This window comes from Chenopodium album, chromosome 23, assembly GCF_948465745.1.
Source record: "Chenopodium album chromosome 23, dcCheAlbu1.1, whole genome shotgun sequence".
NCBI classification, from domain to species: Eukaryota; Viridiplantae; Streptophyta; class Magnoliopsida; order Caryophyllales; family Amaranthaceae; genus Chenopodium; species Chenopodium album.
In genome coordinates, this window is record NC_137856.1 from 1629096 (window position 1) to 1875335 (window position 246240).

At 34.2% G+C, this 246240-nt stretch overlaps 25 protein-coding genes and 2 pseudogenes across 34 annotated transcripts; 12 read left to right on the top strand and 15 right to left on the bottom strand.

Moving 5' to 3' along the window:
* Positions 1-5231: 5231 nt before the first annotated feature.
* LOC145609529 (uncharacterized) lies at positions 5232-8745 on the bottom strand. The gene is made up of 2 exons (XM_081664989.1): positions 8528-8745; positions 5232-6456 (listed from the first exon to the last, which is right to left on the bottom strand). Exons 1-2 carry the CDS (start codon positions 8743-8745, stop codon positions 5232-5234), a joined length of 1443 nt encoding a protein of 480 aa, XP_081521115.1.
* A 3824-nt stretch (positions 8746-12569) lies between these two features.
* On the bottom strand, positions 12570-17736 carry LOC145609530 (uncharacterized). The gene is made up of 2 exons (XM_081664990.1): positions 17510-17736; positions 12570-13836 (listed from the first exon to the last, which is right to left on the bottom strand). The coding sequence occupies exons 1-2, from the start codon at positions 17734-17736 to the stop codon at positions 12570-12572; spliced, it is 1494 nt and encodes a 497-aa protein (XP_081521116.1).
* A 10054-nt stretch (positions 17737-27790) lies between these two features.
* Positions 27791-30471, bottom strand: LOC145609531 (uncharacterized). Its single transcript, XM_081664991.1, has 2 exons — positions 30272-30471; positions 27791-29006 (listed from the first exon to the last, which is right to left on the bottom strand). Exons 1-2 carry the CDS (start codon positions 30469-30471, stop codon positions 27791-27793), a joined length of 1416 nt encoding a protein of 471 aa, XP_081521117.1.
* A 5787-nt stretch (positions 30472-36258) lies between these two features.
* On the bottom strand, positions 36259-38932 carry LOC145609532 (uncharacterized). Its single transcript, XM_081664992.1, has 2 exons — positions 38733-38932; positions 36259-37501 (listed from the first exon to the last, which is right to left on the bottom strand). Exons 1-2 carry the CDS (start codon positions 38930-38932, stop codon positions 36259-36261), a joined length of 1443 nt encoding a protein of 480 aa, XP_081521118.1.
* Positions 38933-48087: 9155 nt separating this feature from the next.
* On the top strand, positions 48088-56230 carry LOC145609361 (15-cis-zeta-carotene isomerase, chloroplastic-like). Of its 4 annotated transcripts, none has more exons than XR_014106014.1 (6): positions 48088-48566; positions 49522-49668; positions 49832-50041; positions 50631-51216; positions 52087-52170; positions 55782-56230. XR_014106014.1 is itself a non-coding variant. In XM_081664863.1 (4 exons), the coding sequence occupies exons 1-4, from the start codon at positions 48156-48158 to the stop codon at positions 50964-50966; spliced, it is 1104 nt and encodes a 367-aa protein (XP_081520989.1). In that variant the 5' UTR covers positions 48088-48155; the 3' UTR covers positions 50967-51437. The 4 variants fall into 4 exon arrangements, 1 of the variants encoding a protein (XP_081520989.1); XR_014106013.1 differs by lacking the exon at positions 55782-56230 and adding an exon at positions 55134-55499; XR_014106015.1 differs by lacking the exon at positions 52087-52170 and having other exon boundaries at positions 55782-56227.
* On the bottom strand, positions 52182-55236 carry LOC145609364 (amino acid transporter AVT1H-like). Its single transcript, XM_081664865.1, has 3 exons — positions 54791-55236; positions 53468-54069; positions 52182-52883 (listed from the first exon to the last, which is right to left on the bottom strand). The coding sequence occupies exons 1-3, from the start codon at positions 55068-55070 to the stop codon at positions 52341-52343; spliced, it is 1425 nt and encodes a 474-aa protein (XP_081520991.1). The 5' UTR covers positions 55071-55236; the 3' UTR covers positions 52182-52340.
* Positions 56231-56886: 656 nt separating the features above from the next.
* LOC145609360 (disease resistance protein At4g27190-like) lies at positions 56887-65111 on the bottom strand. Of its 3 annotated transcripts, none has more exons than XM_081664862.1 (5): positions 64863-65111; positions 64621-64698; positions 63376-63459; positions 61949-62082; positions 56887-60393 (listed from the first exon to the last, which is right to left on the bottom strand). In XM_081664862.1, the coding sequence occupies exons 1-5, from the start codon at positions 64901-64903 to the stop codon at positions 57263-57265; spliced, it is 3468 nt and encodes a 1155-aa protein (XP_081520988.1). In that variant the 5' UTR covers positions 64904-65111; the 3' UTR covers positions 56887-57262. The 3 variants fall into 3 exon arrangements, with proteins under 3 accessions (XP_081520988.1, XP_081520987.1, XP_081520986.1); XM_081664861.1 differs by having other exon boundaries at positions 56887-60396; XM_081664860.1 differs by having other exon boundaries at positions 56887-60405.
* Positions 65112-67735: 2624 nt separating this feature from the next.
* Positions 67736-72786, top strand: LOC145608555 (disease resistance protein At4g27190-like). Its single transcript, XM_081664168.1, has 3 exons — positions 67736-67812; positions 68882-72377; positions 72451-72786. The coding sequence occupies exon 2, from the start codon at positions 68897-68899 to the stop codon at positions 71822-71824; it is 2928 nt and encodes a 975-aa protein (XP_081520294.1). The 5' UTR covers positions 67736-67812; positions 68882-68896; the 3' UTR covers positions 71825-72377; positions 72451-72786.
* Positions 72787-85986: 13200 nt separating this feature from the next.
* LOC145609533 (uncharacterized) lies at positions 85987-90048 on the top strand. Its single transcript, XM_081664993.1, has one exon. It carries the CDS (start codon positions 85987-85989, stop codon positions 90046-90048), a length of 4062 nt encoding a protein of 1353 aa, XP_081521119.1.
* Positions 90049-107947: 17899 nt separating this feature from the next.
* Positions 107948-116983, top strand: LOC145608315 (putative U3 small nucleolar RNA-associated protein 7). Its single transcript, XM_081663930.1, has 9 exons — positions 107948-108198; positions 108296-108379; positions 109226-109288; positions 109459-109548; positions 111084-111216; positions 111721-111839; positions 111961-112028; positions 113403-113451; positions 115667-116983. Exons 2-9 carry the CDS (start codon positions 108338-108340, stop codon positions 116699-116701), a joined length of 1599 nt encoding a protein of 532 aa, XP_081520056.1. The 5' UTR covers positions 107948-108198; positions 108296-108337; the 3' UTR covers positions 116702-116983.
* A 3295-nt stretch (positions 116984-120278) lies between these two features.
* On the top strand, positions 120279-127401 carry LOC145609534 (uncharacterized). The gene is made up of 2 exons (XM_081664994.1): positions 120279-121860; positions 127175-127401. Exons 1-2 carry the CDS (start codon positions 120279-120281, stop codon positions 127399-127401), a joined length of 1809 nt encoding a protein of 602 aa, XP_081521120.1.
* A 9933-nt stretch (positions 127402-137334) lies between these two features.
* Positions 137335-138351, top strand: LOC145609537 (F-box/LRR-repeat protein At4g14103-like). The gene has a single exon (XM_081664996.1). It carries the CDS (start codon positions 137335-137337, stop codon positions 138349-138351), a length of 1017 nt encoding a protein of 338 aa, XP_081521122.1.
* A 37-nt stretch (positions 138352-138388) lies between these two features.
* On the top strand, positions 138389-139273 carry LOC145609538 (uncharacterized). Its single transcript, XM_081664997.1, has 2 exons — positions 138389-138732; positions 138833-139273. The coding sequence occupies exons 1-2, from the start codon at positions 138616-138618 to the stop codon at positions 139271-139273; spliced, it is 558 nt and encodes a 185-aa protein (XP_081521123.1). The 5' UTR covers positions 138389-138615.
* Positions 139274-139766: 493 nt separating this feature from the next.
* On the bottom strand, positions 139767-145502 carry LOC145608177 (uncharacterized). Its single transcript, XM_081663786.1, has 5 exons — positions 145203-145502; positions 143343-143799; positions 141235-142855; positions 140866-141072; positions 139767-140442 (listed from the first exon to the last, which is right to left on the bottom strand). The coding sequence occupies exons 2-5, from the start codon at positions 143696-143698 to the stop codon at positions 140131-140133; spliced, it is 2496 nt and encodes an 831-aa protein (XP_081519912.1). The 5' UTR covers positions 143699-143799; positions 145203-145502; the 3' UTR covers positions 139767-140130.
* A 2806-nt stretch (positions 145503-148308) lies between these two features.
* On the bottom strand, positions 148309-154423 carry LOC145607949 (14 kDa zinc-binding protein-like). The gene is made up of 6 exons (XM_081663544.1): positions 154281-154423; positions 153754-154013; positions 152881-152938; positions 151993-152082; positions 148668-148785; positions 148309-148582 (listed from the first exon to the last, which is right to left on the bottom strand). The coding sequence occupies exons 2-6, from the start codon at positions 154005-154007 to the stop codon at positions 148515-148517; spliced, it is 588 nt and encodes a 195-aa protein (XP_081519670.1). The 5' UTR covers positions 154008-154013; positions 154281-154423; the 3' UTR covers positions 148309-148514.
* A 773-nt stretch (positions 154424-155196) lies between these two features.
* On the bottom strand, positions 155197-158604 carry LOC145607835 (14 kDa zinc-binding protein-like). Its single transcript, XM_081663430.1, has 5 exons — positions 158393-158604; positions 157830-157887; positions 157155-157244; positions 155690-155807; positions 155197-155609 (listed from the first exon to the last, which is right to left on the bottom strand). The coding sequence occupies exons 1-5, from the start codon at positions 158587-158589 to the stop codon at positions 155542-155544; spliced, it is 531 nt and encodes a 176-aa protein (XP_081519556.1). The 5' UTR covers positions 158590-158604; the 3' UTR covers positions 155197-155541.
* Positions 158605-160438: 1834 nt separating this feature from the next.
* On the top strand, positions 160439-163487 carry LOC145609280 (UBP1-associated protein 2B pseudogene; annotated as a pseudogene). Its single transcript, XR_014105996.1, has 2 exons — positions 160439-162081; positions 163141-163487. The product of XR_014105996.1 is annotated as a UBP1-associated protein 2B pseudogene (transcript).
* Positions 163488-172242: 8755 nt separating this feature from the next.
* Positions 172243-176722, top strand: LOC145607673 (ABSCISIC ACID-INSENSITIVE 5-like protein 2). 2 transcript variants are annotated; one of them, XM_081663266.1, is made up of 4 exons: positions 172243-172786; positions 173100-174227; positions 174379-174450; positions 176272-176722. In XM_081663266.1, the coding sequence occupies exons 2-4, from the start codon at positions 173358-173360 to the stop codon at positions 176350-176352; spliced, it is 1023 nt and encodes a 340-aa protein (XP_081519392.1). In that variant the 5' UTR covers positions 172243-172786; positions 173100-173357; the 3' UTR covers positions 176353-176722. The 2 variants fall into 2 exon arrangements, with proteins under 2 accessions (XP_081519392.1, XP_081519393.1); XM_081663267.1 differs by having other exon boundaries at positions 172243-174227.
* A 1054-nt stretch (positions 176723-177776) lies between these two features.
* LOC145609539 (protein argonaute 4-like) lies at positions 177777-182856 on the bottom strand. Its single transcript, XM_081664998.1, has 23 exons — positions 182836-182856; positions 182593-182736; positions 182267-182472; positions 181943-182167; positions 181715-181848; positions 181522-181619; positions 181309-181406; positions 181052-181223; positions 180840-180956; positions 180635-180742; positions 180458-180517; positions 180271-180384; positions 179968-180136; positions 179758-179870; positions 179546-179677; positions 179327-179454; positions 179167-179235; positions 179009-179072; positions 178790-178901; positions 178616-178689; positions 178201-178295; positions 178054-178085; positions 177777-177952 (listed from the first exon to the last, which is right to left on the bottom strand). Exons 1-23 carry the CDS (start codon positions 182854-182856, stop codon positions 177777-177779), a joined length of 2661 nt encoding a protein of 886 aa, XP_081521124.1.
* Positions 182857-186781: 3925 nt separating this feature from the next.
* On the bottom strand, positions 186782-192224 carry LOC145609479 (protein argonaute 4-like; annotated as a pseudogene).
* A 1736-nt stretch (positions 192225-193960) lies between these two features.
* LOC145607967 (vacuolar protein sorting-associated protein 45 homolog) lies at positions 193961-203503 on the bottom strand. Its single transcript, XM_081663566.1, has 13 exons — positions 203347-203503; positions 200803-201004; positions 200568-200647; positions 199720-199947; positions 199348-199467; positions 199167-199247; positions 198945-199086; positions 198628-198806; positions 197338-197493; positions 196866-196973; positions 196672-196793; positions 196041-196172; positions 193961-194748 (listed from the first exon to the last, which is right to left on the bottom strand). The coding sequence occupies exons 1-13, from the start codon at positions 203434-203436 to the stop codon at positions 194688-194690; spliced, it is 1701 nt and encodes a 566-aa protein (XP_081519692.1). The 5' UTR covers positions 203437-203503; the 3' UTR covers positions 193961-194687.
* A 2253-nt stretch (positions 203504-205756) lies between these two features.
* On the top strand, positions 205757-209810 carry LOC145608608 (uncharacterized). Its single transcript, XM_081664223.1, has 5 exons — positions 205757-205983; positions 206073-206475; positions 208228-208435; positions 208659-209171; positions 209273-209810. The coding sequence occupies exons 1-5, from the start codon at positions 205819-205821 to the stop codon at positions 209355-209357; spliced, it is 1374 nt and encodes a 457-aa protein (XP_081520349.1). The 5' UTR covers positions 205757-205818; the 3' UTR covers positions 209358-209810.
* A 544-nt stretch (positions 209811-210354) lies between these two features.
* On the top strand, positions 210355-213248 carry LOC145609145 (endo-1,4-beta-xylanase 5-like). Its single transcript, XM_081664698.1, has 7 exons — positions 210355-210465; positions 210697-210743; positions 210895-211117; positions 211256-211422; positions 211553-211651; positions 211739-212548; positions 212832-213248. Exons 1-7 carry the CDS (start codon positions 210417-210419, stop codon positions 213198-213200), a joined length of 1764 nt encoding a protein of 587 aa, XP_081520824.1. The 5' UTR covers positions 210355-210416; the 3' UTR covers positions 213201-213248.
* Positions 213249-215403: 2155 nt separating this feature from the next.
* On the top strand, positions 215404-220910 carry LOC145609541 (protein argonaute 4-like). The gene is made up of 22 exons (XM_081665000.1): positions 215404-215556; positions 215681-215889; positions 215985-216209; positions 216304-216440; positions 216552-216649; positions 216740-216837; positions 216919-217078; positions 217165-217281; positions 217362-217469; positions 217557-217619; positions 217706-217819; positions 217908-218100; positions 218208-218320; positions 218408-218539; positions 218623-218759; positions 218953-219018; positions 219206-219269; positions 219368-219482; positions 219570-219643; positions 220045-220139; positions 220244-220275; positions 220382-220910. Exons 1-22 carry the CDS (start codon positions 215404-215406, stop codon positions 220525-220527), a joined length of 2649 nt encoding a protein of 882 aa, XP_081521126.1. The 3' UTR covers positions 220528-220910.
* Positions 220911-222046: 1136 nt separating this feature from the next.
* LOC145609090 (uncharacterized) lies at positions 222047-227042 on the bottom strand. 3 transcript variants are annotated; one of them, XM_081664655.1, is made up of 7 exons: positions 226483-227042; positions 225448-225668; positions 223743-223819; positions 223562-223604; positions 223415-223472; positions 223216-223285; positions 222047-222651 (listed from the first exon to the last, which is right to left on the bottom strand). In XM_081664655.1, the coding sequence occupies exons 2-7, from the start codon at positions 225656-225658 to the stop codon at positions 222229-222231; spliced, it is 882 nt and encodes a 293-aa protein (XP_081520781.1). In that variant the 5' UTR covers positions 225659-225668; positions 226483-227042; the 3' UTR covers positions 222047-222228. The 3 variants fall into 3 exon arrangements, with proteins under 3 accessions (XP_081520781.1, XP_081520780.1, XP_081520782.1); XM_081664654.1 differs by having other exon boundaries at positions 223556-223604; positions 226483-227041; XM_081664656.1 differs by lacking the exon at positions 226483-227042 and having other exon boundaries at positions 223556-223604; positions 225444-225627.
* A 3118-nt stretch (positions 227043-230160) lies between these two features.
* LOC145608901 (L-2-hydroxyglutarate dehydrogenase, mitochondrial-like) lies at positions 230161-233952 on the bottom strand. The gene is made up of 5 exons (XM_081664488.1): positions 233557-233952; positions 232119-232400; positions 231562-231998; positions 230746-230905; positions 230161-230659 (listed from the first exon to the last, which is right to left on the bottom strand). The coding sequence occupies exons 1-5, from the start codon at positions 233875-233877 to the stop codon at positions 230540-230542; spliced, it is 1320 nt and encodes a 439-aa protein (XP_081520614.1). The 5' UTR covers positions 233878-233952; the 3' UTR covers positions 230161-230539.
* Positions 233953-234864: 912 nt separating this feature from the next.
* On the bottom strand, positions 234865-238746 carry LOC145609393 (fatty acyl-CoA reductase 2, chloroplastic-like). The gene is made up of 9 exons (XM_081664887.1): positions 238026-238746; positions 237784-237887; positions 237498-237697; positions 237279-237379; positions 236964-237174; positions 236687-236848; positions 236500-236581; positions 235337-235734; positions 234865-235030 (listed from the first exon to the last, which is right to left on the bottom strand). Exons 1-9 carry the CDS (start codon positions 238420-238422, stop codon positions 234865-234867), a joined length of 1821 nt encoding a protein of 606 aa, XP_081521013.1. The 5' UTR covers positions 238423-238746.
* Between the last annotated feature and the right edge of the window lie 7494 nt (positions 238747-246240).

Below are 246240 nucleotides of genomic sequence, written 5' to 3' on the forward strand. Positions count from 1 at the left end.
CCCCTCCCTTCCCCTTCCCTTCCCTTCCCTTCCCTTTTTTTTCCTTCCTCTCCCTTTCAACGTACAATTGAATTAATTATCCAAACATAGTGAAAAGGAATGACAAAAAAAAAAAGATACCTGACCCAATATTTGTTGTTATAGCAAGATCTGATATGGACTATACCATCTCCGGCAGACTCGACGGCAAACTTGGCTCGATCACTCACAACTTTATCAGTGGTATACGCAAGTTTGCCATCATCTTCCACGCCCAAATACTTGAATGGTGCACCACCGTATGTTGCTTTCAGTGCTACATATGTTGGTAAATGAACAATCGCTTCCAAGTTTGCCATCACTCACATAATTTGCTTTTTCTTTTTTTTGTTTTTGTAGCTTCATAAAAGATACTATGCTATTTATAAGCAAATTTCCTTACTAATTCTAATACGAAGTACTTTACTTATTTATTTGTGTATTCGCGGAATAATATTACAGTCTGCCTCACGACTACTAGAAATCTTCTTCGTTGATTAGTGATTAAAGTCTTTACTTATTTAATTTTGTCAGCGACGCAAACTCAGTAAGCCAACATTAACACGTTACATTGTATTATCATAACTCCCGTGATTGAGGCCAGTAGGCCACGACCCTTTATTTTATAATTATCCTATTGTACATTTCACAGCATTTTTAGTGGGATTTACTACGACGTGTTACCGCTTTCTAAGAAGATAGAGTAACTTATACTTCCTCCGTTTCTATTTAGTTGACGTGTTTGATTTAGGCACATATATTAAGGAGAGGAGAGAGAGTGATAGAGAATGAAAAAGCAAGTGGGGTAGCTTGTAAATGCAAGGTAAAAAATTTATCCAAAAAGGAAACGTGTCAACTAAAAAGAAACTTCCTAAAAAGGAATACGTGTCAACTAAAAAGAAACGGATGTAGTATAACTCTAACTTATTAAAAAAAATAGAGGAAGTATATTTTAATAATTAATAATTTAAAAAACTGAGCATTGCTCGAGAATTATCTAATGCCTTTTCTAATTTACTTTTTTTTTTTTTTAACCCGCAAGTCTGCAACATTTGCATAATGTTTTAGTCAATGTACATCGAGACAAATGTAACATGATGTTTTAGTAGGTGGATTATATGAATAATGTCCAATGTAGAGCTAGGTGTTAGAAGTGGGAAAAAAAAAGGAGGATTTAATAAGCAAAAGGTGGCACAATGCATCACTTTTTTCCTTACTCTCTGGCAACCCATTGTTATAAAAACGTTGACATGATCTTTGGCAACACATTAGGCCAATTTTCCTTACTACTCTGTCATCGCTCACCACCATTGCACCGGCTTCTTCAAGTTGCGATTTCAAAATAAATTCAAAAGTCAAAACAGCCTAAATTCACGCAGGTCAACGAATTTAAAGTACATAATGATTTAATTATGTCATTACAAGCCCATTCTTACAATTCCAGCTGTAACAACAATTTCGTAGCTATTCTCATAATTAGCTAGTTTGTTATTTTTCCTTAAAAAAAAAAAAAAAAAACAAAAAGCTAGTTTGTTATTTTTATCATGTAAATCATTTTATGAACTTACTTACACTCCATTAGTTTAAAGTAAATATATGGACAATTACAATGAAATGGAAAGATTGCATAAAAAAAAATTAAAAAAAAAACTGAAATGGAATGATAAATCAATGACAATTAGCAAACTAAAATTTGTGAAAATTTTATAGTATTCATTTAAAATATTACTACCATAATGTTTTCATAATTACATAGTTTACAATTATATTGATACATTTTTTTTCTTCAAATAATTAATTATATTACTTTACCTTAGGCATAAAATAGTATTATCAACTTTTTTTTGATTTATCAATTTTTTAATTTCATTTATGTTATTTTTATTCTTATTTTATAGTTTCTCAAAAAAAATTATTTTATGGTGTATTGAAAATTTCAAAAAAAAAAAATATATATGCATTGTAGATATAATAAGAGTTATTATGACCATTTTATAAGTTGAAAAAAATCAACCAATCATATTGTATATCACTAAAATAATATGGTAGTCATTTTTCAAACGACTACAGTAAAATCTTCAAATAATTGCCATAGATTAAGGAACTTCTATAACATACTTCAAATAATCCCAACACGTACAAATATATAGCGTATATCTCGTATTATGATGATGGCACCTTCATCAACTCATTCTTCAAGTCTTCAACCCTTCATTCTAAGCATCAAGAGGCCTAATCTTTCAATAATCTTGTACAGGTATGTAGTTGTGCTGGTGACCAGCCTTTTGTTGGGTTTGAGAACTATGGAGAACGGTTCAAGAAGGCTAATGGGGTGCATAGCTTAGGATCAGTCTAAGCTATGGGCTATTGCTTGGTGTTAAGCAATGGTGCAGTGGATGACAAAGGGCTGACTTCAAATGGGCATATCTCAAGATCTAGAAGTGATATTGAGATGATTCAAGTTGGAGGTGATAGCTCGTCTCAAGATCTTTCCAACGATTGGTCATAAGCTATATTTGATCGAGAATCGAGGGAGTTATGGCTATTTTAAGAAGAGGTGTCCGCGTAGTACGGGAGTTCGACCGAACTTTTGAAAGGTTCGGTCGAACCTAGCTTCTGAGGCAGACCCTGCAGCCTTTTGATTTTTAGATTAGAGAAGTTTCGGTCGAACCAAGGAAGAAGTTTGACCGAACCACCTCATGTTTGACCGAACTATAGGTAGGTTCGGTCGAACCATCGAGCCCCTATTCGAGCGTGCATGCGATTTCTTTTATTTCGCTCGGGATGTAATCTTAGTTGTTGATCTTCTTGCACTATATATACCCTTGTATTGTTATTGTAGAGAGAGTAATAAGAGAAGGGAAAGATGTAGAAAGAGAGAGAGCCTCATGTAAACCCAAACACTTAGGGTTTGGATGTTTGAGAGGGTGAGTTTGGGGTGGGAGCTTTCATGGTGATTGAAAGCTTGTAATCTACATTAATTTTCATCAAATTGTTACTCCATAGTGGATTGGTAGGTTTTCCTCCCGCGGTAAATTCTCCTTGTCTCGTTTATTACTTGTCTTTCCGTCTTCGTTGTTGTTAATTGTCGTTAATTGCAAACTTAGCTAGCACATTTGTAATCCCTTTCACCTTTCATGTCTCATTAGTTGTTAGCTAGCACCATTTTTTTTCCTGTATCGATGACTCATATGCGGCGGAAAATAATGTTATAGCAATTTTCTCCACCTCATCCCCCTCAAGTCCAAAAAAATAGTTTATAATCTGGACCTTTTACTAAAACGGCTAATTTGAGAAATGTATTTACTAAAACGGCTAATTATAAAATTTAATTCCCAAACTAGCTATTTTATTAACTTGGAAGGAATTTTTATATTTCTTATTTTTCTTTGAATCGGTTTGGTTCACTTTATTGATTTTTTTAAATTTTTTTTTCTTTTTTTGGTTTTACATTAAGTTTCTTAAAGATTTTATTTAAATAAAACCAAAAAATAAATAAAAAAGTTTATTAGCTATATATTTAGCTTATTATTACGTATTTTAGAGGTATATGTATAATTATTAATACACTATTAGCTTGTATTTGCAGCTCGATTGGATGTCTTATCCTTGATCTCTTATAAGAAGTTTTGATGTTCGTTGTTTCCGGAGCAAATAAAATGATTCTATGTTCAATAGTTGTATAACATTACTTTTTTTATAATCAAGATTTGATTGTTCCTACTTGCTTTCTAACTTTTAGGCTTATACTACCTCCGTTACATATTATTTGCAACAATTGGACATTTTCCCTCTCTACTTTATGTCAAATCGTTGCAAATAATATGTAACGAATGTAGTATATCTTACTCTAAAACACCTCCTCTTCTTTTTTTTTTTTTTTTTTTTTTTTTTTTTTTTTTTTTTTGTTGTTGTTGTTGTTGTTGTTGATTGGAAGTTTGGATCAATTTTTTGAGTGATTGTTTATTTTGTTTAACTTTTTTAAAATTGAGAATTGTTGCAAATACTACCTCCGGTCCAAGTTAGTTGCAACTTTGGAATATTTTATATCTCACAAATAATACCCTAAAGTTGCAACTAACTTGGACCGGAGGTAGTATATTATGTTGAATGTTATTGTTCAAATTAATGGAATATTGTAAAATATGGCATTGGAATTTTCCAAAGAAAACAAAAAAATCAAAATTAAAAAAAAATAACCATTTGATAAAAAAAAAAAAAAAACAAAAAAAAACCCATAAAGTGAACCAAAGTGGTCTAAAGGAATATAAGAAATAGATAAAATTCCTTCCAAGTTACTCCCACTGTCCCTTTTTGATAGTTTCTTGTGGACAAATTTTAGTCCCAAAATGTTCACCCCATTTGCTTTTTCCAACAACCATTAATATTAAATTTTTACCGAAATTCTCTCCAATTTACAACAATACTTTTGCAAATTTAGATTTTCCATGTAAATTTTGTTTTCCCATGCACTTTTATTACTTTCTCTCTCTACTTTTTTTGCATACCCAATGTCAATTACTTTTTCAATGTCATTTTACTATTCTTATTCATGTTTATTAATTCCCGTGAAAAATGCCCATAAGGGACTATCAAAAGGGGACGAAGGGAGTAATAAATTAGCTAGTTTGAGAATTAAAATTTATAATTATACTTTTATAAAATTAGCCATTTTGATAAAAGATCCTTATAATCTACAATGACATTCTTATATATTTACTCTCTTTATAAGGTTTATTTCATTTCATAAACCACATACTTGTATATGATGGGATACAGTTGTGGTGACAACCCTTGGTTTAACCATATGCATCACTACTTGACCAAGCTAGAGTTGGAAGTTGGAACACAGGAGTACGTATAAATAAAATGCGATAGTAGAGCATTATTGCATAAAGAAGAAGTATAATTGGATCCAAAAAAAAAAAAAAAAAAAAAAAACAAACAAGAAGTATAATAACATTACATATGTAACACTGAGCTAGCACACCTCTAAAATTGAAGTGTACAATTATTACACATCTTACCCGGAAGAAGTTGGGACAGATGGAAAACACAGCCAAGCAAATGAAGAGTACAAGCTAGCATGAAATAAACAACTCAAAACAGCCAAGCAAATTAAATGAAGAGTGCAAGCTAGCATGAAAGAAAAAACACAACAAAGTTCAATTCCGATGATCGATTTTAGGGTCGATCTGATGAAGTGGCATGGATTAGAGTGGTTCATATTTGACATGGTAATCAAAATGATAGGAATTGATGCCGGTGTAAACACCATCTGACAAAGTAGTTGTTTTTATTTTTCCATTAGGCATATGATCAACCTGATCATAGGAAAAGGGAACATCACAAGTTGCTTGTGTTGAAACAGCAGTTATGGTAACCTTTGTGTGGTGAGGCACTTTGACAGTATAAGAGCTTTGCACTTCCTCAGATTCCGACACAGATCCTCCCAAATCGCACTGTATCTTAAGCTCTAAACCGATCTCTAAGGTCCCATTTGCAATGAAAGGGACTCCACCTTTAACGATAGCTTTGGTAGTCACAGCCCCAGATTTGCTAGTGTTCCAAGTCTTAGTAGTAGTTTTTGCGATCCTAAATTGAAGCGTGGTCACATTCTCATCGTCACTTGGGTTCTCTGTTACTTGTTCAGCTAGTGTGAGGGGCTTGCGACCGTAGATCCTAGCTCTATCAAGATGAAATTGGAACACATTTACTTCGCGTGAAAGTACAGGCTCTACTAATTGCAATCTGCACTCGCTTGTTATAGTATTTGAAGTGGCCCTTATTGAATAACCATCGTGTCCGGGACGAGGAAACCTCTCCACGAATCTATTAGTTTCCAGGTTACGAAGAGCAACAATATTCTTATCGACACTATATACTGAAAACAGTAAGAAAGAGTAATATGGATTATCCCCTTGTTCCCTAGTAAAATCAATAATTGTTTCAATATTATATACTTCAAATCCCTCAATAATACGGAAAACTGTGGATTGCCACCAATTCCCATCAACACCTTTCACATAGATGAAGCCGTCATTATTGGTATTAATCTCGAACGAATTCCCTATCTGTCCAATATCGTTACTCGCGAACATGACATAAGGATAATCCTTATTATTTTCTCTACTACTATTTAAGTATAAACCATTTGGGTCCTTAAATGCAACATATTGGGGCAGTATAACAATTGTTCCGTAATCCACTACGGAGGATACATCTTCAATGGTGGCAACAGGTTCCAAACATAAGTACATCTCACGATCCAGAGCAACATCACGTCTCCCTACAGTTTTCCCAAGTTGAACATGAACAAACTTCACTGTCTTCCCATCATCACTAACATTGGCCCTAAACAATGTACAATTCCATGCCGTTTTGTCCTCCACTGGATCTTTTCCTGCTGCTACTATCCAATTTTCACTTTCCGATGACCTATAATTAAGTCAAACATACTCAGCTAGTCAGCTAGTATCATATGATTCCACTTTTCTCAAATATATATTGCCTAGTGTTAAAATAAGGAAATTTGTGTTTTACCACTCTTAATATATATATAACTTTGCTCAAATGACTAAAAGGATCCTCTTAAGAAGAAAAAATGGTAAATTCCTCTTCCTGAAGAGGAAACTAATTTTAAGCCTCTGTGCCAAAATTTTGATTATTTTGTATTTTTTAAATTAAATTTTTTGTATGAATAATATTAGTGGAGCTTTAAGAGGAATATATATAGTAGAAATTATATTTCAAGATGGAAGTGAGGTTGGTTGAACAATTAAAAAATTCTTAAAAAGCAAAAATTAGTATAACTAAGGAGCAGAGAGAATATGATAAATACTTCCTTTGTTTTTTTAAGTTAACACCTTTCTATTATTACGCTTGCAAACTCATGGCGTGTGTCCCGGGCGATACCCCGGGTTTGCAAGTTTGTACTTGTTGGTTTCGAGTTTAAGTCTTGCAATAAATATTTTTTAGTTGTCAAACTCAATTATTACAAACGGAAACAAATAGATAGTATAATAAAACGCCAAATAACATTTCTAAGTTAACTATAATTTTATTGGATTAAAAAACACAATTAATAATTGGCTAAGATGGTAAGACTTGTAACTTAAGACTTGTTGGTATTGAGTTCAAGTCTTGTTATAAAAATACAATATTAGAAATTTCATAGAAAGAAAAATAATAAATTAGGAAAATTTGACAATTATCACCTTCTATTATGTCCATTTTAGCAATTACCACCTCTTATTTATTTTTTGAAAATTACCAACTTCTATTTTCAAAAATATCGAAAGTTACCACCTTCTTGCCTCCCAACTACCATATGACGTTATTTTGGGTCCATTCTTTCCCTTCCCTCTCTATTTCCCTCACATTTCTCATTCCTAACTCGATTTTCATCCCCCCTTTCACTTTTTTCCCCCAAAAAATCAAAAACACTTCAATTTACTCTTCCAAATCAAAATTGACGAACAATTATTGATGGTTTGGGGGAAAAAAGTGAAAGAGGAGATGAGAATCCAAACAGGAATGATAAATAATGGGAGGGAAAAGGGAGGAAAGGTAAAGAATGAGCCCAAAATAACGTCATGTGGTAGTTGAGAGGCAAGAAGGTGGTAACTTTTGATGTTTTTGAAAATAGAAGGTGGTAATTTTCAAAAAAAAAAAAAAAAAAAAAAAAGATGGTGGTAATTGCTAAAATGGACATAATAGAATGTGGTAATTGTCAAAATTTCCAATAAAATATTGTTAAAAGTTTTTAAAAAAGAAAATAAAACAATTAATAAAATACAACCGTAAAAGAATAGTGAAGTAAATAATAAAATATGGAGGGCCTAAAAAAGTTAGGCATAAAATATTATTGTATCAAGTAAGTAGGACATATGGAGATGGATCCAAGTATCATACATTGTATCAACATATTGATATATAAATTCTACAACATGCATATTTTAGCATTAGATAATGATATCAAGGGTGGATCTTTTGTTGAGGCAAATGCAAAAAGGCTCCTCCCAATCTGATTTTTCCAAACATATAATTGAAACAGCTAAATACTCCATCTGCTTTCTCTCTCTCTCTCTCTGTTTTTTTTTTTGGGTTGCCCTTTGATCAGTATATTTTTTAAGGTAAATTAAAAGTTTTTTTTTTCAATGTGTTTTGCATGCGGTTTCGAAAAGAGCAAAATAACCCCTACTCCGTATATACTGATCGAGAAATCCCTGTAATATTTAATGACTAGCTCCTATAATATTTACCTAACCCCTATAGCACTGATGAAGTTACCTAATAACACTCATCAAGTAACTCCTATATGTTGGCCACACGATGTGACCAGCCACATATCAAAATTTACTTCGTATAATAAAAAATAGTGATCATTTACATTTACCTGAAATTTTTACTAAGAGATTTTATTTTACTATTAATTATATAGTGCAAGCTAATAAGTATGGTAAAAGTGGATAATCAATTTATAAAAGTACAAATGTACAATAGATACCTGACCCAATATTTGTTGTTATAGCAAGATCTAATATGGGCAATACCATCTCCAGCAGGCTCTATAGCAAACTTGGCTCGATCGCTAACCACTTTATCAGTGGTATACGCAAGTTTGCCATCATCTTCTACGCCCAAATACTTGAATGGTGCGCCACCATACGTTGCTTTCAGTGCAACGTATGTTGGCAAATGAACCATTGCTTCCAAGTTTGCCATCACTTAGACTTTTAGGAAGAAAAATAATTGCCCTATATATGTGTTTATTTCTTTCCTTGGCTTTTAAAGTTGCTTGCTTGCTTCATTATATGTCCGAAATGCTATGCTATTTATAGTCCATATTGCTTACTAATTCTATAATAAAGTATTGAGTACTTGCAAATATCTTAATCTAGTAATCACGACTACCAAAAATCTTCTTTGTCAATGGATCTAAGTCTTTATTTACGTATTGTTTAAAATTTTGTGGTTGATGCTTTTTTTTTTGTAATTATTATTATTATTATTATTATTATTATTATTTGTTCAAAGCCGCCATTGTTATAACGTTTAATATGAAGAAATTTATAATCACCTCTACGCAACATCAGATATCTAGAGATTCTTTATAGATTCCGCTCTAGATCAAACTGAACTGATTGGAATTCAACTTAACTTAATTAAACTAAGGTGAAATTAAGTTGAACTGAATAGGCCCCAAGTCGAAAGTAAATCAATCATGTTATTATAGTACTTACACAAATTGATTATTTTATTTATTTATTTATTTATTTATTTTTTTGAAAGGATACAAGTCAAATTTTAGATAAGGTTACTTTTGAATAAGGTTAAGTCAGCTTAATTTTCATACATACTTTTAATTTATAGCATCTACAATAGTTGTGCATAAGGACCTGTTAGCAATTTCTAAATAATTGCTAGCTATATGCTAGCCATTGTGGAGCTACAACTTATTGTAGCTAAGCTAAACTATAACTTTCGGTCCACCCAATTCTATTATATTTATTTATTTAATATATTTTATGTATTTGTTTGTTTGTTTATTTATTTATTTATTACAAAAGAATGTAGCTTATCATTGTAAAAGTTGTAGCATAAAACATGTAGTTTGGAGATTTATGATGTAACAACCCAAAACTACATGTAGCTAGTCATGGTAGATGGTCTAAGGCACATGTTTTTATTTAGCAATTCAATAGGCCAAATTGATTATCCAATTGATCTGTCATCACTCATCACCATTGCACCGGCCTCAAGTTGTGATTACCAAAAAGATTGCCGAAAGTCAACAGTTCAACACAGCTCATCAAATTTCTGTCGGCAAACCAATTGATTATGCTATTAATGGTAGTGATAATTGATAAACCCATACTAACGATCCTAGCTGTAACAACTTCTTAGCTTATCCCTTAGCTAGCCGAGTATAATTGTAGAGTATCTATACTATATATTAAAAGGCATTACTAAAACAGTCTATGTGTCACGAGGATACCTTTATTGCGCCACATCATCCAATCAACGTCTTATTACGCCATATCATCACCCACTCAACGCCACGTAGATCTCCTTTCTATATGTTTTTCATTGAATGTCATGCACTTATAACTAATAATAAAAAAATATCAAGTCTCCACAAGATTTGAACTTGCATGCAACTTCTTTTTCTAAAACAAAGCATCTTACCACCAAGATATGTATGTGATATTTTTGTTATTTTTTGATACAAAATATTTAATATGCATAACAAAGTTAATTACAAGAAAATAAGGTAATGATCTGGGGCATCACCCGGGCCCAAATACTAGTTATTATTGGAAAAAAAAATGTCAAAAATGTACGGGTACAACCATTTGGTCTTAATTTTATTATTTTTGGACTAGAAAAATTAAAAGATTAATATTATTAGTGAATAGTCATATAAAATCTATGCAGTTATATGTGTGTTGATCTGACTAAGTCATCACCTTTGTCACAATCGGCGATGTATGATTTCGTACCTAGTCGTGTGGTCATAGATGGCTAGATGCAACTCGTCGGAAACGTGCAAAGTATCAGGCTAAATGTGAGACGATTGGTTACATGGTTTTCTTCCTTTTAATTTCTTGTTTTCTTCATAGGGAGAATTAGAGACAGTTGTTGTTGCTTTGCTTAATTGGGTACAAAAGTTCTTTCAGGCTTAGAATATCAGGGGTAGAGCAGCAGCCTACATCTTTATTAAGATTGGTTTTGCTATAACTAAAAGAGTGGGAACCCAGATTGTTTCATGGCTACCCAAAAAATAAAAAAAGGAAAACCCCTCCCCCCTTGCCGGTAGCAACCCCACCACCGCCTGCTACCCCCGTCGGCGGCCAGAGGACCTATCTGGTGCTGGTTAGAGGTCAATGAATATAAAGTACTACCTCTGTTTCATATTATTTGCAACAATTAGACATTTTTCCTCTCAATTTTATATCAAATCGTTGCAAATAATATGAAACGGAGTTAGTACAAAATGATTTGATTATGTCATTACAACTTTACAAGCCCATTCTATCAATTCTGGCTGTAACAAGTCTAACAACATTTTTGTAGCTATTATCATAAGTAGCTAGTTTGTATATTTAGGGTTTTTCTACATTATAACCCTCTAACTTTTCGTTTTCTACGATGTGCCCCACTTTTTGAGAAATCTACACTGTAATCTCAAAAAACATTTAGCTTCTATACGGTAACCTTGCCGTTAACAAATTCCGTCAGTAGAGCACACTCACCACTTAATAATAATTTTTTATCGATTTCCGTGTTGGAAATAGTTCTGTGAAAAGTTTTGGGGGCTATTTTGGCCCTAAAGGGTCCAAATTGAGCTCAGATTTGACAAAAAAAATGACACAAATATCTTGTTTTGAGTATTAAATACGTAAACACGCAAATCGAGACATTTCTTAATATGCAAAACGAGCCATTTGTGTTATTTTTTTTGTTAAATCTAAGCTCAATTTGGCGCTTTTAGGAACAAAATAGCCCCCAAAACCATTAACGAAATCATTTCCAACACGCAAATCGATTAAAAAATATTATTAAGTGGTCAGTGGGCCCCAGTAACGGAATTAGTTAACGGCAAGATAACGGCAAGGTTACCATATAGAAGCTAAATGTTTTTTGAGGTTACAGTGTAAATTTCTCAAAAAAGGGGGCACATCGTAGAAAACGGAAACTTAGAGGGTTATAATGTAGAAAAACCCTTATATTTATCATGTAAATCATTTTATGAACTTAACCTAGGCCTCCATTAGTTTAAAGTAAATATATGGACAATAAAAATGAATTGGAGTCACAAATCAATCACAGTTGCAAACTGAAATTTGGCATTGATTCTTGAAATAATTGCCATCGATTAAGGAACTTCAATAGTGTACTTCAAATAATCCCAACACGTACAATACATAGCATGCTTTTTTCTTTTTTAATTTCTTCAAACAGTTGTGCTGATGATCAACGTTTCGTATCTCATTACTCCGTAGTTGTTAGCAGCCATGGTGAGGTGAGACTTGTCTTTTTATCATTCAGAAATCAGAAGTGATTTTTTTTCCTGTATCGATGACTCATATGCGGTTGAAAATGCTATAACAATTCTCACCACCCCCCTCCCCTTTTAGAGAGATTGTTATATATACCTAGGTGTATGGTACACCCATGAGGATTTTGTCCTCATTTTGATGATTGTTTTTCATTTAATCATTAAATGAAAAGTAAAAACTAACTTTAGGTTAGTTGGGTACACGATATACCAGGTATATATAAAATATTTCACCAAGTTAGAGTTGGAAGTTGGAACACAAGTCCATATATAATAAATAAAATGCGATAGTAGAGCAATATAGCACAAAGAAGAGAAGTATAACAACATTACAAACGTAAAACTGAGCAAGCACACCTCTACAATTGAAGTGCACATTGATTATTACACGAAACAAGTTCGGACATATTGAAAAAACAACCAAGCAAATGAAGAGTACAAGATAGAATGAAAGGAAAAAACACAACAATGTTTAGTTCCGATGATTTTAGGGTCGATCTGATGCACCGGCCGGTAAGAGTGATTCATATTTGATATGGTAATCAAAATGATAGGCATTAACGCCGGTGTAAACACCATCTGACAAAGTAGTCGTTTTGATGTCTCCATTAGGCATATGATCAACCTGATCATAGGAATAGGGAACATCACATGTTCCTTGGGTTGCAAATGCAGTTACGGTAACCTTTTTGTTGGGTGGCACTTTGACAGTATATGAGCTTTGCACTTCCACAGTTTCCGACACAGATTTTCCCGTATCGCACTGTATGCTAACCTCTGCACCGATCTCTAAGGACCCATTTGCAATGAAAGGGACTCCACCATTAACGGTAGCTTTGGTAGTCACAGACCCGGATTTGCTAGTGTTCCAAGTTGAAGTCGTAGTTGTTGAAATCATAAATTGAAGCGTGGCCTCATTGTCATAGCCGGATGAGTTCTCTGTTACTTGTTCAGCAAGTACGAGATGCTTGCGACCGTAGATCCTAGCTCTTTCAACATGAAAATGGAACACATTGAGTTCGCGTGCAAGTATAGGCTCTACCACCTGCAATCTACACTCACTTGTTATAGTATTTGATGTAGTACGTAATCCAATATATTCGACCATGGTGAAATGTGTTTTTGCAACTTTCCTCTCCAAGAATTTCTGAGAGTGCATGTGTCGAAGAGCAACAATACCCTTGTCAACTCTATACACTGAAAACAGTATGTCAGGGTCAGTAGGATTATCACCTTGGTCCTTATAATCAAGATTGCAAATAATCTCATTGCTCATATTTGGTATATAAGAAGATATTGTTTCATAAATTGAGCTTTCCCAACAATTTCCGGCATCACTTTTCAGATAAATGAGGCCGTCATGAGTGTTAAAGATCTCGAACGAATTTCCTTCCTGCCCAATATCATCACTCGAAAACGTGACGCAAGGAAACACCTCATTTTTTTTATTAATATTTAAGTATAGGCCATCCTGGTCCTTAAATGCAACATATTGGGGCAGTATAACAATTGTTCCGTAATCCACCACTGAGGATACGTCTTCAGTGGTGGCAACAGGTTCCAAACACAAGTACATTTCACGATCCGGAGCAACATCACGTCTCCCTACGGTTTTTCCAAGTTGAACATGAACAAATTTCACTGTCTTTCCATCATTGCTAACATTGGCACGAAACAAAGTACAATTCCATACTGTTTTATCATCCTCCGTTTCTTTTGCTGCTGCTACTAACCAATTTTCGTTTTCAGATGACCTGTGAAATTAAATAAAGCATCTTCGATCATTTACTTTTCTTTTTCTCAAGGAAAATTTGACAATTACCACCTTCTGTTATGTCCATTTTAGCAATTATCACCTTCTATTTTTTTTTTTTTTGAAAATTACCACCTTCTATTTTCAAAAACATCAAAACTTACCACCTTCTTGCCCCTCTATTACCACGTGACGTCATTTTGGGCTCATTCTTTCCCTTTCCTCCCTATTTTCCTCACATTTCTCATTCCTAACTCGATTTTCATCCACCCTTTCACTTCTTTTCCCCCAAACAATCAAAAACACTTCAATTCACTCCTCCAAATCAAAATTGACGAACAATTATTGGTGGTTTGGGGGGAAAAAAGTGAAAGGGGAGATGAGAATCCAAATAGGAATGCGAAATGTGAGGAAAATAGGGAGGAAAGAGAAAGAATGTGCCCCAAATGACGTCACGTGGTAGTTGGGGGGCAAGAAGGTGGTAACTTTTGATGTTTTTGAAAATAGAAGGTGGTAATTTTCAAAAAAAAAATAGAAGGTGGTAATTGCTAAAATGGACATAACAGAAGGTGGTAATTGTCAAATTTTCCTTTTCTCAAATAAGTTGCCTTTTGTTAAGATAAGTTAATAAGATCAAATGTACGACTTGAAAACATATACTCGTACTAGCTGAAACTCATATAATTGTAATAGAACTCGCGGATTGGCAGTTGGCCATATATGATAATGATTGAATGTAAATTTACAAGGAACATTAATTAAGATTCGTTCTCATATTAATGCTAGTTCACTCTTTTTTTTTTTCTACATAAATTTTCATTCTCACCTATTGCTTCTCCCTAAATGGTAATGGATGATAAAGAATAAAGATTAAAAAAAATTGCTTGAAATGAAACAGCGTTACCATGGGAATGTTAATTTCGTGTCTAACTTTTTAAAAAAATCTTCTTAATTTGCACTTATAATTCATTCATATTAGACCTTGTTCACTTCATCTTATAAAAATAATATTATGGACCTATTCTCTTCAGTTTAGTTTCAATTCAGTTCAATTCTTAATTTCCTTCTCTCATAAACAATTTAATTTAGCTCAGTTCAGTACAGTAAATCGGAACAGGATCTAAATAAAAATAAATTTAGTTCAGTTATATAATTTTAGTTTAGTAAAAATAAGTTTAGTTTAGTAAAAAAATCAGTATTTTTAAAGAGAAAATATGATAGAAAATCAGTGCAAATAATTTCAGTTCAGTAAATAATCTAAGTTCAACAAAAATAATTTTAATTTAGTAAAAATATAATTTCAGTTCAGTAAAAATAATTCTAGTTAAGCAAAAATAATTTCAATTCAGTAAAAATAAGGTTAAGTGAATAGGGTCTTACTATAATTTTTAGTCGTTTATTTATTACTTGGCTCCCAAACATGGTGTAGAAATTACATTATTTACTTTGTATTTTTTTTTTTTTGACAGGTATTTACTTTGTATCTTAATTGATTAAAGCCTTATAGATGATTAGTCCACCACAAAGCCTTATATGTGGTTGGCCACATGATGTGGCCATCTAATATATGGGTTACTTCATTCGTTAAAGTAATAGGGGCTACTTGGTCAATGTTAAAGGGGTTACTTTGTCGGTGTTATAAAAGTTACTCGGTTAGTGTTACAGGGGTTACTTAATCCGTGTTATAAAAGTTACTTTATTATTTCATAAGTGGTTACACGGTGTGATCAGCCACACACAAGAAGGACTGTAAATCCATAACATTTAACAAACCCTTATGTGATAGTATCTGAAATCGCAAAGTAGTGTTAAAATAACACTCAATAAATTACACGTTCTACCTAAAAATGAGGGTTGATTTGGTGTTTATCTCGTGATTTATACTAGTAAGTACATGTGTACTTCGCGAAAGCACATAACATGAGGCTATGTTTTAATCATACTACTTACTGTATTTTAAAACAAATCAGAAATTAATACAAAAAATAACTTTGTGGAACAAAAAATAACTTTATTGTACGTTTTTATATGTAAAAAAATATCGTAATTATATTTCTTCTATCTTGAATTTTTCATTTAAAAACTAGGCTTATATGCACAAAATGTTTGCTTTAGATTTTTAAATCTATATACAGCAACCATTTTAAAAGAGTAAGAAATTGTTAAGGAAAATTTAAACAAACTTCAAGAATTTAAAGTAAATGGTGGATTTTTTTGTCGAAACTATTTGTTGTTAAATATACACTTTATAAACAATTACCTATTAAAACATATATTAAAAAAAATTAAAAAAATAAAAAAAATCCTGAAAGAAAAAAAACAAAAAGAAAAAATTGAGTACCACTCCTTAAAAATGGATTTCGTTTATAAATTGATCACTCTTTGTTGCTATTATAAAAAAAAAAAGAAGATTAATTATACTCTTAATAGCCTAATTTGCATGGTTAAACACCCTAAAGACCTGTTCACTTCAGCTTAAAAATTTCAATTTAGTTCAGTTCAACTCTAATCAATTCAGTTCAACTCCTAATTTCCTTCTTTCATAAAATATTCATTTCAGCTCTATTCAATTCAGTTCAGCTCCAATCAATTCAGTTCAGCTCCACTCAGTTCAATTTAGTTCAGCTTAGTTCAATAAATGTGAACAAACCCTAAATCTCAAAATTAAATGACGTTTACACTGTAATTCTTAAATTTTTAAACTATAATTTGTACGAGGATGAAGTATTAGATCGTAAGGGATGGAGGAGGAAGACTTTTGTGGATGATCACACGGAATAATCAAATTTAGTTCATGTAGCCAACTCCACTTATGAGATTAAGGCTTTGATTGATGAATTATTACTCAAATTTATATTATTGTGTTTGGAGCACCTCAAATAAACTTTAGGGGGATGGTACTACTGCTATGAGGTGCTCCAAACAGAGGGTGATGATTGATTAATTATCACTCAATTTTATATTATTATGTTTGGAGCACCTCAAATAAACTTTAGGGGGATGCTGCTACTGCCATGAGGTGCTCCAAACAGAGGGTGGTTGAGAGGTACTTAGAAGTGTCTTGTAAGGGCAGGTTGGTCATTTATTTTATGCGGGATATAAATTTTGCTATTGTAGATTCAACCGACTTAATACACTCTCAATAGTACATAGTATAATTTCACTGGTATTTCAAAAAAGGTTCTAAAGTCTCGTATGGCTGTTAATACCATTAAATAAAGCTTCATGGGTACACAATACGCCATACGGTTTAAGTGATATTTACAAAAATCTTCGGTGGTACAAAAAATACTCTCAATAGTTGTGGTTCCAATTCTTTTTTTTTTTTTTGTCTTTTTCCTCACGTGATACCATTTTTGACGAAAAGATGGGCCCCACCCCACCCTTTTTTCACTATTTCTATCTCTCTCTTCCTTGTACATTTTGTAAATTATTTTATGTTGTGAGACATCTTATTTTGTCTCACAACCCTACATTTATATTTCCTTCTACTGAAATACTACATTACACATTTACACGTATGTAGTAGACTTTTAACAGTTTGACTCTAGTAGTCAAACTTTAATAACATTATATTCTTCATACATAGTACTCCATATATGACTCATAATAATTGCATTAAATAATAAAAAAATAATAACTCCGAAATAACACGTTAAGAATAGTAATGATACCTGACCCAGTATCTGTTGTTATAGCAAGATCTAATATGGACTATACCATCTCCGGCAGATTCGATAGCAAACTTGGCTCGATCACTCACCACTTTATCAGTGGTATACGCAAGTTTGCCATCATCTTCTACGCCCAAATACTTGAATGGTGCGCCACCATATGTTGCTTTTAGTGCAACGTATGTTGGCAAATGAACCATTGCTTCCACGCTTGCCATAATGCCCATCACTCACACTTCACACACACTTACACACACGTTTGTTTTATGAAGAAAATTACACTTTACTTTTACTTCTAAAAGCTTGATTGTATTTAATTTGTTCATAATCCTATGATATTTATAGCCTAAGATACTTGCTACCTTACAATATTTTATTGTTTGTGTACTTGTAAATTTCATAATCCACCCGACACTGCTATTAAAACTCATGTTCGTTAATAAGTCTAAGTCATTGAATATCTATATTTTTGAGATGGCACATTCTTCATTTAATTTGGTTAAGAGATTCACGTTAGTAAAGTACAGAGTATTATTTATTAAAGTAAAAGTATTAAGGTTCTATTCACATTTATTGAATTGAACTGAACTGAACTGAACAGAATATTTTATGAGAAAAGGAAATTAAGAGCTGAATTGAACTGAACTGAAATTAAATAAGCTGAAGTGAACAAGCCCTAAGTTTAGTATTTAACAAGCATTTTATTAAATTTATTGGTTAGTAAATAAGATCAGCGCCCAACAGCACAAGACATCACATTATTTGGGGCAATCTTAAATTTTAGATAAAATATACTTCGTACATTTTACTAAGAAATAAGTGCCCATTTCTTTTAAAGCATACGCGTTGCACCTACCATAATAGTTGATGTTGTTTTGGCTACTACACAAAGTTTAGGGTGATCAATGCACCTAAGCCATATTTCAAGGTGTTGCGCCCAATCTTACCAAAATTATACACCGTACTATTTATGGTCACCACCAAACCAACTACTTATTATTCTTTTCTCTTAGCTCATTTTCTTTTAAACTTCTAGATTTTTGGGCCTGATCCACGAAGTAATACACCGTGGATCCGCCGCTACCGCCGCCTTGTTCTTTTGAGCTTTTGGGCAGAGTAGAGCAGATTGAAGCAGAGCAGAGCAGATTCTATTATTATTATCATTAGTATTATTTTTAATCAGAGCAGGGCAGAGCAGATTGAAGCAGAGCAGCTCTGAAGAACGGGGCCTAAGTTTATGTGTATATAATGTAATTGGATTTTTATTTTATATTTGCAAAATAACACCACAAAAAAAATCACAAAATGAATTAGGGTGGTTTTCGAGGAGGGGGAAGGGAGGGTTTTGGTGGGGCAGGGGTGCCGGCATCTTAGTTTATGATATCGATGGAGGGGGACGGGTGGTGCCAGTGGTGGAATTGGGGTTTGGGGTTGGGTTAGGTTGTTTAGGATTTATTTTATTTTATTTTTCTTTTTTTAACTAATAAGACACGTGTATGTACATGGCGGACCCCAATAACGGATTCCATCCAAGAATTCTTTGAGAGGTGGTGAAATCCAATTTTTGGGTTTTTTGTGGTGTTATAAATTTTTTTTTTTGTGTGTTATTATCCCTTTTGTGACTTTTTTGTAGTGTTATTATATATGCTAAATATCCTTATATTTCTCTCCTTTCCTCCTCTCTTTTAGGGTTTCTTCAAAACCTTGGCCGTCTAGGCCGGGAATAGTCTAATTTCTACGGAAATTAGACTATTTCCGAACCTTTTCCCTTAATTTTATTTAGTTTTGCTATTTAGTTTTCAATAAATCTACATAAGTAGTGTAGATATTCATCTGTCTCCCTATGGTGGAGTGTCTCCCTCTGGCGGGGTCGTTAGTTTTTGTTAGTTTAGTTGTTTGTTTAAGTTCGTTTAGGGTTTGTTTGTGTGTTAGGGTTTATCAAAAAGGTATTATCTTTTGCCATATTGTCAGTTCTTTGGTAAAGATTTATTCGGGATCGCAACGATTGTCAAGTTTTCAAATGCGTTCAGGCGAATCAGATGAGAATCATCCTTACGGCTACAACAAATCGTCAGACTGTCTCTCCGAAAAGGATGTATATTCCAGCGATGTGTGCGAGAGATGTACCACAGTGCAAGATCTTTTCAACGATCGTAGCTTTGATGAAGGAAACCCTAATTTGATTCAATTTTATGTTTGAGCCTTTAATTTGAGTCTTTATACTTTGAGCCTTTGAGGCCTTGTTGGGTTGGCTAAATATTTTGTGGGATAAAAATTCTAGCGTAGTCGTCAACTACGCACGATTACGGACGACTATGGTCGACTACACTAATATTTTTAATCTAGACCATTGATATCACATTTGTCTAATCCTAGCCGTTCAATCCAACACCTAAGCTACACAGTCATTAAAGGATTGTTTGGTTGGAATTTTATTGTTTTTTTTTTCTTTTATTTTTTTTAACAAGCATGATTTATTTTTTTTTAATTAAAATCAAACTAAATTTATATAATTTTAAATACTTCATCTTCAACCAATCTATACCATTGGTAACTTTATTAACCTTTTAATGAGTTGAATTTGACCTCCATCTTCAACCTATGTCATCTTCATCCTAAAACCTTCATCTTCAATAAAAAAAATAGTCATCGTTCATCGATTTCAAAATTATATAAATTTGCTACGTTAATGTTTAACCATTGTAATTCTTCAATTTTAAGTCAAAAAAGTCGAATAGTTATAAAAATTAATTCTAGATCGACATTGTAGTCACCTTAATTATTTGTAAAAAAATATTTTCGTTAAAAAGAACAATAATATTATATATTATTATTTTGTGATTAAATTTGATATGATTTTACGATTAATTCGACATTGTTGAAGGTTACGCATTTCTTGTTGAAACTTGAAGATAGGCAAGATTTGAGGTTGAAGATGAATGAGCTTTTTTTTAAAATTTATTTAATTAAATTTATTTTTAGAATAAAAAAATAGTAATAAATTAATAAGTGGATTGGTGGGTGTTTTTTTTTTGTGGAAGGAAATATATGATAAGATATTTTTTCCGTGATTAGTGTGTTTTTGGGGGGATAGAGATATCTGATATGTAGCATAATTTTCCTTTCGTCCAAAAAAAAAGATACAGTAACATAATTTTTCTAAATTCAACTCTTATTTCCTATACCAACATGGAATTTTCTAGCATTAATAATAAGTTGCTTATATGCTTAAATTAACCACTAAAAGAACGTACCTAATTTTGTAGTCAACACTAAGAAGACATAAAGTTAAATTGCCAAAATGATAATTTTAAGAAGTTATTTATCATAAATTCGATCATATACATGTATGATTAGATTGATTACAAAGTTACAATTATTAATAATTTATTTTAGTAAAGCATGTGAAATATTTTATTAAATCAATATATTAAACAAAATTAGTGATAATTTTGTTTTATTAAAGATCAAATCAAATATATATTTTTTTTTTTGTTAAATATGTCATTATAACTAGCATAGCCGTCGTTCATTAAAAGTGAAAATTGTTATATACAGCCGTGTCACCCGTGTGTAAGGTGCACTCAAGTGTATACTCCTCATTGAAAATATTTTTTGCTCATTACAAAATCTAAAATGAGCAAAATTATATCAAATGAGCAACAAAAAAAAAAAAAAAAAAAAAAAAAGGGAAAAAAAAGGTGCACTTACCTCTATGTGCACCCTGGTGTATCTGTGTATATAAAAGGTTTAAACACTTGTTTTGTTTCTTAGAGGATAAAAATCAGATATAATAATTATTTTTTTGATCTAGAGAATAACTCTTACATTAGTAGCACTTTGGTTAAATCCCTACAAATTACAGTTTGTATGCAATTCACCAATATAAAAATAAAAACGATTAGTTACCCATTGGTTAAAAAAATAAATAAAAAAAATGCATACATCATATTAGGCGTGAATCAGGGATACTAATAATATTTAACTTTATTTTTGCCAAAATTAAATTCACAATCTTTTTTTTTTTTTTTTTTTTTCTTCCTAAAATCTTTTAAGGCCTATTATGTTCACCTTATTTTCACTTATTTCATGTGTAATAAATTCTGATAAGTTCAAATCGAATTTAATAAGTTCTAATAAGGGTTACAAAAGTACAAATTACAATAAAATAAGCTATAATAAGGTCTAATAAGTTCAGATAAGTTTAAGTAAGTTAAGCTAAGTTCAGATAAGTGAAAATTAGGTGAATAGAACACACCCTAACATTCAACAATTTAAAATCAGTGTTTCCATTTTAATAAGGGCTTGTTCACATTTGCTGAACTAAGCTGAACTGAACAGAACTGAAATGATTGGAGCTGAATTGAACTGAACTGAACTGATTGGAGCTGAACTGAACTGAACTAAACAGAAATGAATATTTTATGAGAGAGGGAAATAAGGAGCTGAACTGAACTGAACTGATTGGAGCTGAACTGAACTAAACTGAAATGAACTGAACTGAACTGATTAGAGCTGAACTGAACTGAACTGATTGGAGCTGAACTGAACTAAACTGAAATGAACTGAACTGAACTGATTAGAGCTGAACTGAACTGAAATTAAGTAAATATGAACAGGCCCTAAGAATCATGCTTCGGTTAATGAGACCTTGGTTACATAGAGTGGAAATAAATATAGTTAAGAGTACTAAAATAAAACGGATGTGATTATCCGAAATAACTTTAACTTTTGTATTTTGTAAGAAAAATAAATATTGAACCACTTCATTTTAGGTACGCCCATATATAACTTAGGCATACCCAATACATGAAACATTTTATACACCATTATCTATGTTTTAATTAATTGCACCAAAAAAATCTATATTTTAATTAAATCATATCTTTGTAAATCATTTGGTTAACTAATAACATTTGAACCCAAAATTAAATTGGAGATACCTATAAGTGAAATTTATTAATAGGCGAAGTCCATTACAAATTAAACAACAGAACAAATAAACAAAGTACATGAGAAGCTTAATCGACATTTATTTGTAAAAATGTAATTACAAAATTAATCTTTATCTTTTCAGATAATTCTTCAATAAAGTATTTGATGGTTACTACAATAAAGTTAGGTAGTCCTACTTATCCAAAAAATTGTTTGGATATCCAAATAATATACTACTATATCTTATTATACATATCCAAGTAATATTTGAAGAAGTATCTACTACTTTTTATTGCATAGAACTTATGTAATAAAAATACGTATAAGAAAATAAAATTGTAAAATTATACAATTATTATTTGATAAAATAAGTTTAAAACAAATTTAATGTACTAATATGTCCACCTCTATAATACAAATATTCTTCTCTATATTAAGTGCACCATTTCTCATGGGCATGTATGTGAGTATGTCAATGCAAAATTTTGTTTATTGGGAATGTTTAGCCATTGTTATTATGAGGAGAATTAAAATTAGGCATCCCCAATTAAGTATTACAAAGTCCCAATAAAGAAGATTTGAAGATTATTATAAATAATTTAGGCAGTAATTAAGTATTATAATTTATAAAGTCTCAATAAAGATATTTAGGGGTTATTATAATCAAATTAGACAGTCCCAATTAATTATTATAGAGTCCCAATTAAGATAGGAGGTTGTTATAATGAAATTTAGGCAATCCCAATTAAGTGTTATAGAGTCCCAATAAATGTATGTGCGTAAAGGTTATATTATAATCAAGATTATGTGCGTGTGTGCGACTCATAATCTAATGGAATAATCCAAAAACTCAAAAGAACGATAAAAAAATATCAATCAATCACACGTACTGATGTACTCTCATTGTTTGTTAGATCATCATTATTCAATATCTTTGGAAAATTTAAGAAATGGAATATTAACACCAAAAACACAATCTTTTATTTCATTTTTTTAAAAAGTTATACAACTATTTGTAAAATTAAAATAAACAATATAATTTATAGTTTTGTGTGTTGTATATCCAATTTAATTAAACCCTATTCATTTGAGGTTACCTATTTATTAATTGGGAGGTCCCATTTAAATATTACAAAATACATATTCAACATGAAAATATTTAGTACTTTATTTGGTTCAACATTAGTAAAGAATAGAGAATGAAATGAATAGAAGGGAAAGGGGAAAAAAAAAATAACTGAACCCATCCAATGTTTGGGTTGATTTTTTTTTTTTTTTTTTTTTTTTTGACACATATGTTTAGGTTGATAATAGTAAAGGAATTAAGAAAAATGAGAGTAATTTATTGTTTGATATGATATTAGTAAAGGAAGAAAAGAGAAGAGAAAACCAATTATAAGCTTGGTATATTTAATTTCTTTCTTTTCTCTCAATTTCTCCAATTTTGAGAGGAAAGGATGGGAAGGATTTTGTGAAGGGAGCTTTCCTTCCATTTTCGTTCATTTTTTTTTATCAAATCTCATTTAATATTTAGAAGGAATCCATATTTGGAATTACCCTTATTCACAAAAAAAAAAAAAAAAAAAAAAAAAAAAAAAAATAAAAATATGGAATTGCCCAATATTCATTTGGGACTACCTAATAAGTTATATATTTTGATTTTGATTGTAAAAGTTATTATTATTTTAGATGTCGTATGACTATTTATTACGAAGTATAAATAATATTCTTCTTTCAAAAAAAGAAAAACAAAACAAAACAAAAAATTAAGAACACGCCAGAAAATGACATGTATTATTGCTAATATACCTAAGTTATTGCTAATATGCCTTTTAGTATATAGTTATTGATTGATTATTGATTTATTTGGAATTAACTAATATTTATTTAGGACGGCCTAAGCCATTTTACATATAAAATTTCGTTTTTTAATTACTTGGTGGACATATCATTTTTTCAATTAACTTACACATTGTAGTATAATATTTTTTTTTTTTTGAAAAGCAGTATAATTATTTAAATACTTATGATTGTCTAAAATGAACCTTAAATTGATAGCATTTTGGTAGACCTAATTTTTATTTGGGCACTCTTAAATATTAATATCATGTAATTTACATTTTAGTAATGCCTAACAATTATTTAGCATTTGGGAACGGTCATTCTATTTATTCAGCAATAAAAATTAGGCAGACCTAACTTTTATTTGGGCACTCTTAAATATTAATATCATAATTAAAATGTAATGTCAAGTGATTTATATATTTGTTGTCAATTTTGTAATGCCATTAATTAGTAGAAATGCTTAATCCATCCAATAATTTCTTAAAAACTAAATCGATGAACCTAAATATAAGGGTTTGTTTGGCATCACTGTGATTTTCTGTTTTTTGGTTTTTTGTTTTTTAAAATCATATAATATATGTCATATAATGAATCAAAAATTAGTCAAACTTATTAAGATTATGATAATTTTGAAAACTAGCAACAGAAAAGTGGAAACACCTTTTTCTTGTTTTCTGTTTTTGGTTTTTTGTTTTAAAAAAAAAACTGAAAACAAAAAAACGATGCCAAACAAGTCCTTCAAAAGTATTGAAACATGAACTTATACAAATTAAATTCTTGTTGGGTGATCCCAAATCATGTGTGGATATTCCCACCTTGTTAGGGTATGATGAAGAGGGGTTAATATTAAATTGCAATTTTAACAACTTACTAACAATGACACCTTTATGATGAACTTCATATGTGGCAAGCCACATTCTGTAGTCGGAGTTATTCGATGCTCAGGGTTACTCAAGGGGTTACACAGTCAGTTAAGGATTATTTTTTATTTATTTTTGACAAGAGTCAGGGATTTCTTGATTGGTCTCTGGTTACACGGTTAGGGGTTACTCAAAGGCGAGGAGTTACTCGGTCAGCCAGGGGTTACTTGAGAATTTAGTCGGTCGGTCAGGGGTAACATGTGTGTCAATTGGCCACATGGCCTAGTGTGGCCAGCCACATAGAAAACATGTGTTTTTATTTATTTATTTATTTTTTTTATATATATATAACCTTATTAAATATCTATACTTTAGGTAAATCCTATACAAATTTTTTTGTTGGTGTGTCCTTTATCGTACTCTATATGTTACTTTTGGGACAACCTATATTACAGTTTAGAGTAACGAAATAATGCTTTGATTTGCACATTATATTGAGTATTTTATGTAAGGAAACTTTTTTGCCAAAGGGTAGAACTATTATAAAAATAACTAAAAACAAAGTATAATTAGGCTAAGGCCCTCAAAAAAAAAAAAAAAAAAAAAAACCTATAATTAGGCTAAGTGAAATAAGATCAATTTTTATCTTTTAATTTGTTTTAATCATAGGCAATTCTATTATACCTCTCTTTTAATTTGTTTTAATCATAAGCAATTCTATCATTCACAGTATATAGCGGTATTTGTCATGTATTGTAGAATCTCCCATTAATTATGCTAATTGGTCAAAACCTTAAATTGAATATTTACATTATGTTAAATCTTTTAATTTATTAGCTTGGTTAAAAAAAAATCTAAATATGAATATAAACATAAATTTGTAATTATATAAAAACAAAATTTAAAAAAATTAACGGTTAACACACAAATTTGGTATAAAAATCAATTTTTAAATATATTGTAATTAATATTGTAACAAATCATTTGTTGGTAAAGAATATTAGGATCCCTCAAATAAGGTAAAGTATGTTTAGGATAAATTTAGTGAAAGCTATCCCCCCCTTCCACCCCCAAAATCCCCAATTCACGGAATCAGTGGTGTAAATTTTTTATTTTTTATTCTTTTTTTTAAAAAAAAAATCTATTTCATTATTTCTAAAACCAATGTTATTTATTTATTATTATTTTTTTTATTCTAAAATCATATGACCACCTTCCTATTTTACAGTTATTATCTTTGAGATCTTCAACCTTCAACAATGACCTGTTGTTTATATTGAGTGCTTCAATATTCAACAATGGTGGATAAATAAAAAAAGTGTAATAAAATTAAATAAACAAGAAATCATAAGATATAATATAATACAAGATTCCTTAATTAAATGAAAATATTAACGAAGATAATCATATTGATTATAATCTACTATAAGCTAGTTTGACGTGAAATTGAAGAATAATCATGATAGTTATACATTAAATCTATTAATTTGATATAATTTGGTAATTTTGGATGAATAATGAAGATTAGAGGTTGAATATGAAATGTCCCATTAATATGTATGTTAAAAATGAATTGCGCCATTGAAGAAAGATCAATTTTATAATTTATTTAGATAGTACTTTATAATATTATAATTTGGGGAAAAAAAATTACCCTCTAAGAAAACAAACAACACTTTGTTGACTGGTCGCTGACTGGTCATTATTTAAATGATGTGTAAATTGGACTTTTTAATTTATAAAAAAATGTAATATTCAACGGCTAAGATTAAGCAGCAAACATAATAAACGGTTTAGATCTAATCTCTTAGTGTAGTCGACCATAGTCGTCCGTAGTTGTCCGTAGTTGACGACTACGCTAGAACCATCGTTTGTGGGAAGTCAAAATTCCCATGAATTTCATTTTCGCCCTTTTGTTTGGTTGACACAAAAAATAAAAAATGGGGGCAATAAAAATTTATGGGAGTTTTGACTTCTCATTAAACATGGGAACTCACTTACCTTACCCCCCCTGGTAAGTAGAAATATTGAATTCTCATGAATTTGATGATGGAATTTATTTCCTACAAATTGAAATTTCATGGGAATTTACACTTTCTTAATGAACCAAACGACCCCTGAAAATAAAATATTCTGTAGCATGCAATATGATATTTTTTGTAAGTGATTGAAAGAGTTGGCAATGCGCTTAAATGTTTAAAACTTTAAACATGGTTTTAGGAAGAGTAATTTAGTAAGGGATTATGGGTTAGACCAAGGGAGATTGAAAGAGCTGACAAACAAGTTTACACAGGAACATAAAATGCATTTAGTAGAGCAATATTGATCAAAGGAGTTGTAAGTACAATAATAGCATGCATAATACTCTTATAAGGATAAGAAAAATCATTAGAAATAAAGCTCTCTTTATTAGGGGAAAACCTAATACATGCATATATAAAAACGTTACTAACGTATTTCTTGGGGCAGTTGTGCAAAGAAAGTGCACAATTATTACATTGCAATAAGAAATAAATTCGGAAAATTTGAAAAAAAAAAAAAGAAACAATGAGCAAATGCATGTAAAACACAGTACACATACAGCTAGCAAGAAAGAAACAACTAACATGGCAAACATAGTTGTTTGATGGATAAGAAAGAATCAGATAGGTTCGTAGCGGACAACGGAATCGAAGTGGTAGGCATTAACACCGGTGTAAACACCATCGGACATAGTGGTCCTTTTGATATCTCCGTTAGACATATGATCAACCTGATCATACGAATATGGAACATCACACTTTCCTCTTGTTGCTATAGCACTTACTATTGCCTTCTTCTTGGGTGGCACTTTGACTGTGAAAGTGCTTTGCACTTGCTCAGATTCCTCAATCGATCCTCCCATATCGTACTGCTCCGAGTATTCAGCTCCAATTTCTATGGATACGTCTCCAATGAATGGGATGCCGCTAGAAATTGAAACATTGGTACTCACAGCCCATGATTTGCTAGTATTCCAAGTTGAAGTCGTAGTTTTAGTATAGGTAAGTTGAAGTGTGTAGTCTTGCACTTGGTCAGTTGGGTTATTGACTACTCCTTCAGCCAACGTGAGAGGCTTGCGACCGTAGATCCTAGCTCTATCAAGATGGAATTCGAAAACATTCACTTCTCGCTTCATTATGGGTTCCACCACTTGTAACCGAGCATCTTTTGTTGTAGTATCTGACACGGGAAGTAAACCATATGCTGTAGGCTCAGTTGTTTTAATTATACGTCTTTCCAAGAATTTATTAGTGTTTAGATGACGTAGAGCAACAACACCCTTGTCAAGTCTAACCACCGAAAATAACATATCCGTATCTGTGGGATCATTTTCGTCATTGTAATCTTTAGAGCAGGAAATTAAACCTTCAACTTTTGCGGTTTTGTTTCTCCAAAACAAACCTAAAGTAACACTCTTCAGATAAATGTGGCCATCCCGAGTAGTAAAGATCTCAAACACATTTCCTTTCTGTCCAATGTCGTCATTATGTAAGAATGCGACCAATTGAATTACAGAAGCAACATCATATGTATTGAGAAAGAAACCATTTTGGTCCTTAAATGCAATATATTGGGGCAGCACAACAATTGATGATCCGTAATCCACCACTGCAGATACATCTTCAGCTGTGGCAAGAGGTTCCAAGCACAAGTACATCTCACGATCCGAAACAACGTCACGTCTCCCTACGGTTTTTCCAAGTTGAACATGAACAAACTTCACTGTCTTGCCATCATCACTAACGTTGGCCCTAAACAAAGTACAATTCCATGCCGTTTTGTCTTCCACCGGATCTTTTGCTGCTGCAACTATCCAGTTTTCGCTTTCAGATGATCTGTAAAAATAATTTCAGCATTTCATTTACTTTTCTTTTTAATTTGCATCATGTCGAGAAAAGTCAATCAGATTAAATGCATCATGAAAAAACGCCATAATGTCTGTAAATGCCTACAAATCTAAATTAGTTTGCTAAAATCTTAAATAGGCATTCATCCCTATTTAGTTGACACGAATTTATCGGCCCAAATTTTTAATAGTTCTCATTTGGACTATGCACGTTTGAAAATGCAACACTTTGACCATAAATATCGTTAGTTGCTTATTTGTAAAAAAATATAACAATTGAATATTAATAATTTAATCACCGAGATGAATCAAATGAGACCCAACATGACTATGCTATGTCCTATACATTAAGAGTAATTTAGAAGATTCTTCATAATGTCAAAGTTATAAATGGGAACTATAAAAAGGGACACATTAAGTAAAAACTAAAAAGTTTGATAGAGCTCTTGCGAATATTAAAAAAAAATAATAAAAATTTAAAAAAAAATAACATAAGCGGATTTTTTTTTTCTTTGTACCTACTGCATTTAAAAAAAAAAAGAAAAAAAAATTGTAACCTCAATTAAAGCTAATTTGATAATTGTGCTCATTTCAATTATATTCAAAACTACTCCGTATATCTTTTACTCACTCTCATTCTTGTGTGACACATGGTGTGTAGTTGATTCATTTTCACTTTATTTTTGCTTATCTAACCTAAACTTATTTTCCCCTAATCTGAACTTATTTTTTCTGATATATATATATATATATACATATATATATATATATATATATATATATATATATATATATATATATATATATATAATGTAAATCACAAATTAACATTAGGCAAAGTATGTCCAATAAATAGAGCAAAATTAAAAGTGCAAATGGAGCAAGTAATAAATTATGAAATTAAAGCAATTAAATATCTTACATGAAACAACAAAGTACTCCGTATGTTTTGACTTATTTTTTCAGATATGATCTGATCTGAACTTTTTTTTTTTTTATATGACCTAAATTGAACTTTTTTTTCCTTTTTTTTTTTTCTTTTTCTGATATGATCTAAATTGAACTTATGTTTTCTTATTTGATCTACAATAAGTAATAAGGTATGAAATAAGGTAAATTAAACAAGATCTTACACTTTAAGCTTTTTTTAGTTGTCTAACATACAAAGTACTACGTATATATGCCCAAACTTTTAAAAAAAGAAGTGCATTATATAATCGTCCCAAAAAAAGAGGTTAAGAATAGCATTGATACCTGACCCAATATTTGTTGTTATAGCAGGATCTAATATGGGCTATACCATTACCAGCAGACTCTACAGCAAACTTGGCTCGCTCGCTCACCACTTTATCAGTGGAATAAGCAAGTTTGCCATCATCTTCTACGCCCAAATACTTAAATGGTGCGATCCCATATGTTGCTTTCAGTGCAACATATTTTGGCAAATGAACCATTGCCTTTAAGTTTTCCGTCACTACTTATTAACACAAACACGTTTTACGTTTGTTATTTTTATGATGAAATAAAGCAAATTACTTTTTTAGTAGCTTGATTATATTTTGCTCATAATTTTCATGCATATTTATAGGCCAAACTACTTGCCACTTAGACAATTTATTATTGTACTACTTGCCACTTCAATTCTACATTTTATTAATGTACTACTTGCTATTTCTACAATTTATTATTGTTTCATTGTTTGTGTAATTGTGAATTTCATGATCCACCCGACACGACTCCCAAATACTCCGTATCATGTTCCTTTTATAAGTCAAAAGTCTTTATTTATGTTGGATGTCAAATAATTAAAAGTTTTTTTTTTTTTACTTTGACCCCCTTTGACTTTTACAATATTCACCACCCCTCCTTTGACCGTGTTTTGTAAATAATATGTAAGGAAAAACATATTCATCATGTGAGATCTTTTTAATAAATTTATCTCAATAAATACTATCATAATATAAAACTTTTATATTTTTTACTCATGGAAAATTAAAATCGTTAAAATTTTAAATTGATAAATGTGATAAAAAAAAAAAAAGGGTTAAGTAAAGAAGAACGAAGGAAGTATTATAGTATGGATAGTAGCACTTTGAATCATTTTTTATACTGTTGCATGAATAGCTGTACTTTGAATCATTCTTAATAGTATGAATACCTCATTTTTTTATAGAATGAATAGCTGTACTTTGATTCTTAATAGTATGAAACTATGGATAGCTGTGATTAATTTGAATAATTGTGAAATAAAAAATAGTGTAGGAACTAGGAATTAGGATGTTATTATATACCAATAAGGTGTATAGTACTTTTTAAGGAATCTCATATACATCGTACTAACATGCACCACATTTAAGCATGATAGTTGACTCCACCTCAATCAGGGGTTGGGGGTGTTAAACTGTCTTAATAGTTCCCTCTAGAGTCTAGGTTTCTTCTTGAGAAGGTGTTTTCCTAGTTTTTGTAGGGTTTATTCGGTCATTTAGGTTTTCTTTCAATTTTCTCCCTTCTCCTGGTCTCCCTCGTCGTGATCGAATATTGGTAGGGCTACCGTACCACTGGTTCCTTATTGATCCGTGATAAGCCTCAAATTCCCTTTTTAATCGCTTATAATAATGCATTCCATCCTTACGATGGTCTTGATCGGTGTAGATGATTTCTCTTTTGTCATTGGAAGTTCTAATTTGTTGGTGGTGGTTTGTGCGGCGTTGAATTGGTTGTCAGATCAACGACTACAATTATTAATTGAATCAGTCTTAATCCAAAAACTACTAAAGATCGCAAGGCCCCTTGTAGAAGAAGGCTGCAGAGGACAGCGATGCAAGAGATGAAGGTATTTATCAATGTCAATTCTCACTCGCACTCGCGATCGTAGTTTTACAGATTTACAATTGTTATTTGATTCAATTTTCATTGTATTAATTGTTTATGATCTTTTATTCTCTTTTATAGATGTCGTATGTATGACTTCTTAATAATGAATTGATATTCCCTTCAAAAAAAATTGTCTTCTCACAAGCCCTTATTTGAGCCCCCATTAATGCTCAGATCAATGCAACCAATAATTCATAAATCATGTGGTTCACTTAATTACATAATTAATTAAAATAGGAGTATGTGATTAAAATAAAAGTGAAATTCTCATCCATAGCCCCTTTTTATATGGATTATCTTTGGTAGCTTTCTATGGAGTATTATTTAAAATTTACTTTTGTTACCTAGTAAACTTTAAAACATTAAAAAGGTTGTTAAGTTTAATGACATATAATTTATAAACTAACTGGGGTTAGGTTTACTTACTTTTGGCTTCAAAGTTTCCCTCCAAAACAAATCCAACCCTCCCTCCATATATAAACCCCAACCCTTCCTTCATGCCTCCCTCTTCATTTCTTCTCTTTTCTGGGAATCGATTCTACCCCGCCCTTATGGCTCTCTTAAAATAAAGTAAAAACCGGTACATCACGTGTAACACCCCAATAATTCTCTCTTAAAAACCTGTGAGAAACCTGTAAATAACCTGAACAAATCCAAGAGAATTACTGGTGTGCTACCGCCACGTGTTCAAACGTTAAGGCTATCTCAGAAGTTAGCAGCGGAAAACCAAAACAGTTTTAAATAAACCTCAAAGCAAAGTATTTAAATCAAAATAAGTATTACAAGTTGGAACCTTTAAGGCCCTTATTCAAAACCCAAAAGTAATAGTAAGTAAATAAAATTCAGTGTTAAAACAAACTTAAACCAAGAGGAAAAGTGTCAATTAAAATCGAGTTAAATAAAATCAAACTTGCAAGGAACGCGAAAATAAGCAACCAACTCTCTACTCAAGATCCCACAACCCTGATGAATGCTGCATGTGAGAGAACCTGTGGTTATTCTGCTCCCCAATATTACAAGTGTAAAAATTGGATCGTCACAGGGTCATTGGAAGGCGAAGGCCATGACCAAAGAAGGACACACACACAAAAGCACGCAATCAGCAAAACTGAGTACATACAAGCTGCAAAGTAAAATAAGGAAGTACTTAACATGCTACTAATAATCAATCATATGCATCATTAAATCACAAACTCAACACACGACTCGATTATTTAATTTATTAAGACTCCACTAGCTAATAGTAGCTAACTCATTTCAATTTATTCATTGGATTTAGCAATAGACAAGGTTGTCCAACCCATGTCCCATTTGGAACATCAATAAAGAAAAACCCCATGCCTCCTTTCGGAAACATCAATAAACATCCAACGACCACGGGCGCGACTCCGTGACCGTAGTTAGTATGAGATCTCACCTAACTCCTAGTTTTAAAAAAAAAGTATTTGAAATAAGAGACTCGTAGATCAGACGGCCTCGAGAAAAGTACACGGCTAATACCCCATGTACCCCAACCCCTGATTGTCATTACTCCAGAAGTGCACCAATCCAGAGTTTTATTGCTCATCCATCTTGCACTTTACGTGATTTACATGTTTAGACTTGGTGATGACTCACATGCATAACAATTCAATCAATCCAATATCAATTAAATCAAGTAAAACGACTTTTCACTTTCAATTCTTGATTTATTAGTGGCAAGAAACATTTATTATTTATTCCTTTACTACCTCGGTGTATAAACACCTTGAGTGCATAAGGCACCCCAAACTCTTAACCTTGTCTTATAAGACATGAACCATTCCTTTACTCATTCTATTTCATTAAATCATGAATGAGTAATAATTAGATCATTTCACCAATCACATACCTTTGCCTCTAAGCACACCTTGCATAATTAGTACATAACCAATAATTGCAATAAGAAATAGTGCACATCAAATGAAATTCACAATGTATAACCAAACAATTTCACCCAGTCATCCCTAGACATGATACTAAGTTCTCGATCCATCCTTAAACATGCACCTAAAAGCAAGGTTTTGTAACTTGTACGTACCTTGAGTAAACAATTCGATTGGCCACTTTAAAGACTAGAAATCACCTTCTACAAAGTCCTCTCCTAAACCAAATAATAAAGAATAAATCAATACCAAAGCAATTAAAATTACAGCAATACTAAAGTATTTAAAAACCTCTCAAACCATTAAAATAAAGTCCTTAAATTACTCCAATTAGCCAAAACTAATAGTACAACATCCCAACTACAAGTTTAGGTGTTAAAATCATGAGAATATAGTGTTTAATAATAAATTACAGCAACTTTAAAGTGGTAAAATAAATCTGAAAATTTGGTTTAAGCATATAAAATAATCCCATAAGTATAATTGTTTGAAAAAGCCATCATATAGCAATTTAGTGTGTTAAAAACCTAAAAATACATTAATTCAACGTAATTAGAGGCTTCAAAATAGAAGATACAAAATCTGAAAATTTATTAATAATCAAAATAATTGAACTTAAACATAATTTACATATAATATAATTAGATAATTTAATTAGTACGTTTTAAACCCTAAAACCATGAAAAATCAACATTTAAACCCTAAATTTATAATTAAACCAAATCTGAAAATTCATTAAATAAATTAAACATGATGAAACTCATAAATTTATAAACTTTAATAACCCAAGTATAAAATCAAACCATGATAATAATAATTCATAAACAAAATTTTAATAAAGATCAAAACTTTAATTAAAAAAAAAATAACAAGAATAAGAGGAGGAGAAATAAGGGAAGGAGAAAGGAGGAAGGGGCAAACTGCTGCTGCTGGTGGCTCGGCTGGAGGCGCGGCGGTGGCTGCTGGCGGCAGGGGTGGCAGCTCGGTGGTGCTGCTGGCGGCAGCACTGTAGCAGCAGGTAAGTTTTTTTTTTTTTTTTTTTTTTTTTTTTTTTCTTCTTCTCTTCGTGAAACAGTAGGAGGAAAAGAGAGAGTTTTCTTTTTTTTTTTTTTTTTTTTACGTGAGATAGAATGAGGGAGGAGGGGTATAAGGGTTTTTATTTTGGGCTTTTTAATTTCCTAATTAAATTAGGAGTGGTATTCCTAAATAGACTAGGATTATTTGTAAATCAATAATAAAAAAAACACTACTTTATTTTAAAAACTTCCATAAAATAATTTATTTAATAAAATTACCATAAATATAATTACAAGAATAACATATAATTAAATTGTAATTAAATTAAAATGTGGGGGATTATATCACGTGAATCGCACAGTAATTATTACTTCCTCCGTTTTCTTTTACTTGCAACACACCTTTTAGGCACGCAATTTTAGGAGATGGTTAGTGAGGGTAAACGAGCGATTTTATCAATATAATTTTTACACGAATATTAGAATAGAGTTAAGTATCATTTGTAAAAATTATAATGAATAATTTATCCGTTTACATTACATAAACCTGACCTCAAAACACGTGCCACGAGGCTGTGTTGCAAGTAAAAAGAAACGGAGGAAGTATATTATATTGTAAATTGTAATTATAAAAAAAGTTCAAAAATATAGAAAACACACAAATGTTGAGTACAATGAAATAGAATAATAGAACGAATAAAAACAAAGATAGTAGGCTTATCTTATACGGAGTAATATAGATACTCGGTATTTGTTAGAGATATCGGAAAATATATGTGTGATATATTTTCCGTATATATCATTTAAGAGAATAATATATTTAGGATATTTATGTTAAGATATTATTTTGAGAATATATCATTAGGATATATGGTATATCTTTTAGGAATATTGTTTCCTATCTTATGAGCGTAGGTTTTGTATAAATACTCAACCTATTGATGAATAATGAGCAAGCAATACAAAGCCATTCTATTCACACATATATTTTCCGATATCTCTAACAGTATTTATTTTTATTGTACAGGGTAGATTTAATCATAGTAGATAGGCTTGATGTGGAATTGTGGAACTTTAAAAGTTTGCAAAATAAAGGATACTACGCCGTAGCAATTAGGAGTAGATTCAATAAAAATTTTGATTTTTTTGACTCAATCAAGAAGAAAATTAAAGCAACTATTAGGAAACCAATTCGATTCACTCAAACTAACTCAGGACTTTAATTTTATTTTTATTTTTATTCATACTCAGTAACATAAATTCATAATTCTATTAACCATGCGTAACTTTTGGATTGACATAATTCAATCTCACAGATAATAGACGACTTGAAAAAATTAAAAAGTTTTGACTTAGATGCAATTGATATGATCCGCATCAAGCTAAGGCTCAATCTCTCCAACTAACTCCGACCCAATTGAAGGAAGGAAGGGAGCGAGCGTACATATTAGAGGGGTTCGTAACGAACCTGGTAGTCTAAGTGGTACGAGTTAACCCCAGTATATATACCATCGGACATAGTAGTCCTATTTACATCTCCATTATACATTTGATCAACCTGATCATATGAATAAGGGACATCACATTTTGCTTGTGTTGATATAGCACTTACGATTGCCTTTGTAAGGGGTGGGACTTTGACAGTATAAGAGCTTTGTACTTGCTCCGATACCTCGACTGATTTTCCCATATCATATTGCTCTGAGTACTGTCCTCCAATCTCTATGGACTGTTCTGCGACATTAGGGATTCCACTGGTAAAAGAGACCTTGAAACTCATATTCCATGATCTGCTAGTATTCCAGGTTGAAGTCGCAGTTTTAGTATAGCTAAATTGAAGTGTGGTCTGTTGCTCATCCTTAGTTGATGGGTTAGGTACTATTTGCTCAACATGTGTGAGAGGCTTGCGACCGTAGATCCTTGCTCTCTCGAGATGAAATGCGAACACATTGACTTCTCGCGAACGGATGGGTACTACCACTTGCAGCTGGGTCTCTCTTGTTATAGAATTTGAAGTTGGCGTTAATCCATAGTTGTCTCTTTGGATTGGAGTGGTATTTTTAGAGACCACATTTTTTTCCAAGAATTTATTCGTGTCTAAGTGACGAAGAGCAACGATATCCTTGTCAACTTTGGCTACCCAAAACAGCATGTCTGTGTCAGTAGGATCATCACCTTCGTCCTTGTAATCTTTGTAGCAAAAAATTCTTGTATGACCTTCTATCCCCATGTATTGTACTTTGCTTGTCCAATACTTTTCGGAATGAACACCCTTCACATAGATATGCCCATCTCGAGTGGTCAAGATCTCGAACACATTCCCTTCATGTCCAATATCATCACTCCTGAATGATACGTTCGTGATCAAAAATAAGGGAAGTGTTTCGACATTGAGAAATAAGCCGCTTCGGTCTTTAAATGCAACATACTGAGGCAGTATCATAATCATTCCGTAATCAACCACTGCAGATACGTCTTCAGTGGTGGCAAGAGGTTCCAAACACAAGTACATCTCACGATCCGGAGCCACATCACGTCTCCCTACAGCTTTTTCAAGTTGAACATGAACAAACTTCACTGTCTTGCCATTATCACTAACTTTGGCCCTAAACAAAGTACAATTCCATGCCGTTTTGTCTTCCACCGGATCTTTTGCTGCTGCTGCTATCCAATTTTCGTTTTCCGATGACCTGCGTTTTAAAAATATATAGAGCGATACATTACTTACCATCGATAAAAAATTAATAGTACTAGTTTTTACTTTAATGGATCAATGGAGCTCCTCAGAAGCGATATCATCAGTTTAGGGGTGTTTAATTCTTGTATTGAGAATTTAGATCTTTTAAGGTATGATGATAAGTGCCGAATGACTATTATTATTTAATGAAATTACCCCCTTCCTATTTTATTCAAAAATTATATATAGTGCCATGAAGATAATACAACTTAGTTGGTAAGATAGATCTCTAATTAAAATATAGTTGCGAGTACTAGTTCAAATCTTACATTATTACATTTTTAGCTGTTGTTTTTAGTAATCAAAAACTTTTGTGTAAATTAGGTTTACAATGATATTAGTATGCATCTAGCTAGGGTAACTTTTAGCCAATTTACGGTTATCTTTAAACTTTTTTTGGTTAACTTAAACCTAATATGTAGTATAATTTTGATGTAAATAAGAAATGAGATAAGTTTTATAAGTGTACGTAATATATACTTTCACAAAAAGAGAGTATTTTTTTCTCTTTTTTTTCAAGATTGCTACACCCTTTGATAATTGTATTTCTACTAGCTAATTCATCTATATTTATTTATTTGTAGTAATAAGTAGTGACTTTTCTCTAATATTTATTTATTTGTAGTAGTTATAAGTAGTGACTTTTCTTCAATAATAATAATAATAAGTTGTATGACTTCCCACTAAGGGCATGTTCTCTTCTCTTTTTTTTTTTTTTTTTTTTTTTGACGGAAGGGCATGTTCTCTTCATCTAAAGTTCAGTTCAATTTAGTTCCTAATATCCTCCTCTCATATAATATTCAGTTTAGTTCAATCAATCAGAACATGTCCTAATTTTTTATAGATTATATGACTTTGTCTGTTTTTGAGATTTAATAATAATAATAGTAATAGTAATAGTAATAGTAATAGTAATAGTAATAGTAATAGTAATAATAATATTATTATTATTATTACTATTACTATTATTATTATTAATAAAATAATAATAATTAAAAAAAATAAGTTAACCCTTCAAAAAAAAAAAAAAAAGTTAAAGTATTTGGTGCCTAAATTTCTATCAGGTTCAATAAGTTCAAACAAGTGTATAAGTTATGTTCAAGTAATTCATGTCCAATAAATTAAAGTGAAAAAACACTCTCTAATACAAAAAGGTTTTAAGCATAGTAAAGAATTACAGATACCTGACCCAATATTTATTGTTATAGCAAGATCTAATATGGGCAATACCATCTCCAGCAGGTTCGATGGCAAACTTGGCTCGATCGCTCACCACTTTATCAGTGGAATACGCAAGTTTAGCATCATCTTCCACGCCCAAATACTTGAATGGTGCACCACCATACGTTGCTTTTAGTGCAACGTATGTTGGCAAATGAACCATTGCTTTCAAGCTTGCCGTCACTCACACTTCACACACACACGCTTGTTTTGTTTTATCAAGAAAATTACTCTTTGTGTTTCTTTTTAGAAGCTTGATTATATTTGTTCATAATCCTATGATATTTATACCCCAAAATACTTGCTAGTTGTAAGGTAGCAACTTGCTACCTTACATTATTTTATTGTTTGTGTACTTGTAAATTTCATATTCCACCCGACACAGCTATTAAAACTCATGTTCGTTAACAAGTCAAAGTCATTGAATATCTATATTTTTGAGATGGCACATTCTTCATTTAATTTGGTTAATAGATTTTTTTTTTAAAAAAAAAAAATATGAACATCAATTATTTTATTTTTTTACTGGTAAGTCACGTGCACCACTGTGCACATAAATAGATCGTCAGCTTCTTGAGTTGAGTCACACTACTCCGCAAACTACTTGCCACTTCTACAATTTATTATTGTTTGTATACTTGTAAATTTCGTGATCTACCCGACCAGTGCAGAACCAGAATTTCTAAGTGAGGGGGGGCAAGATTATACCTACGTATGTATAGTTTTGCAACTATTGAATTAATTTTGCAACTATTGAATTAATTACATTTTAAAAACAAAAAAAAAACAAATTTTGTATACAAGAATTAAACCAACCCCTCTACACCAAAATTTATGATAATTATGAGCTAATTTAATTAATATACTGAGCCAAGGGGGAGGCCAAGGCCCCCGCCAGCCCCCACTTGGCTCCGCCCCTGCACTCGACACGACTACCAAATACCATGTTCCTTTTATATAAGTCAAAAGTCTTTATTTATGTTGAATGTCAAAAAAAAATGTTCTATACACCGTATTTAACTTTTTGAATTGGACATCTTCTTCTTTTACACTTTGTTTGGATAGAAATAAATGGAAGGAAAAGAAGAGAAGAGAAAGGGAGGGGGATAAATTCTCTTGTTTGGGTAAAGGATTAGTGGAAGGAAGGGGAAGGAGAGGGAGGCATCCATTTTCCCTCTCTCTTTAATAAGCATAATCCCTCCAAAATTGGAGAGATTTGGAGGGAAAGTGGAGCTAACATCCCCCTCCCTTTCTTTTCCCTTTCCTTCTTCCTTTTCCCCTCCCTTTCCTTTCCTTCCTTCTTGAATTGCTATCCAAACAAAGCATTAATCTGGTTAAATTAAGCTATCAATCTAGCATTATACCCCTTCGATCCTCTCTATTCTTATTACTTTGATTTTTATTTTATTTTTATATCTCATACTAAATCAAAATTCTTTACATGCCATCATTCACATCCTCCTTATATATATAGGGGAAGGATCTGGTGAGAATAGGCCCATATGTGAGAAAACATACTTATATATATGAGAACTAATCTAGAATTTAGAGCATGTGAGTAAAAAATTTTAACATATGATTGAAAATTCAGATCACATGATTTTCACTTCAAAACACATGGTTTAAAGTTTAAAACACATGAGTAATAATTTTAAACATCTACATGAGTAATAATTTAGAGCATTTAATTTTGGACTTAGAATGTGTGGTTAAAAAATTTAAAAACTTGATTTATAATTTAGAAAATTTGAATAAACTTTAGAAAATTTGATTTAAGATTTAGAACATGTGAATAAAATTTAAGAACACTAGATACTAAATTTCAAACATATGAATAAAAATTAAAAATACAAGATTTTAAATGTAGAAAATATTAGTAATATTAGAACATGTGAGTAAAAGTTTGGAACATACGAGTAATAATTTAGAACATATGATTAGAAATCTTAGAGTACAATTTAATATCTAAAACATATAATTTAAAAGTTAGAACAAATAATTTAAGATTTAGAACATGTGAGTAATAATTTAAAACAATTGATTTAAGTCATTTTAGATTTAGAACACGTGATTTAAAATTTAGAACATCTGATGTTAAAATTTAGAATATAAGAGCGTTCTCACATATGAAAGATTTCTCATATAAAAAGGAATTCTCACAAGACCCTTCCCCTATATATACATATATATATATATATATATATATATATATATATATATATATATATATATATATATATATATATATATATATATATATATATATATATATATATATATATATATATATATATATATATATACACATATACATATACATGTGTATATATATATATACTACCTCCGTTTCTTATTACTCGCAACAAATGGGTATTATTTGTGAGATATAAAATATTCACTTGTTGCAAGTAATAAGAAACGGAGGTAGTATATATAAATATATATATATATATATATATATATATATATATATATATATATATATATATATATATATATATATATATATATATATATATATATATATATATATATATATATATATATATATATATATATATATATATACACACACACATATATATATATATATATACACATATATATATATATACACACACACATATATATATATACACACATATATATATATTTATATATATATATATATATGTATGTAAATTTTACATTTTCCCTCTTCACCGCAAAACTCTTTATCTCTCCTCCATTAAAACTTATTTAGTTGAAGTTTCAATTTCTAATTCTAAAGATGATGAAGTAATTGTGGCTATGAGCTATAAACCTAGTATGTAATTAAAATATGCATCCTTATGTAAAAGCTCAATCTGCACATTTGTTAACAATTATTCACATAACATTTTAAATATGCACATTTTTTACAAGAATAATGCACATGTAGCTTAAAAATTTTGCACAATTAAATTTTACTCTTCATTGTCTTATTTTCTAACTTACTGTCCATGACTCACAAATTGAAGCCATGGATGGATTTTTTTTTTTTTTTTAATATGAGGACAAAGATGTTGATGAAGGATTTATGTCTTTGTCGTGTGCAATTACTAGATATATAAATGGATCAAATTATGGAGATAATTAAGTTTGTACACTTAGGTCGTCATTTTATCATAGCTAGAGGTACTAACGATCTTTGAACTAGTAAAATAGGCCAAAGCCCAATTGGACGGATCCTATAAGGTCACACAAAGGGACTTGATCGAGCATTAGAGGACGAGGCCCATCATAAGCCTCATCTCTCTAGTTGGCCGGCCATGTAGGGGAATTAAGAGGGTTTTGGGCTTCGTGTCCTAGTCTAATTATAATATGATTATAAATAGACTGGGTGCCTAGGTTTCCATGTAAGCAATTAACTGATTTTTTGATCAAACCCTAATTAGCAAACACGAAGCCTAACCCTCTCATACTTCTCTCTCTTTCACGCACGGCTCTCCCCTCCTCCTCGGCGCCGATGGTGTCTTGTGGTGGTGGTTCGTGCGGTGGTCGGTTGTCCATAAAGGTAGTGATCGCGGTTTTCCTCAATCACTCGACCAATCTAGTATTGTTGGACGACTCGTTCGAATCTCGTGGACTAATTAGAGAAGCAACACTTGGGGCTCTAGTCTCTCCCTGATTTTCCTGTTGAATAGTTACGTGGAATTCACGCATCAAAGGTATGATTATGTGTCTTGTGTGTTATGCATGCGATTCTTGGGATTAGGTGCTATATGAATATGATTCATGTTTTCCGCATTATAGTACTTATAAACTCCTACAGTTGAAATGAGATGATCATGGAGGAGAGAGGGAGAAATGATAGATGGGGAAAAGAGAGAATCAGGTATGAGAGATCGAGAGAAAAATTGGGGGAATTTATTTTTTAGATCTTCTGTGCAGAGAAATAAAAAGGGAAGATTGATGAATATGGAAGGAGGAGAGGGAAAGGAACAAGGGAAAGAGAAAGAGAAGGGTATTGGAGAAAAGAAAATTTTATGTTATTTACAGATATGCCAGTAATGAAACATGCAATATGAGCCATTAGATTATAATATTTGTACGCACTAGATCACTTCTCATCCTTCTCATTTGACCCTATATATATATATATATATATATATATATATATATATATATATATATTTATATGTATGTATATTTATATGTATGTATATTTATATAGGGTCAAATGAGAAGGATGAGAAGTATATATATATATATATATATATATATATATTGGTTTAGAATAAACCTCTATGTAAGGTAAAATTGCTAATTAGGGCTTGTTTGACATTATTTTTGGTTTTCGGTTTCCTTTTTTTAAAAAACTAAAAACCTAAGGCCGGAAACAAGAAAAAGATGTTTCCACTTTTTTGTTGTCAGTTTTCAAAATTATCATAATAATAATAAATTAACTAATTTTTGTTTTATCCCGAGTTTAAAATTAAATTCATGAAATAATTTTTCGACGTATATGTCATGGAGCTCTTTTATTTTCACTTCGAGACGACATTGAGAATATCACACCAATAAAGAATGAATAGAAGGTTGTTATATACTTTCTCCGGTTTATTGCAACAAAGGGATAGCGCACGACTCCGAGACAAAACTTTTAAGCTTGATTGTTAAAAAATAAGGGCATGTAATTAAGTATTAACAAAAAAAAAGGTCAGTAACCAAGAATAACCACCTAACCCAGAACAACCACCACCAAAATCATTAACAAAGGAAGTAGTATGAATAGTAGCACTCTGAATCGTTTTTAATAGTACAAGTAGTATGAATAGCTGTACTTTGAATCATTTTCAAAGAAAATATAGTAGGAACTAGGAAGTTAATATACCAATAATTCAATAGAGTGTACTTTTTTAGGAATCTCATATACTTCGTACTAACATGCACCACAAATCAAGCTTGATACATAGTAGTTGACTCTAGCTCAATCAGGGGTTGGGGTGTTTCTTCCTCATTGCATGTGGTTCATCACTGATAAAAAGCCCCATAAATGCTCAGTACACGTGGTTCACATCTGTCCTAGGTTACGTTACGCTTTTATGTCAATCTATACTAATATATTAAAAGGTGTTATATACCTATTTATACATGTAGATCACACGTGTGACATATTTTTTTTCTTTTTTTTTCCCTTTTTTTTTGTAGTAGCGTTGCTTTTTGGTTTATTTTTTTTAATTTTTTTGGTCTTTTCCTCCCTATCTCTTAAAAAAAAAATTAATTTAGATAACCCTCGTAAATAGTATTTGGACAATTTTACCTTTAAAACTAAAGTTGTTACATAAAACCAAATCGAAAGAGTTTCCTGATCATGGATAGCTATTATGCCAAGATTGCCAACTATATTCCTGAAAACACGTTTATTTACATATATATATACCCCCATTTATGCATGTGATGATGTGAATCACATGTAGTATGTAGTCATGTATGACTTTTTTTTTTTTTTTTTTTTTTGTCTTTTCTCTACCTTTTAAAAGTTTGAGATAACTCTAATAAATAGTGTCTAGATTATTATATTCTTTAAAACTATAGTTATGAACTTATGACATAATAAAACCACTCTGAAATAGAATCTCGATCATTGCTAGCTATGTACGCGCATAGCGCACGTTAGCCACCCTAACTAGTAATTAATAAAAATATGAGTATGTGATTAAAAGGGGCAATTCTCATAGGTAGCTCTCTGTTTTTGCTTATTTTTCCATTGGTAGGTACTTTTTATATGAATTATCTTTAGTAGCCTTATACTATTTAAAACAGTTTTAATTTGTTATTCATTGAGCTATGCATAAAAAATAGCAAATCCCTATAGTTAAAGGCATATCTTATTCCAATAGAATCTGTGAAAAACTTAACATCGGAAATTAAATCATCATTTAATGCTCATCAAATTGGATTTAAAATAGTACTCCATTCGTCCTTTAATACAAAGCCTCTTTATAGCATTATTACTCACATAATAAAGAGAAAGAGGCTTTTAATTTAGGGACAGAGAGAGTATTTGCTACCCACTTATTATTAGAAAATTTTATATTTTACACCCACAAATAACACACAATTTGATATCATCTTCGTCAAAAAAAAAAATGATATCATCACCCACTAAAAATCTATCTTTTTTTTTTTTTTTTTTGGTGAAATCTATTTTTTTTTATTTTATTTATTTATTTATTTTTGAAAACTGGTGAAATCTATAACTAATATTAAAATAACAATTGATTTTATCAATTCCTTCTTTCCAAGATGTACACGTGTCACACTGTCACTATCTTATAAAAAATTACTTTTTTTTTGCAGTTGTATTTGTGATTAATCTGATTACACTTTCATCCCCCCAAAAAAAAATAAAAAAAATAAAAAAATAAAAACTTGATGGGTGTTTGGTTCGCAAAGTGGTATAGGGTTGGAATCAGGAATGAGGCTAAAGTAGTATCAGGTTGGAACTTGATACTTAGGGCCTATTTTGTTCAGTTTAATTTCAGTTAAGTTCAGTTCAATTCCTAATTTTCTCTCTCATAAACAATGTATTTCAGCTCGATTTAGTTCAGTTCAGCTTAGCCCAATCAGTTGTATCTAGTTCAGTTATTTTCTGTAAATTGAAACAAGTCCTTAATTAATACCATGTATTTGGTTTAATTCTGGAATGGAATATCTCATTATTCTCTCCTTTTACTTATAACCTAAGGGAATGGAACGAGTCAAACCCACCTTCCCCTAAATGTTTCTAAACCTCATACTTCATGGGTTTGAGGTATGGGTTGAAAAATCATACTTTTGACAACCTAACATATAGTGTGGGTTTTATTCATCTAAACACATACCTCATACCTATATTTTGCGAACCAAACTCCCTAACTCTTTCATATTCTCTTAGTTGTATAATTTTGCGAACATGGGTTAAAATTCTCTTGATTTATTTAGGATTTTCATTTTTAGTTGAGGTGAGTGAAGCATTATACGGATTGAGATTTTTTTTCCTATCATTCTCCATGGCCAAGTTTAAAAGAGATAAGTAAACAAAACGGATAGTTTTACTTAGAAAATAAATTAAATCAGTCCATACGTCTTGTGTGTGATTGATCACATCATACGACCACCTATATATAAACAAAGTAACCCCTATAACACTGAAAATTTTACACTACACCCCGGTGTAGCTTCTGCTACCTACACCCCCCTCCCCAAGTGACGTCATTTTGTTCTTTTTTGTTTTTATTTTCATTTTTTTGTTTTTTGTTATATACCATTGCAAGTTAATTCAATGTTTTGAGTTTCGATTCCATGTAAAAATTATTATACTCGTATAAAATAAAGAGTGTGAAAAGATTTCCATGGTATCAATTATAATAAAGCAATTGATGATCCTTTGTTTCAAAAAACTAAAAAAGCAATTAATGATCCTAACTCACAAGCAATCAACTCAATAAGCAAATTGCAAGCCTATTCGAAGCAATTACAAACAAATTGCAATTGTTATGGCAGCGGTGGTGGCGAGATGATGGTGGTTATGTGGCAGCGGTGATAGCGGCGGCAGCGAGACAGCAGTGGTCGTGGGACAATGAGGCAACAATGGTTATTGTGGCTTGAATAGTTGAGTGGGTTAGAGGGGGAAAGTGCAAAGGATTAAGTGACAAGGAAAATATAAAGAAACTCATATCACCATTGATAAAAGCTTGCTTATGATTTTATTGAGAAGTGTATAATTTTTAAATTTTTTTATAAACAGTATACTCTTATAATTTTATAGTTGAACATATAATATTTTAAAAATGAACATATTTATTTAATAAATGTAAATGAACATACAATTATTTATAATTGAACATATAATATTTCCAAAATAAACATATTTATTTAATGGTTGTAAATGAACATACAATTATTTATAATAAACATATAATATTTCAAAAATGAACATATTTATTTAATACGTAGTATTTGTAATTGAACATATAATATTTCAAAACTAAACATATTATTTAATAGTTGTAAATGAACATACAATTATTTATAATTGAACATTTAATTAAGGAGCATTATCATAGATGAAAAATGTATAAAAGTTATTATTTTTGTAATTGTTATTGAAAAATTTTGAAGGTAGCACACACTCCTTATTGTAATTGTATGTAAGAATCATTTCCATGACAACTACAACATAGCACACACTCTTATTGAAATTCCTTATTAAATTTGTAAAATTAACTACTTCATGATATAATTGGGTGCTTTAATTAGTAATATAAAAAATATGTTTATCATATATCAAAATTCTAATAAATGTATCTTAATATGCATTTGATCATATAATATTATGTGATTGAACATTTACCAATTAAAAATGAACATTTATCAAAGAATTTTCCACTTCAAAATATAAAACCAATGAACATTAATATGTGAATGATCATGTGCTAATATATGAATGAACATTAATTGTCTATTAACATGTGAATAACATCGTACTAATATATAAATGAACAATTACCAAATTGAAAATGAATATTCATAAAAAAAATAGAACTTTCTACTACGAACTAAATTTACAAATCTATACTCATATGAAATAGATTAAATCATCCAGAAATTTGCGACAATTATACTTTTTTTTTTAACTTTTTGAGTTCAACAATTTTATAAACTAATAACACACCACAAATTTACTTTTTTCCCCATTTTTTTTTACAAAAATAAGTAAAATTATATCATCATACTTATGTTGATACATTTTCAAGCTGGATGTTTCTTTTATTTTCATGAAAACACAATTGCAACAAAAATCAGTAAAAAAAACTAGCATATTATACTTGTGTTTTCATTTCAAAAATCAACAAAAACACTTACAATTTCGATTTTCGACTTTGCTTTGGTATTTTTTCCAGCGATTGTGTAAATTTGCCTCATATATTAGACATTGTGCTTGACTATTATAGATTATTATAACTTTTTACTGAAATTTATTTGCAAATATTGAAGATTTTGATGAGAGAGAAAATAGAGAAATAAAATGAAAAGAATGAAGAGAGAATTTGAATGGTGGTTCAATTTTTTTTACATAATGTAGTGTGTGGGGTATAGATGGTTATCGTAGCAACTTGCAAGTGGATAGTATATGGGAAGTGAGGAATTAGTGGGAGGAAGGGTAAAACAGTACCGTTTTGCATGGGGGTGTAGGTAGTAGACCCTACACTAGGGTCTAGTGTTCACTAATTACTATAACACCGACTAAATAACCCGTGTACTACAAACACATGAGCCCAAGAAAGCCCAATCAAAATTACTCCATATTTTGGAGCCAAATCCATCACTCTCCATTCTCAATTTCCCACACTCTCTCTCTCTCTCCTCTTACTCCATCAATGGCGTCCTCACTTGTTCTATCACTCCCCTTTCTCTCTCCTCATCATCGAAACCCTAAACCCCCAATTCCCATTTCCAAACCCTTAATTTCTCTCTCATCTCCCTCAATTCCCCGCAAATTCAGTACCCCAATCCACGTCACCTCAAAACCTCTGCAATTCCGACATCGGAGTCGGAGGTTACTTGTCGGGAATTCCATCGGAGAATCCGATGAAGCTCCCGATGATGTTCTTGTCGGAGAAGATGCCGCTGTTTTCGAGCTGAGCAATCAGAAGCTTACTTCCTGGGTTTACTTCACTGTGATTTTGGGTGTTGTTTTGTTCGCCCTTAATTATCTTTGGATTGATAATTCTACTGGATTTGGCAAGTATCTCATTGATGCTCTTGAGAGTGTGTTCCAAAGCCCTGAGGTGAAAATTTCTTGTCTTTCAACTTTGATTAATATCATACCAAGTATTATATATGTTGAATTATTCATTTTAATGTATAGTTAGTCATGATTATGTGATATACTGATTTTCATCTTAATGTATAGTTTAGTTTAATTATGTTGTTGATGAAATTTGAGTAATATTGTTGATACTATGTTAGCTAAAAACCAATTAGGAAATTTAGAGGAGTTGTGCTGAAATGAGGTGAAGTTTTGACAAAATCAATCATGTTGTACAGATAAGAGTGTGGTATCGAATGTGTGTTTCGCCTTTGTTACTCGGACACTTCAATTTCACTGGTGGAAATGAATCATATGCTCTCAATGAATATGTATCAATGATTGTTATTTGTAATAAGTCCAGCAATGTTTGAAGAGTTGGAGTGAAATTGATGTTGCCTGGGTAATGAAAATTAGGGGAAGTATATGAAGCGTAAGATATAGGAGCATACCTGCAGAATGAACCTTATAGATTTGGGGATTTAAACTGATATTGGTAAAGAGGGGTCCTAGGTAAGCAGTAATGTAGCTTCGGCGGAAATATGAAGTTATTATCATAGTGCTCTTAAGTCTTTGAGGTATATATTGTGAAAGTTATTTTCCTGAGAAGGCTGGAAGCAGCATGCCTTTTCGTGTTAATGAGTGTCGTACTTATGTACTTTGCATTCTAGCTCAATCATAAGTTTTATCAAAATTTCAGAACATTATGACTAATGTAAATGTAGCATGAACTGCTCCACATAGGGAAATCTTCAACAACAGAAGAATGTGTTTTCGGTATGATGTATTTAGGGTGTTTGGTCCTGTGATTATACTTGTATATATTTAGTATTTGTTTTACTTGTTTGATATATGTTTATGTTCATGGCACCTTCAAGTCTTCAACCCTTCATTCTGAGCATCAAAAGGCCTAATCTTTCGATAATCTTGTACAGGTTGTGCTGCTGAGCCTCATAGTCATATTTGCTTCTGTTCATAGTGGATTGGCTAGTTTTAGGAATGTGGGTGAGAAAATCATAGGGGAACGTGCCTTCCGTGTCCTATTTGCAGGAGTATCGCTTCCATTAGCTGTTAGCACTGTGGTGAGATTTGCCTTTCTATCTTTCTAAAGTGATTATTTTTTTTTTCAATTTCATTTTGTCTTTTGCATGTTTCTGTTTTGATGACTCATTTGTGGCGGAAAAAGCTATAGTAATTCTCGCCATCTTAATCTACAATGACATCTTAATTGAATCTCTTTATTAGGTTTATTTCATAAACCACAGATATGACGGGATACAATTATGGCAGCTCCAAAGTGTTCCTGGAGTACATCAACTTGTGTGGTTATCTTCTTTCATCTCCTTCCTTTTTCTCTACCCTTCAACCTTTAATTTGTTGGAAGTAGCAGCAGTTGACAAGCCCAAATTGCACCTTTGGGAAACAGGAATCATGAGAATTACTCGCCATCCACAGGTGAATTTCATCTTTCTCTGATGCTGATGAAGATTATTGTTATTGTTTTTGAAATAACTCTTTGTAATAATGTACTGAATGAAGATGGACTTTCTAAACACTTTTCTCTTTAGAGATACTACTTTCTAGAATTTAGAGCTTCCTAATGGGGTAAAATATCAGACTTTCGTCTAATATATTTACTGCATGTCTTCTTTTTTTTTATTATCATGCCATCAAGATGGTGCTCAGGAAAATTGACAAGAGTTCCCGAAATTTTGGAACCATATCATCTCTATTTCCTTGTATACATGTCAATATAAATATTTTTATTACCAAACTTCGTTTTCAACCTGGTCATAAATGAAGGGGTGCATGCCATGGCAGGAGAAGGTACATCAACAGGTGCCATCCCACTGTGGATGCTTTAAAAACTCCTCTTCATATGTTTACTACCCTCTTCTCGTATAAATCTAAATTTAAACCAATCATGCAAGTCTTAAACTTTCCCTTTTCATTTACTAGTATCTGCATCTTGTGCCCCTTTTCACCTGTATAAATTGGTTGCTTTTGAGCTTGAAAGGGACTGACTAGTCTGTTTTATATGTAGATGGTTGGACAGGCAATCTGGTGTCTGGCTCACACTGTTTGGATTGGGAACTCTGTGGCAGTTGCTGCCTCCATTGGCTTGATTGGACATCATTTATTTGGCGTTTGGAATGGGGATAGAAGGTTATCTTTACGTTATGGGGATGCTTTTGAGATTGTGAAGAAACGAACAAGTGTAATTCCATTTGCTGCTATAATTGATGGACGTCAAAGGCTGCCAAAAGATTACTACAAAGAATTTATTCGGGTGCCATATATAGCAGTGACTGTTGTCACCCTGGGTGCTTATTTTGCTCACCCACTTATGCAGTCAGCCAGTTTTCGACTTCATTGGTAGGAATTACTGGGCAATTTTCAATGAACAGGTGAGTAGGTGGCAATACTTGGTGTGATAATTGACCAGACAAGCATGTAGACCACCTTTCTTGGGCTCAAACAGAGTATTGCCGGATGTTTCTTTGGGTAAATTGCTAGCTTGCACTAAAGAGAAATGTCGAAGACTTGTCTGAGGAGAACTGGATATGATATTTCACAATTTTTGAAAGGATGATGCAGCAACTGTTTGCCTTCCATTGCAGCTTAAGGTGGTGCGTCCCTGATTCCCTTTAATTTTCAATTGTCACCGAGAAAAATTGTGCATCGTTAACATTGTATTTAATTGGATTTTGATTTGTAATTTCTAGATAAAATAGTTGCAATTTTCACTAAAAAAGAAAGTTGTGATTTTAGTATATGATCCTAGTTTGTATAATTAATAGCTGAGGAAAGAAATAAAAAATAAAAAAAAAAAATCATTAATTTTGGTGTTTGAAGTCTCTTCTTCTATGTGTTTCGAAAAATTGACATGTGGTCTAATATTTTATATCTAGTAGCTGTTTCTTCTTATACTGGAAACTGGAGAACAAATGCAATTAGCTTGTCGATGGTTATCTGGGAAAGTTGAGGCAGCATGGTTGCAGAGTTTATCACTCTACTGTTGAATATTTATCACCCTGCCGTCTTTGTGTATCTGTGAGACCAGATCAGCTAGCCATCTTGCCCATATATACACAGTGCAGGGCTCTTTATTAGTTATACTAGGTTGCAGAGATTTTATTTCTTTCTTGATGTTTTCTGGCATATTTGTTTGGATCAGGTTGATTATTTAAACCACAGTATATAATGATTTTGAGCAAGGCACTTTAACGTCAGTTAAGGGCTACTCAAGATTAATTCACAAAAATAATAAAAGGTTAAATAAGGGCCAATAAGTTCTATTTTAGAGACTTGAAAAGAAAAAAAAAAGGTTCTATTTTAGGGAAAATTATTCATATATGGTTTTCCTGTGAATTGAACACTACAATTTAATTGTTGCTTATTTTGTGGTAGAAGCTTGATAAGACACCTACCTGATAATTCTATTCTATCATTGTTATGATAAAATTGAAAATTTCAGTGTATTGCATCTCTATGTTCAGCAGTCACAAGGCTCTCCTAGCAGTAAACGCCTCTATTATTCCACTTTATATTCAGAAGTCACAAGGCCTCCTAGCTGTAAGACTGTAAGTATCTCTTCCATTTCAACAAGTATTACTGTTAAACATAGGTATTCTGTATAGAATGTAGTAAATGATACAAGTGTTACAACTATCTTCGACACCCTCTGTTCTTGTCATCTGAGATGTTTAGAGGCATATATGAGAGATTCCCAATAGAGAATATGAGAGCATCCTCAACTTGAAGAAGTAGCTGTTGTGATTTTTTTGATGAGTGACTTTGAAGATGACATAGTTCCAGTTAAACTAATAACGAACCCAATCATGATGATAATCACATTGAAGAGCAAGTGAGGTTTGGAAATTTCAGCAATATAAATTTTGGAATAGAAGATGCATGGTATTATGATAGATATACTGACACTGATAAGAGAGCCAGTTAGATTGAGAACATATTGGAAGTATGGCACAGAAAGAGCGAGGGCTAGTATAGCTATAAGAAGGATCGAGCCTATACTACCCCTTATGATTTTCCTTGTCCATGAACTTGTGAAAGAAGGAAGATTGTGCTCAAGTTGGATTGCAAGTGGGGCAAACTTCAGTGCATATTTGGTCATAGGTGTCAACACTGTTGCCCACAAGGCAATTTTTGTGGCAATGCTATCTTGTGGCATGCTGAGGGTGATTTGAGAGTTTATGTTGGGGCCAAACATTTTTGCTCCCATGAAAGCCAAGGCTGTGTAAAGCGCCGTGATTGTAGTGAAGCTCAATACAGTAACCTGAAAAGAACCAGAGTGCAGGAAAGATCAGTTTGCCAAAAAGAATAAAAAATAGCTACCTTTCAACTTTCTTCTTTTATTCAATTATTAAAATTACTTGTTACACAGAGGGTGCTGGGAGGGGGGTGGGGAGGAGATCAAACACAGGCCAGCCTATCTTAGACTCCCACACAGGATAGATTGTGCGATTTGTGCCCAACAATTATGAATGGACCCCTTGGCGTCCTTGACTTTTATGCTGACACTTAGCCCTTGTTCTCTTCTTGTAATGTTTACTTAATTACATGTATCAATACACTGATATTTTCAAAAATATTATACTACCTCCGTTACATATTATTTGCAACGTTAGACATTTTCTTTGTCTACTTTATGTCAAATCGTTGCAAATAATATGTAACGGAGGTAGTATTTCAAAGATGAAAAGAACATGGCCTAAGGAGGTAAACCCAACCGAAAATATGCAAACCACTGTATGCTCATGTTGGCACTGTGGTAGAAGCTATTGGGTAGGTATAATAGTTAATTTCTGGTCATACTGCAGCCATCTTATTGTACTTTCAATGAAAATGACTGGAAGTTACCTTTGGATACTTGGAGGGATCTTTCATGGATGTGTATATGTTGGGAAAAACAGTATGTCCTGCATAACTATAGGCATAAAGTCCAGTTACATGAGGAATTTTGTTTAGGTGCAGCACTGGTATGTTATGGTTTGCATTCACCACCCCAAACATTGCTGTACCTGTCACTGTCAGAAAAATAAGCATTGACATGATAATTCCACCTACTGATAGAAAAGCTATAGAAGTAAAGTCTCTGAGCCATAGGCTAGGAAGTGCCACCAAAATTGCTGTCGTCGTTAGTAGTGTTGATTTCTCGATCAAGGGTACCTTGATAGGAATTCCTTTAATGACCATGTTTAAGTTATCATGAAGTGAAATTGTGTAGGATACAAGGCCCATGAAAATATCCGTGTAGATAAGTATTGTAGCTATGATTTTTCCTTTTGTCCCGAATGCTTGCCATCCAATGTCAGTATAGCTTCTTAACTCGGGATTTTTGTGGAGGCATTTACCAAGTAGGCAAGCACTATAGGCACATATCATTCCGAGTCCTACAAGTAAGAATGCAGAAACCCACCCTCCGTTTTCCAGGCCGTATGATGTAGATAACTGCCCTAGACCTGCAAAAATGTTGATACAAGGGAAATAAGTCATTCTTAAAAGAGTAACTGTTTGTGCTTTGATAATTTGTAGTTTAATTTACAGAAGTTACATTGGAAATTTTCAGGATTGATAATCTTTTCTGTTGTTTGGTTGACAAACATTCTGGAAAGTTTGAATTTCATGGAGAAATCGCTTACCAATATACCAAGTTCCTCTTAGGTAATTGGAACTCCCCTCAGGAAGTAAGGTAGTTCTACACAACCTTAAGTGCAACCAAACAATTTTGACTATTTCATGGAAAACGAAACTTTCTATGTTTAGGCTTTGTTTGGTAAAGAGCTTTTTGGAGAGCTTTTAGCTTATTGAGGCCTATAAGAGATTTGACCATTTTGATTAAGTTTATTTGGGGGATTGGTAAGCAACTTTGAAAGAGGGTTTTTTGAAATAGCTCAATGTTAGGCTTTTTGGCTGTTAAATACGTTGAAATAACTAATCATTAACTAATTAAGAGCTATTTACCAAATACTTTTAGAGAGTTAGCTAATTACAACCAGCTAATACAACTAGTTTGTCAAAATAGCTAATACAACTAGTTAGTCAAACCAATACAACCAACTATATTAATCAGCTACCAGCTAATTACCAAATAGGAAGTCAAAAAACTGCTTAGATTACGCAATGTATGCCCAATTAAAAAAGTGGAAAAAGGAGGTGGCTAATGATTTTACAGCTTTTTACCTATAACCATCCCAGTCATATTGATGACAGAGTGAGTGAAAGAGCTACTGGGCTTGGCAGGTTGCTTTATGTCTATCCATTCTTTATTTTCTGTGTTTGACTTCCTCTCTATATGCTCACATTCGCTCAATTTATTATTTTCCTCAAAACACAACCCGCAACTCTCATATTTTATGCTAAATGTATTATTAGGCCCCATCTTGCTTACTTGACTTCCTTGTAGCTTACTATATGACAGATCTGACTCAGGTTCTATGCTTAATGTATCATCAGACCCCATCTTGTTTACTACTGGACTCTTTTAGCTTATTGTTCAACTCAGGGGAAGCTTGTTTCTGTGCAGGTTTCTGGCTCTTGCCTGAAGTGATAATATGTGATAAATAGGATTTATATAACCTAGGAATTTTAGTTTTGTGAGATTATAAGAGGTAGAGGCCTATATATAGCTGAACAGGTTTGAATTCAGGAACAAGTGGTCCAGAAATAAATTTAAGTTTCTGAGCGTGCTGTGTGCCTTGGATAAGGTGAGAATGAAAGCGATGGTTGTCTGGGTTGTGTTCTTTTCCTCATTTGTAAAGATTACCCCATGAATATGAATAATAAGATCTATGATGTACAAGACAGCTGGTTTTGGGTGCAATGAATCCCCCAAACTTATAATTGAGAATCTGAAAAATAAGTGGTGTGAACAATGCGTGAGACCCTGACTAGCTTGATTATACTGGAAGATAAGTGGTGTGAACAGTTGTACCAAAGTTTCTGATACAACAATACTGTGGTTAACTAACCTCTTGTTTGAACTTTGAAGCACTTGGAGTTACGTTACAAAGTTTGAGTGTTCTATTCAGCTAGAATCAGACTGAAGACTAATGGTAATGACCAAGATGATGGATGGACCTCAGTTGTAAATTTGTAATATTCGGTTAATATTATTTTCTTTTTGATGCATTGTCTGGTTAATTATGTTAATGTTAGCTATTTATTGGTGCAGGCTGACAGTGATGTTGTCTGATCTGATAATGACTTGATTGGTAAGAGAATACTACCGTGTTGGGAAGCTGTCAAAATGGAATAATGGATCTGCATACAGCAAATTAGAGTTTGGCCAACTTATGTAAATGAGATTGTGTACAAGGGAGGAACACAAAAGAGGGAAAAAAAAAACATTTTTGCACGTGAGTTCATCCTTTCAGTTAATGCATAACATAATACAATATACAGGTAATTTTCAGGTTCCCTGGCTAACTGATTTTCTTTGAAGAATCCGGTTAGAAATTGGCGCTTAATGAATCACGTCACGGCTCCTAATTCGCTCGTGTACATACATTGTACTGACATGATCCTGAAAATTAGTTGCTGATTAAGTTAATGTATGGTCTTGCACTCTTGCTAGTTTCTGTTAACATAAAGTTATCACATGGTTTCCTGATTGAGAAATGCTCTAAATGAGTCCCTTTTAGAAAATGTGCTGTGTAATCTTAATATAGAGCAGTATGAAAATATCTGAGTTCTGAAACAAGATAATTGAGTATGACTGGTATAGAAAGTACCTTGTTTAGTCTATCTGGGTTGGGATCAACATTTTCCATATGCAATATTTCCAAGGTACTGGTTAACAGGACAGTAGCTTTGTTATATTTAATTTTATTTTATTTATTTCGTGACAAATTGACTCGTGCTAAAGCATCTCCAATGACAAAAAATGTAATGTATTGTAGCTAATCTTACCACATCAATTTTTTAAGCTACCAAAATATTCTAATGAATTCTTACTAGACCTAAAACACATTGTTGCTTGTCAAAAGTATAAACTAATAAAATAAAATAAATTTATTACAAAAACGTTAGATTTTAAAAGGAGCTTGCTTTTCTTTTCTTCTATCAATCTTTTAGCTTGTTCAATCATTAAACTTCGTGTATTTTATAAGCTATGACTCAAATAATACAATCTATGGCATTGCCATGTATAATATAGGAAAACAGTGGGTACGACTTAGAAAAAAGTGTTTTTACAAGGGCACTACGCAGAAAAACTCTTTCTTTTTAAAATGACACGGAAAGGTGAAGAGCGTAATGACATTTTTAGTAAGAAGGTAAAAGTATAAAATTATACTCCAAAAGTTGGGATTTGCTTATTTAAAGTACATACTACAAGCAGCACAAGCTCAATCACCTTTGAAACAACGGATAATAATTAGCATGTCGTATAATCAATTTCAATTCGTACAACCTGAACTCCAGGATAGCCAAGTACTTCGTACTTTTTATGTTCTTATACTCTCAGTACTAAAACAATAGGTAAACAAAATTGAATTAAAAGTATATAGCTTAGACAACATACATAGAACTATATTTGATCTACTGTAAGTGTGATTAATCTATTCATCACCTAACTAGACTCCAATTATCTACTATGTAGTTAATCTAAAAAAAATGTGAAAACTTTGAACTCGAAACTGTACCAGTCCTCGGCTACATCGAGCCCCTTACCCACATATCATCAGACTGGATTTCCTTAAAACGACCCTGAAGTTTAGCTGGCAACGCAGGACCCCGCCATTCCAAACAATCCCACCAGCTAGTCTCAGCTTTGATCTCCTTTATGGTGGCCTCCACAGGAGATTTTAGATCAAGATTCTTCATTCTAGGACAATTGTAGATACTGATATACTCTAAGCAGGGTATATCGCCACCATTCCAAATGCTTACCAGTTTGGGAAGATAATGAAGTTTCAGTACCTTTAACCTAAGCTCTGCAGAAACAGGAGGGTCGACCTCCATTTGGTCTATTCCAACATTTTCAATGGAGTTGACATCGGTAACATTAGGTTCAGAAAAATCACTGTCACCAATATCGACATCTGCAGAACTTTGATCCTGGTTGCTAATGACATTTTTCAAAGATTGACAGTCCTCAACAATCAGCTCCTCCAAGTTGGATAGAACAGCCACCATGGAACGACACAGAATAGATTCCAGTTTTGGGCAAGAATGCACTGATAATCGCCTAAGCCTTGAGAGACTTCCAGCTCGAATGGGACCTGCCCAAATCCAGCTCAGGTTCCAGGAATAGTGGATGCTCAAGAGCTCTAGAAACGGAAAGTAATTTCCTGTCCTCTTTGTGCTGTTTACTATTGCTTTTAGTTTTGGGCAATCCCTTACAACACAAATCTTTAGATCATTGATAGTAGCCCGTCCGAATTGTGTCAAGGACTGAGCAGTTAGGTGATGATCTATATAAAATGCTGTAGCTTGAGAAAGCACTTTACCAACTGCATCAGGCATACCTTCACCATTAACAAACCTCAAGCACCGATCTTGCTGATAATACTCATGTTCAAGGTCATCAGAAACATGAGAGACAACACGCTTGACATCATGGCCAACAACAAACTTGAAATGGGTCAAAGTTCGGTGTAGCCAAGCTGTACTCACATCAATGAAATACTCAAGATTTTTTATTTCAGGAAAGTGGAAAGACAGGGAGCATAATTTTAAGTTGCTCACTTCAATTGTTACATCTGATGCAACCTTAGTCCATCGTGGATCTCCAGGATATACATTAATGCTGAGCTCCTTTAGCTGAACAAGGTTGGAAATTACTCCCTTTGAGATCAACTGTGGTGGCAGCATGGCACATTCATCCTCATCCATGGATCCATAAAAGCAGACTTGCAAGTTAACTAAACAAAGCAACTCACATATTTGATCAGGCAGCTGGCATATTTCTGTACCATGAACATCAAGAACCAAGAGGTGTTTCAGAGCTCCAATTGTAGGTGGGAGAAAAAACAAACGTTGACAGTTCCGGAGAATCAATACCTGTAAGCATTCAAGTTTTGTGAGGGACTGTGGTAAAGATTTTATTCTGGTTTTGGACAGGTTTAGAATCTGGAGAGAAGACATGTTCTCAAAGAAAGATGAAGGTATGACTCTCAAACAGCTATTTCTTTGGAGAAACAATGTTAATAATTTTGAGCAGGCTGGCCTTTTTGGTAGACTTGAAAGTGTATTATCCATCAAAAAGACCATTTTTGCTTCTTCCCATTCTTCCTCAGACGGTGGTTCACTGAGATCATCACCTGCTTTTAAAATGGAAAGGTGACCTTCAGGTTGTTCAAATGTGGGATTGCTTATGTGAGACAAAAGAGTTTTCTGTGACAGTATAGACCTAAAATAACGGATCAAAAGCATTTGTAACCCTTTTGCATCTGACAGGATTACTAATGCCAAATCACGTAAAAAACCATGCATCTCAACCATCAAACCATCATCAGTGCACTGCAATAAAGAGACGTCAATGAGATACTTGATAATATCATGTCCTCTTCTATGTGCATCTGACATACTCCCAGCAACAATGCCTTCATCGACCAAGTACCCTACAAGAGAAGAAATACTAACTGCTTTTCTTTCTGTGAATAAAGCATGATAGAGAAAGGAACTTCTAATATCATGTTCTTTGAGCCTATCATATCCAATTTTAAGTACCTGAAGACAATTAGTCAATAATATATTCTTTACTGTACTCTTCCATACAAAAATACTGCGATCCATTCTCAACGCACTTCCAACAACTTTTATTGCCAAAGGTAAACCAGAACACTCGTCAACAATTGCACGGCCATAAGGCTCAATATCTTCAGAATCCATGACATCACCCACATGAAAACGGAACAATTGTAGCGATTCTTTCCTAGATAAAACCTGAGCTTCAATGGTTCTATCCACTTCCATGGCTTCACAGATATGGATTGATCTGGTAGTCAATATTATCATATAGTCATTATCTAGATTGCCGATAGGAATTCCCACCATTGGCAGATCAATATACTCCCATACATCATCTAGAAACAAAATGAATTTCCTTGCTAAAAGAGTCTGCAGAAGGATCATAGCAACTTCATCATCAGACTTTACATTTGGCACATTCAAAGATAGCTGCTGGATTAATGAATTCTGTATCTTTCTTCGGGAAGAGCATCTTGGAATAGTTACCCAAAGAACCAAGTCAAACGATCTCTTTACATCATACCGTGAAAGAAAGGCTTTCATCAATGTGGTTTTCCCTATACCACCAGCTCCATATATTCCAATCTTCTTGACTTCTACATCCTGAAAAGCAGATAATAATCTCTGCAGACTGCGATCAGTTGATCTACTATACTTCACCGTTGGCCAAGAATTGAAGCCCAAGTTTACAACATTTCTCAAACGACAATGAGTTAAACTGGTTTCGATTTCTCCCTCTTTCGTTGTTTTGTCATTTGCACTAGACGTCGAGTCAACATTGTGAACTGTTGGTATGATGGATTCATCTAGTCTTATTTGACTAGTAACATCAGCATTATGGATTGTTGATATGATGGATTCATCTAGTCTTATTTGACTAGTTACATCAGCATTATGATTTTGAGAACATTTTGCATAGGTTTCCCTCTCGCTGTCAGGAGTATTGGTGCCTTTTGAACCAAAAAATGGAATTCCTGTAATAGTAAATGACTCTGTTCCAGTCAATACGGTTGGAGCTTCTAGTGCCCTACAATCATCCAAGCCAAAGGATATCTTGAAAGTTTGTGAGTCTGAGGCCCCACTGGTGCTTCCTGCTGCAAAAGCTAAAAATGAGTATATCAATATGCATAATATAACCTGAATTTACAAAATCAACATAGCACCATAAGTCCATAATCATGATATAAAATTGATATTACCTCCGTTACAGGTTATGTGCAACGATTAGACATTTTCCCTCTCTGCTTTATGTCAAATCGTTGCACATAACTTGTAACGGAGGTAGTAGTTAGTATGCTAGTTTACATTAGTCTGTTGAACAGGAATTTGCAAATACTCCGTGACAGAACACCGAACTTTTAAAATCATGGATAATGTTGATTACAATAAAGTAGGAAGAATAGATGTGCTGATTTCTCTGTGCACTTGTCATTTGGAGGGTAGAATAAGTATATGAAGGCTTAAAGGTAGCCTAGCTAGAGAAGGAATATATGAATGAGTGCATTGTGCGTTAGATGTCAAGAGTATTGTTAAGATGTCCAGTAATTTAGGATGATGACATTGACAGCATCTGGAAAAGAAAAAAAAACTATTCCAAAACTTTCCCCTATCTTCATTGTCAACTGAATAACTAAAGGCTTCAAAGCAAGTGAAATTTTTTAGGCCCGCACATTTTGAATAAAGTATGTACTACAAATCAATAAATTACTAATGGCCCGTTTGGTATCCAGTTATAAATGGTGGCAATGGGAATGAATTTTAAGAGTAAACTAGGTACGAAATTTAAATTGTATTCCCCAAAAAAATGCAATTTCATCCTTAAGCATGTGTCTTCTTCATATTTTTTTATTACCATCCATTACAGTATTAGGTAAGAATGAAAATTTATAAAGAGAAATGGACAATTTGGGGTGAGCATGGGATTGAACCTCGATTTTCCTTACAAATTCACATACAAGCTCATTCCCATTACTATCATTTATAGCCATCTAGCAAGTGGGCCGTAAAAGCTTCACAGACGATCAAAAGGTGCTGTCATGCTGTCACACACATCAAAACTTAGTTCAACAGAATTTTGTTCAAAAACAATCACACACATCGAAACTTAATTCAACAACAATCTTAGTAATGTGTTTGTTTGAACCATATTAATTAGTAGAGTGACAACATTGCAAACATGAGCAACCATAGAAGACTGTTTTAAACACCATACGTGCACATCCTCATCCTCATCCTTAATTAGCATAAACTTTATTACGTATGATTAATGAGTGGGGAGAAAAAACTTCTTGATACCTGCCTTTTCTCCACCCAGATGCCCATTCTTTGTCCCTTTCCATCCAAGGCTCAAGGTATACATATATATATACACCATAGAGCATAAAACATGATTTATTTCTGTTTTAATCTAACAGTTTCTAGATGTCATTGGTTGATCAGACAAGATAATGGGCAATTCCAATGAAGAGTCAGGCATTAAGATGGGACCTAGTTGCTGGAAATTATTTGTTGAGAATTGAAAGAAGTTGAGGTACAAAATCTGAAACAGAGTTTGATAAAGAAGATTTTTTTGAAATACTTTAAACAGTTCAAACCAAGTGACCACTGATGTGATTGTACAAACTAAACATAAAACTGAAATCTTACGTATAATCCTCGCTCCATTAGAGCAAGTATGAAGACCCTTATAGGAGATTTGGTAAGCATCGCCTTCATCAATCCTCTGCACCTTTTTTACAGCTGCACAACCTTCTTCCTTATATGTACATCTGAAATAGCTCCTGTTGAATAAATTATACCATTAATCATATGCAAACTTGTGCAAGTTGATACTATAGAACAACTCACAGCCAACGTATTCATTGATGCCAACACAAATGACTAGGGGTAACAGCAGACAAACGAAGCATGATCAGAACAACATTTAGGGCATACTTGAATTGGAGGTAACAACAGACAAATTATGGTAGAAAAAGGTGGATGGGGGTGGTGCCATGGGATGATCTAATGGTGGTGCAAAGAGGAGGGGAGTATGGGGAAATTACCCTCATTTTGGTGTAATGTGGAGGGAGAAGTAGGAAGTTCTTGCCCTCATTTTGGGTTGATAACTTGATAAGTACCCATCATCCACCTAGGGTAACTTTCACCCTCAAAGTGCAGGTAATTATCACACTGTTTCTCCCTCTTTTTCACATCACCAGCTTCTCATCCCTTTCACCATCACCTTTTCTTGCCTTCATGCTCCTTGACTTTTTTTTTTCTTATTACCCCCCTCCCCTCTTCTCGTGAATGAGTAAGACTTAAGAAAAGGTTTTCTTCATTTTACTATCACATTTCTTATTACCCCCTAACTATTAGAAATTGTTTTCTTCATGTTAATTCAAAAACTAATTACGTAGAATCATACCATAATTGTTAAATTTGGTTTACTTATTACTATATACCTATCATTGTGTACTAATAAAATTATGAAAATTGCATTTGTAATATATATATTGAGAAAAATCTAACAAGAGTCAACATGATGACATTTTTCCTTATTGATTAGTGTAAAGTTACAATCAAAATTCAGTCCAGAAAGAGAAAGAGAAGAAGTTTTTCATACTTTCTCTATTCTTAAAGGTTGTAGGGGGAAAACCTTGGAATTTTAGGAGACTCAAGTGAATGGAAAGAGAATAAACGAAATGAAATAGTCAGCCCACGATAAAAGGAGGGATAAAAAGAAATAAATGGCCAAAAATATGATGATGTCGAAGCGAATAGTATTTAAAACATTAAAGAAATGAAATTTTTGCAACTATTGAGAGAGAAAGCAACGCATATTATAGCACAATAGTACACATGGAGTTATGAAAACTATTATATGGAAGTAATCAATGTCTTCATTGAATGATATATAACAAAATTGAACCTTTTGATCACTAAAACCAATAAAATAGATTTACTAATATATGAGAGACATGCAGTCAAATAGCAAAAGGTATTACACGAAATTTTAGGAAGTATGAAGAAGACAGTACATCTTATTAAAATTAGTTCTTTTTTTTATATACAAGTTTAACAAGGATTCATACCGTGGATACTTTGATCCTAATATCTCTTTTTGCCCGTATTTTCTCCAAGAATATCCATCATCTGTAAGTTCTTGAACAACAATCCTAAGAGCCAAAAGATGTCAAAGTTTAAACACATATTTTCTGCAAGGTATAACTCAACACATCCTTTTTTATTTGTAACTCTTATTTTCTTCTCTTCTCACGAAAAACAAAAATAAACATAATTAAATTATGGCAAATTTTTTTTGGTACATATTTTATCAGCTTGCTCGAAAAGCGTCACCTTCTTAATAGATAAAATAGCCAATATAGAATATAGAAGATCTTACATACTCCATAACTCCAAGTCAACTTTTTTTTTTTTTTTAAATGAAGGTCATATTGATTTAAGGTTTTCTCAACTACAAAAAAAGAGTCGCAATTATGAATGTATTTTTACAGGGGACATATTCCAAGGGAAAATAAACACTGTGTTATGTACGAAAGTTAACATGTTACTCAACAGAGACATGGAAATCTATAAGTAATCGACTTATCTAAGATTGAGTTGAACCTTTATAAGTCAATAGCGTGGATAGATCCCGAACAGATTTAATTATGATTCATCCCTATTAAGATTGGATACATTATAGGTAGAATTGAATGTGTCTAAATTCATAACAAAAATTGACTCTTTATTGACACATGAACCCTAATCAAAACAAAAAATTGCTCTCATGATAATTTATTTACGAAAAGTCTTTGTATTGCATGATTAAATGGAACTAGGCATGATTATATTCCCACGAAAGATAATTGTACTTCGTATTAAGACAGGGCAAATCTATCATGTGTAACCTATAATATGATTTATCCCGGAGAAAGATTAAAATTGGAACAATTTACATTAGTGTGAACATTAAAATAATCAACTAAAGCTCTCATTTCAACCAACTCATTTCTTACTACTACATATTTCAATTCATAATATGTTTAAATTTATAGTTCTTATTCAAATCTATTCGAATTCAACCAACTTTATATTCATAGTAACACATAGCAGTACTCAATCCAACCTTCCCTCCATACAGTTGTTTCCATCTACGACAAACACTATACACTTGCGGTTTTAAAACTCCGTTCATTCACAAATACGAGTAAATTGTAATTTACATAACTAACAAACAATGAAACAAGTCAAACAATAAGAACAAGAACAAGAACTAAACAAGCAAGTTAGCAAAAAAAAATCAATTGAAAATGTAATACAAAGTAGAATCTTACTCAGTTGATTGTATGTTGCTTCTCTTACGTTTAATTGGAAAATGTGAGTCTTGCTTCCATACTTGCTCATACGATTTCCTGCATAAACAAAACCAAAAATCAAAAATCAAAAACAAAAATCAAATATCAAAAATCAAGAAAATGCTTTAGTACATAATCAGTAATTACAAATATACAAACAATTATTGACATTAATTGTTGAAAAAACACAATTTGAAAAACAAATTGGTACTAAATTGAACCTAATTCCAGAAACATCTTTCTCCTTGCTACTGATCTTCATCTACTCCATAAAAGTTAAGGATCTAAGAATTGAAAACTTCGAAAGGTTGGAGAACGGGCCAGAAGCGGGCTGTAATGAGCCCGGTTATGCAGATGGTGTAGGCCCGTTGTGGGGGTAGGTGGTCAAGGAGAAGGTGTGAAGTGGTAATGGCCAAAAGAGGGAAGAAATAGAGACCCAAACATAAGTTGACTTAATATCGTTAAGATGTTAGATTCATTCCTTTCCATAATATGACTACTTGCTACTCCCTCCATTTTTTAATTTTTATTTTATTTTTTTTTTTTTTTGAGAAAGCATTTTTTAAATATTTTTATAGTACATGGTTTTGCTCCATCGATTGGCACATGGTTTTGGGAGTTATTCCCCTTTCTCTAATCATGATTGACATGCTTTGACTTTTATTGAAACTGTAATTATTACAATAAAAGCAATAAAAATATGATCAAAGTTATGTTAAAAGTCAAAGCGTGTCAATTATTATACAACGAAGAGAAATATGATCAAAGTTATGATAAAAGTTAAAGCATGTCAATTGTTATGCAACAAAGAGAGTACTCTATATCAATTGTTTTTCATTCTTGTTTATAGTTTCTAATTGCTTAACCAAATGGAAGTAAAGTAAAATAACTATTTGAGGCTTGTCAAATTTGAGCCCCTCCTCCAAAAGGAAATCGCAAAACCTTCCTCATACTTATAAATATGGCAGGTTGTATTTGACTCACGTGCCTTAGGCTTAGCTACTCCTGACCTACAAACATGTTTCTTGCTATCTATCATGTCAAAATTTTAAAAAGTGTTCCCGCTGCTAAGCCACGTATCTAAAAGTCAAAATTAATTTAATTTTATGTGCTTTTCCAAAAGAAACACTGTCAGGCATAAGTGCATAACACATACAGAAGCGTGTCTTGCCTACCAAACTTATGTAGTTGGGTGACACAATGTGCTTTTTCAATGTTAGCCCTGTTAAGTCATGACATGCGACGAGTCTCTAAAAAGCTCTTGTTATAATCCTAGCAAGCACATACAAATACTAAATCTATTTATCTATATTTATATTATATACTAAAGTAATCACCGAAGGAACACTTGACATGGTTTTGTGAAAAATTCTCCCTTCAAAATGCCCTATTTTTTTTAAAGGATAGATATTAATATATTAAAATTTTAATCAAAAAAATGTTACATAAGTCATTTAACTTTAATTAACTCTATTTCAATGGACTATTATTATATAATACTTTATAAATCCGTGCATTACACAAGGCCAAAATTAGTTATTCATGTAAATGCAATTTTTAAAAAAATTAAGTGAACTAATCTAGAGAAATGATTCTAAATTAAAACTAGACAAAACGAAATACACAAACTTTTGTATGTGGCTGGCCACATGGTGTGGCTAGCCACAATTTTATTAAAAAATACATAAGTCTTCTCTTTCCTTTATCTCTCTCCTCTTTTCTTAGCTTCTTCACCAAGCCAAACCACACATCACCAACAACCATATTTCTACTTCACCCATTTTCTCTCTCCTCTTTTCTTAGTTTCTTCTTCAAATCAGACCACACATCACCAACAAGCATATCTCTATTCAACCCATTTTCTCTCTCCTCTTTGCCAAATTGATGCAATTAAAGCCCGAAATTGTAGAATTTGGGTGTTAAATTGTTGTGAAAATTGCGATTAATTAAGCTTAAGATCATCAACAACATTTGAAGTAGTGAAATCAATGAGAACCAGAGAAATTTGAGCTCGTTTTCTTCGTAGAATCTTCGATCGAACATTCTTCGTCAAAAAATCAGCAACATAAACAACAATAGTAGTATGAGCAGATTATAGAGTGTTACATGTCAAAAAAAAAAACTAGAGTGTTACTTGTAAGTTGTTACTGGCTTAGTTTGGGGTTACTTGTACGGTGTTACTGGTTTGGTCAGGGGTTACTTGTAGGTGTTACTGGTTTGGTCAGGGGTTACTTGTACGGTGTTACTGGTTTTGGTCAAGGGTTACTTGTAGGGTGTTACTGGTTTTTGTCGGGGTTACTTGTAGGGTGTTACTGGTTTTGGTCGGGGCCTACAAGCAACTCTTGAATAAGTAACGCATACAAGTATCCTTAAATAAGTAACTCATACAAGTAACCCATACAAGTAACCCTTGAATAAGTAATCATACAAATAACCCTTTAATTAACCCATTCAAGTAACCTCTGAATAAGTAATCCATACAAGTAACCCCCGAAGAAAAAAAAAAACAAAAAAAAAACAAGTAACCCCTGAAAAATACAAGTAACCCCTAAATAAGTAATCCATAAAAGTAACCCTTGAAAAAAAAAATAAAACAAGTAACCCCTGAAAAATACAAGTAGCCTCTGAATAAGTAATCTATACAAGTAACTCTTGAAAAAAAAAACACAAGTAACCCCCAAATAAGTAATCATACAAGGTAACTCCTGCAAAAAAAAAAAAAAAAAAAAAAAAACCTGAAAAATACAAGTAACCCTAACAATACCAGTAACTCCTACATGCGCGTGAATAGTAACCTCTAGATCAGTTATTTTTGTTGACTTGGTAGCAGGCCACATCATGTGGCCTGTTGCACCAGAAAGGCACTGAACGAAATAATCATATAATTTTGCTATTTTTTTTTAACAAAATAATCCAATTATTTTGTAAAAATTTAACTGAAAACAAAAAATTAATTTTTTTTTTTTAAAAACCACATACGAGTACTAATTTTTGAGCCAAGTTGCCAAGCTCAAGTCAAAGTACAATCTTAAAATTACTTCTCTTAGGAACCATGGCGGTCGATAGAAGGCGACCAAAATCTTAGTGGTGAGCTTGTCAGTTGACTTCTTCGAGGAGAGAGAGCTGAAGTTAATCTGGATCTTGAACTATTGCTTCACTCTCGCTTTATTGGTATTCTTGCTTCTCCCATTTTTTTTTTTAAATTTCAATTTCTTAATAATCTGGAATTGGTTCTTGTCCTATGCTGAAAAACTAGTATTTTTGCTCATTTTTTTTTGATGCATAGAAAGCATAAGGAGTAGTAATGTACTTATATAAACGGGATTTAATCCGAGGTCTTAGATAATGAATATTAATGTAATAAACGGGATTTGATCCGAGGTCTTAGGTACGACCTTCCAAGACTTTACCAACTGAGCTAGTTAGTTTGGATTTTCAATATAGTATTGCCCTGAAAGTTTTGATATTCTTGCAGTTGTATATTAATTTGTGTTATTGTTTAGATATCATTTTGTTATTTGGAATTAATTGGTTCAAATTAAGGTTTTTGTAATCTTTCAATGCTTAGTAGCTGGTAAACTGTAAGGAGAAGTGTGATTCTTAGAGCTTAAATGCTAGTTTGATTTACTCATAATGCACTAATGCTTTTCTTGTAATTATTGGTTTATGCAACCTAGTGCACGATTGACTCGTGTTATTATCATGAATTTTATAGTTTGAGGGATGAAATTTGATGTTCATGTCTGTTTTTCCTATATATGGTATTGATTATTAAATTTATTATAGAAATAGAGATCTTATAAATTAATTTGGTTCTTGATGTAATTTGTTATATGTTTCTTTTTCCCTTTTTAGTCTATAGAATTAATCTCGAATTCTGTTTTATGTTTGCATTATTCTGTATGTCAATGGTCACAAAACTCAATTTTTGTAATTGACTCACTAGATGGCATAAGTTCATAACTTCCTACATAGTAGCTCAATATGGGAATCTAGTGGGAGCTCTGGTAGAGCTTTGACCTCCCAACTAGGAGGTTGAACTATGGAGGTTCGACCCTCACCACTTCTAAACTCATGGTTGGGTGCTATAGTGGTTTAATTGTGGGTAATTTCCCAGTCCCCTTCTTTTCCCCCTACCTGTCTATCAGGGGCTGTGTCCTCTTGGGACACGAAAATACAGTAGCTTAATAAAGTTCTCTTGTGAATAGTATGGCACTCATGCACCTTTTAATTGTTTCAGTGGCCCTAGCTCAAGATGGATGAGGCAGTTTCAGATAGATATCGCTCTTTCAAGGAGAAATATGACCTTGCTGTTAGCGTGGATGACATCTTCCAAGATCTTCAGCAACAAGCAAAAAAACTCTTTACCAAGGAGGTAGATATAAGTAAATTGATTAGTAGTCACTTAGCTACAAGGGAGAAGCATGAATACGGTACTTGGCTGGATGATGTCAAAAAAACAAAGCGGGATTTTGAGGATATAAAAGAGAGATACCTGATTTCGTGTGAACATGGCCAAAGACTTGCTAATTTACCTAGTATTGTGAAGCTTTGTGAAGAGATGAAAAAAGTTACTGAGGCAATTGTTGCTCTTAAAGACAGGATGAAACCTGAAATCACCTTGCCAATGAGCAACAGTCTGTCTGAAAAGAAGTCTGTGAATGAATTGGATGACATGGATACATTTCATGATGTTGTAGAAAAGTTGTTGGGTTACTTGAGTGATGACAGTATAAAGAGTATTGGGATATGGGGCATGTCTGGAGTTGGCAAAACAACAATAATGGAAAACCTGAAATACAAGGTTGAAAAGAACGGCATGTTTGACATTGTAATATGGGTGACAGTCTGCAAAGGAGGGAGTGTTCGTAAAATACAGCAGACAATAGCAGACAGATTGAAATTGAATGTTGAGAGCATCTGCAGTGATTATCATCTGCCTTTAATACTACGTAATGCTCTGGAAAAGAAGAAGTATCTTGTACTTTTAGATGAGGTATTTTCGGAAGTTGATTTACGTGCTGTGGGAATTCTTCGTAGTCATGAGCATGGAAAAGTTGTCTTGGCTACTAGATACAGATCCTTATGTGATTTGATGGATGTAGATGAAGATATCAAAGTGGAGAGGATGAGCAGAACAGATGCTTGGAAGCTCTTCCGTAAGATTGCTGGTGAAGCAGTAGAACATCCAACTATCAGGCCAATAGCTGAACGAGTACTGAAAGAGTGTGGAGAGCTACCACAGTTGATTAAAGTTGTGGCAAGGATGCTTAAAAACAAATTTAGTGAAGACTTATGGCTGAAGATATTGTCAAAGTTGCAGTCACCGTCAGATCATCAGCTGCAGCCTATGGAAGAAATGTTGAATGTTTTCAGACCAGTGTATGATGGATTAGGTGACAATCTGAAGCGTTGCTTACTATACGGAGCATCATTCCCTGAAGACCATGAGATTTGCCAACATTATTTAATAGAGTGCTGGAAAGCCGAAGGTTTGATTGCTAAGACCCACATGTTTTCAAAGGCCCGTCATGAAGGAAGAATTTTACTGGAAACTCTCATAGAGAAACACCTTTTTGACAGGTGTAAGAAGGAGTTTGTGAAAATGCCTCTCATATTCCGAAAAATGGCACTCAAGTTAGCTGATACAGATACTAACTGGTCATTGCTGGTAAGGCCTGATGAAAAGCTAGGGTATCCTCCAGTTGAACAATGGAGATGTGCCCGATTAATCTCTCTAATCCGCAGTAACCTCCAGTGCCTACCTGAAAAGCCTGAATGCTATACACTCTCTACATTGTTCCTCCAGCAAAATCAAATGCTAACCAGTATTCCACCATCATTCTTCCATTTCATGCCTTGCCTCAAAGTTTTGGACTTGTGTGGTACAGGGATCACTTCATTGCCAAATTCTATTACTGATTTAACCAATTTAAGGGGGCTTTATCTTAATAATTGTCAACAATTGGCAGCATTACCCAAAGAAATCGGTGAACTCAAAAATCTTGAAGTACTTGAGATATGTCAAACTGGTCTTTGTAGTTTGCCTTCTGATATTGGAGAATTGACCCAACTTCAGTGCTTGAAAGTCTCCTTTATGAGTTCTATGAATCAAGAAACTCCTGACATGGACTTGATCCCTTCTGGTATGGTAAAGAAGCTTTGCTTATTGCAGGAATTAGCAATTGATGTTGATCCTCTCGATACAAGGTGGAATCAAATAGCAATTACGATTGCTAAAGAGGTAGCAACACTGTCGATGCTGAATAATCTTTCTTTCCACTTTCCTAGCTTGAAATGCTTGGAAGCTTTTATTGCAAACAGCAATTCCTGGAATAGCAGCCAATTTCCTCTTACAGATGAGAAATTTAGATCCTTCCGGCTAACAGTTGGTGTCCATGTGGTGAATCAACTACATCAGTTGGACATCTCAAAATGCCTGGCTAAACGGCATCTCAAATATTTTGATGGCAAAGACATTTCTCATGCAATCAAGGATGTTCTTAAACGAGTTTGTGCATTTGAGATGGTTGGTCATGAGAGTGTCAAAAATTTGTCAGATTTTGGAGTTGAAAACATGGAGTGCCTGGAAATTTGCATCATTGAAGAGTGTCATAAAATTGAAAAAATTGTGGGTGTCAATGCACCTATGGTTGTTTTGTATCCCTGGCTGAAAGAGCTTCATCTATCGAAACTTCAGCAATTTGAGACTCTCTGGGAGGGATCAGTCTTGCCAGGAAGCTTTGCAAAGTTAAATACTCTTACACTGTATGACTGTGCATATGTGAAAAGGCTGCTCTCCATTGAAATGACCAAGCATCTCCGAGACCTGCAATACTTGAGAATTGAGAGATGCCCTCAGCTTACTGAAATAATTGCAGCTGAGCATCCAGAGCTTGCCTTGTCTCTGATGGTGGACTCATCTGGCACACTTCCTTCCCTGAAAAAGCTGGAACTCATTGGTTTACCAAGTCTTGTCAGCATCTATGGTGATAATTCATTTGAGTGGCTTTCTCTTCAAAGTATCGAAATCATTGCATGCGAAAGGTTGACTGTATTACCTTTCAGTGGTACAAATGCATTACAATTACAATCCATTCACTGCGCTGAAGCTTGGTGGGAAGCACTGACAATGCAGCATGAAGTGAAAGCTCAGCTACATGAACATTGCTGTTTCATCTGATGATATCATGGAATTTTTCTGCAGCCTTCTTTCATCTATGCAAATTGAAATTTTTTTCATAAGCCCTTGTTAATCTAAACTGCTATGCTAACTGCAGCTATAACATCCTAATATTCTGCTCATTGTGCTGACTTGACGGCTATGAGAACCCTCCCAATCATGAGTATATGTTTCTGCTTTCTGAAAGCTCACTGTGAACTGCTGTCTAATGCCTGCTACATATGGAGAAAACCTACCTCACATCTATCTACACCTCATTTGAATCCACCAGCATTTCATATAGCTCTCTGTTGTGTTGCCGCTGCCAGCCTCACTTTGTTTCTCAGCCTCAGGGGACATACTTGGGAAGCCATGTTCATGGCTGCTTAGTTTTTCTCCTACATGCTTCTGTTCTATTGCTCCATCGCCACCATCATCAATTACCTTCTTCCCCAATCTCCGCAGTCATATTTATCAAACCTGCTGTCATGCTCAATGTGTATGTGGCATTAGCAGACAAAGCAGAAGCACTCCATAAAGACACTTCGAAGTGAACATAAGATTTCAGTCCAAGGTATCGCCTTCATTTTGGTATAATTTCTTCCAGTTTCTGTAAATTTGGCACTTATATATTGCATTCCTTGCAGATATCCTTGTTTTTCCCATACATTAAGATCCTGTTACCTCGCCATATCTACTGTTCACATCAAATGAGGACCATCCAAAAGAAAACTGTTCACATCAAATGAGACATGAAGGAAAGAAAGGGCATATTGTGCTGATTCTTAACTAAAGGCATGTTTGGTCCAAGGCTGGTTAAATTAAGTGCTGTTCTTCAGGTAGCTTGCTTACAATTTTCGAACTGTATTTACTTGGTCTATTGGATACTTTACTGATGATTCAGATAAAAATCTGAATGATGTTCAATTGGCTGAAAAGAAAGAAAAAAAATAGAGAGTTTCTGGCATACATTATTAATAATTTTCCCTCTTTTATCATGTTTATTTATATAACAATAAATAAATATATAAATGTTGGAGGTGGAACCTCCTTGGTTTTGAGGTGGAACCTCTTTGGTCTTGTAAAGTGGTGGACTTGCACTCTCCCGTGATGGGTGCAGCCCAAACCCGTATTTAATTGAATTACCTAGGGATATTCGGTGAAAAACCGATTTTACAATTATTGTTGAATATTGCATTCATAAATTCTCCAAAAAGGAGGGTGCACACTGATTTCTTGTAAGATGATAAAATCTATGTTAAAAGTATTACAAAATCGTTAAACTACACTCAAAAGAGCCAAACTGAGTAACTGACTCCTTCGTTACAAAAGAAACCATTAAACAAAAATACATCTTTCATGCTTGATATTGACTGGTTTCAATTCTGGAGTGTAGAAGTGTAAGTAGATGGAGATCGAAGTTGAACCAATTATTAGAAAGCACACAAACATCATAATACATGCGAATACATAACACACAAACATACACGTACAATTCTACAATTGCAAATACACAGCAAGTCACTTGGATCCCGCCTTGAGTTAAGGCATATTAGGAGTCGTTTGGTTCATTGGGAAGTGTAAATTCCCATGAAATTTCAAATTTGTGGGAAATAAATTCCATCATCAAAATCATGGGAATTCAACATATTTGTCTAGTTATGAATGGAGGAAGTAAATTTCCATGGAAATTTCAACTTACCAAGGGGGATAAGGTAAGCGAATTCCCATGTTTTGTGGGAAGTCAAAATTTCCATGAATTTCCATTACCCTCCTATTCACTTTTTTGTGTCAACCAAACAAGACGGTGAAAATGAAATTCATGGGAATTTTGACTTCCCACAAAATATTAAGCCAACCAAACAAGGCCTAAGGCGCAAATGGAAATAAGAGGTAATTCGGATCGGATAAGCTGATAAAATTCCCGTAAACCCCCCTTATTCTTCAAGAAAGGATCGTAGCGTGCTCGTAGATTCATCAGACACTCCTTGTAGGCCTTAAACCTAGCTACCTCGTTTGGTTGGCATTGGCCACCCTTGATTAAAACTTAACAACCTCTTGATTAAGTTTCAATATTGCTTCCTTCAAAAAAAAACATTGTTTCGTTATTACTTCGTCTATATCACTTATACTAGCATACAGCTCGGCATCGGTTGATGCCCCCAATTCTCTAGTTATATCGGAAGATCGTTTCCTAAAATATTGGATTCCAAGTAGTTGTTTTTTAGCACAGCTTGTAAGCTGCGCCTGAGCAACATTAACATTGCTTATTACCACAATTATTAGTATTACTACTAACATCCCAACCACCTGTTTGTTTAGCTTCTCTGCTCCCATTTTGTGTTTTTCGACTGTTTTTTGAATTCAAACTACTTTTTTTTTTTTTTAAGGAATGAATTCAAACTACTTATCAATATATATACATCTACTAGACTACGTACTACATCAACAACATATGTTGCCTTATTTAATTCCAAGAGTTTTATGTGCTTTTATTGAAGAATAAACCTCTCAAGTGTCACCACATGTAAGTGTCCCATATTGGTGAAAAAGAGAGAATTAAACACTTATAAGGGGCTACACCTCTTATTGCCATATGGTTTTGGGATGGAACCTCCTTTGGTCTTGTGAAGTGGACTCTCTCTCTTGGTTTGCGGGTGCGGCCCAGGCCCGCGTTTAACAGCTTCCCATTAAGTCTAACACTTTGACGTGCTGTCCATTTAGTTTTTGTTTATTTATTTTAAAATAATCTATAAAAATTATACATGGTTTTCTATTTTTTAAATGGCAGAAATTTGCAAAATATAAACTTTAAACGGCCGACAAATTTTCCTTTTTTTTTTTTTTAAAGTTAAATCCACCTGTGCTTTTCATTTAGGTTTTTTTTTTAATTAATTTATCCTTACATTATTATTTACTCCTTAATATATAATTCCATCCTTTATTAGGTTATTCATTGTGTATAGGAGACGTAAAACGCATAAACAAAAAGATAATGATCTCATATTTCAATTCCTAAAAGCCAGCAAATCATAATCTTCTTGGAAGATTGAGATATTCATAAAGATTATGAACTTATATTTCAATTCCTCAATGGATGCATTGATTTGATAGAAAAACACATTAATGAAACCATTAATCATAAAAGCCCTTTATGACTTTATGTTTGTCAGTATGTGCAACTGTGCAAGGTGTAACAAACTTGACAATTTATAAGAAATCATCGTCGTCTTATCGTAATTTTGGGTTAAATTCGGATCGGACCAAAAGATATTGGCAATTAGGGCGAATTTGGGCATAATTCTAATGAAATTTTCTGCAGCCTTCTTTCATTTAATAGTTTACACCTACTTTTCCTATATAAAAATTTTTTTTTTTGAAGAGTTTACACCTACACCCTATTGTATTTAATTATGCGAATTGAAATTTCTTTCATAAGCCCTTGTCAATCTATCTAAACTACTATGCTAACTGCAGCTATCACATACTAATGATTTGCTAAGATTCAAGTTAGATGACTATCCATTTGAGGTCTTGGTTCAGCTATCACATACTAATGATGTACTAATTCTTAACTATTAAAAAGGGGCGGAGATGAGGGGGGTCTAGTATATTATTAATGTTAAAGGACCAACTCAACCAAAAAACTAGGCTATCACATACACTCACACGAGAGGCCGTTGATTTTGAAGTGTGGATGCAGCATGAGCTCCTCCATACCTAACGTTTATTTCACTTGAAAGTGAAGGGTGGGATTAGATTCAAACTTGATCGTGACCTCTTTGTCACGTTGACTCTGATACCATTTAAAAGGATCGGATTAACACAACCAAAAGCTTAAGCTGATGGTTGATGCCCAGAAATATGTTTTACACTTTATCAAGTAACCATATGGTGACCTTGCAATTATATAACTGTAAATGGCTTTATATTTAAACACGGCCCTAGTCAATGCTTGAGAGTAGAGGAAAGAGGTAAGGGAATCCAACTACTTCTAAACAAATGTAGTTGGTGGGCTCAAACTTGCTTACATAGATTCTTGTAGTGAAAGAACATTAACAATTTGACAACATCACACATACATACATAACACGCAAATTTACACATACAAATGCAAATAGCTAGGCAGCAAATTAAAATAAGATGAAGATCAATTTCATTTAATCATGAGAGATAGGAGCCTCCCAAGAATTGATATTTGCCACAATAGAAATACTCAAGCTATAGTATTAATCTATCTGTATTTATATCTATATTTATATCTATATCTAATTATCTATTTCTATCTATACTTAGTATTTAAAAACTATAACCAAGAAACTAAAAAAGACAATATCCCCATCATTCTATTACACTTCTCTAACCATAGTGTCACATGTCATCTTATACTATTAATTTTATATTACACCATTTTTTTTTAATTCTTTCATTAAACTTATACTTCATCTTTCATTAAACTTATACTTCATCTCTCCCCTTTAATTCAACCTTTTCCTATTCTCTCCTTAATTTTAGCCCTTCCACCTTCTGTTTAAGCCTCTTTTTCGATTAAAGTTCCAAAATTTTAATTTCTTTAATCATGTTTCCGATTACATATTATACCCTATAATATGATATTTCCTAACTTATCTCTCAATACAATTTTATATGAATAACCCGTGCATTGCACGGACCAGAAGGCTAGTTCTATTAAATGACGAGCCCCATGATATGCCCCCCTATAGTTTTTGGAATGACATAATCATTCAATCACCACTAACTTTGACCAACAGTCCAACACCACCTTGACCACCGGCTGATCACCACCGTTACCATGACTCCACCACGTTGACCACCCATTCCACGACAGCTGACTAGCTACTAGAATTGTACTTTCCAGCCACCTAAAGGAGCCAACGACGGTCCACGTACATATTAGAGGCACTTGATAGAGATGACGAACCTTCACGCCGCCAACTCAGGTCTAATTCGAACTATTTTTTGTACATATTCTAATGTGGTAGGTTGCATTTAATAGGCGACCACCACCATGGTACGATTGCCTGTAATACACAATCACACCATGGTGAGTGTCTTATTACAAGCAACTACACCATGGTGTAGTTGCCTTTGTGTATGCGTATTACAGGCAACGTACCATGGTAGTGGTGTCTATTATAGATGGATTTTTTTTTACGCGTTAAAAATATAAAACTTAATATTACAAATATAACAAGACCCTATATGACTATAATATCTCATTATCTCTTATTACAAAAACTTTTGTATACACCCGGTTTACACTAATATTAATGTACATCCAGCAGTATAAAGATAACTTTTACCTAATTTTAGGGTAACTTTTTGTCTTTTTTGGGTAACTTTAAACATAATACAATTTTAATATAAATAGGCAACAAGAAAAGTTTTATAATGGTAATTTAATTACATTCAATCACTAATAATTGATTTTTAGTCATTTAAAATGTGATTTGTTACTAATAATTTTTATTTGTATTGGATTAATTTTATGCATATTATGGTAACTTTTATTCATTTCAGGGGTAACTTTTGATCACTTTAATCTATCTTTATAATGGATGTACAATAATTATTGTATACCCGATTTTTTTAAAAGTTTGTGCTCTTATAAACTAGTGAAAATTTATTGTTAAGATTTTTGAAGTTTGACCCAACTTTTTTACAATGGGGCCAAAAAAAAAAAAAAAGGATAGAAGGAGCACGTATAACGTACCAAATTAGATGTGCACGAATCATGGTATCAAGATTAAGATACCATAATCTTTTTTTTTTTTTTTTTTTTTTTTTTTGAGAAAAGATACAATAATATTATTACTCGTAGCTGAGAACTCTACTATACGTATTGATAATGGTCAAATTATGTGTGTTAGTATCCTACTCTACATGTGGCAATACTTATCTAATGAAAGAATAGAAGTATGAAGTACATTATATACTTAATAATCTAGCGGAAACAAAATGCCTCACACGTAGTCAGGTCAATGCTGGGAAAAAAAATTTATAAGGTGGTTTCTTGCAAAATTATTCTTATAAAGGTGGTTTTTTACAAGATTTCCTTATAATGTTGATGTGTTTATAAGTAAATAAGTATATTTACTTGTCAAATTGGTCAATTGGCTGAATGTGCGTGAAGCCGTGAACCATGATTTCAAGACTAAGATACCATAATTGAGGAAAAATTGTCAGGAACTACACGCTTAATAGGGGTATTTGGAAACAACTATCCACTAAAAAATTTTATCAAAAAAACTACCCCCTTAATTTAAAAAGTTAGAGTAGCACTACACCCATTTGCATTTTCCGGCGAGAATGTCCGTCGTGTGGGCCCACTTTTTCTCTGAAAAGACACGATGCAATGACAAATTGGACCTTAATTCGTAACCCTAGGATAACCAATTTGAATTAAAAGCAACAAATTCAACTAATTTCAAATTATCCCCAATTTCTAAGAACCCTAATTTTTCTAATCGTGACACCCTAACATCAAAATTCATAATTAATGGATCAAAAGAGAAGAATTAACTATGAATTGCATACCCTACTTGTCTTCACTTCTTCAATTAGGAATTTTCTGAATAAAAATTGAAAAAGTGGGCCCCACACACCGGACTTTCTCACCGGAAAATTCAAATGGGTAGTGCTACTCTAAGTTTTTAAATTTAGAGGGTAGTTTTTTTGATAAATTTTTTTAGTGGGTAGTTGTTTCCAAATACCCCTATTAAGCATGTAGTTCTTGACAATTTTTCCTAATTTTGAGAACTCTACGCATTGATATCAACGATCAAATTATGTGTGTTAGATAGTACTTTACATGCGGCAATATTTATAAATGAATTGAAGAGTCAAAAGAGTCTTACGGATGACTATTGCTTTGTTAGGTCCTGGTCTCTTCACCTTAAAAAAATAATATTCAGTAAAATTAATTTCAGTTCAGTAAAATTAATTTTAGTTCAGTAAAAATAAGATCAGTTCAACAAAAATAATTTAAGTTCAGTAAAAATAATTTCAGTTCAGTAAAAATCAGTAAACTAAAAGAAGAAATATAATATAAAATCAGTAAAATAATGTGAGTTCAGCAAAAATAATTTCAGTTCAGCAAAAATACGGTGAAGAGAACGAGGTCTTACAAATGGAATAACTAAACAAAAGTAGAATTATAGCACACCAAAAGGTACAAGTGGCTTGACAAATGCCCACTTATGAACGACCCAATAAACCTAGCTCCAATATCATGTTAAATTTTGAAACAATACTCGAACAAGGAGGAGGGTTTGGTCCACAAGTTAGGCTTACGAGCTTCCATACTAAAATCAATTGGAAATAGTAAGAGTAACTCCATTACCTTATAAAGTGAAACTATCTATATCTTTCTCCAATGTGGGACACTCACAAATGCGTTATAATATTTTAGTCTCAAAAATACAATCGTTAATCTGTCGTGCTTGGGATACTGAGAAGTCTCTAATGGCACGGTAGACGCTGCGACAGTAGCAATAGCGCGAACTTTTTTCAATTCATCAACCATTTTGCGTTCTTGAATCTTCAAGCATTCCCTGATCTTCGTAACCTTATCGAGCTCGTTTGGAAGGCATAAGTCAAGTCGTTTTAACTCAGAATTAAACTTATCTAAGAGTTGATTTGATAATAACTGAATTTCCACTGCATCACTTACTTGGTTTAAATTCTCCGCCATTAATAATTTATTCGCGGTAGAAGTTCCTAAAGCATCAATTAAAAGAAAGAACGTATCCTCTGGGCACCTTTTATTAAGCTGATCCTGAGCTGCAACATGTACAACTATATTGTGACTGCTTATTAGTGCCATTAGTATCACCACTAACGTCCCTACCATCTTCTTGCTTTGTTTTTTTGCCCCCATTTTCTACTGATTTCGAAACTACATTACTTGTTATCAATATACTTTCATATATATACACATCTAAGATACTAAGATATTAAAAAAACCCTAGCCTCCTTTTCCCTCTTCTCTCTCCTAAACCTAGTCTCCATTGTTAATTTTCAAGGGGCTTCTATCGGATTTCACCGGTGGAAAGCCCCAATCTTTATTTTCTTTTAAGCCTTTTGTTTTAGGTTACAATAATGTCTCCCTCGAAAGAAAGGGTTTATCTCCTTCGAAAGACAAGGTTTTTTCGATCTCCTTTGAAAGACAAGGTTTTTCGTACTCCTTCAAAAGACAAGGTTTTATTTGTGCTTAATTTGGTCTCCGGTTGTGCGGGGCTACTATTGATTAGGGCTCGAATTCGGGTTACGGAATCAGCATAAGAATTAACTTTCTTACAAAATTGTGAAGCGACGACGGATCCACTCAAAAAGTTGTATGAGACAACGAATCGAGAATATGCCGAATTGTTATATTTATGTATTTGGATTCTTAGCCCTTCCCCGATTAATTCTTGTTTGGTTTTGTTAAATTCGTTTTCATTATCGTTCATTGTCAATTGTAGATGCCGTATGGCTTATATTAATGAAATTTAGTGTCCTTTGGGACTTCTTTCAAAAAAAAAAAAAAGATACTAAGATATTAGGACTTCTTTATTCACTCATTGAATCATTCTCTCGTTTGCCTTAATTAATTTTTCGTTTATAATTTTTTTTATTAAGTCCAACTGTTATACGTGCTTTCCATTTACTGCTTTTCTTTTTGTAAAAAAAAAAAAAAAGATTTATTCTTAAGTTATTTAATTAGTCCGTAATTTTTTATTCCTTTGCATAAACAACCATCAATAGAAGATTAATTAATAAATCATTACATATTAAAAAAAAATCAAAAAAAAGAAAAAAAAAAACTCATGTTCCAGGCTTCCACCATATCATACTCCACGTCTTTCATCTCCTAAAAGCCAGCAAATCCCAATCTTTTAAAGATCGAGATTTATAAATGATTATGATCTTATATTTTTAATTCAACAACTTGTCAATGGACGCGTTGATTTGTTAGGACAACGCATTGCTTTAACCATTTATTAACTATTACTAAAACAGAAAATTGCTGACATCATCCTCTCCCCAAACTGTATATGTGTCGCGCTATCATAAAAAAAATTTCCACCAAATGCACTTATGATGTCATATATATATTTGGTGTTTTTTTTAAAAAATAGGACTTTGTTATTTTTTTTTTATTTCAACCTTTTGACTGTGCGTGTCAATCTATATCTATATCTATATATACTAGATGAAGCCCGTGCGATGCACGGGTCGATCTATTTTTTTTTTAAAAAAATATTTTTCATATTTATGTGATTACATTTGTTATTTTATTAGTTGTACGTAATATATCATTTTATCCGTATTTGTTTTAAAATATTAGATAAAATTCCTAATCTCAAAAAATAATATCCTATTGCAGTGTTATAGAAATATTAATCCTATGTGGCGCTCTAATAATTTTTAAAAATAAAAATCCGGCGCTCTAAAATCTCGGGAAAAAACTCCCCTATATATGTATATATATATATTAGATTAGTTGTACGTAATATATTATTTTCTCCGTATTGGTTTTAAAATATTAGATAAAATTCCTAATCTCAAAAGATAATATTTCGTATTTAATTAATGTAACCATTAAAATCTCATTAGTCAATTATGCTTATGTGGCACTTGAATTATTTATTGGATAAACTATAATTTATAATCCTACTTTGCACGTTAACTAATCTTATATTAGGTGGCATAATTCTATTGTAGCGTTTTAAAAATATTAATCCTATGTGGCGTTCTAATAATTTTTTAAAAATAAAAATCCTACGTGGCGCTCTAAAATCTTGGGAAAAAATTAAACTCCCCTTTATATATATATATTAGATAGATTATATCAATCATCAATACTATATACTAAAGTAATCACCAGCATTATCCCCAAATTACACATGTCACAGTCACATTAAAAAATTTCCCGCCAATTTTTTTTTTTTTTTAAAATAATAAGATAGCTAATAAATAAATAAAAAGAGAATATACAACCTAACAAACAACCTAAAAAATAGAACAACAATAACAACTTAAATAAATAAATTTAATCATTAATCTATGAAATGCATTATATATTTGCTTTAATCTATGTATTGTTTGTTTTTTACTTAAAAAAGGATTTTCACTCAATTTCTAATTCATAACATGTTAGCAAACTAAAATTAGAGATAAGTACTTTACATTAATGTATTTAATCCATATAAATTTGATAATATAAATAGAAACTATGTATAATTTACTAAAAAAAAATAAATTTTTTTGAATATCCGTGCGTTTGCTCGGGCAAAAAACTAGTCAATACTATATACTAAAGTAATCATCAGCATTATCCCCAAAGTACATGTGTCGCGCTCACATTAAAAAAATTTCCCGCCGAAAATCCTTTTTTTTCTCTTTTTTTTTTCAAAATAAAATAGCTATAATAATAAATAAATAAAAAATAGAATATACAACTGAAACAACCTAAAAAATAGAACAATTATAACAACTTAAATAAATAAATAATTTAATCATCTATATCTATACTTAGTATTTAAAAAAGCAAACCAAAAAAAACATGTGTCATCATTCTATTACACTTCCTTATCTTCTTCTTCAACTCAACGTGCCACATGTCGTTTTACATTTTTTATTTTTGATTATACAATTTTTCTTAACTCTTTCATTAAACAATTCATCTTCATCTCCCCTCTTTAATTCAACCTTTTTAATTTCTCTCTTTGATTTTAGTCCCTCCATTTTCTTTCTATTAAGTCTCATTTCAATTAATGTCCCACAATTTTTATTTCTTTAATTATGTTTTCATTTACATATTACACTCATAATTAGTTATTGGTATTTTCTCAATCATCTCTCAATGCAAATTTCTATGAACAAGCCGTGCATTGCACGGGCCAGAAGGCTAGTTAATCTATAAAATGTATTATATATATATTCCTTTGAATCTATGTATTGTTTGTTTTCTTCTTACAAAAGAATTTTCACTCAATTTCAAATTCATAACATGTCAGCAAACTAAAATTAGAAATAAGTACTCTACATTACCGTATTTAATCTATACTTTGATAATATAAATAGATACTTCGTACAAACTTATAGTAATTTATAAAAAATATTGTTTTTTTTTGGAAGAATATCCGAGCATTGCTCGGGCAAAGAACTAGTTTATATACTAAAGTAATAAATAATAATCCCCATATTTAGTCCCAAAGTACATGTGTCACTACCTCATAAAAAAAATTCCCGCTATTTTTTTTATTTTTTATTATTGAAAGAAGTTTGTTAAATTTAGCCTTATATTTAGGGAAGGGAATAATGCACCACCATAATAATTTAAATAAAGTTAAAAAGTGTAGTAGAATATAATACAAAATATTACGTAACACTATATAATAGTATAATACTACTTAATTGAGATACATTTTTTTTTTTATGTTTTTCTTACTATCAATGAGTTCGTTTTATATGTTACTAGGTTAGGTCCCGTGCCATGCACGGTAACTTGCAATAACTACGAAGTATTTTTTAATTAACATTATATTTAATTATAAAAAATAAATTTGACAAAGTTATCAATTCGTAAAATGGATTTATTATGAAAGCCTATTATTAGCAAAATACGATATCTTAAAATACATATGTAAGTATACTTATATATATTTCACCAACAATTTATATAATTTTCTTTTTGTTTACCAAATAAATATCTTAACAATATGTATTTAACTCGTAAATAGGTTTCTTTTTTGGACACTATTACTCATTCTTTCTTACATAGCACGGGTTCTAACCTAGTTAATTATATATTCAAGCCCTTTATACAAGTGTAACAAACTTGAGAAAATGTCTAAACGTAATATTGGGTTAAATGTGAATGAAAGGTGTTTGGGCCTAGTCCATTGTCCTAAGTCCAATGACCTGAAATGACTGAAATGCTCTCCATGATCCAGCCCATTATTAATGACTGCAAAGTACATATTTACCCCTAATCTGACCAACTAAGTACAGCCTTGCCAGTTGCCACTTGAAAAGTACTTCTATAAATAGCTCTCCAATCATGCATTAATGAAATGGACTTTTTCATAATTCCCTCTCTACTTTCTCTCTAATTACGCTTTCTCTACTTTCTCTCTCTCTCTCTCGAAAGTACGTTTGCTGACTTAGATATCGAAGGGGCTTTCCCGAGGTGTGGGGGCAACTAACCTTCTCTGTTTTGCAAGCTTAGCTCTCAGACGTTAAGGAGAAGCTGAAAGATGTTTGGACAATTATTGGACTTAGTTTCTAGGACATCTTGATACCCTTACCCTAACATCCGAGGAGCATTATGTTCCTGAAACAAAAAGATATAAGCAATTAGGACTTGGCCTACTTTTAAAGAGAATTGATCCTCTCGACTTTTCCAAAAAGAGATTCATTATAGAAGAGTAATAGAATTCAAATATCACGTTCCATCCATAGAAATAAGATCGAGCCTTATTGACTCCTTTGATACAAAGAGTAATTAGAATGAAAGTATACCTACATAACATGCAAACGGGTAACATGTGCACTTTGGGATATAACATGTGCAAACGGGTAACATGTACAAAGAGAATGCAAACGTACACATACAACTATATAAATAGACATACATACATTGATACATACATAACATCGTTGAAGATCATTCAAGGCTTATTATTATTGAAATCATAGCAGCATGGAGCAATGGGTAACATTTGCACTTTGTGATATGCCAAACTCGATGATCGCGTGCTTTATTGCCTGTTTACCAAATCGAGAGTATTTACGATACACATATTCCAAATGATCAAGCTTGCGTTGTTGATCCATCATGAGACAATTAACGAAGGCCCTAAAATGATCTACCTCGTTTGGTAGGCATTGGCCATTCTTTAATGTATCAAAATAAAACTCATCAACGTAGAGTTTGAATTTCAATAATTCTTTGTTTACGAAATTAGTATTGTTAATCTCGTCTAATCTCCAAGAGAGGTTTTGTATCAGAACATCATATCGTTTCACTAATAATCGGTGTTGAGCTAATAGTTTCTCTTTGCAGCTTCTAGGCTGCGCCTCAGCAACATTACTACAACTGCTTAATACCACAATTATTAGCATCACCGTCACTAACATCCGCATCCCAACCATCTGCTTCTTTCGTTTCTCTGCCCCCATTTTCTACTGCTTTTTTTTTTTTTTGGCAACTTGCTAGATTACTATTTGCTTTATCAATAATTCAATATATATACGTCTAGATATATGTACATCAAGATCCAATGAGATCTTATATTACTAATTTATTCACTCGTTTATCTCTGATTTTGATAAAATACATACGTTACCTTAATTAATTATAGTAATTAATTTTTTTTTTTTTTTTGAGGAAATATTTTCTTTTTATTTAATTCAACAGTTTTACGTGCTTTCGACTTTTTTTTTTCTTTTGAAACAAACGTTAGAAGGGACCTTACGTGCTTTCCACTTTTTTTTTTTTTTTTTGGTGTTTATTTATAATGCATTCTTACATTATTAATTTAATATTTCCTTCCCTTGTAGTATATATTATGTTAGGTTGTTTATTGTATATGATACGGCCCTATTCATTTCAATGTATTTTTATCGAACTTAAATTATTTTTGTATGGGATAATACCGACAACATAGCTGTTTGGCCGATAAACACCTTAATGTTACAAATTATATGTACAATTAGCAAACTAGCTTAGCATCCACAATAGCCGGTTTCTCGGCCACGTGGAGAGCAGCTTAAAACCACGCAGGCACCTGCCACCTACAAGGTCGGTGCGCCACCTATAAGGTCGGTGCGCCACCTATAGGGATATGTGGCACCTGCTTGGTTATCCCCCTATATATACCCAGCCACATTTTCATGTTGAAGGTACAATCTCAAAATCTCCCTCTCTCTCTCTCTACACTTTTTCTCTCTCTTCAAACCTTCCTCCTCAGATTACTAACTTTAACATCGGAGCGGTTATTCCCGGATAACCCCCGGGCTAGATTATCTGTGCTGACTGTGCAGGTATCAAATTGGACGGTAAACCTTTACCAACCCCAAGACATCTCGGTATCGGAACTCACCCGGAACAATTGGCGCTAGAAGGAGGGGAAGTAATAACTTCTATCGTCCAAAAAAGACCTCCCACAGTCATGGAAGGAAATACCGAAACTACACCCATCCCAGAATCAGAAAACCGGAATTTTGATAGCGGCATCCTGGCCACTGACGGCAACAGGGCCGTAAACACTATACCGGAAATAACGGTGGAGGATGAAACCCACCTTCTTTATAAGGACACGGTAAACGTACCGCTAACACCGGAAAGAACCCAGGCTATCCCGGATCCCTGGGGAGAGTTCACTCCGGAAGAGTTAGAGATAACGGCCAAAGTCATGCAGGCAATGTCCCGAAAAAGGAAAGAGGCCGGGATTGCGGCCACGAGAGAACCACAAAGAAGGCCGACACCGCCCGTAATTATTAACCTTGAAGATCAGTTCAATCAGGCCGAACAACAGCCTCAGCCGCGACCACCACCGCGTGAAATGGTGATGCCCTCTGAACGACAGGTCACAAGAACTGCGCAAAGGGAGGAATCAGAATCATACCGACAGGAGGCCAGTAGCGGGCCGCCGAGGCACTTAGCCAGGGCCATCATTCGACCAAGGACGTCTCCCTTTACGCAAGAGGTCCTTGATCAGCAAATGGAAAAAATAAAAATGCCGGCGTGTACCTATGACGGCAAGGGTGATCCAAAGAGGTATGTAGCGGCCTTTGAAAGCCATATGCTGCTATATACCGATACTGACGCGGTATGGTGCAAGGTTTTCCCTACAACGCTGGTAGGGGCTGCCTCAGATTGGTTGACTAATCTCCCACCCGGGTCTATCGACTGTTTTGAGACCCTTGTTGAGATGTTCACAAGTCAGTATGTGAGCAACAGTGCAAGAGAGAGAACCTCAGGGGAACTCATGTCTATCAGACAAAGAAGGGACGAATCACTGAGAGATTTCGTTCGGCGTTTCAATAATGAAGCTAATACCATTCCAAAATTACAGCAAGAGATAGCCGTCATGGCTTTGATGAGTGGTCTAGCCGACAGTGATTTTAAGAGATACATGGCGCGAAAATCCTTCCCCAACCTGGGGATAGCATTCAGCAAAGCTCATGAATATATCAAGAGCGAAGAACTTCTGAAAGCAGGCAACCAGACGGTCTCGGCAGAACCGTCTCGACGACAAAACACGTATGTACCAGTAGAAACCCCGGTGGAATGGGTTAGAAGGCAGAACCCACAGAAAGCGAACAGACCTGCCAGAGGTCTGGGACGGTACAATAATTATACTCAACTGAACACACCAAGGGCCGCTATTTATTCAATAAATCAGCACAAGGAAGATTGGACCCGGCCGGCACCAATGATAACGAAGGGCCGAGATATAAAGAAATATTGCATGTTCCACAAAGATGTCGGCCATTATACCGAAGAGTGTATCCAGTTGAAAGAAAACATTGAAGACCTTATTAGAAAGGGACACCTCTCCCAATACCGGTCTCAGGGGGGAACCAGCCGACAATCAGCACCATTGGCCCGACAAACCGAATATCGGAAACAAGGAGACCTGTCAACACAAGATGATACCTATCGTCCAGGCCATGCCGATTCTTATCGGCAAGGTACTGCGCCTCCTGGACGTAAGATAACCATAGAAGTAATTACCGGAGGGCCCGTGCATGGGGGTTCCGTTAGCGGTGCAAAGAAAAGCTTGTCGGAATTCAAACATGTGGTGAACGCTTTAGGAGTAGATGAACGACCTCGACCCGCGACAATGCCACGCGTATCATTCTCCGAGGACGATGCAAAGGGTATAGTTTTTCCTCATGACGACCCGTTAGTGTTGATATTGGCAATCAATGGGTGCGACGTCAAGCGCGCGTTGGTAGACGGGGGCAGCTCGGCAAACATTTTGTTCGCAAGAGTGTTTGATGCAATGATGATAGGTCGAAAGTACCTAACGCCGGTGTCATACCCGGTTATCGGTTTTAACGGGTCAACAGTCAGACCCGAGGGAAGCATAATACTGCAAGTAAGAATTGGGGAAGGATCGATGGCACGGGACGTGATGACAGAATTCCTGATTGTAGACGTGCCGTCAGCATACAACGTTATTATTGGTAGACCATTAATTCATGATGTGCAAGCAGTGGTATCGACATATCACCTCACGATGGTTTATGTGTCCAATGTCGGCAAAACAGAGCGTATCCGAGGCAGTCAAACAATGGCAAGAGAATGCTACGTATCGACATTAAAGCAACCTGGCCGACAAAGTTCAACGAACTTGCATAATAAAAAAAGAGAGCGATCCCCCTCTACCCAAGATTTGGCAATGACGAATTTTGACACAAGGCCCGTAACTGTGCCAAGACCGCTGTCGGGAGGAGAAACAATTAATGTCGAATCGCAGCCCGGAGTTGCTAATCGTACAGTGAAGATAGGCTCCGATATGGATAGCGATATGCAATGCCACTTGATTGAACTCTTGAGAGAGAATGCGGATGTTTTCGCATTCTCGGCTGACGAAATGCCAGGTATTCACCCAGATATAATGGTGCACAAGTTGAATGTTGATAGGCGAGCTAGACCGGTACGACAGAAGAAAAGGAACTTTTCAACAGAAAAAATTGAAGCGATACAAGCAGAAGTGAATAAGTTATTAGCGGCAGGTTTTATAGAGCCGTGCACATATCCGGAATGGTTAGCCAATGTCGTAATGGTTAGAAAGCCGTCAGGAAAGTGGAGAATGTGCGTTGATTTTACCGATTTAAACAAGGCTTGCCCAAAAGACTGCTATCCATTGCCGAGAATAGATCGACTGGTTGACTCCACGTCAGGCCATGCACTTTTAAGTTTTATGGATGCCTTTTCTGGATACCACCAAGTCAGCCTCTATCAGCCGGACCGAAACAAAGCGGCATTTATCACAGATGCTGGAGTTTATTGCTATAAAGCCATGCCTTTTGGGTTGAGGAATGCAGGAGCAACATACCAAAAACTGGTAGATAAAGTTTTCGCCGACCAAAAGGGAAGAAATGTCGAAGTTTATGTTGACGACTCCATTGTGAAAAGCCGTCTAGCTGCAGATCATATTGAAGACTTAAGGGAGACGTTCAATACTCTACGACAATATCGGATGAAGCTGAATCCCGAGAAGTGTGTGTTTGGAGTCAAGTCCGGAAAATTCTTGGGCTTCATGGTTAGTGAGAGAGGAATAGATGCTAATCCCGACAAAGTAGAAGCTATCCTCAGCCTTCCGCAACCGAGATCAATTAAAGATATACAAAAGTTAACGGGCCGAATGGCGGCTTTAACGAGATTTATCAGCAAATCTGCCGACAAGGCTCTGCCATTTTTCGTAGTTCTACGACAAAACAAGACTTTTGTTTGGGGACCAGAGCACGTCAAAGCATTAGAAGCCGTTAAGAATCATCTGCGATCATTACCAACAATAGCAAGGCCGGAAACGGGGGAAACACTACAACTTTACATCTCGGCATCCCCCAAAACGGTAGCAGCAGTACTATTAGTGGAACGGAAGAAAACACAGATGCCTATATATTTTGTAAGCCATGTGTTAAATGCTGCAGAACGACGATACCCCCTAGTGGAAAAAACCGCATATGCAGTCGTAATAGCGGCAAGAAAACAGCGACCGTACTTTGATGCACATGCCATTGAGATTTTAATAAATCAACCACTAGAGAAATCTCTTCAAAAGATGGAAACCTCTGGCCGTCTGCTGAAATGGGCAATTGAGTTGTCGGAATATGCGCTGATCTATAAGCCAAGAGTGTCGATCAAGGCCCAGGCCCTATCAGATTTTATAGTCGAGACCTCTTACAATGAAGAGGAGGAAGAAATCGGCATCTGGAAAGTGTCCGTTGACGGCTCTTCAGCCGCAACCGGATCCGGGGCCGGTATAATCCTTACTTCCCCACAGGGAGATATATTCGAATATGCAATTAGATTCAAGTTTAAGGCATCCAATAATGAGGCTGAGTACGAAGCAGCACTGGCCGGGGTCCAATTATGCATAGCGGCAGAAGCAAAGAAAGTAGAGCTTTCCACAGATTCGCAGTTGGTAGCAAGCCATTTTGATGGGACATACGAAGCACGTGAGCCGACAATGATGGCCTACTTAGAAAAGCTCTGAAATGCGACAACAACACTTGATCAATTCGTGATCAATCTAATACCACGTGGGCAAAACACTCAGGCAGATGCATTGGCAAAATTGGCAAGTTCAAGTTTTAATAACTTAGAACGCACAGTGATGGTTGAGGTTCTGGAACACAAAAGTATAGATGAAAAAGAGCAAAAAGAAGTAAATTGTGTGACGCAAAGCCGAGAATGGTATGATGACATTCTGGCGTATAAGTTGCAGGGTGTACTTCCGACAAATAAAAGCGAGGCACAAAGGATCAAGAAGGATAGCGTCTGGTTCATTATGTTTCGGGGCATGCTGTACAAGAGAGGCTTCTCACTGCCATTGCGTAGATGTTTAACGGCATATGAGTCAGCGAGACTAATAGAAGAAATACATGAGGGTGATTGCGGTAATCACTCAAACGGCAGGTCAATGTCCTTAGAAGCAATGAAAAGAGGGTATTATTGGCCGACAATGAGCTCGGATACTCTATCCTACGCCAAGAAGTGTGATAAGTGTCAGAAATTTGGTCCAGTAATAAATCAACCACCTAACGACCTAACACCTATCCTCAACCCTATCCCATTCGCCCAATGGGGGATGGATATTGTCGGACCTTTTACTTCGGCAACGGGAGGCCGTAAATTTCTGATATTAGGAATAGAATACTTCACGAAGTGGATCGAGGCGGAGCCGGTTGCGAAGATAACTGCTAATGAGGTGAAGAAGTTTATCTGGAAAAACATTTTCACCAGATTTGGGTTGCCGATAGCAATGGTATTTGATCACGGTTCGCAATTTGACTGTAATCCGGTTAAAAATTTCCTCAGCATATATAAGGTGAAGTTCGCATATGCCGCAGTTTGTCACCCTCAATCCAATGGCCAAGCTGAAGCCGCTAACAAACAAATACTAACCGCACTGAAAAAGAAGATTGACGACGCCAAAGGACTTTGGGCAGACTTGGTGCCGGAAATATTATGGGCTAACAGGACGACAACAAAAGAGACGACGGGAGAATCACCTTTCAATCTGGCGTTTGGATCGGAGGCCGTCATCCCTGCAGAAGTAGGGTTACCGACATTTCGAATTCAACACTTCTGCGAGGACCAAAATGATTTGCTATTACGACAGCAGTTAGATTTCTTACCAGAAGTAAGGCTAACGGCTTCCATTAAGTCTGCAGCCTATAAAAACAGAATGAGCCAAGCCTACAACAAGCGCGTCAACCATAGGCCGTTAGAAGATGGAGACCTAGTGTTGCGTAGAACAGCTGCAACGGGAAAAGGAAATGCCGATGGTAAATTCACGGCAAACTGGGAAGGTCCGTATCAAACATACGAAACAATACGCCAAGGCTCCTATCGTCTTATGACATTAGAGGGAGCCCAGTTGAAAAATGTTTGGAACGCAGCTGTCCTAAAAAAGTATTATGCTTAATCCTATGTATTTTGTACTAAGTTAGCTAAATTTGATATGTATTTTGTACCAGTAATAGTCTTAGATGTCGGCATAACTATTCCATATGTGTTTTGTACTTATCAATTCTAAGGACTGCTTTGTACGCAAATTTTATTTTGGCGGAAAGCCGTTAATAAGAAATGCGAAATAATCAGCAATAAAAATGAGAACCATCTGCCCACTTTCGATATGGACTTGCAAACGGCCTAGCTAGCCGTAACAGCCATTCAAGTGTCGAGATGGTTGGATAACTATGCACCTAAAGGTGAGTTGAATAGACGGTCTGATCCACTGTCGTTGCTCAGCCTGCTAAAGGTCGCAACACAAAAAAAAAAAAAAAAAATTGTAGCACGGCAGTATATTGTTCAAGGACAATAATGAGTTTCACGAATAAATGCTAAGGCATTTACCCGTAAAACTGCGGGGCAAGCGTATTATGAATAATAAACAAAATTAACTAGAACAAGCAAAATTGACCACTAACAAGAGCACAAGCGCAAATATCATAGACAAAAAATATAAGCATGGTCATCAAAAGAGAACGGATTATCATACACAGCCGATAGTAATTAAAAAGTGAGCTAATAAAACAGTTAGATAAGCAAAATCAAAGTAAGTCCCTTATCGGACATAAATTATACAGACATAAGTTCTTCAGTAACTAAGTTAAAACAGAAACAGATGGATGACGGCCCAAATACTTCAGTTCTCTTTAGACTCGGACTCCTTCCCTAAACCATCATCATGGGGAGGAGTAGCAAGAAGGGCGTCATCAAACTCCTCTTCAGGAAGGCCGCGAGGGTCAAGATTCTTCATTGTAGCAAGGCTGGGAGGATCATCAAAATACTCCTGTTCATAGCTAGTAGGAGATAGATGTCGGTCAGAACCGTACGCATCCTCCACTACCTGCCATTTCTCCTCGTCCCACTCCTCGGCCTTACAAACGCACCGATGCGCAGCAACCCAACCGCCGGTATAGCGATCAACCAACTTGTTACGGTACAAGTCCGACGTAAAAACCGATTGACAGCTCTACGCTTTATGGCCGGCTTTTCCGAACGCAGTAGTTCAAGGCTATCCTCGGCCCTCTTCCTGCCGCTCTTCTCGGCTTCCAATTGCTGCTCAAGATCAGCAATTCGAGCTTTTAGCTGAGTCTGATCCTCAAGCTTCTTGAATAGCTCATCACGGTCAGCGGCCTTGCCCTCCATCAGCTTCAGCTTGCCCTTATAACCTTCGATCTCAGCATTATGGGCCTTGCGTTCATCATCAGCCTTTTTCAGAATAAGCTCCGCCTTATCTGCCTGCCTCTGATAATGCCTATACATATGAACAACCTCAACAGCAGAGTTGAAGGTCTTTAAAAAAAAAAAAAAAAAAACATTATGAGGAACAAATCTTGATAGCATATAACTAAAAGGACGAGCAAAAACAGAAAAGAGAAAAGAAATAAAATAAAGAATTAAGTGACATACCTTCAGTAGGTTGTTCATCATCTCACCACAAGGAGCCACAACACGGCCAGTAGGCCTGTCGGCAGGAGTGGGTAGATCTTTCAGCATTCGCCAGACAAGGCTGCCCCCAGATGACGGATCGTCAGAATAAACAGACTCACCTCTGTTCACCGTCAGCGTTGGACGCCAAGACTCACTGGCGTTACCAGCTGGAAAGGCCGAGAGCTCATCTGCTACTTCTTGAGGAATTTTTACATGTGGTACCTCGATGAACTCCGACACAGAGGCAGGAACAAATGCGTTCTGGCCGCTAAGTCCAGATAAGCCGATGTTAGCCTGAGTGGTCACCTTGGTAACAGTAATGACCTTCTCGGCTTCAGAACGGGGCGGCTGCAAGGACGACAGGTCGATATCACCGACATCATCCTCGTCCAAGTTCACAACGCTGAGCTCGGCAGCGGAAGCTTTTGGCTGATTTGCTTGTTGGTCAGAAGCGGGAGTTGTCTTTCGCTTCTTAGACTGATCACGGTCGCTGGTTGAAGTGGTCCTTTTGGACTTACCGGCACCACCACCCCTCCTAAGGGAAAGAACAGTTGATCCCGCCGGTTTCGATTGGGAAACAGCCGTCATGTCTCTCCTATCTCTTCGCCTACCCCTCTGAGCTCTGGTAGCAAACTTGGGAAGGTTGTCGAGCTTTTTCTGGGGGTTGGGAGGGCACTGATGCTTGACGCTGCCGTCAGGATAAAGACCGAGTCGGGCGTTGTCTAGCTTGTCAACACCTGTTTAAAATCATGACGGATGAACGGTTAAACCAACGATAAGAATAACGGAAATATTAGACAAAACAACACGTTGTAATGAAAATAAAACATCAGGGAAAAGTAAAAAAAAAAAAAAAAAAAAAATTATTAATATATATACAAGGTTAATCACGGCACGGGTAAAACATGCAGGGAAAGAATTACAGTATAATTACAAAACACGAAAACTGTGTGCAAATAAATGATAACGGTAAAAACAACAATGATGACTTTAAATCATACCCATTGCATCAGTATGGCAGAGACCGACATGAGACAGGGGAGCGTTGCCCAGGATATAATTACAGTTGGGCAGCCACTCCCTTGGAACGACCTTAACTTGTCTACCCTCGTTAACATAAATACACTCAAAAAACCGAAAGGCTTTTCGTTCAAGATTGCCTAAACTCCTATCCCTAAGTGTATCAAACCAGGTATGAGGAGGATAGAAGGTCCTTCGCAAAGCAAAGTTATCAGGAACCTTCAGAAAATAAAATTGATTCTGCCAATTCTTACAACTGGTCAGCTTTGGCCACACTGTAATTCTACCGCTAGTAGTGAGAAGAGACCACCAACCAGGTGATTGACTGTCTTTTTTAAGACGGTGAATCTTACGCACAAGATTCAGAGTTAGCGGAAAATCCATATAAATCATCGTCCATACTAAAGATACAATATTGCGAACGGCAGGAGGAGTTAACTGGGCAATGCAAATATTCCAGGCCCTAAACATTTTTTCGATGAAGGGATGAAGCGGAAAGCGGAGTCCGAACTCCAGATGTTTAGCATACACGGCAATATGCCCAGCTGGGCAGTCAAACACAGTGCTACCAGAGGGCGGTAAAGTAAGAACATAGTCATCAGGAAGCCCGAAAAACCTCTTCCCAACACCACAATAATCCTTCTCGGCAGCAGTTGCCAACCATTTGTCGTCAATAACGACAGTCTTTACCTTTAGTGTGTCGGCCATCACTAGAGGACGTCGATGTTGCTCATCATCATCTTCTGAATTGTACCCCTCATTTAATGCTTCCTCGGCAATGATTTGTTCGCCAATGTTAATGTCATCATTTATATCGGAGTCAGTCTCTTCGTTATCGGATCCAGACTGTCGTCCACTTCCGCCAGCTTCTTCTTCCTCTCCCTGATTTTCACTATCTCCGCCTTCCTCATCTGAAATCTCATCCCTACCTGACGTTGCGCTGCGTTCAGTAGATCCCATGTCTTCTTCATTAAGACCAGACGCTTCGGCTTCAGGATCAACAAGGGGCTCTTTACCAGGACGCCTATCAGCGCTCTCGGCCTGGTTAGGATCAACGCTAGGACGTTTAGTTCTCGGCATTTTCTGGACGCCGATTTTACCAAGATTAGACCCGTATTCGTCGAGGAAGATATATGATTCAATGTCCTCAATAACACTGATAGATTCAAGTTCAATAAGATCAATGTCTTCTAATATACCAATGTTAACAAGCTGAGAAGGCTTTTCAGCTTCCTTTTCTGACGCTGAGGACAAGTGCACAAACGGGTCAGCCTCACAGGCCTCACCCGCAATAGAATTTTTTATAGATTCACGCATAACCAACTCAACACACACAGAAACATCAAAACCCACTACATACAAGTCACAAACATCGAGCAATAAAATTAAAAAGAGAAATTCAAAGTTTTTTACCTCTACACGAAGCGGACAACTTCGACGAATCGCAAAAGTAGGACGGAGCAACTAAGTCTTGAAAGTAGCTAAATTCCTTCGACCAAAGTATGACCCAAGTAAATCTTCGCACTGACAATCACTCGGAGTAGCAACAGAACCGTTTTTTGGGAATTTTTGAGAGATTTTTTGGGAATTTTTTGAGAAATTTTTTCGCAAAAGTAAGATGAAATGAAGAAACTGTTCGTATTCCTTATTTATACCCCCATTGAACAGTAGTTTGATTTGACATTTGGTGCATGAAATCCAACGATGAGGATTAAAGCACCTCTTCATCAAGAATCGCTAGACGTCTGACACGTGCCCCTATACTTTTTGCTTATTTTCAATTTTTCCCGCCCATAACAATTTCCAAATAGAACATACTTAAGACAAAGTAGCCTATCGGTACTTTGCTCACTTTGGGGGTAAATCGGAGATTTTTTATCTCCAAGCACTTATTTTTGTGTTGAGCATAGCACAATCGGTACTTTGCTCACTTTGGGGGTAAATCGGAGATTTTTTTATCTCCAATCGGTACTTTGCTCACTTTGGGGGCAAATCGGAGATTTTTTATCTCCAAGCACTTATTTTTGTGTTGAGCATAGCACTATCGGTACTTTGCTCACTTTGGGGGTAAATCGGAGATTTTTTATCTCCAAGCACTTATTTTTGTGTTGAGCATAGCACTATCGGTACTTTGCTCACTTTGGGGGCAAATCGGAAGTTTTTAATTCTGTAAATATATATTTTGCCGTTAAAGTGCGAACGTTGACTTCTTGTCAACGTCCCCACTTGGGGGGCTAGTTGTATGGGATAATACCGACAACATAGCTGTTTGGCCGATAAACACCTTAATGTTACAAATTATATGTACAATTAGCAAACTAGCTTAGCATCCACAATAGCCGGTTTCTCGGCCACGTGGAGAGCAGCTTAAAACCACGCAGGCACCTGCCACCTACAAGGTCGGTGCGCCACCTATAAGGTCGGTGCGCCACCTATAGGGATATGTGGCACCTGCTTGGTTATCCCCCTATATATACCCAGCCACATTTTCATGTTGAAGGTACAATCTCAAAATCTCCCTCTCTCTCTCTCTACACTTTTTCTCTCTCTTCAAACCTTCCTCCTCAGATTACTAACTTTAGCATCGGAGCGGTTATTCCCGGATAACCCCCGGGCTAGATTATCTGTGCTGACTGTGCAGGTATCAAATTGGACGGTAAACCTTTACCAACCCCAAGACATCTCGGTATCGGAACTCACCCGGAACAATTTTTATTAAACTTAAATTATTTATACTAGTTTTTCCTTAGGAAAAAAAAAATATTTTTACAAGCTGAATTGAAATTATTTTTACTTATTCTCTATAATATTTTTTTTTCTTTGAAATTTTCTATTTTAACTGAATTAACTTATTTTTATTGAACTGGAATTATTTTTACCGATTATTATTCTTTTAAGGTGAAATAAACGAGGCCTAATAATGAAAACTAGAGTTGGCAATCTCTAACACAACATATACAACAACACTACGAAAAAACCGACACAATACGAACATGATATTATCAAGAGATAACAGGAAATCTACACCACACGTCCGTCTCGAAACCAATATAAACACGAGTCAGTTTGATAAATTGGTCAAATTATGTAATTATCCTACATTATATGAATTTAAATTAATTTATGACCAACATAAAATGAATACAAATATGAAACGACACCACGAACACGACTGTACTTTTTTCAAAACGGATGATGATCATCATTTAACTTTGCCAGCTCTTTACAAACTTAACTAAGCTCACCTTCGAGGTCGAGTCATCCACCATCCCATCGTCGTATAATCATATTCCACGTCCTTCAACTCCTAAACGCCAGCAAATCGCAATCTTTTTAGGGGGTGTTTGGTATAAATATTATAAATGAAAGGGAAATGATCTAAATAAGTAGGAAAAGGGTAATGATAAACGTTAAATTTATTATATATATGTTTGGTATCCTAATGGAATGGAAGTAATTTGTGTAGATTGTGATTGAGTAAGGAAACGTATTTTGTTTCCACTGGTTTGTCAAGGGTAATAAATTGGGGGATTTTGTTACCCTTAGGAAACAGTATTTGTTAATTACTTTAATACATACCAAACAACTAGAAATGGAAACACTTTTATTGAATCCGTTTCCTACATCTAAAATTACTATATCAAACACCCCCTTAGGGGATTGAGATTTTACAAAAAGATTACGATTTTATCCTTCCCCAATTTGTCAAATGGATGCATTAATTTGATTGGACAATGCATTTGGGGTAAAGTATTACAAACTACTAGGTTAGATCCCGTGTCATGCACGGTGATCTTTAGTTATATAGTTATATAGTATTGATTGAGAAGTATTACTATACTCAGTATAATCATAAATTAGTTGAGAAATAATAAAAGTATGAAATATGTTAATTTGGTATTTGCAATTTTAATTGTAGCTTCCAATACACAACTAAAACAAAAGTAGGCAAAAAATCTGAGCAATATTTTTTCTTATTGTAAGATTATTTTAAAATTTTGATTTTGGTATATAATTGATTATTTTTTTTAGAAAGATTTGTGAATAAATCTTTTATTTTAAATATATATGTTAATATGGAATATGTAAAAAAAAATTAAAAAATAATATGATTTTTGTAAGTGATTTGTTTCCTTAATTGAATTTTTTTTTTTAGTAAAAAGAAAAAAAAATAACTAAGGACACACCAGGAGATGACACGTGTCATTGCTGGTGTGTCTTTTAGTATATAGTATTGATGTAAAAAAAAGCTCTTTAATTAGACTACTCTTAACAGTAGTGAAAAGAGCCTTACTAATATAAAGGGAACAATTACACAAAAATACATCTTTGTTGCTTGAACTTAATGGTTTCATATGCTTCCTCTGAACAAGCATGCATCTAAAATTGCCGAATTTTATCTTTGTGTCTCAGTTCTTACTGAACTTGTGAAAGGAACGAAATTGAAAGACAAAAAACAAAGAGTTACATGTAATGAGCTCGAACAGACACCAACGTCACCAAGAGTCTAGATTCTAGAACTTTAAGAAATGGAGAAGTTGAATCAATTAGAAAATGCAGAAGCAGCATAATACATACTTAACCTTTTAATAAAACGAAAATGTACACGTATGAATGCAAATAGACAACAATTAAAAAATTGAAGATCATTTACATAGTTAAAGTTTTTAAACTTTGACCCACATTTTTTTTGCAATGGGGCAAACAAAAAAAAAAAAAAAAAAAAAAAAAAAAAAAAAAAAGATCATCCTGAAGATCATCCTCATGGAGATGGAGATGGAGATGGAGATGGAGATGGAGCAGGATCTGGAAGTACAATTGGTAAAATGCAATGGTTAATCTCTAGTGCATGGGATGTGGAAAACTGTCTAACGGCAGCAATGCAATCACGGTCAGACACTGCGCCGGTAACATTAGCGCGCAGTTGTTTCAATTCATCAGCCATTTTGCGTTCTTGAACGTTAAGGCACTCCCTGGTCGTCCTAACCTTATCTTGCTCGTTTGGAATGCATTCGCCACTCCGTATTAACTCGGAATAAACCTTATCAAAGCCTTGATTTGAATATGAACAAAGTTCCACTGTATCACTTACATCGTCTAAATTCTTCGCCATTAATAATTTAGTCAAAAAATCAAATTCAGAAGGAAAAATTGTCAAAAATAATACAAACTTTGAGTGATCCGCTAAAAATAAGTCGAACTTTTGATTATTTCGGGCGTTTGGTTCACAGAGTGGTATGGGGTTGGAATCATGAATAGGGTAAAGGTGGTATCGGGTTGGAACTTGATACTTAATACCATGTGTTTGGTTTAATTCTGGAATGGAATATCTCACTATTCTCTCCTTTTATTTGGTACCTAAGGGAATGGAATGAGCCAAACCCACCTCCCCCCCAAAGTTTCTAAACCCCGTTCCTCATTGGTTTGAGGTATGGGTTTGAAATTCATATTTTTGACAACCAAACATATGGTATGGGTTTTAGTCATTCTAAACTCATACCTCATACCTATATTTCATGAACCAAACGCCAATAATACAAACTTTGGGGGGTTTCCGCCTAAAACAAGTTAGAACCGGTTAATGACTTGATTAGTAGGTTATATGAGACACGTGTCAAAATTTTATAGGTTTAGCAATTTAATTTAATTAGTTTATTTATTTAATGTGTTTATTTTTAAAAGATTATTTATTTAACTGCCCAAACCAGCCACCGCTGCCGACGTTCCATGCCCTCCGACGCCGGCCAGGTCTCAATCCACCCTCCCCCGCCGCCGCCGCCGACCCTTCTTGCCCCTGTCGTGCGTTGCCCCCCCCCCCCTCCCTCCCTCCCTCTTACCCCTAGCTAACCACCAAATCTCCCTGCAATAAACCACCATTCTCACCCACAAAGCCCCCTTAAACCTATCCCCCACCTTCGAAAACTCTAATCGAAACCCTAGAGATGGTGGGGGGAGGTTCAATTAGGTTTTTCGGTGGTGCTGGAATAGTTTTAAGGGGTTTCATGGGGGAAGGAGGGAGATTTCAGGAGAGGGTCGGGGTTGTTGGTTCAAGGGAAGTGGGAAATAGGAAATGGGTAAGCGCGACGAGGGCGAGGGGGTTAGCGTCGGGCCGGAATGGTGTGTTGGGCGTGGCCGGCGCCTGACAGCAGGGAAGCAGGGGACGAGGGTGGCAGGCCTGGCAGTAGTGGCTTGTGGAGGAGGTGGTTATGGGATGGGGTTTTTTTCAAAAAAAGATGTATTAAAACATGATTAAGTTGTAATTGATAGTTAATTAAACTATTAATCAAATTTATTAGAGGAAAAAAAAGGTTAACCGGTCTTCAAGGTTACAGGTCAAATATTTTGTTTAAAGCGGAAACCTCCCAAAGTTTGTATTATTTAGAAATAATCAAAAGTTCGACTTGTTTTTAGCGGATTGCTCAAAGTTTGTATTATTTTTGACAATTTTTCCAATTCATAACTATAAATAAGATTTAAGAACGCTTCCTCTGGGCACCTTGGAATACGCTGCTTCTGAGCTATAACATTTACATTATGACTGCTTATTAGCGCCATTAGTATCACCACTAACATCCCTACCATCTTCTTGCTTTGTTTTTTTGCCCCCATTTTCTATTTTCTACTGTCAGATAATATAAACTCCTTGATTAGAGTGATTTCCATTGATCAATATTTATAGGGTTACAATGAGAAACCTAATCATATTAGGTAAGTATAAGATAAGATATGTACAGATATCAAAGATAATCTTATACAAAACATATCCTAAACCTAGGATAAGAATATTCTAGGGATATTCTCTATCATGCCCCCGCAGTCGGAGCGGGAGAAAAATCGAATGCTCATTGCATCTGAATCTTGCATCGAACAATGAAGGATATTATGGTAACCCACAATCAAAAGAGAAGCAGCCAAAGAGTGTCGATGATGACGAGGAAAAGAAATAGCCACAATCTATGCATAAGAGAAAAGAATGTTGCTGGGCCAAGTAGATATTGAAGGGCCGCGCACGGGTTGCGAATTTAGGCCATATTGCAGATCCAGAGAAAAGGAGAAGATCGTACCACCGTCGAAAGAGAGAGCACTAGCTAATGCTGCGGGAAATCACAATTGAATAAAAGCAAATAAAATTGCTTGGGAATATACTAAATTCCCACCACTAAACCACTTGGAAACATCTACCTCTTAAAAAAAAAATGACCACACAAAGAGATAAATCCCACCAAAAACTAATACAAAGTAGTGGGTGCATTTAGAGAATGACAAAGCCCACCGTATATATGCATTAGTTAGAAAATTAAAATTAAATTAAAAGGTCAAAATTTATTGGCAATTTGAGCAAAAATAATCTAACAACTCCCCTCTTTATATTGTAGGTGAAGATGATTACTCCAGAGGAAAGATGGCCACTGTTTAAATACCTCCACTTGGAAGGGTGGCTTGGAGTGTGACGACTATAAATTAGGAGGTGGAGGAAGATTCTGCCTTTGCTGCTACCGCTGTCGATAACGTCAAGATGGAAAAAAATATAATATTTAAAAATGAAGGGTGGTTCATCTTGTGGGTCTAGTTCATCTCAGACTAGTGATACGCTATGCAAGATTGCAATTCACTCACAAATTAGGCTAAAGAAGGAGGACTATGAGTGATCTAGATGGCATATTAGGTGGAGAACCAAGAGGTAGAGGTAGTGCACAGAGCTCCTGTGTGTGGTGGGAAGTTGGAGCACAAAAGGGGTTGCCGGTGATGGTCAATCATCATACTCTATAATTAAATCGCGAAAGCAAAAAAAAACAATGTGTTTTGTGTAATTGTTTGTGAATCCCGCCGGTGAGTTTAATTTTCTAACCCACCGACATCTAACCTAAGCTGTGATACCATGTTAGATAATATTACTACAAGATATGTACAGATATCAAAGGTAAAGATATTAGGACTTCCTTATTCACTCATTGAACCATTCTTTTTTTTTTTTTGATTCATAAGAGCCACAAGGGCGGGTACAACGGGGGGCGGGGAAATTCCAGCATATGCTGGGGGCAAGGATCGATCCCGTAACCTCGAGGTTACGAGATGAGAGTGCTACCATCAAGCCAACTCCACATCCTTTCATTGAACCATTCTTTCGTTTGCCTTAATTAATTGTTCGTATAATTTTTTTTATTATAGTTCCAACTGTTTTACGTGCTTTCCATTTGGTGTTTTTTTTAAAACAAAAGTTGATTCATTCTTACGTTATTAAATAACTCTGTAATTTTTAATTCCGTTGCATAAACAACCATCAATTACTGATTAATTAATACAAGTAAATCATTTTAAAAAAAAAAAGACTCATGTTCCAGGCTTCCACAATATCATATTCCACGTTCTTCAACTCCTAAAAGCCAGCAAATCATAATCTTTTTGGAAGATTGAGATTTACAAAAGATTATGATCTTATATTTTAATTAATTCCACAACTTGTTAATGGATGCATTGATTTGATAGGTATTCATGAGAAAACATCTAAACATAATTTTGGAGTTACATTTGGACGAATTTAAGCAAATAGAATAAAGATCGAGATTGGACAAATGTTTTAAAAAACTAGGTGTCCGTTTGTCATCGCTATAGTTTTCTATTTTTTGGTTTTTTGTTTTTTAAAAGTATATTACATATGTTACATAATGGATCAAAAAAATATTTAGACTTATTAAAATCATGATAATTTTAAAAACTGACAACAAAAAAGTGAAAACATCTTTTTCTTGTTTCCTGTTTTTGGTTTTTAGTTTTCAAAAAAACAGGAAACTAAAAATCAAAAATGATGTCAAACAAGCCCATAATAATTTATTGTGTGACCAAGAAAAAACGAAGAAATTTTTTTAACTTTGAGATATTATGAGTAATTTTTGATAGTTTATGAGTAACTTCTAATAGTTTAAGGATTTTTTTTGTGAGAATAAAAGTGGCCGAATAATAAAGTTAACTTTTATGGAATTAATTATTCAAGTGAGGTTGTTCTTTGGGCGAAAATTCATTTATCACGTAATAAAACCTCTCGCGGCCCCACGGTGATGAAATGTGATAGATAATGTCCACTTTTCTTTTTCTTTTTTAGATAAAAATTGATATTAGGGCATATACTAGTATTTAACTAAAATTCAAATCCAATAAAATAGAAAAATGTTGTGGGTATGGGTAATTGTAGATTTGTAGGAGATTTGTGTGGTGGGTATGGGTAATTGTAGGAGAGATATTGATGATGGAATTTTTAGTTAATCATATCGTGGGATGAAAAAAAAAAATTCCTCACCAAAAGCTGATGTGGAGGAGAAGGAAATGTAGAGAGAGTGGAATTTTTTTCCTCACTATTGTGCATAGGTAACTTTTGTGATAGTATAGATAACCTTTGGTATACAATTACCTTAAGTATACAAAGATTTTCCGGGTACTGAAGCACAATAATGAGCTCATAAAAGACACCATGATTCTAAAACATTGATTAAATGGAGAAGTTGAATCAATTATACGTACAGAAATAACATAACATATAACATGCATAAGAATGCACGTACAAATGCAAATAGACAACAAATAAAATACTACCTCCGTTAAGTATTAGTAGTAATTTTGGAATAGTTTTATCTCATAAATAATACTCCATTGTTTTAACTAATACTTAACGGACGCAGTAATTACAAAAAATAAAATGAAGACGATCCTCATGATCATGATGATGAGGCGCATTATTGTAATCATGCAAATTTAATGCAAGAGTAAAGCTGTTTTGGGAAGGAATGGGCAAAGTTGTTGATGGCAGTAGCACGAGCGACGGGCTCCTGAAACGTAGTGGTGGAAACAGCAGGGTCCGACTGGGCCTGAGGCATATTTAGCGTATGTTTATAGTCATTAAGCAGCATGCTTTGTTGAACCATCAGGCACTCCTTGAGGGCTCTAAATTTATCTACGTCGTTTGGTAGGCATTGGCCTTGCCTTAATAACTTGTTATAATAATCATCAATGACTTGATTGAATGTCGAAAATTCTTTTGCTGCATTGTTAACAAAATCGTTTGATCTCATCAGCCCTTTTGAAAACGTAACCAAATTTCGGTTTAACAATATTTGGAGTGCAAGTGATTGTGACCTTAGGCAGTCGGTATGCTGCGCTTCAGCTACATTATTGCTGCTTATAAGCACTATTATAAGCACCAACACAAACATCCTAACTATCTGCTTTTTTTGTATCTCTACCCCCATTTTCATTTTTTTTTTATTTTTTTTTGTTGTTTTTCAGTGATTTTGAAACTAGACTACTAAGTATTAAAGTACTTCTCAATGTATATATACTAGTAGATCAGAGTAGTACCTCCGCTTCTTTTTAGCTGGAACAAAGAGGTATATACGTGCGTAGTATCAAGGAGGATCTTACGTTATTACTTATTTATTATCTCATTATTCACTCATTCATTATCTTATTAATCAATTGTATTTTGTAGGTGTAGTCCACTGTTTTACGTGCTCCCCATTTTGTCATCTTAAATAATTATATATATGTGTGTGTTTTTTATTACAAGAATAATTATATGTTTCTCACTACTTGCGTTGTTCAATTTTTATTCCCTCCCTTATCACGCTTTATATATACAAATACATTAAAACATATAATACAAATGTAATTTTGTACATTATATCGCGAAGCACTAATATATATATATATATATATATATATATATATATATATATATATATATATATATATATATATATATATATATTTTGAAAACTATATATATATATATATTTATATAACATTATTACTTACTTTCAATTTAAGGGGTTATTTGTCGGATTATTTGGAAGAATATGGGTTGGAATTGAATGGAGCTAGAATCTATTCTATCTATTTTTGTATTAGGTTGAATTTCTTTAGTAATGGAATCTCATACACATATAGTTTTAACTCTACCTCATACCTCTAGAATCTCATAGACTCATACTTACATATTTCCCTGGATTTCACAATCCATTCAATTAAAGAGGTGTTTGGTTCATCAAGTTGGAATGAATTGATATAAAATCTTATACTAGAGAGATATAGACCAGATTCTAAAACTCATACTATTAGTTTTAAGTTGTTTGATTTTATTGTTGGAAATCTGGAATGGATTCTATACCAATTAGTATTATATACTCCTGGAGTACTATGCATCATGGTACTCCTTGCACAATATATTTGAGTTATTTTGCGCACACTTTATGTTATTTTGTTTAAATGTTGTGTTATTTTGTTACAACAATATGTTATTTACTTATTTATTACTTCAACCTCAACTCATGCTATTTTTAAATTACATTAAATAACATGTACTTATTTATAAATAACATATCTATAAATTGAAATAATAATAAATTCACATCAAAATAACATTGGCGTTATTGAGTTTTAAGACATCGTGAAGAGAATCAAACACTTTAGAAGATACTAAATTTCTGACCATAAACACATTTAAACCCTTACATTACCTTCAAATCAATTGATTTCTAAGAAACCCAGAAAATTAGAAGAAGAAAAGAGGAGAGAGAAAGTGTGTTTGATTTAGAGTTGGAAGTAGTGAGAGGAAGAGAGAGAGAGAGAGAGAGAGAGAGAGAGAGAGAGAGTGAGAGTGAGGTTGATTCCTCAAAAATCCAGAAAATTGAAATAAAGGAGAGAGAAAGTGTATGATTTTGTTGGAGTAGCTAAGAGGAAGAGAGAGTGAGTGCAGGAGAAAGATGAATGAGAAAAAAGACGAAATAACATACATGTATTTAAAAATAACATATATATAATTTGAAGTAACAAAGAGTTAACATCAAAATAACATGAGTTTTATAAAACCTGGAGTACCGTGTACATGGTACTCCAGGAGTATGATAGAAATTGCGGAGTTTGAACACCTAAGATTTAATTTCCATTACTAAAAAAATTCAACCAAACAAAATTATAAATGGAACGGTTCTAACTCGATTCCAATACATTCCACATGATCCAACCAAACGACCCCTAATAATATATAATCAAACAATAAAACAAAACAACTATACAAAATAATTCTCATAATGGCACTCCACATCTTCACTCGTTGGTGTGGTACTGTGGCCTCAATGCCTCATCATTAGGACAAATTTAGGAATCCTAGTCACCAAAACAATAAGGTGTCGTTTGCCCTAGTCTTTGAACTATTTCTCAACTTCAGAAACACAAATTGGGCCAAACAGCAGTGGTTAGAGGAGTTGAAATGATTTTTTAAGAAGCCCAATTTTTTTGAGAGCAAAGAGATGTAGAAACACCAAATTGATGCTTCTCAAAGTAGCTTCTCGAGAGCCTTTTTTTTATTTTTTTAATTTTTTTTTTATTTTTATTTTTATCCTATTTAATGAAACTTTCTCTTGCCCATAATACCCCTTATCTTTGAATAGTTTCAATTCAATAAAAATTATTTCGTAGTAAATTAAAAAATATATGTATAACAATAAATCAGTAAAATAATTTTAGTTCAGCAAATAATTTCAATTCAATAAAAATAATTAGATTTATTTAAAATTATAATTCAGAAAATGAAAATCTAGGGGTTTTTTTTTTCCAATAGAAGTTCCCATATATTACTACGTAGTAAGGCCCTGTTTGATTCACCTTAATTTTGCTGAACTGAACTTATTTTTATTGAACTAAACTTAATTTTACTGAATTGAAATTATTTTTACTGAAATTAAATTATTTTTACTGAACTGAAATTATTTTTACTGATTTTCTATTATAATTCTTCTTTAAGAAAACTGAATTTTACTGAACTGAACTTATTTTTACTGAACTGAAATTATTTTTACTGAACTGAAATTATTTTTACTTAATATTATTTTTTTAAGGTGAAAAGAATAGGGCCTAAGGGTCATAAATGGCCAATTACCAAATTGGTAAATAAAAAAGACCATTAATGACAATTTGGTAAAAAAAAATTCATTCAGGTGACAATTTGGTAAAATAAAATCCTAAACGACAATTTTGGTAAATAAAATTATCTCAGGCTACAAATAACCCAAAAAATACAAAAATTTCTGAGATTTTACTCGTGAATACTTAATTTGGTTCGTTTTTCGTGGTTTTTTTTTACCAACCTTTTTATGGAAATAACAATTTCAAGAAAAAAAACGTATCAATTTTCACTTATGTATACTTTATTAACGAATTTTTTTTTAAAAGGGGGTTGGAAATAAATTTGGGATCGGAATTTAGCAAAATAAAAGGAGATGACATATTAATTTTAAATTTTAAAAGGGAAAAATAATTTTAAAAACACAAAAACAAATTAAATTAGGATTTTTAAAAAAGTTTGTAGAAAAAAAAAAATAAAGATTTTTTGGTATAAATATCGCTAGAGTTTATTATTTTTACCAAAATGTCGTATATGGTTAGCTTCTTTTACTAAATTGTCGCTAAGGGTCTTTTATATTAACCAATCTGGTCAATTATCGCATATGGCTAGCTTTTTTTTTAATTTTTTATTTGTCAATCTGGTCAATTGTCGCATATGGTTAGCTTCTTTTACTCAAACTAGCCTTTTGGCCCGTGCAATGCACGGGTTATTCATATAAAATTGTATTGAGAGATAAGTGAGGAAATATCAGTAAGTCATTATAGGGTATAGAATGTAATCGGAAACATGATTAAAGAAATTTAAATTTTGGAACATTAATCGAAAAAGAGGCTTAAATAGAAAGGTGGAAGTGCTAAATTAAAGAGAGAGAATAGGAAAAGGTTGAATTAAAGGAGAGAGAAGAAAATGAAGTACAACTTTAATGAAAGAATTAAAATAAATGGTGTAATAAAAATTTAATAGTGTAAGATGACAAGTGGCACTATGATTAGAGAAGTGTAATAGAATGGATAGGGAATTAGGGACATGTGTCTTTCTTAGTTTCTTGGTTATAGTTTTTATTTAAATACTAAGTATAGATACTAAGTATAGATATAGATTGTCGCTAGGGGTCGTTTTTATTTGTCAATGTGGTCAATTGGCCGGTCATCGAAGATTATTGATTTTCTAAACCCTTCCCAAAACCCTCAATACAACTGACAAATTTACACCTTCCCCTTCAATTTTTCCTGCCGCCATCTTCCCGTCGACGTCTTACTCACCGACGGCCGCAACCCCTATTTCACGGTCACACCTCTTTCTCTCTCCTCCGCTTTAATCTCTGTTATAAATTCAATCTTCAATTAAATTATCATTGAAAAAATTGCCCCTTTTTTCATTGCAGTTTTCGAATTCGCCGCTAAAAGTTTGAGAAATCTGTCGAAAGATGGTGGTTAGGGCGGAGAAGATTGTTCCTGCTACTGAGCAGGTATGTTTTAGCTTGAATTTTCGAGTTAAAGTTTGATTTTTAGGGTTTATTGCTTTATATTTATGCTTTTTTTTTTTTTTTTTTTAATTTTTTTTTTTTTTATATATATATATTGATAAGAGAAACTACTATGCTATGTTGTAATGTGTTGAATATCGGAATGTGGCCTATTAAAGTGTGATGGAAAACAAATTAGGTTTGCATTGGTATTGTTTTTTGTGGGGGGTGGTGGTGTGGACTTAACAAGAAGAAAATGACTATCTGGAATTAACTTAAGCTATGTTTGATTTGGTGAAAACCCGCAATTGTTAAATGGAACGTGTCGGTGGAGCAAATTCGCGAGGATATTAGTTAGTGAATAGATCAATTTGGTATCCATGGCTAGGAATTTGTTTGTGGAGCTAGTGGAGAGTCTAGTAGCATAATGAAGGCGAAGCCATTATGTGTACGATATACCGTTGTTATAGTCATGTCGGATGTTAATATAAAGGATTGAGTGGCAAACATGAGTTTTGTGGGTTAAAAGAAAAGATGAATGTAATCAATTTGGGTTGAATGGAAAGCTATAGCTTTGTGGACTTAGCGTGTAAAATGTATGCTGCCACCTAATTTTTCCGAAGCATTTGCATCTAGTGACTCCTTTGCAATGTTATCGTCGAGCCTATGTTCCATGTGTTTGAGATTCATGACTCCCTTTGTCAGCTCCATCTTAAATTTCAGTTGTGGGAACTCATCAATTTTGTTTCTTTCAGATCAAGTTTTGGTAGCTGAGTTTGTCTTTTTTCCCTTAGTGTTATCCGTCCATTTTTTGTGCGATGATGATAAAATTTGAGGGTTTCTGTGCAGGATGATGAGGAGTTGGATGCAAATATAAAGAAGTATCTTAGAGGAGAAAGTGCTAATTTGGAGGTATGTGTATCTGTTCCTTTTTGTCATCCTTTTTATTCTTTCATTGGTCTGGTGTTACTATAGCTTCCGGATGGTGAACATTTTGGCTCGAGTCATGATATTTCTCTCTGTTTCATTCTGTGTTAATTCTATTTTTTGATTTTTTAAATCTATTTTTATTATAATTGCAGGCTTTGCAAGATAAAAAATTGAAGGGACAGCTTGCTGTTAAAGAAGAATTGTATAAACGCTCTGCAAAAACAGCAGCGAATGTTGAAAAGGTCACCTTTTGAATCCTTTTATGCACTGAAACTCTTCCCCACTTATGGTATTCTAAGTATTTTAGCTATGTTTTATAATTGTTCTTTCTGTTTATGGTATCTAAAACAGTAATGTAGAACAAAATCCCACTTTAAATATTACTATAGCCTTGTAGGCCTTGATAAATATGATAAGAACATGCAATATACAAGTAGGGGCATTTAGGTATTATTGTAAGTATACAATCATGAGCACATCCCTGAAATCTATCTATAATTTAAGATTACAGAGAATACAGACTACAGTGTACTGTGGTTGTTTATGGACTCATTGATTGGATTCCTTTTAGATTGAATTACATAGCATATTCTGTCCTCACTAAATCACTAGGGAGTGAGGGACATTCCAATCGTGAGCAGGTCATTTCTGCTATGACTTTATTTGGTTTGCTTTTGCTATGGAATTCATATATGAGAATTGAGACATATCTTCTTTCTGTATCTTAATGCCAGTCTTATTCATAATTTAGTGCTGCACTCTTAATGTCTTTTTATAATTAGAGATTCACATAATGTGATGCTTGGAGCTCTTGCCGCTATTCTCTATAATCAATTTCTCTTGACATGTGGTATTTTATTTTTTATATCATTCATCTTGCTGCTTGTAATTGGTAGAGGCCATGGATGTTTCTATGAATTTCTACCCACTATAATTTCTCAAGGACTTTGAGGCATATGAATGACCTTTATGCCTGTTTTTGGAATTTGCACGTCTTCTGGTCAAGTTTGTTGTTTTTTTCCTTTACAATTGTATAGGCCATTGCATTGGTATTCATTTACTGCTAATCAAATTAATTAATGCTCTTCCTGTCCTTCAGCTTCTTGGTTGATATTAAGTGGAAAAAGATAAATTTTATTAATGACATCGTCAGGATTCAGTTCTCTTAAAATTACCTTTTTCCGGGAAAACAAAATAGCTACCAATTTCAGTTGCACACCTATTTTCATCTTCATTCTAGTAGCAGTAACTTGTGGGTTGGCAACAATGTTATGTCCTTTCCTTTTTCTCTTGGAGGAACTGAGGGTTGTCCTGTAATAGAACATCTAGCCAGGGATGGTTTTATGTGGGTGTGTGGGAAGGGTGGTGGTGGTGGTGGGAGGAGTTTGGACTGAATGGGTTAAAGTAAGGAGGTTTCTGTTCTGTTTTGTAATTGGCTTGAAGGAAGAGCAGAAGAATTGGGTGGGTGGGTGGGTGGGTTGTTGGGAGGAGTTAGGGTTTGATGGGCTATAGAAAGGAGGCATTTGATCTCCTGTTTTTGTAACCTCATATGAACAAAAGACTTGAAAAGTGGTATTATGTCTACAGATAACTGAATCGACTAGCCTGACCATTATTTTCTATGTTCATTTTGTAATTAAGATTAAGATTAAGATTGTCTTTCTTTGGTAACAACAGGGCAAAGTTGTCATTTTGATAAAGTTGTATATTCTTTTTTGTGATATACTGTACAATAATATACAGTTCCCTTGGTAACATGCTTTGTCTAATCTTTCAGTGGCTTCTGCATTCAGAAGGTGGTTTTTTGGAGCCTGATGGTATAGAAAAGACATGGAGGATAAAACAAGAGGCTATCGGCAAAGAAGTTGATATTCTAAGTTTGAAGAACCAATTCGATATGGTGTTACCAGGTTGTTATTCTATTTCTGATAACTGTTTGATGAAAAATTGTCTAGTTTAGGAGTCAACATATAGTTTCGTGGATTGTAATGAAGAACAGTCATATCTGTTTTTGAAGCTTGCTGTATGAATTGGAATTAAAATTTTAAATACTTAAAAAGGACAAGAAACAACCAATGCTTTTATGTGTGTATGTGGGAGGGGGTTCTATTATGGCCATTATATATTTTCTCGGAAGAAGAGATGTTAAATGTGTGATAGTTTTCTTTAAAAACCTGGATTGATAAGGCTGGAGGTGTCATGCTTTTCACTACAGATGTTTGGCTGAAGTATCTTTGCTTCTCTGAAATGGCTCTCAGACAATTACTAGTAGTATGGGTCTTGTTGCAGTTCCTGCTGGCCTTTGTTTTGAATATTTGGAAATCCTTTTGACTTGTGTAGCCTTTTAAATTATTCTTGCAAATTTAAGATGTTGCCTTTTTCTGATGTTCTTTGTTTCCTATCTTTGATTTCAGATCTTGGTCCTTACAAGCTTGATTTTACCTCAAGTGGGCGTTATATGGCACTTGCAGGGCGCAAGGGCCATTTAGGTGTCCTTGATGTGAAAAATATGAATTTGATTAAGGAATTTCAGGTGTGTTGCAGCTTTGGGGCAGAATTCCTATCAGAATTCTTCTCTTGTGCTAATTGTTATCGATTGTATAATAATATGCATCCTTTAACAGTTCTTGATTAAGGATAATTGATTGTCTTAGGTACGGGAAACTGTACGAGATGTCGTTTTCTTGCACAATGAGCTGTATTTTGCTGCTGCTCAAAAGAAGTGAGATTTTTCTGCCTCTTTTCATCTTAAATTCTTAATGGTGCTTTTCTCTGATTAAATATCATTTTGTGCTTGAAATTGCTCAAACTTGTGAGCTCTTTGATAATAGTGGGAGATTTGCAAGGATCCTTTGATTCTTCTCTATCATCTCTATATTGTATTGGTTCCATGAGTTTGATGTTGGACCCCCTATGGCTGACGCATTATCCCTGCCTAACTTAGGAGATTACTGTCACTACTGAGAAATAGGGATCTGTACCACTGTACGCAATCTGAAATGAATCTTTATTTTCATGATTGGTTGGTTAGAGACTTCTGTACACCAGGAATGATTAATGAAAGATTATAACTGTGAAGTTGTTTGCTAGAAATTTAGAATACTTGTGAGTTGTGACACAGCTAAGTTTTATACATCTGCACGGTTTCTGTGGGATTACTATCATCTTTCATGTTTCCATACTTTCTATTGAGATGACATGGTGCACCTGTCCCTCTTGAAGGGGAGTAAAAACCCAATAGGGTATGAAGGGAAACTGAGTGTGTTGTCTTAAGTTTCTCAACCATGATCTAAACATCCTAATCTAAAGAATGAGACGGGTGACGCATACTGTAGTTGCTTTATGCCCATTAAAGCTACATAAAAGCAGAATATGAAAGGTGGAGCAGGGAGGTTTGTGACTTTGTGTAACAGACTAACAGTATAGAGAGGTTGAGATACTCTTATTAATTTTTAAATTAAGGATGTCTCAATATCCTTCATCTTGTTTTAGTGGTCATAAACTACTTCCTCAATTCAAGGAATGTTGTTGGATGATTGAAATAGTCAACCTCAATTACACCAAGCTGCTTGTAAGAACTATATAAGATTATTCTAGTAATAAGTGAACCATATACTCTGGAGTGGAGTTTTTACCATTCTGACATTCTTCCATTCGTAGATGATGGTCTACTTGTGTTATGCTGGTGGCAGCGGGTCTATGTAGAATCATTGCATGTTCTTGTTGGCAAATTGCTATCTTTCATCCCTATACTTGTGATCATAAGCGAAAAACTTGTGTACAACTATTATTTTTTGCAACAGTCGAGCCTAATCCAGCAATGCAGTCGCGGTCTGTCTTGTAAAGTCTAGTTACATGGCACTATTCCTGTAAATTTTAGTCATTCTAACTACCTAATCCAAACTTTCATTATTTTCCATAAACAACTTCTGATTTGGGTCAGTTTTGGTTGTGGACTAGTTTTTGTTGCAGCATCCATTTAATGTATTTGTGTTTGTTAGCAAATTCTGACTTTGCTGCTTCATATCTGCTATGACAATTACTTTACAACATACTTTCTGTATTTTCTGAGCTTTCACACTTGAAATTTTGGCAGGTACCCCTACATATATAACATAGACGGTGTTGAGCTTCACTGTTTGAAGGTCAGGATGCTTCATTCGTGCCTCAGTTTCTATAGTCTTTCATATTTCTTTCCTTATTAAGAAGTGTCCTATTCTCATTCCGTTTTCATATACAAATTGAATTGAACCAACTTTCTTTCATCTTGTGATGCTGTCCCTGATCCCTTCATTGGCTTCATTTATTGAAACTGCAGAAACTTTTTTTGTTTTATTTTTGGTTTTCTCATATGTTTTGGATAATACATGCTGCATGACTGCTTTGGAGTTACTGTTTGATAGACCTCTGTGTTACATATTTTCTAGGCAGGTTTCTAAATTTATACTGTTCCTTTTGTATGGCCTAGGTCAAGAAACCTGACTTCTCTGCTGATGTATGTCTTGATAAAGACAACTATTTGAATTCAGGGTAGATTATAATTTGCCTCCTTAATGTCGGGAAATTTCTTTACAAGCCCACACTGACAACCTTGGCGGTTGAAAATTATCATATTTTCCTGATACTATTTAATTTTCTTATTTTGCACGGCTGCATTTCTATGTACTATTTGTTCATTAGTGGCTAAGAAGTTGACATTGATATTAGGACTATGGAGTATATACTATCACACTTTCAACTGCTATCATTTTTTTGAGAAGGCAAGAAAGGGTAAACCATGAACATGCCTGATTGTAACTAACATACTAAAGCATGTACGGTGTACTCGCACTGCTTAACCTTAAAAGGCATGAATATATGTGCTCTTGATATAAAATGTGCTATCCTTCTCTTAACTTAGTCAAAACATATAAATTTCAATCTTTCCTGGCCTTTGGTTGTCCAAGACCTCACATTCTTTTGGAGTGGCAGTAAATTTTTGGCAATTTTGAGGTGAATTAGTTTATCAGGTCATTGGTGTTTCATAAATGAATGGAGTAGCTTTTTCTTTTTTTTTTTTCTTTTTTTTTTCTTTTCACAGTGGAGGTGATTAGGTGAAAAATGAGATTTGTTAAATGCCTGGGATATGGGGTGATTGTATTGCCAAAACCTGGAACTTTCTGTTATTTACCCTTGAATAGGTTTTAGGCTGTAGGATTTATCCCTGTTGATGCTTTGTTTCCACAACTTCTCTCTCCTTCTGTTTGATATGATTGGTGCTTTATTGCCTTTTGTCTTGTATGGTAGGGTACTCGGGCTCCCTTGCCTCCTACTTGTTAACTAGAGCCATTGAACCATCCCAATCCATACTGCGAGAGTTGTTGCTTTCAAGTTTTGGTTCGTTGTACCATGCTCTAGCTGTCCTACTCTGCAAGTGTTATTAATCATCTTTGGTATAATTCTTTATATATAGTATAATGACTTAAAATTTTCAAAGACTATTTGCCATTGGCCAGTGAAGTTGAAAGAATCATTATTGACACTATTTGAAAATTGGATAGTGATTATTGAGTCTTGGTGGATTGAAAATAACACTAGAACTCTTTTAATGGATGGAAATAAGTATTTTGCTACTTAATACATAAATTTGCTATTATCACTTAAATGGAATACACACATCATAGAAGCAACATGTTACAAAAAATATCGATTGTTAGTACTGTTTTATTTTTTGGTCATGTGTTAGTTACACATTTTGTTTCCATGCATAATTTCATGATGACTTTGACCATAAAATGTAGCCTTTTTATTGAATGCATGGATTAGTATTTCAAGCCATTTGCCCCAAGGCCCCCAACCCCCGCTCCCCTAATATCTCTCGAAGACCTGGTAATCCTTAGGAAATGAAAGAATGGTATAAAGAAACATAGAATATTGGTTGTTAGTATTGTCTTTTTTTTTTTTTTTTTTAATCATGTTTTCATTACTCATACACTTTGTATCCATGTGTAATTTCATGATGACTTCGATCATATCCATATCATTTAGAGAATGTGGCCTTTATTATTGAATGCATGGATTAGTATATCAAGCTTTTGCCCCAAGGCTTCTAACCCCCGCTTCCCTAATCTCTCATGAAGATCTCTTATTTTTCTTGGTCTGTTATTGGTCAATTAAGTGTACTTGCTGAAGATAATTAGATCCTCTTTTGTTTTTCTTTTTTTATTTTCGTATTCTTTTAAATTACTGATCTTTACTGCTGGTCTTGAATACTGACTTATGATGATTAGGGAGGAGATGTAATACAGTTCACCTTATTTTTATGAAGATTTTCTACTACACTGTAAATAATCTTGTATGAATTTTGCCCTTCATCTTTAGGAACATGGGGCTGTATCGAAGCTTCAATTTTTAAGGAACCACTTCCTTTTGGCATCTATTAATAAATTTGGACAGCTTCGTTACCAAGACGTTACAATGGGTACAATGATTGCTAATTACCGGACTGGTCTAGGTCGTACAGATGTGATGCAGGCAAATCCTTACAACGGTATCATTGCCTTGGGTCATTCCAATGGCTCGTCTACCATGTGGAAGCCTACGAGCCCCAATCCTATTGTCAAAATGCTCTGTCATCATGGACCATTAACAGCATTGGCTTTCCATCCAAATGGACATCTTATGGCAACTGCGGGAATGGAGAGAAAAATCAAAATATGGGATTTAAGAAAATTTGAGGTTCTTCAGACGATGCCAGGTCATGCTAAATCTTTGGAATTCAGTCAGAGAGGTTTACTTGCTGCTTCAACAGGGTCATTTGTACAAGTTTTCAAAGATGCTTCAGGTTCTCAGAATTACAGTCGTTACATGAGCCATTCTATGGCGAAAGGCTATCAGATACAGGAGGTTTCTTTTCGACCATATGAAGATGTTCTAGGAATAGGACATTCAATGGGATGGTCATCAATTTTAATTCCTGGTTCTGGAGAACCAAACTTTGACTCGTGGGTAGCTAATCCATTTGAAACATCAAAACAGAGGCGTGAAAAAGAAGTGCGATCTCTCTTGGAGAAGCTTCCCCCAGAGTCTATCATGTTGGATCCTAAGAAAATTGGGACTGTAAAGCCACCTAAAAAGAAGGACAAACCAACACGGAAAGAGAGAGAAGAAGAGATGGAGGCTGCAGTAGAAGCAGCCAAGGGCAAGAAGTTGAAGAACAAAACCAAAGGTAGGAACAAAGATGGTAAACGAGCAAAGAAGAAGCAGGAGATTGTTGCGAATGCAAAGAAGCAATTCATTGAACAGAATATGAAGGAGAACGAAGAGCTGTCAAAAAAGAAAAGGAAAAGAATCGGCGAAGAAGGAGCTGAGCTACCAAAATCACTGCAGCGATTTGCCAAGAAGAAAGCCGATTAATTTCACCCACACTGTAAAATTTTTTGATCCCAGGTAACACTCCTGTTTCAATTCTTCAGTCTTCTATTTTGGATGTAACATGTCACCACTCTTTAGGCTCATGTTTTCGAGTTCCCCTGTAAAATTTTGTTTCTGATTTTTGTTGTTTTTTTTTCCTCCATAGCTTAAATTATTGAATAGAACATGGAAAATCTATAGATTATTAGAGCATATTTGTATTGAGGCCAAAATTCCAGCCTACTTTCGATAATTTATCAACGTGGTCTTGTTTCATTTAGAAAATTCCCAAAAAATTGGTGACCACAAAATTTATGCAAACATTCTCTCAATTCCGAAATAGATCGAATCATCAAAGGAAATGGACCCTCAATCTTCACTCTTCCATATTCCCAGTTCATCTTTGCTTATCCTTTTGTTTGAGAGCTGTCCTTTCTTTACTGCTACTGCTCACTAGTATGAGTTCAGGATTTGCTTCCCTTACTACAAACATGGGCTGTCACCCCAAATATTATTCGAATAATTTACACCACATATATAACTATGCTGCGTTATTCATATTGTATTGGAATTATTATCTCTCTTTCTGACGTTATTGTCCCACTTCTATTCATTAGTGAAACAAATATGATCCAAAGTAGGACCTCTGGAAGTAGTAAGGTTCATCTGTTCGATTATGGATTCTCCCTTCATTCCCGAAATTTCGACTGTTTTTGGGTGAGAAAGTTCGACTCACATTAACTTTTTTTTTTTTTTCGTATTTCTATTTTCCTATCTTATCCTCTTATGGAGTCTTACTCCCCCACTGTTACACTTACTACCTCCGATTTTTTTTAGTTACAACTTTGGAATATTTTATATCTCACAAATAATACCCTAAAGTTGCAACTTAAAAAAACCGAGGGTAGTATTTTGCAATGTCGGTTGCCACTTACATTTCACATAATAATAGTTTGTGATTTAGTAGTGTCAAGATGAGACACGAACTGGTTAAATGGAACATAGAATAGGATGCATAATATCCACCTTGATTTGAAGTAGTTGTCACTTATTAGGTTTAGTTGTAACTATCCCTTTGTCTTAAATAAAAGTTTGAGCATTTTATTATGCGGTCCAAATTTAGCTTCTATCACTGGAGTAAAGCAACTTTGTCGTGTATGAGGGAAAACTAATCAACCTTAGTACGCAAACAAGTTTACTGTAGAAACTAGAATCTAATCATAATCTTTGACAACTTATTAAAGACCAATCAATTGAATTACCATTGTATACCTAAGCCAAAATTGCACTAGTCATTTCATACTTAGGATATGTTATAGGCAGCAATCACTAATTTTATATTGAAAACAACTTTAATCCAACTTTTAGTTCTTGGTTTATCTTGTTATTATATTATATTTTGTCCGTTTTTTTAGCGTTGTAACACTTTTCTAAAATGAAAATGTCGCAGTAGTTGCAACATATTTTTTTTTTTTTTTTTTTTTTTTTTAAAAAAAAAGAGGGTTTTATAGTGAAAATTATACTATTATCTTATTTAAAGCTCATGGCCTATTTGATTATAATCTTAACAATCTCTTAAACCTATTTTAAGTGTATTATATCATAGTATGAGATTATGAGGTCTACTTTTCTTAAATACCGTGATAAAGTGTGTGTTGTAAGTATAATGAAATGGAGAAAGTATATAGTTATAAGTAGTCCCAATTTGCATGTAAATGTCACGTTCAGCAATGTGAGGTACCATGAAGAGTTGTAATCCTTCACTAAATAGCATTATGCCTCCCAACAACTTCATTTTGCCAAAAAGTCTCACTGGGGTATACCCTTTTCCAAATACTTTTTAGATTTGATTATTTACTCTCTTTTTTTTTTTTTAATATATTTTTTTGTGGGGGACCTAAGTACATTACATAATTTCCAACTGTAACCAAAATGTGATTAATTTAAGTGTCATTAATGTTAATATCAAGTGCTATTGCTTGATAGGAAAATATTTTCAACGGCCAAAAAAATTATGCTTAATTATTGTACTAAATGATTACACGATTTGTTGCATACAAAGTTATAGACTCAAGCCAAGTCGGCCTAATTGTGTTAATACTTTATACTCCGTACATCATATGTACAAAGTTAATGATTTATGAGATTTTTTATGAAGTTTGATTTTGTTTTAAATGACTATGTTATTGCGCATCACCTAATTTAGTTATTATAGTTCGATTTGGAGAAAACTTAAGACCATTTTCCTACGAAGCTTTTGAACCATCAATATACACTAACTATTAAGCAAGCAAGATCGCTCATAATAGGCAATTTATTTCATAACCCTTTTTTTCACCACAACCATGATGAAAGCATAAATTTTAAATTATCAAAGATCAAGCAACGTGTAGATCAAACTTAAATGTATTAAACTAATTCACCTTATTGGGTAATAAACACTCGATCTTAAAGTATAGTAAATGCTACTTTATCCATAATTATGGATTAATTAACGCCATATGTCAACATTGTACTATATGCTACAATTACTTAGGTTTTAGTACGTATTTTCTTTGAAAGTAAAATAGAAAAGATACAAAATTGAGAAGAAACTGAGGCATTCAATTCCTTTCCTTACAGAAGAAAATTAATTTCCACCTAAAAATTAGAATTTACTCATTAATTTCCACCATTAAATTAGAAATTACTCCCTATTATTCATCCGATTACAAACCAATCCGAATAACTCCAAATAACAACAAAAGTTTTTTCTTTCTTCTCTTTGCATGTTTATGGCTCACTATTACTTTTTTCCTTCCTTAGTTTTTTCCTTTAAAAAATAAAAAAATAAAATACCTTTTTTTCCTTCTCCCCCCATCAAATAATTTTGTAGTTTAAATAATCATTAGTACCTAACAATTAGTTACTATGTTCACTACTTAAACACCCAAAACCAATACTTGTATAAAATTAGCTATTTAAGATTCATGTATGTATAATGAACCAAACTTCAAAGTCAATATCATAAAAATTATTTATATTAAGCATAATTAATTTCGTAGATATATATGGGGGACCATCAACTAATTAAAAAACCAAAGAATGGGAAATAAAAATTCCACTTTTTAATCAACAATCTATAATTTAAATCTCAACATCATGATACTATTTTAGTCAATAAAACCAATATTTTTTTCCCTTTTCTTTAAGAGAAGACTAAATTCATTTTGATGCTAACTCTTATACACCCATCTTCCACTTCTTGTCCCACATCACATCAATTCAACTAAAAAAAATCAAAACATACCCCATTTCTTTCTTGTCCTAAAAAGCATACTTATCATATACACACCCAAATGATATAATCCTAATCTTATAAAAGGAAAAAACTTTTCTTTTTTCTTCATTTTTTACCCTTTTTTTTGTGTTACCAATCTTACCATATAGTCCTAAAACATCGTTGTACTATTTTGTTGCTTAGTTGATAAATTATTTGATCATCCAAAATTCATATATACACTTGATGTTGGATATAAATGCAAATCATCCAATCAAAATTAAACACTACCCTTTCTTTTCAAACATTTGCTTAAAAAAAATGGATCAATTTCATGATCTTAAGCAACAACAAAATATGCCTAAACCAAAGTTTGATATCATAGACCCCTCCATTGTTAGAGCTCAATTCATATCTAAAAAAGATGTATCTTTCTCTTCTTACCTTCATCAAACACAAAATCATCCAAACAAGTACATTCCTCCTCAAACAGGACAAGTCAGAGCAGAGGATTCTGATCAAATTAGCATTTTTGATGCAGCAAAGTACTTCAGTGGTATACATGATGATCAAAAGGAAGACAAAAACTCGAAGGGGGGACTCGATCACCTTGCTTCGATCCCCTCTAGGTTCTCCTCAGTATCATCATCGATCGATGATAATGGGAGTAACTATGGGGGGAGAAATAGTAATAGTAATAGTAATAATAATTATAGGGCGAGGTCATTCCATGCAACTCCAACTGCCTCCTCGGAGGCTAGTTGGAATAGCCAGACGGGTTTGCTAGCAAACCCGCCTGGCTCTACTGGAGTCTGTCTCACCAAAAATTTGTCCCCTAATAGTAGTACGACTAGTACTAGTAACGCGACCCCAAGATGGCCTAGGATAAGTCCGAAATGGCTCATCCCTAGACGAAAATGCCCTTGTTCGGGGAAGAAATCAGTTCAAGTTGAAGAAAGGATCGAGTCCAACACACCTAGGATGGTTGATTTAAGGAGAAGTACTTCATCAAATGGTAGTTCAACAAATTACATATCTTCCTCTTGGTACTCTCCTAGACAAAATAGTCCCAAAAAAGGCGGTATGTATAAATCAAAACCCTTAACACCCTCAAATGTTACTATTTCCCCTGCCCAAGACCCTAAGAACAACTCAAACAGAATCAACCACGCCAACCACCACCACCACCACCACACGAACGGTGACTATACAAGCAATGTCTCGAACCCCAATAAGGTTGTGTCCATGGGCCCCTTGAAGTCTTTTGCTAATCATTCAGAAATGATTGGTACAACTGCTACAACTGTCATAACTAATAATGTTAGTGCTGCTAAGGCCGCGGCTGTTGTAGGCAGTACAACAGCTTGTAATACGAACGGATTTACATTCCCAATCCTTGAAAACCCGCCAGTGGGGGTGAAGAAGATGTTCAATGTGATTGCAGAGCCACCAAGGGACTCATTAGAGGTGTATCAACCAAGGAGCCACTCGAGTCCTAAGTCACGAAGAACAAGCTACGAAGATGACAATGTACTTAGTGATGGAAGCTCAGACTTGTTTGAGATTGAGAGCTTTACAACTACATCATACCCTTGTAGGGATTCAATGGATGATGTGGTTGTCCCGGTTTCGAGTTTTAATACTAGTACAATGAAGAGACTTGGGATTGTTTGTAGGAGTAACATGAATAATATTAGTCATTTGGATGAAAATGAGGGTTTAGATGAGCCTATGACACCTTCAATAGCACCAACTGAGTGTTATGCACCAAGTGAGGTGAGCATTGATTGGAGTGTGACCACCGCCGAGGGGTATGACCGTGCTAGCCTTAGCAACTTCTCGGTGTCAGCGTCGGAAATAGGGCTATACGCCGCCATGAGGCGGGAGTCGGAGAGAAATAATGGTGATGGTGGTGGTGGTGGTGGTGGGGGTGATCATCAAGATAATAATAAGAGTAGTAAAGGGGGTGGTGGGTTGTTGAGCTGTCGATGTGAGAAGGCGGTTAGCGTGGGACCGGTGCCAATAAAATGCTCGGCGGAGGGGGGCCCGCCGAGCACGGCGAGGCATGTGGGTGGTAGGGCAACACAACAGGGTCATGGAGTAGCAGCCCATGTCAATGGGAGGTGGAAATAGGGAGAGAGTTGGGTTGTGTCATGTAGAAAGGTCATGATCTTAAGTTTTCTTTTGCCTATGCCTTTTGCAACATGATGAGGATTTGTCTAGGAGTACTAGTAAGTTGTCCTTGAATTTTTATTTTAAATTTTTCATCAATGATGGCTTAATTATTATTTTCTAAAAAAATTGGATTTTATTTTTGTGGGATTATGTTTTGAATTTGTCGTTTGATTAGTGAGTATTGTGAGTAATTTGTTTTAGTAAGTTTGTGTGAATGAGATATAGTTGTTAGCTTGTTTTATGTTTCTAGTGCTTATGCAATAATAGAACACTTTTTGAGAACATTGAATTATATTATTGGTCCAAGTTGAAGTTGGATCTATTTACGTTATGTTTGATTAATTTATACTTATATATTATATTTTTTCATGCGTTCCAAAATTTTCTCTCCTCTCTGATCAAAAGGACATTCATTCACAAGTTCAGAAACTCCCCCCACCTAATAAGTAGTCATAGAAAGGGACATTTTAAAATGTTGAGAAGGTGAGGAACTAAGGCTTGCAAGTTTATGAACGATTAATTATGGTCAATTGGTCATCATTGGTTTGTACTCCGTATGATTTTTGAAGAAACTAATACTCGTATCAATATATCATAGATTTCAGAGAAAACATAGGTATATTAGGCCTCGAATCAATGCATTTGAGCACGTACATCTTAATAATCATCATTTACACATTTTATGGTTATGAATGTGGTAGTTGATCATGCAAAATGGTTATTGATGATAGTTGTTGCAAGTAGTTTTTAATTTGTGGACGTTAGTTTTGGGTGGTTCTAGTAATGAATATAAGCCTTTAATTCTTAATAATTTAACAAATAGCCTTTTCAATTAAAAAATACGAAGTACTTTGTATTAATTTCTATTGTAATTAATCCATTAGATTTGATAATTCGTATTGTTTTTATTCTTTCAATAATTGAGGTTTGTTCGATTTTAAAAGTTTCACTCGTCTATTTAGAAATGGTATCTTTATTGACAATTTTCTTAATCGATTACAGAGTACATACTATGAGTTCATTTTATTTGGTTCAAAATGTACCTTGAAAAAAAATTCCACTTTACAAGCTCTCTAGTCGAATGTAGTGTGTATATTGAGTCGAGTTGATTTAGAACTCAAACCGTAATCTTTAGTTCGAAATTGGTGCATTCACACTAAAGTTATATTGAGCCAAACTTATAGCCATGCAACTTTATAGGCCTCTACTTTAATTATAGCACAAGAAAATCAAAAGTTATTAATTTAGATTAATTGAGAATTTTAGCATGGTATGTAACCAGACAAAATAAAAGGTGTGTTGTTTAAACAAAGACGAAAAAAAAGATTAGAAGAATGTTAAGAAAGAAATAAAATAAGGAAAGCCAAATCTAACTATCTAAGACAAGGAGATTAAAGCAGTGAAAAGGAATGTATGCGCAGAAAGATGTCATCATTTCAAGTGGTAAGGCCAATAATCCCTACATAATAAGCATGATTAAAATGATTAATTAGTAATATTATAATAATAAAAAGATATTCCTTGTCTGTTGTTTAGCACTTTGAAGTCAAAAAATTAAGCTATTCCAATTAAATTAGTAGATATATTGCATAGTTCATCTTATATTAAACTAATAATTATTTTTAAAAGCCAATTATATATGGATTATACTTGGTACCAATTTGTGCTTTTGTCCAATGAAAGTAAAGATGCATATAAGTATATAACATGGTTGAGCACTCTTTAAGGAGATACCCTCTCTTTATGTTTTGTCTATAAATTTGATTAGGTTTTTTTTTTTTAATTATTATTTTATTATTATTTTTTTTATTTTTAGAAACTCGAGCTTAATAATAATTTTTATATGCTTTCATTTCATAAAAATTGCAATACTTAGCTTCTAATAGGCATGATTATATTTAAGGTGAAAAGAGAGAGTTAGCAAGTGTTGTTGACTGAAACAAACAGGGCAGGCTGTTGAATGAAGTAAATGGATTTATAAAAGTTATTAAAAATGTAAGGAGAATTTATATCATACTACCGAGTGTATCTTGTAAAATACCCTCAATGTTTTTTTTGCATATGTGCTTATTTGCTCACAAGGCACAAGCACATAGTATAGGCAAAGAAATTATAAAATCTTAGTATGTACTTGGTACAATTGGATGTACCTATACAAGCCATAGCACGAAAAACGCTAGATTTTTTTTGAAACACCATATGTTCGAATCAATTATTGCAATTAGTGAAATATAAAAACTATTACTTTTTTGAAACACCATATAATCAATTATTGCAATTAGTGAAACATAAAAACTATTACTTGTATATACATATATCGACCTTAGGTTAAAAAATTGTATGTTAAAGATAATAGAGGGATGGCAATATGGTCTGCCCATGATATATAGTTTGCTAATATAAACATCCAACCTTCCATTATGATTGATGTCTTGTCCCTTCCATTAGGTACTCTATGGGACAACTTTTTCTGTTGATTTCTTTTCATGATTAGTAATCTTGCTAGAAATTGCACATGACATAACATAGAATAATATATGATCTAAATTTTATAATAATCTTAGTGATATAAATATATAATTCGTGCAAGACATACACCAATCTTATCATAGCTAATATATTATGATATTATCACATAATTTGAAAGTGTTCAATCATGTAATTTGACAGTTTCCTATGAAGTTGCTCCATAGTTTCAAATGTTTTTTCTTATGTAGAACCAAAATGAGAGATTCTACTTGTCTCTTAGAGAATGAGATATAACTAATTAATGTACAAGTTTCATAACTTTCATTGTTCCTAATAATAATGGCCTTTAGCTTGATATCTATTTGTTTTAAAATATTATATGTATAATCTATAATAGGTTCTTTTACAAGAATTATTTTAGAAACCTCAATATTAAACCACTTTAAGTTTGGCCAAACATGAATTTTTAGTATATACTATTACATATGATTCATTAAGATCATACTAGTAACATATATTGCACAATAAAAGTGTCGTGAAATTCTAAGGACCTATTTAGTTCATCTTATTTTAACTTTTTAGACAAAATAAGTTGAGACAATAAGAACATAAGAGTTTTGTTAAAATAATTTCCATTAAATTTAGTTATGACACAATTTCAAACATATTTATACTATATTGTGCATCCACTATAAATTTGATATTATACCACCAATCAAAATTAACACCTTTCATTTATTTTATTTGGGAATGCAGGGAAAATATTTCCTAAAGTGGTATTAATTTGGGAATGCATGACAAAATTAAGTGTCGATCGGTGTAATTAATGATCATTTTAGTCTAATTTTTCTACTTTTATCTATCTTGTCTAATATCTCCGAGGCGTTCGTTAGCTTTTGCCTTTATTTATATAATTGAAAATAAAAATCTATGGAGTCTTTTCTACAAGTAAATTTCCAAAATCCCCCACATAGAAGTCGTGGAAAAGTTTGTAACAATATTTCTTTTCTTAGTAACAATCCAAAAACAAATACCCCAAATCAATATAATCAAAACTCAAATTGCTTTCTTCCCTTTCCTTAGATTTGGTATTTATGTCCACCATTTTAGCTTTGTTTACGTTGAGATTTCATGGTAGTGAAGAAAAGTGACCTAAAATTGTGGGTCTACCCTAAATTTTTTAGCCCAAAAACAAAGAAATTAAAATTTTGAAGCTACTTTTGTTAGGAGGAAGTAACTTCTACAAAGTGAGTATTAAAAAAGTGGGCTCAATTTTTTTTGGTTTATAATTGTGGACCTTAGCTTTTTCAGCAGCCTAAAAGCTAATCTGGCGAAAGCAAATTCAGCGGGCCCCCAAATCCGCAACTAGCCCTTGGTTTCAATTTTGCCACATTTTTCTTTCATTTCAAGTTTGCTAATAAGACATTTAAAAGCAATTTTCACTTAATAATGGTTGGTGTATGTATAGAGGATTTTTTATGAAGTCGGATAGTGATGCAGATGCGATTTGACTTAAAGGAACGATATTTTCGAAAACATAGTAGTGCACATGAAAATATATTTATTGATGGTTAGAAAATTTAAAATATCAAGCTTTATGAAATTTTAGAGTATTTACTTCAATAATATCTCTATTTGAAAAATAAAAATATTTTTTTGAAAATAACACGTGCCACCAACCATGTATTAATGTATTATGTATAGATTGGTAAAATAAATCTAATTAGACTAATAAGGGTCTGTTCTCTTTAACTTAATTTCAGTTCAGTTCACTTCACCTCCAATCAATTCACTTCAGTTCAGCTTTTAATTTCCTTCTTTCATAAATAATTCAGTTCAGTTCAGTTCAGTTCACTTCAGCTCAGTTTAGTAAATCAGAATAGACCCTAACATTCTAAATTATAGATTTTAGACTCATGATAGTAAAATTATTGTAAACAATACTTTGTATATGGCTTTACTAAAATTATTTTAATCAACAAGACAATTGCTACTTTTAGATTTCAAGTCTGTTCAATATTTTTACCAACATGACATCTAACTTTAGCAATGGATCAGACACTTTTTATTGTCATTTATGATTAGAGTAAGTATTAGAATGGACATCCTCCAACACACATACACACATACGAGGGAGACATGTCATTTCTACAACGCGCCCCTACATAAAGCGTAAACGACCAATTAAAATAAAATCTACATATAGGAAGAAACCCATTTGCAATGCTTGGTCACAACACAACCCCAAAAAAAGACCAAGCATCATAAAACCATACCACACAAGCACACAGACAACTGTTTTCAACCTACATGAATTAACTCAATAAAGATGGGCAACTAGAATATTATTTGCCACCAAATTAAAACCAGCAGCAAAAATACTGGTAAAACACAGCAACATTTAATACAAGAACTGTGGGTACTTTTGACTATGATACAAATTAATTTCATCACCTAAGTTATATATATATAAACCAAATCCATTTATACTAAAACAACCATAAAAAATACAGAAAAACCCAAGAAATCAAAGATCAAATATTTAATTTTGATGGCATCACTAATCTTGTTAGTATCAGAGTTACTTCACCCAGTAAATACCCAGATTGTTTACACTTACAGTTCAAGTGTTGCAGCTCCAATTTCTTCAGATTTGCAGAAAAAGATGAAGAGAGAGAAAGAGTTGATTAAAGTTGAGATTAGGCAGAATCAATTTAAAGATGGTGATAATCATAATCATAATAATGATGATGATGATCTTCCTCATTTAAGGATTGATTCTGAGCTTGTTTGGCCTTAATTTTTATGCAGCTTTATCTTTATTTTTTATGTTTATTTATAATTGTTATTTCACATTAGGCTTTGTATTGTTAATTCTTGTAAAATTCGTTGTAATTATCGATGTAGAAAGCATTCCAACAATAAAACCAATTAACCAGACAACTTTAGACTAAGGGTATGTTCTCCTTGGATTATTTTCAGTTCTGTTCAGTTCAGTTCTTAATATCTTCCTCTCATAAAATATTCAATTCATTTTATTTCAACCCACTTCAGTCAATCAGAGCAAGTCCTAATACTGTATGAGTTTTACTTGTTAGAATCGATATATATCTAGTACGAGTTGAAATTTCATACAAATCTAATATATATATTTAAAGGGGAGTTTTTTCCCGAGTTTTTAGAGAGGCACGTAGGATTTAATTTTCTTAGCGCGCCATGTAGGATTATAAATTTTAATTTTAGCCAAATGATATTATGCATTATATTAGCTTGTAAATATTGTTATTTACTTGCTTGTATGATGCAAATAAAAAGCCTTATTATTGTAAGCAGATTGAATCACATTAATTTGTAAAAATTTTACAATGTCATTCTTCAAAAAAGGCACCACAATTTGCTTATGTGGCAAAATTTAATTGGCCCATATTTAGTATTTTGATTTTCTTTTTGAATTATTTTTAATGTCCATAATGTATTAAAATTGTATTTATATTATGTATTCTTTTTAATACATGTATTTTTTTTAGAAATACAGAATTATAAATTAGAAAATCTATTTTTAAAATACTAACTAGATTTCGAAATTATACTTATAATAAAAAAATCACAAAATTAAAATTGTTCATCATTGTCAATCATTTTATAATAAAATAATTCAAATGCCACGTAAGCAAAATTGACGAATGAGATTTTTAAGTTTAAATTAATTATATATAAAATATTATCTTAGCACATAAATTTTTAAAAAAATTATTTTAAAAAATTCTAAAAAAAACCGTACATAGCACGGGCTTCATCTAATTTATTCTAATTTAGTGAACCAAACATCCCCTAATTTTGATTAATGAAGAAGTTTAGCATGTTCATTGGAGAAAAAGAAAGGCGTTCTGTTTAATTAGGAAAGCCAAATCTAAGACAAGGAGATGGATCAAAGAAGTGAAGTGGTTAGGTCAATAATCCCTATATATTAAGGATAATTAAAAGGAAAAATTAATTTTAATAATAATCTTAAACTTTGGGTAATTCATTTTTAATAATTCTAACTTTTGATTATATTTTTTTTTTAAAAAAAAATTATAGGTATTCGTTTTAGTTGTCTCAACCACTCACCTTATCTATTACTCCATCCGTTTCATAATCGTATAGTAGGATTGACACAAACTTTTAGGAAAAAATATAAGGTGGGGATCAAAAGGATTTTTTTTATTAATATAAAGTATAGTAGTGAGATATATATAATTGTTTGTACAAGAAAGAAATAATAAAAAATAAAAATTAAAAAAAAAAAGAAGTAGTGTAAGGCCATGTTCACTAAGGTTGTTCAATGTCAGATATCCGATCCAATAAAAAAATTTGGATATCTGATATTTTCGGATCGGATAAATTGAGATACAAATCTGATTTGAAAATTTTCACATATTCAGATTTTCGGATCAGATAGTCAGGTTTTCGGATCGGATCACCAGATTTTCGGAATGGGCAGTTAAAATTTTCGGACAAATCCGATTCGTATCCGATTCGAAAATCCGAAATTTTTTTCGGATATCCGAAACCTTAAAAATCGGATCGGATACCTGAAATTTTGGATCGGATCATCGAATATTCGGATTGGATATTTTTGAAAACCACTACTGTTCATCACTTCATCATAAAAAAATATTCAATAAAAATAATTTCATTCAGTTTAAAAAAGTTTAGTTCAATAAATGTAAGGGCATGTTCACATTTACTTAATTTCAGTTCAGTTCAGCTCCAATCAGTTCAGTTGAGTTCAGCTTCTAATTTTCCTCTATCATAAAATATTCATTTCAGCTCAGTTTAGTTCTATTTAGTTCAGTTCAGCTCCAATCAGTTCAGTTCAGTTTAGATCAGTTTAGTTCAGCTCCAATCAGTTCAGTTCAGCTCAGTTTAGTAAAAGTGAACAGACCCTAAGTTTAGTTCAATAAAAATAAGTTAAGTTCAGTTTAATAAATATAATTTCAGTTCAGTTTAAATCAGTAAACTTAAAGAAGAAATATAATAGGAATTAGTAAAAATAATTTCACTTCAGTAAATTTATTTCAATTTAGTAAAAATAAGTTCAGTTCAGCAAAATTATTTTAGTTTACTAAAATTTTAGTTTAGTAAAATTAATTTTAGTTCAGCAAAAATAAGGTAAAGTGAACGTGGCCTAAGTGGGGTTAGTTTGAGAGAGAAACAATAAAACAATTGTGGGTCCTTATCAAATAAGGAAGTGTTGTAATTATTATGAAACAGATAAAAAAGAAAAAGTGTTGCGATTATAATTAAACAAAAGTAGTATAACATATTGTACTAGCTAGACATCACGTGTCACTATGTGATTGCTCAATAAAATGAAATAAAAATCACGACCCATTTCCCCAGTCTCATTGTCGGTGCCTATACCCTCCCCAGCCCAACCCCTAAAATCGGACCCCTCCTCAAAACAATTCCTTTTTTATTCCCCACCCCGAAATCGCCCCCTCTCTTTTACTCCCATCCCAAAAGTTTCCCTCTTTCCTTTCCCCCACCTCAGAAATTGTCCTGTCCTAATTACGTACCATTTCCCTGTAATACCCTGTATTTTTTTACTTATTTTATAATGACATTTTAATATTTATTTCAAATAAGTTTGGAAATATTTTTATAAAAGGAAAGTTTATTTAATTATTTATTTTATTAAAGTTGGGGTTTATTTTAGAAAAGTATTATTTTAGTAAAGTTTTAATAGGAAAGGGATTAGGAAAGATTAAAAAAGGAAAGTTTAGGTAAGAAGGGTTTCTAGGGAAAAGGGGTATAAATATTCAACACTTGGGCAAATTAAACTTTGCCCAAAGTGGTAAAAACCCAAGGTAAAATTTCTCTCCCTTCTCCTTTATTTTTCTTTTCTTTTTCTTTCTTTTTCCCCTTCCCCTTCCCCTTTTATCACGGTCGGCCGGCTCCACCACCACTCACCACCGGCCTCCACCACAGCCACCGGCGCAAGCGCCAACAGATGCAGTGGCACCGGCGAGGTGCGGCAGCAGCCGTGCCGTGCCGTGGTGGCTGCTGCCGAGCGGTTTTTCGAAAAAAAAAAATCTTTTTGGTTCTTGTTAAACCTTAGATCTAATTTTTAATTATGGGTTTTGTGATTAATATTATGATGTTTGATTATAATTAGTATGTAATTTAATTTTTAGATTTTTAATTCTACTTATAAAGCCCCAATTTTGAAACCCTAGATTTGTAAATTATTGATTATTGAAGGGTTATGATTTAGGGTAATTTAGACCTTTAGTTTAGCAAGTTTTATTATTACATAATGCTGGAATTTTTGGAAGTATATGCTAAAAATCAAGTTTCTTTAAGAAATCTTAATTACCCATTAGTTGGGGTTAAAGTATGAGATTATAAATAAAATTTCAGCTTATTTTAATTGATTTATGAGTGGTTTAATAAGAGTATATCTTGCTGGAAATTTGTGTGGAGTAGATATTAATGTTTCCTTATAATTTTGGTTTGTAGGAGAATTCCAATTAAGTGATTTTACATCATCGTGGCGATTTTAAGATCATATTCAAGGTACGTTCGCGTACTTTCCATATTTATGAGTGATTTAGTAGCATGCTAGGTTTGGTTAATTAAATTACAAGTAGTATTATGCTAAGATTATGTTTGAAATTGTGGATTTATTGATGTTGGTGATTGAATTATGAAGCATTGTGAAAATTGAATTATGAAATTTGTGTGGAGTAGATAATATTGTCTCCTTATAATTATGAAGCATAATTTATTTGTGATGGATTATGGATTTGGAATTATTGTTTGGCATGTTTTATATGAACCACACTTTTATTTATGGCATGTTAGAATGCATGTTTAATTAAACTACATGTTTAATTTGGTTTGAAATATTAAAAAGAAATTTTATTATGGTTTATATAATATTTATTGATTCTATAAGTATGGGAAAGGAGCTATGTAAGTGTCTATGTGCACGAGGAATAAATTGTATGTTAGTGCCTTAGTGTACTTAAGGTGTTTCACCGAGGATAGGAATTGTGGCGCTTTATGCGTTTAAGGTGTCTTTGACACCGAGGTATATTTAAAAATGGTTCAATATTAAATGTTATGTGGTCACTAATTATTCAAGAATTAAATTGGTATGTTTGATTGTTTGAATGATTATTGTTGATTGAACGATTATGGTTTGATAGTCATCACCAAGTCTAATAATATGTAAACAACGTAAAGTGAAAGAGATTATGCACCAAAACTCTTGGAACGTATATACCTTGAGTATGAACATATGGGGAGAGTTATGCGACTTTATATTTGACCATAACTTCTACTTTCCTATTATTATGCGCAAGAATTCCGCCACTTATGAGTGGTTATTTAGGGGGGAAACCCGTTCGATGCGTAATCAATGTTAAATAAACTATTTAGTGGTCTAGTTGAGAAGTTTTATTATATGTTGCATGCTTATAAACAGGGGCAACGAGGTAAGTTGTGTGTTGATAGGTGATAGCATGTTAGTGTGTTTAAATACGCTTATGTACTTAGCTTTGCTGATTGTGTGTTTATGTGTTTATTGGCCCTATGATGACCCATTTTTAATGGAGAGTAGTGAGAACAAGTAGAGAGAAGCTTTTCAGGTGATGAAGCATATTCATGATGGGCAATGAGTGAAGAGCGAATCATGTTAGTTCCATAAGTTTGTGATGTGTTTATTGCTTTTAATTATTTTATGTTATTATTGTTCATGAGACTAACTTAAAGTTTTGAAGATGGTTTGGTTTTAATAAGGGCCTACAATGGTTCCAACTTGCAGGTTGATTTTATTTGACTTTGTTTGACTTTACTTTCATTTGGTTGACTTTTTGGGTTAACTTGTTTTAAATGTTTTTAAAGTTACTCTTCCGCTGTATGTCTTTGATAGTTGCCTTAGCTTTTTTCACGACGGCGGTAATGTCTTAGATTTTCCTATTTTGAGTTTTTAAAGAGCAAAACGGGTATTTTTAAAGGAAAGGAATTTCTAGGGTGTTACATTCCCACCCTCGAAAAACAAAGTTCTACTAACCTACTCATGTCGCCAAGGAAGGAGGGAGGACGAAGATGGGGTCGTTGGTGATGTGGGGAGAATTGAAGGAGGGACGCAAGTTAGTTAGGGAGTGGAAGTCCCGACTGCCGAAGGTGGTTAAATTACTCGATGAGGGAGAGAAAAAGCAAAGATAAAGGAGGAGAGGGGAAAAAAATTAAACCAGACCAGTGTCAAGTTCACATTAAAAAAATTAACATGTTTATCAACTTGCTGATCACTTAGGAGTTGGGACCAATAAGAGTGAATACCCTCTAAAGTTCAGATTATTTATCAACTACTACTAATTAATGTTGTAATGAATTTCATGATTTTTGTATTCGAAAGCATATCATACTTCCTATGTTTTTTTTTATTAGTTGACACATTTCATTTAGGCACGTGTGCCAATGAATACATTTAAATGTAAATATATTTAGTTATGTATTAGCAAAAATTATGAAAATTTGATATTTGGAAAATAGACATTGAGATAAATCCAACAAAATCCACTATGTATATATCTAATCAATAACATAACACTAAAACAGTTATCAGAAATGACACATGTCACTTCCTGATGTTGTTTTTCCCTCCAAAACCTTCCTTTTTATTTATTTTTTCGACAAATCTTCTTAGAATTTTTTATAATACGGAGTATGTAATTATGATAAAATATTCCCATATGTACATGAACTGTAAACTACTAGATAAAATTCGTACTATGGACGATTTGTTTTTATTTTATTTTTTTAATTTTTTTTATATTCATGTGATAAAGTTTGTTATTTTAATTGTTGTACATAGTAATTATTTAATATTTTCATTTTAAATTAATTATGAATTTCCTCTCATTCGTTATATATAAAGATAAAATTTTCAATCTCAAAAATAATATTTCAATTTAATTAATTTAAACTTTAAAAATCTCATTTGCCAATTTTGCTTACGTGTCATTTGAATTATTTAATTCTAAAAAAATTTACAAAACTCTTATTTGATTGACTATAATTAAAGTTTATTATTCTACATGGCATGTTTAAAATTTTATTTAAAGAAAAGGCCTAATTAAAGTAGACTTAGAAAATAAGCTAGTCATTCTATCTTTTCCATGGTCGTTCAAAAGTTACATTCGTTTGTCTACCAATTGACAGGTCAACCAAGAACTTTCACTCGTCGTCAGATGATGAGTATAACTATAGCTTTATACGTATGGTACTCTGCATTATTTTTCATCTGAAAACCGTCAAACTCAAAATCAATAACAAAAATAATTTTAAACTACTGCACGAGTACTAAATTACATATAAAATAAAGAATGAAATATTATAGACTATTTAAAAAATTACATGAAAATTATTTATAAATTAACAAATTACATTATGTATCTTTTCCATATTAAATAATTTATTGTTTAATAATGGGTTAAATTGACCTCATTATTTTCTATTTGATTCTACCACCCCTATTCATCAATTACAGAGCAGTCAGAATACTTTTCGGCGTCGCATGAGCATTACCGCAGACATGTTTGATTTGTTTTTGTACCGTTATTTGTCCTTGATCATCGAGCTCAGATAGACAATTTCATGCAGAATAAATAACCAGGAGTGCAATTTGATTTAGCAGTTTGTGACCGTCAAACTGACGAAGAGTATACATTATCTTACGTAACTAACCGGAAAAAAGACACTGATTTTATCTATCGGTTTTTATTGGCGCATTGGGTGGCAAAAGTTTTGCAGAGATAGGCAGCTCCAAACTTACTACTGGATCGAATTTTCGAAATTAGAGGTCAAGAAGGTTAGAAGGGTGGGAAAAATGATGGCAAAGCTATTGTTGTCGATGAAAAAAATTTGTTTGTAAATTTTTGTGTAAATAATCTAATTCGAAAGTCTTATGTACCAATATTTCCTTAGGCTAATGATGTCTTGGTTGCGATGACTCACATGTTAATATCAATGGTCTTTTACTGCCATTCTATATTCTTCAAACAGATTCAGAGCATGATTACAGTTTTATGATGGGAGCCTGGGAGGGTAAGGGTTATATGCACCCTATTTACAGGGTAAGGGTTATATGCGCCCTATGTATATGATGTGGAGGGCTAGAAATCAAGTTGTATTTCAGCTTACGATGGTGCATCCTAATATCCTTTACTATGTTTAATAGGTACATGGTCGATCAATTTGGTTGCTACATTTAATGTGTTCCAGAGAAAGGGAAAGAAGCCGAGAGAAAACAAAGGCAACATTCACTGGAATAGACCAGCAAGTGGGTCGGCTAAAATCAATGTTGATGCAGCCTGGAGAAGCACTGATATAGCAGGGGCAGGAGCTATGATAAGAGACCTTTATGCGACTTGGATGACCAGAAGGTCGTGGAAAATCAAGGCTCGAAGCGCTGCTGAGGCAGAACTCTTGGCAATAAAGGGTGGAATGGAATTGGCAATTAATGAGAAGCTAAAAAAGTCACGGTAGAAACTGATGCTCAATCTATCAAAGGCACATTGGAAAGCATTGGGAAGCAGGGGACTCACGAGCTTGCTGCAATCTTAGGGGACATTGGAGGGCTGCTCAAAGGGTCCAGCAAGTTTGACTTCAGCTATGTTCAAAGGGAAGCAAACGAGGTAGCTCACCATCTTGTGCAAATGGCAATCGAAATGGAGGAAGATATAGTCAAGCACAACAACATTCCAAACTTGAAATTACTACACCTCTATGCCGATCTCATTAATGAAGACGAGGTTAATTTCAAGCTGCCCTTTACTTGAAGACCTCACAATGTAAGCATTTTGGAATCATGTCAACTACATTCACATTTCTTTGCCTTCTCTTCGGAGGTTGCATTTAAATATGATGAAACTTGATACTTATGGTAGCACTGATTGTGTGCTTATTGATACTCCTAATCTGGAGTAACAATGCAACATTCTGTTAACTTGATAAAAAAATGATCCGAAATACCTCGTTTTGCGTGTTCACGCAAATTTTTAAACACGCAAAACGAGGTATTTCCGATCATTTTTTATCAATTTTGACCTCAAATTGGTCCCATAGGACCAAAATGTCCCCCTAAACCTATGAAATTTTAGGCACGAAAATCGAAGAATTTAAAAAAATTCCGTTAGATTTAACGGTTTTCTTAACTGTAGGTGCTGAAAACAATATTTAGAACTTTATTTGGTGGTAAAATACAACTTTTAAAAGAGTAGGTGGTAAAAAACAATTTGTCCAAATTTTTTGGTAATAAAAGTCAAAATTTCCTTTTTTTTTAAAAAAAATTCCAATCCAAGTCAAGACTGATTTTTAAGGGGTTTTGAATTGGACCAAAAACTTGTTTTAACTCCAGTCCAGGGACAGTTTGTACTGGATTTTTTTTAACTATCACCCCTCTACTACAACTCTTCAAGGCATTGTAAATTGGTAAGTGAATCTTAGTGAATAGTAAGGTTCTAGCTGCAAGAAATCCTCCCATTGCTCTGCATCTTATGTGTTTTGCATGATGCCTTCGACCTTCATAACTAGAAATCAAGAAATCTCAAAATTAATAATAATTTCTTCAAGAAATCTAAAAATTAATACGAGTAGTAATTGAAATTGAATATAGAAATATGTAGAATAGTACTCCTTTAAGTCAATAGTCAATCATAATAATTGGAGTTCCTAGGCAAATTATTAATATTGTACGAAAAAAAATACAAAAACTATGATTAATAAAAGGGTTGTTGATAATGATAATAAAACACTAAACGAGCCAAAAATATAACTTTTTTTTTACAATAAGGTAATATTGGGTAAAATAATAATATTATAACTTTAAATAAAAATAAAAATAAAAAAAAATAAAAACTATGATATAATCTCCCTGTCAAAAAAAAAAAAAAAAACTATGATATTATCTCAAAAAATATATACTTGTATATAAATACTCTCAGCTTTCTGTTCTTCATTGAATCAGCTTCTCAGGTAGTAAGTTGTTTTCTCTTTTCTTTTTCTTTTTCTTTTTCTTTTTCTTTTTAATAATCTTCTTTCAATTTCACAATATTGTTAATTTAGTTTTCAGCATTGTCAATTAAGGGTTCTGGATTATTTTACTATTACTTATAATTACTCAACTTATGAATGTTTATACCGATTGATTTTGATTGCTATGTTCACTTTACAACTATATTCTTAAATCTTAATCCAGTATGATTTTTGGAACTAAAATTGATAATTGAGTAAATTTTAATTCTTAATTTGGTTGCAGAACTCTTTTAATGTTAGGAACAAATTGTCAACTTTTTCAGTCATGAAAATTTCTTGATTTTATTTGATTAATTTGGGATTATGCTCTACTAGGTTAATAAGTTAAAATTCATTGGGATTTTTCTGTTTTATGAGCCATAAATCGGACGATTGTATACATACCCGGTTTTAGACTTTTAGTGTAACTATCCAATGTACCATCTCCGTTTCTTATTAATTGAATTTTGGTATGTCTCGTAAAATAATACCCTTTGTTGCAAATAATAAGAAACGGAGGTAGTAGAATAACTAATGTACACCCGCCTTATGACCTTACCTAAAAATTGTGTATTTATACAATTATACTCTCTATTGTTTCCAATTAACTTATTCATCCTAGATTGATAAGCAGGGATGTTTTGATTTCAGGACCCCAATCAAATCTATGGATTTCAGGTTAAAACTAAGTAGTACCTTACAAGATGATAAATTAGCATTAGATAGGCTTTCCAGTTTGCCTGTTGAATTGTTAGTCCGGATTCTTTCTTTGCTTCCTACCAAGGATGCTGCTGTTACTTGCGCGTTGTCTAGAACAATTAATCGTGCATTTCTGTGGATTACGAGCCTAGACTTTAGTGATGCACCTGTATCGACTTGTTTGGAGCATCCATATGCAATCCAACGATTCCCTATGTTTGTCTCTTTTGTTGATATTGTCCTGAATGCACACCAGTCTCAGTGTCTCACCAGCTTTAGACTCCATCTAGGCAAGGACTTCGCCAATACACACTATCTTATTGCCAAACATAAGCCTAATGGGTGTGTGAAAGGCTGTTTCCCTGACCTCAAGTCCATGCAAGTAAATGCGTGGATCTCTTTTGCTATAACCCGTATTGGCCTCAAGGAGCTTGATCTCCGAATTCGTGTAAGGGAATCGGGTGAGCTGCCCACAGCTATCTTTATGTGTGAAACATTGGAGGTGCTGAAACTTGATGTGAACCTTGGTCTTGATCAAGCTTACATCATGCCATCTTTTCGTCTTCCAAACTTGAAATTACTGCACCTGTATGCTGCTGTCATTAACGAGGATGGCTTTCTGCCAAAGTTAATTTCAAGCTGCCCTTTACTTGAAGACCTCACAGTGGAAGCATTTTGGAATCATGTCAACTACATTCACATTTCTTCGCCTTCTCTTAGGAGGTTGCGTTTAGTTATGGAAAAACTTGATACATATGGTAACACAGATTATGTGCTTATTGATACTCCTAATTTGGAGTACCTTTATTATAGTGATAATGTACCAGTACAACACTCTATTACAAACATGAATCGTCTGGTAGAAGCACAAATAATCTTTGGAAATACCATAATGGATTATGTTCCGCCGCCATTAGATGAAGTTGAAGATCTTGATCTTCAAGTATTGCTTAGCCTTATCAAAGTCTTGAATAACGTTCAGTAATTATCTTTGCACGGCGTTTGCTTAGCGGTTTGTTTTAATTTCTAGTTTTGCTCCCCGATTTCTTTGTTTATATACTCTCTCCGTTTCTTTTTTATTGTCTTATTTGGAATCTTGCACAAGATCCCTCATAAAAGTATTAAATTTCATTTGCAGTACATAATAACAAAATGTAGTATGTATTATATATTATGTAATGTGAGATTTGACTAATTGCACCTTTGTTTGAAGGAGTTAAACGTTCATGGTATAGAGAATGAACTGCCAATGTTTTATAATTTGAAAAATCTAGAGCTGGGTTTAGCTGATCAAAACTGTTGGGATAAAGTACTTTTGGCATTTCTGAATCATTCGCCGGTGTTGGAAACTCTCGTGTTTCCTGAGGTTAGTCTGCGACTTCACTTCTGTATTAATTTTACATATACATAGAATGAATTTGATTCAAATAATGGCATAACGATGTTGATTTTGACCAACTTTGCAGGGATTGATTGCATTCTCTAATGGTGAAGTATGTCCTCGTCCTGACAACTCTGACGAAGAGGGGACACTCGAGGAAGAACAAGAGTTTTTCAGAGAAACTCTGACAGTTATTCCTTCATGTTGTCAATATCATCTTAAAAGAATTGTGATTGATCACTACTTTGGGCAGGAGCGGGAAATTAATGTGATCCAGTTTTTGTTGAGACATTCTTTTGTACTGGAGGAGTTGATCATAAGGAAGGGATATTATCCAACAGCTGATGATATGGCGCTCGAAACTGCGTTGCAGAGTTTTTTTGAGAAAACTGCGTTGCAGAGTTTACCTAGGGCCTCAGCTACATGTTCAATTCCGGTGCAGAATAAGAAGACAGCTTCATCTCAAAAGGCAGAGAGTAGGGATGTCAGTGGGGCGAGTCAAGTAGGAGACCCGCCTCATCTCTGAGGCACCCTGCCCCTACCTTCATATTAACTCAACTTCCTCATTTAAGACGTATTTTTTAAATTTTTTTTATATACATTCTACTTTTATTTGTAGAAAATGATTTTTAAGCTTTAGATGATTGTGTCGTAAGTGAATCTTCTTTGTATATATTATTACAGTCTAGTACTATTATATTTGGTCACTTTACAGAATAATGTTTTTTTTTTTTTTTTTTTTTGAACCAATACAGAATAATGTTATTAATTTGGCATTCCTTGTTTTTATACCATTGCTTAATACGACTAGATAATTTCCAAGCAGCCTTGATTTTTGAAAGTAATCAAATGAAATTGACATATAGAAATCTCTAGAAAATTGCAAGTCAATAGTCGATCTTAATAATAGGAATTCCTAGGCAAATAAATGATTTTGTAAAAGAAAAAAATACAAAAATTATGATTAACAAAAGGTGTTGATAATGCCATTAGAGCATGAACACAATAACACATTTCTCAATCAATATTAACTACCATCCTTACGCTTTTGATTTATAGAAAAAATCTTTGAAGAATGTACAAAAAAGAGTTGACACAGCTATTTAGCTATTAATCTTGTGCAGTAAGCAGTAATCACACAGCCACACCACACAAGGTCAATCATGTCACTCTACGAAGTACCCACATCCTATTCTCGAACATACATATTTGATCACTTCTTATTCTACGATTTGAATCACTACGAGTCACAAATTACGAAGTGCACGAGGATTGTACTATACTGGAGGTAGTAAGACCTGAACGCCTTCCAATTAGACTACCAATCAACAAGGCTTGCGCCTGGACTGTGAATCAACACCTATGTACTCAAATCAATCAAAGCTAGAACTCATTCACATGTTCAGTTTCAAAAAGAAGATTGAAAGATTTAGCGTTGTTAAGGCTATCTTTCAAGATTGTGATTTGACCATCCTTAAGGAGTGTATCTTCTTCTAGGGCCTCGATCTTCTTCTTAAGTGACTCGATTTCAAGATTAAGCAACATGTTTTTCTCATTGTATCCCTTCACCTCCTGCCACATCAAATCTCTTTCTTGAGTTACTTTTGATAGAACGCCTCTAGTACTTGTCACCTCCTCATCATATGACCGTATGTCACCTTGAAGCTGATTTATGGTTCCATCCTTTTGTATCATCTGTTCCAAGGAAGCAAATGTGTGAGAGGTTATACATCTGTGTTCATAACATGAACTATATGTCAAATTCACCCAAACAAACCCAACCCCAACCTAACTTTATAAAATTAAAAGTTTTACACAAGAATCTTAAGACCATGAAAAGTTTTATAAAATGCACTTCAAATCCAAAAAAAAAAAAAAAAAAAGTGTTACTGGCCAGAGACCTTTTATTACAAGTGCATATTACTTCAGATACCCCAATTGCCCAGCCCAAACCTGGCAAAGGTTAAGTGAAGATTAAACCCGAAAATTAGACTGACCAACCCAAATCCACATTTTGTCTTTTTTTGTTGACGCAGGTGTGATCTTTTTTATTCAAAAGATTATCATCAGTAAAAATGGATCAAACAAAGTAGATATCAGTAAAAAATGCCATGCTACCTGAAGCTCAAGATTCTTCATTTTATGATTTACACAAGAAACAGTATCGGCTGCATCTTGGATCTCTCTCTTCAGAACATCATGACTCCTTAGAGCTCTGGCTAGTTCAACCTGCATTCGCTCTACTTCCTTCTCTTTAAAATACAGTTTTTCCTTAAGAATGCTAGTCAGTAATCGTTCTGCCTTGAGCTCTGATTTCAAATCATCCTACAAAGTGATAGTAGATCAGAGCAAGAAATGAAAATCAAGTAATCCTTTCATTCATTAATAATTTTTTCATGGAATTTTTTTTAGCTATGTTTGAGGTTTAACATTGACCATACTTTAACTGATAATCAAAGCTAGTAAAGTTTGACCATATTCGCTCACCTCAAAAACCTCTCTATTAGATGGATCAGATGACTCGGGTTCAGAACTAGCTGTGTCAGCTTTCTCCTTAAGAACAGAAGCAGTTTTTCCTAGGCTTCTTGTTAGCTGCTCTAAACCCTTTCTGAATTCTTGAACCTTCATACCATATTGAACAAGAGAATGTGATTCAATAGAACCTTCAGAAGTTGTTTTCCTATCGAGAGCCCCATGTAGATTTTCACACATTTGGATACTCTCATTCAGAAGTGACAAGCCTGTGCTTTGCAAGCACTGAACATAAGATTCAAGCTCATGCTCCAGTTTCAGAGCTGAAGATCCACCCACTTTTCCTGTACTTTTTAAACGTTCAAACAAATATATGTTTTCACTCCGAAGAGAGCTTGTTTCGGCAGTACAAGTCTCCAGCTGTCTCCTCAGATCTTGTTCAACTCCTGTCAACCGCAGTTGTTCCATTTGCCATTTATTTGTAAGATTCTCTGAATTTAAGCATTGCCTTAATCCATCAATTGTTCTTTCTTGCTCATTACAAGTACCTTGAAGCCTTGAAACTATTTTGGTCATCTCCATATATTCCTCTTCCTTTTCTTTGTATTTTCTGTTCAAAGAGTACTGAACTTCTTCAGAAACTTTTAGCTTATCTTGAATCTCAGATAGTTTATCCAGCATACTATCATTTTCTGATCTTGCAATGTCTACTTCAGCTATAAGATTCGTGAGATGCGCCTCCATGCCTGATAGTCTATCAGTGTACTCTTTTTCCTTGTTGTAGAAGCCAGAGATTTTTCTTTGAAGAGACACGTTCTGCTCCGCTAGCTCCCTTACTCGATCTCTTAATCGATGCTCTTCCGACTGAAATTCTCTCAGCTTAATTTCCCACTCATCAGACCTTCTATTCAGCTCTTTCTGCAATCGAGAACTCACTTCATCTTTCTCTCTCTCTAACTTTACTATCGCTGAGTGTGTCTCATCCTTCAACAATGACACTGCTTTTTTATAAGCATTCCTTTCAGCAATTCGGCACTGCAATTGGTCACAGATTTCAAGCTCCAAGTCCCTTAGTGATTCAACACTGCAATTTCGAAACAAGGTTCTTTCTGCAACCTGCACCCTCTCCTTGACTTCTTCTAGTTTTCTCTGCAATGCTAAATCAGTGAGATCCTCTTTTTCTTCAGGGAACAATTTAGAATTTTGTCCATCCAAATGCTTGTCAAGAATATCATCCTGTTCTTCTTCATGTTTATTTGGATCACATATTTGTTCTATCCTCAAAAGCCTTTCAACCACATCCTTAGCAAGCTTCCTCGGAGACTCATGTTGATTTTCAGACCTCAAAGGATAATTTCTAGGTGCACCATTAGAAAGGAAAAACAAGTTACTTCCTTCAGAGCTTTTAGGATAATGATCACTGATTCCATACTTCTTTTCTTGATGATGCTCACCATCTATATAGAGGTCCAACACTTTGCCTGGCATTGAAGTTGAACCTAAGGAGCTCCGAGGTGAGCTTGAATTGGATGGGCAGGAGCAAGAACGGTCACGTAAGACTTCTGTACGAGGTATTTGAACAGTAGCTACATTAAACTTTTCAGACCTTGAATTGTCATTTTTGAATTGATGATCACTGCAAAGTGAATAAGAGAAAAATCAGAGGAAAACGTTATAAAGAGTTCTAACAATGTTGATCTGACTCAGTTTCATAGCCTGTTTATGGGTCCAATGAAAAAATCGGCATGCATTACATCATAAGTAATTGCTTAGTTAACAAATGAGCTTTTTGGAAAAATGTGCATATTCATTTGACTAAGTTTTATGAAATAGAACGAGATGCTTATTGAATGATAGTATAAAGAAACTTATTTTTCATTTCCAAGAAATTAGTTAACAAAAGAGCAGGGTTAGTTTGTTTTCTCAGCCCTAGATCAAAGCTACAGATTGTCATTAGCTATCTCATATTGTAGGGGAAAAAGAAAAATCACTATACAAAAAGCATCTAGGAATTCCATTAATAAGCAAGGGGAGAATTGCTTGCTTGATGCATAAATTACTAAGAAATTTTAGCAAAATTCTGGAATCCTATTCAATAGATTTCAGTAGACAAAGGAATTTACCAATCAGAACAATCACATCTCCTGTGGCTCAATGGAATATTTTTCCAATCTCTTAATCCTGTAAGATCTTGTTCACAAAAACTGCCGCCGTTGTCTGCTGCTGTTGGCATCTGAAAACTCCGACTCCTCCTCAGCACTAGGCTCCTAGTCCGTGATAAGGTCTTCTTCTCAGTAACTTTTCCCTCACAAACAGGAATGTTGTGCTCAGGCTTTTGAAACTTATTCTCCACACTTCCCAAACTCTCTGTCTTCCATCGCTTTTGTGGAGACTGTTTCTTATCTCTTGTAGCTGGAGACTTCGGAAGCTGTTCACCTCCATGTGATGAGATAGATTTTGGAAAGAAATATTTTTTCATCCTTGATTTTAAAGAAGCACCATATGACGAAAAATTCAATGATTCAAAGTTTAGGCTTTCTTTCCAGCTGGGCTAATTAAGCTTTGTAAGATGGATATACCCTACAAAAATCGATGAAGGCGTGTGTGAAGATAGAAACACAGTATTAAGGGTATAATTTCTCCACTGAAATGTAAGACATAGTACAACAATATGTGGGATAAGCTTATACACAATCCACACTGCAGCGCAAACATTGTCAGGGTTTGGTTGATTCTTAAGTGCAAAAACTAAGCTAGGAGCTGATACATTATCATATACTACCAAACAATAATTACTACTTAGTATATGTTTGTGACAAGAGCATATTAAGCGTTAACAGAAAGCTAATACAGAAGCCCACTGTTAAGAATACAACAATTTCAATCTGCAAAGAATCATAAGTTCTAAATCAGTAGCATAATCTATTCACTACACGCCTACCTGATTGATGAATAAACCATTGGATGGTACGAAGACAACGAGAGAAATGAAACACCAACCTCCAAACACAAGAAACTAATCAAGGAAATACAAACACCTAACATAGTATGAATCACTAACAAAGACTTAATATCCACTTTCCTCCATGCTTAGTAATCACACACCCTAAAAAACTAAAATTATTGACAAATTATACATTCAACACCAACACAAATGTATTACTCAGACTCGTCATTTCAACCCAACATACACATGTAATATATGAGAACACACCAGCAGGCACTAATACAGACAAACCCATGTCCTTGTACAGCTGCATGTTAAGCAATAAAGTTGTCAAAATACAGGAGAAAATGATAATTGTTCCTTGTTTTTTTTTTTTTTTTTTAGCAATTTTAGTACTACAAATCTTTCATCTCATAAACTACATTATTACTAGCAAACTGCAAGATTATCAAGCCTCCACTTAAAAATTAACTATCAGACTCAGAACAGAAATTCATTACACCACAGACTAAATTCCTGCAGTAACCCCAAAATCAAACTAGCACATTGCAATACAATAAGTTCGGATGAGATAAGTTCAGACAAAATAAGTCGAATAGTGTTACAATTCACAAAACCAAATTTTTACTTCATAATAGTATGAGAAAAATTCATGTAACAAGATAATTCAAAGAAGCATTATAGTATTACTTACCCACAAATTTATGATCAACCCTTCACCAAAAACCATAGAATTTCACCCAAAAATTCAAATATATGACCAAATAACAATTCTGGTGGCAGAAAAAACCCTACTTTAAACCAAAACTGTGATTCCTTCAATCAAAATCCAAGGATTCTATGAAAATGACAAATACCCATCTCAGAAAAGCGTAAGAAAACCCCAAAAAAATTTGAAAACGTAAGAAATTCCAACTAAATTTAATGCAAGAAAACCCCACATTCTCCAAACTTTTACCCAAAACAATAAAGAACTAAAGATTACTTCCAGAAATTCTAGTATAAAGTGGTTGAAATTTACTGGAAATAAAAATACCTGAAAATTGCAGCAAATTAAGAACAAAGTAAGATGATGATTGATGATGATGACAGCCTTACTGTTGACAATATCTCTTGGGATTGAAGCAGATGAATTTCGATGAAAAAGTATGTAATCAGACTATTTTTTGTGAATTTGAAAGTGGGTTTAACATTGGGTTTTGAACCAAAAAACAGGGTAATTAGTAAAAGATTAAGGATTAAAGAGAAAAGATTAGTACTTAATTGTACTCAACTAAGTAGAATTGGGGATTATTTGTTGAGAGATTTCAAGAGGCGGCTTGTGTTGTTTTTCAAATTTTTTATTGATTTTTGTTTGAGAGTTGAGAGCGTCTGTTAGACTGTTACCCCTTAAATTAGGTATTTCAATTTTATTTTTTTTTCAACTTTTGAATTTTATACAGTAATCTCATTAAATATTTGTACTATATATACGGAATACTTAAATTTTTTTTTTTTATTTGCAACCTTGTAGAGTTGTAGTTATTGTATATTTAATATCATTAATATTTTTTAGTAAATTTATTATTGTATATAAAAAATTAAAAAATTAAAAACAGAGTAAATTTTATTAAATAATTAAAATTAAAAATTATAAAAGAAATTGAAAAGATTCATATTTATCTTCTTTTTTTTTTTTTTTTTTGTGAAGAACAGAAGTATAAAATTTTAAATGTTGTGATTATAAAAAGAAATCAGCTCGTCTTGTGTGCGGCCAGTTACACCGTGTGGCCACTTAAAGTAACCTCTATAACATAGATTAAGTAACCCCTATAATACCGATCGAGTAACCCCTATAGCGCTGACCGAGTAACTCTATAACAATGATGAAGTAACCCCTTTAACACTAATCAAGTAACCCCTTTACACTAGTGAAGTAACCCCTATAGAGATTGGTCACACGGTGTGGCCAGCCGCATATAAGACTTTGTGCAAAGCCAATTATTGTAATTATACATGGTGACCTCCATTTACACAATTTCAAAGGGTGGAATATTTTTGTTGAATAATTTTATGATGACACTTACTTTTTATTAGTACGATTTTCATACCTTATGTTATACGTAGTGCTTTGTATATTGTTGCTCTTCTCATACATCAAAACTCGTCTATTATACGAACTTTTTCTCTGCGAGCTTCACCGACCGTATTAAGGTCCTGAGCTTGATCAAATTGGAGTAGCTTGCAAAGAGTTACAATTAGCCTAAGCTCATTACCCACAATTAAGTATAGAATGAAAAAACTTATTAAAAAGGCCCGCTTCAAAAATTGCCCTTAAGAAAATTTTAGTATTTTCCTTATTTTGTTAATCAAACCGAATACTTTCTCAATTCGAAATAATTGTCAAGCTGTTAGTGAGTGACAACATTTAACTAAAATATACTCGTTTGACAAAAAGAAAAAAAAAATACGACGATTGGAGTCAAATTATACAACTCGTTCGATAAAGAAATTAACATATAATCAACTTTCGCCAACTCCACATAGCTTTACTTATACTCACAAGAAACAGCCGTTACAAGATGGAAGATGGCCTTTAGGCACATACAAATACAATGATACAAGTTAACAAGAGCCTATAATCATGGATAGTTGTTTTTATGCCCTTTGCTTTTCTTCCCTTTTTTTTTTCTATCTTTTGGAGAGAGCGTCCAAAAGTGTCAAAAGCTAAGGAAAATGATGAAACATGTAGGGCATTATCCCATTAAAAAGTCTTCAAAACTGTTTATTTTCCCCTCGAAAATTCTACTCAATTACTTCTTTTTTTACTAAAATTAATACATTTTGTACCCCTAATTCTGGGAGCTATGATTCGTGCTATAATTACTTGAATTTTTAATTAGTGTTAAGTACATAGTTTCTTTTATTAGGATAAGATGTGTCGATTTACTAATGCCATGGTTAAGTAATGATGAAATTGAATCTATGGATGCACCTCTATGAAGCTATGGTAGATTAGTAACATTTTTTAACCCGGAAAGGTAGGGATTAAAGTCATGTAATCTCATCGGAGATTTCTATGAATATTAGTACTCTAGTAAAGATTAATCCTTAGGACCTTAGACCATGGGCAACCTTAATTATAAGTCTTAGTAAGAGTGTAAACGCAACACAATTTATATCACTCGGACTCTTTATAATAGACTATCAATCATATTAGGGAGCGTTATAGTATAAAAAACATTTAAGTGATCAAATTTGCATCTATGTAGCAAGAAAATTTAGTGATTTTGTGTAGATTAGTATAGAAGAGCCTGTATACTTTATTAAAGATGGAATCTCAACTTACATGTTACATCAACCTTTAAGATGTTCACATTTTGACATCATTTTTTCTTTATCTATTGAGGTGGATGGAACTATAGTAAGCACAAGTGAAAGTAACTACTCATGCTATTGCCATAATTTCTTTTTTTCTACTGAAATGACCCTCTTCTCATCACGAATAAATTTCATTAGGAGTTGTACTTCATGTATTCCATTTCATAATTGCCGTGAAATTTCACAAATGAGAACTATATTATATATGAGACAGAGGGAGTATATTTTATGTGTTCATTAGTTAAAAAAAAAAATACAGACTAATTAAAGTTTTGCCTTTATAAACGAAATTGTACAGGGGTTTCGAGCCTCAATTTTCCTAAACGGAAAAATGAAATACTAAAACCTGAAGTCGCGAAGACTTGGAAGAGCATATCCGTTATCCCACAAGCTCACCAACTTAAGGGGGTCCTTCCACCCCGAAAACAGGTAGATGATGTCTGAAAGTTAGAACAAGGCAAACCCAGAAATTAATGATGTATGAACCCACACAAAACAAGCTTACGGCTAGCAGTCAGTTAAAAAGACACTAACCTTTAAAACAAAACCCCACTGGCCACTATCACACAACCTACGCTTTTACTCTGCTATAGTTAACCCGAATAGCATGTAGCAAACTACACACTCCAACGGAATTTAGTTGTCACACTAGTAGTTTATATGCTAATTCTATTCAGAAAAATACTAAACAATCCGACCTGGAAACGTTCTGATCAACAGACGGATTCAATAGGTCAGCCCCAGCTAATTCAATCTCTTTCGTTACCAGGGACACCAACTCATATGCCAACATGCCATAACTTTCTATTTCATTGTCAAGTACATTTAACAGTATTGTTTATAGTCAAGTACAATCAACAATAATGCTGTTATTCTATGTTCTAGTTTACAATAAACTTTGTACTGCCGTAACTGGGAAAATACAACATTTTACCAATTTTATCAAGAAAAATACAAGCAATGGCCCTAATAACCAACATACTTTCAATCAGCCAGCAGGCCACTCCATTTGGCGTCCCCCGAGAAGGTGCACATGAATGTGATAAACCGATTGACCTAACGAAGGACATCAGTTTAAAAAGTTAGGGCAAAGAAAATAAGTTGCAAAAATAGCTATTCAGTTTAGATCCAAATTGCTTACATCCTTTTGGTCCATCATTAATGACAATCCTGAAGCCCTCTTCAAGGCCTTCCTGTTTAGCAATAACCTTTGCAGTGTAAAGTAGGCGGCCAAGAATATCAAAGTGCCTCTCTTCTACCTGCAAGTTGGGAAGAAAGCCATTACCACTTTGATCCAAGTTCAGCACCATATTACATTAATTATCAAGGTATATGGCTGGTTCTTAATTCAGCAAGTACCTAAAAGGCAAAATGGTTCTGACTCTAGTCTAGCTAGGGACTTCTCAACTCTACCACCAAGGGTGAGATCTTTGACACAAGAGCAAGGGTTTAAATTTGAAGCATTATGAACAGATTGTCAAGGCCAACAACCCCAAGCAAAGAAACTGAGATAAGGAGAAGGGGGGAGGGGGGCTCAATCATTCTACTTCTTGGCCAATCCACTAACTAAACCAAGATGCAGCACCAAAATTCTTAAAACTGTTTCATTTTTGCCTACTCTTTCCTACTCATCATATAAAAAGGAAAAGGCAGGCTTGACCCCCTCTTACGACAACAATGTCAAAGCCTTGATCCACATAGGATGCATGAAGCCAATATATAATCTCTGGTGGTTATCAACAAAGACCATCTTCCGCCATTCACTTCTATAGGTGCTGTTCACTTGTTGCTACTAAAAGCCCAATCTCTTTTTATCATCCTTAACCTTCCTCATTCAAGTCATCTTTGGCCTCCACAGCTTCTTTGTAAATCCCCATAATCCCAATTCTCTTATCTCCTCACCAGTGCTTCATCTAGCCGACTACTCACATGCTCAAACCAACATTATCAAATATCTATTCTCACTCCTCAATTGGCTCAGTATCTTTAACTCAAAAACTCATCCAATTAGCTTCATTCCAAATTATATCCCTTGAGATTTTCCCACCATACATCTCATAATTTGCTACTCTATGACACTCATTTTATTTGATAGCCATCCTAGCAAACCTTTTCAAGCAAAGAAGGGATTGAGACAAGGCAATTCATGTCAACTTTTCTGTTTTCCATGAGTACAGAATTACTGTAGAGAGTACTCAAAAATGTATGAATTAACAATATTCAAATTGTAACTGCAATTTCTAACCAAAGTGTGAAAAGCTGGAAACCACACATTTGATGTTTGCAGATAATCTGAGCAGATTTACACAATGTTTGGATAGAGAGATATGGAAGGAAAGAAAGAGGAGAGAAAAGGAGGGATGCATCATCCTTTGTTTGGATATCCAATGCAAGGAGTGAAGGGGAAAGAATGGGAAAGATCATTTTACTCCCTTTTTTAATAAACTAAATCCCTCCATTGTTGGATATTTGAAAGGAAAATGGAAGGTCACCTTCTCCCTCCCCTCACCTCCCTTTCCCTTCCCTCTTTTTCCTTCCTCTCCCTTTCCCTTCACTATTGTTATCCAAACATAGTGTTAATCTCAATAAAACTTCTGTTGGCAGCTTTCTTTAAGTTTTTACAGCTTCTTAAAGCAAACTTGGGGAAAAGTAACATACAGTTTGGAGGTATATCTAAAGCATAAAAATAAGCATTTTGGGAAATGTGAGCATTCCTGAACATTCTTATCCTTTCAGGTACTTGGGAGTCCCCTTGTCCTCAAATCGGTTACAACTTATAACCAATGTAAGTCTATGGAGGAAAAGATTTTGGCCAGGGCTAAAAGCCTAAAATGTGTCTGCTAGGTTCCTCACTCATGCAAGGAGCCAAGGAGACTACAAATGGTTAAAATAATTTCTTCTTGGCAAGCAAACTTTCTGCTGCCAGATTATATGATGCCAAAGAAGGTGACTAATGACGTGGAATCTTATTGTAGACTTTTTCTTTCAATCAGGGATAAAATGAGTTACAAAAAACCTTAGGTGGCTTGGAAAAAGATGTATCTTCCAGGATCAGCAGGAGGCTATAAATCCCTTGGAACGTAAAATAACATTGATATGGAATAGAGATGCAATTAACAAACTTCTTTCAGCCTTAGCTCATTAGAATGACAAATTGAGGTGGGTTGATAATTATTATAAGAATTGAAAGGATATTGATGTTTGTCCTAACCCCATTAACTGTTCTTGGGCTTTGAGAAAGAATATTAATGGCAGAGTCTACATTCAGCAAATTGCAAGCTGGATGAATACTATGAATAACAGCACCTTTCTCTATTGGTAAAATATATCAAGAATGCAGGGAGTATTTGAAAAAGGTGGCTAAAAAAATAAATAAGTCAAGATACTCAAGACTGCGAAGTATTTTGTAGCTTGGCTAGCTAATCAAGACAAGTAATACAGAGCTGTCAAACAGGATAAGTGGGGTATCAATTGAAATGGTATTTGTGTATCGTACAACAATCAGCCTGAAAGAATTAAGCATCTGTCCTTTGAAAGTGTTGGCGCATGGGGTTTATTTTACTGGTTTTGATGCTGAGTTGAAGACAGCAGTAATAATGAACTGGAATAAAAGCTCGCAATCAAAGCTGTATATTACATGTTATACCGAGTCAATATAGCAATTATGTCTTCATAATAATACCGCAAATGTTATGGTAAATGCTATAACTTTTGATGTTATTGTTAATGAAATTTTGTTGAAAGTTTCTTGTAGATGCTCAAATGAGCTTAGAGAAGAGATAGTGGTGTAAGGTGGTTGCTAGCAGGTTTTGTCTGCCTGCAAGCTTTTGGTTCTGTTGTCCTGGAGATCTGTATGACTGTATTGAGTGTATTCCTGCAATTTTAAGTTCTACAACGTTTCTTGGTTATTAATAAACTTTCTTATTAATTGCTGAGGAGATAAAGAAAAAGAAAACACATGCATCTTTAATGATCCTTTCTAAAAGTGCAGTATTCAGATCAATGCAGTTACGCTGATCTATTAGTAGTCCTATAGAACACTCAATTCTTAGTTTAAAATCTTGAGATTGAGCTTATAACACTTGATTCAACTTTTGTGCACAATATAGGATTCAACTTCTCTTCAGAGTTTTGCAACAAAATTGACCTGACTATAACTAGTGCCAAAATGATCCAGGGATGATTAAATCCGGAAATAGAAATGCTTATATAGTTATAATTAGCCATACACACATAGAACCCAAATATGAAATCCTTTAATCAAAAGGAATTATCAACTCCTGAGCACTTAAATCCCAAGCTTATCACAAGTAAAATAAAATGTTAAAGCTATTGAGAGACTTGGGACACACTAAAATCAGAAAATAACCAGCCAAGAAGAACTCTCAGTTAATTGAAATGAAGCATTCATGTAAACACCCAGAAAAGAGAGGATATGAACACCGCATTGCATGCGAAACTATTACCTTGGCGAGTCTGGTTAAACCATCCCTAACTTTGGGAATGATCAAAATGTGTACAGGAGCCTGTGGATTGATATCCCGAAATGCAAGAACCTGGTTCAAACCATTCCAAGTCAGATTATACAACATAGACAAAGGCTCAGAGCCACAATACCCCTTACCACCACCCCCCCCCCCCCCCCAACAAAAAAAAGTAGCACAGTCCTACCACTCATTAGTAACCCCAGAAAATGAACTCCTAAAAATTTATTGTAGAAGACAAACAATTTTTCAAGTTCACAGGATTTGAAGCATCACCAGAAATGACAAAGTTCTTCACACATGTGCATGCCTTCTGAAAAACTCCAAAGAAGGGCATGTAACTGACTTGAACTACAATTTAAGTACATAAAGAAATAGGAGCCAGAAGTTTTTTTAATATAATAATGATGATTCAGAAAACAAATTTCTATTATGAGACAATATACCTCCTAAAAACAAAAAAACAAGGCCATTTCTAGCTCAATGAATGATTAATATTAATGTTATTCAGCATTTCAGCCTAGGTCTTCCCATGTCCAAATGAAGGCTGAAAGAATTTTCAAGACTTGGAGTGTAGGACCTCATTAAATGGTAGGAGAGGACAAACACAGTCACAAAAGCATTTCAGAAAGTGAATAAGAACTAAAGGAAGCAAATCAGATGGTTATATCTGCACCTTTAACAATTAAAACAACCAATTAGTACCAATGTAACTGTAGACTAAAACTTCAAGATGTGTAACACGATGTGACTGACTAGAAACCAAGAGGCAAACTGTCCCATAAATTCAATGATTCTAACCTACAATAATATTGCACTGGTAGCAAAGAGAAACACATATGAAGGATAAAAGTCAGTAGCAATTATAACCTTCTCATCCTCATAAACCACATTAGCTGGAATTTCCTTGTTAATAATCTTGTCAAATCTGCACAGGGACAAAAAACAGTAAGCCTTAAACAACCCAAAACAAACAAACAAACTAGAAGCCACAGTTACCATCCTTCCATTCTCAGTTCTCACATAAATGAAAATTGAACAGCCCGTGTCTTGAATCCCAATCCCCGGGAAGCACTACCTTCCATATATTCCCACTTAACACAAAGGAACTTTAGAGAATCACATGCCTCCATTTTCTATAAAACACAACAATACATTCATTCAAGCCTTCACAGAATCCTAAGAAATTTAAAGCTTAGAATATTCAAGCTGAACAACCTAATTACTGAAAATAGAATAACAGATTCCACTAGCCAAAAGCCACCTAAACAACCTTGTACCAAAACCATCCACAGGGAGGTGCAACTCCAAATTTTATCCAAACTCTTGTGTGAAATGATATGCTGGTCATCTTAAGCTTTCCTACTAGCACATTCTCTATTGTCAATTCTCATTCTTCCTTCTGTACACCTTAAAAATTGGTATGTATTTGCATATCATATGATTCATAACTACTTAAATTCGGTCACATAATTGCCTTTTATATGTCCCATAAACCACAAAAGACCATGCTCATTTTATGCTTGTCCATTAATGTCAACACATTGTCACATTACCAAGCTTGTGCCACTACAACCCCATATATCTATAGTGGATGTCAACTAGTTAGGTTAATTAATTTCGGGAGAATCGAAACCAAGACCTGGGATCAAATCCCGACTACATTATCAACATTTCATATATTTTTTCCAAGCATAAATTATCACCAACTTAAGGAAAGATGGAAAAATAGAGAGAGCTCACATAGTAGGAGAATCAGAGGGAGTTGAAGCAGCAGCCAAAGCAGCATCTTTTTCTGAACTAACTGAAGGGTTTGATGATGATGATGATGATGATGTTGATTGTGAAGCTATCCGAGTTAGACTCGGACCTTGACCACTCACTAACCGAGTCAAACTTGGTACAACCCGATTCAATTGGGCCTCAAAATGACCGGAGAATAACCGGGTTCTGATGGGATTTCGACATAATCGCATTGGAGATAGAATTGCTGACATTGTTTTCTGCATTATCAACAACCCAATACAAAAATGTGAAAAATCAATGAAAAAATCGAATTTTTAGGGAAAATAAGAAATACCCAATTTGTGATTACATTCTTTCGTTAAACTGAGCTAAGTTGAACATGTTTTTTTTTTCCTGAATTGACAAAATCATGAATTGATTTTATAATAATTGATATTAGTCATATTACAGTTTAGCGTTAGCAAAAACTAAGTTAAGAAACTAATTGCGGTAGTTTTGACAGGAGTAAATGAGTAATGGTGTACCTGAAAAACGTTTTGTGAAGAACAGACGAATAGAGGATGAGTTGAGAGAGGTCAGTGATAATGGTAGACCGTGTAGATTCAAGGGGAGTCACCGGTTCATACACACCAAGAATTTTCTAAATTTGTTAACACTCGTTTTTAGCAGTTTTATTTCATATTAGACGAAGGAATTAGGCATTAAGCACAACTTTAACCATTAATATATAGAATATTAAGCTTGAGAATTTGAAATAATATAATACTCCGTATTAAGAGCAACTCTAAACGCAAGCTAATTGTCAAATTAGTTTGTCATGCCATATAAGATATAAACTTTTAAGCTAATTGTCATTATAGTTTCAATGACTAGCTAATAGCTTACCATTTAAATAGACCACAGTTAATTTACGCTGATAAATTTCATTTTATTTATTCTAATTTGTTTTATTTTAGCAAGTTATTTTCCAAGCAAATTAGCTTAAGACCAAGTTAATTGCATTTTCTAATTCCAATGGTTAACCTAGTAGGTAGGAAATATTTAACATTGCAAGCAAGTCCTTGTTATAACCATTGGAATTGCTCTAAGTAAAAATGCTACGAAGTATATTGATACTTGATGTTTTGAAACGCATTTGAAAAGATCCGAATTAATAGTTTTTTTTTTTTTTTTTTTTTTTTTTTGAGAAAAGAACTTACAAATATTGATAAAATATTGTGGTCAAAATCAATTTTATTGTAAATTCTTATTTGCAAAATAGAATTAGTGTCTTAAATTATCCAATTCATGCACTTTTTACTTTTCAATGCCAAAGGTAGTGAGGTAGCAACCAGGTGCCCCAAGTGATATGCACTCCCACAACTCCACAAGTACCTCACGGCCTAGATTTGGTATTAATTCTTCATCCAAGAAAGTGGAGGTTGTAGGGGAGAAGAAAGGTGTGCTAAGCAATGTCCACATTACCAAAATCAAAGACTTGACGTTCGAATGTTCGATCATACAATTCAGAAGAGGGGGCAAAAGATGCTCCCTGACCATGCTCAAAATCATTAAGTATTTGTTTGTCTTTGACAAGGGAAAAACACACCATTGTCACAATTTCACAAAGCCTGGTTCATGTTCATAATTTTTATTCTGAAAATACTACGCAAGTACATGAAGCACAAGAAAATGACAAGTCAATAACCCAAACAGCATTATTTTAGTTTCCTTTGACATGTACTTTGTAGAAAAAGGACAGCCAGATAACGAGTCTCCTGCCTCTACTGATATTACAAATCTGTCTTAGCCAGGGGGCCAGTTCATTTGACGTCCTCCAAGTAGGTGTACGTGGATGTGATAAACAGATTGACCTAATGAACAAAGCATTAAAGCTTGTTAGAGCACTGAAATTAAGTTGGAATGTAGAGTTTATGTGATTAGCTGAACTTACATCCTTTTGGACCATCATTAATCACTATCCTGAAGCCATCGTCAAGTCCTTCCTGCTTTGCTACAAGCTTTGCTGTGTAAAGAAGGCGGCCAAGAATTTCGCAGTGCCTTTCCTCAGCCTATGCACAGAGATAAATTATCAGGACAGCCTTTGAATATTGCAAGCTAATTAGCTAATCTAAGATAAACGCTGCAAGCTTCTCCTACAATCCTGTAATATTCTTGAGAAATAATGTGGGATGGGACCAAGATACTAATCTTCAAATTAGCTAATCAGAGATGGCAACAAGAACTAATACTCTTCAACAAATCTCTACTAATCAATGCAATAATGTCCACATTATAACATCTGCTGGACTATGTTTCATATATAAACCATTACATTTGTATTAAAAGCAGATGGTCATACCACCATACAGATATATATCGATAGTTGTGAAATAACAAGCAACATGGGGTTAGCAAGATGATTAATTCCCCATTAATATGATCAAGCACACCTTAAGTTGACCTGTTCACACATCTTTCCATGTCTAACCAGGTAGGTAAATAAGAAAGGTTCCACAAGATATGTGGCACTCTGGAACTCCATATTTCCCCAAAAGCCTCCTTTACTTATTACTGCCTTCCTCTTTTATACTCGTATGTATCTTAGCAAGAGATCATAAGATAAATGGAACCAAATTGGTCTTTACACTGAGAAAAACTCTCAAATATTTGGAGAGACTACTATATGCATATCTAAATATCTCTTAATAGTAACATTCTCTTTCTCAGATGTCTCCTACAAAAAATTCCAGTCAAGTTAAGAGGTTTAGGCTAGGACTCAATGGAAAATCAAAAACTCATGTGTCACCAATGTGCATTCGAAATGTGTTAAGCCCCGGCAACTAAGCTAACTCCATCACTACTAAGTCCAAAGTGATACTGACATTACTGAGCACAGAAGCCAACTTTGAATATGTTTTTGGCCATATACTTAGCTATTTCCTGGCAAACTCCAAAGAAAGCAGCTTTGGATAACTTCAAAAAATACAAATTATGTCTGATAACAAGTTTTACACCATGAAACCTAGAGTAACTCACTTCCATTATGCCTATTAGAAGATATAAACCATGTTTTGCCTTGTCATTACCTAATATGACAAGGCAAAGAGGAACATGACAGAGAGATCAGAGACATCGATACAGCATAACTCATTGAATGTGCACATAGTTATTATACTACCAACCTTCAATCACAACAAACAAGGAAATATCTGATCACATGGCCATAGCAAAATTAGGAACTTTAAAGATGCTGTTGGAAAAGAAGCATTGATACATTACTAGCACAAGACACGAGGACTATATGATAAAACCTAAAAATCTGTTCACTCCATTGGAAACAAAGCAAGTATCTAGCATACAGATAAGATAGATACGTTGAACAGCAGTACAATGTGGAATGAGGAAGTAATAAGTACCTTGGAGAGTCCACTTAACCCATCCTTAACCTTGGGAATGAGAACAATGTGAACCGGAGCTTGTGGGTTTATGTCCCTAAAAGCAATAACCTACATGATAGCAAATTGAAGGTTAAAAACAATTTAGTGGGTGAATTGTAGGAAACAATTATAATTATCACACTACCTAGCACATATTTTACAGCCAAAACTAAAGATACAAAATGGAAGAATAAAAGATCACACTGATGAAAATGAGATCCTCACTAAGCTCAAACAAAATGAATGTTGTCAATCGCAATGAAATACGCCTTGACCCATGCGGGACTTAAAGAATCAACTTTGACACAAGCAAAAAGATTCAATTGGGACATAAATGCATAGTAGAACATAACGAGGGAAAGGCAAAATCAATTTTGGAAAAAGGATCCACATAATTAAATCAAAGAACGCTATGATGATGACAGTAATTGGAACTCCAATGAAGGGGCCTAAAATACATCTTAAGTTTAATATGAGTTTTGCAATTTATGAATTACAAGATAAAAGCATGGTCATTTAAGAAAACCAACAAGAATAATGTCGAAATTCCAACAACCAATGCTAATAAACACAAATATAAACAATGAATAAGATAAATGCCACGACCGCATTCGATGATTCATTACAACACTTTTCGATTCATAATATCAGTACCTGTTCGTCCTCAAACACAATATTGGCAGGAATTTCCTTGCTGATAATCTTGTCAAATCTACATCATCAAACAAATATCATAGCTTTTAAACTCAACCAATACAAAGATGAAAAATTGCAAATGTGAAATCATGTTAACATTCATATTTTTAAGGCTACATATATAAACAACTGCATTCATTTCTTCCAAATACTCTATAAATTCAACCCAACATTGAAAAGGTGTTAAATTTCACAATCATCATTGATTAAAATGACAAAATTCTTATAACAACCAGCTAGAGTTATTTTCAATTCTTGTTATTATAAGTTCTATACATATCAACAGAATGATCAAAAGCAACAACAATCAAAAATCAAAAACCCCAATTCACACAGCAAAACCCTATTCCTAACAAACTTAACCAATCTTACAAATCACCCCAAATCAATTCATAAATCCACCAAGCAATAGGGCAAAATTAGGATATTCTGCATCAATCTTAACACAATAAAACTTGATTAAAAAATGAGAAAATGAATTGAAAATTAAAGAGTGAGAAAGTAAAGGAGAAGGAAGTTACATGGTGGGAGAATCGAGGGGAGTAGAAGCAGCAGCGAGAGCAGCTTCCTTCTCGGAAGCCATTGAAGAAGAAGAAGAAGAAGAAGGAGGAGGAGAAGAAGAGGGAAGAAAGTGTGATGCTAACACTTGAATGCGACTTGTTTTGTGGGGTTTTGATTGTATAACGGCCTTGCTCATTGCACCATCTTTGCCAACCATCTACTTTGTACAACAATTCTTCTAGGAGATGCCACGCTATCTTTTGGTCATGGTCTAAGATTTTTTTTAATTTAAAGACGAATATTAGGTTTTAGGATCTGTAACTGAATTGATTAGAGTTGAATTGAATTGAACTGAACTGAAATGAATTGTGTATGGTTAAAGAAATTAGGAACTGAACTGATTAGAGCTGACTAAACTGGAATTAAGCTGAAGAGAACAGGCCCTTATGCTCGAGCGTAACCATATTGTTTTTACTTCGGAGTTTTATATTACTCCATATAATGTTTATACATCATTGTGAGAGAAATTAATAAATGAATATTGAGTCATTTTACAAGGAATTTTCGATATGTTATAATTCGTTTATTATTAATTGAAGTATTGCAAATAACAAAATAATACAACACATATAAACATCACTAAAAGAGAATCATATATCTTATATTGTATGATTCGCAATCAATTAACTCACACAACCACATATTTGTTATCATTTGATGATTTTGCAAAATTGATAGATTACGGGTTGAATATTGCTACAATATAATTGCTTTAAACATTTAAAAAGCAATTATTGTGTTTGTAATTTTGTAAGTATGTAATAAGGGCCAGTTTACTTCAACTTAATTTCATTTCAGTTCAGTTCAGCTCCAATCAGTTCAGTTCAGTAAACGTGAATAGGCCCTAACAAAGGCGAACCAATTTCCTAACCACTTCATCACACAATAAATTTCCCTGTCATCTTCTTTCCAAAAAAACCTATCAAACACTTTCCCTCACATCTCATTTTTATTCTCTAGTAGTCCAGTTAGCCGTCCTAACATTTTAGCATTTATGTAAGTGAACTCAATTTTTAATAATTCAAGAGTATTATGATAAACTTTACGTTAATATTATGAGTTTTTGACTTTAACAAAATCTCCCAAACCCTATCAAGCTAATAAATGTCATAACAACTTCAATAATTTTCAAAACCACTTCAATAACATGAAAATATTCAGTTGAGTCAATGAACAAGACTAGCGTGGTTAAAAAGCAACCTAATCCGACCGTAATTTGATAATATATACACTGTAGTTGAATTACCCAGAGAAAAACAAATGCATTCAATTCAGATGGATACACAAATCTAGCACAAACCACAATTTAATATGACTCAAAATGATTAGGCTTGATTCGAATCTAATCATAGTCTAGATCGACAGTGAGAACAAATCCCGAAAAACAAACTATGCATTCAATTCACATGGATATACTAACCTTGCATAGCCATTACTTGGTATGAATCAAATTGATTAGACCTGAAACGAACTCAACCAAAGTCATTTTGAGGTTTCCGTACGAATGGATACATTAACCCCTACTCCCTCCGTGTTTTTCTAAGTGATACATTTTCCATTTCCGGCCGTGTTTTTTTAAGTGATACATTTCCTTTTTTGGCAAAACAATACATTAAAATATTATATCTCTCTCCTCTCATGGTCCCCACCCAAACCCACTACTACTTTTTATTATATCTTTCCTCTCACATATATTACTTTTCAATAAACTATTAACCCCACTATCTTTCTTTAACAATTTTTTAATACTCCACTACCCCACTTACCTCTTATTTTATTTAAGTCAATTAAATTGCCTAAAACTATGTGCCGGTCAATATGTATCACTTAAAAAAACACGGAGGGAGTATATAATTACATAATAATCTGAATCGATTGAACCCGACCTAATTCAAAACCGACAATAATCTTGATTTGATTTCAAGAACAAAGCCCAGTATAAGTACGAAACAAACAACAGTAAAGCCCAACATGGTCTCCCCAAAAAGAATCCAGACATCGCAGATTTATTAATCTGAAATCTGACTCCTTTACCTACAAAAAGGGGATCCTTTGCTTCTGTCATCTCCTTTGAAAACCCTAATTAAATCCCCAATCGCTCTCCTCCACCCACTCTAAACCCTAATTCTATCCATCATCAATGGCGAAAAAGCGAAAGCTCACAGCTAAATCTGCAGAAGCTGCAACTTCTACGCCGCAGAAGAAGCAGCAGAAGAAGGAGCAAATCGAAGAAGAAGAACCAGCGAAGGAAGAAACACCCAAGGTAGAAGAACAACAACCGCAGCAAGTAGAGGAACAATCGAAGCCTGTTGAAGAGGAAGAGGAGGAGGAAGAAGAAGTAGAAGAAGCGGAATTCGAGGAAGAAGAGGTGGAAGAAGAGGAAGAAGAAGAGGAGGAAGAAGAAGAGGGTGAAGAAGAAGAGGAAGATGAACAATCGAAGAAGATTCAAGGTGATACGACGAATTCAGCTGATGATGAGCCGATTCCGATGCTTCTAGAACCTTTTACGAAGGAACAGTTGATGATGATACTCCGGGAAGCTGCGGAAGCTCACCCAGATGTGGCGTCTCGTATTCGGAAGGTTGCGGATGAGGATACCGTTCATCGGAAGATCTTTGTTCATGGATTAGGGTGGGATACGACGGCGGATACGCTGAGGAGTGCGTTTTCGCAGTACGGCGATATCGAGGATTGTAAGGCGGTTACCGATAAGATCTCCGGGAAGTCGAAAGGGTACGGGTTTATATTGTTTAAGTCGAGGAGCGGGGCACGAAAGGCGCTTGAGATGCCGCAGAAGAGGATTGGGGGGAGGATGACGGCGTGTCAGCTGGCGGCGGTGGGGCCGGTGCCTACTACTACGGCTGCTGCAGTGGTGCAGCCGCAGCAGCCGATGTCGGAGTATACGCAGAGGAAGATTTATGTGAGTAATGTGTCTGCTGATATTGATCCGCAGAAGCTGACTGCGTATTTTGCCAAGTTTGGGGAGATTGAGGAAGGGCCTTTGGGGTTAGATAAACAGACGGGGAAGCCGAAAGGGTTTTGTTTGTTCGTGTATAGGGGTGTTGAGAGTGCTAAGAAGGCTTTGGAGGAGCCTCACAAGCATTTTGAGGGGCATGTGTTGCATTGTCAGCAGGCGATTGATGGGCCGAAGCCGGGGAAGCAGCAGATGGGACATCATCAGCCTAGAGGGAAGCATTTTGGAGGAAGGGTGGATAACCCGAATTTGGCAGGGGCAATTGGTGGACCTCCGGCTACTGGGGCTGGGTTGATGGGACAATCGGTTGGTGGTGTTGGGTATAACCAGGGACCTCCTGCTGCTGCTGCACCCGGGTTGAATCCAGCATTAGGACAGGCTTTGACAGCTCTTTTGGCTTCGCAGGGGGCGGGGTTAGGGCTGAATAACTTGCTTGGGACACTTGGTGGTGGAATGGGGGGTCCTGGTGCTGGTGCGGTTCATGGTGGGTATGGAGCGCAGAATGTTGGAGTGAATCCGAGTGTTTTGGGTGGTTATGGGAACCAAGGTGGATTGCAGAGCGTGTACCCAAATCAGCAGCTGGGGCAAGGAGGGGCTGGTGGGAGGTCGCAGCATGGCCATATGGGTGGTGTTGCACCGTATGGCGGCCATTGAGTTGCTCTTGAATAGTTACAGGTATACCATCTCCTCTAGACTTTAAACTTCTAGTTTCTATGCGGCCTTGAAGTCTTAGATTGTTCTTGGGTTTTGCATTCATTTATGTGATGTCAAGATTTGTTTTGAATAGTTTTAGCACTCTTAAGTACCCAATTGGTGTGAATTATAATTCTGAGTAGTATCATTGGTGTTTGATACATTTCAATTCATCCTCAAGTGTTGCATTATGTTTTGCTGTGATCATAATTAACATTGAGTTAGCCCTTGTTAAACATACCTCTGTTCGTCAAGCTTCATGGAGTGTAGTTTGTGTACCCTCATCCCTCATGCAGCATTGTTTGTCTATTTTCGAACGATGATTGTTGTTATTTGCTTCTGTTTGACGGTGTTATGGCGTATCTGTGTAGTGTTTAATAGCAAATTCAGCAAACAGCACAAATGATCGCAATTCTTTTTATAGTATGTAAACTTGATATTTGGGCTGTAACATGCCATCTTATTAGTCTATGAGGCAAGGGATTGCTTGATTCTGATTGCATATACCTGTGTTTGGGGTTTGGCAGCTGTTATGCAGAGACCTGATTTGGTATCTTTGAAACATTCGTGTGAGTTATTATGCTATAACTTGCCTTGGTTCTATTTTGTGATTGCCTTTAGCTGTTAAATTAAATGCTAGTCTGTGGAGCACATTTGAACTTTTGAAGGTCGTCACTTCAAGGGCTATGAATTTGTGCAGTGCTTGATAGGTCTTTGTACTTTCATTGATCTGAAAATGTTTTTCTATTAACCCATAATAGTTGAGCTTGATATATCAAATAAATAAAATCCCATATTTTAGTATTTGTTAAAATTTCAAACTACTGCCCCCCTGGAAAAAAATTCTTGTAACTGTCTTTTAAAATTTGGTTTTTATGTAAATAACTGATGTTTGTAAGTGAATTTAGAGGCAATTTTTAAGCAATGGATCCTGGACTGTAACGATTTGAAGAAGAATCCTTGGTTTTGCTAATACTTCTACTCCACAAAATTTTGAATTTTCCAGAAGTTGTTTTTATGTTTTACTTATTCATTGTGCAGATCTCTATTAGGTGCATCAGTCTTTTAATACTCGCGTGGTGATTCTTCCCAAGTTTGAAGAGGCAAACAAGATCTTTATAAGATTTCTTATCAACTTTCTGTTTCTCTTCTAGAAAGGCTGTTGTCTTTGAACGAACAAATAGTATTGCTGGTTTTCATTTCTTCTCTTTCTTTTTACCTGTGTTCCTTTTTAAACAATGTAATATTTTTAAGGTATATTTTGTCTTAAAAGCGCCAGGGATGACATTGAGTACTTTTTTTTTTAACAAAGTTTATGTAACTTTGAAAATTATTATGGATGTTTTACTGAGGCTGATGTTGAATCTCTATTGTCCTGTTTTACTATATTTTCTACTTTTTGAATCAATTCTCCTTTTAATCTATTTAAATTTTTTCAATTTTATTTTAATTTGCATTCATTGACTTCTGCGTGTTTTTCACTTCTTTGCTCATCTTGGCTATTCATCAATAATTTACTATCTTGTTTCATGTGATGTAGTCTGTGTATTACAGGACATTGTCATGTCTTAATTCAAGTGCAGGTTGTTGTTGACGCAGGAGGGCTTCTCTTAGCCATTATATGTCGAAAAGGTTTAGAAGTTGAATTTATGAGATTCAGTGCTTTAGATGTTGTGAAATAAGATTTTATTTGTATTTATTTTTTAATTTTTTTTTTCAGAATTTACTTTTTTCAATGGTGACATTGGTATGGGAGTGAGGGAGGGGATGTAGGGTCTGTTCTCTTCGGCTTAATTTCAGTTCAGCTTAGTTCAGTTCTTAATTTCCTCCTCTCATAAACAACTCAGCTCAGTAAATGAGAACATGCCCGTAATGTTGTGAATTCTTGAGAGTAACCAATTCATATAAAACCAACAAGGATTTTAGTCATAGAAGTTGTTAATTGTTAGTTTATAATGCACGTCTTCTGAAATGTATTTGCCATCAAGAGATAAGTCATGCACTGGATCTCTCAAATTGGGAGTGCATGTACATCCCATAGAGGTAAGTCCATAGTTTTGTGCTAAGTTTAAACTGTCATTTTTTTTGATATTTTATTGGGATTTTGTTTGTGATGGCTCTGATTTGAAGCCTGAAGAGTGAATGCTATCTGTTATTGATGACTTGTCTTATGTATTTCTGTAACTCTTATGTTTTTCAAGCAAGCAAGCAACCTCAGGCTTGCTTTCTGTGCAATATCATCAACCCCCCTCCCTCCCTCCGCCCTTCCCCTCCTCCCAACCCATAGTTTAGGCTTTTTACAGAGGTTTTGTGGCGAACCTTTTCTAAGTATCCTCTAGCTAGAGTTGATCATAGGTTTGGGTAATTTGATAGAACACCTTTTCCTGGTCTTACCTATTACTTTCTTGGGGCTCTTGTGTTAAGCTTTGCTCAAAGTGCATCTGCATTTTGTGCTTGTTCCATACTTATTTCATTCATTCATTTTTTTCTTTCCACAAAATGATCAAAGATGTCTCCAGGTTGCTGAAATCTAGGTGTAAATCTGACTGGGTTTGGCCAATACTTGTGGGTTAACAGTAACTACAGAACAATTTATTGCCCTGTCTAGGGTAAAACCATGCCATTTGTGCTGCCCAGATTTAATGTCTTTTTTGTGCTCTGCTTTGTTGCCTACACTCTGGCTACACCATATATAATGGACTTCTGCAAATTGAAAATTTGTCTTCTGAAGACCAAATCATCCTTATGCCATATAAACCATGAGTTAGCCAAGGGAACTTGTAATCTTGTGTGTGGATGTATTATTTGCTATACAAAGTGGCTGGTTCTGTATTCTTTAATCCGGCGAGGAATGTTTAGTGTGTCTGCTAGGGTAGCCCCTTTTCTTGTTACTCTTTCTGCTGGGATTAAGTTTATTTTTATTTATTTATTTATTTTTTATTTCTTTTATTTTATTTTATTTTTGATAATGAAATAGCGTCATTGGAGTTTTTTATCAGAACATCACTCCTGACCATGAATGGAGGAGTTCTCTGTTAGTTTTATATGTTTATGGGACTTGATGAACTGCTGGTACACCGTTGAGTGGTTGACTAGTGTAAACGTTGACTTACCTCACAACTATATTATTGTTTTGTTTTTTAATGTGTGGGGCTGTGGGCGTTGGTTTTTGCATGACTAGAACTAGGGTTTGAAATGTGTTGGGAAACTTACATTCATCAGAGAAATGTACTCATCATAGTCATCAATGCCTTTTAACACAATAAGTAAATGACTATTGGTGTGCTAAACCCTTGTCAGTTGCTTTTCATTTGTCTTTAATAAGTTTAAGAGTGTTTGAAAGAGGGTTCTGTTCCTGTTCATCGCTGAAGAGTTCTGACGGACATGACTATCATTACAGTTAATATGGTGCATATTGTTTGTGTAATGAGCTATTGTTGCATGTCCAGTGTTGTGAAGGTATAGGCTTATGTTTATATGAAGTAAGGCAAGGGTATTGTTGTTCTGTTGGTGATGGCTTAATGCCCTTTCTGAAGACTGGGGATGCCCTCACTGACAATTGATACAATGCTCTCCTGAAGAGTTGTAAAGCAAGATTAGGTCATGGTTTTTTGGCAACAAATGTCGAATCACAGAGATTTGTATTGGTGGTCATTGTAATTTGTAAATGTTCCAGTGCGGGTGTCTATGTAATGTTGTTTTTAAGGCTGCTAGGTGAATGTAATGTGCAGTCATTTTGTTACGGATTTTTCTATATCTTTGATCTAGTGTCTCACTAGCATGTTGAATTGTTTATATAATTCTCTCTACTCTTCATTGTGTGATGGATTTAGGTTATGTTTATCTAGTGTCTAGGTAATTTTTTTACAGAGACCCAATTTTTTAGTTTAATAGAAGTACATCTAAGTACATGAAATGAACTATTTATAGGACGGATTAGGACCCCTTTTATTTTATTACACTTAAAATTCTCAAAATTTTTATCATCTTGATTAATACTTGTTTGAAGAGTTTGGTTAATTGTCCCAGTAAAGTTAAGATATTGGCCAGTAAAATAACAGAAGAAAAGTCTCAGCGTTCTCTACCATGTTCAGAAATTAGCTTCCTATTCCTAATTTCTCTCAAACAATTGAATAAAAATGATAAAATAAGATGACTAAATTGAAGAAACAAAACCAATTACAGAAGATAGAAGAAATGATGTGAGAAGCAGATGATGAGTTGTCGTCTAATGTTATAGAACTTGCTGCATTAAGTGCGACTGAGGTTACTCGAAGCAGTGGAATTTATCCCAAATGTAGCTTATTGTGTATGTAAGGTCGCAGATGAGGATGCTATTAGGGAGTGCGAAATTGTGGCAAGACTGCAAGAGTTAGGGGTTGATGTGAAGATCAGTGGGTTTCAAAAGTGTGTTTTCAGAGCAAAGGCTACCTCTCGATTGTAAGGATTATGAATGTCCTTTTCGAGAAAGAAGGGGGGGCATGCAACGCACTTGAGGTGCCCATTGCAACCCCCTGGGAAGATACAAGGAGACAGGAGAGTACTTATATGTATTTGAGTTTGTTAAGCGGAAGGGTCATTTCAGGTAGGTAGACGGCAAGGAATTTGGCATTTTGATGCGAGCTATATCAAGTCTTGCTATGTTGTGTTTCTTTGTCTACAGGGATGGTGAAAGTGCCATCAAGGCTGTAAGAGAGATGCCTAGCCTAGACGTTTTGAGGACCTTGTTTTGAGTGTCTAAAATGATATCGATTCTTAGAAAAGGAATCCTTATAAAGCTCCCAACCTATCGCGTATGATTGTTGAGAAGAAGCCTCTGAGAATGTCAAACTCCCTTTGTTCAGAACTCCCTATTACGGTCAAGGAAAATAGCAGGAGGATGGCATATGGTGGCCTGACTTCGAAGGCAGCGGATTTAGCATTAAAACCAATGGGGCTAAGGTTGTTTTTGAGAGTTTGGTACCTCATATACCTCTCTTCCTCCCCCCCCCACCATATTAAGGACCTCTTGTGATAACAACACCGCTACACCTATAATTATAAGTTTATAGCCAGAAAAATCATTACTTTTGTCAACAAATATGACTTAATAGATAGTTTTTTCAACCATCAATTTTACTATTATGATCTACTCTTTTGGTTATTTTCACCGTTCCAAGCAAATTTTCTCTCTTACTTCTGACTTTTACTCCCTTTTCTCCCTCTCCCTCTCGATTTATATACCAATTATCGCCTTTTCTTTCAGCCAATGAAATAGCAGTGAGCGAATAATACTCCCTCCGTCCCCTTTTGATGGTCCCTTATGGGCCAATTTTAGTTTCAAAATGTTCGCCCCATTTGTTTTTTCCAACAATCATAAATATTAATTTTTTACCAAATTTGAGGACAATACTTGTGCAAACTTATTTTTTCCATGTAAATTTTGTTTCTCATGTACTTTTATTACTTTCTCTTTCTACTTTTTTGCATACCCAATGTCAATTTACTTTTTAAAAGTATTTTAACTATTTTTATTTGTGTTTATTAATTTCCGTAAAAAATGCCCATAAGAGATTATTAAAAGGGGACGGAGGGAGTAAAAAGACATAATGGTAGCCAGTGAGGAGAGAGGATCGAGAATAGGGAGAAAACCGATAAAAAGAGAAATTAAAATAATTTAAAATTATTTTTAAAGTGGTAGTTCATTATTTAAGTTCATCCCAAAAAGGCAACTAGAGTATTTTACTACTTTTAGTAGTGGTAATACAATTTTGGTAGATTCCTAAGATAAGTTATCGGCAAGTAGTACAATTTTCCTAATTTTAATGACTTTGGTGAAACAAAATAAAGCCTAAAAATAGTAAAGTACAGTACTGTTTAAGTGTTAAATTCAATTAATTTAGTGGACCACCAACGTTTTTATTCACGCCCATGAATAGCCAACTCAGAAAAGCTGATATCAGATCTTTATGTTTCCATCACAAATATTTATTCCGTACACCATATATTTTATTTCGAGAAGAATTATTAATTTTGCCAATTTTTCAATTTATAAAAAAGATAGTGGGCAGACATTTTGGGCATAATAAAACTCACTTCTTCTCATTTATGCTAAATGGTCAAAACAAAAAAAAAAAAAAAAATAAAAATAAAAAAAATAAAAAAATCTAATGGTACATACCATATGATGAGTTCCGTGAACAACAAAATCAGGGCAGTAGAAGGAATTAATGAAATCTTGAATTAGTGATATAATTGAGGATTGTGTATGATATTCAATACAAGCTACTCCGTAACAACTCACGAGTTCAAATCCTTCGAACTTTAAAATGATATTTGATACAAGTTAACAACTCACGAGTTCAACTCCTTCGAACGTAAAAAATATATATTTTGAGGTGCTAATAAGAGGGAGTAGTGGCTAGGTCTTAACAAAGAAATAAAGTAGAAAAAATGGTAGAGTGATGCGTAGAATGTCTAAATTAAGAAATATCCCAAATTCTCAACTCTAAAGGGAAAAAAATGACTTAACTAGCTTGAAGCACCCCTTTACTAGTCACTCTACAATTTTGTTCCCTTCCTATATATGTTGATCATATATTCGTATGGTTATGGGATTTTGAAGCTAGAATAGTTGCTAAATTATCCATTTACACCATTAGTTATCTTATATTCAAAAAGCACCTTATTACTGAGTAGTTCTTATTGAACCTTATATAATTAGGCCCTGCCCTTTGATTTTCTCTACAATTAATTTCATTTAAGTTTAGTTCATTTCAAATCAATTCAGTTTAGTTTAGTTTAGCTAAGAAAAACAAGATCTTACTACTTTATTTACAAATTGTTATTATATATTTTCAAAACTTATCGACTCTTGAATTATCAAATAGAAAATACTTCTTTCATGTTATCGTTATAATAAATAAAAAAAAATAATAAATAAAAATAAAAATAAAAATAAAAATAAAAACTCTCACCTTTATTTTACCTTTAAATACCAAGTGGCTCCTAAAAAATTACTTGGGAATATTCGTGAGCCAATGAGTTAGGGTAGCCACCAACACAGGCACGTGCAATTCTTGATTCCTAGTACATATAAATTCAATAAAAATAATTGCTACATCGTATGGACATATATATAGAGTTTGGAGTAATTTGTTCCCTTGCTTATTAATGACTAAATAAGGAAATAAATTGGCTTTTTTGGCAATATTTTTGTACAATGATTAATCTTATGTTAAGTTTATGTCTTCAATGGACAAGATTTAATAACGTACCTATGAAATGATTTTATAATTTGTATATATCACGAGAATAACTAAAGCACCAATAATTAGGATTAGACTAAATTGGTATTTGGAATAAGATTTATATGTGAGATTTGGATGCTAATTTCAAAGTATAATAAACTAATTGATTAATTTAAACGAGATAAACCATTGCTTCTCGATCTTAATGGAGTTAATGTTAAGTGACTAATTACTTTGAGAAGTATAGAATATCTTATTCTTAGTGAGAATTGCTTTATATATTGTCTTGGTGTAATTTTTGGTAATAATTCAATCGAATATTTAAGATAATAAAATAACCTAATATAGTACTCGTGCTATATAAAAGATTAAAGCTTAATATATATAAACTTTTATATTGATGATTAGTGAATCAAATAAGATTAACATATTTCTCTCTATCTCAGAGCGTTTCTACACATTTTCTATTTGACTTTGATTGAGTCAAAGATATGTGGCTACTTGTCTGTTTTAATGTATTAAATTAATCTGTAAAAAGCTTAAAGTTGTTGTGTATCTTTTTCAGTGCGTTTAACAGTCAATGTTAAAAAGGTCGTAAGTATATGAAGTATGCTTTATTGGCTTGATGTATGATTACTTTCATTTGAATTCTGAACTGGTCTTTTTTTTTTTTTTTAATATATTAAATTAAAGGATGCATAAAAATCCATAACACAAATGTCCAATAATTATAAGAAAATTTCAAAAACGTATGTGAAATGTCCGAAAACTTGTACTTAAATTTCACAATTCAAGATGTTCAAAAGCTTATATAAAGTGCCCAATAACTTATATAGTCTATTCGATGTAATACTTCTTATCCTTTTGTCGTGAAAAATTAGGGGATCAGACAATTTGATGTAACCTTTAATGAAATAATCCTTGCTATTGCTATCCCTTTAACACCCCCCCCCCCCAAAAAAAAAAAAAAAAAAAAAAAAACCTTATACTTTATTGTAAGTTCAGAGTCACACTAAATTTTATTTTTATTAATTACACTTTTCAATTTTTTCCCTTATTACCACGACTTTTGCAATATTTGAAGCTATAGTTTATATAATTCCCCCATATCCCTTAAATATCACATCATAGAGGGGTCAAACTTTAGAAACTTTGATAATAAATAATTTTTTTTTTCTTTTAACACCAATTACGAATATAATCATATCACACCTTGTTACGTTTACTTCAATTTCAACTCTTGAAACATCAAATTTATGTAATTTTAATCTATGCAAAAGCGGATGCATGTATGCTTTGAAACATGTTTTAAACTCTTAAATATCATCTAAAATCAAATATGACAGCCTTTAAGGGGACGAAGAGAATAACATAAATACGTAAATTAAGTTGGAATATACAAGTAATAAAGAAGCAAAGTAGAATTACGGTGTATTAATGGGCTTTTTATGTAAAACAATGGGCTAGCCCATATATTGAGGTAATAAATTCAGAAGACATAAATTGCAGCCCAACATGATGGGGTGGGGTCCAGTGTCCACTTTTGAAGAATTGGAATGTTACATGCTCAACATTTGTCAACACCTCAGAGTGTTACACGCATTTAGAGGGAGAATTATGATGTGACTTTTATAAAAAAATACAAAATGTGTGAATTATTTCCTGTTTAAACTAACTTTGTTTTAAAATAATTAAATAAATACAATGTACCCCACATTTGATTTTAAATACTCGTATATGTATGCTATACTTCCTAGTATTACTCGTACAAGTTTACAACAAAGAGCACTTGAATCCAAAGCTCGCCATTATCCAATATGATCGTATCGGATCGTATCAGATCATATTAGAAAATTTTATATTGATTTTGATTGTCTCTAGTTTGATTTCGGGATATTTGTTTGTAAATATACCAACCACTCACAATTTAGGGCCTGTTCACATTTACTTAATTTCAGTTCAGTTCAGCTCCAATCAGTTCAGTTCAGTTCAGTTCAGCTCCAATCAGTTCAGTTCAGTTCAGCTCTTAATTTCCCTCTCACATAAAATATTCATTTCAGCTCAATTCAGTTCAGTTCAGCTCCAATCAGTTCAGTTCAGCTCAGCTCTAATCAGTTCAGTTCAGTAAATGTGAACAAGTTCTTAGTTATAGTGAAATTATTTAACGAATTTATAAGCGTGATGTGAATCATACTATAAAGTTAGCATATAACTTCACAGCTATAGATAATACAAAAATTAAAATACTCGTAACATGTGTTTTTCTTCATTCATAAAGAAGCATATAATACCAAAAACATATACTTGTAATTCAATTTGAAGAACACAAAATTTTTACTAAAGCACATGTAAGTATAAGTGTATAACAACTTCAACAACAGAACATTAACCTAAAACATGCACCAAAATCCTGACAGCCAAGAGCACAAAGTAATAATCGAAAAACTTGATTGGAAAATATAATTTTTTTTCTACCGTAAAATTACTCTTAAAACCTATTATTCTCGTTCTGCTCTTAAATGAAGATTATTAATCCGTATAACACGAAAACAACATACAAATATTTTTACTGTTGTGAAATATTTACATACATTATAAACTACTCCGTATAAACATTAATTTAAAAAATAACTTATGGTGAAATGTAAAATAAAATTAATTTATAAACATAACTTATGGTGAAATGTAAAATAAAATTAATTTATAAACATAACTTATGGTGAAATGTACTGTATAATAAATGGGTCCAATTTTGCTCAGAAAATACGGAGTAAAAAATAAAAAATGGGTCCCCAGTCTCCCTTTAAAGTTATGTGCAGCAGCAAAACATAACATTTCTGAATTTTTTTTTTTTTTTTTACAATTATTTTCCAATTCATTTCTATTTTATGATTATAATTTCATAATTACAATTAATTTTCTGATTATTTCTACTCTTTTATTTTTCTTTGAATATTAATTAAAATTAAAAAAGAAAATTATTCACCAGATCTGATCTTGCGGCGTTTTGCTCTGTCGAAGCCTCTGATTCTCTCTCCTCCCTACCATCCCAACAACACCACTTTCACTTGACACTCTAAAATCTCCTTTTGTTTTCTTCTGTTTTTTTGGGTCTTTTTTTGTTTTTGGGTTTTTATTTTATTTCTACTATTAATTAATTTAGGTCATCATTCTTGTTTCTACTTCCAATTTCTTAATCCCCAAATTCTTCCTCTTTTAGATGAAGAAAATGTAGTGTCTTTTTCACAAATTAATGGGATTCTTCCATATTTACTTGGGTAATTACTAATTTTGTCTGGGTAACTTTTTTTTTTTTCTATTTAAATATCAAAAAAAAATTTCATTTTTATTTTTGTGCTCATTATAATGATCTTGTGCACTGTATAAATAAATTAGCTTCAAATGGCAGAATGTGATTCTGGTGGGATTTTCTAACGACTAATTTAATAAATTATCTGGTGGGTATCTCTCTATCTTTCTCTCTCTTAAATTATCAAGCTCTTGTTGTTGACTGTGTATTAAATGTTGATTATTTTTGTTAATTAAATTAGTAGTAATAATATTAATAATTTTATACAGTACTATGATTCTATATTTGTGTTAATTTATTGATCTGGGGTTCTTCTTTTTGTGTATGGTTTTTGGGGTTTTTGGGTTCCTCTTTTTTTCCCCAAAAACTCTCATTTTTGTTGTCTTTATCCCCCCCTTAAACCCTAATTTCTTAGCTTTTTTAGACAATGATTCAATGTTTAATGTGTGATTCCTTTACAGGGGTGCAGATAATTTGGGTTGCATGTGTTGTTCACAAGACCTTTCTTGTTGATTTCTCAATTTTATGGTGTAGTACTTGTCATTTCTGATAGAAAGGGTTTATCTTGCATTGCACAAATACATAGGGTTTATGTTTGTGTCTGTGATTGAGATTGAGATTGCGAAGACGAAACCGGGTTTCGGGTTTTTGTAAAGAGATATATATAGATAGGTGTTGTAGATGGATATATATAAGTATCTTTGAAGTGTGTGATTTGAATGGGTACTCAAACAATGGGATCTCAAGGTGGTATAGGTGATAGTTCAGTACCAAAGCCTCCAAGTTTATCTAGACAAGGTTCATTGTATAGCCTTACACTTGATGAGGTACAAAATCAGTTGGGAAATTTGGGGAAACCCTTAAGTAGTATGAATCTAGATGAGCTTCTTAGGAATGTGTGGACTGTGGAAGCTAACCAGACTGTTGGAGGAAGTAGTAGTAATGATGTTGATAATGGTGCTCAAAATCTTAACCAGGGTGTTCTTGGGGAGGCATCTCTTAATCGACAATCGAGTTTTAATTTGTCTCGGGATCTAAGTAAGAAGACGGTTGATGAAGTTTGGAGGGAGATTCAGCAGGTGAAGGAGAGGAATCCTGAGAGGCAAAATACACTTGGTGAGATGACATTGGAAGATTTCTTGGTTCAAGCTGGGATTGTTCTTGATGCGGCTGGTGGTAATGGTGGTGGTGGTGGAAATGAGAATGATACTAGCAGTGCTGTTCAGTGTAACTTGGGGGGTATTGATCCAAACTCTGGGCGACATTCGAATGTTCCGCAACATGCTCAGTGGATGCCTTACCAGCTGCTTCCACAGCAGCAACAGCATAGTATGATGACAATGTTTATGCCAGGACACCATGTCCCTCAACCTATTGCTGTCAGTGGCGGAGCTCTCTCAGATACAGCTTACCCGGATGCTCAATTGGCTGTTACAACTGCTCCTTTGATGGGAACGTTGTCCGATACACAGGCAATTGGTCGGAAAAGGCTTGCTCCGGGAGATGTGGTTGAGAAGACCGTAGAGAGGAGGCAGAAGCGAATGATTAAGAATAGAGAGTCTGCTGCACGTTCACGAGCCAGGAAACAGGTTAAATACAGATTCTTGTCTCTAATTTTGGTTTGCATGTGTTTGAATTTCGGTTCCTGTCTTACATTTTGTTATCCAATTGGTAGAATTTTGTTTCTACTTTGTCTCTGATCCTCCATTCTCATGATAAAGTTGTGATTGTGGTGGACAGGCTTATACCAACGAGTTGGAAAACAAAGTTCAAAGGCTAGAAGAGGAAAATGAAAGGCTACGGAGAATGAGGGTATGTTTGTTCATACTTTACGAATCCATGGTTGTGAAATTTGCTTTATAAAAGGTCTCTATTTCTTGCTAGTGCTGAAGTTGTGCTATTTCAATCCCTTTCTCCTATAGTGAGAGAAACTCGGTCTTTTATTGGATAATCGTATGGTAGAGTATTGTTGATGTGTACTTGAGAACTCACTTTACCAGTTGGTGTATAGTCAGAAAAGAATAAACATTTATTTCGTATGGCTAGATTTTGACATCTTACTAGATGATTTTTTAGCAGTTTACAGTTTGCTTACCAAAGCACAAGCTAGTTGCATTCTTTAGGCAGTGTGCATGGAATCAATTATCTGGTTCTAATCAGAGTGTGTAAACAATTTCAAAGGTTAAGAAGTAAGTATTTGAATTAACATTCTCCGATTCAATGTTTCGGATAAAGGCAGATGAGATGACTTGCCAATAAAAGATATTCAGTCTTAGCAAAAAAAAGCCGAAATTTACTCCACACTTGTTCGTTGGTTGTGATGGCTTGAAAACAGTGGCTTGCTGATATAGTAATTTTGTGATTTCTTTGTTGGGACTTTTGGTCTGAATTATATACTTAGTGACTTACTATCATTGAACTACCTTTTTCCTTTAGGTTTGAGATTAGCCTTTTAGGCTTTTTCACCTGCACACTCTTTTGCTTCTGTGCATGGGCAACTCATAATGAAATTGTATCTGAAGTTGTTATCAGATCTCCTTAAATGAGATGCATTTCTAGCCTCATCCTAGCCCTAATTTCTCTGTAACTCCTGTTGTTTGTTTGGTTTTGGTTGGATGGACGGGAATTTACTAGACAGACGTATATGTTGTAAGCCGTGTAACCAAGCAGTTTGAGCACAATTGCAAGAATTTGAAGAGTGCTCCTTTTATATATTGATGGATATAGACATCTTTGTAGTTTTTTCAGTTTGCTAATTATAATGGTAAGGGTGGTTACTTCACTCTGCTTTTTAGCTGGGCATGATCAATATCCTGGAGAAAGTCAGTCTCATAACAGTAAAGTTGCTCTTTGCTTGCATGTTCTGTTTTGATAAACATGGTATCTCCATTCATCAAGCTGCCTTTTCCCCTTGGAGCCTCTAGGCTGATTTTAGGTTCTGGAGTAGCTTTTTTCTAGTAACTCTTGGGTGTTAGTACATCCTGTGATTAATTTTTTTCACTATATCAGTTATGTCTGTGCTTTCAAAGCGCTGACCAATACCTTAAATCATTAACAGGTGTTGAGTGAATGCTGACTAATATCTATAGTTCAATATTATATCATGGTATATGATACTAAGTCGTTATTTCATATATTCATCTTGCATTTTGTGATTGTTAGTGACATTTTATAGTAAGGTCTTAACAGAAGAGGCTAATGGCCCGGGTTTTCCCTTGACCCTTGCCCAAACTCCCAGACCAGGTCAAGGTCCACCTTGGATCATCCGCCTGGCTAGCCTCTTGAATCAGCCTGGCCAAGACTCGTAACCTGTCTGTGAACTACAAGCCCGGGTCCTATCCCTGCAGGCTGCAAGCCCAGCTGGCTATAAACTAGCTCAGGTCTGCTAGCCATCTCTAGTCTTGGATTCAACTACCTTCTAGCTCCTTCTAGCTCAACAATCAACATATATTGGCTCGTAAAAAGTCTGTGAACCTCATCAGTCCATATCTTGATAGATGTGTAGTTTATGTTATCATCTTTATATACTATATTTAATTCATGTGAGCATGATCAATTTCAAAAACTTGTACTAAGTTGTGTATTTCTAGACTGATCCTTCCTTTGCCCTTTATGATGATTATCTTTTGACAGGAGGTGGAGAAGGCCCTGCCAAGTGTTCCCCCTCCTCAACCCAAGTACCAGCTCCGACGAACAAGCTCAGCACCTCTCTAGCAATTTGTTCATGAGCAGTTGTATGATGCAAAGCCGTGGAAAAAAGTGTACGACCTTATAGTGTTTAATGAGCGAAGCTAACTGTTGTCCTGGACTGTCTGCATCTTTGATGTCAGATTGTTCATCTTTGTAACTTTTCTACTTCTCCTCCCTTTCTCATAAATCTGGCAGTTCTCCTAGTCTGCAACTGCTGCCGATTTTCCTAGGTTTTTTATTTCTCTCTTTTTAATCCTTTTTATTTATTTATTTTTTTTACCAGTTTCTTCTATTCCTTTGTGAGTAGCCTGTGTATGTACATTTTAAGTACCGAATCCTAAGAGAGTTGCAAAAAAGGTAAAAAGGAAATTTTAGAATGCAGCATGTTCACTCATAGTTGTCTCATTTTATTGTTTGATTGAAATGTTGAATATTGCTTGAATTGCTAATTTCTGGTTCATTATCTGTAACTTTTTGTACGTGCGACTCGCCTTCCATTTTTACTTGTAAATTGGCTGTAAATATGTGTACTCAGTTTGTATATATGAAAACATAAAAGTCGTACATCGAAAGTTTCATTTGTTGTTTCTCCTGTAATCCCAGCTATTCCATGCATTCAGTTTTTCTTAATATACAGATAACAGAGCAGTGGTACACTGATATGTCATTTTATTTAACTAATGAACATACATTTATTATTGACTAATTGTATTTTTTTTTTATTTTTTTGAAAGGAGACTAATTGTACTTAAAATTACATGACTTGAACTGAAATTGACCCAACACAACACAAAATTATACACAATTGAACTGAACTAATTGTACTTAAGACGTTATATTGAAATAAAAAACGTTACTTTATCCATTCAAAAAAAAAAAAAAAACACACACGTTGCTTTACAAAAAATGCAGGTTACCATTGCCGTTGTCTATTATCACATTGCACATTGTAGTACAGCAATGAGCTAACTGTAACAAATGCCTTCAGTCCAAAGATTAGGGCATCAACACGATCATTTTACAAAAAATGCAGGTTACCATTGTCGTTATCCTCTGCTGTTTAAGCACTTTACTAGAGCAGGGACCCAAGACAGTTTAATCTCTTCATTTTGTATGACTTCGTTCTAAACAACAGATAGTCATGTTGAATCTATCTTATGAACAAGCATAGTAAAAAGTCTAGCAGACTTAAAACATTAGTTACAAATTACAATCAAAGCTTTTAATAGTCAAAAGATTACAAACTGCATGAACATATTCAACAGATAATTTAGTCCAAAAGTCCTGATCAACAACGACCTGCAGACTTGTGTTGCCAGCCAAATCCATATGCATAATTGAGCAGTTAGCAAAAAGCGTAGAGATAGTTGTGCATTGGTTATTTAATTATCCTAAATACTTCATAAGTTCATAATAAACTGAGGGGCTAACGTTTCAGATCATTGTAATTAACAGAAGAACATGGAGGTGCACACTCTGTCATGCAGCTTGGGAATTTCGGGCACAGGAGGATTTCCAACAGATGTCATGCTTCCATGACCTGACGATGTTTCTGACAGGTCTTCATACTTCAGGAACTGGGATACTTGGGTGGCTGCCAAATGAGCATATCGAATTGGTGCAGCTGCAGGAAAAAGAGAGAAACATGTTGTGAATATGAGGTATATTTATTTTATATTCTAATGTTTTTAACGATTGTACAAGAGAGTTAGCAATAAGATTTACCAATAGATATAGCAGTAGAGCTCCTCTGGTACCTGCAAGTAGTGTTAAAGTGTACTCTCTAAATTAGATTCCTTGTGCATATTTAACTCTAAGACAATTCTTTTTTTATTTTTTTTCGAAACCTTTTTAAGTTCAAGAGCTTCTTACACATAGGATAGAGAGTGAATCAACTCTTGTAGCTGATCTGCTGAAAAGCCAATCTCATCCAGCAGAACATGGTAGTGAGTTGGCCTGCTCGTGCCCTACATTTTAACCCGCTAAATATGAGCATATATATATATGAAAATATTCCAGTAGCAAGGTTTATTCTGTGATTATGTCTAAGACACTACATTTGGACCAAGAACTTGAACATGCACCAATTTCTGACACCAATGTTCGAGTTTAACATAACTCTAACATGATCATATGATTCATATCAAAGCATTGAATTGTAAATCACGTCCAATGTGGATAGTTCAAGACAATGCAAATGAAAGAATCAAGAGACTAGATGAGCTAATGAAAACCTACTACTTACAAGAAAGGTAAGAAACATCCAAAAAAAAAAAACTTTACTCACAATCATTCCTGCCTGAGCACACATGTAGAAATCATAGTATAGAGGATGGCAGACTTTGCTGTCAACCACGGTACCTGCATAAAACAAAGGCAACAATTAAGGTCAATAACGACTTTCTGAATTGTTTGGGAAATCTGATTCTTAATTTTTTGCAATTGTGCTAGATTTGCTAACCAGGTGGTACATTGTCAGGTCTTTCTTGTTGGAAAAACTTGGTATGATGATTTTTCTGAGCAATGATTATGGTAAACTTAGGAGACCAACTTTCATCAAGTGCTTTGCATGCCTGAAAAATGAAGTGAATTTGCAATAATGCACATTCTTTGTGAATGATTCTCGAATAACATTCAAAATATAGATCGCTATTCAGTTCAGGGAATATTTGCAACAGACCTGAAGAATCTGATCAAACTCTATGTTGAGGACCTGCTTAAATTGTGATTCACTCACTCCATCCCTGATCGTGTACGAAGGAAAATATTAGTCCCTGCAATGGAATCTTAAGATTGCATAAACACACCATGTGTTAAGATTCTAATCTGGAATCATACCTGAATATTACGACATGTGATGGCTTAACTGGGCGGTCTGAACTTGAGTAGTATTCCTCCAGAAGTTCTCTATTAAAAAAGCAAATATATATCATGCACATCAAATATTTAGTTAGTAAAGTAAAATGATGTTTGATGGATAAGAAGTCCGGGAAAAAACCTGATAATGCCTTCGTCTTTTCCTCCAGCCATAGGCTTGTACAATGAATCTATCATTTCAACCTTTGGGGACTGAGAACGGACAGATGCTCTGTACTTATATATTGATGTAGGTCTAGAACTCACAACCTGTAAATATTGGAAAAAGAAATCCATTTTTAGCAGCAAGTAGTTAAACAAGCAGTGAAAGGAGGGAGTCAAAGGAGTTTTAGTGTGTTACAGCAGCAATAGATGGAACTCCAGACTGTCCAGGAGAGCCATGAGAGACATCCATTCCGAAGATTATCATAGGCTTATCATTGAGCACAGGAATGTTGCGTTCAACTGCAAGCTGATGATTCAATCCACCAAGCTGCGGAAGTCAGAGATAATTAGATATAAACCAAAAGTAGTATAAAATCTAAAAGTAAAAGTAATGAAATCATGTATTACTTTGGCATTAATCTTAAGCAGAAGATTGGTGAGGTACTGCTCATTAACTCGTTGAGGTGCCAAGCATTGACTAACAACTCCAAGTTCAAGAAGGGCTTTCTTTTTCCAAGGGCCTGTAGAGAAGGTACCGGTGTGATCAATCAACTTCGAATATGAAATACAGATATGATGTGCATACATTATCAAATGTAATGATGATGAGTTTCTGACCATATATTTCAGAATTTTTCCTGTCAGCAAAGACACACAGAATAATAGTAGGGGGACCAGCTAGTCGTGACTTCACTTGATTAGCCATTTTGTCCACTCGAACAGGAGGGGGTGCTCGTCTATACTGTGGATCTTCCTCAAAAGTACACATTGGGGAGTCAGAAAACTCCTGAATAGAAAGAAAACAAAAAAAAAAAAAGAAAAGAAAAGAAGTTTCAGACATTATTAGCTGAATATACTACTATTCTGAAAGATGTGCAGTACAATAGGCACACACAAAGTGTATGTTTTTGTTGGACTTACAATGCCCTTCATTCTGCCAAACTTCACCAGGTCTCTGCAAAGGTTGCGTATGTCACAGCGTGCAGAGAAGTTCACCACTACCCAGTTTTTAATTGAAACAGGATCTGAAAATCTCTGTAAAACAAACAGAACAAACATTAAATAGATGGGAAGAGGCCTCAACTGAGGGACAGAAAATGTGAACTACCTTGCGGTTTAAATTCCATCGTCCATTTCTTGGAAATTCTTCCACATCACCAAATTTCAGCTGCAAGAATAAAAAATAATGTAGGAAATTGTCATAAAGAGGTTAATAAAAAATGTAACAAGTCCCTTGTTTTTTTTCCCAAAAGGGAGGGGAGTGGAGAGGGTTGGGCAGTGATACCTTGGGAGCAGCCAAAACACGGCCTTCAAATTGCATAAACTCGTTGTTGATTGTGATGCCACAGGTACGTAGGAGTGGCTCAGCAGCATAATTACTTCTCCTCATTGCCTAGCAAAGCAAGAAGGCAAGACACAAACTTAAGCAAAATGTGGCAAAAGATATGAGGATGCCAGAATGAATTAAAGAAAAAGATTGCAAGGCATACATCTGTGAGAGTCCTTATTTTATCTTGTGGCTTCTGCCTTGATTTTTCTACCAATGAAGATCGCTGTTGGACAGTAAGTGCTTTAGTGTACCTTTGTAGCGGAAGCAATGAGCACAGCTGCACAAAAATGTACGAAACAGTTCAAGTAAGATAGAGTTATATGGAAAGACCACAAAAAAAAAAAAAAAAAAAATATGGTACAAGTTTATCACCTCGACTGGTATGTAAGTCGGCCTTTTTGGTTTACCCACATTAACACAAGGAAAGTCTCCTGAGTACCGAAGCTTTATGTTTCGTTGTTGTGCAAAATATTCATAAACTGTCAGTTCAATTTCCTCAAAATTTTCTCCTCCTCTTTCAGCTGATCTCCTCCTTAGTGTGAATCTTCAGAAAACATTCCACAGAACACTGATTAAATTTGAAAGGACATCATATATCAAAGAATAGAGCTAGCATGGATAACTCTTACCTCTGTATTTTGCAAATTTCTTCACTCAATCCACAGATTTTCCACTCAATATTGGCAGGTTCTACTCTTATCCTCAGATTTTTCAGAGTGCGCTTAGCCTATACAAGGCACCATGACAAGTATCACTTATCAGAATTTCAGAACCCCTCAAATGAAAACATAGTCCCTATACAGTATGGACTAGTGTAGAAGCACTCGTAGTTCCATTCTTACCTTCACCCAATCAAGCTGGTATGGATCTCTTACATTCTGGTTGGCTAGGAGAAAATCTATCAGTGGTCCAGGCTGAACAACTGTTGTAAGCGTCCCATCTGCTCTCAAGGTCACAACAAAGGAAGTACTAAGGGTCGAGTGTTGTTCCAAACAACAATATGAGTTATAAAACCATACATATGAAAACACTTACCCATGTTCAAAGACAGTCCACTTTGAGTGGCTCGAAAACTTGAGTGATGTCCCCTGCAACCAAGAACACCCCCTCCAAGGACATCAGAGTTCCTATCATCACGAAAGAATGATTGTCTCACCAATAGGCACCCCCTATATAAAATATAAAGAGAACATCAGTAAATTAGTACATACAAGATTAGACAAAAATATGAAAAAGAACAAGGAGTAAGAAATTTGAATTTACTGATTTGCAGCATGTTGCCTCAGTACTATGTCCAGGACCCGGACAGCATCAAGGAAGTCCTCAGATTCTATACCACGGAGAGCATCACTTATTGCCTTAATTGGAATTCTGGTTGCATAACTGATCTCCACCTTAAAAGTCTTGCTTTGAGACACGCGCTTTCTTCTCTTTTTATCACTCTCATTAGGACTTCCATTGCCTTCCGGGCTGCTCTTACCATCCGTCCTACAATAAAATGATGTTTTATAGTACTAATGTAAGCACTGTATCAAAGTTATAAGCTCTCAAGCAGTTTGATTACTTTAGTAAGGCATCAATAATTACCTTTCAGATGAGACCTTGTCGAGCAGGACAGTAAACTCCAACTTCTTTCTTGGGAGGGAACCGACAGTAAACAAGGTCTTCTCACCATCATAGGCAAATTCCTTGCCACCCATCTCAGAGCTATATGTTTCTTTGATCTTGTCCATTACTTTTCTTCCTACACCCTTCATTTCGATTGGTTTTCCATCTTCATAGTAGAGGGCAAGCTGGAGGATAGAAAAGAGATAACATAATACATTAATACTTTCAATTGTAGCAATTTTCGCAACAACATTATTATTCAACATGGTCACTATTTGTTAAGAAATTAGGTAGATGAAACATACAGAGTAATGGAAGAAGAAGCCTTCAGTATTGGCAATTTTGACATTGAAGTGATTGGTCAATAGTCGAATTTTCTGTCCTTTTGATCCACAGCCAGGCCTCTCCATAGGAACTCGTACCTGCTTTTGTTCAGGAGCATCCATTTCCTACCACAGACAATCTAACAAACACCATAAATGTTCTATACTTCACAAGTTCACATGCTAATAATATTTGGGAAGACAATATAATTTCATATGACTTACATTACCGCGAACAGCAAGCATAGAATTGCACATACATACACACACCAAAGATGGACTAGCAGTAATTCTACTTACCAATCAATGTGTGCTTTGGAAGTCCTAAGAGCCACTTTGATTCGTGTTAAAACGTACAAAACGACATTTGACATAGGTAAGTTCTAAAACTTTTGCTAGAGGTAGTTCCATCACACAAAAAACATGTATTATTTCCAAGAGGTAAAATAACATAATCATCATAAGATACAATCCCTTAGGATCAAATTAAGGTATATATGAAAAGATCGAACTTTATTTATTTATTTATTTATTTATTTTCTTCATGTAAAATAAAGTGAAATACACAAGCATCATACAAAAACACAGCAATCCTTAACCAATAACCATAATCACTTTCATTTATCTGTCACAATGAAGGTAAGTCATACAAAAAATTCTCTTCATACTAACTCACTATCACTAATAAAACTTACTGCAAAAGGACTATTCTTTCCTTGAAAAAAACCTCTTTGGAAGCTTTAATTTCAACAGATATATATACTCTTACAATTTCTCAAACTACCTCAAAAAAATTTCCTTTTACAATCTAGTGTTATTATCAGTATCTTGTACATTTGCAAATGTACACTTAAGTTACCGCGAAAAAGAAGATAAAACCTAAATCTAAATAAGGCAGATTAGGATGAATACGCCCCCCCCCCCCCCCCCCCCCCTTTTTTTTTTTTTTTTTTTTTTTTTTTTTTGTTAGAGATCGAAACCTCAATATAAGTTAGAGCATTAAGAAATAATTACTCATGTCATGTGAAAAAATGCCTAAAAAAGTACCCTGTATCAAAAATAGAAAGAAAAATACGTAGTATAAAGTTTTGTTCAAATTACTATTAAAAAAATTAAAGCTACCATCTTTATATATTTAACCATCTTAAAAAACAAAATGAAAGATTACCCATAAAAATTTATCAAAATGAAAGATTCTTTCAAAAAAAAAAAACAAAAAACAAAAACAAAAACAAATACAAAATGAAAGATTACCCATAATAATTTATTAAAATTACTTAAACATACCCTTTTCTTTTTTTATTCCTTTAACTGTGGAACTTTTCCATCTCAACATAACAAAAATAAAAACTTTGTACCCTTTTTTTTTTATTGAAACACTTCGTACTCATCTTTTATGTGAGATCAGCAAATGACATAAACAAAAAAAAAAACATTATTTTATGAAACAAAAACAAATTTTTTTTCCCATAGCTCAAAATGACAGAGAAAATAACTACATACAGTATATGAAATAATCCATAAAGGAAAACTAATGAAAGCACCCATGCATAAATTTGCACAACAAGAACATAATGAACACAAAAAACCCACCAAAAAAAGAAAAAGAAATAAAACTCTAAGTAAATTAGAGCAAAATTGTACCTTTCCAGCGAAATTCTTCACAAAAAAACTTAAACCCAGTAGAATATGAAGAAGAACAAGTTTTTTCTGCAAGAAATGTATGATTTTCGAAGAAGAAAAATAAGAATAAGAAGAGGAAAATGAAGATAAAAAGAGTGTTGAGAATAAATGAGAAATTAAAGAAAGGATTAAAGAGAGAACCCTTTGCTATTCAGAGTAATGAAGCTTTAGCTAAATTTGGGTCTCATTTGTTTCTCTTTTAAGCTTGGTTAGAGTCTAGGTTGTCTTGCAACGACTCACTTTGACTACTTGACTTGATCACTATGACCGTGACCCTTTGAGGTTATATAATGACATTATGTTATGTACGTATGACATCGGTTCGGATACGTCAAGTTTCAATTGTTGCGATAATTTAATTTAAAACGGAGGAAGTATTTGATGTTACGGTTGTATGAGGTAGGTTGTGTTACCAGAGTATGGGGTAAGTTTTTAAGTCATGTATGTGATTATACATACTCTCTCCATCTAATCACAAATACTTAGATGGTTGCTATTGAGTCATAGGATAAATTCAAATTTACTTTCTTCATCTTTAAGACCGGTCGTAGATTGTTTTAGACATTTTAATTAACGTATACTCCCTCCTATTATTGATCTACCCTTATTGTCATTTTTTGTGGACATAAATGATGTACCCTATTCTTTTTTTTTTTTTAATTTTTTTTACCATTTATAGATTGCATTAAATTACTCTTTTATCATCTACTCCCTCTATCCTTTAATGACAGACATTTTTGGTGAAATTTCACGAGAATTAAATAGTAAAAGTACATTGAAAATATAAATTGGGGTATGCAAAAAAAGTAGAGAGAGAAAGTAAAAAAAAAAATGAGTATATGAAAATGCAAAATTTACATAGGGAATCTAAATTTGCACAAATATTAATGCAAATTGGAGGAAATTTTGGTAAATTTAGTATTAATGGGTGTTGGAAAAAACAAATAACATTTTGGGACTAAAATTTGGCTAAAAGTGACTATCATTAAAGGACAAAAAGAGTATTTTTCTTGTCTTTATTAAGTGACCTTTCAAATTACCCTCTTAAGCAAAAATATTTGTGCAAAGTTAGTTATTCCATGTGAATTTATCTTTTCCATATACTTTTATTACTTTCGCTCTCCACTTTTTTTGCAAATATTATATGAATTTAACTTTTCAATATACTTTTACTAATTCCTCCTTCCCTTCTTAATTTACGCGCGTAAAAGTTGGTCATATAAAGCTAAATAAAAAAGGGACAAATGGAGTATTTATCTATCTACTTTATTGTCAATTTATTACATGTTCCCTTTCTTGATTTCCGTGTTTTCACAAATAAAAAAATCACTTGAGAACAGATGGAGTAATAAAAAAGTAATAGTGGGTCTGGGTAACACTACAATTTACGTTTGCCAATGCGTTACTCCTTCTGTTTCACTTAAAAGAGAGGAAGTGTAACGCTTAAAAAACATGAAGGGAGTATGAGAAATTTAGCACAAAGTACTCCTTTTGTTTCACAACGATTATTCCCATTTTGATTGTACATACTTTGTGTCTATAATTTGCAACACTACAATTTATGTTTGCCAATGCGTTACTCTTTATTAAATTAGAAAAATTATCATAAATATAATACTCACTTCGTAATACAACCTTTGAGTGATAGAATTTGAATAAGACAACCTTTTGATTGTTTCTTAAAATTACAACCTTTGGTATTATCAATTTTAAAGAGATCACAACCAGTTATAACCTGGTTAATTATGCCACGTATTACTCTAGGATTGGCTTAAAGAAATATTTTAATCACATTTCCTCCATATTTTATTACTTGCTCCATTTTTTTTGTGAAACATTTTACAATACTTTACTAATTTTTCTAACTTCCTACCTATTTTATTATGGAGTACTTTTTACTATTTCTCCTAAAACTCCGCACATGAAGAAAACAAGCAAGTAATAAAATATAGAGGGAGTAGTATACAAAAAGTATCTACTTTATATTCCTGTAATAAAAAAAAATAATAATAATAATAAATAATAATAAAAAAAAAAGCATCTACTTAATATTTTAGAGAATACTTCTGTTCTTAGGACAATCACATCATAGTATAGTACTCGTACCCCAAATAACAAACTCGTATTTGGGAAACTATTTTGCACACACGTAATTGTCATAGGAAAATCACAAGCAAATTTAGGGTTAATGTAGATCAAAACTACAGATTGCACATTATTGTAGTACATTGATGAGGTAACTAAAACAAATGCCTCAAATCCAAAGATTAGGGCATCATCGCGATCATTTTTGTAAAAATGCAGGTTACCATTGCCATTATCTTTTCTGATAAGCACTTGACTAAGCAACAAATAGTTATGTGGAATCTAATCTAATGAACAAGCATAGTAAAAAGTCTAGCAGACTAAAAGCATCAATAAAATCAAGTTTATTAACATTCAAAAGATTACAAACTGTATAAACATTGCAACAGATTATTTGGTTCAAAATTTTTGACTAACAATGACCTGTACATGTATGTTGCAGCCAAAACTGTATGCATTATTTAGCAGTTAGCAGAAAGCGTAAAGAGAGACACAGTGGTAATCCTAATATCCTACACACTTCAGGGTAAACCGAGGGGCTAGTAGTTGTTTCAGATCATTCTTTTTACAGGTATGACTAACAGAAGAACATGGTCCTGCACACTCTGTCATGCACCTTTGGGAGCTCAGGCACAGGAGATTTCCAGCAGAAGTCACGCCTCCATGACCCGATGATGTTTTTGACAGGTCTTCATACTTCAGGAAATGAGATGCTTGGGAGGCTGCCAGGTGGGCGTATCGAATTGGTGCAGCTGCAGGATAAAAATGGAGAAGAAACAGAAAAGAAACTTAGTCTTGTGAAAGTAAGCTTAATTTTAATTTTATTTAGACTATATGACAGAGTTAGCAATAAGCTTTACCAATAGATATAGCAGTAGTGCTCCTCTGGTACCTGCATGTGTTTATATATACTCTCTAAATTAGATTCCTTGTGCATATTTAACTCTAAGACACAATTTTGATTTTTTCTTTTTTTTTCGAAACCTTTTTGAGTTCAAGAGCTTCTTACACATATGATAGAGAGTGAATCAACTCTTGTAGCTGATCTGCTGAGAAGCCAATCTCATCAAGCAGAACATGGTAGTGAGTTGGCCTGCTCGTGCCCTGCATTTAAACTCGCTAAATATGAGCATATATATGAAAATATTCCAGTAGCAAGGTTTATGCTGTGATTATGTCTGCTTCTACTTGCTACTATTCACAGCAGTGTTGAACTCATTAGAGTATAGAATAGTAGAACATTATCTTACTCAAACTCCTCAATTTTACCTCAAGTGTTAACACTGTCATTTTTCAATACTTAGAGTTGGCTGACACCAATGTTCGAGTTTAACATAACTCTAACATGATCATATGATTCATATCAAAGCATCGAATTGTAATTCAAGTCCAATGTGGTTAGTGCATGACAAATGAAAGAATCAAGACTAGATGAGAAGGTGCCCTGCAAATTTTGACTCACATTACGTTTTATCATAGAAATGAAAAGGTTCTAGCAGTGGAGAATATGCTGTGATTATGTCTGCTACTGCTTGCGAAGATTTACAGAATGTGAAGAGCTCATTAGAATATACAATAGTCCAACAGCTATGTTATTAATTTCAACTCAAGTATCTTTGCACACCAACATTCGAGTTTGAGTAGCATGAAAATTCATGTCAAAGTATGAGTTGTAAAAAAAAGTCCAATATAAAACCTAAAACTAGCTGAGTGGGTTAATGAAAACCTAAAACTTAAAAGAAAAGAAAGTAACTTCAATAGATTTTTTTACTCACAATCATCCCTGCCTGTGCACACATGTAGAAATCATAGTATCGAGGATCGCAAACTTTGCTGTCAACCACAGTACCTGCATACAACAAAGGCAACAATTAAGGCCAAACTTTCTGGATTCTTTTGGTAATCTGATTCTTAATTTTTTGCAAGATTTGCTAACCAGGTGGTACATTGTCAGGTCTTTCTTGTCGGAAAAACTTGGTATGATGATTTTTCTGAGCAATGATTATGGTGAACTTAGGAGACCAACTTTCATCAAGTGCTTTGCATGCCTGCAAAATGAAGTGAATTTGCAATAATGCATATTCTTTATGTGAATGATTCTCGAATAACATTCAAAGCATATATTGCTATTCAGTTTAGGGAACATTTGCAACAGACCTGAAGAATCTGATCAAACTCTATGTTGAGGACCTGCTTAAATTGTGATTCACTCACTCCATCCCTGATCGTGTACGAAGAAAAATATTAGTCCCTGCAATGGAATCTTAAGATTGCATAAACACACCATATGTAAAGATTCTAATCTGGTATCATACCTGAATATTATGACTTGTGATGGCTTAACTGGGGGGCTTGAACTTCTGTAGAAATCCTCCAGAAGCTCTCTATTAAAAAAGCAAATATCATGAACATCTAATATTCAGTTAGTGTACAACGTTATCTGATGGATAAAGTCCAAAAAAACCTGATAATGCCTCCGTCTTTTCCTGTAGGCAAAGGCTTGTACAATGATTCTATCATTTCAACCTATGGGCACTGAGAACGGACAGATGCTCTGTACCGATATATTGATGAGGACCTAGAACTCACAACCTGTATATATTTGAAAAATAATCCAGTTTATTAGCTAGTAGTTAATTAAGCAGTGGGAGGGAGCTGAGGAGACAAAGGAATGTTAGTGTGTTACTAACAGCAGCAATAGATGGAACTCCCGACTGGCCAGGAGAGCCATGGTAGACATCCATTCCGAAGATTATAGGCTTTTTAATGAGCACAGGAATGTTATGCTCAACTGCAAGCCGATGATTCACTCCGCCAAGCTGTAAGGAAGTAAGAGATAATTAGATATAAACCAATAGTATAAAATCTAAAAGTAAAAGCAATGAAAGCATGTATTACTTTGGCATTGATCTTAAGCAGAAGATTGGTGAGGTACTGCTCATTAACTCGTTGAGGTGCCAAACATTGACTAACAACTCCAATTTCAAGAAGGGCTTTCTTTTTCCAAGGGCCTGTAGAGAAGGTACCGGTGTGATCAATCAACTTCGAACATGAAATACAGATATGATGTGCAGACATTATCAAATGTAATGGTGATGAGTTTCTGACCATATATTTCAGAATTTTTCCTATCAGCCAAGACACACAGAATAATAGTAGAGGTTTTATCACGTAGTCGTGACATGAATGCATCACTTGATCAGCCATTTTGTCCACTCGAACAGAAGGTGATGCTCGCCTATACTGTGGATCCTCCTCAAAAGTACGCAATGGTAACTTAGGGATCTCCTGAATAGAAAGAAAAAAAAAAAAAACAAAAAGAAAAGAAGTTTCAGACATTATTAGCTGAATATACTACTACTCTGAAAGATGTACAGGACAATAGGCACACACAAAGTATATGATATTGTTCGACTTACAATGCCCTTCATTTCCCCACACTTCACCAGGTCATCGCAAAGGTCGGATATGATACAGCGTGCAGAGAAGTTCACTACCACCCAGTCTTTAATTGTAACGGGATTTGAAAATTTCTGTAAAAGAAAAAGAACAAACATAAAAAAGATGGGAAGAAAGAGGTCTCAATTGAGGGACCGAAAATGTGAACTACCTTGTCCATTACATTCCAACGTCCATTTCTTGGAAAATCTTCCACATCACCAAATTTCAGCTGCAAGAATAAAAAATAAGCAGGAAATTATTGCAGAGAGGTTAATCAAATTTAACAAACAAGTCCCTTTGTTTTTTCCCAAGAGGGATGGGAATGAAGACGGTTGGGCAGTGATACCTGGGGAGCTGCCAAAATACGGCCTTCAAGTTGCATAAACTCTTTGTTGATTGTGATGCCACAGGTATGTAGCAGTGGCTCAGCAGCATAATTACTTTCTGTCATTGCCTAGCAAGAAGCCAAGACGCGAGCATAAGCAAAATGTGGCAAAAGATATGAGAATGTGGTAATGAATTAATCATAAAGAGTGCAAAGGCATACATCTTTGAGGGTCCTTATTTTTTCATGTGGCTTCTGCCTTGATTTTTTTACCAATGAAGATCGCTGACGGACAGTTAATGCTTTAGTGTACCTCTGTAGCGGAAGCAACAAACACAGCTGAACAAAAACAAAGACGTTCAGGTAAGATAAGAGTTCTATGGATAAGACCACACATACAAACAAAAAATAAAAAAAAATTGCTACAAGTTTATCACCTCAATTGGTATGTAAATTGGCCTCTTTGGTTTACCCACATTAACACAAGGTAATTTTCCTGAATACTTTAACTCTATATCTCGATATTGAGCAAAATATTCAGAAACTGTCAGTTCAGTTTCCACAAAATTATCTTCATCTCTTTCAGTTGATCTCCTCCTTAGTGTGAACCTTATAGGACAGAACATTACATAAATCATCAAAGATCATTATATAGCAAAGACTAGAGCTAGCATGGATAACTCTCACCTCTGTTTTTCGCAAATATGTTCACTCAATCCACGGATTCTCCACTCAGTATTGCCAGGTTTTACACTTACCCTCAGATTTTTCAGAGTGCGCCTACACAAAGTATTATGACAAGTATCACTTATCAGAACTCCTCAATTGAAAACACTGTCCCTAGTATGCACTAGTGTCGTAGTATTAGAAGTTCCGTTTTACCTTCGACCAATCAAGCTCGTGTGGTTGTTTTACATCCTGGTTGTGTAGGAGAAAATCTAGCAATGGTCCATGCTTAACAATGGTTGTAAGCGTCCCATCTGCTCTCACAGTCACAACAAAGAAAGCACTAAGGGTCGAGTGTTGTTCCAAACACCAATATGCATGCCTTGTAAAAACATATGGAAACTAAACACTTACCCATGTTCAAAGACAGTCCACTTTGAGTGGCTCGAAAACTTGAATGGTATCCCCTGCAACCAAGGACACCCCCTCCAAGGGCATCAGAGTTCCTATAATCACGAAAGAATGATTGTCTCACCAATAGGCACCCCCTATATAAAACATAAAGAGAACATCAGTACATTAGTACATAAAAGATTAGGCAAAAATATGAAAAAAGAACAAGGAGTAAGAAATTTGAACTTACTGATTTGCAGCATGTTGCCTCAGTACTATGTCCAGAACCCGGACAGCATCATGGAAGTCCTCAGATTCTATACCACGGAGAGCATCACTTATTGCCTTAATTGGGATTCTGGTTGCATAACTGATCTCCACCTTAAAAGTCTTGCTTTGAGACACACGCTTTCTTCTCTTTTTATCACTCTCATTAGGACTTCCATTGCCTCCCCGGCTGCTCTTACTACCATCCGTCCTACAATTAAAGTAATGTTTTATAAATTTATAGTACAATTGTAAGCAATGTATTAAAGTAACAAGCACTCAAGCAGTTTGATTACTTTGTTAAGGCATTGTAAATTACCTTTCAGATGAGACCTTGTCAAGCAGGACAGTAAACTCCAACTTCTTTTTTGGGAGGGAACCGACAGTAAACAAGGTCTTCTCACCATCATAAGCAAATTCCTTGCCATCCAACTCAGAGCTATATGTTTCTTTGATCTTGTCCATTACTTTTCTTCCTACACCCTTCATTACTTCAACTGGTTTTCCATCTACATAGTAAAGGGCAACCTGAGGGGTAGGATCGATAAGAGAGCATAGTACTTCAGATATATATTTCATCTTTCGCAACAACATTATTATACAACATGATTGCTATTTGATCAGAGATTAGGTAGATGAAACATACAGAGTATTGGAAGAAGTGGTTCACATCAGTATTGTCAATCTTGACATCGAAGTGATTGGTTAATAGTTGAATTTTCTGTCCTCTTGATCCATAGCCAGGCCTCAACATAGCATCCATTTTCTAGTACAGACAATCTACACCAAGATGAAATCAAAATCACCAGCAAGTTAATAACCATAAAACTATTCTATGCTTCTTCACAACTTCAAACAACTATATAATTTCCTTAAATAATTTCTTTGTGAGCTTTCAATACATTTATATAATCTTTTTCTATTAGGACTATTACACAATTTTATTTTTTATTTTATTTATATATTTATTTATTTTTTTTAATGTAATCAATGTCTTGTGCATTTGCAAAAGTACATTTAAGTGAAAATGTAAAAGTAAAATATGAAGACTAGTCGATTAGAAGATAAAGATTGACAGAGAAATTTAAACTAAAGGCAAAAGATTACAAAAATAAAATTGAAATCAATGGTGGTTCTTATTTGGAATAATTTTTTTTATTATTATGAAAAAAACCCAAAAAAAATTAGAACACCAAGAAATAATCATAAAATACCTATGATATTACCCTTGAATGAAGTTGCCATTTTCAAAAACATCAAGAAAACTCAATCAATCTTTAGCAAAAATATGATGAAAATGTGCTTTCAAAAAAAAAAAAAATATGATGAAAATTAAAGATGCCTAAAATTTAATTACAAACAATTAAATGTAGCCTTTTTCTTTTTATTATTCCTCAATTGTGGCAACTTTTCCAACTTACAAAGTAAAAAAATCTAAGTACCCATTTCACGTAAGATCATCATATTCATCAAATGACATAAAAAATTGACAAAAATTACTAAGAATATGAAATAATTAGTAAAGAAAAAACGAAAACAAGTAAATGAAAGAACCCATGCATAAATTTGCACGAGAACAAAAACCCACCAAAAAAAAGAAGCAATTAATCAAACTCTAAGATATTAAAGTAAAATAGAGCAGAATTATACCTTTAGAGCGAGAAATTCTCCAGAAAAAGCTAAAACCCAGAAGAATATGATGAAGAAGAGCAAGTTTGTTCTGCAAGAAAATTATGGATTTTCAAGAAATATGAAGAAATTGGAGTAAAAGAAGTAAGAATAAGAGGGAAATGAAGCTTAAAAAGAATATAAATGAGAAATTAAAGAGAAAAACCTCTGGTAATTGCTATTATTTTGGTATGATTTGTTTATGTTTTATAAGCTTCACTAGAAATGGTTGGAGTTCTTCCAAATTTGACGTGTATTATGAGAATGAGACGAATGTATGACCGTGATTATGTACGATTAGGCCCCTGCTTGGTATCTTGGATACGTGAAATTTCAATTGTTGTAATAATTAAAAAACGGATTAAGTATTTTAATTGATGTTATGAGCCGCGGAAGTGGGGTTGGGTCGGGCTTATTTCAAAGTTAACTCGTGTTAAATTATTGTGTCTATAGAGTTGGAATATAAAATGAATTTTTTTGGGTTAGATTGGGTCGCATCAATCGAGTAAGTTTTTGACATCTCTTGGTAACGATTTAACACTTTGTATTACACAACTTTGACTAAAAAATTGATCTTATAAAAGTATACATTATGACAAAACAACAATGTATTATGCAGAATAACATTTGCATTTTATATATTCCGTACTAGTGTTACTTCGTAATAGTAATAAACAAGTCAAAGCCATTATGTAAATAGTGAAAAAAGTCAAAGAGGTAACACTTTAAACACGAAGGTAGTATGTTAAATTCATTCTATTTTTGCTATCTAATTTAATTTGAACTTATATTTTTTTTTAAAAAAATCTAATTAGATTTGGATTTCTTTTTTTTTTTTTTTTTTTTTTTTTTTTTTTTTTAACATTTTCAATTTCTGGCAATTGTGTAGAGCAAACATACTCCCTCCGTTCTTTAATGTTCTGCCCTATAGACCTTTATTTCTAGGTGGAAAACTGAAAATTGCAATTTGATGACTATGTTTATTTGATTAAATGACACTCTCAATAGAAGGCAAAAGTGAGGAGACATAAGGACATCTCAAGATGAACAAGTTAGATAAAACCTGAATTCATATATAAAATCTACAAATGACATACTTCGTATAAGATTTCCCTTTTCCAGTTATAAAGCTCTCAAACATTGATGTACAAGGCTAGGAAACAAAAAGGCAGCCTCCGTCTAATTTCTACATTTGACGGTTTGGCCTCTCCTCTCCTTTATAGATACAGCTCCTCTTTCGTATCAAAGAAGTATACAAAATTTTAATCAACAAACCCCCTCTACATTGTCCACTAAACAGACTAGTGTTAGCTAGCACCATCGAGATTTGATAGTCCAACAGTTGTAATCTTGCACGATAATTGAGGGGCTCATGCTCTGGCTCATACACACACTTCATCAAGAATCCGGAAACTACAGCAGACATGGCAGAAGAAATGGATTACGCCGAGCTAAGCTTCCATTAAAAATTGGCCTAAAAGCATTTTTTACCCAACATGGCTTCATGCTGTCATGAATCAGTAGAGCTCCAAAGTGAGTGGTTTATGTTTCAAACTACAGTACTGCTGGACCGGATCATTCTCTGGGCATCTTCAAGGTCCTTCAAGAACCTATATTGAACCATGTGAATGAGCATTCTGCTTTTACTATGCAAAGTATAATGGCAGCAATGTAAAGCAAGGAAATCATTCTCAAACACATCATGTATGTTTGCATTAAGGGTCAAGAAAAGTTTGTTAAATGTTCCACATCCCGATCCTAATGATTGACTAATGATCCCTCCATTCAAGATAAGGCCACATTTCGATTTTAGGACTACCCAAAATTATAGGCCACATTGCAACTTGGATCATCCCAAACTAAACAAATAAAAGAGACCACTTTTGGTTAGATTTTGAACTTCCCATATTGCCCTAAAAAGACTACATTGTCACGGTGGATGTAGAAACTGTAGAATGGAAGTGGTAAATTTTTTAACACCATGCCAATGACTCCAAGGAGTTCAACAGCAGTAGCTATTTAAACTTCAAGACGGGAACAAAAATTTCATGTTCCTTCTCTCTTAGTCTCTTACCCCCTTCAATTTTACTCTCATGGGAGAAAAGAGGAGTTGGTTGCAGGGAAAATTTATCAATCAATCAATCAATCAATCAATCAAAGCCTTAATCCCAAAAGTGGGGTCGGCTAACATGAACCAAATTTGATTATTCCGTGTAGTCATCAACATAAATCTTTCTCCTCCATCCCTTACGATCCAAAACTTCATCCTCACGTAAATCCATGCACTTCATATCCTTCCTCACTCCTTCCAACCAAGTCATCTTTGGTCTCCCTCTTCCTCGTTTAATCCCTCCATGGTCCCACTCTTCCACTCTTCGCACCGGTGCACCCTCGGGTCTCCGTCTTACATGTCCAAACCAACGCAGACGATTTTCCCTTAATTTATCTACAATGCCCGCCACACCTACTTTCTTGCGAATAACCTCGCAGGGAAAATTTATCCATAGTTGAAAAAAGATTTTCAGGCACAGTGACTTATGAAGGGAAAAAGAAAGGTACGAAGACAAACGGGAATGGTTGCAAAAAAAAAAGGACAAATTAATTGGGAAAAGGGGGGGGGGGGGGGGGGACGGACATAAGAGCGGAAATTATTATAGAAGATGAACCCCTTCAGCGGAAATTATTACTTGAAAAGACTGAAGTCGCATTGAGAACCTTTCACAAAAGAATCTCCCTTCCTCACTGACGACCAGATAAAAAAAAACTTCCTCTCCATATCCCCCTTACTTAACAATATGTAGAGTTAAGAGATCAAAATTCCTAACATCTATATGAACTTGTACAGAGCTCCCCAATCAAATTCTTAATTTTCAAGTTGAGCATATAATGACAAGCAAAATACCTTTTAGAGTTGAGAATTGTTGTGCCTCCGAGTATAAAGCGAATCCCAGAATTGGTGGAATTAAACAGGGCAACAGAGCGTGATTCCTCATACGTAGTCCCTCCAACAATAAAAATGACTACGTCTTGTGGTCTGCACAGAGCAAATAAATTTCCATTCAGTTGGAGGCAAAGTCAGTTAAAAATTATGATGTGTCCAACAAACATGTCAGTCAAAATATGTCTTGTTCACAATAGATAAATCACATTATCACAACATAACATTTGTGCATACTATATCTATCATCATTGCCCTTTGAACACTAGACTGACAAATTCAGATGTGGCATAAGTATATGGTATATTGGTATGGCACCAGCTAAGCATGTTAAATCTCATCTTTGAGATCCTAAAACAACAAAATAGCAAAAAGTTTCATCTTTCATTTACTTAATCATCCATCTAAACACGTCTAAGTACATGCATCAAATGACATAGTATCCTGTAGTTCTAATTCCCCTGAACACTAAATTTTAAGCGATTTAATGCACAGTTCCACAGAATGCTGAGCATTAGTCAGCAACTACAAATTTGATTGAAAGTTCATCATGTAATTAACCTTAAATACAACACTTCATTTCCATATCTTTTACCTTCCTGGCTGGAAGTGATTTCCAACATATGGATAGTCAATATCCCTCAATCGCCCCTTAGAAATGCTTTCCATTGTCTGGGTCAGAAGAGGTTGATGTTGGGTATATACATTCTCAACACCCTACAAGATTGTAATTCATAGGTTAATCTCGAGCTATTGGAACTAACATTGTTTCTAACAAATGTCACAAACCTTCAGTCCACGGGCCATGTTACGAGCAATATTCAATAGATCTCGATTCCCAAACAGGTCCCCAGTACGCTTATCAACACCAGCTTGCTTCAAAAGAAACTGTACCAGCTGTCACCTCGAAGAATGGAGAAACAAGTACCAGTTAGATTGGCATACCTCAGAATAAGAACTACCATCATTAAGCTTTCAACCAGGGAAAAGAATGAAAGAAAACTTATGTACACAGTGATGAGAAAAGCATCCACTGATGATATGCAAATACATTAATAAATAGGTGATGTTGGACTTCATGCAGTGAAGACTGAATGAAGTTCAAGTTCTTCAATTGATTGACAATACTAAAAGGAGAAATCTACACTGGGGGAGTAGAAATTAGATTTCAAAGAGCAAACCAGACAAACTTAGCAGATGCACACAATCAAATAAGTAGTAACACAAAAAATTCAGAGTCAATGTCAATTAGCTGCATTACCCCAGGCTTGTACTTTGCAGATTTGGAAGCAAGCTTGTTGAAAAGTTGCATCAGCTGGACAGGACTTTCCTTTTCATAACGCAAAGCATACAACATTACCAGCCTTAAACGATCAATATCAGAGACATTTTCATTGTTGAGAAGAGTTGTCACAGCCTACAGAGCACAGGAATGCATTAGATAACGACCATAACATCATATGCATACCAGACATTTCAATGCAAAACACATGGTCAATGTCATCATTCCTAATTATCAGGCAATTTTGAATAGGCATTGCAAACACACAGCACAGCTCATTTTTGAAATATTTATCACGACGAACAGATATGCAGTTAGACAAACAGCCACATAGATAACAAGCATCCCATACTACAAACTAGGACATAAATCACTCTTAAATGAACAAAAATATCTGAGGAACCACCTTGTACATATTAGCATACTGCAACTTTTTCTAGACATGCAGTAAATTACGGGAACAAATCAATGTTTAGTATCAGTATCAGCCATCCAAGCAATTATAATTAACCATGGACCCTATGACCAACAATTCAACATAATAAAATAAAAACCAATGTAGCCATCAAGTAAAATTGAGGGGAGGGGGGGGGGGGGGGAAGATGAAAAAGTTCTTCACAGGATTACAGGAGAGTTGTAACAAATAAATGAAGAAAAGGTCTAATTATCTATAACTTGAAAAATTCAATAATTTTAACAAAACGACCGTAATATACAAATACAAAGCCAAATGCATATACGAAAATCAATCAATTTTAAATTTGGAGCGTCACACACATTTTGGCCAAAATTGGCCACCAAAACAGGGGAAAATTTGTATCAATATTGAAATGAGTCTGAACTGTGCATTTCAACATATACAATTAGGTTCCATTGAGAGTACATCGACAGTAGTGTACATATGTAGATGTGGGTCTGAAGTCTGAACAATAGAAGGCTCTTGACGTCCAAACTAGTTCACTTGTGTAGCCTATAGATAGGTGGTACTTTTATACCACAAAGCTATTAAGGTGTATGGGCGTATAGCATCATCTTTAAAATTCACCTTACAAGAGAACCATTTAAGTATCTCCTACTATAGAAGTATCATCAGCAATTGACTAAAGAATCTGAGCATAGAAGGGGAAAAAAAAATAAAATATATATATATATATATATATATATATATATATATATATATATATATATATATATATATATATATATATATATATATATATATATATATATATATATATATATATAAAGGATAACTGAATGTTTCACAACCTCAAACGCTGCCCCTTGTCCACCATTGCAAGCCAACTCTTGTTCTGTTTGAGACACTAACATAAGCTTTCTCTCCTCAACTATCTTGCTCATTTCTGTTACCAGTGTGACATGCTTAGAAACATTCCCCTGCTTTCTTCTGTATTCAGGGTAATTATCAACAAATTTGGCCATGTCCTCTGCAAACCACAAAAGTACATGTATGACATAGCTGATTAGTGAGTGTCCAGGAAGCAATGGAGTATAAATAAGAACTGCAGGTCTGCAGCATAAAGGAAAGAGATAGTTAGGTATCAGCACTTATTTCTTGTACCCACCAATTGTCTGTATCTTCTGATTACTCTTTGCAATCTGTTGGAACTCATCCACCATTCTCTTGATATTCATTCCAATGTCTCCAAAATTCTCATACATGTTGGCTTTGAAGAATGAATCTTGTTCTGAAGATAACACAACCTCCTGAAAAAGAAAATTGAGTACTTGAGTTCACATTCAATGCACTCACAATAGTAAAAGGAGTATCTAAACACTAAACTCACCTGCTGATCTTTAGGAACCTTTCCAAAAGTTCTCAAATCAACCTTGTTATCTTGGATGCCTATCAATTCATGAACCATTGCCTATAGATAGCATCGTATAGATGAGCAACTAGCCAGAACTATATAAACAAGCAATGTACAATGTAATTATATAAGTACAGCTGCAATTCCTGCAAAGTACCTGATAAGTCCATTGATTTAGCAACGGGGTAACTGCATCCTCCCTTCTATCCAACACAAGCAACAATGTTTCTGATCTCCGAAAATCAAAGAGACCACTCTCTTGCTGATACATCAATTTCTGTAATGCAAAATTACAAATTTAACTACTGATAAACTAACCCTAATGTAAAAACAATAAAAGGCATGAGTAATTTCAGGAAGGATATAGGCACGACTAAGGTTAGTTATAAACTAATGCAAAACCACCAAGTTTTTAAATCAAAACAATTAATTAGCATCTTAAGGATAAGTCAACCTATCAGTGATCATTTTCCCGTATCTGTAAAATTTCTAAGGTTTTATATTTTACAGGATAATGTGCAGGACTTACGGCAGTATCCTGAGCTATTCTTTTTGCAATATCAGATGTTCTTTGGTATCTGATTATAGGTCGACGTTTTAGTGCTACGAAAACAGCCGATATGCCATCAACAATTCTATCACAATAGTGTTGCAAATTTGAAGGGTCCATAGCCACTGGAAGCATGTAGAGGTGGTTTGAAGAAATGTTGAGACTGAAATGACAAGGATCACCAGCAACAAAGTCTGCGTAAAATTCCTGCAGCATACAATCGGAACAAAGCATCAGCTTCCCATAAAACCATGAAATATATAAAGTTAATGAACGATGAAGATATAGCAACTTCAAAATAACTTCAAGCTTCTCTGATAAAACCTTAGGAAGGAGATAAATTATGATCCCGGTGTTAAGCAAAAGGCTGCAATTATGTCAGATAACAACTTTCTGGTAATCTTTACTATAAGTTCGGTCCAGACATTCCACATTACTCATTAATTAAATGATACAGCCACAAAAAGGCATAAAGGAAATCTCGAGAAAATGAATAGGGACTAAAGTGAATTTTACTCTTCTACACCAAAACTCAATTCATTTTGATAGAGCTAAGATGACAAATAGAGCTCAAACATATAGACCATGTTTAAAAGATATGAAAGAGCCTGTCGCCCCGCCCCCAACTCAAAAAAAAAAAAAAAAAAAAAAAAATGAAAGAGGTGAGGCCTAACAAGCAAAGTATGTATATAGGCCTTGACAGTAACATACAGACTATAGATCTAAAGTTGATGATCATAGCTTTTTTAGTAAATTAAATTAAATTATTTCACAATATTAGGTTAACAGTAAGATTTTGACAATACTAATTCCTTCGCATTTTATACCTGAACTTGCAGCACAGCTTCATGTTCATCTGAATCTGCTAATATGTGAATCTGAGTGTCATTCAATATGTTGGAAAAAACTGAAAAATCAGCACAATGTACAATTAATGCTCAATTCCATACTCAAAAAGTCAATATACAGCTCCAAGTAAACTATTAAGTTTTACTTCAAATGAGACTCCAAGAAGAAATAGGTGAATTCAAGCAAATAGTGAAATTCAAAATTGTAACCTACAAAGGTGACACTCTCCAAATCTAGGGCTAGCAAGCTGACGCTTCAAGTGCTGGATGTTTTCTGATGTGGGTCTAAGGAAGTACACAGCTTTAAGATGAGACATGGGTTCCTTTGACATTGAGATGGAGTCTATCAATTCCACCAAAAACACTTCCTTCTTCAGTAGATCAGACTGACTATAGACGACACTTACGATACTAACCTGAAAAAAGATTTTACATAATAGCTGTCAGTACTCAGTAATTAACAATATCAAATCATTTCTTTAAAACTTTTGAAACTGTGGTATCCTAGAATGCACTAGAGTGTTTGACATAGAAACAGAGTGTCAGGCACATAGTAAATATGACGAAATTCGCTGCAACAGCTTTATAATGTCAAGGAAACAAAAGCATCGTATTCTGGGGTGTTTAAGTAATGACAGGCTTGCCAGTAGATCTTACTTTGAAATAGGACTCTGAGTAAGTGATCTTTCTATCTACTACTTTCTAAAATTATCATCTCATCAATGACTCAATGAAGCCGACCCATCACATGCAAAGAAATAGAAGGTCCCCTTAACATTGGCATAAAGGAATTAGGATCTGGTGAGAACCATAGCCTAAAATAAGAACAAAGAACCGGGAACTTAGATCAGCATAATCTGATCCAAGATCTTTCTAGCTACTAGAAGCGGGCACAGTGATAAGGCTTCGGCCCAAGACTTTTTTTTGGAAAGGTAATCAGACAAGATAGCCATATAGGTGCTTCTTGTGTCATTGATAACAATTACGTAATTCCATTTTCTCTGTGTCATTGATAGCCAGCTTCTTGAGTTTTTTTCAAACTAATTCCATTTTTTTCTTTTTCTTTTTTGTAATAACTATTAAATCAGTTTAATGTAGTTTTGAGTCAATTTGATTTACTTTTACTATCTTCTTTTCAGCTTTTGGAAACAATGAATGAAAACTTATCTAAACAGATTTTTTATCAAAAGAGGTTTACAAGTTTAATTTGATGCTACTATTTGATTATTATTAGGGTAGCAAAAGTTTTTTTTGTTTATTTAAACAAGTATATATAGATGCAAATACATTTACTTTCGAGTCAATGCAATTTACTTTGGTGTTTTCCTGCTTTAATTTTGATGGACAAGATTGGTTCTCGGTTCTCATTTCAGTCTTAATGTCTACTTCCTATAAAGCATGTGGTTCCAGATGAATTATGTGTTCAAGAAAAAAGCTTCACAATGCAAAAGACTTCAAAAAAAAAATCTATATAATTGATGTCATTCATAAGTGACAGCCAGATTTAATACCAACAGAGTCCTTGTAGCACACGGATATTTAAATGATTCTAACACAAAGTACATAAGTCACAACGATCAAATACATTGAAGGATAAGTAAATTGAAAACTTTTGTTAGTCCTTGTTGATCACCTTTGTGGACCTTTAGCCTGTTCTCATCATCTTTATTAAATTGTTTACTTAATGTACTTGGCCTTGGGGTTTTTGGGATTCAAAAAGGGATGAACTAGTATTTTTCAAGTCCATATTTTAAACTTCATCATCACTGTTCTCTAAAGTAAATTTAAAGTTGTCTATAATTTCCCGTATATAACTTATGGTATCATATTAAAACCCCACAAGACTAAGATGAAGGTGTTTCTTAATGAAAACGTATTAAAATCTAAAATTACATCTTCTCTACAACATCCTAAACTACCTCCATCTTAATTTTAGTTATCAGTTGTAACATTATCAATTCAAAGCATCCTAATGTAAATCGTGATGAGTTGTTGACAAGGAGGTGAGCCACAATTGCATGTACAGCAGCTTCTAGTAATGGCAGTTCAGGTTAAACTAGGTCATCTTGGAGTAGAGGTCCAATGTCACACGTGGAAGGTTTTACGCTGACCTAGTGAAACATCGAGTTTATAGGCTATAAAAATTTCCTTTCTTCCAGCTATCCACTCATAACTGATTGAAACCAAACAATTTAAATGACCTCACATCAAAGAAACTTCAATCCTATTGAGTCTTGACCAGATTCCAAATCAATGACAAGAACTATAACAGCACAACATTTGATCAATCACACTTAACAAACCCTAAAAAAACATAATTTTGCCAGCATAACAAAGCACATTTGGGATTTGGGAAATTTTACTTTGCGGAAATTTAGAATTATAATTCTAGCTCACCACTAACAAAAAAAACTAGGGTAACAGATCAATTCAGTTCAAAAAAGAACATCACTAATCAGAATTATCATCAAATCAACCTTGTTTTACCCCTAAATTATCATTTCAAAACCCGGCATTCAAATTCAGACTAAATTATAACTATAATTCTAGCTCATCACAAACATAATACAGAAATCCCACATTTTATTATCCCATGATCCAAATTAATAATCAAATCAACCATATTCTTCTCCTTTAAAATCAACATTTGAAACCCAATTTTCTCGTCAATCAATCAAATGAAATAAATCCCAACTACAACAAATTAAAATTCAAGAACCCTAAAATTAAAAGGGGGAAGATGAAAAATTAGAAGTACCGTAGAAGAATCGAGTATAAGAACTTTCATGCCGGAGATATCTTGTATCATACGATTGATGTAATCACGAACTGCTGTAACTAAGACCATCTTTGATTTGGGATAGATCTATGATTCAGATCAATTGTTTCCTTTTTTCTGGAGAAAAATGGTGGGATTGATTCCCAGAAAAATTGGGAAAGTTGAGTGGAAATTGCAAGCTTCAACAATGGAAGTCGACAAAATGATCTCCTGCGATGTTGTTACTTGTAAAGAATGAAGGGTATAATTGTAAATTAAATGCTTTCAGTTCTTTTTTTTTTATTTTTATTTTTTTTAAGAAAATTTTATTTTTTATTTTTTTGTGGGAATGTTTCGTTATTATTTAATAAAAAAAAACATGTAATAAAATTGTAGTATGTGTAATGTGGCTAACTACCATGAGGTTACTTGTCTTTATTAGCAATATAGGAGTTAGGGCCTGTTCTCATTGACTGAACTCAGCTGAACTGAACTGAACTGAACTGAACTCAGCTGAGCTGAACTGAACTGAACTCAGCTGAACTGAACTGAACTAAACTGAATATTTTATAAGAGAAGGAAATTATGAGCTGAACTGAACTGAACTAAACTGAACTGAATTGAGCTGAACTGAACTGAACTGAACTCAGCTGAACTGAACTGAACTGAACTGAATTTCAACGTAAGAGAACAGGCCCTTACTCAGGCAACTCAGCTACCGTTAATCTGTTATGCATTAAAAGGGGCGAAATCAGCTAATTTTTTTTTTTTTTTGAGAGAGCGAAATCAGCTACATTGAAAAAGCATTGAAATTCAATTGTCAAAAAATTTGTCAAAATATCACTTTTCGACCTATGCTTACTCCCTCCATTGTTCATTTCAACTTAAATAAATAATATTTAGTGTAAATAATTTCAATTCAGTAAAAATCATTAATTGAAGAAATATACGAGTATTAGATAGTCAGTAAAAATAATTTTAATTCATAAAAAATAATAATATAACAGTAAAAATGTTAATTCAGTTTAGTTAAAATAGTTTATAGTCAATTAAATTACTTAAAACTATTAACCTCATTATTTTTCTTTTACAACACCCATTTTTTAATACTTCTACACCCCACCCTACTTACTTAAGTTAGGGTGTGTATTATTTACATGTTTTTCACACGTTCATATAATACAATATTAACCAATAAAACCATGCAATATTTCATGTGATAATCTTCCGAAAATTAAAATTATGAGTACTAATTCCATTGTCTATATTTTAGCATACCACTTTAAGTTTAGTATCAATTTGACTAGAAGCCTTTTACATTAGGACACCTTCATTAAACGTGACACTGTTCACACCCTTTCATCAAATGATTGAGAGTTATGATTACGTCCCGCCATTTTTGCTTCCTTGTACTAATCCAATTACCCATATTTTAGCATGTCATTTTAAGTTTAGTATCAAATTGTTTAGAAATCTTTTTTCATTTATTTTTTGAAGCATAGAAGTCTTTTTTTTTTCATTGAGACACCATTATCAAATGTGAAACTGTTCGCATCCTTTCATCAAATGATGATATATGAGGGCTATGGCTAGGTCTTCTCGCTTTTGAATCCCCCTACTAATTCAATCACTCAAATTATAGCTTGTCATTTTAAGTTTAGTATCAAATTGGTAAGAATTCTTTTTCATTGAGACGACTTCATCAAATGCAACACTAACCACGCCTTTTCATCAAATGATGACCAATAAGGACTACACTTAGGTCTTGCTAAGTATGCTTCTCCCTACTAATTCAATTACCCATATTTTAGAATGACATCTTAAGTTTACTATCAAATTGACTAGAGGCCTTTTTTCATAAGACACCAACATTTAATGCGACAGTGCTCACACCCTTTCATCAAATGATAACCTATGAGGTTTATGACTAGCTAGGTCCAGCCGAGTCTACTTTCCCCTTACTAATTTAATTACCTATATTTTAGGAGAAAATACAAGTTTATCTGGATGATAAACAAATTTTGTTTATCTAGTGACAGTTTCGTAAATAAATCAACAAAAAATTCTAGTTAGCATGACATTTTCGTAAATAAGTCAACATTTGTGGGACCCGTATATTAATAAAAGTTGTTCACTTATTTACGAAAATGCCATGCTGACTGGGATGCTTTGTTGATATATTCGAAAATACCATTAGATAAAGATGAATGGGGTTCCCTCATATTTTATACCCTCCGTCCCTGAATTACATTCCTATTTCTCTCTATTATGTGAGGAATAAATTCTAGAAATAGGAATGTAATTTAGGGACGGAAGGAATAGCACTGCAACATGTTATTGTCTCTCTCTCCCCTTTCATAGTTAGTTAGTTACTAGTTAGAGTAGCGCAATCTTGTAGATAGAACACAGAACAAGCTTAGTAAAGAGTAGAGTAGTACTATCACCCACCCATTCAACGCCTAATCCTCGACGATGCAGGCTGTAGGAAAGCTTCCGCCGCCGTCAGCGCCGCCGCTTCTTCTGAAGAAACCCACCAACTTCTTCTCTCTCCTCTTCCAACATCAAACTGCTAACCTCCCTCTTTTTCCAGAATCACTCCCCAATTACTCTTCATTATCATTATCTTCATCATTTTCGGTTAGTATTAAACTTCCCCATTTTGTTTTTATGTTTAATTCAACGAATTTGGAAATTGCCCTTTTAATTTTTCTGCATTTTATTATCAGGGTCGAACTGGGTTTTGCTTATTTGCCCAAAATAAGGATAAAAATCCAAACTTGGGTGATACCCAATTGGTTGAGAATGAAGGAGAATTTGAAGTTGAAGATGGGTTTGATTTTGATGAAGAGGATGTTTTTGATGATGAGGAAGAAGATGAGGATGAATTTGATGATGAAGAATTTGATGATGATGATGAATTGATGGTTACTTATGATAAGATGAATGAATGGCTTGAGAATAAACCAAGAGGGTTTGGTGAAGGGAAAGTGTATGATACTTCTGTTGAAGATAAATTACTTGAAGAAATTGAGCAAAGTTTCAAAGCTCAGTTAGCTAATATTACCAAGCTTAAGAATGAGGGCAAGAAGCCTAAACCCAAGAATGACCCCCCGGAGGTGTTGTTCAATGGTGTGTGTTAATCTCTCTCATCTTTGGTTGTTTAATTTATTGTTTTGCTCGTTTATCGTCCCGTTCTTTCGTAGCCTTAATTAGCAAGAATGAACCACGGTTAGCTTATAATGGATGTGGAATTAGGCATATTTGTTGCTTAACTATGTAGGTTTTGGTCCAACAATTTCCTTGAACAAAGCTTTAGTGTTACAGTTCTAGAACTTTGTGTGGATAGTTTTGCATTCTGTGGAATTTGCTGTTTTGACTAACTGATGTTTGTAGTTTATGGATTTAGGGAGTGTACCATATCAAGATGTAGGAATTGGATGCTTGAATTTGTTAGAAATAAAGTTGTTTGAAAAGATTTTTTTGGTTTTGAACTGTATTGAGCTTTTCAGTCATTAATGGGGAACAAATACATATATGTGTTTAATGATAGACAACATGAATTTTAATAAAAAAAGAGGTAAAGAACACATGTGCATGTCGAGGAAGATGTGAGAGGGTACAATTTGCAGTCGGATGTAGGATGGACACCGTAATTTGTTTGTAATAGATGACTGGATGTCCCTTTTATGATGCAAATATGCCCGCTTAGTTGGTTTGCCTTTATCCTTTATCTTAGGTGGTTTCGAGCAAAACTGTGTCTTTCAGGATCAGGATTAGGAATTCTGAACAAACTTTGACATCTTAAGAAATTCCAGCTTTCTTTTTGCAGCGAATTTACAAAAATCAGAACCCCTGTCTAATTGCTCATTATAAAGTCGTTCTTAGCACTGCTTAGAATGCCTTTCTCCCAAGAAAAAATAGAAATACCTGAGTTTAGTTTTTGTGACTTTGGCTACTTCGATATCCGATAAAGTAGTATGACTAATATCTAATACTTTTATGATTTATGCTACGTATGTCTTGTACTCTTGCTCTCCACTTTGCTGCATGGTATTTTTCAGCTCTGGCAACCCAACAACTTATCGTCTTATCCTCCTCTCCTTAGGAAGTTTGATTTATCATGTTACTTGTAAGTCCATGCCATTGTGCTTTCCGTTGACTGCTTGACTATATCAGGAACTATAAACTTATAACTTATATGTCAGAATTCAGAGAGGGAATCAACTGAACATTGATTTCAAACCATTGCCTTGATGGATCATATTTTGTTGCATAGCAGGAAAGTGGTTGTGCTCCACAAAAACTTGTTAAAAAACCTTTTTCTTTGTCTATTTGTTATGCTCACTTTTCCTGAAACAGAAGGCAAACGTCTATAGCAGATTCTTCTGAAGATGTGATGAGTGAATTTGAATTCTTCATGCATATCCTTTTTCAGTTCCTAATCTGCTTACAGTAATTTGTTGATCATATTGTCTGTGCAATGGGTTGTATATTCAATATATTACTCCCTCCGTCCCCTTTTGATAGTCCCTTATGGGCAAATTTTAGTCCCAAAATGTTCACCCCATTTGCTTTTTCCAACAACCATTAATATTAATTTTTTTTACCAAAATTCCCTCCAATTTGCAACAATATTTGTGCAAATTTAAATTTCCCATGTATATTTTGTTTTTCCATGTACTTTTATTACTTTCTCTCTACTTTTTTGCATACCCAATGTCAATTTATTTTTTCAATGTACTTTTACTATTCTTATTTGTGTTTATTAATTCCCGTGAAAAATGCCCATAAGGGACTATCAAAAGGGGACGGAGGGAGTAGATTAAAAGATTGAAGAAATGTGGTATTTATCATAAGATGCATTACCTGAAATGTCTACAGCTTCTGAAGGTGTTCCTGGCGGGATTCGTGTTCGTATCAGCAACCTTCCTAAGAAGAGGAATATCCACAGAGATCTAAAGACAGCCTTTGAAGGAGTTTCTGGAATTATTAAGATATCACCGGTGAACTCTGGAAACAAAAAGACAAGGGATCCTGTCTGCAAAGGCCTTGCCTATGTGGATTTCAAGTCTCTGGCGGATGCAAACAGGTATCTGTTTTTCCTTCTCTCTGAGAGAAAGCAACCCATTTGTTTAGCAGGATTCTTACTTTAATGCTGTTTGGAAATAGTTGTCTCTTGACTCTCTATGATAGTGGAAGGGGAGCATATAAAACTGTGATGATACTCTTTTCTGTGCCATTTTGATCACTTACGACTGTTCTCTGGATCATTATGTTAATATTGTGAGTTAAATGGTATCTGCTGTTAACAGGTTCATTCAGATGTTCTCAGGCCAAAACATTTCTTTTGGTAAGTCTGAGAAGCCTATAAAGTGTGAAATTTTGAAGCCGCTTGATGGCAGTTATGAGGGGGCATCAGATGATGGATACACCAGCACTTCTGAAGGAAACTTCCTTGTCTCAGAGGAGGAAGAAGATCAAGATGAAGATGTTGATGTTGATGTTGAGGAAATTGAAAAATCATTGCAATTTAGGGAGGATGATGATTATGTGTATGAAGAATTAGTTAAAAGCATCAAGGCCGTTGACAGCAAAAATGTTTTGGGGGACTTGCTCCAATTAAGTGCTAGCGAACGCTTAAAACAAGTAGAAATGCTAGAAGCAAAATTGCTGGCACGTGCTTCGTTAAATGAAGTGAAGTCACCTAAAAAGAAGTCAGAGGTTAAAAAGAAACCAGACAAGAAGCCAAACCAAAAGACAGATAAGAATCCAAACCTAAAGCTAGAGAAGAAGTCAAAACAACGTATCCCAGGATCTGCAAAGAAGTAAGCAATGGTTTTTTGCATGAGCATTGTTGGAAATGTTTGCATCAATGCTGGATCTGATTGTATATCCAATTTTGACATATTGTTTAACCATAATGCAGGTTGAAAGTCAAAGAGAAGGCCAAACTTGCAGACGTTTTTGCTAGATATGGAACAAGAGGTGCCTCAGCTTCAAAAGCAAAGTAATCTGGATCATGTAAATTGTAGAATGTTGTCAAGTGTCAGTTTGTCAATGTTGGGTTATCTTTGTCTAGGGGCATTTCCTATGTTTTACCTCTATATGGAAATTTCTCGATGCTTCTGGTCTTCCCCTAATTTGCTAAATATGGAATGAGAAGGCTACACTTGCAAACGTTTTTGCTAGATACGGACGAGAGGAGCCTCAGCTTCATAAGAAACTTAATCCGAATTTTATGTAAATTGTAGAATGTTGTCAAAATGCCAATTGTCAATGTTGGGTTTACACATTTATTTCTATTACCATCAATCATTACCTCATACCAAACGGACTGTTGTGGTCTTTTTTGTGGAAATGTAATTTGACAAAAGACTACAATTTATCTGATTTCTGTTGTAGAGTGGAACATATGTATGTTATATTACAGGATCTGAGTCTTGGTCATGCTCAGTATTCATTCATTCATTCAGTAGTTTCCCGTTAAGATTGTTCGTCATGAAACAGGCAGAGATTGAAAAAGATCGAAGCTGCTATTTTCGATTGAATACATTCAGAACTGAAATAATAATTATGGCAGATTCTTTTGATTTAAGGCTTGTCAGCCGAGAAAAGCTCAATCCTGCACTGCTGCTGAGTGCTGAGTTGCTGAGTAAAGTGAAACTACAAAAGGAGCTGTTATGTCAAATGCACATATTAGTATTGAAGCAAACCAATTCCCAAATCCACCTATCATCGCAACCACGCAGGCTGATGACCATGAAAAAGATCATTCGAAAAGTGTGAGCCAAGATGACAAGATAATCCCAGGATTAAAGCAATGAAACATGACCATAATGTCATTGTCACATCTTATACATTTTGCTTGTAAGTTTTCAAGAACTCTTCTGTGGGCCATATAGGTTGGTGAAGTTTTTGTCCCTTCAACTCTAAAATCAACTTCTCTTGCTGTAATCTACAATTTACTTCTTTGTACAGATTCTGAGGCATCCTACTGCTTACTATTTAAAGATTCAAACATTCTCTAAGCCGAGAATACTTGCTATTTAAAATTTTCATTTTCCTATGAAATGAAGATCAGTTTCATATTATGGCATGCATGCTTTCTATTGTATCTAGGTCTCTCTTCCTCTCCTGATCATCGCTTCAATTCTTCTCATTTAGTTCTGTTTGTTAAAGATTACACTTGTAGGAATGTGAAAATTAGGCTTCTAATATGTGATGTTATCATTTTCCAAGATAGTTGCTGTTTTTGAACAAAACAGCATGCTGTTACATATCTTATAGTATGTAGATGTTACAAAGTTTGCATGTTATATTTACTAAAATTTATTTGTTCAACTGATGCAGGTGATACCATACAAGCTTTGTCATACGACTATTCGGCAACTACAGAGGTACTAAACTTGATTGAAATTTAAGCATATTTAAAAATAATACCTATAAAAAATGGTTGTATGATATGTAGCTATGTTGAAAACCAATCAGTAAAACTTGCATTTTTGTTCTGATGCATATAATTTCATTTGTTGCTTTGCCATTTTAAAGTGTTTGGAGGAAGCTTGGAAGGTTCAATATGGTGGAGGAATCATACAAAATCCAGAGTTCAGTAATGGTGTCGAAGGATGGACTGTGTTTGGTCAGGGAAAGCTTGAAGAAAGAATAACAAAAGATGGGAACAAGTTCATCGCGGCACTGAACAGAACTCAGCCATCTGATAGCCTTTCTCAGAGAGTTCAGCTTCAGAAAGGGAAAATTTATGCCTTTTCAGGTTATTCATAGCTTCTTACTCCTTGTTCTACTTTAGAACTTGCCCCGAGAAGGATTTGGCAACAATTTATAACCAAATATGGTCATATTTTCACAATACAATCTTGATGATGAGTTCATATTCAAATGGATTTCACAGCATGGATTCAAATAAGCCAAGGCAGTGAAATCATATCGGTGAAATTTAGAAGTCCTGGTGGAAAATACCTCCATGGAGGTACAGTGATAGCAGAGCAAGGATGCTGGAGCATGTTGAAAGGCGGGATAGTTGCAGCCTTTTCAGGTCCGGTTGATTTAACTTTCGAGGTAAATTGTGATCCGTGCAATGTTTTTCTCAATGGAAGTTATAGCATAATTTTATTTTTTTTTGGAAGGAGGCCTATGTTTGTTTCTTATTTGTCTATTTTCTGAAAGTTTTCAATGTTGGTATATGCAGACTAAAAATACAGTGGATGAAATTTGGGTAGATAATGTCTCCTTGCAACCTTTTACCAAGAAGCAATGGAAATCACAGCAAGAAAAGACCATTGCCAAGGTAAATAACACCAACATTTTATGACAGTTATATGGTAATGGTATGTTACTATGTGAATTAAATCATCAAAAATCGCCGTTTATGTAGGTGAGGAAGAGTAAGGTGAAATTACATGTGACAAATAAAGATAGCACTTCAGTAGCAGGAGCAAAAATTACTCTGAAGCAAATGAAATCAGGTTTCCCTACAGGATGTGAAATTAACCAGAATATCCTAAACAGCAAAAAGTATCAAGATTGGTTTGCCTCTAAATTTTCAGTCACTGCTTTTGGGAACGAAATGAAATGGTACTTCACAGAAAAAACACGAGGGCAGGAAGACTATACCATACCTGATGCCATGCTACAATTTTGTGAGCAGAACAACATTGATGTTCGAGGTCACAACATCATTTGGGATGATCCAAGATACCAACCCACTTGGATAAACAACGAAACCAGCCCACAAGAGTTGAAAGACGCAGCTGAAAACAGGATGAAATCTGTTGTATCAAGGTACAAAGGGAGATTGATCCATTGGGATGTTGTGAATGAGAACTTGCATTTTAGCTTCTATGAGAATAAGCTTGGAGAAAATGCTTCAGCAGAGGTTTATGCTAGAACATATGAGCTTGATCAAAAACCGATTTTGTTCATGAATGAGTATAACACTATAGAGTTTAGCCAAGACGAAGATTCAATACCAGCAAAATATGCTAGAAAGCTGAAGAACACTCAATCATATTATAGAGAAAGGAGTGGTGGTAATGATACATTGCCTATGGGAGTTGGGGTGCAGTCAAGGTTCGGCCCCGGTCAGCCCAACATTGCTTACATGAGAGCAGGAATGGACTACTTAGCTTCAATGAAATTCCCGCTATGGCTTACTGAACTCTTTGTTGACAAAGGGGAAAACCAGGTACTATCAATTTTTACTTGTTACAAAGCTTACTACTTCAAGAACTAGTGCTTGTTTTATACAGTTTATACTTAAAGGTAAATCTAGCCAAATTAACCTGTTTTCGATCATACAACTAAATATCGAAATTAAATCACCTGACTTTGGACCAAAAGAATATTAACCCGACCTGCATGACCCAAACTCAAAATAAGATGTATTATGTTAGGAAAGGTTACATACTTACTGCTTGTACAAATTTTAACATTTTGATGTGACTATTTTGCTCGAAAATTATAAGCAGGCAGAGTATTTGGAGGATGTTTTAAGGGAGGGATATTCACATCCTGCAGTTGAAGGGATTGTGATATGGCCAACTTCACCATTCAGTAGCGAATGCAAGATGTGCTTGACTGATCAAAACTTCAACAACACACCCAATGGAGATGTCGTTGATAAGCTTATCGCGGAGTTTTCAAGCTCGAAACCATTGGAGATTTCTGCCAATGGCCAAGGGATTTCTGAAGTTGTGTTGCTTCATGGGGATTATGAAGTTACTGTAAGGCATCTTGAAACAAATTCTTACACAAAGTTGAAGCTGAAGGTGACTAAAAATTCAGCTAACTTTGTACTTGTTCAACTTGATGCATTTGTTCCTCATGAATCTATGTAAATGGGATTGCTGTTAGCTTTCCGTAAATATAATTAATCTTGCATATCATGATTAACAATTTACGCCGAGTTCATATTGTCTTACAAGTGTGTAATGGACTAATGTGTGTTTGCTTGGTGAAGTCTCGGGGTGGTACTTAAGACTTGAAATCGACTACCTTTACATCACTACTTTTCTCAGCTCTTTACTTCAATGATCTTTACAAAATATAACAAATGTGTACCTTAAGTGAGAAGAATGAGTTATGGCACTATTAGAAGGCATGCAAAGCTCACTTATACATTGCTCTTAAGCAAGGTTGAAATTTAAAATCATATGTTAAAGTATAGATTATGATTTAAAAAAAAAAAAAAAAAAAAAAAACAAAAGCAACTAGCAAGAAACCAAGAATGAGTTGTTAGTGACTTTGTTGACACCATATGTCCAAGAGTGAATTTTCACACACACCAAAATTGATATCTACCCTTTCATCCAATACAAAAAGCATATAAAAGGAATATTTTAAAATAAACTTGACAAAATTGACTCGTATCCGATTATTTGAATTACATTCAAAATTACATGACTAAAGTAATATTAACAAGTTAACAACTAATTCTTTGTATAACTTACACGGATAAAATAACATACTTCGTAAAATATGGGTAATTTCCCAAAAAAAAAACCGTACTTGACTCGAACCGACCTGAAATCAAAATAATGATCTATTTTATCACAAAACACACAATAGTACCATCACTTCTCCCTCCTTAGTCCTTAGTCCTTAGTCCTTAGTCCTCTGTTCTTCTATCACTCCCACGCCCAACAACACCTCCTTCCCCCATCAAAGAGAGAGAAGCTTCAGAAATTTGCCAGCTTAAATGGGTGGTACAGTACTTCAGTTTTATCTAATGGCTGAAAAATTCACCTGTCTAATATCAAAATGTACCTGTAAAGTTTCAGTTTTTTCAGATTATTATAGCATGCAATATAAATTCATAGTCTTACTCCTACTTCCTCCCAAAAAATTAAAAAAAGGGTTACTTTGTGAAATTCAAGAAGCTTCATTGCATGCAATCTTTGGTTAATTTTGATTCAGGTTTGTCTTAATCTCTTCAATTTTATATATTTTCTTCTCTTTATTCTGGGTTTGATAGTATATAATGTTTGATCATTTCTTGTTGTTTTTATTTTTTATTTGTCAAGGATCAAGGAGGGTTTGATTTGATTTTTGTACAGCAATCTAAAAGTGCCCATTTCAATTTGGACAGTACAAAGCTCTAAAGGTATAAATTTTCTCTTTCTCTCTTGTTTAATTGAAAGAATTGTTTGTTTGGATTGGAGAATTTGTTTTACACTACTAGTACTACACATTATTGAAGTTGTTAGAAGGGGAAATTGCTATTATTTTCAGTCAATATTTATTTAATTGACATTATTCTAACTAAGTAAAACTATTGAATTTTTTAAAAACAATTGGAAGTGAATTCTGCTATTTGACAATGGGCTTATTGATTTTTTAATGATAGATGAGAACTAGGGAACTAGTAAAGGTGCGTTCTATTTACCTGACCTTATCTAATCGAAACTTAGGTTGCGTTTAATCAACTTATTTTTCATTTGTATGCGGGGTGTGTTTCATTCACCTGATATTTTCACTTATATGAACTTAATTAAACTTAGCTGATCTTATACGAACTTATTTTAATTGTAAATTGAACTTAAGTAGCTCTTATTGACCTTTATTAAAAATTTCCTAACTCATATGAACCTATTGCCCTCATTTAAGCTTATGTGTTTTTTGTTTGTTGGATTTTTGTTTTGTTTTTGTTTGTTTGTTTTTTTTTTTTTTTCCTTATCTGAACATATCTAAACTTATTAAACCTTTGGTGAACAAACATCAAAACTTATTAAACCTTAGGCGAGCAAAAATAATAATGACATTAGCTTTTACTATCTTCATGCAAAATCTTATTACTAAAGTACATTTGATTTAGTATCTTGTATGTTTGCTTCTTGAGGGATCTACTTGCTAGTTCATCATGTATAATGACTAATGAAGCTGGTTGGCGCATTGACTCTTGAATGTATTTCATAGAGGTTTTGTAACGTTTCATTTGTGTTGGTTGAAGCTCAGGCTAATTATGAGCAATTTTTTTTGTTATTCATTATCATTTAATCTTGTGGTTTTGGTTATCTGGTGTACACTTAGGTAAAGAGGAAAATGGATATGAATGCTTCTGATTCTGATCACAATCGAATACGAACTCCTATGTCAAGGCCTGGATTTGGAGTAAAAGGCAACAAAATATCACTTTGTACTAATCACTTCAGAGTAGAGCTTGCTGATTCTGCTGGCTACTTCTTTCACTACTCTGTATGTCTCATTTTTCTTTATTCTCATAATCTCATCTAAAATTTCCTTAATCTTCTAAAAATGTAATTTTTACGAATAGTTTTTCATTTGATTTTTTTTCCTCGCTCTCTTCTACAAATTAAAGGTTTCGATTTATAACAAAGATGGCCGACCTGCTGAAGGGAAAGGTATTGGAAGGACAATAATGGACAAAATCCGTGAAATTTATAAACTTGATCTGGATGGAAAGGACTTTGCTTATGATGGTGAGAAATCATTATTCATGTGGGGTGCCCTTCCAAGGAAAGAGCTGGACTTCACTGTTGTTTTGGACAAGATTTCATTAAAAAGGTAGCAAATTTTTCTTGTCAAGCTAATCGAATTCCTGATGATATATGATATGTGAAACCTAACTTTGGTGATGAAATTTAATTTTTTCACATACGTAGTAATGGTGATAATAGCAGCTTTAATGGAAGCGGAAGCCTTACTCAAGGTGGTGGAAAGAGGCAAAAGTGCGTGTTTCAGACAAGGACATTCAGAGTAGTGATGAAGTATGTAGGAAAATATCCAATTGGTGTTATTTCTGACATGCTACGAGGAAGGCATTCTGAGAAGGTTCATGAAGTCATCAAGGTGCTAGATGTTGTCCTAAGGCAACATGCTGCAAAAAAGTGAGTTTGGAAATCTATTTTCATGTCGTTTCCCTTTTTTTTTGGCCTGATGTTTATTACATGTATTGAAACCGATGGCTTAAACTTCTCCTAGGGGCTGCCTTATTGTCAAGCAATCATCTTATCATGATGATCCAAAGAACTTCGCTGATATTGGAGGGGGTGTCTTTGGATGTAAAGGTCTTTACTCAAGTTTTTGTCCTACTCAGCATGGATTGACTCTTAACATGGGCAAGCTTCCTCCCTTCCTCTTTTCTTTGAAAATGTGGTTTTAAAATTTAAGCATTTTTAGGAAATAATGCTCACATGCATAACATTCTAATAATTCTGTCTTTAATGCAGATATGTCCCTGACCACAGTTCTGAAGCCTGGTCCTGTGCTTGATTTTCTAGTTGCCAACCAGAATGTCAAAAATACATCTTGCATCGATTGGTCAAAGGTATAATGTTTCTAGAAGAGGGAAGCAATTCCTGTAACCAGGTCATACTATGAAAATGATAGGGCTTGATATCATTTTGCTTTTCTGCAGGCTAGACGTGTGCTGAAGAATTTGAAGATAAAAATTTTCCCATCTGATAGAGAGAGTAGAATCACCGGATTGAGTGAATACGTATGTAAGAAGCAGAGGTTAGTATTATTTATATCCACCTCCTCTTTGCTTTCAGATTCTGGCATTGGATTCATTGCAACAATTCAATTGCTTGTAAGGTTTTTGCTAAGGAATGAAGGAGGACAAAATGATATTCAAGATGTTCAAGTGACAGTCTATGATTATTTTGTTAAGCATAAGAAGATGCACCTTCAATATTCTGGTGACTTCCCTTGTATTAACATTGGCAAAAGAAAATCAAAGTTCTACCCCATTGAGGTGATTATCCAGATACAGTTAATATTTTACAATTTAGTTTAATTTCTTCATCTCATACACTAACTTTCTTCCTCTATGCTTTGAAGCTATGCTCTTTGCTTCCCTTACAGCGATACACTAAAGAACTTACTCCCCCTCAAACATTGATGCTTATTGAATCCTCAAGACAGAGGCCACGAGAAAAGATGACGATGTTGGCAGAGGTATGATCCTAAATTTTTTCCCCTTTTCTTTCCTCAAAAGCTGAAATTCTTACAATTTTTAAATTTTCTTTGGTGAACAGGCACGCAAAACCAATAAATATGCAACTGAGCCAATGCTGCAGTCTTGTGGTGTTTCAATAGCTAGGACTTTTACTCAAGTTGAAGGCCGTGTTTTGGCAGCCCCAAAGGTGATCATTTCCCCCTTCTATTACCAGTTACATGCTGTATATCCCTGTTTGCAATCTTTACATCTAAAGTCACTGGTTTATTCACAGCTAATAGTAGGACGAGGAGAAGAAGTTGTTCCTCGTGCTGGCTGCTGGAACCTAAATGGCAAGGTAGCTAATACAAATATGCTGTTTTTCTCTTAGTTTAACATCCAACTGTTTACAAATTACAATATTTGATAAATTGTGTTCTGTAGATGTTAGCTGAGCCTATGAGTGTTCATAGTTGGGCAATGGTGAGTTTCAGATCATGCTTTGACCCAAGGATAGTCTGTACTTATTTTGCCAAGTCTGGTGAAATGATGGGAATCGTAAGTTCCTACTGAAAGAAATTAATGTCCTTTTCTGCATTTTCTGTTTGTTTTATCTTATTATGAGCATTATATTTTCTGTTACTAGTCTGTAAAGCCTCCGATTTGCATCATTGAGGAGAACAAATGTTATAGACAAGCACCACCTTCCATTAGGGTGGAGAAGATATTTGAACTACTGGACATGAAGCTGAAGCCATTGAAAGCACAATCAAATAAAAAAAAGACGTGGCCAGATTTCATACTTTGCCTTCTGCCTAATAAAAATTCCGACATATATGGTCAGGGTCACCTTTTTTGCATCTGCACATTTTTTGTTCATCTCTGAAAATTTCTCATGAATCAAATTTGTTGCATTCTGAATCTAATTTTTCGCATTCTTTTGAAGGTCCATGGAAAAGGAAGACTCTTATAGAACTTGGGATTGCAAATCAATGCATTTCATCAAGTAAACTTGACATGCAATATTTTAATAGTCTCTTGCTGAAGATCAATGCCAAAGTAAAATAATGTTGGTTTTTCGAGCATTTATATCCTTACATGTGTTAGAAGTTGCATTTAACACTAGTTTCTTTTGCTTCTTTGCAGCTTGGTGGTTTGCACTCTCGACTAGCAATCGAATGGAATTCTCCTGTTCTCTTTAAGAAGCCTACCATAATTTTTGGTATGGATGTATGTCATGGATCTGTAGGACTACATGATTTTCCATCTATTGCTTCTGTAAGATGCTGTCTTTCCTTGTACACTATTTTCTTCTTTCTGTTAAGTTTTTTCCCCCTCTAAATATTTCCTGGAACTTGCAGGTAGTAAGTTCGAGATGTTGGCCATCAATGGCTCGTTACAGGGCATCAGTTCGTTCTCAGTCATCCAAGGCTGAAATTATAGAGTCTCTTTTTAAGCCCATGCCTGGCAATGGTGACAAAGACGAAGGCATTATCAGGTAGGTTCCTAAATTTCTTACACACATGTGCTATGATTCAACTCAACAAATGATGACTGCATGCTGTTCAAAAACTCTTATATACACACGTGCTTTATGCATTGGGTGATGTTTTGTTTGATGGTTTTCATTTCTCCTGTCCCTGTGCTGAGCAAGGAAAGTACATGCTCAAGTCTTTTGTGCTTTTTGACAGGGAGTTATTAGTGGATTTTTTTTCAACCTCAGGCAAAGTGAAGCCTTCACATGTTATAATATTCAGGTAGAATTTCTTTCAGTTGCATATTGTGAGATTCGAGGGTATCAAGACATTGCTTCATGTTATGTTTTGAAAGTGATCGTTGTCAGATTCTAACTGGTAAACCTGAAGCAATGTTCTGATCATGGATCTAATTAGCTATTTTTGTATGAAACTAGAGCTGCTATTTGATTATTATTTTCATGTCTAGGGATGGAGTTTCCGAGGGTCAGTTCAAACAAGTGTTGAATGTAGAGTTCCATCAAATCTTGGAGGTCAGCTTTAATCCGAAAAGTTCTCTTTACAGCTTTTGCTACTAAGTTTCAGTATTCATCATGGTCTTTTTGAAGTTTTTCTTTCTTTTTAATGTCAGGCATGTAAGCTTCTTGATTCAGATTGGCACCCAATGTTTACAATAATCATCGCGCAGAAAAGGCATCATACAAAATTCTTTCAATCTAGACAACAACATCAAAATGTTCCTCCTGGTGAGGAAAATGCTTGTTTTAGATTTTTATGTTTGTTTATGTTATCTCCTAAGCCTGCTAAAGCTCCTAAAATGCTACATACTGCAGGAACTGTGGTTGATAGCAAAATTTGTCATCCTCATTACTATGATTTTTACATGTGCCCGCATGCTGCATATGCTGTAAGTTGAATTTTTTATTACTTCAAGCTTAAGCCATGAATTTGTAATTACTTTCTAATTTCTCCCTTGTCTTTAATTATAGGCCACAATTATATCCTGTCTTTGGTAGATAAATTGGCCATATTCTAAATTTGCTCTATTCCATATTACCCTTTATGAAAGCTCACCTAATTGGCTAATTCCAAAGAAAGACTGTTGGTATTTACGGGATTATAATATACAGCTTTGAATAATGAAGGATTATTATGTTGATAGATTCATTTTATAATTTTTTTTATATATGAAAAAATGACCCTCAATCAGTTTTTGTGTTCTACTATTATTTAGGGACGGAGGGACTACCAATTAAAAGTATCATGCTTTTGAAACATTCTTGTTGAACTCTGGCTAACTTTTCACAGGGTACAGCGAGGCCAATACATTACCATGTCTTGCTGGATGAGATAGGAATTTCATCTGATGAGCTGCAAGAGTTGGTTCATTCTCTGTCTTATGTGTAAGAACAAAGACCATAACTAACTTACCTTGAAAATTAAAAGAATTTCTTTCGTAAAAAAGTCATAATTAACAGTTTTTTCATTTCTACTGAAATACATGCAGGTACCAAAAATGCACGAAGGCCATATCTATCGGTAAAATCATAAGCTGTCCTCTAGACAACCCTACTAAAGCTGTAATTGATATTTTTTACTGCATGGAATATTATCTGATCGAATTTCTTTTTGAACGCTTCTGCAGTTACTCCAATCAGATACGCACACCTAGCGGCCAGCAAAGCATCACAAATTTTGACTTCAGAAATATTTTCGAATCATACCGAGGCTCAAGTACCTGAGCTACCCAAGCTGCATAAGGAAGTTTGTGAATCCATGTTCTTCTGTTAAATCTATATATTAGCAGGTCGAAAACTTGGTTATGAGACTACTTGTATCGTTGAGTTGTTGCCACTGAAGTACTGAACAGCTACTATTAAACTACCAGTATATAGCTTAGCTAGCCTAGAATATATCCCTAGTGTTGTATTTTGTTAGAGGTATAAGCATTACATACTGTAATTATGTACATTACGTAACTGTGAAACTTAGTGATGGCTGTATACTGCTAAGTCGGCCAAGTCACAGCTTTACTGATAGATACCATCGATGTCAAAAAAAAGTGCTCATATATGTAAATTTGTAATTGTCAATTCGACACGAAATGTTTATGTAACTTTAAGTTTGTTTCTTGTAACTCTATCAATGAGAATACCAACTGCTAGTTGTCTGCCTGCTCGGTTGTTGATTGAAGTTGTATCGGAATTCAAGTCGAGGAATGTACCTCAGTCGTTTGTATGTTCAAACTTCAAACTTTGAATATTTTTCGTTGAGATGACAATAACAGTGAAGTTTTAAATAAATAGAGTACAAGATTATGCTTGAATGGTTGAATGCAATGTCATGCACATTTTTGAAAGTTTATCTACCAAATTTATCTAAGAATTCCAAGAAGAAAAGAAAAAAGGCTAAAAGAAATGTTGTCTAAGTTGCTTAAGGAATATGGGGAATTAATTCGATGGAGGAGGTATGGTGGTTGAAGAATTTATTCAACTTATTTTGAAAGTTTATTTGTCTTACATGATATCTTTATTCATTGACACGATATCCGATCACTCCCTCCGTTCTTTTTCTATCTTCTCATTTACTGTAACAATTTGAAACATGAAAAAGTAATAACTAGTGAAAACTGAGTCTCTCTTTAACTTTTTGGATATGAAAGAGAAAATTGTTTAGAGATAGAATCGTAGAGATATTGAAATTATTACCGATTTACCGTATGAACCATATGGTGGGGTAAGGAAGTAATAACTAATATAAAGCACACTTACCATTGGTCTATTAAGTTTAGATATGTTCAGCAGGATGTTCATTTACTTATGACCTAATTATCCTTCTAATAATCTTTTAAATGGAGTCCTTACAAATCACTCATAGAGTGAGGACAAAGAGAAAAGTCAGAAAACAGTGTGAGTGTATAAGATACTTTTTCCTCACTAAAAATGGAAGTTTTTTTGTTGATTCCTGTCAACTTCAAATATCTGGCATCCTATAATACATTTAACAAAGAAAATTTATTAGCCAACTAATACAATCTTGACCTAATCAAAAACTCCAAATGAATAACAATTCTCTAATCTCCGGACCACCTAAATTACACCAGATAATTGTCTTATTGAAGAACTTTGGCAGTATAATAAGCAGCAAAATTTTTTTAACTCAATTCTGGAGATTGATTGACAGTAATCCCCGAGAAGCCGAGATTTGTATAATTCTGCGGATCACAACCACCACAACCATCTATAATATAGCACCAGTCATTTTTCGTATTTCAGAGAACTTCGTCGAAATTTACTAAAAAGTCGAAAAATTTCAGCTCCAAAGCTCAGATATGACACATCAACTTCAAAGGTTTAATAATTTACACAAAATCAACTACAAGTTACATTGTTATAAATGTGTATAATGATGATAATACTATTTACAAAACAGGTGGGCATGCAAGAATGATGCAGGATTAAAGTGCCCCTAATTTCTAAATGCGCTTCTGCCCTACTTAGAACTACCTGGATAATCCATTTCCGATGGAATTCTTTGTTCGCATTCATTGTTTTCCTGCTTATTGAACTCCGTTTCTAAGTCGAGCCCAAACCCAGCAGCGGAGCCATATAGATTCCGATCCCACTGGTCGAGGAGCACCTTCTTCGGACTATTCTCTAAAGGAACTGGAAGAGTATCGATGTTGCTTGTTGATGAATGATCCAACTTCTGCTTCTTCCGAGGAGATGTGGGGCCTGGTGAGGCTTCCCTACCTGGCTGGGAATCTGCCGATTTTTCTCTTTCCTCTTCTTGATTGTTGGATGATGGCAGCGTTTCAGAAGCTCTCAGGACACTACCCAGCTTCTGCTGCTCCTCTATGATCTTCTGCAGATACTTCCCCTGCGCTTCAATTCTCATTTGCAGCTGCCTTTGCACCTTCAAGAATAAAACAGTTACTGAGGATATACATTTCAGAGAATATATGTTTAAATCACTAATTTCAGAAGCATAATTACTAGATCTGTGCCCATAAGATGGCATCCTATATATGGTTATAAATCAGCAACATGAACCACATAGTACTAGGTCAAATTCTTGTTTGAAAAAGAAATATATTACTCCCTCACAGATTTGCAGGCGACATTTCTATTATAGCCCAACCTAAGTAGCCACTTCCTTAATTACATAGCATCTTGAGCACTAACATGTCCACTTCCCCCCCCCCCCCCCCCCTCTCTTTCTGTTTGGAATAAGACAATTTATCATCGAATCCCATAGAAAGATTGCAATGCTAATGTGGAAATGCAAATTTCATAACCTGTGAAAGATGGTTACGGTATTCTAAAAATTTACTCATAAATGACCTTGAATTAAATGTGTCCTACTATAAAAGTATAAATGGTCAGAGTGACTACTAAGGAAGAGCAAGTTCTTAAGAAATGCTCACAATATGAAGTCCTTTCCATCAATAAACAAAAGAATAGATTCATAAATATTAACCTCAAGCTGCTCATGAAGACGTTTCTGGACCTCCATTTGCATTTTAAGTGCCTCATTAATCTGTAATCCCCTGAAAAGAGTAGATATAGGAGCATAAAACAAATAGTAGTATCATTGCCCATGTCGTGTGCAGCTTATGTAATAGCAGGAAGGTCTGAAAATTGCATGTGAAGATTGGATAAAGCTAGGAGACACTCACTGGGAAGAATCTGCGTTTGCTAAACCATCCAAAGAAACTTTCTTTTCATCCTTGGAACCTATAAAAATCAAGAGAAAAGTCTACATTAACTACACGATAATTAAAGAAGACATATCAAAATCAGAGTATACAGGCAGGCACCTGTACCATCACTGGGCGACTCTGGCAGATACTTAGCAAGGCGATACTTCTGCAAAAAAAGATACATTCAACTGGGTTGAGCATCATGAATGATAATATGAACAATTGCCATCCTGATTATATCTTTACTAGAGAATAAAGCAAGAACTGTGAAGCAATGAGCATATGCAATAAACTGAGGATGAACCTGTAAATGACTTTTCACATGGTAGATGGTAAGTCCGGGTACACCCATCACTCTTAGAACTCCTTTAGGGGTTGCTCCTGCAAAACAGAAATGGTAATGAATTTTCTCATATTTTCAACAGATAAACTAATAAATAACAAGGTTTTCTTTGGCAAAAATGCAATCGAGTAAGATTGTAAGAGCCATATTTCTAACAATAATAATATAAAAGTGTATCCACTCCAACAGCATCTCACAAAATCCGAAACTAATACATCCTCCAGAAAATCCGTAACTAGTGTGGGGCCCTTTGCATTAATGAGCAATAGTACAAAAGACTCTTCTTGGAAAATCACATTATTTGAGTCAAGCATGTAAGCATCAGCAAGGCATTCAAAAATTTCAACCACACTGGTAGAAAATAACTTGTTCAGCACTTAACAAAAATAAATGAATATGATACTACATGTCTATTTTTGAAAATTAAAAAAAAATTCCTCCAAGGCTTCGCCTATAAAAGATAAATGTAATACTAATCTGTAGTGACAGCAACAAGAATAATATATAATGATAATCATCTCCAGATCAAGGACCTAGTAAATTAGTACTATTATAAAATTCCTTAGTTTCAGATACATTCGGAAGACTAAATCTTCCACTTCAAATCTTCCTTATATGCAAGCCTCTACCATACGTGTCAGCAATGTGCTACAAATAGTTTAAAAAAACCAAAGAGAGATAAATATAGAAGAATAGATGGAGATCTTTGATATGATATGTTCATCAACAATAGAAGAGAACATATCAAGAAGCTGCAAAAGCAGAGAAAAGGAAAAAACTATGTGGCATATAAGGGAAAAAGGAGAGGCAAGAATTACTAACCACAATCTGACCTGTGTACTCATCAAGACTACACATTACTCTACTGAGTGTCTTGTTTGTATGAAAACTTACATTTTAAAAATGGGCTTCAGTGGTAGAAAGAACGAGAAATGCATGTGTAAGACTTCAGTGCAAAATGGTATTGAAGTGGAAGAGGAGAAAAAGTGAGTTTTAAATTTGAAATCAGATCCTTCCTGAATCAGTCCAAAGCTAGTTCACAGCTAGCCTGATTCTTAAAACGTTCGATCTGGGCTAGCTCTTGTCAAATAGGCATATAGCTACAAAGCAAGATAAATATTTTCTTTTATGCTGATTTCCTAGCGACTAGAAGGAGGTACACCCCATAACCTATACAGCTAATTGTGGGAAAAGGAGGAGGGAATGGAGTCCATATCTTCCAGAAAGACTCCAATCAAAACACGAGCCACCAATCAGCATCCCATAACATAAATTTCAAAATGAGATGAGCTAAGGTGGCAGGAGATAAATTTCTATCATGCAAGCCCTTGTATATTCCAAGCAAAATCAAAGGCAACTTGTATTCCAAGGCCCAACACAGTAAGCAAAACAGACTTAATTAACAAAATTTTGTAACTGTAGCAACAAACTTTTTCTTTGTTTACTTTGACAAGGATCATCATCCAAAGCCTTTAATTTAATTAGTTAAGTACACAGCTTTGTAAGAGACCTCAGTTAAGTTCATTTAGGTTAACTAGTGACCAGCAGCAACCATAAATACTGATTTGCATGGAATGAACTTTAGTAAAATAATATTATTGTCCACAAGACCATGGATTGACATTGACTTAACAACACATTTCATTGCTCAAAAGAAAATACCCACTATCTGGTCCACCAAGTTGCGTGATGGCATCTACAAAACGGTTGTGAAGATCTTCAGTCCATCTTAGCCGTTGTTTCCCACTTCCTCCTCCGGGAGGTGTTGAGCTCTTCATGGAAGAATTTCCCATGGCTCCAGCATTTGCAACTGGCTCACTCCCTTGTGTTTTATGTGGCACCAAGCTCACTGTCGAGAATTTTTTAGCGTGGTACATGTTGAATAGCCTGCAATATCCAGACAGAAAAAAAAGGAATCAACATTAAACATTCTGATACTTAAATGTCTTATACGAAGTAAGATCCTTCTAACCCATTACCATAATTTAACAAGTACATAGTTCAGATTCACTAGTCCATAAGAGACTTAACACTTCAATCTAAGTTAAGAAGAATAAGTTCTGCTGGATTGTATTATTTTAAGAATTCACACCCATGATTTTTGCAACATCTAACCACACCTTATATGATACTCTCGAACTAGCTACAACACAATAAGACATTCATCACCCATCAAAAACAAAGCAAACACTGAGCAGCTATAATGATCGAAGCCTCGAATTCCAACTCCCTATTCACATTCGCTAAGAAGCCGCAACAGTCAACCTAAATAGACAATCAATCGTTCACGCCGAAACTAAAAGTATTCCGTATAATCTTCTTACATAGCAGCTCAAACATGTTCTTGAAATAATGAAATATCATCTCATCTTCCAAAAAAAACAAAGTAATTTACTCATAAGTGTATGATCATCATTTAACAGTAGTACATGAAGAAGAAGCCACTCTAAAAACTTCAAATCTTTAAACTGTCAATTGTATAATCAACATAATAATTATACTAACTTTCATCAGCATGACCTAATTTAAACACAAATCAATACCATTTGGTAATTCTAAACATACCCACCAAATATTGCAATACAAAAACTACACCTCAAATTTAAATTCAGCATTTATTCCACACTATTCCACTTCCAACAAGATCTAATAAGGGTAAGAGATAAAATTTAACCAAAAAAAATATTAATAAAAAAATTACCAGAAAGAAGAATGAAACTTTGCATCAAATTAAGGCACCTTTCCTCAAATAATCACAAATCTGAAACTGGGTTTCTGGGAAAACTAGTAAATTAGACCGTTACTATCATGAAGTCACCCTTTAAACCCAGGAACTTCAATTAAACCCAGAAATTGATGATATCAGAGAAGTCAAAATCTGGGACTGTTGACAAACTAGTATTAAAAAAAGAGAGAAATGGAAGAACCCCAGTTCAGAAAATCAGGAAATTTATGATTAATTCAAAAGGGCAGCTTCAGATTTTGCAAACTTCAGCTCGATTATTATTAAAAACCCAAAAGGGGTAAAAAAAATTATGAAAAATATGGGGAAATTCAAATGGGAAAAAACAAAAGAAAGGAGATTGGCGTTGAGAAATTTGTGGCAGAGGGGATTTTTTTCTTTATTTATTTTGGTTTTTGCAGAAATTTGGATTTATATTCTGAGTAAATTTGCTGTGATTTTGGGGGAAGAGAGAGAAAGAGAAAAGGGGACAAAGAGAGAGAAAAAAGGGGAAATCTGGGATTGAATCAACCCCCTATAGCGTGGGAAAGACGACGGTCGACGGCCATTTACACGTTTCAATCGGAATAGATTTTTTATATTAAATAAATAAATACTTTAATTTATTTATATATATATATATAATTTCTTCCATTTTCATACTTAGGTTTGATTTTTTTGATATTTTGATTTACTTCCAGTCTCCACTTAAGTGAAAATTTGTTTAGATTGTGGAATCTTTCGGACAAATCTCTCATGACTCCGTATTAGATTGCAAGTATAATATTTTGTTGGATCTTGCCAACGATCGTTGGGGCGTTAATTAAGAAATAATTTTATTGGTTAAAAGAGTATTAAGTTAGGAATGCATGACAAAATTACGCGCCGTTGGGTGTAATTAATGTTAGTTTTACACAAATATTTCCACTTTTAATTTTCTAATCTAACGCCTCAGGAGCGCTCATTAGCTTTTGCCTATTTTGTTAGGTTTTATAAATGATACACTCCGTATATAGAATCCAATCGTTATACTCGGTACTCGTATCTTTTATGGTGTTGTATAATGTATATGGTAAAAAAATTTGGGATTGAATTCAGATATAATATTTAGGTAAATTTATCTGAGTTAAATCTAATGTATGATGTTGATTCAGATTTTCAATTCGTGATCATTTTAGTTTGAAACTTGTTTTATTTAAGCAAAATAATTGTAAGATTCACTCTAGATTATGGTTATTGATGGAAATAAAAATCACTTTACACATATGGCTTTTTGTTTATTGTTATACTTATTACGTCTATCAATGTTACAAAGGATTAAACAAAATTATATTCTTGAATTGTTAATGTATTAACTCAAATGGCTACTATCGTACAACACTTAAGACGTTATCGAGGAAAGAAATGATTCCACCATCATTGAGACATCTTCCAAAGGGACGTATACCATTCACTCATTTTTATAACTTATCTAATAAACTTATTTGAAATTATGTGAAATTAAATTGATGTATCTAGTCTAAACTAATTAGTGTTTATTTATATTGTCTGAATTTGATCCAAAATAAATTGATATATCATATAAGTTGGCAAGGTCGCAAGAACACATCCTATGACTCATTTAAAGCAATTGTAACCTTCTTGAAAAAAAAATAGATGCATAATTTTATCATCGGACATTAATTTCTTACTTAGAAATTTGTGCACATATATGTAATCATGTAAATTGTAAATACCTCAAATTTTGGCCTTGTTTGGTAATTGGCTTTTAGTTGGTTTTTTGGTTGGCTTTTGGCTTTTGGCTTTTTCTTTTGGTCAAACAGCCAAAATACTTGTTTGGTAAATGGCTTTTCAGCTAGGTGAAAAAGCCGGCTTTTCCGCCAAAAACAAAAAGCTAGTGTTACTAGCTTTTTGGTTTTGGCTTTTGGCTTTTCATTAAACAAATTACTTTTTATCCTTAATTATTAATTAATAATTATAATTTAAAAATAATTAATAATTAATAATTAATAATTAATAATTAATAATTAATAATTAATAATTAATAATTAATAATTAATAATTAATAATTAATAATTAATAATTAATAATTAATAATTAATAATTAATAATTAATAATTAATAATTAATAATTAATAATTAATAATTAATAATTAATAATTAATAATTAATAATTAATAATTAATAATTAATAATTAATAATTAATAATTAATAATTAATAATTAATAATTAATAATTAATAATTAATAATTAATAATTAATAATTAATAATTAATAATTAATAATTAATAATTAATAATTAATAATTAATAATTAATAATTAATAATTAATAATTAATAATTAATAATTAATAATTAATAATTAATAATTAATAATTAATAATTAATAATTAATAATTAATAATTAATAATTAATAATTAATAATTAATAATTAATAATTAATAATTAATAATTAATAATTATCAATCAATAATTATCAATCAATAATTAGTAATTAATAATTAATAATTAGTAATTAGTAATTAATAATTGGTAATTAATTAATAATTAATTATTAATTTGTAATTAGTAATTGATAATTGATAATTAATAATCAATAATTAATAATTAATAATTATTAATCTATAATTAATAATTAATAATTAATAATCAGTAATTAATAATTTATTATTAATAATTAATAATTAGTAATTAGTAATTAGTAATTAATAATAAGTAATCAGTAATTAATAATTAGTAATTAATAATTTATAAATAGTAATTAATAATCAATAATCAATAGTTAATAATTTATAATTAGTAATTCATAATCAATACTTATTAATTAATAATTTATAATTAGTAATTAGTAATAAAAAATTAGTAATTAATAATTTATAATTAGTAATTAATAATCTATTATTAGTAATTAATAATTAATAATTATTATTTAATAATTAGTAAATTAGTAGTTATAAGTACTTAAAAATTAATAGTTAGTACTCCGTAATTAGTAATTATTAGTACTTAATTATTAATAACTAGTAATTAACAATTGTTAGTAATATGTAATTAATATTAAGTGCTTAATAATTAGTAATTAGTACTTAATAACTAGTAGTTTATAATTAATAATAAGTAATTATAAATTAGTAGTTAATATTTTGTATTAGTAATTAATAATTAATAATACTGATAATAAATGTATAAGAATACATAATAATGCCCTTTAAGGTTGTTTTGCATAGTTACAGCCAATATCTAACAACTGATTTTACCAAACATGTTTACATACAATAAATAGTCAAACAGCCACTACAAACAGCCAGTCAAACAAGCCAAGTTAAACAGCCAGCAGCCAACAGCCAACAACCAATTGACAAACAAGGCCTTTATGTGCATAAACATAGCTAGTTTAGATAACCATTTATGGATGTGAAATTGTGAATTAAGAGCACCTCCTCCCCACTTTGTTTTCTTTTCTCCTTTCCCTATCAATTGAATCAAAATAATTGACACATCTTTGCACATTATATGCCTCTAACTATAACTTTTGTCCTAACTAGTGCAATTTCAATTTTCACAATCATTAATTCAAGTACCCCCTTATTCAATTGCAACAATACCTGAAACATCATGTGGTTATATAATTAATAGATAAGTTTATAATTTTTTTTCATGTTGCATGAATGAGATGGCCTCATAATGTGCTCATAAAAGTAGGTACATGAAAGTATGAAACATGCCTATATGAGAGAATCTAATGCACTACAATCATAACATCATGAGCACATAATGTGCCTTTTCTTCCAAATTCCTTTGCAGAATAATCCGGAGAGTGCACCAACTCAAGAAGGCAAACTTCACATGCCATGACAAAGCTTACGGGGTCCTTTACGCCTAAAACCAATCTGTGGTCCTCTATCCATTGTATAAAATGGTTATGCAGTCTTAGCAATAACGCTTGTGAGTTGGATTCAGATACCATGAAATTGTGTTGACTAATGCAAGCAGAAGAAGAAAGGAACCCCGAGTCTTGTTATGTGGACACTAATCTACATCTGATGGAGGACCCTCGAAGTCACAAAATCTGCAATGGCCATGCTTGCAGTCACACCAGGTGATTCAATGCCAAAGAGGTTGACAAGTCCAGGTACTCCATGAACATCTTGCCCCTGTTTGATACAAATGATAGCATAAGGAATTTACGAAATTCACAGAAACCACAACCTGTGTGTTGTACTAGTAAGTGTAGACTGACCTGTATTACAAAATCAGAAGGGGTCATTCCCGGACCAGAGAGTTTTGGCCGTATCCCTGCATAACCTGGTTCCAGGGATCCTTCTTTCAGTAGAGGATAGTACTTCCTTATCTCTGGATAAAAATTTTGACTGCGATCAGGGTGTACAGAGTAATCAAACCTGGAAGAGAGAAGATTATTAATATCATCAAATCCAAACACCATTAATTATTTCCCTCAATTATAAAGACAGTTAAAACAATTCAAATAAACACCACCTAGTTTACTTCCCAACAAAAAGGAGGGCTTAGGGAGTCCACATGTACAAGATAAAACAAATTATTCTAGTAAGTAGTGAAGTACGCGCAACTATTTCAAGATTTAATTAAAAATTTAAGCATGTTCACCAAAGGCAAGACCCTTACTGGGGTTTTACTGTTGAACCAGTTTTTATATTCCAAGAGCATTCAGCATCTGAGGATGCGCCGATGAAAAGTTTGATTGGTACAGAAAACTATCATGGTGAGTGGATTTTAATATTGTTATGCATTAAAATGAAAAACAGCTTAAGTCACTATATGTAATAAGGCTTGTAGAACATGATCGGGACCAAGAAACGAGAAGTTGCAGTTACTACATACTACTTACCACCAACTTGGATCAAAAAAGATAATTTGACTAGTTTCAGAAGATCAAGGATAAGTTGCAAAGTTATAAATATGAATAGAGTGCACAAATCCAAGGGTTTCTCTAAGCTAATCGAAAATAAAAACATAAAATTGAAAATATAGAAACAAAAACACAGGAGCTGCTCATTCTCAGGGCAAAAAAATTTACCTGTTTGAAAAGCTTGCAATATCAGAAACACCACTTATCCATTTGACATCAGGCCCAAATTTCACCTGGCCCTCTAAGTCTAGTGTTACATGAACTCCTAATCCACCATCTTCTGGAATTGGATATATCAGATGCCTAAAAGGGGACCCCTTAGTTTTCGATAGAGAAAAATAGTGACCACGAGCATAATAAGCAGTAGGAATGTAAGAACTATCAAGGCCCATCAGTCTCTTAGCAAGGGGAACAGCAGCCAAGCCAGCTGAATTGATTACAACTTCAGGAAGAAGCCTAAGTTCAGCTTGTAATCTATCCCCCTCATTCCAGTTGTCTAAATGCTGGCTTCCCGTCACAAAAAGCTCAACTTGGTTGGCTTTTATGTTGCCTCCAAGAACAGCAGTATTGTAGGAAAATATTGCTCCATAATTTTCAGCTTCTCCCTGAACTCAATTCCCAGCAACATCCTGTAAATTTCAAATCATTACTTCAAAGAAAAACAGAGCATAGCAAATTTTTTAAGCTCTGTGAATGCCATTTAACGAGGAAAATTAAGCACATACCACTAAAGAGAGCATCAAAGAATGGGTATCAACAATTCCTGAAACAGGTGAAAACAAGGCTTTCGCACATTGCAGTTCTGGCTCCATCTTCATAGCTTCAGATGCCTCCATCAATCTCAGACCATTAACCCCATTTTCAGTTCCACGGACCAATAGCTCATTCAATTTTGAAACCTCTGATTCTCGAGTAGCAACAATAAGCTTACCTATCTGCTTGTGAGGGACATCATGCTCTGAACAATAATTATACACCATATCTCTTCCTTTGACACAAAATTTTGCCTGCAAAAAGTACATTGAAATTCTTCTGAACCCCAGATCAAGTAGCTAGACTGTAAATTTTTCATATTCCAAAAATGAAGGTTTAACCAGAACGATTGGAGTAAATATGCAAATCCACTGTGCTATATAGTCTTATAGATCTTACCTATGGCCTGTGGGACATCAAAATTTTATCTGATTTATTCGTTAAAGGGTGAGGCTGTGAGGGGTCAAAGCATTATCAAATTTTTCTAAAGGCAGAAACGGATTTGCATCCCTGATCGATAACTCAAGAAAAGGGTTCATACTTCATAGGATATGTGTAACAATTGTTATTTAGTTTCATCAATTCAATTCTAATTTTAGCCACTACAGTAAATCTATTAACCAAAATTCTGAACATGGATTGGGAGGTAAAAGACTTTATGACAGGTGGATCAAATAATACTGAACCCAACAAACAAAATTTCACATATACTAAGCATTCTCAGTTCCTGATCTACTACATAAAAGCTCAACCTAAAGTACAAACCACTCCATTACCATCACCACCACCCGCACACCATCACACCCGCCACCATTCTCCACCAAGAATAAGCATATACTAAGCATTCTCATGGTAATATACTTTGTTATCCGCATATAACCACCACAATCATAAACAACCATAGACATCCGGATTACCACGGGGCCTCAGAGGTAGCACCACAGTCATCCTCCCTGGATTGGACAATTTCAAGTTTCATGAACATCAACTTACACATCCTCTACTATCCAATGCTACTCTACTCTATACACTCAACAAGTCCAACTTATGCAATTGAAATTGATAGAAGCCTGAGGCCATTTCCAAGAGGGTGCTAATATTAGTCAAGTATGCCAAGTCATACTAACAACATAACATATGCAACAACTATTTAGATCCTACACTCGAGAGCACAATACATTGAATCAACAAGTCAATACAAATAACTACACTAGTATATAACTGCAAATTTGTCAAGAAATACTTGATTATAACATTGAATCAACATAACCCATTAATTAAAACTTCATATTATATCAACCCATTTCAATTCAAGATATTACTCCATTATAACACTATATCAACAAAACCCATTAACTAAAATTTCATATAATATCAACCCAGTTTAAGAAAAATTGCAAAAGTAAAGACCTTGAGAGAATTAGGAGGATAGTAAATGCCAGCATGTATGACTTCACTATTGCGAGAACTGGTGACTGTGCCAAATGTGGGACCAGAATCAATCACCAAAACCTCTCTTCCTTTGAATGCTAATTCTCTTGCAATTGCAATCCCTACAATTCCAGCTCCAATTACAACGCAATCAACCTTCTCCTTTGCAGCAGAACTTGACTCCCAGTTGCAAATTGACCTGCTGAAGCTTTTTGTAGATGATTCTAGAATTGGGTTTTGGATTTTTAGGTTTTTTTTCAAGGAATTTAGGAGAATTGTTGTTAATGATTTGCGCATCATCTTGTTATTTGATTTTTCTGGGGTTGATGTCTGGAATATGCAGTGACTACTAATTGGAGCCTTGGAGGTATTAACGTGGTAGTTTAGGTTTGTGGATTTCAAACATTTCTTGTCAATGGTTTAGAGCCCAAAAATTACTTATGTAAAAGAGCTGGTCATGAATCAGGTCAAGCCGGGTTAGTACTTCATGGGACAGTTTTGAGACCAGAAATCTTATACGTAGTAAAAAAATTCCGAGTTCATTTATCAATTCATAGGATATAATGAGGTAAAACAGGCTATTAAATCGAGTTTTAAACCTCGGCATGCCCAGGCTGAACTCTTTGGCCTAAGACCAGCCCAACATCGGTGCAAATTTGGTTTTGACCGGCTCTAACGTGTAAACATGCATTGATGCATGGCTTCCTAAATAGTTTTGGTGGTATATCAATGTTTATGGTAATGCACTAATGCCTTTCGGAATATTGTGTGTGAGTGCATCTTTGGTGTTTATGAGAAGAATTTCTCGAGTTTGTAAGGAAAGAAGATTTTTCAATGGAGCTCTGCATTAGTTTCCTGTTAGATAAAGTAGATATTACAGTATGCTCAATTCTTAAGCAGTAAACAATTCTTGATGGATTTTCATAATTATGATACACAAATTGTGCAACAACAACCAATCAATGGACATTTTTGTATACTGTGAGCAAGATTAAAATAAATCAAGTCATCTGTTCAGTTCTAAACCTACTGCACAGCTACAATCCTTCTAATACACGAAAGTAAAACCCTTTTCCGAGGAGCTTGTCATTACATACATGATGAATTACATTCGTTTATTCAAGGCAACTTCATTCATTTCTATCACTTTGATGCCTCGATCAAGGGTGTTAATCATATAAATGGCATAAAAATAGGCATACAAATTAATTTTATTTTTTGAAATGAACACAAAAGGATTTGGATTTACTTAACAAACGCTGATGGAAAAATAAATGATACTACAAGTTAGCTGCTCTGTCCTCTTCCTTTCATGACATGCTTTCTTAGACCTGGAATATGGATACTGCATATGTAATCCGTCCAGTTTATGCTCCCAACGTCAAAGTAAAACGTCCTCCTCTCCTCATCCGACATGCTTTCCATCAATGAACTTGTACTGCTGTTATCAAACCTGCATTTTGCACAAGAGAAGTCTTACATGTTGGAAAATGTACTCGTATTTACCTATATGTTTTATATCCAGTCAATCTCTCAGTGTTTAGGAAAAAGAAACAAAAAATGGAGGGTGGGGGGATTTTCTAAATTGCAACTAAATGCAATCTTCTTGAGTAGGGAATTCAATTTAAGAATGATGCCTCATGGATGTTACTGGTTTAAGCTAAGTCATCCTTTTAAAAAGAAAAATTAAAAAGGATGAGATTCGAAAACATTGACAAATTTTGCACAATTTCTGAGACCTAAATTTTTTTGGACTCACCTTCCACCATAAAAGCTGTATGGTTCATATACACTTGCAAGGTGTTTAGCTTGCTCCACAGCTTTCCTACATAAATTTTCGATTTTCTTTGACTGTTTTCCATTAGGTGATGGCATCATAGATGAACTGATGTAACGTACTGTCTCTCTCCATATATGAGACGAGAAATCATCCATTGATCCATAGAACTTAAAGGGCTCGACTTGAATTGGTCTTCCTTGTGTGTCTAGGCATGGCCATCTCGTGAAGTATTGGTGAAGCAAGTCCCCTAAATCTCCATAAACCAATGGGTTTTCAACTGATGAAGCTACTTGGTATACACTTATTTCTGATTTCCCAGCCGTTCCATGCTTTGCTATAGCTGCTAATGTAGCATTAACAACCATATCAGCTGGAACCTGTAAAACAAATTAAAGGGAAAAAAGTGGGGTTACTACTCATTTTCGAACTATGCTTGTAATAGAAGACACTATGATAGTATAGAGTGGCTGCATTTCACTAATAACAGAGACCTTTAATATAGAAGAAGCTTAAAAAAAACACACACACACACACACACACACACACACTATTTTAAGATAAATCATAATTCATAAGATGGGAGTACATCCCTGATATATTGTGACTTATGGTGAGAGTGGGCTGACTTTTTATTTTAAGGAAAGCCTTTTGACTTAAATTAAGGTTAACTTTTAACGTCTCACAATAAGTTAACAGGAGATCGTCTCACCTAAAATTTACTTGTATCGTTATTCAAGTCATGAGTTTGTGCCAGGAAACATATCTGACAAACTTAGGTGCGGTAGCTTAAGAGAAGGAATCTGTTTGCAATGCTAAAGTTAGCATATGTTAGAATACCCTAGCGGCCTGTTTAACACTGCCTGTTTTCCAGAGGGTTCTAGTGCCCTTCTGAATGTAGGTATTAACTATTTTGAATTGAATAAAATTCTTTCACATGGCATTATACTGATTAATGGACTGCATCATATACAAATTCATAAAAGTTGTGCTTCACATCATATTAGGCCTAAAATAGGCTGACTTTGCAGATTAACTGTGTTGACTTCTCTAGTTCTTTTCATGAAGAGTAAATGACCTTTTAAGCATAGACTTAGCTAAGATGCATGACTAAAAGCCAGAGGATGATAGGTAAAGCTTCTTACAACATCAATCACCCCAAACGGGTCAACTGGGAAACCAGACAACAATCCTTTTCCATAGTATGTAACTACTGGATCCATCATCCTGAATAGAGATTAAAATTTTCACGAAGAAATATATATGAGATAACGGGAGATGCTAATCTAAAATCTTGTAGAAAGTAAGGATTATGACATATCAAGATTATACCTATTGCCTTCAATCCATCCAGGGAATGGATCTTTATAAGTGCTTTCGATGACACTAGGTCGAAGGATGACCACTGGTACATCTCCTCTCGTACTGCCAAGCAGCATCTCTCCCATAGCCTTGGTGAACACATAAGTATCTTGCCAGCCATATTTTCTTGCCCTGTAGTTAATTAAAAAGAATACATAAATTATACCTACTCAGATTTATATCAATACATAATAATATGATATATTCATTATACTTCAATTCTACAAACCAAGTCGAGATTTCTTACCTCTCTAGGCCTAACTCTTTCATCTTCTGAGATACTTTATTCTCTTCAAAACCTTCTGCTGATGTAAAAGCTAGGTTCAGCTCACCCTCAACATCCAAAAGAGGCATTGGACAAGGTAGACTCCCATTTACAAGATTTTCCTCCGTGATGCTTTCTCCTTTCCTAAATGGCCTCTCCATAATTCTCCCTTGCCTTTGTCCATTCACATAAGCTGCATTTTAGATAATTATCATAAATCTTATTCTCTCGAACATAAATATGGCTCTATATGTGTATTGACAATATACACATCGGAGTTGAGACGCAAAGTCTTACCAGTCGAAACTTGCAGGAAGAGTTTAAGCTTCCTGCACTTTTTGGCAAAGGCCATTACCCGGCCAGGTCCCCGTGTGTTGATATCAACTGCAACATCATACCTGGCTTGACAAGAAAATTCTCAGTACCACAGCATGATAATTTATGCAAGTTGTAAAAATGATAAATAAGGGAATTCAAAATAAATAAAACAAAAATTCGGAATAAGATGTACTTCACCTTTCATGGAAATTGGTATTAGCAGCAGAATTCACTATAACATCTACATCTTCAGCAATCATGCTCGTCGAAGCCTCATCTAACCCAAGATTAGATTCACAAATATTACCAACCACCGGGACAAGCTTGCTAAGCATGAAGGTTTCATATGACTTCCCATGGATTTGTTGGAGACACTTGAAAATCTCTGTATTCATGATCTTATAACAATACCAAAATCCTTATTTAGCATAATCTAAACAAAAAGCATGCACCTTGAAATTTGTTCACTGGATAAAGAAAATACCTCGTTTTTTAATCTCTTGGATGCAACTTCCTTGTTCTTTGCCTTGATCAGGACATAAATCTTACCCACATCAGGCACTGTCCTTAAGATCTTTTCTATAAGAACTGCATGCAAAGTTACAAAGCTCGGTAAGAAAAGTGAGCACAGTGGTGTGTCAAAGAGCCTGTCTTCTAGCCAAAAGTTTTAAAAGGGCTATAAGTAAAAAAAAAAAAAAAATAATACTGTATATATATTAGGAGCACCTTTAGCCAAAAACCCAGTTGCACCAGTGACAAAGAAAGTTTTCCCTCTGAGGAACTTGACAATCCCAATCCCCTCCTGGACTTGAGCTAACGTACTCGATGCCCCATTATAAGGTGCCAGGTCCTTAGCCACAAGATCAGCCGAATTTTTCCCATTTGGGTTCAATACCAAGCTGCTGCTTGGATCCATTATGGCTGCCCCATGACCTGTGTTTTTCGACGTGGATCTCTCAGACAAAATAGGTGTGAACTTGTCACTCTTTGTCACGTTGCTTCCACTTTGGCAATGCACAAAACATTTTTTCCTGGTCTTTGCCGAAATTCTTTGATGCTTATGGGACAGTTCTAGCCCTTTAAGATCAATGGTGAACGAATTCCGGAGCAAAGCCCCCATCATCAACAGGGGGGGAATGAATAAAGTTAGAAGGAGAAAAGGTAAACAAACCAAGGAAGTTAGGGAAGCGGGGAAAAAGTTGGTAGGTAAATAAGAAGTGGGTTTAAAACCTTAGCTAATCACTTCCTGAACTGAAAAACCAAAAAAAATAAGAAAACAAATGCATAATGGCAAGTAAACAAACTAATGTCCATAAAAATTAGAAATGGTTTAGATGTGACAAAAAGGGAATGAAGAAATTGAAACATATAAATGTGAAGAGGATGAAGGTTAGGTAATTTGCTATTAGATTAGATTCACTCTTATTACAAAGGGGCTCTCTTTTTGCCTCCCTCACACATTTTCCACCAATGGCTAAAATGGCGGGACTATGTATTTTTATAGTATTTCCTAACCCGTCGATCATTACACTTTTGCACATAAACTATGCAGGTTTTATAAGGAGAAGAAAGGTTGTGGAATGTGGATGCCAAGAAAATAGAAATTTTCAATTAATTGTTGACCAATTGAACTTGTGTTTCAAAAGAATGCTCTTCATTTCTTCCTCAAAATCCGTCAATCTTTAGCTTAAATGTAATAAGTTCGGGTTGTTTAACTAGAAGACAACAATATCTTATGCACCCAAATATCATTACCACATTATTTTACCATTCTTGAGATCTCAGCCTCAAACATTAGTAAGAATGTGATACATTTATCAAATTCACTACTTTTTGTAGAAGATAAATCATAGCATAGTTTTGAGTTATATTTAAGGTACTCGATCTATTTAATCAACCGAAAAATATATAGTATTCAAAATATGAAGTTGGCATTTGGATCACTGGTGTAGAAATCAACAGTTGTGCTCATACAAATTTGCTTTTCTGACATGAATTCATAATTTATTTTCAACAAGCAAGGGCAATTATGAATAATATAAAGCATGCTAGAAGTATTTTTACATTAAAAAAACTAAGTCAAATATACTCTATACACAATAACTAAAGCAGCCCAATTTCTTAAGACCTCAATCAAATCTCGTCTACATCATTGCGCCTTTGTGGCTTTGTTGCCACACACAAAGAAAACTAAGCAGCCAATTCATATAAATCAGCATACCCATCTTCGGAAATTAACCCATATTTCCAAATAATCTACCCACTTTTTAAAAGAACTCAAATTTACAGTAAAAAGATTAAGGATACCTCTAACTTTTTAAGCATAGTTCAACCAATAAATATTTCCAGTTTGAACAGGTAATCTAAAACAATCATGGGTAATATCCAAATTATTCATCAATTTTTATGTACATACCAACAAATTTAAATCTTTAATCTATTGTAGTAAATTCAAAAACAATCTTGTGAAATTGCAAGTATAACATTAAAATTGGAGCAGAAAAAAGGAAGAAATTTGTCAAGAATGTGAATCCTTGGTCTTTGTATTACGGTGTAAGGGTATATATATACAACCTAAGATGGGGCTAAACATAAGCCCAATAGGAAGCTAACAATACAATATAAGCCTAGCTTAACACCCCCCCTCAAGTTGGAGCATGCAAATCACAAATGCCCAACTTGCCTAGTAAATATGAAAATTGTCGTTTACCCAAAGCCTTCGTAAAAATATCCGCTAGTTGTTCCGTCGTCCGCACATGAGAAGTTTTAATAATACCATCTTGTATTGCATCACGAATATAATAGCAGTCGACCTCAATGTGTTTGGTACGCTCATGGAACACCGGATTTTGCGCGATGTACAAAGCCGACTGACTATCACAAAATAAGCTCATCGCTCGTGGGTGAGACACACCCAGACTACCAAGAAGAGCCTTCAACCACTTCAACTCATCAGTAACAGAAGACATAGAACGGAACTCTGCCTCTGCAGAGGATTTAGCAACAGTCTGCTGTTTCTTGGTTTTCCAAGAGATCGGAGAGCCACCAAGAAAAACTAACCAGCCGGTTATGGATCTCCTTGTCAGAGGACAACTAGCCCAGTCCGAATCACACCAACCTGACAAATGCAAATCACAGTCTGAACCCAAAAGAATACCTTGGCCCGGGCAACCCTTCAAGTATCGAACAGCACGAAGAGCAGCATCCCAATGCTCCTGTCGAGGCTGATGCATAAATTGAGCCAAAATGTGAACTGTGTAAGCCAAGTCAGGACGAGTGAAAGACAAATAAATTAGACGACCAACAAGCCGTCGATATTGCTCGGGATCATCAAGAAAAGCACCCTGGGACTGAGCCAGAGTGTGATTCTGCTCAATCGGAAATCCGGCTGGTTTGGCGCCTAATAAGCCTGTTTCTGCAATAATATCAAGAGTATACTTGCGTTGACAGAGAAAAATCCCCTCGGGACTCCGTGCAACCTCAATGCCAAGAAAATACTTCAACACACCCAAATCTTTCATATGAAAGCAATCACACAGATAAGATTTAAAATCAGAAATGGCAGAAGCAGAGTTGCCGGAGATCAACAAATCATCAACATACACCAGAACACTGAGTTGAATATTCCCTTGTTGCAGAGTAAACAAGGAATAATCAGAGTACGACTGGATGAAACCGTACCTTTTGAGAGAGGAAGACAATTTAGCAAACCAACACCGCGGTGCTTGTCGAAGGCCATACAACGATTTCAGTAACCGACACACCAACCCTGGTTTGTTACCATGAAATCCGGGAGGAGGTTTCATATACACTTCTTCATCAAGATCCCCGTGGAGAAATGCATTATGGACGTCCATCTGATGCAATTCCCAATTTTTCGCCGCTGCGACGGCTAAGAAAGCACGCACTGTAACCATCTTTGCCACCGGAGCAAATGTCTCATTATAGTCAATGCCTTCTACTTGGTGATTACCAAATATGACTAGACGAGCCTTTAACCTCTCGACAGTTCCATCAGAATTGTACTTGATTTTATAAACCCAACGACATCCGAGAGCTTTCTTTCCCGGAGGTAGAGTTTCCATGACCCAAGTCTGATTATCTTCTAAGGCAGTGATTTCTTTTTGCATTGCTTCTCTCCACCCTGCATCAGTCATTGCTTCCTTGAAGTTACGGGGTTCTGTGCCTGCTAACACAGCTGCAAGAAAAGTACGGTGTCGCAAGGAAAATTTTTCACAATTAACAAAATGTGCTATAGGATAGGGAGTACCTGAGGAGCATGGAGAGAGTGAACTAGGAGGACTCGTTGCTTGTACAGTATGTGCGACGTAATCTTTGTGCCAACCCGGGGGGTGACGGGGTCGAGTACCAAGGTCATGAGCTGTTGCGGCAGCATTATCAAGGGGGCTGCCTGCTACCATGCTGCTTGCTGCCGTGCTGTGCTGTGGAGGGGAATGTGCAGCAGCAGCGGCAGTAGACCCCACGGCCTGGTCGTGGCAGTTGCTGTTGGCCACGGCCTGGTCGTGGTGTGGGCTGCCACCCTCACCCAAAGGCGTGGCAGGAGCAGCAGCATCACCAAGGGGGTCTTGCACGGCCTCCCTTACCTCCAAAACCAACTCTAAGTCATCCAAGAAGTCAAAATCAACTCCCATCTCTCCCTCATTCAACATGGCAGCAGCCGAATCATTAGAAGAGCCCTCATTCAATAATTTTTCATTAGCAAACGGGAACTCATTCTCAAAGAACTTTACATCACGCGACACAAATATCTCACCCGTCTCAAGATCATAAAGTTTCCAACCCTTTTTACCATTAGGATAGCCAACAAAGACACATTTTCGACTCCTAGGTGCAAATTTGTCCCCCTTTGCTTTTTGATTATGTGCAAAACAAAGAGAACCAAAAACCCGTAACTCATCAAAACTAGGTTCTTTGCCAAACAAAACCTCATATGGTGTCTTATTTTGTAATAAACGAGATGGTGTACGATTAATCAAATAAACCGCCCCAAGAACACACTCACCCCAAAAACCAATAGGCAAATTTCCTTGGAACATCAAAGCACGCCCCACATTCAATATATGTTGATGTTTTCGTTCTACTCGGCCATTTTGTTGAGGTGTCCCAACACAAGAAGTTTGAAAAAGAATGCCATGTTCATTGAAATATGGAAGCATGCAATTAAATTCGGTTCCATTGTCACTCCTCACCAATTTGACATTTGTTTCAAATTGACGTTCAATCATAGCAAAAAATGACAAGAATGCGGAATAAACTTCAGTTTTGGAATTCAACAAGTAAACCCAGACACCTCTTGAAAAATCATCAACTAGAGTCAAAAAATAATGTGCACCACAAGTAGAGGGAGTTTTATATGACCCCCACAGATCACAATGAATCAATTCAAAAATACGACTAGCTTTGCTATCACTATTAGGAAAAGGGTCCCTAGATTGTTTAGCTTGAGGACACACGTCACAAGCTTTATTTAAAAATGACTTAGTAGTACTATGACGAATAGCAGGAACTAACTTGACAACTCTATCCGACGGATGCCCAAGTCTTCTATGCCATAGCTCGAACTCTGTCAATTCCGGAACTTGCACCGCACATACTGTAGGAACACGCCGGAAATAATAGAGTCCGTCCTTCCGTTCACCGGCTCCAATCAGGCTCCCCGAATGTTGGTCCTGTATAGCACATAAAGAATTAGTGAAACGAACAAAACAATGCGAGTCATCAATCATCTTGGACACCGAAATTAAATTGCATTTCAATTTAGGAACAAATAACACATGCTCCAAAATTAAATCATTAGCCAGTTGTACACGGCCCTCCTTAAGTGCCACTGCTTGTTCACCATCAGGAAGACCCACAGGACACGGCGTGATCGTACAAACATCCATGAGACAAGATTCAAGACCGGTTACATGATGTGACGCCCCCGTATCTATTATCCAAGAAGACAGAAGCTCACCTTGCATACGATCCTGTTTATGGTTATTAACCATATTTAATAAAACCTGAACATCATCAGGTTTGAGGTCTGCCAAGGACAAATCAGTGGCTTGCGGGTTTCCTGTCACTGCATTCGCACGAGCAGGGGAGGGGGCAGCACGAGCAGGGGAGGGAGTGGCAGCAGCAGCAGGTTTGAACGCTGCAGGGGAGGCCTTGGTGGACTGCCTCGAAGAGCTAGCAGACCCCTTGCGCTTCAATTCGAACCACCACTCAGGAAATCCGTGGAGTTCAAAGCATCCATCATTATCATGACCCGATTTTTGGCAATGCGTACAAAATAATTTCGACTTGTCTCGACGCTCCATACTCCCCTTCCCACGAATTGATTGAACTGCAAACGCATGAGCATCATTGGTTTTCTCCTTCTCGGCCTTCCCCCTAGCAATTCCTCTTGACTCCTCCTCTTGAAGAAGCGCTTGGTAAGCTCGATTCAAATCAGCAGCCGGTTGTTGAGAGAGCAAATTTGTTCTCACAGCCGCATATAAGTCATCATCAATACCAATTAAAAATTGGTGCAAAATCTCCTCGTCCCTGTCCAAGGCGAATTTACCAGCAACATCACAAGTGCAAAGCCCACAGTCACAACCGTGAAGGGGTTTGATTCGCGTGAGTTCATCAAACAAGCCCATCAATTTAGTGTAATAGCCTTCAACAGTCATGCCTTTGGTTTGTTTGCAATCGGTTATTTTTGCTCGCAATTGTTGCAAGCGAGGTCCATTGGAGATACAATAGCGTTTCTCCAAGTAATCCCAAAGTCGCTTCGCCTCCTCAAAGTACGGGATTGAAGCAGCCACTTTGGAGTCCATTGAGCGCAGTAGCCAGGAAACAAGCATCGAATTGACGGTTTCCCAATCAAGTATTTTCTTCTTCTCGGTGGGTTTGGTGATGGTTCCATCAACAAACACAAATTTCCGACGAGATCGTAGAGACAAAGTTATAGCCCTCGACCATGCCAAATAATTATCTCCTGTCAAGATTACGTGAGTAATCAAGTTTCCGGGCTGATCACCAGCGCCAAGGTAATATGGTGAAGCAGGATCAATTTTCCCTTCCTCCATTGATGAAGTTGGTCGAGCGTGAAATTAGCAGAGTGTTCTGCTCTGTTTTGGTTTTTTTTAAAAATAGGGTTTTTGAGGTTTTGGCCTGATACCATGTCAAGAATGTGAATCCTTGGTCTTTGTATTACGGTGTAAGGGTATATATATACAACCTAAGATGGGGCTAAACATAAGCCCAATAGGAAGCTAACAATACAATATAAGCCTAGCTTAACAAAATTTTACCATTTGCATGGCTGTAGACAAAAATTTGCAGTCAATATTGGCGCCATTGCTGAAAATCAATTGATAAAATAAATGGGTTTTGATTAATCAAGATTGTTTCCGGCGAAAAATAAATCGGAATGATCATCCTGTTTCCCTCCGATGATGTATTGTTTGCCAATAATTTTTACTTTTTTAATTTTAAGGTGGGTTATTGGTTACTAGAGCTTGCAATTCGGGTAAATGGGTTGTGTTCCCTAATTTGTGTGTTGGTCTCGGGTTCAATTTGGATCATGTTCGAGTTAATTTTGTAATTGAGAGTTTTTGTTAGGAAAGAAATGGGAGTTTTCTCATTAACTTGGAATTAGTGTTTTCTTTCATATTCTATTAGAGCGTATAATTTTCAATACTACATAAAAATTGTCTAAAATTTTTTAAAAACTAGGGATAGTAAACACGGAGATTGCTCACAAAAGTTAATTGGATCTTCTTAAAATAACCCACCAATCAAAACTAGAAAAGAATTTAATTTATGAATAACCATCAAAAATTATTCAACATATGATAATCATTTTAATCAGAGAAAATTTTTTACCACACTTTATTTTCTGAAAGCAAGTAATGTTTGTAACTTTGTATTGATAGCAAAATCTTTACAAGCTATGCACAAAGGAAGAAAAGGAAACCTCTATTGGCTCTATAGCAACATATAACCTATACAACGGTTAAAAATTTATACAACTGTATTATTCCAATAGCTGCTGGAAGCCTGAACAGAAATTAACAGAACTCGAATCAGGAACTTTGAATCTCCTCTTCATCTGCAGCTTAACATGAAGTTCAGAAGAACAGCAGAAGTTTACCAGTAAAGATAAGATTCTTAACTACTTGAAATCACTCATGCCTCTCTGACTATAGTAGCACTAACACCCAAATATAAAGTGCTCATCACTGCAAAGTCGCGAACTGCAAACAAGACACCATCTAAATCCTAACATCAGACTCCAAACTGTCTATACAAAACAACAGTACTACTTATTCTAACCACTAAAGAGTATTACATCCATTATTTGAGACCCAAATAAAATCACTTGTCTTTTACAGTTACTGAACAAGTGATCGAGGCTCTTGGTAACTCCTCATAATATGTCCTTGCTGCCTGTGTAACTGAAGGATGACAAACTACAAGCAACTCCTCCAAAACTAATGAGTTTCTCATAAAATACTTTATGATTTCCCGGTCCCATTCTGAATGGAAACATTCCATCATTACAAACTTTTTGAAATGAGACCCCAAACAAGATGGTACTGTTTGAGTTCTTCTCCAACACTCACAGTCCCGATCAGACTGCAACATATAAGCATCCTCATTTTCATTACCTACGAATCTGATTCCCTGAAAATATGAGAGATAAGTCAGATTATTAGATAATTAGTGGCAATTACAAGAATAACAATATGTAGTTGTAAATCAGAAGAGCCTCTGCAAATACAATAATAAGAGTGCTAGTCATTTTTGAGAGCTAGGGATCAAAATCAAACATCACATTAACCTGTGTTAAAGTAAGTTCTTCTAGGAAAGGCGCGCAATTTAACAGCCCCATCAACAGTCTATTCCAATCATAATAGCCACAACAACCAAGCTTCAAACTTTTCAGATT

Bases quoted from the DNA above. Each gene is read 5' to 3' on its own strand.
- LOC145609529 (XM_081664989.1), bottom strand. From the start codon at position 8,745: ATGGCAAACTTGGAAGCAATGGTTCATTTGCCAACATACGTTGCACTG. The intron at 6,457-8,527 runs GTATCTATTGTA...ACTTAATTATAG, and splicing joins AACAACAAATATTGGGTCAG to GTCATCGGAAAGTGAAAATT.
- LOC145609530 (XM_081664990.1), bottom strand. From the start codon at position 17,736: ATGGGCATTATGGCAAGCGTGGAAGCAATGGTTCATTTGCCAACATAC. The intron at 13,837-17,509 runs GTATCATTACTA...TTAATTTCACAG, and splicing joins AACAACAGATACTGGGTCAG to GTCATCTGAAAACGAAAATT.
- LOC145609531 (XM_081664991.1), bottom strand. From the start codon at position 30,471: ATGGTTCATTTGCCAAAATATGTTGCACTGAAAGCAACATATGGGATC. The intron at 29,007-30,271 runs GTATCAATGCTA...TTATTTTTACAG, and splicing joins AACAACAAATATTGGGTCAG to ATCATCTGAAAGCGAAAACT.
- LOC145609532 (XM_081664992.1), bottom strand. From the start codon at position 38,932: ATGGTTCATTTGCCAACATACGTTGCACTAAAAGCAACGTATGGTGGT. The intron at 37,502-38,732 runs GTATCTGTAATT...TTTAAAACGCAG, and splicing joins AACAATAAATATTGGGTCAG to GTCATCGGAAAACGAAAATT.
- LOC145609361 (XM_081664863.1), top strand. From the start codon at position 48,156: ATGGCGTCCTCACTTGTTCTATCACTCCCCTTTCTCTCTCCTCATCAT. The intron at 49,669-49,831 runs GTGAGATTTGCC...TCTCTTTATTAG, and splicing joins CATTAGCTGTTAGCACTGTG to GTTTATTTCATAAACCACAG. The intron at 50,042-50,630 runs GTGAATTTCATC...TTTTATATGTAG, and splicing joins GAATTACTCGCCATCCACAG to ATGGTTGGACAGGCAATCTG.
- LOC145609364 (XM_081664865.1), bottom strand. From the start codon at position 55,070: ATGGGGTCTGATGATACATTAAGCATAGAACCTGAGTCAGATCTGTCA. The intron at 54,070-54,790 runs GTAAAAAGCTGT...ACATTTTTGCAG, and splicing joins TATGACTGGGATGGTTATAG to GTCTAGGGCAGTTATCTACA. The intron at 52,884-53,467 runs GTAACTTCCAGT...GGTTCTTTTCAG, and splicing joins ATCCCTCCAAGTATCCAAAG to GTTACTGTATTGAGCTTCAC.
- LOC145609360 (XM_081664860.1), bottom strand. From the start codon at position 64,903: ATGAAGATCAGTAGCAAGGAGAAAGATGTTTCTGGAATTAG. The intron at 63,460-64,620 runs GTAAGATTCTAC...TTTGGCTCTTAG, and splicing joins AGCAACATACAATCAACTGA to GATTGTTGTTCAAGAACTTA. The intron at 60,406-61,948 runs GTAAGATTTCAG...ACTCATTTTTAG, and splicing joins TAATGGAGCGAGGATTATAC to CTTTTGCAGCAGGAAGCACC.
- LOC145608555 (XM_081664168.1), top strand. From the start codon at position 68,897: ATGGATGAGGCAGTTTCAGATAGATATCGCTCTTTCAAGGAGAAATAT.
- LOC145609533 (XM_081664993.1), top strand. From the start codon at position 85,987: ATGGAAGGAAATACCGAAACTACACCCATCCCAGAATCAGAAAACCGG.
- LOC145608315 (XM_081663930.1), top strand. From the start codon at position 108,338: ATGGTGGTTAGGGCGGAGAAGATTGTTCCTGCTACTGAGCAG. The intron at 109,289-109,458 runs GTATGTGTATCT...TTATAATTGCAG, and splicing joins GAGAAAGTGCTAATTTGGAG to GCTTTGCAAGATAAAAAATT. The intron at 112,029-113,402 runs GTGAGATTTTTC...AAATTTTGGCAG, and splicing joins TTTGCTGCTGCTCAAAAGAA to GTACCCCTACATATATAACA.
- LOC145609534 (XM_081664994.1), top strand. From the start codon at position 120,279: ATGGATCAATTTCATGATCTTAAGCAACAACAAAATATGCCTAAACCA. The intron at 121,861-127,174 runs GTGATGGTGGTG...TAATCTTGTTAG, and splicing joins GGAGTCGGAGAGAAATAATG to TATCAGAGTTACTTCACCCA.
- LOC145609537 (XM_081664996.1), top strand. From the start codon at position 137,335: ATGGATTTCAGGTTAAAACTAAGTAGTACCTTACAAGATGATAAATTA.
- LOC145609538 (XM_081664997.1), top strand. From the start codon at position 138,616: ATGTTTTATAATTTGAAAAATCTAGAGCTGGGTTTAGCTGATCAAAAC. The intron at 138,733-138,832 runs GTTAGTCTGCGA...CCAACTTTGCAG, and splicing joins AAACTCTCGTGTTTCCTGAG to GGATTGATTGCATTCTCTAA.
- LOC145608177 (XM_081663786.1), bottom strand. From the start codon at position 143,698: ATGAAAAAATATTTCTTTCCAAAATCTATCTCATCACATGGAGGTGAA. The intron at 141,073-141,234 runs GTGAGCGAATAT...ATCACTTTGTAG, and splicing joins CTAATAGAGAGGTTTTTGAG to GATGATTTGAAATCAGAGCT. The intron at 140,443-140,865 runs GTAGCATGGCAT...TCCTTGGAACAG, and splicing joins TGAAGAATCTTGAGCTTCAG to ATGATACAAAAGGATGGAAC.
- LOC145607949 (XM_081663544.1), bottom strand. From the start codon at position 154,007: ATGTCAGCAATTCTATCTCCAATGCGATTATGTCGAAATCCCATCAGA. The intron at 152,939-153,753 runs GTGAGCTCTCTC...GTCCCTGTGCAG, and splicing joins CCCTCTGATTCTCCTACTAT to ATTTGACAAGATTATTAACA. The intron at 148,583-148,667 runs GTAAGCAATTTG...GTCCTTCGTTAG, and splicing joins TAATGATGGACCAAAAGGAT to GTCAATCGGTTTATCACATT.
- LOC145607835 (XM_081663430.1), bottom strand. From the start codon at position 158,589: ATGGTTGGCAAAGATGGTGCAATGAGCAAGGCCGTTATACAATCAAAA. The intron at 157,245-157,829 runs GTACTGATATTA...GCTATCATGTAG, and splicing joins TTGTGTTTGAGGACGAACAG to GTTATTGCTTTTAGGGACAT. The intron at 155,808-157,154 runs GTACTTATTACT...CTCTGTGCATAG, and splicing joins GGTTAAGTGGACTCTCCAAG to GCTGAGGAAAGGCACTGCGA.
- LOC145607673 (XM_081663267.1), top strand. From the start codon at position 173,358: ATGGGTACTCAAACAATGGGATCTCAAGGTGGTATAGGTGATAGTTCA. The intron at 174,228-174,378 runs GTTAAATACAGA...TGTGGTGGACAG, and splicing joins GTTCACGAGCCAGGAAACAG to GCTTATACCAACGAGTTGGA. The intron at 174,451-176,271 runs GTATGTTTGTTC...ATCTTTTGACAG, and splicing joins AAAGGCTACGGAGAATGAGG to GAGGTGGAGAAGGCCCTGCC.
- LOC145609539 (XM_081664998.1), bottom strand. From the start codon at position 182,856: ATGCTTGCTGTTCGCGGTAAT. The intron at 180,518-180,634 runs GTATCACTGCCC...TTATTCTTGCAG, and splicing joins GTGTTTTGGCTGCTCCCAAG to CTGAAATTTGGTGATGTGGA. The intron at 179,073-179,166 runs GTATGATTCCAG...GTACACGATCAG, and splicing joins TCACATGTCGTAATATTCAG to GGATGGAGTGAGTGAATCAC.
- LOC145607967 (XM_081663566.1), bottom strand. From the start codon at position 203,436: ATGGTCTTAGTTACAGCAGTTCGTGATTACATCAATCGTATGATACAA. The intron at 197,494-198,627 runs GTTGTGAAACAT...TGTGCTCTGTAG, and splicing joins GACAAGGGGCAGCGTTTGAG to GCTGTGACAACTCTTCTCAA. The intron at 196,794-196,865 runs GTTTGTGACATT...ACAATCTTGTAG, and splicing joins ACATGGCCCGTGGACTGAAG to GGTGTTGAGAATGTATATAC.
- LOC145608608 (XM_081664223.1), top strand. From the start codon at position 205,819: ATGCAGGCTGTAGGAAAGCTTCCGCCGCCGTCAGCGCCGCCGCTTCTT. The intron at 205,984-206,072 runs GTTAGTATTAAA...TTTTATTATCAG, and splicing joins CATTATCTTCATCATTTTCG to GGTCGAACTGGGTTTTGCTT. The intron at 209,172-209,272 runs GTAAGCAATGGT...ACCATAATGCAG, and splicing joins ATCCCAGGATCTGCAAAGAA to GTTGAAAGTCAAAGAGAAGG.
- LOC145609145 (XM_081664698.1), top strand. From the start codon at position 210,417: ATGAAGATCAGTTTCATATTATGGCATGCATGCTTTCTATTGTATCTA. The intron at 210,744-210,894 runs GTACTAAACTTG...GCCATTTTAAAG, and splicing joins ACTATTCGGCAACTACAGAG to TGTTTGGAGGAAGCTTGGAA. The intron at 211,118-211,255 runs GTTATTCATAGC...TGGATTTCACAG, and splicing joins GAAAATTTATGCCTTTTCAG to CATGGATTCAAATAAGCCAA.
- LOC145609541 (XM_081665000.1), top strand. From the start codon at position 215,404: ATGGATATGAATGCTTCTGATTCTGATCACAATCGAATACGAACTCCT. The intron at 217,470-217,556 runs GTGATCATTTCC...GTTTATTCACAG, and splicing joins GTGTTTTGGCAGCCCCAAAG to CTAATAGTAGGACGAGGAGA. The intron at 218,760-218,952 runs GTAGGTTCCTAA...GCTTTTTGACAG, and splicing joins AAAGACGAAGGCATTATCAG to GGAGTTATTAGTGGATTTTT.
- LOC145609090 (XM_081664654.1), bottom strand. From the start codon at position 225,658: ATGTACCACGCTAAAAAATTCTCGACAGTGAGCTTGGTGCCACATAAA. The intron at 223,605-223,742 runs GTTCATCCTCAG...CTTTTTTTGCAG, and splicing joins ATGTGAAAAGTCATTTACAG to AAGTATCGCCTTGCTAAGTA. The intron at 222,652-223,215 runs GTTAATATTTAT...TTATTCTTGAAG, and splicing joins GTCTTCATGAGCAGCTTGAG to GTGCAAAGGCAGCTGCAAAT.
- LOC145608901 (XM_081664488.1), bottom strand. From the start codon at position 233,877: ATGATGCGCAAATCATTAACAACAATTCTCCTAAATTCCTTGAAAAAA. The intron at 232,401-233,556 runs GTCTTTACTTTT...TACTTTTTGCAG, and splicing joins ATCCTCCTAATTCTCTCAAG to GCAAAATTTTGTGTCAAAGG. The intron at 230,660-230,745 runs GTCAGTCTACAC...TGTATCAAACAG, and splicing joins CTTCTGATTTTGTAATACAG to GGGCAAGATGTTCATGGAGT.
- LOC145609393 (XM_081664887.1), bottom strand. From the start codon at position 238,422: ATGATGGGGGCTTTGCTCCGGAATTCGTTCACCATTGATCTTAAAGGG. The intron at 237,698-237,783 runs GTATTTTCTTTA...TATTGTTATAAG, and splicing joins CCAAGAGATTAAAAAACGAG to ATCATGAATACAGAGATTTT. The intron at 236,849-236,963 runs GTAAGAAATCTC...AATTAACTACAG, and splicing joins AAAGAGTTAGGCCTAGAGAG to GGCAAGAAAATATGGCTGGC.